Source organism: Homalodisca vitripennis, chromosome 1 (genome assembly GCF_021130785.1).
Source record: "Homalodisca vitripennis isolate AUS2020 chromosome 1, UT_GWSS_2.1, whole genome shotgun sequence".
Classification (NCBI taxonomy): Eukaryota; Metazoa; Arthropoda; class Insecta; order Hemiptera; family Cicadellidae; genus Homalodisca; species Homalodisca vitripennis.
Genome location: NC_060207.1, coordinates 158942352 through 159185605, shown reverse-complemented (window position 1 = coordinate 159185605; position 243254 = coordinate 158942352). Strand labels below are relative to the sequence as shown.

The following is a 243254-nucleotide window of genomic DNA, read 5'->3' as shown; positions in this document are numbered from 1 at the left end:
ATCCCCCTGAGGTAAGAGGGCTTTCCCGTCAGCAACACCTTGTGAACAAGGCAAGCCACCTGAAGTTTGAAAATGCACTTTATCGGAAGGATCCTTGCTGTACGGCGATACTGGCTAACGTGATCAAATTTTCTCAGGCCGTACACAAATCTTACAGCAGAGTTCTGTAACCTATCAATCAGGACCGTACCCTCAAGAGACAATCATCCCCCAAATACAGGAAGAGCATAAACAATAACTGGGAAAACCACAGCTTTGACAATCTTAAGTTTCACTTCCTCCTGGAGTAACCCCTTAAACCCAAACAATACTCTTAACCTATTCATTACACCACGATTGATATTTTGACCATGGTTCAAGAAGGTTAACTGCTTGTCAAAAGTAACGCCAAAGAGTTTTACTGTGTCCGAAACCTGCAAAGGAACACCTCCCAAGGAAACTCACAAGGGTCCATTACCAAGAAAGACTGCATTTGAAGAGGGGTAAAAATTAACAAGTGAACACTTTCTTGGATTCAACTGAAGCCCGTGATCGTCAGCCCAGAGCCTGACCCTCAACAAATCAGCATTAATCTGCTGCATTGCCAAGGAAGACTGTAATGGAGGATATGACAACACAATCTGAGTGTCATCAGCGTAGGAGTAAAGGGAACAGAATGATAACTCAAGATTAAGATCCGCAGTATACAATAGAAACATAATAGGGCCTAAGCAGCTACCCTGAGGAACCCCTGACTCCTTGAGAGCAATCCCTGAAAGACGATCATTCACCCTGGTTACCTGGGTTCTGTCGATCAGATAAGAGCGAAACCACATTGTTGAAATCTGATCAAAACCGTAGTAATGCAGCTTAGCCAAAAACATAAAAATTCACTGAATCGAATGTATGTGAGAAATCAAGAGCAGCTAAACTACTACAGAAATTCTTATCCCTGCCGGAAAACAGTTGGTTTGTCAAACTTAGTAGAGCAGATGTCGTACTGAAACCCTTCCTGAAACCAGACTAACTATCGGGCAATACACACCGCTGCACTCCAGGAAGGAAACCAACTGATTTGTCACAATTCTTTCCAATACCTTAGACAGAACTGGTAAAATGGAAATGGGCCTAAGCTTGTAGGATTACTATTTTTGGGAAGAGGGATGACCAGGCTTTTTTCCATCCAGAGGGGAATTGGTCAGAGGAGAGAGAGAGATTAATGATATGGGTGATAGCCCCGATACAGAAAGGACTAACTGCTCTGACCATGTTGATTGAAATTCCGTCAATGCCAACGGCCACTGTGGAGATACTGTTGATAATGTTTTTTTACCTCACTCTCGCTCACCTGCCGAAACTGAAATTTATCTTGCACCTTTCCACAAGTAGCGTGCTTATAAAAAGCGAGCCTTTCCGGGTTCACACTGTTATCGCCGCCCAAGCCAGCAAAGTAGCGGTTAATTTCATCCGGGGAAATATTAGCCGATACAGAACCCCCAGCAGTGCCTACCTTTAGATCTCCTGCGCGCAAGGTTGCCCAGAAAGATTTTGAGTCACTGCACTTTAACTTTGCCGCAAAATAATCTTTTTTTGCCTTTCTAACGGCGTAATTGAGTTTATTGCGTGCGATACAGTATGCCGCTTTCGCACGTGCATCATTACGACAAAGTAAATATTTTTTTAATTGGTTTTTTTGTGCGTGTCAGAAGCATTATTTCTGAATTTCGCCAGGGCGCCTTCCTTTTGGTCACACGCTTTTTTACTAATGGAGCACATGCATCAAATACCTGTGTAATTCCCGCGGTTAACATATCCACAGCATCGTCAACATCACTCTGAAGTTCAACCCTATGCCATTCAATGGAGGAAAGCTCTGAGGAAAACATTTGCAGATCCACCTTTGACAGTTCTCTGTAGGAAATGAATTTTTCCTTCATCCTTTCCTTAGTCTTGCAATGGCAGTCACAGAAAACTAACTTGTGGTCAGTGATACGCTTGCCTCGACCATCCAAGATCTTAGACGTGTCAACCACACCAACAGTCATGTTGCTCAGGGAATTCCTAACGATGATATGATCAATCAAGGCTGCGGTATTGTCTGTTTCGCTAGTTGGCTCATTGACGATCTGAGCAAGGTTCATCGATGCCAAGAGATTCCTGAAATACTTGAACTCCGGCTTATTGTTCCCAAGAAGATCAACATTAAAGTCGCCCATAAAAATCACCTCATCAACTTGAGAGAGCATGTCAATGAAGAGGGCGTGGAACAGAGAAGTAAAGCATGAGTAAGGGATATTCGGAGGCTTGTAGACCACACAGACACACAAGCGTAATCCCTGAACTTTTCCCAACACGCATATGTATTCCAGCCGGCCATCAATATGATCAAGATAGATCCGCTTCATATAGAATCTTTCCCTGAAGTAGACGGCGACACCGCCGCCATTTGAAGGCAAGCCAGGGCCGCACGTCCTATCAAAACGCCAAAATGAATAGCCCTTCAAACTGTAACAATCCGAAGACATATCAGGAGTAAGCCAGGTTTCTGAGATACCCAGGAAATCAAAGTCGAAATCCTCAACTATAGAGCAGAGCTCACTGAACCCCGTGTTAATTGAACGAATGTTCACATGGGCTAATCTGCAGAGAGATGGCGGCCTATGACTCCGTTTCCCGACAAAGTGGGAGATAGAGGTGGTTGTACAGAGCTGGCCACTAAGGGCAAAACATTCAAAGAGGGGTGACCGTCCAAGGCTGCGGTCTCCGAAGAAGTAGGCGCTGGAGGAAGAGGTACAGAGCTAACCGCCGAAGGCACTATATCCACTCCTACATCCACTACATCCACTTGCATTCCATCTACAAGACAATCGAATTCATATCAAAAACATCCAACATTTTTGTTAAGAATTTTAAAGCCAAATTACAATATGACATGATGAGAGCAGTGGGAGAACTACTTCATCGCCGAGTGATAGACAATGATAGAATTAGTTTTGGCCCTGTTAATTTTAACGATTATTGTCTTTCGTATGGAAAAACCTTCCGATAATTTCGGATTTAAAAATTTAATTGAAATTAATGAGTGGGAGAACCACTCACTCTATCACTGCGTGGTAGACAATATATTCGAATTACATACCATATGCATTTTGTGACCCCTTGTGCTGTAAGCTCTAGGCCGAGGTCTAATCGGCCTACTGATAAAAATTTTAAACAATACTTTATATTTTTGATTTATTCAATGGTATTAAATAACTTATTCAGTAATATCTAACTTATTCATAGTTGTTAGATAAATCATTTCAACTAAACTTAACCCAATGTTACCTAAACTATTTTACATTATGCATAATGTACGCATAATCAAATTTTACTCACGAACGGATGACATTTTAATTATCTTTAATCCATCTCAAATATTTTAACAGTCTTAAAATTCTAAATTTGTGAGTTGAAAGACAAACACAAACTGTTTACGGGTAAGTGTTCCGAAATATGGTACTATTCCAAAATGTTCTTTCACAACACGTTTAGGTACGACAAAATAAGTTAGTTTTATAATGGAATGTCCACGATAGCGATCAAAAATTTAATTAGGTAAAAATAAATTATTTAAAGGTTAACAACCGTTAGAATATGATATGGGTTTGATATCAATATCTGAAGAAATATATAAGAAAAAACGGAGTAGGTAGTTAAAGTAAAAAAGATTATATTTTATGATTCATGTCATATTGTACATTTAAAAACTTAACGTTTTGGTTTTTAATCTCTGGTTTTAATATCAATAAAGCTACATAATTTATGATCAAAAGGTCACATCAGTAAGCGGAACAGCATGGTTAGTGGAACGTCACGTCACGTCACGTCACAGAGCAGAGCGTCACGTTCAGAATAGAACGAAATATATTTCTTTGAAAAATTATTTAATGCTTGCATAGCTTTATGTTTGCTGAAATGTATAACAGACTTGTGATTACTATTAGTTTATTTGTATTAGTTAGGGCAGTTCTGGTTCTCATAATTTAGGGACAGATCACATATCACCTAATAACCCAGTTACCAGGCGATTGGGAGTTGTTGCAAGTTTAATGCTGTGCTTATTGTATGTGCATGATTTTGATGAGCTAACTTCTTCTAAGGTTCATACAAAATTATTAATTTCAAATTTCAATACATAACCAGTTTTTATAATTTAAGCAAGGAACTGTGTTTACTTTACTGCATCTCAGTACGTACTATATTTGTAAAATTGTGTGTATACAGCTTACCCTGAAGAGGCTGGGAAGGTGTTTATGTATGTTATGCAGACAACTGTGACTCATGTTATGTTGTAATGTCAGAAATAAAAACAAAAGCATTCAAGAAAAACGAAATAGAATGTGCGTTACTTTTTACGATATAAAAAATAATTACAATATACGTAATTGAGAAATGTACAGTATTCTGGGAAACTGTTCGTATTAAAGGTTTCAGAAAAGATACGTCACTAGCTAATTTGTCGCCATGTAACATTTTACATGACAAAACAATACATTATCATATGATGGTCATATAGCATCATACGAGTACTATAACATGCAAAATATTCAATAAAACCTAGTAGCATTAATGGTAAGAATGCTGAATACCAATAATAATTACTTCATAATTATTATGAAGTAATTAATATAACACATTGCGATAGTAGAGCATAAATAAAATTCAAGATTGATATGAAACTACTGTAAAATATTGCTAAAACCTTACAGATTATTCACAGTACTAATTACTTGAAATAGATAATACATGATGTAACAAAACCGAACATTTTTTCCTAAATATACAAATATTCAAAACTATAAATATATAAATTATCAGGCAATATATAAAAAAGAAGTATAAGGAAGGTAACAAGTGAAGTGGATAAAAGGATAAGTGATTTAAGTGAGGAGACGATAGAATGAAGGGGTATGAATAAACTGTCTGTTGTGTAAGTGAAGGAGTGTTGAGAGGAGAAGGGGTGTGGCCTTGACAATGAAATCGATTGAGGAAAGAAGAGGGGGTGGTGAGGCTTGGCTCTGGACCAGTCCATTGTGGTTGATGAGTACAAAGTACAGACAGGAACAATACCGTACTCTACTTGTACAGTTCCGAGACAACCCCAGGGAGAACCGTTCTTTGGAGATAAATAGTCTGCTGTGATTTCAACCTGATTTTATAAGTCAGGTAGTCCCTTCCTCTTTCTAACACTGTAGGCTATTACAATAGTGAGCTTTGATTACAGTGTTATCTAAGTGTATAGTAAGAATTATTGTAACTACTCATTATATAACCTACATTAAAAAATGGCGCGAATGAGATATATTTGTTATAATGCACCTAAATACCCCGAGAGACGACAGCCAATTTACTCGTAATAAACACGTAACACAGCTTGTCATGGCATCGATTGGGAAATTTTCTGTAAGAACGAAATCGAGAGGAAGGTATAAATAGGGCTAAAATGTGAAATAATACATTTTGTAAAAATTTGTTTCGTTTCACAAACATAAAACCAACAATCACGACCTTAATATTGAGATATCCGTATAGGCCTATTACCGTCAGTCTATCAGTCAACCAAACAAAGAGATACTGACAACCAAAAAACCCTACAACAATAGAATATAAACAAAAACTACACCTCTCTCAGACACAGCCCAATTGGCAATGAATATATTTTCTTACTTGCTACTAATACGTAATTGAGACGCCCTGTAAAACATGGGCTATATTCCCAGTGTGCGTTGTTCGATTTAATTAATTTTTATTAAATGCTGTTAGTCTTATTTATTCACATGTGCAATCTGGATAAGACAATAAAATCAAATACTATGTGCTTTTAAATAATAAAGATAACTTTAAATGGCGGCGGGACGAGATGTCAAGTTCTGTGTGTTCTGAAACCACAAGAGAAAAGTAAGGCCGTATGCTACTATTGCATTATTCTAACATACACTTCTTATTTAGACCCTACTGTAATCTCATTAGAAGTTTCAATAACTGAAACGTCAGAAATTACAAAATGCTGTGGAGTTTTGCATGAACATTCGTGTTTCTCACAGGTAATATTAAGTTTGATCCCTGATGTTAGAACTCCGTCCCATAAACTATTAAAATTAACTATCTTCCTATGACTCTGCATTCGTTTGGTTCTTTAGGTTTTATCTTCAGTTAGTTGAAAACGGCCTAATTTCGAGAGATGATTGATTGAACGATTGGCCTAATAAATTAATATAAGAGGCCTTTTTTGTTCTAAAGACACGAACTTACCAACGTGTGTGTTAAAATTTTTATCTCATTTACAGCAAATTTTGTTTTTCGTTCTTTTTTATATCTCATTATTTTCAAAATAGCAAAAATACAAGTACTTAAAAACCACTACTACCACTAATGGTATTTTAAGTACTTAGGTACCCGGTACTTTACATTTTGCATGAAACTTCCGTAGGCAACACTGAGTTCTGTGATGGTGCATGTCACTCCATGGGATTTGGCTGAGCGTTAGCGAACATTTTTACATTGGTGTTGTGGGTAACCATTGAACGAGAAATAGTAGAGTTAATAAATCTGTAAACAAACTGAATATAACCATATGAGATTTTTACGTGTAGCCTAATTACCCCAACACATACAACTTAGTATTTTGGTAATTTGGTGTGTAACAACAATCATAGACTGATTCTTATTTTTAGTTTGTTCACAGATTTATTAATTCTACTACTTTCTCGTTACTAACATGGTCACCCAAATATATAGAGAATAGTGAGTGTGTTGACTTTTAACACTGCTAAGAAATCCAACTTGAGTAATATGGATATCAATTTATCATGTGGCAAGATATTCCGAGAAAGATTTCATCTGTAGTAGAATTGTGTATAAAACTTCATTTTAAATAGATAAGAACTAGTTGTAAAATGGTGCATGCATGTCCAACCATTTAATTTGCTTGAGCGCCATTGAAGATCACTTAGTAGGCTGACACAATTTCCTTTCGAGTAACAATTTGTTTTTATGTCTAACCGAATCATTATTCATTGTGTCAAGTAAGAAAACGATGAACAGTAAAAAAACATGATTCGCTATTTTTAACCCTTACGCTACCCTCCATTTGGACCCCTACCAAAACTGGTGAGTGTGAATCGATTGAATTATTTTCGATTTTGCATAAATCTACGTAGTGATATCAATTTATTCTGAGTTTTTAATTCATAGTAGCCAATTGTACAACGCTAACTGGGTCTCGCCGCCTAGACTATTAGTGCCGCTGCTAATAAGAACACTGCTCACAACTCACACATAATTGAAGTGTGTGTGTAGTTAGCAGTTCCACCGCCAGGCTGAGTCACAGCGTTAGCGGCGCACCCAATTCGCGATTGCGCGCGGACGCGAGTGTGCGAGTTTGCTAATCAAAAACAGACAATCCGGTCTCTGAGGAGTGTGCCCAGTCGGTGTCCGCCTGAGCTGCAGCGAGTAGGTCGCGCGGTGCTGCCGCGAGTGTCATGTTCTGAGAGAATGGGCGCCTCCATGGAAGAGCCGCAATTCAGGTCTGTTTTATAGAATTTCTACATTACTTGTTATAAGCTGGAGCGGATTTGTGGTACAGTGTCTAGTTCTTTATGTCGCTGAGAGAGATAGTAATTAATTCCAATTAGTGTTATGGTTGTTTTCATTCATGAACGTAAATTCATTCATGAGGGCGTTTCATTACTAGCCTATCTATTTATGTATTGCGTATAATAAAATCAATGCTGTAGTAAAATAAAAATATGACATTATTTGTACTTTGCAAAGTACCAGTGTCTAATGAATGTTGTACAATGAATATAGTAAACAGTGGTGTATTATTATTATTAGTAACTGAGTTCGTTACAAGATTGTCATTTCAATTACCAGTTTCTCAGAGTAATCGATTGTGTTTTAGTTAAAGGTTTGAATCTAACGTCACGCTTTTATGTGGGTCCTTTGACCTGTAGGTGTCCTATTAATTATCAGATACACTGAAGCCACTATGTATACAATATATCATTACTAGTTTCGTAATTGCAAATATAAAAGGTGATCATGAAAAAGATTATACTTCTTTTTCGACTAGAACTTAAGTTCAATGGGACTCCATATTAATTTCACTTATCAGACGACAGCAATAACAGTTTTCCATATTAATTTATAATGTTATAGGGTCCATTTCAAAGGATATAAAAACACTCGGAAAACAGAGATAACTGCAAACATGTTGACACATCACCACTTGTTTTGGTTCAGTAAACCAATGCCCAGTTCTAGAAAATACGGCGTGTATTTTTTCTGCGTTCTGCCAATCGAAAAACTAAGTTCTAACATGATTGAAGAAAATAAAAACGTTTAAAATATGGGCTACTAGATAATCATGACAAATTCCGAACCATTTTGGGAAAAATACTCTGTTTGTAACTTAATGGTAATTACTTTAGACTTATTGTAGTTGTATCTGTGAATACAACAAAAATTTGTTCTGTACTTAGTGATTTAGCTAGTACCTTGATTAATAAACCAAGAGAAAATCTGATAGGTAAACATTGAACTTACTGCTACTTCTCCAACTTCCAAAAATTAAAATTCCCATTTACAGGATTCTACAGACATTTTTATAAACACAATTTGTTTTGATTTCAGTGGAAACGTATTTGTCACAGTTTTGTTTTCAGTTTAAATAACATAGGGAGAATCCTCGTCCAATACGGAGTTACGACACTCCAAGTAAAGGTAGAATGAACATTTCGTTTTTAAATTGCGATTCTGGAAGTTTGATGCTTCGCAGTACTCGATGCCGGCCATTCTTCTTATCTTTGGATTATAATTTTGCTCGAAAATAGTGAAAAGTATGTTTCTACCGAAAACAAAATCTACGTGTGTCATAAAATTGCTTATAGAACCAAAGAGAGATTTTTTAAATCGAAGTGGTACTCATTAACTTTAATACTCGTACTAATCTTAACTTTCTATCGGAGTATAAACTTCAAACCGTTTGGGAATATCGGATAAATAATATCGACGTTATTACTTGATTAATAAGTATTGATATTGTTGAGCCCTTAACAATCAGACAAAATCACCATTCAAAGGATTTCCGGACATATTTTACAGACTGAAAACATTTCCGGTTTACTGTTTTAGGAGTGTAGACCATACATAATACCATTAGTAGACCATTAATAGTCAGTATATTGTAGGTTATGTGCTCGTATGGATTAAAATAGCCATACTGTGTAACAGATTCCTCAGCAAAGAAACAAAAATGAAGATATTTTGGGAAAACCACAAGTAAGAATAATTTACTCTGAATGAGAATATCTAATTTACGCAAACTATTTGGTTTTGCATTCTTTAAGGTTAAAAGTTACGTATACAGCAACACCGGTACCGGGATAGAGGAGCTGGATCACTCTTAGGTCGTTAATTTATTTAGTTATAGGGTTTCTAAAAATAAACGGTTTGGCACGTGATTTGCTTGTGTTCGGTGTATCTTTAAAATATCTTGGTTTGAGAATTTTTACCCTCTGGTTTCAAAAACAGTGAAACGGTGGAAATAGTAGTCGGGACTGGTAGTTTAGGATCCGAGAATCAATTTACACTGTATAACCACAAAACTATATTTCTCAAAATTGATGGACAAATTTCCTCTAAGAAAAATATTGGTCATTAGACGCGCTAATTTTGGTGGAGGTCCAAACGATAAGGTACCAAAAGGGTTAAATAGTAAAATGCTAATCTTCTCTTCAAATAATGCTTTAAATCGCGAGACCCGTAAATAAATTTTAAATTAACGTCAATTAATCGCATACAAATCCGACTTTCAGTGTATTTATCTAGTTATCTAACGGGGATACAACTATTATTTGTTTATCTGAAGATCGCTTCTAATTATATCAAGCTAGGAAAAATAAAAACTGAGCAAACAATTATTATCATTTCATGTTTTTAACCCTTTCGATACCTCCTTTTTCAACCTCCGCCAAAACTGGCGGCTGACGATCGTCTTGGTACAGTGCAAATGGTTCTCGGCTTCTAGACTGTTCTCGGGGAATCAGTCTTGGCATTGACTGACATTATAATTAATTAAATTGTGAAAAATAAAAGTAAACAAAGTGTGTCGTAAGCGTTAGTATATATTTCTAGTGTTTTCGTTACAACTCAAATTGATGAATTATGATAAGCTAGCTGGCTTTCACCTCAATATTACGTAATTAATATTTTGTTGCTAAATTGTAAATATCAGTTTGCATTTTTTAACTGCACTTTTGGTGCAAGTATGCACTTTTTGGTTTTTGGATTTCTGCAATATCATATATGATATTAGAACGAAGATTTGTGCTTTTACGTTAAGCGAGAGGATGATGTAAAAGAATAATACATAGTGGTGGGTTAAATGCTAATGGAGTACAATGGTATTTTCTCTCGTTAATGTATTATTTTATTTACAGGAACATTCTTTCTCATCTATTGTAAAGTAATATATCGTCCATTCTGTTTGTTTAGCAGTATACAATTATTGAACATGGTTACTAGTCTACGTTTTAATATTGTATTTTGAACTGAAACAAACCATACATATTTAAATGTAAAATTAGTAGGTACACATATTTCATTTTAAAGCTTTGCCCAACAGTAACTCTTCAACATCACGAGGGAAAGTGGGGATAAGGAAGGAAGGGATGAAGATTTGTGTTGACAATTCTGAGAAAAGGTCTTCCAGATAAAACATTTTATTGTAAATTGATACATTTTAACATAGCAATATCACACAGCTAATCTCTCTTATTGGAAACGGCAGCCCCATATGCTTGTAATTGTGACAATTCACACCACGCCTTCACAATGAGAGGGGACAAATTCAAACTTTCTAAAAACTGTAATTATAGAAAAGACGTCCAGTGATTTTAATGCACTAACAGAAGCACTCAGTATATATATATATATATATATATATATATATATATATATATATATATATAGTATAATATAATATATATTAATAATATATATATATATATATATATATATATATATATATATATATATATATATATATATACTTCATAATACTTTACGAATTGGTCTATACTGGTTACTAGTCTATACGGAACATATTGTCGTACAAAATTAAGAAAAGTTTAATTTTAGTCTAAAACAGAAATTGCCTTGTCCTTTTTTTATAACTTTAGTAGTTTCAAGAGGGGTAAAATATTTTTTGGTGTCCAGTTTACGCCACTAAAAAAGTCACATGTAAGTGTAGGTGAAAATAACTTTTGAAGAATTTATCGCCTCTTTACTCTTTCATTTAATATCATTTAAAAGGATATCAAAGTTGTTATCATTATATGTTTAAGATGAATGGCAATACGAAAAGTAACTGTAATATGCCAAAGTTAATTGCACTAAGATTTTTTTCTAGACGCGTAAAACTAGTGATTTTTCAGGTAATATAGTATACGGTATAAAATTATATATGATGTTATCATTGACTGCCTGGAGTGATGACATACACTAGACAAAGGATAGACAACTAACTACAATGTTAGCCGATAGCTGTAGCCTACTTGTGTGGGATATCTCATCTCTTGAGCCACTTTAGTGCTCAAGGCCGTTCACCGGCACGTGCACTGGGAGGCCTACTCAGTCAGTAGCCTACTCTGTCCGCCACACCACGGCATAGTTCAAGGTGTTCTTTGTTTCATGGGATATCAGTGAATATCAGACAATTGCTGTAGAAAAACTTGTTTCAATAACTACGCTAAGCAAGGAAACACACAGAGCTAGATTCTGTAGCTGTGCGTTTTAACACGCAAGTAATCGCCAACTCCGTTAAACGCATTCGGTGTTGTCTAAAGGATAACAATTTAGAAGTTTAATAATAAAAACAAAATGTAAGCTATGATATTTAATAAACACGATTACAAATTTATAACAGCCTCTTTTACGAGTTTTGACATGATCTTTGCAAATGCATATTCTGAAGTACGAAGATCCCAAACATCCTCTCAGTATATGTGTATTTATAGTTTCTGATTTTTGTGTTTTTGGATTTGTTAAAAGTTGCGTACTAATATGTACAAAAATACCTTCATCAATAATTACAAGAGCTCCAGCTGATTTATTTCGTCATAGCACAAACACAGACAGTTGTGGAAAACACTGCGTTATTATAGTTGTGTTATAATAAAATCGTACTGCAAATTAGCTTTCCTCACTCCTGCAGTACAGTTTAGATTGTTCTGATTAGGGGCGTTATACAACAACTTACATGGGAAGAGGAACAATTCCTGTATACTATTAATACTAAATATTAATGAAATTATTATATTATTAAAAAGTAAACAATACTAAGAACAGATGTATTAGTGTTACTATCATGTTAGAATTTTGAATAGTCTTAGTTGTCTGACTGAAAATTCTAATATTAATTTATTTAAACGAAATTAAATTGGGGGGGGGGGTTGATTTCCAGACCCTCTTGTACGCCCTTGATCATAATAAGTGTACAGTAAAACAGTAAAAAAATAAGTACATTATGACATGGAAACTTACAATTTTGGGAGGTATTTTCATCTGATGTACAGACACGCATCTAAAAGTAGTCGCTATACGCCTAAAGTACAAGTCAAAGTGTTTGTCAAGTCTTTGCGTTGTCATTCTGTGCTATTGTATATGCCTAGTGACTAATTGTAATTTCTAAAACTCATTGAACCCACGAATAACTCAAAATGGGTTTATGAGATTCGACAGGGACAAATGTGCGTCGCCTAACTGTTGTTCACTGTTGTATGTACATTACTAACTTGTCGTTGCTTTCACTACATTCCTAACTGTTCTCACTTTAAATACAATTTCCAGAAGTACTGGTGACTCATAATTGGTAACTTATTTGACTAGAAGTGCAGATAACGGATTAGTGCAGTTCGAAATATGTAACGCTGTTAAAATAGGCTAGATTAACCTGCGCTGCTCATCGTATGAATTTAAATTATATAAAAACGTGAGCATAATCAAACAGTTTAGTCGTGCTTGTATTAACGATGTAAATATTTTGAAAATTATCTGAACAGTTAACATCTATTTCATTATGAGGCAATTTTGTCAACAATGGAGAATGAGAGGGAGGCCGTGTTTGTTGTTCCTTGGTCACGCACATAAAATATTTAGGGCGTGGATTCTTCTTTCTGTTTCATAACTATTTCTCCCTCCCTAATAGAGCATAATGTTATTGTTGAAAAAGCAGCTTTGTGGTAGTTTGTGTACTTACTAAATGAGGATCTACCTTATAAAATTAAATGCCAATTTCCTAATTAATACTTTTAGAAGGTATTTTCCACTCAATAGATATTTGCTCAGGACTGTATTAGGGATGTGCTTGAGGTGAGAAACATTTACAACGTAATAATGAGCTCAAATTATTAATAAACAGTAGTTATTAAATTACTTCTACTGAAAATATTAAAATAATCAATATTAATTTTTGAAGCTAAGTTCTAAATTAGCTAAATTAGAAGCACTCTTATAAGATTTAATTTTAAACGTAAACTATTTTTTGCTTGTTATAAATCCTTAGCTAGATTTTAAAGTTTAATTGATTTAAAACCAAGAATTTCCTGATATACTTGATAGGGATGTGGAAGGTCTCTATTTTCTTTATGGTTTTGTTTTAATGTAATACTCGAAATCCAATATCCTTTTATGATGATAGAAGAATAAAGGTTCTTTTGATCCCATAAAGAATTGTATATGTTGTTAATATAATTTGGACCATTTTTAAATCAGGCCCGCGAAAAAAAACGATTAAAGGTTTATATGTAAAATGTTTATAGAATGTATTTTAATGAGATTATGTAAATGAGGCGTGTAAAACAAATACAAATTTGACCGTATTAAGTAATATTACATTAATCAGTAAAATTTTTGAAGTAATATTTGTTATATGGACTTATTAAACAAAATCTTCATGTTCATAGTTATAACTTACTTATGATTATTATTATTGTAAAATTTATACAATTGTGCAATATCTCAAAATTTTTATCCATAGTTATACTATTATATAAAAATCTAATGGTGTCTGTCTGTGTATATGCGTGTATTCGTATGTGATTACTACTCAGTCACGTAAAAACTACTGGAGCGATTGTATTGATTTTACGTGGATATTCTCTTATTTCGGAAATCCGTCCGGGGTACACCTCACTGGTCTCAAAAGTTGCGAGAAATTCCGTCTTGGTGTCTAAAGTTACATTACAACAAACAATAATAGTATTAATTAAAAAAAACCTGTACATGTAATTAACCGTTGTTTTATGACATCACAGCCATATGTTTAATTAATGTTACAAATATTTTAGAATTGCTTTAATTTATAGTCCTGAACAATAGAGTAAGCGTAATACTAATAATTTTTTATTTTAACCTTTTCTAGCGCACAGAGTAAGACAATATACATATAAAAATTGTAGGTTTTAGGAAAAATAAACGTTCAACTAGTATGTATTAGCAAATATGTATGCAGTAATTGATCAGTACTGCATAATTGAGCAGATATCATAGACAAAGTTGATATCTAACTTTTACTACAAAGTTAAAGAGTGTTATAAAGCCCATCTAAGTTTTCTTTTGACCGGAGTAGGCATTTCAGATCGGTGTATATAAAGTATAATTTTGTTAATCGGGGAAACAAGGCAATATCAGTTATGACAATAACATTTTAAGACCAGAGTAAATTATAATGGCTATAAGTATACACTTTTTGACGAATTTTCTTGGTCATGGTAACAAGGCAAACTTAACATTGGCGTCGGAAAAATAATTTACCCGAACAGAAAGTGCTCGTACACATCCTAAGCCCATGAAATTGCCAGCGAAGCCGCGGATAACTGCTAGTTTGTTATAATAGTGACTTTGAGCCTATATTAGCTGTGTTTTGTTCAATGTAATGTACAACGAATTTTAGGTTTATACTAATCAAAGTGTATTTACTTTCTTCCATCTCTATTAAACGTGGCCCTACACGACACGATAATAGGAACAGGTAGACAACAGGTTATAAACAATTAATTAAAACAAATATCATGTTTTATTTATAACTGCGCCTGTTAAATAATTGTAGTTAATTACCTTTTCCCTACACTTTAATTTGTGTATGACCTGTGTTGCAATAAACAGGGCATTAACTTCCACATAAGTGACAGCAATACCCATTTTCCAATTAGTTCCGTATCAGAATTAAGTTATATAACTTAATGTTAGTATCACCGACATTGTTCATGACGTGCTGCCAGATTAATCGCCTAGATAGCAAACATAATAGAATTTATGTTATCAATACGTGATAAACCAATCAATCAACCACAGTGATATTCCTAACTGCCAGCCTTGGCCTTCAAAATAATTTATTTCGAACTAAATTAGATATCGTTCGCCAATTCTCCCAAAAAATAGTCTAAAGTTCAAATACAAATCTCTCTTCCAAACTTTCAACAAAAAGTATTGAATTAAAATTGTAAGTAATTAAAATCTGTTACAATTTTTCATTAAGTGTAAATTATTATTTTAGTCTCGGAAACAACATTCTCATACTTAGACTACATATGCAGGTGAGTACAGTAAAGATATGTTGTTAAACAGAGTAGGTAGCACTGTAGCTATCCAGTGTTAACATAATCAATATCACTTTTGATTCCTTTCCAATTCTTATTGGGCGGTTTTTCATACGGTTCATACATTCTGACGTCAGTTGAGTTGGTATATGAAATATGATTGGAACATTAAAAGGAGCATGGCTCGCTGCAATGTGACGGCAGTTTCTGATAACCTGGCTAGTAGTTTAGGAACCATCATACACAATACATCATCTTACAAGGTAGTGAGTGATAAAGGCCCAAAATTGATTGTGTATTGGTTCTCTGACCGAACCTATTCTACCTTTCCTATCATACTTATTTTCTATCTGCATCAGTTGGTAACAACACCCATTTTACGAGATCTTGGTTGAATTTCGTATCCATTGTTCTAAAAAGTCCTACAATGGAGACATGTTGTTACGTTCTATCAACCTTTCTAGTCCTACAAAATTAAAATTATAGTAATAGTTCGTTTCAGAATCGTATGGAATTATTGCAGCTATTTATTTGGAGGATAAGATTTTAAAAAAATGAGCGAGAGTGGGATGCAATGGAAGCTGACATTGTGTTTTACAAGTAATAGTGTCACACACTAACCTCTTCGATGATACGGGCCCTTGTAAGATGAGAGTGGGATGAATTTGAATCCGATCTAGTGTTTTACACGTAATAACGTCACACTACCTCTTGGATGATACGGGCCCTTGTAAGATGAGAGTGAGATGAATTGGAATCCGATCTAGTGTTTTTACACATAATAACGTCACACTACCTCTTGGATGATACGGGCCCTTGTAAGATGAGAGTGAGATGAATTGGAATCCGATCTAGTGTTTTAAACGTAATAACGTCACACTACCTCTTGGATGATACGGGCCCTTGTAAGATGAGAGTGAGATGAATTGGAATCCGATCTAGTGTTTTACACATAATAACGTCACACTACCTCTTGGATGATACAGGCCCTTGTAAGATGAGAGTGAGATGAATTGGAATCCGATCTAGTGTTTTACACGTAATAACGTCACACTACCTCTTGGATGATACGGGCCCTTGTAAGAAGAGAGTGAGATGAATTGGAATCCGATCTAGTGTTTTACACGTAATAACGTCACACTACCTCTTCGATGATACGGGCCCTTGTAAAATGAGAGTGGCATGAATTGGAATCCGATCTGTGTTTTACACGTAATAACGTCACACTACCTCTTGGATGATACGGGCCCTTGTAAGATGAGAGTGAGATGAATTGGAATCCGATCTAGTGTTTTACATGTAATAACGTCACACTACCTCTTGGATGATATGGAACTCATAGTAGAGTTCTTCACTATGACCTAATGAGGGATTTCAGCTACAATTGGGATCTGTTGAATTTTAATTAGTGTTTTATTACACCATAAATTGTTTGTGTTAACTGTTCACGTGCGACATGGGTTGAGCTACTTGAAATAATCTTTTACGCATCTTCAAACGCTTGCGGCAAACTGTGAATATATCACTTAAACAATTACAATAGCGGTCTAATGACCTTGGTTAGTATACAACAAAACGTGGATAATGTGGAGGCCTCACCTACTTGAACAGACCCGACCCGGTGTTTCTCAAGGTTCTGTCTTAGTGGTTGTGGCGCATCGGGACAGTAAATTCAACAATGTAGGATACATTAGGCCTCTCCTACTTGAACAGACCCGACCCGGTGTTTCTCAAGGTTCTGTCTCACTGGTTGTGGCGCATCGGGATAGTAAATTCAACAATGTAGGATACATTAGGCCTCTCCTACTTGAACAGACCCGACCCGGTGTTTCTCAAGGTTCTGTCTCACTGGTTGTGGCGCATCGGGATAGTAAATTCAACAATGTAGGATACATTAGGCCTCTCCTACTTGAACAGACCCGACCCGGTGTTTCTCAAGGTTCTGTCTCACTGGTTGTGGCGCATCGGGACAGTAAATTCAAACAATGTAGGATTAATTCAACAACCCGACCGGGGTGTTCTGTCTCAGGATCGGCGACATTAGGCCTCTCTAATTTGAACAGAACAGATGTGTTCTCAAGGTTCTGTCTCACTGGTTTGTGGCGCATCGGTAGGTAATTCAAACAATGTAGGATAATTAGGCCTCTGCCTATTGAACTTGAACCAGAACCCCGACCGGTGATTCTCAAGGTTCTGTCTCACTGGTTGTGGCGCATCGGCATAGTAAATTCAACAATGTATATTAGAATGTCTGTTGTCTACTTTGAATGACCTTGGATAGAATAGTTGAATACAATATGATGATAATTGTGGAGGCCTCACCTACTTGAACAGACTCGACCCGGTGTTTCTCAAGGTTCTGTCTCACTGGTTGTGGCGCATCGGCACAGTAAATTCAACAATGTATATTAGAATCTGTTGTCTACTTTGAATGACCTTGGATAGTTGAATACAATATGATGATAATGTGGAGACCTCACCTTCTTGAACAGACCGACCCGGTTGATTCTCAAGGTTCTGTCTCACTGGTTGTGGAGCATTCGGGACAGTAAATTCAACAATGTATATTAGAATCTGTTGTCTACTTTGAATGACCTTGGATAGTTGAATACAATATGATGATAATGTGAGGCCTCACCTACTTGAACAGACTGACCCCCGGTGTTTCTCAGGTTCTGTCTCACTGGTTGTGGCGCATCGGGGATAGTAAATTCAACAATGTAGGATACATTTAGGCCTCTCCTACTTGAACAGACCCGACCCGGTGATTCTCAAGGTTCTGTCTCACTGGTTGTGGCGCATCGGCACAGTAAATGTCAACAATGTATATTAGAATCTGTTGTCTACTTTGAATGACCTTGGATAGTTGAATACAATATGATTGATAATGTGGAGGCCTCACCTACTTGAACAGACTCGACCCGGTGTTTCTCAAGGTTCTGTCTCACTGGGTGTGGGCGCATCGGGACAGTAAATTTCAACAATGTATATTAGAATCTGTTGTCTACTTTGAATGACCTTGGATAGTTGAATACAATATGATGATAATGTGGAGACCTCACCTACTTGAACAGACTCGACCCCGGTGTTTCTCAAGGTTCTGTCTCACTGGTTGTGGCGCATCGGGATAGTAAAATTCAACAATGTAGGGATACATTAGGCCTCTCCTACTTGAACAGAGACCCGACCCGGTGATTCTCAAGGTTCTGTCTCACTGGAGTTGTGGCGCATCGGCACAGTAAATTCAACAATGTATATTAGAATCTGTTGTCTCTACTTTGAAATGACCTTGGATAGTTGAATACAATATGATGATAATGTGGAGGCCTCACCTACTTGAACAGACTCGACCCGGTGTTTCTCAAGGTTCTGTCTCACTGGTTTGTGGCGCATCGGGACAGTAAATTCAACAATGTATATTGAGAATCTGTTGTCTACTATGTTGAATGACCTTGGATAGTTGAATACAATATGATGATATTGTGGAGACCTCACCTACTTTGAACAGACTCGACCGGTGTTTCTCAAGGTTTCTGTCTCACTGGTTGTGGGCGCCATCGGGATAGTAAATTCAACAATGTAGGATACATTAGGCCTCTCCTACTTGAACAGACCCGAGCCCGGTGATTCTCAAGGTTCTGTCTCACTGGTTGTGGCGCATCGGCACAGTAAAATTCAACAATGTATATTAGAATCTGTTGTCTACTTTGAATGACCTTGGATAGTTGAATACAATATGATGATAATGTGGAGGCCTCACCTACTTGAAACAGACTCGACCCGGTGTTTCTCAAGGTTCTGTCTCACTGGTTGTGGCGCATCGGGACAGTAAATTCAACAATGTATATTAGAATCTGTTGTCTACTTTGAATGACCTTGGATAGTTGAATACAATATGATGATAATGTGGAGACCTCACCTACTTGAACAGACTCGACCCGGTGTTTCTCAAGGTTCTGTCTCACTGGTTGTGGCGCATCGGGATAGTAAATTCAACAATGTAGGATACATTAGGCCTCTCCTACTTGAACAGAACCCGACCCGGTGATTCTCAAGGTTCTGTCTCACTGGTTGTGGCGCATCGGGCACAGTAAATTCAACAATGTATATTAGAATCTGTTTGTCTACTTTGAATGACCTTGGATAGTTGAATACAATATGATGATAATGTGGAGACCTCACCCTACTTGAACAGACCCGACCCGGTGATTTCTCAAGGTTCTGTCTCACTGGTTGTGGCGCATCGGGACAGTAAATTCAACAATGTATATTAGAATTCTGTTGTCTACTTTTGAATGACCTTGGATAGTTGAATACTATATGATGATAATGTGGAGACCTCACCTACTTGAACAGACTCGACCGGTGTTTCTCAAGGTTTCTGTCTCACTGGTTGTGGCGCATACATCGGGATAGTAAATTCAACAATGTAGGATACATTAGGCCTCTCCTACTTGAACAGACCGACCCGGTGATTCTCAAGGTTCTGTCTCATCGGTTGTGGCGCATCGGCACAGTAAATTCAACAATGTATATTAGAATCTGTTGTCCTACTTTGAATGACCTTGGATAGTTGAATACAATATGATGATAATGTGGAGGCCTCACCTACTTGAAAACAGACTCGACCCGGTGTTTCTCAAGGTTCTGTCTCACTGGTTGTGGCGCATCGGGACAGTAAATTCAACAATGTATATTAGAATCTGTTGTTCTACTTTGAATGACCTTGGATAGTTGAATACAATATGATGATAATGTGGGAGACCTCACCTACTTGAACAGACTCGACCGGTGTTTCTCAAGGTTCTGTCTCACTGGTTGTGGCGCATCGGGATAGTAAATTCAACAATGTAGGATACATTAGGCCTCTCCTACTTGAAACAGACCCGACCTCGGTGATTCTCAAGGTTCTGTCTCACTGGTTGTGGCGCATCGGGACAGTAAATTCAACAATGTATATTAGAATCTGTTGTCTACTTTGAATGACCTTGGATAGTTGAATACAATATGATGATAATGTGGAGGCCTCACCTACTTGAACAGACTCGACCCGGTGTTTCTCAAGGTTCTGTCTCACTGGTTGTGGCGCATCGGGACAGTAAATTCAACAATGTATATTAGAATCTGTTGTCTACTTTGAATGACCTTGGATAGTTGAATACAATATGATGATAATGTGGAGACCTCACCTACTTGAACAGACTCGACCCGGTGTTTCTCAAGGTTCTGTCTCACTGGTTGTGGCGCATCAAATCAAATCAAATCAAATTCTTTATTGTTCATTGACATGATACATGCATGGAACATGGTCAGATATTATAGAACCGATTAATACTAGACAGAAGAATACAAAATCACACATTTAAATATCAGTTAAAAACAGTTTAAAATATAAAATAGTACAACTTAAACTACAAACAATCTAATCTATATCGTCCACTAGGCTGGAGCACCGCTCACCAGTAAATTCAACAATGGGGAGCGTAAATTCAACTCGGGACAGTAAATTCAACAATGTATATTAGAATCTGTTGTCTACTTTGAATGACCTTGGATAGTTGAATACAATATGATGATAATGTGGAGGCCTCACCTACTTGAACAGACCCGAGCCGGTGTTTCTCAAGGTTCTGTCTCAGTGGTTGTGGAGCATCGGCACAGTAAATTCAACAATGTATATTAGAATCTGTTGTCTACTTTGAACGACCTTGGATAGTTGAATACAATTTGATGATAATTTGGAGGCCTCTCCTACTTAAACAGAACCGACCCGGTGTTTCTCTAGGTCCTGTCTCAGTGGTTACCCGTAGTGCTCAGGTCGTTCAGCTTGATTATAAATAACAACGTCAAATTCATTATAATTAACTCATCGACGATTACAATTAGAGATATTTAGATATCAAATGTTGCTTATCTAGTTATTGAAATCACAGTGTTGTGAGATCAATATTATGTACGAATAAATAATTGACACGTTGATTTTTATGTAAAATATTTACTGAAACATTCTGTATCCTTATCTAATTTATATTCTGGCGTATGTATTGATAGAATTTGTATATGGTACTAATGTACTATCTTAATTTTCAACAACAAAGTTTGCATATTTATTATTAACGTGGCGATTTTAGAATTTTTTAACGGATTGGTTGAAAGGTCGCAGGCATGATGTGGATGGGGGATAGGAACTCTACATTCAGAACCGTATCCCGAATCTAACCAACTCTTTATTTTCCTATTCTAAGATGTATGTTTAATCTTTTTGTCGGAATAGAGACAAAAAGTGGTCCGGGCCTGGCTGAAAAATAAGTTGTGCATATCCAAGGCCCTGTCTGGTCCAGTGACTCACGTGGCAGAGCGGCAGACCTTGGACTCGAGACTCGTCACCATCCGGACTCTGATCTTGCACTATTTGTTTGTGCACGTTTTTAAAAGTTTATTTTTAGGCCTAACGGTCTTTTCAATGTTTAAGTCCGTTTTACGAGGAGTTGAACAATGTTATATAATAGTTGGCAGTTCAGAAATCAATACACGATTGTGCTGCGGATGTTATCAAACTGAGTAAGGAGAAGTTCGATTTGAACAAGTGCTCAGAAACTGATTTACGCGGCTATCTCTTAACGTCGACTTTTCATCAAACTATGTTGCCAGATTGATGCTGCAGAATTTGTTCTGTCCAAACTAGATGCAACTATACGAGACGAACCGACCGGTTTATACTATAGCATTTATAAATATGTTAGGTCCATTATAATAAATTAAACTGAGTAAAATTCCTGGACGATTACGGATTGAAGTGTTTTTGGAGTGTTTTCTTTCTAAAATGCACTCGATAATTTATTTATCATGAGAAATTTTCCCATTTAATTTTGAGTAATGTCCGGCTCAAGACATTGTACAGTGTTGGCATTTCGTTGAGGGACAGGTGAGACACAACAGGTGATGTCACTGCACTGAGGGACTTCAGCTCTGACATAACAGTTCAAGGCCCCACAGTTAGTTCATCTTGAGGGGATCGCGTCATTGTAATATACAACTTACAATCTTACAATGTTGTCTAGAAAGATGCATAGTGTATATCCCCATAATAACTACAGAAATGTTTTAATGTTCATATATTTACACTTCGTTTACTGTTGAGAAAATTTAACTCTACTAATATGGACTTTATAAAAGTTAAAATCGTGGTTTTGGAACAAAGATGTGAGGTATGCCTTTTTATTAATTAAAAAAGCTAAACAATATACCAAACATAATTGTTTTGTGTATTATTAAATTTTATCTTTATTTGTAGAATTTGAGTATCATCTGCAGTGAAACAAGGAAAGTAGTAATTTGCGAGTTTTTTTAATACTTAAGTGGCAAAGACAGTGTTTATAGCTGTGAAACGTTATGGAAAGGGAGAGCGGAAGTGTTAAACTTCAAAACAGTAAATTAATTGGTCAGTTAATTGATCGTCATCGCATTGAATTTAATTGTTTAGCACTATTAGTCACTTGCACCAAATTAAGTGTTATTGTCGCATATATACTATATATCTTTGTTTTGAAGTCAAAGCCGCCCACCACCAACCATTTGTCACTCATTACTTATTTTCCTCCTATTAGTGAAATTAATGAAATAGTGAAATGTTGTTCAAAAAATCGTAGGGAAGACTAAGACAGCTGGTTTCAAAATATCACATTCGAACTGCAGCAATCATTAGAACCTGTAATTTGTTGTGCCAGTTATTAACAGGTCTGTAACACTGATACGGTTTCCATTGGAACATTAAAGAAGATATTCTGAAGCACCACTGTTGACATCTAACATTTGCACAGTAGTCGTACCTTGCATTATCTGTTAAACATTGTGAACTGTAGGCGTAATGTTATAAATAACGCGTGAAAGTATCAATATAGGTAATAAAGCCAAGGCAACATCATCTTTAAAGTTTTATTCAAATGTAATGTGAGTTTTCCCAATGTTACATTACTTGTTGTAATAACTATATTATTTGTGGACATTTTCTATTTGGACATTTTTCTAGGATTTCTATTTGAGTCTATGTGAGATTAATCAGGTATATACTATTTCAGTATCCATGGCCAAGAGATTCAGTAGTTAAATGAAATATTGCCTTGTTTTTTGTATGAAAAAATATATAACTATATTGTCTTGGAAATCTAATTTGACAAAAAAGTTTCAACTTCAAGTTCAAATATCTTCATTTCAGTTGAAAATAAATCTACTGCATTGCAAAAGTCAGGATTACTAATTATTAATTTTTGACAACCACAGTTTTCTTCATGCAAACATACAAATATGTACATTCACCCGCCAATATTTATTTATTTGTTTATTTACCCCCAGACCCAGCTTCGAAGTCAGTCAGCCAGGGTCTTCCAGTCAAATGTCAGAAACTCGTCGACATTATGAAATGCATGTAACATTAAACAGCGTTTTAGACGATTACTTACCACCTTGAATTGAGCGTTCGGACATTCTTGATTGAGCCTGGACATCTGTTAATAAAGTTAACACCCACCTGTGAGGGTAAGTATTCATAAAACACCGTTCTGTGTCTCCTAGTTCGGTAGTTTACGCTACCTCTAGTATCATACTTGTGTATGTCTTAGTCCCTCGTTAAGGCACATTCAGACATACAGAACATTGGTGTCCCCCATATATACAGCCCGGCAGCTCAAGAATTATTTAGTTTGCAAAGCCTCTTTACACGATTCTCTGGGTTTCAATGTTGCAATGATTCTAACAGCTTTTTTTGGAGTCTGAGAGCTCTCATAAAGTCTGTGTTTACACGTGCTCCCCAAAGCACTATTCCGTAAGAGAAATGTAAATTAAGCCAAAATGTGCCATCATCAGAACCTGAGTCGGACAGTATTAAAGATCTCAAGACATGGATGCCTGAGGATAATTTGGCACATATACAAAATCGGAGTGATAATTCCATGTCAACCCCTTATCCAGGTATATTCCAAGGAATTTTGTTGTATAGACTTCTTCCAATAAGATGTCTTTTAACATCACGGTGGTGTCACTCGGTGAGTCTGAAGAGCGACAGGAAAGATTCACATCAGTTGCTTTTTTAAAATTTGTTGTCAGATTGATATTTTAGACACATTTTTTGAAATCTATAAAGGCTTGACAGTCCAAATTTGACTTCGTTTTTGAGCTGAAACAGAAAGTCGTATCAGAAACTTTTAAATGTTTCTTGGTAAAATAACAAAGTTATTGTTGCCCAAAGATGAAAAAATGTGTTGTTTTCACTCAATATTTTTGCATATGACACAAGTTTTCTTAAACACTACTAAACTTACCGTTCTATGACCTGTTTTATTCAATTTATCAGGTCAAAAACCATAAGAAATAATTGAATTCACTCTATAATCTATCTTACCAGAATTTCAGGAAGACCTCGTTCTAAATGGTGAAATCGGGGCGAAATCTTTCGCTAGCCGTAACTCGCTAACAAAGTTTTTCCGGACCCATGTTTATATACATTTTTTCATTATTTTTGCATGTAGAATGAGCTCCCAAAGTTTTTGCATATCTTCATGAATCACCCTGTATAAGTGGTTAAATTCTGATTGTCTCTACCGTGAACATTTAATTAATATTTACCTGATGTATGCCTGCGTACTTTTAAAAAATGTCATAGGACTCCATCATATTACGTCATAAGCACTTCGATTATAGAAAATTGCGTGTGAAGCCGCGGGTAAAAGCTAGTAAAACATCAATTTTACCATATTTTCGAATTAAAAGATTTTCCAGGTAACCTTTCTAATCTTTCTCTTTATATATATAAACCTTGCTCAGATTTCTACGAATATTTTACGAAAAGAATTAGCCGAATTGGTCCAATATATTGTAGCGCTTAGCAACACATTTTGCGACTCAGATTTGTACACAGCCCAGGTTCCGAGAGGGGCAGGCTGGCCGCTAGATAGGCTCTAAATTCCTGATCCCGCCCATTAATAAAATAAATCCCAAAATACAGTATAAAAAAACAATGAAATTACAACATAATATTTCCCGGTATTACACGTGGAATGTCTCGACGTTCACCCAGGAAACGTAATGCCATAATTATTTCAGCGCGTATATATTTTATGTCTTCTTCTATTTGAAAAATATCATAGGGTTCCTATGAATATTACATTACAAAATGCTTTAACTAAGTAGGCTGCACCCCTCAGTGGTGAGAATTGCGTGTAAAGCCACGGGTAACTGCTAGTTATACAATAACAGTCAACTGAGACTCATCAGTTTCCAGCTGTTTATTGTTCTCGTGTCAGCTGTTGTATAACGTCAGTGAAGATTTGTAGCTGAAGCTTTAATGTAGGAGTTGGAAAACTTGTCACTCTCTCGTCATAAGTCTGATCGGACTTCTTGCACTTAAGTGGAGGTGAGACCGGCATGAAAGGGAAAGTAGAAGAAGAAAGACCAGTCAGGAGGTGCGCTCCCCCCCCCCTAACCTAGCGACTGGGTGTTACACCAAAGCTAAGTGAAGCCGAAACTCCGATGGAAGTATAAATGAAAAATATATTAAAGCAATACGCTTCATAATTTAATTTTAAAGTTTATTTTAGCTAATAACAATGCATGGTCTTTGTAAATGATAACAGTAAAACATTAGCAAATTTATTTGTCAGCAAGATAGGTCTTCTTGCATATTAAGGTCTTTTATGAATCTAAACCACTTTGAATAAATATTTCAATATTTTCAAACAATTATAACATGTGGTAAAAAAGACCTTATTTCACATTGAAATTGTACCTTAACAAGACAAATGATGAAGTTGTCTCAATCAAGAATAAAACATTCGTGAGTATAGGAAGGCTGCTTGAGTTAAAATGCTATTAAAACGAATATGAAGTGTTTTACGAAAAGCGATCTGAACAAAAAAAATCAAAACCTAGATAATTGAGCCTGCACCTAGATAAATATTATAATGTAAGCAACAGCAAGTGTTTTAGCTAGTAACCACCTCAAAATTGGTTCTATACATATTTAAATTTGAATACATGAATTCATCATGTTTCCTTGTAATATAAATTAGTTACTTAATTCAAATATAATATAATAAAAAAACGAAAAATTAACAAAATGTAATTAGTATGAAAACTAATTCACCTGGACTTCCTCTAATAATGAGCATATGTATTTATGAAAACTTGATTTATATTTCTTTACTAACAGAATCACATTATAATTATAATTATGGAAAATGTACGGTTTTACTTTACATTTTAAAATATACAATTTTGTACACATTTCTGAAACATTCAGAAATTTAAAAACTTGTATGTTCTGTAACCAGGCAGATGGTTTTGGCAGACCTGTTTAAATTGAAAGTTAGTTTTCTTGTACATAAAATATTAGATTATGTATCGTGAATTATATAATATTTTATCACTTACACTATCACGCCATATTTTACAGTGTATTGACAATAACACACAAGTATTTACTTCTTACTGAGACGATATTTACCGAGCAGTTGCTAGGGTTGTGACTGCTCTTCTATAAGTTCAACCAAATACAGTGAGTGACTCTTGAACTTAGTCAGCTACCCAATTTATATACAATTTATTTTGGAATTTATCCGTAAACATTTTGATAAAACCCATACAATGTTCACTATATAAAATCATATATAATTTAATACATACCTTTTATATGAAACAGTGTTAGTTTGTTGTTAATTAAAAAACCCCGAGTAAGTAGGTTTATCGCCTAATTTTCAAACAACCAATAATACGAAAACTAGGAGTTTTAATATAATTCTTTCTCAACTAGATTGAGCCTTTCCAATTCTAGTAGAGTTGAGAAGTTGACTCCTAGTTGTGAGTCGGGCCACTTATTTATAGTGCACGTGTAACTTCTCTGTCCAACCCATTGTTATTTTCAGAGCAATCCACCTGATTTGTGTACTATTCTGCACAAGGTTTGCTGTTTACAGTTCCCCAGAAATTGTGCTGTTGGAAAAGGCATTGTAGTGTATGATTCCGTCCGATTATTTATTTATTCTTTTTACAGAGGACTCACTGTAGTCGGTCACCTGTACCGAAGGTTGATGGTAGGCTTAGTAATTGAATCACGTGGTCTGAGGTTAAGGACTGCCGATGGTCTTGAGCTGCCTGAAGGCTCCACCAGAGACAAAAAGTACCAAATGAAATTTCACGTTCAATATTTTAAAGTGGTTCATTAAACAATTCAGTTCTCGTGTGCACTAAAAGGCACTGGACTTTTCAATGAACTACATGTGTAGTCGACTATAAATTGCTGATATTGTCTAATAGACATCTTATTTATCCACAGTCTTATGTAACACGTGTACTCATATCTGAATCATTTCTTCATTTTTTTCATAAGTTAGTCATTGAGACTTGGGGAATGTCTAATTATAATGGTATTATGTGTACGCTTTTATTACTCTATTATTATTGTTGTTAATTATTACAAAAATAAGTTTTAAAATTAAAACGTTAAATTATAAAGAATGGGAGAATTGACTTATTTTGCAAAATAATCTCAAAGGACGGTTGAAGCCCTCCCTTTAAAATGAGATATCTTAAAACTCTAAAACCAAGTACAAGAGCAAAATTGGTTAAAATTGTTGTTCCACTGGACTCTGTGTCCTGACCTGTGTGGTTGTTGTTGCAGCGAGAGAGTGGAGATGCCGGTGGCTGAGCCCGTCCTGGAGAGTCAGGCCCTGCGGTACTACAGGCTGTCCCTCATGTAAGTACATTGTGTAACCTATATACTAGTATATTCAATATTCATTCTATTTTCACTCCGAATCGAACATTAGAGTCACATGAATATCTCTATTGGTTCGTCCATTCTGCAAAAGATATGTTTGTTAAACTGATTATCTAAGTTTTCTGGTTCACGCCGCCTGTGTCGAAACATTGCTCACACGGATGTCATGGCGAGTTTCTTCAACAGTTACGTCGCCGAAATATTTATTAATTCAATTGTATCAGCACTGTTTCGACGCGCTATGGACTGGAAAACTTATGGTACCTATCTTATACAATGTAAGAACGCTTCTTCCTAATGTAAATCAATAATCAATCCTTGATCAAACCATCTTTAAATGTAATTTTCTTCTCGGTGGTTTATATATGATTCTGATGAACTTTTTTAAGAACATGGTTAAATTTGTACGGCTGTACATAATGCATAGCTAAATAATAAATATAACAACATGGCTTTCTAATGAGAAATTTTAATATGATTGTAGTAATGTGGATGATGACAAATTAAGGAGATATTGTAACACTACATAAATATTTTATACATTTATCGTATTTTATGAACACGCATTTAATAAAATGTGAAGATTTTCAATTCTTATTTTTGGGTTTTTTTAAAAGAATATTGTTTCTTGGATATGGCGTCAATAATGCAACCTACCTTCTGCAGAAGACCCTTTATCTCTACACTTTAATTTATCCAAGTAACCTTAATTATAGGCAGGCCGTGCTTCGAGGTCTAGGTTGACTGAAATATATTAAAGTTGAACATATTACCGTTATTTTTGTGACTGTAGCTTTGTTCTACAATTGCCGGATAGCCAGAGTTTGGCTTTATCTCTGTCCCTGAAGTGATCTGTGTGCCAAACTATTACTGTCAATTTGCTCCAGACTCATTCATCATATAAATATCTTCAGCCTGCATTATATTGAGCGACCGTTAAAATATATTGCTGGTAGCCATATCTCTTTCCACGAAGTGATCTTTGTCCAACTATTTCTAAAAACCGGACCAGCCCAATGAGACCGAACTGGATTTACAAGGTTGTTGGCTTCTGTATTGCTTCTTCCTAGTTGGGAATAAAATACTTAAAGGACTCTTACTTTTAATCGTGCTGAGGAACTCACGCCAGCAGAGTAATGTTAGTTAGTTGTAGGTACATTGTAGTTTCAATTTTATATTATAAAACGATGCATATATTTTCCCTATACGTGGCATTTGAAGTGCAGATTTTGTTTTAAAACTAGGAAATACAGCGTTGTCTTTATTATATTATTATAAAAATAGAAATTATCATAAGACATCAAATTCCTCATAATTTGATCTAGTAACCTTAAGTAATACTCAAATGCTATGAAATGACAGGGATTTTTGTAATACATTTAAGTACCGGTTCCTATCACTTTAATATCAAAATTATTTTCAGATGTACGAGAAAATAGCAGTGACAATCTGATTTATTTCATTTTGAATATTTTGAATGTTTATATCAGTCAAACGTAGTTTTGAAGGTCATACTTATCTAGTAGTAGAGTGTAAAATATTCATATTCAACAAACCCTGTTTGTGGTTAAGTGTTTAGGTCATAGGATGTAGTTTCTTCGTATAAAATAAAAAGTCCTATAAACATAGTTTCTAAATGCTTTGTTTTATGTCTGTCTGTGTATTTTCTTAAAACAAATATAACTGATAAACAGTTTTAATGTTAATTATTTAGCAATGTGTATTAACACCTCCATTGCGGTTCTAAACTGAGTGAGATCAACACTCCTCCTCATATTCTGAGTGGTAAGGCCTCTGCCGCAGTCAACTTATTAACCTGACTATAGTAAGTCACCTGTTATAGTTTAAGCGTAAGCTTTCATTAGGGTCAAAATGGCGGGTGCTGTTTGATATGACGTTTAATATGACACGATCTTTAATTTGTTATGACAGGACAATAAATCCGTAAGATAAGCAGTTTTATTGTTTGTAGAATTCATAGCTTACTTTACTAGGCACTGATAAAATAGTAGTATATCCTCTCATCACAAATCGACAAAACGTTATATGAAAGTACCAAAGCAGAGGTATGCAATAGCGATATAACCTACACGGCGCCCAAACTACTTTACGTAACAAGTGTACGTTACCGTGAAAATTCCTTTAATGTGCAGCAGAAACCGACTCCGAGTGGATCACGGTGAATTGCGTGTATGGTGTATCAAACAACGTTACGCAGTCCCAGTCAAGCTGCTACGCGTAGGAGGGAGAGGGGGAAGAGAGAGGGAGAGGGGGAGAGAGAGTGAGAGGGGGGGGAGAGAGAGATTTCTTTATTAGTAAAAAGGCGAAGTTAGGACCTCATGGTCCTTTCTTAAACTTAACCCTTATTCTATTTACAGAGCGAATTCTTTTCTTACTTTGAAAGATATTACAACAAAAATTTTAAACTTTAACCAAAACTACTATAAATCATATAATATTTTGTTTATTCACATATTTTATTTGACACACTCAATTAAAAATATGATACACCATTTTCCATTTAAAAAACCTACTAATTGACATCCACTCTTAACACTACCCCATACATACATCTTACACGCACCACAAGCGCGCGCACACGTAAAGGTCAGTTGCCCTTGGGCTCGGCGGCCACGGACATCCGCTCCAAGAACTGTCCGATCACGGTTGACTCGAAACCCGCCCGACTTTCCAATGATTTAATGGTTTCTGGTAAGAAGGGAGGGAGAGAGTATTGGGGGACTCTTTATCCTAAAATCTATCCTAAACATTTTTGAAGAAATACAAATCGGCGACAAAATCATTAAACTTACCAAATCCTGTGGCGTTAAATCGGAATAGGAGGTTGTTATTGGAACTCTCAATTTTGAATTGTGCCACTTTTAAACAAGTAACGTCTTCATCTGTAACGTAATTTCCCCACATTTCGTTGTTGCCGTTCCTAACAATCTGCCCATGCCAACAACAGAGCGGAAGAAATGTGACATGACAGCCATACAACAACCTTGCGTAACCTTACATAAGGCAGTCACTGGGCTACCAACCGCCGCGCGCCGCATTAGTGCCGTAACAGTATTGTACTCGTACACTGCTCTCGGATTGTGCACAGTTCAGATTTCATGATTCGGATTATCATTAACATATTTAACTTTTTATGATTTAAAATTAGAAAGTGGTTATAGTTATGAAAAAGCTATAATGTTTAAATATTATTATTAAAAGTATTATTATTTTATAAATTCTAATTGGTTATTTGTTTAGCTAACGTTATGTTTCAAAACTTTCGTACTGTTTCTTATTTTGATTCGTTATGTTTCTTAATGACGTTTCTAAACATAACAATCTTTTCTACACCTTAAAAAGCTACAAATAGAACGACGAGGGTAAAAATAAATAACCTTTGTTCCATTCAACTTGGTATGGTGACGTGGGATAGGGTGCTAAATAAGTGTGAAATATACGCAGTGGCAGCTTATCGTCTACGTCGTCGATTGAACCAACCCACCAGGTGAAATGTAAAGTTTTACTGAATATATTAACAATAATATCTATATGTGTATATACGAACCCCAACAGGAGAAACATTTTAAACTCGTTCAAATCTAAGATTTTTAAAGACAATTGACATGTTATGAGCACGTCATATTTACATTAGTCTAACTGGAACAAGGCTCGCAGAATAAACAACAGTACAAAAAAATCACATATAGAATCTTTACGTTGATACAGTGCTTAATTGTATTTGGCATTATTTCCAGGGAAAATGTTTTAAGTTTACGTTTTTAAAGGTAAGATCTGAATTTGCATCTTCAGTGTCAGTTGACAAGGCATTATAAAATTCCACGAGAAGGTAATAAGGTATTTTGTGATACCATTTTACCGTGGTGTAAATTGCCAGCAATGTCGTGCTTTTCATATTATAATAGTTCGTAATATAGTACGAGTTATAAAACCCACTCACAGTGAAGAGTCAAGTGCTCTTTCTAAAAAAACATAATGTAGCACCCTCTAAGCTCGCAAGTGTCAGGATATTAAGTGGGTATTAAATGGGCTCTGTAGAACTCTCGGCTGTTAAGCTTTAAAACTGGTTTAATACACTATTTCTGCGTTCTAAAAATTCAAATAATATGCTTGATGTTTGAGATTACACAAATATTACCCCATACCTTAGTATGGTTCTACGTTGCATGAGTATATGGCGAGGAACTCGCGAAGACTACAGAAATAGGAGAAGCTGTTAAGAGCAAATCATTCGAAACAAAGACGCCGACAAACGTGTTCTGCATGGCAGTTCCATCTGGGAGACTACGTAAAGATCCATAAGGATGGTGGAAAAGTGATAATTTGAAGGACTATCGTTAGGGAGAATATTGGGGTCGGTCGGTGTTCATAGGTGATCCACTTATACTACAACAAAAGTGTGTATAAGTCTTCAAGAATTTTCACGGTAACGTACACTTGTTACGTAAAGTAGTTTGGGCGCCGTGTAGGTTATATCGCTATTGCATACCTCTGTTTTGGTACTTTCATACAACGTTTTGTCGATTTGTGATGAGAGGATATACTACTATTTTATCTGTGCCTAGTAAAGTAAGCTATGAATTTTACAAACAATAAAACTGCTTATCTTACGTATTTATTGTCCTGTCATAACAAATTAAAGATCGTGTCATATTAAACGTCATATCAGACTGGCTGCGCTGCAGGTATATCATTATAAAAAAAGACAAAAGGCAAAACCATTGTATCATTCCTTGCTACTTAATTTTGCTACCTGGATGACTACAGAAAAGGACAATGATAACTGAAACGTACAATAATTAGCATACATGACCATTTGGCTCTGGTGGATGTGTAATGGAAGATCATTCATGTAGATCACAAAAAGTATGGTCCAAGAATGGAGCCCTGAGGGACTCCAGACTGAGAAACTTAAAATAAACAAAGGAGTTCCTATGACCTTAGCCTTGTCGTTGTATATGATATGGATTTGTTTGTGATGTTTAAAAACTGCTCAATTTACAACATGATAATACATAACATAACAATACTGTGTGGTCATTGACTTATCAGTATCTTATTTAGTCCTAAAATATAAAACTATGTAGGCATTTTCATTTATTGTAAGATTATTATCATTTTAACTTGTAATAACCAGATTTTACAAGAAGTGGCGTGATTTGCTAGGTGCAATACACACACTAAAAGTATCCAACGTAGACAAAATGTGTTTTTCATTTTTGTATGAGTGGAAGGTTAAATGTTATGTACTTTTACTGCTTATAAGTGCCAATCTTCATTATAAAATTGCATGGGAGTATTAAAAATTGTTTAATTTCCATCTATCATAATAATTGGAGTATCACGCTTTCTAGGATATTTTTGGTTTAGTGTAACGAAGCCTATCCCTTCAGTTGTTAATGACGAAATCCGAGTTCTGTTTGCGTGTACTCACGATAACCGTCGAACAAGCTGACCGAGCGAGAGGGTTGGGATTTGGCGTGAAACTCCTCTACTACGTCTTCATCGGTATTCAAACTAGAAAAAAACCGGTCCTTTGGGAGTCATGATTTCTATATATCAAGGAGGTGACTCTGGTTACGATGGTCTCATTTGTAACCCTATTGAAATCAATAAAAATGTTGAATAAATCAGTTAATACACAGAGTATATTTTCATGATTAATTACATTTGGATATTTTTTTACACATTTGATGAAGTTACTTTGTTGGAATAGTAAGTTTCATAAAGCTTAGCATAAAGAATAAAGATATAGAGTTGCATGTCCGTATTAAAATGGCCTGTGGTGACCACCTTGATTTTAACTCAATTAGAGCAATGTTAAAGGCTTTATTTTGAGTCGTAGATTTCCGGAGGCATATCATTTTAAATACACATTAAAACGCTTTTTTAGTTTTTCGATATTTTTATTGGTTATTCTTAAAAATCTCAAAATCGGCATATATCGTCATTTTAAAACTAAAAACTAAAAAGCGTTTGGATGCGTATTAACAAGCTCTTCAAAATGAGATATCTCCCGAAAAGCTTCGATCAAAAACAAGGGCGTAAAAGTGCAAGTGGGGTTGTATCACTGTTCTTATGAGAAAAACTTAAGGTCGTTTCTATATTTTCTCTACTCTTAAAAGTCGAGTAAAATTTTTATTATCACACGCTCTTGCGTTGTAGCATCCTTTCCAGCTCAGCGTAAAAGCAACATCTAATTTCTGGTATTGACTATATGATGCTAATTTAAAATGCATCAATATTACGTTTATTCTCATACAACATTTAAATAGTGATGAATTTGGTGTAGACATGTCATTACAATGTAATAGTAAGATAATGTGCTGCCAAAAAATGCTTAATATAATCTCGTGGTGTAGAACATATTAAATAAATGAATAATTATGGAATGTGAATAAATCACACTAACAGTTTAATGATGAAATAGGTAAATAGCGTAAATGATGACAAACACGACGCTTCCTACTTACATTCATGATTTATCTAGTAATGGGAATTAGTTTGTATCTTTGGTAACACATATTGCCAACTTGGTTATCATTTGGTAAAGCAAAAGTGTGACTATTTTATTTTTGTTAAATTCTTTATTTGGGAACAAACATCTTATTTATATGCTAGCCAACAAAAACTAACATTTCCCTCATTCCAGGCTTATTTAAGGTTTCTAAGACCACAATTACGATTCCCGACGCTTCATAAAACTTGTAATTGTTGTGTTTAAAAATGCATTTTCTTTTTGTTGGTGAGAGAGGCACTACAAACATTCTTCTCGGCTGCGCCCCTGGATGACTGATAGTAGAAGCTGCCTTGTCTTATACCCGCATCTCGTCAGGGTCGATACTCAGTAGTAGGAGCGAGCCTTGCTGTACAACACTTGTTGCTCCCCCCGCCCTCCCTTCCACCCAACGCTCCTCATCGCTGTCTGAGCTAAACATTGCTCTCGGCTGCGCCCCTGGATGATTGATAGTAGGAGCTGCCTTGTCTTATACCCGCATCTCGCCAGGGTCGATACTCAGTAGTAGGAGCGAGCATTGCTGTACAACACTTGTTGCTCCCCCCGCCATCCCTTCCACCCACCACCCCTTATCACTGTCCCTTTTCTTTACAGTGGAATTCTTCTATAAAATAGACAAAAGTAAAAGCAAAATATGAAAAAAAAGTAAAAAGAATTATTTCTTGTATTAGAATCTAAGGGTTTAGGTACATTTTATTTACAGAATGAAGCTATTGCAATTATCGTCATAGAAGCACTTATCGAAAATGTTTAGCTAAATTCAACGAAAATTACGCCTAGAGTCTAAAACCAATCTCCGTTCCAAAGTTTATACATGTATATGTATCGACTGAGTTCGTTGGCCAGCTTGGTACGCTATTGGTTTCTTTGTGGCGACCGTTGAAATTTTAAAAACATCACAACTCAGTTATTTTTAAACCGAGAGAAAGTGAAAAAGTGTTCTGTAATGCTTAAGATATTTTCCTGTTCTTTGTGTAACTAACAATGTTTTATATCTCGCACGGTTTTCGAGACATCCGCAAAGTTCAAATATTGTTACAAAACTTAATCTTATTTAATGTCTTCGTACACCATTCCGTTCCAATCTGGCGGCCTTTCAAATCAAGAAAAATTGTTATTTACCAACCCAGATAAAACAAAACCGAAGATTTGCGATACTTAAAACAGTTCTTACACTTTTTGTAATAAGCAATGTTCATCTCATCTCAAACGGTTTTCGAAATATTCAGTACGTGAATCCCATTAGAAATAAATTATTAATATTTTAGTGGTCACAAAATCAACCTACATCTTCCGACTATTTTTAACCGGAAGGACTATTTTTACGCGTTTCATGAATTATTATAAGATAATGTTGGTAGAATAGTGGATAAATCCGTAATTATTAAACTGACAGTTTTTTATCATGTCAGTTATAACCAATAGGGGCTTGAATGCCCTGCTACCAATGAGGGAAATGTTACAGCTGAGAGCAAGTTGAGAGTATTGTCAAATCTAAAGGGGTTGTGTTTATATCATTTTATTTTATCAGCATTAGACGGAAAACCCGTCTTAAACTAAAATTAAAAATTTTAAATTCTATTGACGTCTAACATGATGTCCCAAATTAGGGCATCTAATTCTCTTCCCTATCACTGTGCTATTGCAATCAAAATATTTTAAATCCTTCGTAATTTTTGAAAAATAGTAACATTCAGATAAAGTATTTGAAATCCTGAAACTCTAAAATAACACTTTATACTTAATTTATTTTTTATGGTAATTTATTTTAATGTATAATATTTATTCAATATTGTAGGAAACTATATTTAGTTTAATTTGGTAGATCTATCTCTACAGTAATACAATAGATTTATTTTGAAGAAACATTAACTTGATCATTAACCAAGAGTCTGTTGTATTCGCGATCCTCTTAATGTTTGTACCATTGCTGACTGTGTGGTAAATAGGATTTGGCTTTGGATGAATAGGGGGATGGATGAATCTAATTGGAGAACACACCACGCCGGGGGTTATGGAATAAATCTAATTTTAAATAAATTAGATAGACCTAATTCATAGTAACATATTTTTAAATGCTGTATTTCACACAATTCGATTGATGTTACACGTAGGTGGGTTATATCTCTTTAATCCCTCTGGCCCTATTAGAATGATGCCAACGTTAAAATACTTTGTTTATCTTTTAGTCGAGTTTTGCTAAATTTCGTTTTAAATGCACGATGTTCCTTAAGTATTACAGTAGGAAAAAATATAATTCAAATTAAAAACAATTAGGTTTTGTTGAGGGAAAATTATCGCGTAGTATTTTTAGCATATTTGACACCCTCTCATTTCGTTCCTCACCAAAACTAACCGGGCTGACGATCAATTTCTTTCTTAGAGGATTTTCCTCATCGATTTCACGAAAGAATATGTTACGTGCTTCTACAGTGCAAATTGGCACTCGGCTACCAGGCTGTGATTACGCATCCTTCTCCAAAATCAAAATCTCAGGCATGTGAAGAACAGGCCTTGTGTATCTTGGTTTGGACACAGTATAATTTACTTAGTTTAGTGATTATATTAGTTCTCTCTTTTTCTTCTGTAAATGTTTAAATTCTCAATTACTTAACAATAACCATAACACGTGAAAGACACATTAAATGTCACTATTTGGCTAACGGTTAATTATTATTTTCTAAACCCGTACTGTTAGCTATATTCACTGATTTCTAATATTTGTATCCTTTTAATGACAGTAATTAGAAGAACAACAAATGACAGTAATTAGAAGAATAACAGGCTGTAAGTGAAAGTTAACGATCTGTGCTAATATAGTGTTGTGTCTGTAAATTAACGGGGACCGTCGTCTGTTAAAATTTAAACCTAACTTCTTCTATTTTCAACATCGATCGAGCGCTGTAATATCGACATCAGTATTTCCTCATAGCGCACTACATGTTCAAGGCTCTTATTAAATTGATTGCCACCAATCATCGCTAATTAGCCGTTCATTCATTATCGTTATCGCTGATACTGTCAGTGGAATGTTCGTCTCTTCTGCTCATCTCATCTCTGCCGCATGGAATATAACATATCTGTACTGTTCTTACGTAAGAACTTATAAAATGTTATTCGTGCATTTCGATTATACTCCATGTAATAAGTGCACCATTCAAATATATATATAAGGAAGTGTTCTGACTGACTGATTCATCAACAGCCCACAAAAACCATGAAAGATAGAAGCATGTAATTCGGTACATTGTTTTATACTATGGCCTTGAGTTATAAAAAGGAACGATTTTACTCTCCGATTCAGGGCTCTGCTCCACTGGGCCCAAAGTTTTTGAAAATTCCCATAAGAAATGCATTGCTGCAAACACATGTTATTAATTGAAAGAGCCTGTTAATTGTAATCAAGTGCTCTGTGTTACACAGAGTACTTGTAAGTGCACTGTAATATGACAGAACGCCATATGTTATTAATTTAAGTATAATTTTGAATTTGCTTACATTTACAGTCTTGGAAGCGTAGAGAAGGTTTCATAGTAACAGCATTTCATATTTCAACCTTCCAGCTTCTACTATCGATTAAAAAATTATTATGAAAACCCACCTTAGTTTTTTGACTGAAGTAGGCTTCTCAGACCTACGCTCGTATTTATTTTCTTGATTGGGGCAACACACCACATTTAACCTTGCTATCAGAAATTAATATCTTTCACAAGAAGTAAATAAAAATAGCCGATAATAATAAACACTGTTTGACACATTTTCTTCATCGAGACAACAAGGCAAACTAAACCTTGGCGTCTGATAATTCTTTCAAACTAAAAGCGTTCATACACGCGCAAAGCCTAAAATAAAAGCCATCAGAAATTTCGTTTAACATCTTAACCTCCTAATCATGTATACTGACATAATACGAACCTAAAATATGCCTACTTCCGTTTCTAAACTACATATAGCACCTTTATTTATTACTGAAAAGGTAAGACTTCGACATAAGATTCCTCCACAGTGGCCTAAAATACGTTTACTGTTACATTTAAAATTATTACTGTAGCTAATCGCTGTAGCTATTCAATTAAATATTATGTAACGTTAGAGACAAATCCCAGTTATTTCACGGGTACTTTATAAAAACTGTTTCACTCTCTGACTTCAGGATTCCAAAACACTGTTATTTAATTAAACTTAAATCTAAAATTTATCAAGAGTCAGGAATATCGTTCAGTGACTACAGCTGATCTCGTGACTAGAATGTCATTTAAAAAGAATATGCCCATGGTGTCCCAGTTTTTCAGCAGGAAATTGCATGAAAAGCCGCGGTATCTGCTAGTTATTATTATATGTTGTTATTATTTTTTTTATTGGTGCTGAGACACTTAAGTAAGTTTTAAATGGATTTTTCTAGAAATGTGTTGTTGATTTTGGCTAAATTGAGCCACCTTGATTGTTAGGTTTTTTTACTGTTTGTTATTCTTGTAAATATTGCACAATCGTTGGAATAGATAAATAAATAGGATACACATAGAGCACACGCTACTTTATATATAGGCTATACAACAGCTAGTTTAAATGTATCGCATCGTTTTCCGACGTACGATTTTCTACGTAACAATATCAAATATAATAATATTTTAACAAATATAATTTTCCGCCTTAATTCTTTTTCGAAATCTTCGAAAATACTCATTTGAAATTGAATAATGAGTTATAAATATTTGTTTCACTAATTCCCTGTAAATATTCGTGTTAAATCTATATACTGTATCTTGGTAGCTGAGTGGTTTCGCCTCAGCTTCTTGCACTAGAGATCCGGGTTCAAATCTCGGGTTGGGTACAGAATTTGTGAATAATGAAAAGTAAACATGTGAGCCTGAGATGTAGTAGAGCAATAAACGAGTCGTTTGATGACTTGAGCAGTCTCGTAGTAAAACCCTCTACATTTTTGTACAACGCTTAATTACTTATATTATGGGACTTTAAAAATTAACTGAGGACTATAGTTGTTAAAAATATTGGAATGATAAATAAAATGATAAAAAATATTGTGATTTTTTGAAAGTTTGAGGGTTTTAAGCTTTTGAGATCTCTAATTGAGGGAGAAGTGAGGGATAAATAGGGGAAGGATAATTTGGGGCGAAGAAATATTGGCACGCTAGCGGGCACATACAATAGGGCGACGTCTGTTTGCACTGAGGCAGGAAATGTGAACCCTCTTTAACCTGGCGCGGCTACACACATAATTATGTTTATGTTGTCATTTGAATAATACCGTAATACTATCTTTTGTGAACTCGGGAAAAGAAAAAACTCACTAAAATATAAAGTTAAAAAATAAATTCTACATAATAAAAAAATCACTAGTTGCACAAAACTGTACACGAGAACGATTATTTTATAATAATTGATATTTAATCAAAACTCTGCACAAGAAAAAAAAACAATTTAAAGCTACTATTAAAAGGTTACGATCATGATTACTGTCTGGTTGAGAAGGTTATGTTCGCCAGCTCGCGCCAAAGCGTACAAATAAACATCACCATATATTTGTATTTTCTGACAACGCGTCAACAAAGTAAGGTTATGTTCTCCAGTTCCCGCCAACGAACGCAACGCACCAAAATTATCCGTCAAAAAATAGTTGAGCGCTAGAACATACCCATTCAAATATTTCTCTCATGTCAGATACATTATATTCCAAATTATCAGAATTTGTAACAGTTGTTCATAGTCTCACATAATTTTAGTAGTTAGTTGTTTGTAGGTTAATGGTACCTATTTAAAAATAGTATTTGTACACGTCATGACTGTTTAAAACATAGTATGTCAATGAGCAATAAAATATTCTGGTCTATTTAGAATATATTCAACTATAATATCTTGTATTTTACTACGATAAGAATATGAGGATGGATTTACCCCGTATCTGAAAAATCTTCTTGGGGGCATGTACGGCAGCCATCTTGGTCACGTTACCCATTCTCGAACAATCAGAGAGCGGAGTTATCATCTCACAGCGTCTAATCCTATCATTTGAACCGAACTACATTCAGCTACACTACTTGAACTGGCAGTGTACTCATTGTTGTAATCTATTTCCAGTTCATAGACTAGACTTAGAGATAAAATACATTCTGATCGTATACATGTAAACTAAATATATTTATTAGTAGAGAATAAAAATCGGGTGATTTAAATATCCTTTAGGGCCTCTTTAGGATCTCTTTTTTGTTGACATATCATCATTTTTTTCTGATTTTTGTTATACTTAAATCCCAATATCCGAATAAATTCATCATCGTTTTAGCTGCTTCTCTATATTATTACTATCAGTATTAATCGGTACACTGTGGTTTTTAATGTTATTCTTTATAGAAATGGGGCGAGAAAAGAGTTTCGCTATTATAAGTCAAGGGGTTTTGAAATGATTTCTTCAAACGGTAACAAAGTATTTAGATAAAAGTAAATAATTATGTGAATAGATCTTGAATGTATTGACTGCATAAATAGTAGGTCTATCCACAAAAAGTAATTGAAACTTGCAGTTTCATTTTTATACATAAAAATTAAATATAATATAATTATTCACTAATATCTAATTGGCGATGGGTGGTTTGAAGGGACTGTAGGATTGTTATCATCGATCGTTATAAATGGCGAAAAGAGAGAAAACAATATTCAGATTCGTATTAAACTTACATATCGAGTAGGCCTACTTAGTTGAATCAGTAACACCTCATACGAAGAAGTCGTATATATAATTCACTGCATTTCATTTAGAAATGTGTATTTATTTAGTGCTTACACTAATTGGGAACACGTGTCAACAATTTCGGCCAGCAGAGCCGAAAGTGAAGATCGTCACGTCTGGGCGAGAGATGTGTTGAATCACTGCGAGCCGAACGGGTGACAATGACCTCGGCGTGTGAGCGATAAGGCGGATCCAGCTGTGCACGTGTTATCTGGTGGCAAGGCAGTCACAGGCGACCCGAGAGTTTGCACCAGTACTCAGTAGCCAAGGCCGTTGTCAATTGAGACAATAGCGACAATTGCAGCAGTGTCTGGCACAGTTGCCTTACCAAACACGACACAGCACGTGGTCAGCAAGAGTTGGCGGATCAATTAGGGTTAAACAGTTGCTTTATCTTTAACTTTAAAAAGGAATCGGAGCCGAGTTCTGAGACAGACGTTACTGTTCGTCCTTTGTAAAGGCTGTAGACTGCGAACATCCTGGTGGAAAATAAACTGAAAATACAACATACAACCTACAGCCAGTAATTTTAAGTTTGCTTGCAATGCTAAAGATTTTCTCTCAATCCCTGGGGGGCGCTTTCATAAAAATAAAAAAGTGTTGAACAAATCTGTTATATTTTAAACTTTGAGCATGATTAAAAATATATTTTAAATAGAATCACAATTATTGTGATCCATTAGTCACTAGAATAAGAACTATGTTAGTTTGTATATGAAACACAATGTGTTTTATAACACTATTATAGGGATTAGATGGAAAATAATCATTATACAAGAATCAAAACAAAATGCGAATTTTATTTTTAACTTTACAGTTTTCTTAATGAACAGGAATTTATTTAGAATTCAACCTGGACATTTTGTAAACATTGCCATTTAAGTCTACAAAACATTCAGTCCTTGGCTGTAAATCACTTTTGGATTAACTTTTTACATAGTTTTACCGTACCCAACATGCAGTATCCATATAGCCTGAAAGCTATAGGCCTACACGATTTAACATATTCCCTACAAGGTGTTACATAAGTTGATTATGCAGCCTTTCTCATCATTATTAGCCCTAGAATAATTCGGTACACTGAGATTAGTAGACGTCTGGTAGTCAAAGTGTTAGCGTCTTAGTTGGAATAATGTTAGCCTTTTACAAATATTCCTGAAATATTTGTTCAATATATATTTGAAATATTATGCCATACATGTTTGTTGTATTAAATATAGGTTAAAATGTATAGTTTTATAATAAGTAATGCCCACCTCCTAGTTTATTTAAACTACAAATAAATTCATAAATTAGTTTTACAGTGATTAACTTGTAACAGCTGTAATCAGTGTGTGTTATTAAAACATTTACAAGCATCATTCCTGTCACTAAATATGACCTACAGATTTTTATTTGTATGAATTCAATATTAAACTTAAAGGTTAAACAAAAATATTGTATACCTTAACATTTTTTTTAACTTCCAAAGAAATTCAACCATGGTTTTTTAAATTATTTATACTATATTTGATAAAATATTTCAGAACTTAGAGGTTCCTGCATATCTTATATTGGAACCGCAACATCGCAGCAGCATAATAATTAGCACTTCCCATTCATATAGTACAGAACAGGGAAGTTGAAGATTGGGAATGAGTTCTCAATCTGTTATGACATTTGATGTCATCCAGCAATGTGTCGTAGTTGTGGTAATAAAATTGAGTTCTAGCTGGGTTTGATAATTAATAAAGTCATTGGAAAGTACCTGCCAACACTGTTCGTGTTATCCGAATCTTGTATTTTGTCTCTCAGGACTCTGCGGCTGATGTCCAGTTACGTGAGTGTGGTGTGTCGGCTCCTGGCTGCGGCGTACCACGCCATCCTGCGTAACCGTGCTGTCATTGTCAGTGGCATCATGGCTGTCATCGGTGTCATTACAAGTAAGCACAACATTTAGTTTTCAACTGAAGCTTCTGGATCAAGGGCAGAAAGGAGGAAATAATGATACAAAAATGGAATTTGGATAACACCTGACATAAAATAGAATTTTGGATTTATTATCATCATTAGGCAGAATGAGCCTCAAAAGGAAATTGTAGATTCTTTTTTTTAATATAAGTGCAAAGATTTTTGACATCTTTTTCACAAAACAAAATGTATTAAAACATCTAAACAAATTTTTTATGGGTATTAAATGTATCTTTAAAATTCAAAACATTCCCATGATTTTAGAATGAAATAAGGTTGTTAAAGTTGTTGTATCGTTAAGTTCTTGTGGTGCTTAACTCATGATGGCTACCAGTACAACCACCTTTTAATATCACAATTTTATAAATTAGTTTTATATTTTTGTCAGGAGCCTTCAGAATGTTGTTTTCCTATCAAGATGTTATATGATATTTAAAACAAAATACTAAGAAAAAAATTAATTTTCGAAATGTAATATTTTTCATCAAAGTATTTACTCCCTCTTCATGGCCATCTCCTTGAGGAGACCAAAGTCAGTTATGGGTATAAGTAGTTTATAAGTCCTGTGCGAGGTATATTGACAATTTGTAACACTCCTGAACACAGGAATTTCTTCTCATTCTCTCTAAAATAGAAATTCTTGGACAAGATTCAGTGTTCTCTTTTGTCTTTTTTAATTCTATATAAAAATATAGACATAGAAATGTTATATTATCAAAATTACGAGTCTTCGGGTAAAAGTTAAAAAATTTAAAAGAACCTTTGAAAACTTAGTACGTGTAATTCTACTATAGTTTGTGTTGTAAATACAAACATACTTTCAAATTGAAAGTGAACTATTTATTTTCTATCTTCAAAACTTTTGGTTTACGTTGTGTCCATATAACATTAAATTTGCACTATAAATATCTTGAGAAATTATTTTTTGGATAACTGTGGAGATAAATTTTCAGTACAAATATATTAAACTGTAAAGAATATGTCAGTCAATTTAATATTCCTTGAGTGAGATGGCTCTCCATAGTGGCAAACATATCTGAATATTTTAATTAGGCTGATAAAATTCTGTCTTGGTGTGTGAACAGAAAACTTAAAGTATGACTGTTTATTTTCTCATTCATTTTGGTATAATTAAGTAAGAGTTTATGTACTAAAAGTTCTAATATTATTTTATTTTGTTACTTACGTAAAGCTTTAAATATTTAGTTTTTTACAAGATCAAAACTTCTTTTACTAGATAGGAGAAAAAGAGAGAAGTTATATAGTTCTGATTAACCCATTGGCTTATACATATTTTTACTATCAGCTCAACTGGAGATATCCTACTAAAAATGCTAAAAACGTAAGAGTTTTGTTATATGTTTATAAAAAATGTATTTTTCAAGTTATTTTGTTATATCTTTTTGGATTAACATGAAATGGGCTTTAATAATAAATAGGTAGTGATATATTTGGTCATAATTTAAAAATAATAATGCTGTACAAACTAAAAAAGTTTTGGAATTTTTAAAATTAAAAATCTTTTTTACTCAAATAATATAAAATAAAATACCCCATTGTTACTTTTATTTTATTTAAAATGTATTTCTCTACCTAGCAGTACTAGAATATGTGTGTGTATATATATATATATATATATATATATATATATATATATATATATATATATATATATATATATATATATATAGAATAAATGTTTTTTCTAAATACTGAAAATTCCAAGAATATTGATTTTTTTCTCTTGTAGTAGACTAATATTCTTATAGTAACTTATTATTCATTTAAATTTCAATTAATTGTATTATTGCAGTTTTTCTTATGTGTTACAACAGTATTAGTCTAATTTATACTAACATTTGGTTGAAAAAGGAGTTTAAAAAAAATATTTAGATGGCGCTGTACTTGTCACGGAACGGTTTCGTGATATAAATTTTGAGCCCAGACTAGCTGTCACGGAACCGTTCCGTGATACAAGGCAAATGGATTAAAACTATTTCCCAACAGTCTGCTCTTCTTCATACCCACAACTCTCAAGAAAGTGAGAGACTATAAGCAGTTGTCACTATCTAATTGGCAACATGTTCATCTGTAATAGTTGATAGCCAGCTCTGTCTTATATTTGGCAGTACAATTTTCTAACTATATTATTTATCCTCAAAAAGAAAACTTTAAATGGTTTTTACAGTTTCAGCAATATAAAGTTACATATTTGTGTAACTCTATGAAACCTGATAGGTGTCAAGTTAAAGTTTGTAAAACCATATAGTATTATTATTTTCTTTAAACTGGCTGTGTTATTTGAAGAGATGGTATGGTTTCAACATTTTCACTAATGATTCCTACAAATTAGTGATTCTATAGTAATGCAGTTTTTATGTGTCAGGGTGAACTGCAATTTTTTGTACAATTAGACAAGACGGTTAGTTTCTAAAACTTGACCAGCAACCCATATCCGGTCCGAGGCTAATGTCGTACAGATCTCGGTGAGCAGTGCTAGTTAAAAGAATGCTGGCTCTCTTACTGAACTGTACTACTGAGCTGAAGCTTGAATCTGTTGACGAGTTAAAAATTTGTCAGTTTGTATCCTTCTGCAAGAATCAGAATACGTTTCTCCTGAAGAAATTGTAGACTGGTTTGAAACGAAATCAAATCAAAGGAAAATGTTATATTCTTCTAATAGATACACTTGAGCCTTCTTAACATACAAAAGAGTCATAAGCAGCAATTTATCATCATTTTGAAGAAGAAGGCAAAAAAAGATTATTTCTGTTATTTCCATCCAGTTTTCAGTTGACATTTTGCTTCGTTTGGTTGTGCAATAAGAAATGTATGCTGATTGTCCTAAAGCATAAAAATACTCTGAAACAATGTATATAATTTTCCTTCAAGCTGTCATTCAGTACATATTTTCTACTCATTCAGTTTGGTACTTAGTCCAATCAATCTACACCTTCCATTTGATTTGTTGCTAGAGGGAGCCCTGTACATGTACGTACCACCCAAGAAGATGGAGCCCCTGCTAAGGACACTGGGAGGAGCTGCCCCCCACCCCACACCTCCTGCCATCGAGCTACCTCCCCAGCCTGAGAAGAGTGTTCACTGTGATGTTCTACACGATCCCGGCCCCAACAACCGCCAGATGGATGTTATTTTCATACATGGCCTCAAGGTATGACATCTAGCCTATCGTCAAATTAAGTAAACTATTCTGTGTTGCCTGTATACAGGCCCATGTTATACTCACATAGCAACTATATAAGATTTTTGTTTGAAGTTTGTTGTTGACAGCGGAAAGATTGTGAAGGAAACATGATTTTTCTGAACATTTGCCACTGTAGGTATATAAGTTTTTGTTTGTAATTTATTTGTTTTTTATGTATGTGTCCCATAAAGAGATATACACCTTTATTTTTATTTTCTATTGCTTAATCAGTTTGTCACTGATAATTCTGAGATTTTCTGTTTTTTTATTGATATACCAGTGTTGTTTCTTGAAATGTACAACTCTCAGAAGTATCATTATAGGAGAGGAATTTATTTTAATACCTATATTACAATTCATTTTCATGTATACAAAAGTAATTTGTTTGTTGTTAAATGTTTGGTATTAGTGTATCACAGTGCATGGCTTCACTTTTATTTTAAAATTAAATTGACTTGAATTAAATTTGTCCCAATATAAATAATAATTTTTACTTTACAAAAGCAGTAAGTTTACTGTTGGTACTTTACTCTACTTTATTGTTAAAAGTATATTTTTCACTCACCATTTTTCTGCAAGACACAGAGAGAGCTGTAATTTTTTTAAAGTGCTTATGATACCATTGTTAAGAAGTGAGTCAGATTTTAGAATGATCAGAGGAAGAAGTGAGCAAGTAAATAGAAAATTAAATGTGCTTACCTCTGCATGGAACACTTTGTATTTGAAAAAGAAAATGATAAGATTACAGTTTTTTAACTCAACATTATACAAATAAAAATTACTGCAAACTTTGTTAACTTCTACAAAATAGCCTAATGTTTGCTGAAATTACTTTTAAAATAGTAGTAGGACTGCATGATCCTAGGACTCAATAGTAAACCAGATACTGGATTATGGTTTATTGTGTAGGGTGAATCCTCAGCTGGAAATCCCAACAGGGTGCTCATACTACACAAAAAAGCCTTGCTGATCTTGAACCCCAACAAAGCTGCAGATATGCTTTCCAATTCATGGGAATAATGACCATTACTGATTAATGGCACATTCAAGAAGTAATTTTGCATGCTCATCAGCTGACTCTCAAAACAGGGAAAGACCTCCACTCACATAACACTCGCCATGCAGCTCACTTTGTTCTGCCTCTACACCATACAGCTTTTTTTAAAGAAAAGCCATCGTACATTGGCCAAAAACGATGAAACACTCTACTAGACAATATCAAAAGATCAGAGCGAAATGCTGTTTAATTACTATTCTTGAAGAATATGTAATTAGAGAAATGTATCTATCTGTCTATTTTGTCCACATCTATCTATCAAGTAGATAGCCCATAAATCAATGGCAATACCTTTCTGGATGGTGATACATTTTACCTAGCTGTTGTAGAGGAACATTTTGATCAAAGCTTACTCTACCAATCTTTTGTCAATGAAAGGCCACAAGTACACATTTCCCAGGGATCTTGGTAGTATATTTTCCCTGCTGTTATTGAGGGACATGTTGAGCAAGGCTTACTCTACCAATCTTTTGCCAATGAAAGGTCACAAGTACACATTTCCCAGGGATCTTGGTAGTATATTTTCCCCTGCTGTTATTGAGAGACATGTTGAGCAAGGCTTACTCTACCAATCTTTTGCCAATGAAAGGTCACAAGTACACATTTCCCAGGGATCTTGGTAGTATATTTTCCCCTGCTGTTATTGAGGGACATGTTGAGCAAGGCTTACTCTACCAATCTTTTGTCAATGAAAGGCCACAAGTACACATTTCCCAGGGATCTTGGTAGTATATTTTCCCCTGCTGTTATTGAGGGACATGTTGAGCAAGGCTTACTCTACCAATCTTTTGTCAATGAAAGGCCACAAGTACACATTTCCCAGGGATCTTGGTAGTATATTTTCCCCTGCTGTTATTGAGGGACATGTTGAGCAAGGCTTACTCTACCAATCTTTTGTCAATGAAAGGCCACAAGTACACATTTCCCAGGGATCTTGGTAGTATATTTTCCCCTGCTGTTATTGAGGGACATGTTGAGCAAGGCTTACTCTACCAATCTTTTGCCAATGAAAGGCCACAAGTACACATTTCCCAGGGATCTTGGTAGTATATTTTCCCCTGCTGTTATTGAGGGACATGTTGAGCAAGGCTTACTCTACCAATCTTTTGCCAATGAAAGGTCACAAGTACACATTTCCCAGGGATCTTGGTAGTATATTTTACCCTGCTGTTATTGAGGGACATGTTGAGCAAGGCTTACTCTACCAATCTTTTGCCCATAAAAGCTCACATGTATACTTCAATGATGTGACATATGACACATGTGACATAAGATATAAAAGAATCTTTTCTTTTCAATTTACCAAAATGGTAACTGTACCATTTTTATGTTCAATATGTGCACAAGTGGCGATTGTACTCTTTTATTTTTTGTGCTACAGTAAAATTATTAATTTATGCCATGAAATTTCCCTTAATGTACCTTCTATTTATACCATTAATTAATTTATTCATACATCTTAACTGTAAATATAAAATAAAATACCTTTTTAAATTTTTCATTGATAGATTTATCTTAAACATTGTCACCCAAAATTTAATTAATTAATTTGAGGCATGAAAATCCCTTGTAACATGTCCAAGAAAAACCCCCTCAAATTTTCTATTTAATTAAAATATGCTTTTATAAATTTGATGGTAGAAAAGATTTAATGAAGCTGTTCTGTTTGTATAATAGATGCATGTTATTGAGTTGTTTTGTTTCTATAAAAAAGTTTTGGTTGAAAGGGCTCCTTGGAGCGCACATGGACACAGGGAATGTGGGAGCTGAAGGGGAGAGACAATGGTGGTCGAATTCTCCTCAGAAAGAGCTCCTCAGCGTCCTCCATCAACACCCTGCAGATCAGCGAAGTGCACCGGCAATCCTCAGAGTCTAACTTGGCGACAGTGTGCAAAAATGTGGACTGCAACGGGCACAGCGATGGCAAGGTGGTGTCACAGATTGATCAGAGAGAAAGAGACAGGGAGGTGTCGAGGTGTTGGCCGCGGGACTGGTTACCACAAGACTGTCCAGGAGCACGAGTCATTGCTCTGAACTATACGACAGATCCTTACCTGTGGCGGCCCGTTTGGATCAACAAGCGATGCCGGTAACCATGCCACTATAATTTTTAGTAACAGTAATAAAATAAATTGAATGAGAAAATTTCTGTGTAAATTTACGTTTTAAAATTTGTATGTGCTTTTTAAAATCAAAGATTTAAAAGCAAAGATCACCCGGCTTTAAAAATCATTATTTCAATTTTGTTTGTATTAAAAATAGTATAAAAGTATGTTTTTCTGATCAATGAAATTTTGAATGTTACTTATTGCTAATCATTAGAGTCATGAAAATATTATCAGAATTATGAGTCTTCGGGTAAAAGTTAAAAAATTTAAAAGAACCTTTGAAAACTTAGTACGTGTAATTCTCCTATAGTTTGTGTTGTAAATACAAACATACTTTCAAATTGAAAGTGAACTATTTATTTTCTATCTTCAAAACTTTTGGTTTACGTTGTGTCCATATAACATTAAATTTGCACTATAAATATCTTGAGAAATTATTTTTTGGATAACTGTGGAGATAAATTTTCAGTACAAATATATTAAACTGTAAAGAATATGTCGGTCAATTTAATAGACAGACTTCGCTGTCCAGTCTGTTGTTCGATATCGTCTAATTGGGGGAACACAAACAGTTCAAGCATGTCCAGGCATGTCCTAGGCCTGTAATGGTTTTTTTCTACAAAAAAGAAAAGTCCAATAACTTTTTCATGAAATAACGCGCACCACACATTGAGTTTGGGAGAATCACGCACATACTCGTGGATTTCGTTTGGCTGTTGCGATCCCCATACACGGCAATTGTGACGATTTACACATCCATTTATGTGAAACGTAGCTTCATCACTAAACAACACTCTCTGTAGAAAATTTGGATTATCATAAATTTCATTTAACATAAAACTTGCAAATTCAGTTCGTTTAGGGTCGGTAGGTTTTGTTTGCTGTTTTATCTGAATTTTATACGCATGAAGTCTTAGCCGTTTGTGCAGTACATTTTGTATTGTTGTTTTTGGAATGTTTAGTTGAAGACTTCGTCAAGCAATGGATTTTTTTGGGCTCCTAACACAAGATTGCCGGATACGCTCAACATTCTTTTCTGATGTTCTTGGTCGGCCTGGTCTAGATTTTTTGCCGACGGTTCCTGTTTCCCTAAACTGGTTAAACCATCGAACGATAGCTTTGTTATCAGGTGCTGTTTGACCTGGATATGTTCTCAAAAAGAGCCGCTGTACACTGACAATTGACTTTGACTCCGCGTACCAAATCACGCACTGTGCTTTTTGTTGCACGGTCAACATAGTACTGAGCGGCAGCGCGTCTGTGGCCGGCTGACCTTGACGATTGCGCAGCTTGTCTGCGCATCACAAAGACAGGGAAACACAATCAGACGAACTAAAAACAAAACTTGCGTTCACCAGTTATCGTCCAGTGAAAGAATTACTCATTTAACATGAAAGGTTTTGATGTTATAATTTTATTAAATCTAGGCATTATTTTTTCGATGACACTGTATTGTTACAGTTTAATTCATTGTACAGAAAGAAAATAGAATTTATTACAGACTACTTTAATTCCCAAGATATTTAATCCTCCAATAGGAAAATGATCAAATGTTTTTGTACTAATATATATATATTTATATTCAAACAGTACAAAACATAAAGTATTTAAAACACTGCTTCGTACAGTTTTTTTTTGTATATATAAACTTATAGGTACTTAATAAGTTGGCATGTTTTTAGATTAACATTTCCGGAGTATGTAGTTCTCTTACAATATAATGTATTTTAATAAATAAATAAACATTACATTGATGAGTATATTTCAACCTCCTGACAACCTACATTGAAAACTAATCTGCAAACTAATAAAAATTTGTCTGAAGAATAAGTATATATTTTATGTGAAACTCTAATTTTACACAACTAATTGAGAATGTTGTTGTTTTCATATACATTTGGCAATATTCCAGGAACATGGTTGAATTTAGAGGATTGAAATTAATTTTGATGTATCACAGGACTATAAACAACATCTGTGATGTATCTTAGGCAATGTGTACAAATAGATTTACAATAAAAATATTTTAGGTTTAACTAAAAAATAAAATGTTTATAAATGAGAGTTTTAAAAGATAATAATTACATTTAAATAACTAGTGGAGACTTTATCCAAATTCAGTATGTACATCTTAAAATACATAAAATTATAATGTACATAACATTTCTTAAAATATATGCATATATTTAATTTTAAATTTTTTAATGTTGATATAATATTTTCCAAGCTTTAATTTGATATATTGTTTAGAAAGTTTTCTATTCAAGTTCAAGTTTAAATCCAAATAAATGTTTGTCCGAACTTACTGCAGTATTTGGTGACATCGGATTTTCGAGTTCAATCATGTTACACATGAAAAGTTTATTAGTTGAAAATATATATTATGCCATGAGTTGAAAAATAAAGGCTACATCAGAAATTATTGTTAAATGATTTTTTCAGGACTTCAATGAGTGAGAGAGCGTGGGAAATGATGCACCACCTCAGTGAGCTAGGGGTGGGGGAGCACCCAATAGTGTGGGTCGGCCATTCCAAGGGTGGTCTGTTCGTCAAACAGATGCTGGTCCACGGTACGTACATAACCGTCACCTCCTTTTGACCATTTAAAATATTCTATCCAACCACTTCCTTATTTGAATTGAATAGAATAGAAAACTCTCTTTATTGCAGGAATATACAAACTCATTTTCTTTCAAATGAAATGAAACAGATAATACATGATTAAAATAGCTCTTAAATATACAATAATTACTTACAACTAACAATTTGCATGTTCTCATAAGAAAAAATATTTTAAAACTGTACTTGGCTATGAAGAGGTGAGTAGATTGGTCCCGCTTTACACTAAACCTCATCCAATAAACAGATATAAACCAAAAAAGCTGTGGCCTCATGCTAAATTTTTAAACTCTTCTAACATGCCAAAATAAGGCAAGAAAGTTCGTAATTCAGCTTGAGTCATTCAACCAATCAGAATCTAAACAATATTCCATTAATTCTATATCAACTTATTTGATTATCTGAAGATTTGTATAGTTCTAAATGACTTTTTGTATAGATTCATAAATGAAAGAATAGTGCAATAAAGGGTTCTACTATGAAATATAACTCTGAGAATACTCTAAAGTCATTTTATAAGTGTTAAAGTACAGAGTCGGTTAACATTCATGATGCACATTTTTTACTGAGTGCACAAGGCCCAGAAAAGTCTAGTTTGATTCTATAGTTTTTCAAATGTAAAACATGTCATTTCATACATAATTTGAAAGGTATATGTTAGGCAAATCATTTTTATTTTAAAATGACGGTCAACAACTATGAATTGTAGAATTCTTTGCATCACATCATAAACTATTGGTGTGAATATAAGTTTTCATATTTAACAGCTACTTTTATAATTAAAAAATGGTTATTTTAGCATAGAGCTTGTTAATGCTCCTTAAAATACAGGGTGATTCAAAACTAAACGGCAATCTCTCGAGAGCTTATTCTATAGCTAAAAACAAGTAAAAAAACTCATATAACCATATGCCCGGAAACGCTTCGTTAGCGAGTTACGCCTAGCGAAAGATTTCGCCCGGATTTCAGAACCCTTGGTGAAGTCAGGCCGTATAAAAATAGTAAAGGTAGTTACAAAGATACAAATACGATTGTTTTTTATGTTTTTATATCTGACAAATTTATTAAAATTCGTCCCAGAGCTGTAAATGCAATACTTTCAGAGATATCTTACGTAAAACACAAGAATTGGTGCAAAGAAATAACACATTTTTGTGTTTAACGTAAGATTACTTCCATAAATGTTAAATAAAGGTCATTTTTTTCTTAAACAGATTTGTAGAACATTTAATTCTGAAAAGATTCATGTGAATTACTTAGGAAAAAAATTAATAATAGGTATTGAAATTTAGCTTTATTTAAAAATAAAACAGACGCACAAAAATGCATATTCTTATCTGCATAAAATATTAACTAATGTTTAGGTTGTGAGTAACAGCTGATCATTTATTCAACACTTTTTATCGTCATATTTTCTTTGCAAAGGTTGGCAATATCAGCTGATCAACAATTAAGTTCATGATGTAATATTTGAATAACCTTTATGGAGGTTTTTGTATTGTGGCGTGTGAAGATTGTATTTTGTGAGATCCTGTGATTATTTGGAAATATTTTATACAAGTGTATAAAATATTTTATTAAATATTTATTTAAAAAAAATTTTATTAAATATTTTTATAAAAGTGTATGTAATTATCTTAGTAAATAATGGCAGATAATGTAAATGGTATGTATTCGTTTGAAGAGTATACGGACATGATACTGATTTACGGCAAAGTTAACAAGAATGGTTTAGCTGCAGTTCAGGAATATCGTGATACTTTTCCACATCGAAGAACACCTGATCGCAAAACATTTGAAGCTGTGGAGAGACGACTTAGAGAAACTGGTAGCTTTAAACCGAAGCGAATAGATACTGGTCGTCAACGTAGCGCAAGGAACTATAATAATGAACAAGCAATAATAAATGCTGTAGAATTATCACCAACCACAAGCACCAGACGATTATCACGTCAGTTAAATATTTGCCAGTCAAGCGTATGGCGGACACTTCATGAAGCACAGTTGTACCCATTCCATATAACACGTGTTCAAGACTTATTACCAAAAGATCTTAATAAACGGAAGATGTTCTGCCGCTGGTTAAGAAGAAATTGTTTACGACATCAGTATTTTCTTCGGCGTATTCTCGTTACTGATGAATCCTGTTTTACTAGAAATGGAATTGTAAATTTTCGTAATACCCATACTTGGGCGTACGACATCCCACATGAAACTGCGACAAGGCATTTTCAACATACATTTTCAGTCAATGTATGGCTTGGTGTTCTGGGTGATAATTTGATTGGTCCATTTTTCCTCCCTAATCGACTTAATGGAGTAGCGTACTTAAATTTTTTAAGAACAAACCTGCCTACCCTCTTGGAAGATATTCCTGTTCAAAACAGAATAAATGCATGGTTTATGCACGACGGAGCACCTCCACATTTTTCTAATGATGTGAAAACTATTTAAATGATACATACGGTAGACAATGGATTGGTTGAAATGGACCAGTAAAATGGCCACCACGTTCTCCTGACCTCACGCCAGCAGACTTTTTCTTATGGGGTTGGATGAAGTCAATTGTTTATTCAAAACGGATTAACACCATAGAGGAGTTACGTAATCGCATTACAGAGGCGGCAGAAACTATCAAGAATGCTCCAAACGTTATGAAACACGCTAGAAAAGAGTGGATTCGTCGTGCGAAAACGTGCATTGCTAACAACGGAGGACACTTTGAGCAACTATTATAGGTGATTATTACAGTTTTATAAAGGTAAATACATTTTATGTTAATGTTCAGTCTAGAATAAATGATCAGCTGTTACTCACAACCTAAACATTAGTTAATATTTTATGCAGATAAGAATATGCATTTTTGTGCGTCTGTTTTATTTTTAAATAAAGCTAAATTTCAATACCTATTATTAATTTTTTTCCTAAGTAATTCACATGAATCTTTTCAGAATTAAATGTTCTACAAATCTGTTTAAGAAAAAAATGACCTTTATTTAATATTTATGGAAGTAATCTTACGTTAAACACAAAAATGTGTTATTTCTTTGCACCAATTCTTGTGTTTTACGTAAGATATCTCTGAAAGTATTGCATTTACAGCTCTGGGACGAATTTTAATAAATTTGTCAGATATAAAAGCATAAAAAACAATCGTATTTGTATCTTTGTAACTACCTTTACCATTTTTATAGGGCCTGACTTCACCAAGGGTTCTGAAATCCGGGCGAAATCTTTCGCTAGGCGTAACTCGCTAACGAAGCGTTTCCGGGCATATGGTTATATGAACTTTTTTACTTGTTTTTAGCTATAGAATAAGCTCCCGAGAGATTGCCGTTTAGTTTTGAATCACCCTGTATATCCATGGATTCCAAGTCCAAGTTTTCAAAAATTAAAAATGTTCATATAGCCTTGCTCAATAGTTTTAAACACGAACATAAAATACAATACACCTTTCTTTGAATATCTTTGTAAACAAAACAACTTTTCTATTTAACCCTTTTTAGTTCAAGTGGTATTGATGTTAAAATAAAAAAAATTATGTTTTTCAACATTATTATTTAATAATAAAATATTATGCCAATAAATAACATTACCTTTAGTCTATTTCCATCATTTAGTAAAGTAATAATGGTACAGTATCTAAGAAGAATATCAATTTACGAATAATTTTAATGCTAATAAACATTTTTGTTAACATGTTCACAACGATGTGTAGGTACACCTTCGGGTACACAGGATCTTTCACAACTGCCATTGTGTACCCGATTGGGTATACACCGGGTTTTCATAAATCATGTCGAGCGTCCAGGCGATGGGGTACATGTTAATATCCATTTCTTAATGCATTTTTGTTGTTTGTTTTATTGTTGTCTTGGGGGTTTATTAAATTTGATACCAATAAATGCTTCAGACTGTCGTATACTCCATTGGGTGCACAATTCCTTAATTTTTTAGATACCCCTTGGAATACATGTATTAATATACAATTTTGGAAATTTGCTATTGTGGTAAACATGTTAATAGGAAAAACCCCTTTTTGGTATGTCTGTAGTTATAGATTACATTAAAACTTAAATTCATTATCGATAACTAAATATACACTTGGAAATTAATACCTGGACACTATATTTCTAATTTTAGATTTTACAATTTCTGCCATTATTCCTTGTTTTCCTTATATACATATTTCTACTTTGGTTTTAAAGGTGTTCACTGCACAAATTTACTGTAAAGATTGCTTTATAACCCCACAGGATACTTTGATGAAAATTATGATCTTCTTTAAGTAATTTTCTGGTTCATAAAAAGTTATCCTGGCTAGGAATCTCCATCCTCCAGTTCTTGATGAGTGGAAATGTGTTATGAATGAAATTTTTGTTTATTGACATTCCAAACAGAACTATGGATCATTCCGGAGTCTAGAGAGAGTCTCCTGGGGGATATTGTAGGGTCAACATCTACTGCTGCTTGAAGATCAGCCCCTTTGTTCAAAAGAAATTTTATTCTTTAGCTGTACTACACCAATCTTTACACCCATCACAAGTCTTTCAAATTTCTGGTATGATTGATGTAGTTGGGTAGGAAACTGTCATGCATACCTCTCAGTGCCCTGGAAGTTTTGAAAACACTCACCTAAGATTATGACCAAGGGTTTCGTAATTCACAAATGGTATAATGTAAACATTTAGTTTATTAAACCTTAAAACATTCACAAAGAAATAAAAAAAAACTATAATTAGTGAAATGAAAATGAGACTACACAATCCAAAAACAAACATGTCATATTAAAAAAATGCTTTTTTACAATTCATATTTGTTTATAATAATCAAAATATTGATTCCAAACAATTTTAGATTATTAAAATGAAACTTAATCACCATAACGTTTTATTATAAAACAGAAAGGTGCTGAAATGACGCTTAAGACACATTTTATTGTAATGTTGGTATTATTGGAGCAGGTAAAACAGTTTAATTGCTAAGGTTTGTTTGGTTACAAAATGTATAATGGTATGCTTAGTGCTCTATGTTAGTATACATTTTAAGAATTTCAGATTTTATTTAAATTTTACCTTTTGGAATGCATGAAGATGTTTTAAAGAAATGTACCAAATGTGCTTCATCAAACTAAAATATCCCTTATATTTTCCAAGATTAAATATGAAAATGGAAAAATAGCCTTAGACCTCCAGTCGGTAATGTGTAATACAAATAAAAGACTTCCAACATTTAATAATTTTGCAGCAACCATTTTGAAACTAAAAATGATAATTAAGTTTGGCTTTACTAAAATTTTTAGTTTACCAAGGCTTTAAAAATGTTTTATAATACCACATATGTTTATATTTTAAAAGTTGAGAATCGAATCCCAGATATCCGAATTTTGACATACTCTGTAGTTAAAAATTGATAAATTTAATTTGTTCTTGAGGTAGATTTAGGAGAGGGGGAAATATTCCATTTCACTATTCGAGGATAACCTATTCTTACACCATCAGTCTGAGACATCTTATATAAAACAGAATGTATATTCAGTATGAACTGGGAGATGCATTGTCTGTTTTAATTTGGATTTTAAATTATTTTAATAGAGGGAAGCATTAGTTTACAGTAAGAAAGAATACAATAACAAGAAGTTTTCTTTTGATAGAAGAGAAATGGTGTCATCAAGTGCATTTGTGCAAGTAGATACATACGAGGGTCGTCCAGAAAGTAAAGAACGATTGCGCATCACGGGCGGCGCAGTTCACCCACCACCGCGGTAGATAGCTTGTTCGTTAGCCACACCTTCTGCCTCAGTGTGAGCTGAGTAGCGGTACCGTGAGGTCACGTTTGCGTCTCCTGTGAAAGTTTAAAATGGCGGCGTTAATTGAAAATCCCGCCAAGTGTGAACTGCGTAGTGTGATACGGTTTCTGAATGCACAGAATGTTCGACCTATTGAAATTTATAGGCAAATTAAGGCAGTTTACGCTGACAAAGCTCCAGTCAATGGAATGGCATCACTCGAATTCACCAACAAAAAACAGGAAATAAAAACCAAATTTGAACACCAGGAAATTTATGGCAACAGTTTTTTGGGACCGAAAAGGGCCTAATCCATGTGGAGTTCATGCCGAGAGGCGAAACAATCAACTCAGAGGCCTACATCGAGACCTTGCATCGGCTTCGCCGCGCTATTCAGAACAAACGACGCGGAATGCTGTCGTCGAAAGTGGTGCTGATCCACGACAATACTCGGCCTCATTGCAGTGCACGAACCAAAGCAGAACTCAATTCTTTCAAATGGCAAATCTTCGGACACCCTCCGTATAGTCCAGATCTGGCTCCGAGTGACTATCACTTGTTTCCAAAGTTGAAAGTGTTTTTAGGCGGAAAAAAACTTTTTGGGTGACGAAGACCTCAAAGAAGGAGTAAAAACGTGGCTTCATTCCTTGGCGGCAGAACACTATAACGTCGGTATAGAAAAACTGGTGCCACGCTACAACAAGTGCCTTGACAGTTCTGGCGATTTTGTAGAAAAATAGAGTAAATTTATAAGTATTTATAAATAAATTTTCATGCTCTTATCTTTTGTTTTTATTGACTTATAACAAAACGTTCTTTACTTTCTGGACGACCCTCGTATATTATTTATTTCAGAGAATACCACCTTTGAAAAAATGTGTCTAGTCTTTTTCTTACTGTTCTCACCTATGTGAAAATCTTATTTGATCTCAATAGTATGACAAGTTTGCATAGATGGATGTTGCTAATGTAAGAAAATGTAGCGTATGGAACAAGGTTTTGAATTTAACTTTTTCTGGCAAAAATTTATTGTCCTGATTGATTTGATTACTTTTAAAATCAAGACTCGTGTAAAAGGTTCTTATCAATTTCGGTAGCTCATAAGAAGCAGTGAGTGTACATATCTGTGATATTATAACAATTGAGTGAAATCTTAATGACACTCGAGATAACAACATTGAAAGCTTTACGTCAGATGGTTCTCACAGCACGTCTGACTAATTATTTGTCTTTTAGAGATAAGCCTGTGAGCCATAATATTAATTGTTAATGCAGAGATAAGCATTTGGTTCATTGATTGCAGCGTGCTCAAGTTCAGATCCTAAGATGGCGGCAATTAGTAAAGAAAGTCGAGGTATTTTATTCTACAGTGTGCCACATCGGGGATCTCCCCTAGCTAATCTCAACCTGCCCTTGCTCAGGCAGTCTATAGAACTCACCGAGGTACAGAAAGGTAAATATCAGTTACTTATTATTCTCCTATTACTGTATAATAAGAAAAATTCTTCCAGTTGGCTATTAGTCCAAGATATTTCCTAGAATAATGGTTTTAATTAAGGTAACAATGCAAGCAGATCATTAGTTTAAGAGGAATACAACATAAGTTAAAATCTAATCAATTTATGATGCAGGTGAAATTTACTAGACTTGAACTAGTGATTCTGATTCCATCAATCAACTTTTGATAAATAATTTGTGTGGGCTTTATGATAAATCTTTCTTTTACACTGACTGTTCAATGTATGCATAAGGAATTTTCATCGTCATCCACTTATCAAGATGTGCCCGTGGGAAGTAAATGTATAAAATTATAAGTTTGAGTTATTCATTAATATTTACAGTTTTATCATGATAATATTTCAATAATTTTTTTCTCTTTTATTACTATTGCATTCACAAAATTAAGAAAAATACAAATTTATACACTTTAGTTAAAAATTACTGATTATTATATTTGTAAACGTTTTTTTGTAGCGTTATACTATGGAAGTCTCTACTACACTGCAAGTAACTTAGCTAGTAAGCTAGTAATATCTTAATATTACAGATGGAACTTAAACAGTAATGAATGCAGACAGTCAATCCAAGCAGGCCTACTAATTTATCATGCTACAATTATGTTATGTTATTATGTTTTCACAAATCGTCATTTATTCTTTGTGTTAAACCACTCATACAATACTAGGCAAAAGAATTATATTATTTCGGATAGATTTAGACTATCACTTATACAAAAATAAGTAACAAGTAAGTAAATAAGTTTTGTTTTGATGTTTATACAAAATTCAATACATTATTATGGACTCAGGCTTTTTAATTCTTCGCTCATTTAAAACCAATTAATACTGTCTATTGTTTTAAAATCAAATTGAAGACGTACTTGGATGGAAGAGTTTTCTACAGCCTGTAAGAGGGCTTTAAGTATATGTATGAAGTCAGCAGTGCATAAATTAGTCATTTTACAAATTTTGAACATAGTATTGACATTTATATTTACTTTATTATTTTAAGTATTTATCTGCGATTTTAAACTTAGTTTAGAATTTTACTAGATGAAAAATTGTTGTGCATAGAAAACTTGTATGTTCTATTATGTAAATAAGTGACATGATGTATTTTATTATTTAATCCATTTATTCAAAACAAAAAGTACCTTAAATGTGCTTGTGGCAGCTTTTGTTATTTTTACAGAATCTATGATTCTACAAGAAATACTGGTTCTGATATTCTAAATTTTCTAATTGATACTGTATTAAAACATAATACCATGATTAAAATCTTGAAATGTATAAGGCTTGCTGGGTAACCATCTTCAATCAAAAGATGTTAAACTGAAATCACACTGAATATAATGTTATTAATTTTAGTTAAATCAATTTACAATCAGAATGAAAACATTTCCCTCCACACAGTAAAAAATAACTAAATCACTCACATTTACTTACATTTGTCCATGTTATAGATATCTGCTTCTTTCTCTCCAGATCTCTTCTGCAATTATACAGTTCTCTAAATGGATTTTAACACATCAGAACAAGATAAAGATATGCTTCTCATAAACAAGTTAGATTTACCAAATGACCTAAGCTGGAAGACTTCTCGTCTAACACATCTCAGATTGATTTGTTTGTGTACATGTGTACCCCAGTATAACAAAATATTTTTTGTCATGGACCTGAACACCATTGCTGCATCATACCTTTGTCACTCTGATTGTAAACTGGTTTTTGTGTTTTAAATATATTTCGTGCATCAATATTTTTAAACAATAAATTGATAAATATTTCACTATTTTATTTAAAGGTGTAATATTACTGTACAATAAAAAAACAAATGTATTGCTTACTTTTACTTTTGCAGCTTTCAAGTGAATTATTGTAGGTTAAACACATTCCATCAGCTTATTACTTATTAATACAGGTTTTGTGAAAAGGTTGTTAAAAAAAACAGATTTACATGTGAAAGTAGTAGCAGTAACGATGATGCTCCACAGTACATGAATTACAATATTAAAACTCAAATGATTGCTTTTTCGACTTAAACAAGATCTTCTACTGCGATCTGATGGATTTTTATAGTATAAAACTAATGTTGATCATTGTTATGTACAGTATATAAGAATAACCGTATTATGCCAGAAGTACCAGGGGCACTGTAACAAATCAAGACTATTATAAGATCGGATTTAAAACAATACACTACCACTATCTGACCTCAACACCTAAGCAAATAACCTCAATACATATTTTTATACATCAGCTACCACTACCATCCTTCTCAAGGGCTGCACACACCTTGAGTGGCTGTTTGCAGTAGAAGCTACATCGGCTGTTTTTCAGAACCAGCTGGTGAAGACACTTGTAGAAAAATATTGATGCACAAAGTATATGATGCAAGCTTTAGAAATTGGAAGTAAACTGGAAATATTTAAAATATCAATTTGTTTTAGTGATTATATGGCATACCTAAATTATTAACAATAATTTATACTAATAACACAAAATTATTTTGAAAAATGTATTATATGTTGAAACCTCATAACCATAATTCATGATAACAGGTAGATTATTGATCTAAGTTTGAAAATTATATTAGCAAGCTTTATGTATTACCGAAAATGAAATGTAAACCTGTATGAAAATATATTGTCATAGTTCCTCTATGATTAATATCAAGGATACCTCTCAGACTGAACAGTCAACTATCAGCTGAAATTCATGTTGATATTTGCTCTTGACTGTTAGCTATCAGTAGGTAGTTGACAGTGACAGATAATCTAATACAGTTTACAAGTTGAACTTTCTTTTGTCTCTTAAAGCCATCTATTTCAGTAGTGGGAAAGATTAGATTTGAAGAAAAATCAAAGTGCATTATCCCATACCTAGATAGCTGTGAAAAACAATTGTTATATCAGTTTCTAAAGAGAGAATTCAACTTTCCTTCCAATTTTGGTAATATTCTGTTAAGGTTAATCAAAAATGTTTAAATATTGAATTTTTTATTTTTACTTTTTTGTAGCATTTTGGATACAAAACAATGATCAGTTTTATTCAAAGTAATTTTCTTAATCTCTGTAAAATAAATAATAATAATAATGGACATTGTAGGGTGTAGAGGAAATAAGGTAACATTTATTGCACATTACATGGCTATATTGTAACAGGTGCAATTTCCGATTAACTTAAGTTGAATTATCTGATATAACTGATTTCATCAGTTGACAGATAAAAAAAGTTGCCATAAGTGTTATCATCATTCTTGCTTATGGAACCCTTAACCTCTTATGCAGGATATTGCAAACTTTTTGTCTAATTCTAATGCTGAATCTTACTTGTTATCAGTAGGATTAAGTATAGGTTTAAGACTACCAAACTTACAGTAAAGTCAAATGAGTTTAATGGCTCAAAGTTCCTTTTGCTTTGCTCTTGCCTTAGCATCAGCAGCATCTTCAACAATTTCTTCTAATACATTCGATACACTCTTGAAATGCTCATGAATAATAGTCATGGCCTCTGCTCTACAAGCCTATCTGGTTTCAGATAATATTTTTAGTGCTTTTAGTTCCATCTCAGTAAATTTTACAATATTCTCAAACACTGCATAACACTTTTAGATCCCTTCAATTAAGCTATATAAGACCTCAATAGTACAAAAGAAGTCAAACACAACAGGGGTTTTTGCATGGTTTGTTCACAAATTAACATGAGCTGAGTACATACAATATACGAGGTCCAATCAAAAAGTATCCGACCTCGTCGTGTATCGCGGCTTCTGCTGCCAATAATGAGATAAGATTTGTTGCGACAATAGTTCCTACTATGATAAGGAAAGGTACAAAGTCTTATCTTGATCCCCCGACTGGTTCGCCGGAGACGGGTCAGTATGTACTGATAAGTCAAGTGCGCGTATCGGTTTTCTCTAACTGTGAAGATGATGGAAAAAGTGGAACAATGTTATTGCATTAAATTTTGCGTGAAACTCGGAGAAAAACAAAGTGAGACCATTCGGAAAATTCAGCTAGCATTCGAAAATAAGGCAATGAGTGTTACGCAGATTAAAGAGTGGTATAACCGTTTCAAAAGTGGTCGAACCTCGGCAGAAAGTGACGCGCGTTCGGGCCGACCAAAAACAAGTCGAACTCCGGAAATCATCGAGAAAGCAAAAGTTTTGATCTGTGAAAATCGTCGAATGACTGTGGAGGAAGTAAGTACTGAGTTAGATGTCAGTTTCGGATCAGCTGAAGCAATTTTAACGGATGACTTGGGATTGTGTCGGGTAGCCGCAAAATTTGTGCCAAAATTGCTGACAGACGAGCAGAAGCAACGGCGATTGGATGTTGCCGAGGACATGCTGCAATGTTGTGAGGATGATGCGGACTTTTTGACATCGATAATAACTGGAGACGAAAGTTGGGTCTATGAATATGACCCTGAGACCAAATTTCAGTCATCACAATGGCAGTCTCCCCAGGATCCTCGGCCAAAAAAAGCAAGGCAAGTTCGAAGCAATGTCAAAGTGATGCTTACTGTTTTTTTTCGACCACCGTGGAGTTGTGCACCATGAATATGCCCCTGAGGGTCAAACTGTGAATGCACAGTACTATTTAAGTGTCCAACGTCGTCTCCGAGATGCAATTCGCCGCAAAAGACCTGACTTGTGGGCGTCTCAAAATTGGCGGCTACACCACGACAATGCGCCAGCTCATTCTTCCCAGCTCATTCAAACTTTTTTGGCGAAACACGGCACTCCGCAAGTTCCTCAGCCTCCGTACTCTCCAGATATGGCTCCATGCGATTTTTGGCTCTTCCCCCACCTCCAAAAACCATTGAAAGGCACCAGATTTGAAAGTCGAGAAGCAATTATGAAAAAAAACGACGGCTGATCTCATGGCGATGCCGAAAAGTGATTTTCAAGACTGCTTCCAGAAGTGGAAACGTCGCTGGAATCGTTGTGTTGCTTCTCAGGGTGCTTATTTTGAAGAAAATTAACGCCAGCTTTTTTCAGGTAACTTCAGTTTTACGTTGCACCAAAAGGTTAGGATACTTTTTGATTGGACCTCGTATATGAATGTACCTCATTAGATTTGGCTTGACGCAAGTAAACTCCCCAGTCAGATTAGATGCTACATTAAAACAAACTCGTCTTTCCTAATGATACCGATTTTTTTAAAAGGTTTTAAGAGTTTTAAATATGGTTACTGAATCTGTTTTGTCCAAATGTTCAATGTCTAGGAGTAATGTATCATTCACAGGTGTGTATTTAATACAACCAAAATCAGTTCAGTGTGCCTAAAGTCAGAAGTTTCATAAGCTTCTATTGAAAGTGGTTGCCCTCTCATAGAACCACTTATTTTCTCAATGTAACATTACACAGCGCAGTCAAAATATGATTCTAACCATTAAATCTGTGATGAAAAAAATCACAAATGGGAATCTTTGATATATAAAGTGAGTTTTGTATTACTGTAAATAAGAGTAATTTAGAATAATTACAGAATTATTTATGTATTTATAGTAGTGTTATGGGATGTTAACACTTGCCCTCCTTTACCATCTATTACCAATATTTTAAACTAGTTTAAATATCCGTAAGATGCAGCATGCTTTCGTTAAACTGAGAAACTATTTATGGTTGATGAACTAGTACGCTTTACTTACCTCCCAAGTCAACATCAATAGTATCAATGTTAACCATGTTGATAGAAAAATTAACACTCGTCTTCTTTTTCTCTAGCTCTAGCTATGTTTTCTTCTTGCTCTGAGCCCCTTGATCTCCTGATAACAGTGGAATTACAAACCAACCGGTGCCGAACACAACTTTCTGAACGAGCCCTTCCCTCATGTCATGTGTGGGTTGGGAATTAGTGACCAGTGGAGGGACCATGTGTTGTGCACATTGTGTGCTTGCTATATTGCTTCTGTCAGTGCCTAGGAATAAACTGCTAAAATATTCATTTTACAGCCTGTAATACATTTTTTTTCTCTTCAACTAACATTAATAGTAGCAAGTAGAATATTTTTCCTTCTATAATTCTAAAGAAATGTTTTCAAAAGTAGGAGAACCCCATACCACGTTTTCTGGAATCTTTACAGATGCCATGGCACCTATAACACACCCATGCCCACACCTACGCTAATGATTATAATAGTTATGATAATTGAATTAAAGTTTTCAGGTTTACTCCATTGAATACATGCTGTACTATTCAATGTACAACTATAATGGGATTATAAAAATAATACATTTACAGGATAATATACAAACCACATTGAAAAATGTAATATAATTCTAATTTAAACCGTTAAAATATAGTTGTAGAATAATATTTCACTTTCATTATTAAGTTAATAATTTACTTTCCTTTGCTGTTGCCAAATGTTATTGAGACTCATTTAGTATCTGTTAGTGAATTCTAGCTGAGTACATATATTTTTGCTATCAGAACACTAATAATCGCTTGAAGTTGTATATTTTTTCAACTAAATAAAATATACATGCGATCCACTGGTACTGTACAGTAATATCCATTTGCAAAACCAGAGAAGAAAAGAAACAGTACATGTGCACAGAGTGTTGATAGTCTTGTATCTACGTCAGGATAACAACATGGTGCTTACTTTTTCGATAACTCATTTTGACATTAATTCAAACTTTTTTTTGTTTAGAATGATTTTATTTTGTTGTATTTTAATAGTTTGGATTTGTATTTTGAAATACAAATTCATCTATTGTGGACTAATTAATGCTATTCGTTACACAAACAATGACAAAATGAAAACACAAATTTGCAACGTAACAACTAATGCCAAAAAAATATTCTTAGTGTTCACAATAAGTGTGGAAAATGAGAATTTCTGTTATAAAACCTCTAGGCTGTTCAGAAAAATTATTTGAGACAACCGAATTTATGTAATTGGTGAAAGAAATCATTCCCGTTGTTTGTGCGAGTCCAACCTTTGAGTTACGCAAGAGATGAATAATTCCTATGGACAAGGTGTGTTGATGCCCGGGGGATAATTTTAGTTAGTTCTGAGGTCTGATCTTAGGGCTACACTGTGTAATATTAATTGTTACTGTTCAGATATATTTACTACCTGAGTCTCTCACTTCACCGAGGGCAGTCCAAGCGCTCCCTTTTTCTGTGCCTCAATTTATAGCATCAGATTAGTTATCTCTTGTAGAACTGATACCATCAAACTTGCAATGCAGGATTGTGTATTACAGCCACCATGAAGGGTGTTTTATTGGGTTGGAGTTGTTTATTTTAATATAGATATAAGTAACTTGTCCAGAGCTCTTTTAAGTTTGTTATTCTCTTCCATTCTTCTGACATCTTTCTGTGTTGCTGCCAATGACCTCACATGTAAATTAAATCCATAATCTGTTTGGTTGGATCCATAGATTGTTTTTATAATATGAGAGGAATGATCATATGTAGGCAACCAAGGAGCTGTCATGTGAAAATAGCATAATAAGAGATGTTCCACAGTCTGTAGTAAAATATTTGACATTACTGTGCCCACCAATCAGCCTATTCAATTGTTAATTTTAGTTCAACTGTGAAAAATATCAAACTTTCATGTAATTGTTTGTTATTAAATTAGAGTGTAAACTACTGTGTGAATGTTGCAGACTCAGCTGAAGTAACTGCACTTCACGACAAGTTCCGAGGCCTACTGGATAGTAATCAGCTGACTGTTGAGGTTCGCAGCTTCATTGAGACCACTCTTACACTAATGTCTCTTGTCTATGTGCGCATCGTCAGTGTCGAATCTGCTGGTAAGTTCTACCTAGTGTACCTGTAGCTGAGTTCATGCAAATATTAAATTTTGTTTCCATAATTCAGTAACACTTGATTTGAAACACAAGGAATTTTTTCTTTCCAGATGCTGAAATAGGAGAGCTATATGGTGTTCCCATTGATCATAGAAATATATGCAAACCTAGAAGCAGGTAAATTTAATTTTAGTTTCCTTCTACTACATGTTTGGCCCCAATGTGATCGAATTCCCTATATCATGAGTCAGACCTCTGTCAGTTTTTGTTTTGGCCTGTTAGAGATCAATTCAAGTTGTTCACTGTAGCCTATTTAGGCTTCCGGTCCAAATTACAATGTTTAATCAATGTTTGCTTCTGTGTATAATTCAACCAAGTCAACTACTACCAATCAGAAAGTCAAATTTAAACTGTTGTATTGCTTTATTCATGGGTAGGCTTTGTGCTATCAAAACAGAATCATTCTCATTTGTGTTACAGTTATGTTTCTAAAAGAAGTACTTTATTTGTTTGGTTACTACAATTTTGATTTGTTATATAGCCCACATAGTAAAAATAATTGGATGCTCTAATGAAATATTGTAGCTCAGGATTTGTTTTGTGTAAATGCAAACAACAATCAAATTGTAGACTTCTAAAGTTATCAACCTAGTATGTAGTCATGCATTCAAGTTTTCTAATTATTTCTGAAATGTCTTATGGAGGAAGTCATAAAAACCTTTAATATAACCATAGGTTATAATGTAATGTATCATTTTAAAGGTATTTTATTAATAGGAACTCGAATGCCAGCAATCCGATCTCAGTAAGACAACCCAGTAAAACAACCCATTTGAAATTAGCTCTCTTCATGATGTAATAGCTTATAAGGCAAATAAGATTCAGTGGTGAATAAAATAAAACCGAAAAGTAATTTCTACTTCTTTCATCTGTTTACTAACTCTTTCATTTTAATCATTTATCAGAAGTTGAATTTATTCTTGATACAATTTAATTTTTTTAAACATACCTTTTTCAGTTACATAGAGTTAAATTTATAAAAGACATAAAGTGGATTTATTAATGATTTTATAAATAATAACAATGAAAAGGAAAAAACAGCAAATAAAATATGTTTTACAATTGACTACTTCTTTATAATAAACAAAAATTATTTCCTTGTATCTGTCAAATTATTAGTTCTTTCTTGAATATGGCAGTACCACTTATTGGAATTGCTTAGAAAATAACTATTTTAATGATAAGGGAATAAAGAGATAGTTCATACAAAGAGTTAATAGTTAAAGACAAAGAGTTATTTAATAATATTCACATAAATAAGCCTAAATTAAAGAATCAATGGCGAAAGAAGTTTCTTGAAAACATTTGATTCCATGGACAGATTCAAAATCAGCAGTAAATAAGAAGCTGTTTTCTAAATCTATCTTACAACTCAGAAGTACTGATATGATTAAAGCGAATTTCCAAAAATAGATGCTTGTAGTCATGGGCATAGGCTATATAAGGGGGGGGGGCACTCAGAGGGCTCAAACCAGAAAAACAATATAATTGCACCCTGTAATTTTAAACTAGAACACATTTATAAGGTCTTAAAGCTCAAAAATGTCCCAGGGAAAGATTTCCAAGCTCCTGTTTTAAGGTTACTTTATGCCTCCTAAACAACCCAGTGTGTCCACTCCCTCCAAAATAGTTTTCTATATACACCTTTCCTTTTAGTTAAGAACTTAATGTACTGGAAATTATCTTAATTTTAACCCTATGAAAAGAATATTAAATTTCAAACACTTTTACACTGTAATAAGTAAAATGTTATGAGACCCCATCATAACAGACTTCTCTGAACTAAAATGTTACCAATAATTGTTCTAGGGTATCAGGAAGTTGGAAAAACAAAAATATAGTTATTCTTTATTCCTTAAGGGTGGTCAAACTTAATGAAAAATGTTTTTTTCTTCAGCAAAATGTTTTTTTTTGACATGTGTCAAATTTTATCTTTGTAGGCCATTTAGAATAATAGAAAAAATAGAGTTCTTCTAGGGGTTATAACCCCATGTCAACTCCTATGGATGTTTGATTTTATGAAAATACTTTAATTTTTTATTTAAATCATGATGCATATGCGTACCACATTTCAACTTTATGTGATATCGGGAAGTTGGAGAATTAATGATGAGTGAGTGAGGGTTTTGCCTTTTATATATACAGATAACACAAATAATGTGTTTACTTTCTCATTGTGAAGTACCAGTATACCTATATGTTCCTACATGAGGAACTTATTTTTTTTTATTTTGTACGATTCTTTAAAAGTATTTATATGTTTTTATAGACTAATTGTGTCTTAGTTCTCATAATTTTCATTATTAGCTATATATTTTAAATATATCAATGCAGTTTTAACAAATATATTGTATGTTTATACATCCAAGTTTTTTCATAAAAATCTTTATAATAGTACCTATATAAATTTCAAATAAATAACTTGTTGTAATCTTACCTGGACAAACAAGAAATGTGTTTCCAAAATAATAAAGTATATTTTTATTCATTATTTATTTGAATACCCCTGTGTGTAATACTAAACATACTTTATTAAACTCAAAATTAATTGTAACTCTTTAGTGACATAAGTACACTTTAGTTTTTATAAACATCTGCAAATGCTTTTCACAAAAAGCTATAAATTTAACAAAGTAATTAAAAACATGGGTATATTAGTTAGTCATTACATTCAAAATTGTGATATTTTAAACTTGTTATAACATGATCGTAATACAAATTTTAGATTAAGAAAGTTTGAATTTGTAGGTATAAAGTGAAAAAGTAATTAAATCGGACAATTGTTAGATATAGTAAGAGGCATTTTTAGAAAGTGCTTTGATTATCAAAAAACAGATCGTTGTTACCATAGCAATTAACTTTTAATGTCTAAGTATGATGGTTAATAGATTAAATCAATATGTTTGCATGTTTTAATTTTCCTAAAACTAATAATACTCTACTTAATAAAACAAAGAACTAATAAATATGAATAAAATGGCACATTCCACACATAAGCAAATAGCCAACATATTGGAGGTTTATTGGATTGCCTTGGCAACTGTTTACTGACATTGAGCTACATTCATAAGGAGGGATAGTTGACTTGCCACCATCCTTATCCCACATAAAAAAAAATGTAAATGAAATTTAAAAAAATTGAATAAATCACCATCATAGATATGTAGGCTGTAAAGTGGGCATTTAACTAGAAAACGTTGTTGTCTGTATGCATTATAAGTTTAGCATAGTAATAACCTTACTTATATATATATATATAAAAATGAATGTTTGTGTGTTTGTCCTTTATGGAATCGTGAACTATTGGACCGATCATGATGAAAATTTGTACGTATATGTATTTTTCCACGGAGAAGGTTTATAAGCTATGCCCATCCCTTTCCCGATTCAGGATTCCGCCCCACTGGTTTACAGAAATACCCATAAGAAATGCATTGCAGCAAACATATGTTAACGTCTTTTCAAATTTTTAATCAGCTGTTCTTTGTTAAACATATATTACACTTATAGTTTTAAAGCATAGAGTAAGCTTAACCCTTCCAACGCGGCTAACGCCTAAAGACGCGGAACTGCCGATGCTTTAAACGCGGATTACGTCTACAAACGCAAAAGCTTTACTTATTAAAATGGTGAAGAATTAGTTGTTAAAACTTCCGTTAAAGAGCAGATCGATGTTCCATTCGACTGTCGGGACCCAGACAAAAACGCTTTGTCACCGTTGGTGGACTTTGTAACGGTATCTACTCGGGTTGAAAGCAAATCGCCGCCATTTTTTGTATGGCCTGTGACGCGCGGCATACGCCTACAGACGCGTTCGTTTCATTCAGCTGTTTAACTACGCGTGTGTTGGTCGTATGTTGGTTATATTGTTAAACAAAGTCCGTTTGTAATTCTTATACAATTTTTATAAAATTGTTTTTACTAACATTTAGTATAATTTTTTTAGTTATAATGGCTAATCCAGATGATCCAAGTTTTGACAAATGAGCGCATTTTTGGTATATTATGTGTAATATTTTTTTTCAATTATTTGTTTTGTAGCCTATTTTATTACCAGTTTCACCATACAATTCCAGTATATTTATTCTAAATAAATAAGGTTTATAAGTACAATATTTGTTTTCATTTCCCTTGTAGGCTATCATATAAATAAGTTTGTGTTGAATTTCACATTATTACATTTCAAAATCTTATACTGAAACTTATTTATTTTATGTACTAATTATACAGGAACTTCAGTTACAATTTAACTCATTATAAATAACCTGTATAAATGTAATGTAATCTGTCAAATCAGTGTTGCTATGTACATTATCCTGCAATGCAGTATATTCAAAATTTCAAAATATTTTCGTGCGTATAAAATTCTCAAAAAAATGTAATATTACATGTTTATTATTTTTTCTTATTAGGCATACCAAGGTATATGAAACAAAAATTAGCATTGGGAAATTTAAAAAAAATATATTTTTTATGGTCTTAGCGTTTGACAGTAATTTTGATTAGCGCTTTAAGGGTTAAGAGAAACGACAAATTTTGTTTTTAAACTGTTTTTGCAATCACTGTTAAACATAGACTTTACTATCCAGATAATACAATTCAAATTTGACGTAAAAATTCACCTTTAACTGCAATATTTATTTAATATAAACCATGCTCATGCTTGATCAGAAGAGTAATGCAGATATCATAATTACTATCTTACGTTGGCTACAAATATAAAGAATGTTATAAAATCAACCTTAGTTGTTTTTTTTGACAGAAGTATGGTTCTCAAAAACTCCGTGTGTACATATTCTCTCGATCGAGACAACAAAGCAAGCTCAATCGTGGCATCGGAGATATAACTAATTTAATCTAAAATTTATTATAGTAAAAAAAAAAATTTACTAAGTAATATAAGGACTTCGGTTCTTAAGATTTGCGTGCGAAGCCGTGGGTAACAGCTAGATAGAGGCAGGAATATGGTACATACCTTCATAATACGCCCAAGAGGCTCACGATGGAACGACTATCAATTATACTCAGCAATGTTTAGAATGTGATAGAAAAAGAATAAGTGAATATAGTGTACTGTTTTCAACGGGAAATTGCGTGCGAAGCCGCGGGCAACTTTTGCAAAAAATTATTGAAATGCGCAGCAAAGCGCGCCGGGCCCGCTAGTGAAGTATAAAAATAACAGTACTTAACAAATTGTCCTTGTTCGTTTCTTCATCTTAATATTTCTTTATTTCCCGATCTTAGAGAACTGAAAAAGCTCTACAAAGTTAAAACATGAAAAAAGTTTCATGAAGATATATACAACAAATTGTGACAAAACTTCAAACATTATAGGAAAGTTTAGCTTTTAATAAAGATGTATAAATTAAATTCAAGTTAATTTTAAATTGAATAAGTTAGTCTTAAAGTTATAATATTTGAGTATTTTAAGGTAATGTTGAAATGTTGGTAATAATGCAACTGATTTGTGTTTCACAGAAACTGTTTCCTGTATCGAGAGTTGTTGTCTTTAATCGAATCGGTGACGACAGAACGACAGTCGTGACAGTGTTCACTACGTGCTTATCTTATCATCTTATACCTGCCAATGTTTTAATTGGTAACATAGGTTTACAGGTGAAAATCCACACTTACCATTTTACTTGTTTTCTTACCAAGTGAGCAATAACGTTTCTTGCTCATTTTTTTACTTCTGTATTGTTGACTGGAATGTTTTAATCGCACTGTCGTGAAACATTTAGATTATCTGATCACTACCAATAAGTTTATACAGATATTAGAAGAGTTTTGAATCATAAAATTAACACTTAAATGATTTGTAAATAAACATTATAAATATATGTTAAACCAAATCTTAAAATGAACTCGTCCAATGGAATACCTGTAGTTTATTAAATTACTAATTCCAAATTTAGGGGAAGAACTTCACAATTATATTAATGCAATTTCATACTTCAATATATATATATATATATATATATATATATATATATTGTTGGAGATTTTACCAACAATTTTCTGTGTTCACATCTGAAATTATATTCATTCATAGATCTGTTGGAGATCTTATTGAGGTGGTCGAATAAAGGAAAATTATAGCTAACAAAATAAATAGAAAATTGTTAATTTAATTATAAATTTATTTGGAATTTTAATAGTAAGGAACTTAGAAAACCTGTTACTCAGTACTGCTCTATCTCAGAGCTTAAATATTTATGCTAAAACACCTGGGTATTAATGGCACATGCTATTATCATTAAATTTTGTGCGTTTTATTCCAAATTTGTTCAACTAGTTTAACTTATTGGTAGTGTTTTTATTTGATTTTTGTTTGTGTAAAGAGATATAAACTGTATAAACAATGTTGGAAAAAATATAATATTCAAATTCGTATTTTAGTGACATCAACAGATGTTATTCATTCATGAACAATTCCATCGATCGGTGTAAAAATTGATGCATCACCTGGTCGGATTAATCAAGGATCAATTTTAATAAATCGACCTGGGTTATTTTTCGGTCAATGTTCAGAAATTTGTGATAAATTTAATTTTTTAAGCATCTCCTAGAAGGTAAAAATATCCAGTTAACAAAAACTTTATAAACCTGTTATTTATGATTTTTATATCACCTATTTAAAAATCTGATACATTCCAACTAGATTTAGAAGATAAACTTAAGTGTTCATTGCCAAAGATGCTAAATTGTGTTGTAAATAGAGCTAATGTATTTGTTTAGTTTTAAAATATCTTGTAAATACTTTGAAATGTCTCAAATCTCTGTTGTACATTTTTTAGTTAGTTTCGTCTCTTTTACTATGTTTAGAGTGATAAAATGCAAATTATAATATTTAGAAAAATTTGTAGGTAAAAGAAAGTGTTCACTAAATCTTTAATAACCTCTTAGCGGCAGCAGTTTAGCGCACCTGCCCATACTCCAAATATGAAATTTTTTCCAGATTCTAAGTAAGTTCAACAAGTAATTTTAAAACCACTGTTTTAATGTAAAAAGAATGAAAAAATACCATTTTATTACTATATTATATTATAGTAGTAAAATTAAACTTCTTTTAGCTGTTTGTGAAAATTATTGGTGAATAATGGAAAAAGTAATACAAGCTTATAAAAAACTTATTCAATTTAAATGTTTATAAATTATTTGCAAAACATTTTTGATATATCGGGATAAATCTTGTGAATTTAAGAGTCAACAGATTAACTTTCTTCAAATTGACAAATTTAATATATAAACCAGAAGTTGCTAAAACCGTAAAGTTTAATATTCTTACGGTTTAATAAGCATAGTTACTTAACTTTTGTACTCTAATAAAGGTAAAATACCTTGACATTGACAGAATGTGTATTATTAGTTGAGAAAAGTAGAAACACTAAAAGTACTGAATTTTGGTAAAGGCGGATATGTTAGTAAAAAATATATGTCCTGTGTTGTTAAATTTTGAATTTATTAGTGGTTTCCAATCTCCAAGAGGAACAATATTATAAATTATATCAACATATCAAAATGTAGTGAAAATTGTAATAATTATAGATATATAGTATATCCAAATGCAGTCTTAATATAAAGACTTGTTGCTATTTTATTTTTGAGAACTGTTAGAATATTGTAAGAAATAAGTGTGTTTTAGGTAGACACTAATACTTGAACCAAAAGGCAATACAGTTATTGTGTACTTAGTTGTAGTTAAATCGATGTTTCCCTTATACATCGGTTATCATGTCTTGGAGTGTTCAGAGTGTTTAGTAAATTCTAAGGAAATGAATGCTCTTTCTCTTCGCCTAAGATCGAAAACAGCAGTGATGGAGATTAACGACTTAATTAACTGCCTTATTAAACATGCACTCTATATACTGATTTATTTCCATTTTAATTGGTTTTATAATTTTAAAATTTGAGAATCAGGTTTAAGAAAATCGGTATAATTTCTTAAAAATTAGATACCATAGTTCTTTTATTGTATATATATAATGTAAATTACATTATATAGTTAATAATATAGTTACATAATAAGTAATGTTAATAAAGTAAATATAATTTTCAAAATAAGACCACCACTAATCGCCCAAAAATAATGATCTTACTATTTGTGCTATTTCAATGTTCCATATAGGTCTCTCTTTAACTTGATATGTACTAATAGACACAAACTTTACTAAAGTTAACATTTCAGTGTTCTCTGTAAAATCATACTATATGTGCTGATTTTCAAATGTATAATGGTAATTATTGTGCTAGTAAAAGATACAAATATGTAATAACAAGTAAGATATCTCTGATTTCCTTGAGAATAATTTGTGATTTGTATTATGTCTTCTCTGTTCTTACGTCTGTTGAATGAAACGGTTTCAGGATGATCAGAGCCAAGAAAGAGATTTTAAAGATATAACTGTGTCATATTTACTAAACTATGAGACTTATCATTGCAAGCCTGGTTTGTGGCTAATAAACTGTTTTTTATGCACTTAGGCCTGACATATAATGTTTAAACTTTGCATGAGTATAGAACATTTGTTTCTTGCAGTAGCACAAAATTAAAATTGTTAACTGAGATCTCTTTACAATATTAATAAATAATACAACCAGTCTTGCAATGATGTGTCTCGTACTTTAGAAGTTCTTGGAATCAAGATTTTTAGAATTGATGAAAATGAAAGTCTGATGAAGAAATGGAAACAATAAAAAACTCAACTGAAGTAACTTAAGAAAATTTTTAATTGGCATATTTTCAGAATTATTATGCCATTACCAGACTGTATAATTAAACTTACATAAATTTGCTGGGTTTTCTGGAAATGGATGAAGGATTTGGAATGGATAGTTCGAACATTATTATATTAGTTTTAATTTACTATTTGTACTCTTCTTGATTATGAATACTCCTAAGTTGCACAATCATATATTAGTATCTTTCCACAACAGTAAACTCATGGAACTTAAAACTTATTAATTGCCAGAAAACCTTACACAGACCAGAGATAAATGTTGTAAATAGTAATAGAAACCAAAATGTTTTAGTGATGCTCCTTTTGCATCTTAAATCAGTTTTGAAACTGGATTTATCTTCCATGATAATCCTTTTATTTGAAAGGATGTATCTATAATTAACAGTGGAAAACAGAATGGTGAGTGGTGTGATACGTTGTTATGCTGTAGTGATTTGTTGCAATTGTTAATAATTGTGATAGTTCTGGTTGTAAACCAATTGCAGATGTCAGGTTGTGATATGTACAAAGCTGTGACAGATGTGCCAAATGTGTGATTTAAGGGGAGATTCAGTTAACTTACATTGTAAATAATGCTGTGTCTGAGCTGTAATACAAAGGTTTTTTTTATGTTGAAGTAGACTTGTTCATATTGTGATTGCAAAAGTTTAACAGTTACTATAACTGTTAGATTATTTTCAAATTGAACAATGTTAGAAAATAGTTTGAGTAAGAAATAAAAAGACAGATTTTTATTAAATAGTTGTCTAACAACAATTTCAAATATTTGAATATATTTTTACGAGTTATTGTCTCTATTTTCTTATTTATCTCTATGAAATGAATATTTTTAATACAACCTTTAGACTCACAACTAATACTATAGTTATATACTATGTAATTTAAAACTTATTTATTTCCTACTTGAATCATGATTTCATTAACAAGTTTACATCTAAAAAATGTATTTGTTACCTTAAACACAGTGCATTTATACAACATTATTTGTACACCCAGTTTAACTAAGTTTCTTATTATGTTTATGTTCCTCTTAGTTTACATTACTAGTCAGTTCCATAATGTTATGTATTTTCAATTTTAAATTAAAAAACAAATTTTGACTAATTTCTGCTCAGTCCAAGAAGTTATTTTACAGGTTTGTAGAATAAGCTTTGGTTTATTATAATATATTCATAAATGTACAGCATTTTATTATCTAGTAGTTTTAATTAATTAGTTTTATATTTTCAATTTTTTAAATTTGCATTTGTGGACACGTTAAAAAATGAATAAGAATGTTATTTTGGTTTTGATTTAGGTTAAGAACTTAATGCCATCGAATGTGATAAACAATGTTTTGTTACAGTTGTGTTATAAAATGATTGTGTTGTAATAATGTTTGTTATTGTTGGATTCTACCATCAGTTGGGGTGCTTTTTAGTCTTGGTCAATTGTGAAGCCTTAATGTTAAAGTCACTCTTAGTTTAATCCCTTCTTTACTACAAATACTATTGATGTTCTTGTATTAGTAAAATGTTGTAATAAAGTTTCAAATTTAGTTTTGCAAGTGGACCAATAGTTAGTTGAAGTTTTAATTTTGTCAATATTGTAACTGTCCTTAAATATTTGTTGTAATAAAGTATGGAACATTTTATAAAGATTGTTTTTATCCTTAACATAGATTTGATTGTTTTTGGTTTTAATTTATGATATTAAAAAAATCTTAAACCAAGTCAATGAGTTTGAAAACAAGCCAATTACACCTTTTATTTGATTCCTTTATAAATGTATTTAAGTTTTGCTAATCATGCAGTCACCATTTTACTACATCACTTCGTTGCAAACTCAGGCTCCTCAGAGAAAAGGTGATTGTTGTCACCCATGACGGAACTGATTTTTGTTATTGTTGTGACTTTTGTTTCCCATCAACATCATTGTTAATTTGTCACCAAGTCTTGTGTTTCCTAGTGAAATCTTAAAAGCATGGGTGGTGCGATGGATGTAAATATATGTAAATGAAATTCACTTGTAAGTATTATTACACTTAGTGCTTGCTTATCACTATAGATAAATCACTCACAAAGAAATCTGTGCAGAAGTAAATATCTGAGCAGCCACATACAGGAGGGGCCTCCTCCAGTGGTGGAGAGGGAGACATGCATCTCCTCGTCTTTGTTTGATCAACTGTGTGGATCGTGTCTCGCTCGTGCCGTTTTATTTACACTGCAGCTACTTACCTATTCTATAACTTTATTATATTTTTATATGTAGGCCTATATACAAGTGTCGCAGTTAAAGTGTTAAATATTAATTGAACAGACTAATATAGCCATAGACGTATCCTTGGAGAAGCGTTTTGATGTGAGGCTAGCCGCACACTGGCAATGGCCAGGTCAGGGGTTAGAGCGAGTAGACAAGTGCCAATACCCCACCCTACATTAATTAAAATTGCCCAGTTTTTTTTGTAAACGGTTTATCTATAGGTCAGAATATTTTAGGTTTTGAAAAATCAATCAGCTGTGTATGTGAGCTTCATAAGGGATGAACTATGAGCGGACTCTATTTAATATTCCCTGTCATTGTTCTATGAAGATAATTATTCTATTCCAATCCTTTATTTACATTTCATGTGATAATAATCAAATTTCACAAATGTTTGACTAGGCATTTGCTTGGTAATTAAATAACCTAAAACTTTGCATTTTAATTATAAAACATCCCTTCATAATTATAGTGGACAATACAAAGATCATATTATAAAGAGAAACATTTTGTATATGTTTGAAAATATAATTTCAATTTAATAAAGGATTCTGTCACGTTTTCATTCAATAGAATCTTTTGAATCTCTTCTACTGCATGGTAAAGCCACCGTTTCTTCTTCTTGGACTGATTTTATTAAATTTAAAACTGTTTGATAAATAAATGATAACCTGAAAAAGGGAGTATGGTTTATTTCACAAAATGAACCAAATAAATAAATTAAAAAAAAAAACATGAGAAGGTATAAATTGTATTAACAAATCTGTCAACAGTATCTCAAAACACAATGAGCATTGAGAATGCAGAATGTATCTGATACAACAGTTAGTTAAGGCAGTTCCAGTGTATGGTAATTCTGTGTTTTGACATTTAATTACCATATTAAAAACAAATGTGGATTTTTTGTAAATTCTGATGGGAACTCATAACAGTGTGGTGTGCAATAAAATTTATTTAATTCTTATGAAGATTTTCTCTTTAACAGAAACATATTATTCAAAGTAAACTTAGTCGTTCTGGTAAAAAGATTATTAGCCATAACCTATTATTCATCTTTTTGGCATTTTAAAACCTGAAGTTCTGAAAGAATTCTTGTTACATACATATACACTAAGCAATTTTTGAAATGTAGTACAGTGCATGAGAAATAAAACCTTTACATACGTTTATTGTTTTACCTGAAGTTGGTAGAATAATATTTTTAATGTGAATGGCAATGTTTTAATCCCAGGTTGGCTGTCAATTATGTGTGCTATTATGATACTGATTCTATAGTAAATTATATATTTAATTCTTAGCTGTTACACGATTGCCCCAACTTTTGTTGGTTCGAGCTTAAATTTTGAAAATCTACCATCAAATTTAAAGATTGAAGATCATTCACTGTAGAAAGTCAATAGTATTTTTGAATGTAATAAAGCCTAAGTTTTTTGTAGCCTAAGTTCTAGGTGGCTACAATGAAGATCAGCTTAAGCTAATCACATAAGCCATCTGTTATTTAGAGAGATGTAAAGCTAGAGCTTGTTCTAGTCACCAGATTGTAAAAAATATACTTTCCAATGAACCATGCCTTATGCAAAAGACATACTCATCGTCTTTAATACAGCACCAATAAAGTACTGTATTTGTGTTAATACTATATAAAATATAAAAATACATTACCTGTTGCGAGGTTTTGCCACACAGGCATGGTCACAAGGCATCTCAAACAAATCACCCACTTCAAAATCTAGACAATAATACAAGATTTCATTTTGAGCTTCATTAGAACCATCAGAAGATCAGTAGACAGAGAAGAGAGAAGTTGTGGGGACATAAGAGTTATTTATTTATTACTTCTTTAGGTGAAACTTCATACAGGATCCTCCAACAAAATCACTTATGTGGCTTCTGAAGAGAGGGTTCAAAGCGTAATAGGACCTGCATGCTTTTGTATTTTACCAAACTTTGCTTTTGGCCCTTACAATTTGTGTGATACTGATCATGAAGCAGTTTCTGATTCTAGACATCCAGGAGATGAAGACCAGTTTTATAAGAGTTCAACCTAATTTTTCATAAAATTGATAAAGGATTTTCTCAATACTAAGAATGGTAATGTTAGTTTTGTTTGGGGTCAATATGGGAGGTTTGTGAAAGGATTAAAAATAAAATGTAGACATTTTTATTAACATCAGAATTTTTTAACTCCATTCACTTAAAATTAGATAACTGAAATTAAAATGTTATCACTTCCAGTATGTTTATCTCGTTGACTGAGATACTTATAACTATCTTTTTGTATCTTACGGTTGCTAAGTTATAAAAAAATTGTATAAAATTAATATGATTATAAAACCCAATTTATTGGAGGTCTCAGATTTGAGATAGCAAAGTAAAAATTCATATTTTTATAATATTTACTATAGATGTCATACTTTATTCTTTTTGAAGTTAGATGTAAGTATTGATTTGTCCTGGTTTTAACTGAGTCACTATTCTTATCTTATATCTAAATCCCACACTAAAATGTAGCTCCCTCGGTTCTGTACACATGAAGTAACTAATCACCCATTCTTACTATTAGTCAATTTCAAATACACATAATTAAAGAAAAACTAGATACATGTCTTGTCAATACCTATTTTCAAATTGACATAGGTGTCACTAGGGGAAAAAAACAATCATAATATTTAACTAGCCATTAGATATGAATAAAATTAATATTAAAACTTACAAGAGAATTCCGGAGGTACTATGTGCAAGTCCATTCCAAGGGTGGCTATCCTAGTGGACTTTGTTTCAGTAAATGTTACAATTTTGACATTGACTTCCTGTAGAAGATCATTGAAACGTTCATGAAGGTCAGTCAGTATACGAGTATCTGGAACATCACATGTCTTGTTGGACAATAATATTGTATAAAAAGTGAGAAAACCCATACCCATTATTCTAGTGTTTATATTGTAAAATTCATTAAAGATCAGACTTTGTGTGGATCAGCAGGTGGATGTACCATCAGCTAAAATCACAGGATTATAACAGATGAGAAGGGATTAAGACCAAGAAATTAATAACATTGTGTAAGCAAAAGTCATACTTCAATTACCAAAAAGAGTAAAAAATTAGCATTATTCACTATTACATTTTGATGAAATAAAACTCTTATGAATCCATCACTATTTGTCACTTATTAGAGTTTATGCATGCAGTTTGATTAACAGCGTCATCAGACAATAGTTAAGAGGCAGTAGAATTCAGGATTTGACTTGGATTCTATATTTTATTGTGTTTAGATCAGCAGGTGAACTAGTATGAGCATTAACTAGGAGTTACAAACATCACTAACTGAATCTCAAAGTGTATCAAAATGATTGCTACCTCATATGGCAAATTCCTTGATAACTGTAGTTAGTTTTAAAAACAGATTTTTGTACTAAGCCTCAATGCAAACATACAATATAAATATAGAAGACTACCATGCCATCTTACACGATGTTGTTACAATGCAAACATATACAGGGTGGCGCATATGTCAATTTCCCCATAAATTGGGATATTTTGTTTCGATAGGTTGGTAAAAAGTTGGCGGCAACATGGAGTAAGTTTATTGTTGTCTGTTCCAGTGGCATGTGGCAAATGTTTACAACCCAACAACGAGTTTACATGTACTGGACTTCCAAAACAGTCGTAGCAAAAAAGTTAAGCTCTTTAACAATGATGGCCATAAATGGTGATGTGGAAAACATTCTTCTTAAAGGATAGATAATTGCAGTGTAGTTAATATTGTATCTCCCGGGCATCCCAATTGGCTCATGGACACCACAGTGACTATAGTATATTTAGGAGCTTGGAAACAACTAAAACTACTGACAGTTCAATATTTGATATACTATGCGGACAAACAAGTACCAGGTACAAAGTATTTTTTTACAGTTATCCTGACGTGATCAGTTGTTACAATAGTAAGTGAGTTGCTAAGCTCTGTACCGCTTTAGTTTGTTGACATTCATTGTTACTATGAGTCAATACTGCCTTGGGTAGTATGGCAATTTGTGCGTTAAAACAATCAGTTGCTGGTTACAGTAAATTAACAAACCCTGCTCAGTTAAATTTGTGTTAAAAATAAACCTTTTAAATAGTGTTTAACAAAACAGCACGCTCTATATAATGACTGAGAGCTCCATAACATGTTGACCAAAGCCAATTTTTTTGGACCACCCAGTCAAGAATAAAAGTTAAGATAATAACATAGTTAAAACTTTTTTCACGCTACTCTGAAATTCTAAAATTACCTACTCAATTGCAGTACACTTGTAAACATCTTGTAAATGTTTATCTTTGATAAACATTTGGCCATATTCTGATCACAAGTTTCCGAGTTATGAATGTTCAAAATTGCAGTTTGGTTGAAAAGCAACAAAAACCGGTATTTTTCATTGTTATTAATATAAAAACTTAAATTTATTGTTAGTAAACAGTTTTATATGTAAAAACAAAGAAATAAACTAGCTAAATTTTAATATAATTCCTGATAACCAAGATTTAGCTTTGGTCTTGATATGTATTTTAAACTAAACTATTTTGTTAATATTAAGATTAAATTTTGTTTTAGTTAATTACAGGGTGGTGCATATGTGTTTTCCCACAAAAAAAATTTAAAGGTGTTATAGTTTAATTGAATAAACTACTTTTAGGCAAAAAAAAAAATTCATTAAAGTCAAAGTCAAAGTCAAAGTCAAAAGTTTCTTTATTCATATACATCAAGTACAGAGATAGTGTCAAAAAGTAAGTTATTACATTTATGTGATAATAATAATCGATAGCATCAAAATTCATGATTTGTCTGATAGTTTGAGACATCCAGATAGAATTCTTGAAGTGTATAGATGGCCCCGTTGAGAGAGTAGTTTCCAGAGTGCAGTCTTCAGTTCTTTTCCCTTCTTCGTCCGTATTTCTGTTGGTAGGCAGTTGCTCAGCTTTCTTCCCATGTAGGTCGGTTTCTTCTCATACTTGCGTTAAGTGGTGAGTGGGAAGTTGGTACATTGTTGAGTTGCGTGTGTTGTAGTAGTGAATGTCTTCAAGCCTTGTAAGGTTTTCTCCGTCCACGTACATCACGAGTTCTTGGATATAGAGAGCTGTCACAGTCAAGATATTTAGGGTTGGAAAGGCCTCTCTGCAGCTTTCCAGGGGATGAAGGTTTGCAAGGATTCTAATTGCCTTTTTTTGGAGGATTAGAATTCTGTTCATGTTGGTTTTTGAGGTTCCTCCCCATACAGCCAGTCCATATCTTATGTGTGTCTCAAACAGAGCGAAGTAGGCAGTACGTGCAGTAAGTCAGATCTCCGATAGCTTTGATCTGCTTGAGGGCATACAAGCTTGAGTTCAGTCTGTTACATAGCTGGTCAATATGAGGGGTCCAAGATAAGTTAGAGTCAACTAAAACCCCCAAGGAATTTGGTTTGGTCAACTAAGTTCACTTCTGGTAAGGAGTTTATTTGCCCTGATCTTCTTCCAAATCCTAATTGGCTAGTTTTGGAGGGGTTCACCACTAAGTCGTTTCCATCACAATATTGATATGCCATATTGACAGCAATATAAGCATTCAGGCACAGATTTTCAGGAGAATGGTTGTCGAGGGATTAAAGTTGTGTCGTCTGCGTACATCAAAGTTTTAGTGTATTCACTTAAGTATTCTGGGAGGTCATTAGTAAAAAGAATGAACAGCACTGGGCCCAGCACAGATCCTTGGGGCACACCTCTTTGGATTGGCAGAGGTTGCGACCGAAATGCCTTGGTGGTTCCTTTTACTGTAGACTTAATTTCAACTACTTGACTACGGTCTTTGAGGTAACTCTCAAACCATTTTAGGGCCGTTGCTGTTACACCCAGTGCATTCAGTTTCTTCAGTATGAGGTCGTGTCCTAAGCAGTCGAACGCTTTGCTGAAATCGAGGAAGATCGCTGTAGTTTAGGTTCCCATTTTCTAAAGCTGTCAATTACTGATTCTAGTAATTCAATCATTGCTGTGGTAGTTGATTTACCTTTGACAAACCCATGCTGAGAGCTTGTTATCAGGTTGTTGAGTGTACAGTGTTCTAGAAGCCTGGTGAGTACTACTTTTTCACAGAGTTTTGCGACCGTTGGGAGTAAGGATATGGGCCCTATAGTTGCTTAATTCTGTTTCTACTACCAGTCTTAAATTTTGGATATATTTTGGATATTTTTAAAGCGGAGGGAACGTGGCCTTCATTGAAAAGATTTATTGAAGATGTCAGTGAGGGGGCAAATTAGTTCTTCTGCACAGTGCTTTAGTACTTTTGTGGATATGTCGTCAATTCCTGCTGAGTTTTTGGATTTTAAGCTTTTAATAATTGATCTTAACTCCTCTTGGGTTGTGGGTCTTAATGATCTGAGTTCACTGGTGTGAGTCCCTCCAGGGAGTTCAACTGGTCTCCTGGCAGTGCCATTATTACGATCAATGGTGTATTTTGCAATGTTGGCAAAATAATCATTGAACTGTTCAGCTACAGCATATGTGTCTTCAATAAGTTGTCCATTGATGGTCAGTTTGAGCTGAGGTAAGGTGTCTTGTTTTTTTGATCGGACACTATTAATCGTTTCCCAGATTGTTTTTGACTTATTTTGGGAGTTGGTAATTTGATCTGCGATTCTTTGACTTCTTAGGGTCTTCAGTCTTTGGTCATACTTTTTTTTTAAGTCTGTTGCTTTGATTCTGTCAGCAAGATTTCCTGTGGTTTCAAACTGGTTGAGGTAAGCTAGGTAATCATTCTTCAGAATTAATGCTTCTGCATCTGCAAAGTGTTTAGGTTTGGTCTTTTTAGTCCTGGCAGTTTTAAGAGGGCAAGCAGTGTCCAGAGCTATTGTTACCGTGGTTCTGTAGTTGTTGTAAGCTTCCTCTGAGTTTAAAGATGTATACACTTTTTTTCCCACCTTTCATTTATTAACAACCATTTCAGCTCATCCAAGTTTCTTCCTCCAATTGCTCTGTGCACTGATTTAGGTGTTTTTATTTCCTCTAAGTTGGTGATAGTGCACTTCTGGGCTGTGTGATCAAGAGAGTCCAGTGTTAAAGACTGATATGTCAAGTGCTTCAGTGATCATATTGGAAGCAATCCAGTCTATAGATGATTTTGATATAGGAAGTAATTCTTGTGGCTGGCAGATCAACTCTTTGAATATTATGGTAAGCGAGCATTTCGTTTAATTTTGCTGTGTTTCTGTCTGGCTCCAGTATATCAACATTTATATCTCCCATGATAATGAGATGTTTATTTTCGACATGAGTGTAATCTATTATACGAGTTAATGTGGCTATTGTATCTTCTAAGTTACTATCAGGTGATCTATATGTGCCTATGATGTAAGTAATGTCTTTCTTAAAAATTATCTTGATCATTGCGACCTCACATGAAAGTTCTTGGCAATATTGTGACACATCAACCTCCTCAACATAAGCTTGTAGAGCATCTTCTACAAAGATAGCTAACACCTCCAAGTCTGTGATGGGTGCGGCTGTAGTGGGCTATTAGTTCAAAGCCAGGTAACCATTTAATGGACTCTATCTGGTTTTGTCGGAGTCCATGCTCTGTTAAGATGATGACATTGAGTTTTTTTCCAGCTCCGCTAAGTGAAGGAGGCGATGGGATTTGCTTTGTAGTCCTCTTATGTTTTGATGCAGGATGGCAAGTCTTCCTTTTTTTGAGATTTTTGTCTGCCTTGCTTTGAAGTGCTCAAGTCTAAAAAAGATGATTCCTTTTGATCACTTCGAGGTTGTGTACTGTTCTCCAGAACCATGGTTGTCGCTCTGCTTGGGTAACTATTAATGATTTGCCTGTAGTGGTCTATGTTTTTGTGTTGAAGAACTCCTCTATTGTTTCATTGTGTGATCGTAGTCTTGCATTTAGGGGGGGATGGTGTGTTGTGATTTTCCTAAGTGAGGACTGCTTATTTGTGGCCGTGTCAGGTTCTAATCTATTGTTGTCACTCCTGGTCATATCCTGGTTCAGTTTTTTAAAAGGAGTTTGGCTGTCTCTCCTGGTCATTTCCTGGTTCAGTTTTTTTAGAAGGAGTTTGGCTGTCTCTCCTGGTCATATCCTGGTTCAGTTTTTTCAGAGGAGTTTGGCTGTCTCTCCTGGTCATGTCCGGGTTCTGTGTTTTGAAAGGAGTTTGGCTGACTTCCCTTGTAGTTTCTTGGGTCATGATTTCAGCATAACCTTTTTGTTTTTACACCTACTGCCTGTTTTTTCATTTGTAGAACTGATGCCAAGTAGTGAGATGTCAGATGAAAAATTATTTTTTCACATTGGTAAGGAAGGTTGATATGCAGATTTGATTTTTTCCTCTTGATCCTTCAGTTTCCTGCATAAGAGGTCGTTACTCCGTCTGTAAGGTCATAAGGTTATCATTCTTGGTTTCAATTTCCTTTTTTAAGTGTTCTTCTGTACAAGATGAACTTTGTATTTGAGTTTTAAAGTAAAATAGTGTCTTGTTCGAACTTAAAAGAGTTTTCTTTCAGTTGTCTCTGTAAGTCGTTAATAGTGCTGTTTTAACATATGCTTGTCGCTCTCCGCTTGGATAATGATTTCTTCTTTTAGACACATTTCTTGGTTTAATTTTCTGTTTAGATGTTGGGTTTCGAGATGGAGTTCTTGATTTCTATCTTGTAGAGTTGCATTTGTATTTTCAGAGAGTTTCAGAACATCCTCCAGGTCTTCGGCATCTTTCAAAGCAGTTTTCAATCTGCATACTTCAGTTTGCAGATTAGCGTTTTCGGTTCTGCTATTGTGCAGTTCCTGTTTAAGTTCCTCATTTTCCTGAACAAGAAGACTGCCTGCCTCAGCAGCTAGTGCCAGGGAGGTTTCCAAGTCCTGGCCCTCTTGTTCATCAAAAAGTTGAATTTTCTTTTGAATAACAGCTAAGCTTTCAGGGCCTGGGGAAGATTTACTTTGTGGAGATGAGATTTTTTTGTTGGGAGATCTAGCTGGGGGTATATACTGTTTTTGCAGTCACTGCAAATCCAGGGCTCGACATCTGGCTTTGACATTTTTGTGAGGTTCTTTCTAGAAATATTTACACACTCTGCATGGTACCACATTTGGCAGTGGCCCGTGCACTTTATTCCAGAATACTTGACCCCAATAGTACATGTACCACAAGGATATTTAGTTGGTGGCATTTTATGGTAATGTAAATTATAGAAATGTATAAATGAAAATATATAATAAAGCTGGTATATAACTATGTCAAATTTCTTGAGGTCATTGAATAATTCTTGAGGCCAGATGATAAAAATTGTAGCAGTTTAAATTCGGTGTTGAATTAGGCTAACGATTCCCCTGTCAACAATGCAGTGCACATTATAGAGTGTTGTTTATGTCTAAGGACAGTGAGTGTGTAATTCAGCTGGTGTGTCTATTACTGCACCAAGGTCAGATATTTTCAGTGTTTTGTTGAGATTTGACTGGCTTCTCCGGTTATGTTGGTAAAGTTGTCAATCAGATTAGAATATTAATACAGTTTTTTGGTGGACCTTTGGCTGATTGCTTCAGTCAGAATAAAGTAGTCAATCAGATCAAAATATTAATACAGTTTTTTGGTGAAGCTTTGGCTGGTTGCTTCAGTCAGAATAGAATAGTCAATCAGATTAAAATAATAATACAGTTTTTTGGTGGAGCTTTGGCTGATTGCTTCAGTCAGAATAAAGTAGTCAATCAGATTAAAATGTTAATACAGTTTTTTGGTGGAGCTTTGGCTGATTGCTTCAGTCAGAATAAAGTAGTCAATCAGATTAAAATATTAATACACTCCAACCAACCAAGTGCTGGCTGGTATTGAGGTGTATAGGATTGAGTATAGGATTTGCTAGAATGAATAATTATCACAGCTAGCAAGGTGGTCGAGGCAGAGCAGTTGTGTGTGGTCAGGTGCTGAGGTTGCACTGTCAGCAGATGCTGGGTCACCGCTCCCGTCTGTGACCTCGCTCTGTACTGTGTGCTTCTGCTGTACAGCTGGATGCTATTACAAAGTCTAATACGTCACTATTTCTTGTGAGTTGGCTGTCCTAATGACGTCATTAAACCATTGTATGTGAGAAATGGTTAGTTGTCTTATATCTTGAGTCACTGAAGTAATTTTTTTTTTTTTCTTTAAATGGTCTTGATAGATAGTGTGAAGAAAAGAGAGAAATTGTAATTATTTGTAATTACTTACGTATTACTATACAATGTTATAGCAGTTCTTCGAAATGTCCACCTTGATTTTCTATACAATTCATACAACAACTGAGAACAGAATCACACATTTTTGGCAATAAAGGTTTATTGTTATTAACAAGTTCAAAAGCATATCTAATCAGGTTTCTGAGTTCGTCAAGATTTTGCGGTTTTGAAGCATACACAGTCTCCTTTATAATACCCCACAGTGAAAAATCACATGGGGTGTAACCTGGGGAGCGCGCAGGCCAATCAATTGTACTACGGCAACCAATCCATTAATTAAATGTGTTATTTAAAAAATCTCGAACTTGGATACCGAAATGTGCTGGGGCACCATCTTGTTGCCAGATAAGCGAATGAATATTGACACAGAATTGTTTCTGAGCTCGGGAACTACATCTTGCAGCAACCGTAAGTAACTTTCTGAGTTAACATTTCCTTGAAGAAAATAAGGACCAATCAGTGCAGTACTCAAAATACCTCTCCATACCATAACACCAGGCACAGTGAGTTCTGCTTGGATCACATTACGAAGATTTACATCCGACCAATACATGCAGTTATACTGATTAACACGTCCATTTAGTTGGAAACTTGCCTTATCACACCACAAAATTCATCGCAAGAAATTTGGATTAGACTCTGAGCGGATAATTTATTGTCTCACAGAATTATAATCGCCTATCGGAATCATCCTCCTGAAGCACTTGAAGTAAAGATGGACGGTATGGCTTAAATTTTAATTGCTTTAACATTCTTTGGACACTTTTTCTTGATATTTCTAGTTCAGCAGATGCCTTACGAGTTGATTTACCTACCGGGCTAGCTACAAAAGCTTGAGCAACTGTCTACAGGTTTTCTTCGTTGCAAATTGATCGTGGATGACCACATTTCAGAGCATTTCAAACGCTTCATGTTTTTTTTCCAAATTTCTGATTTAACTTCCGCATAGACTGTCAAGTGGGTATTGCGACACCTGGATATTTACCACTAAATTCCTCAATTATTATAGCAGCATTTATATTATGCTTCCACCACAATTGAAGGATGTAAACTCGTTGGGTTGTAAACATTTTAAAAACACACACACAAACAAATAACAGATGCAAAGAGCATCACTTTACACTAGCCACTGGAATATACAACAATGAACTTACTCTGTGTTTTAATGGAAAAGACATTTTTCATACTTCCACAATAAATTTATTTTAAAAGCGCTTTCGCCGGTTAAGGCATCATCAGTTTGATATTGTTTACAGAAAAACATACGTGTAAAATTGAAAAAAAAAAACATATGATAAAATAGAATAAAATTTAAAACTAACTGTAAAGACCAAAAACTAATAAATTATAAAAGAATTATTTAGAAAAATATGGTTTGCAATTCATAATTTTGGAATGGATTTCTTTTTTCACTTGTCTCACGAATAGCCCTATGAAATTGACCCGGCGTGCATCTCGAGCTGCAAGTACCACATACGACAGTTTGGTGTGTGTTAAGAAAACGTTTGCACTTGAAACCATACCGATATTCACTTTTACAAGCAATTAAAGACACTAATAAGATTGCTCGTAGGAACTTCTGTGTGGATATGTTAAATGGAGTGAATGATGAACATTTCTTAGACAACATAATCTTTTCTGACGAGTCCACTTTTCACTTAAGTGGTAAGGTAAACACACATAACTGTAGGATTTGGGGCAGCGAAAATCCACATGAAACATTACAACATGTTCGTGATAGCCCTAAAGTGAACGTTTTTTGTGCGTTGAGCAAGAGGAAAGTGTATGGCCCCTTTTTTCCAAGAGAGAACCATCAATGGGATAGTGTACCTTGATATGTTGCAACAATTTTTAATACCACAGATCGATGAGGATGACCGAGAACGAAATGTTTTCTTTATGCAAGAAGGCGCACCACCACATTATCTGACTGACATCCGGGATTTTCTAAATGACCGCTTCCCAGGTCAATGGATTGGCCGTGATGCGCCAATTGCATGGCCCCCCCGTTCCCCAGACCTGACACCGCTAGATTTTTTCTTCTGGGGTTTCATAAAAGATATGGTGTACGTACCTCCTTTGCCGGCCACTCTACCTGAACTTAGAGCAAGAATTTACGCTGCTGCTGAGCAAGTTACACCTGAAGTGCTGCAGTGCGAGTCTGGGAAGAAATCGACTACCGATGGGATGTCTGCAGAATAACCAACAGAAGCCACATAGAACATCTTTAGTTTAAGGTAAAAAAACTTGAAGTTTTTTCCTTTAAAATAACACCAAAACCAACTCTGTATCTTGTTTAAACAAATTTATATGAATTTTCAAAGTTGTAAAGTCCTTTTTGAAACGCCCTGTACTATAAAATAATGATTTTAGGACCTAATTTTTAGAAAAATTTCCTGAGTGAGGCCCCCAGATCCCCTACTAATCAGGAGGGTTTTCCATACCCTCTTCTCCCTGGTGTTGCGGACATTCCCAGAGATTTCTAAGTGTGCCACTGATTGGAGAGAGAGGCAACTGGCATTATTTGGTGCAATCGTGACGGGATTTTTAACATGTTAAATTCATATGTATATCGCTCTATTTCCCATTCTAAATTTTCTTAAAGTATTGTAGTATTAAGTAATTGTAAAGTAATATTAAATTAGTTTTTTTTTTTAAATGACATTCTATTTTTGTTAGTCAAAAAGAGAGTTCTTTTATTACAATTTCATAAACTAACCTAGACTAATATTATCCGTTACTGTACCAAGCGAACCCAGGGGATATTCTAAAATTAATAAGTGTGGTCATCACGTCAAGTACCACACCCTGCTTTGGAATGCATTTCATATAGTCTGATCACTGTACCAATCGGACTGCTGCTTAGAGTGTTAAAACACAATATGACAGTCCACAGTCAACTCCACTTTCTTGCTTTCTACCATAAGTACTTACTATTTCTTAGCTCCTCGACCTCTGTGGAAGGTAGCAGGAGGTAGCCGAGGACGTCGTTGATCTTTGCCAGAGGACATCCAAAGTGTGGAGTGCTCAGGAACACCACAGCTCTTGTGTTGAGTGCAATACGACGAGCCTCGTAGTCACAGCTTGACAGGGCTAAACACAAATGTCCATTCTCAAGTGTGGATATAAAAAATAAATTCTTGACTTACTGGTAGTATAATGTAAAAACAGTAGTGAAGCAACTTAGATTTACATAATAAAATGAATAAAAACACTGAATTGTGTTCAAACATAATATACTAATACTATAGCCTACACATCAATAATCACAGATATTTGCCATGAAGGAAAAGCTATGTATTATTCTACTTAAATATTCTAAACTAGAACTAAAACAAACAATTCAGATTCTACCTACTCAATCCAGCCTACCAGTAAATATATAGATCTATATAATTAATAACAACAATAACCAAACAAGCAACAGATCTATGTAAATTAACAATAATGAATACATTTCTATTAACATATTTAACATGGATAAAATTTTAAAACTCAACAATATCAAAACTGAATAAATAAATACATTGAGAGACAACATTTAAAAAATTAATGTTGTGGTATCACAGTTTAAGAATTCATCCACACAATAAAATATATTAAATTTTAACCAGCACTTTAAAACTGTTTAAAATTTGACTAAAGATACAGATCAAGCATGTAATGGTAACTTATTAAACAATTTAATTTTCATAAAAAGATGACTGCATTTTTTTTGGTTAATTTGACTGGTAAGAGTTGTAACAAATGCTTTGTTCTAGTAGGATAATCATGAATATCCTGTCTAGTGGTAAATTTTTCAAATTGTTCCTTTACACTTATAAGACAATAGAATATGTACATATTCAGAATAGTCATTATTTTTAGTTCTCTAAAAACTGGAACACAGATCTCTCTTTATGAAACATTTCTTATAACACGTAACACATTTTTTGTCACTTCAACATTCTTACTGATATTGATTTAATACTATTACTGATATATTCAAGATACACGTTTAGTATTTCTCATGTTTAAGTAGTCCTATTTTCAGATGTTAAAACAAATGATTTTAAATCCATTTCATATACGTCAAGAGAAATTGACGAGGATTGCTTGTTTTTCGTCCCTGCATCCTTTAGTCAAAAACAAAAACCAATGGTACCCTGAAGTAACATTGAGGCAGTCACTCCTTGACCATCGTAGTGCGTGTTTCTTGTACAATAAAGTTTCTACTCTCTCATGGTATGTACTCTTTAAAGAAACATTTCACCTACCTTACTCTGAGGTATGGGTCTCCTTAATAAATAAAAGTTTTGTTTAAATCTCCCTTCAGATTAATTAATAGTGTTTGTTGTCTTAACTTTCCCTCTATTGGCCTTGTGACTTAGTGTTTATTATGTTAAATAAATGTCTATGAGATCTTGCTTGTGCGGTCTTCTCATTACTTGTGCATACTCATCCTATTCATGTTGTGACCCGAGGGGACATATGAATATTGATGTTCAGTCTGTTCTAACCAACCAATGATTTTCTTCTACCTAAGAAAGTCGTCCAATGGACTCCGGAGCTGTGGTAAGGAAGTTAATGGTTCTTCAAACCCGTCAGTAAAAAAACAGATGTTACCACTTCCATCGTCGACTCTTTAAATACTATGTCACCAAGGCCTTTCCTAGTATACTTTTCGTAATCTGTACTTTGTAACCTGGTTATCTGTAACGCTTTCTTTATACATACAATATAAAGTATATATTTATACCTAAATATTGCAGTAATATATATCTAAATAAATAATGTTCTAGTCTGCAATACTAACTTAAATATATGTTGATAACCACTCTCCAAACAGTATGTGTGTTTCATAAGGTTATCTTTTAAGAAATGTTTTAATTTATTTATAGATTTTCTGATTTTATAATATTTGGCAAACTGTGGTATAACTTCAAACACGAATATGTAGCCCACACTCATAAAGAACCTTTGAATGAATTAGTGCAGCATTTCAGTAAATGTCATGCACCCTTCCTACCATCACTCAGAATTTGCCTACACAATAGTATTATCAAGGATAGAGAGATTGGGGGTATGAGAGTTCTCAATACCATGGTTTTTCCCAACACAATTCCTTTGTGCAAATTGTCTGAATTTTTAGATTGTCTGAATGCAGGATTTTTAATTTTAAAACCTTGTTGGGTATTTCTGAAACTACTTCAAGAGCCATCCATATCTCAGGAGCAACTTAAAGAGTGATACATAATTATCACAGTATTGTAATCAGAAGATTTGAAAACAACATGGCGAGTATGACTGAGCCTAATTTTGCAGGAAGTGATGAGGTACAATCTTTCCAATTAAAGTGTTCATCAATTTTCATTCCTCAAAATTTTGTACTAACAGAAGAGTTTATCCTGACATTGGTCACAACAATATTATGTTTGTTTTATGATTCTAAATTAAATTAAGATTTTTAAATAATTTACTTCTGGTTTACGAAGGAGATATATTTTATCATCCAATAAAACCTTTTGCATTTTAGTTTTAGACTATCAATATTAATAAATTTGTAAATTAAGTTTCGGGTATGGATAATTTGATTTTTTTACTAAAGAACACAACAAATAATTACCAATTCAACTTGAAAACGGTTTCTTGACAAATCTTAAAAAAATTATTGAAGCAAATAATGTTTCTTGCAAACATATTGTCAATAAAACAAACACATTAAAGTAAATTATTTTTAAAATTACTCATATTATCAATTTTCTATCAGTGTTTGTAAAGGAATAAATAAATGTAGTCACTTTTCAATTAATCAAGTTAATAAAAAAATAAAGCTGTAGCAGGATTAGCTTGTATGTGGTCTGAAACCCAATTATCATTAAATATTATAAATTTAAACAAAGAATGAGAGATTTTATGAACTATAACTATTGTACACAAAACTTACAGGCTATAAATATACACAATGTTTTGTATCATATTATTAATCTATTAATGTTCATTTTTTATTCATAAGCGAGCTACAAATATAAAACACTGTATAATAATAATTTTCCTACATCTATATTATTCATCAACGTAATCATACATTATGAATACTTAAGTGTAAACACATATATATTAAAAAAAAATACACAGAAATAACTTTATTTTTAATCAAATTGTACTTGACTAATACGTCAAAGAAATGTTTTATATGTAAATTAAATAGTAAATATAACAAAACTTTATAAGCTATTCATACAAATCAATGTACAAAAGTAATATTAGTTCTTTGTTTAAATTTAATGTTTTATTGAAAAAAGGAGAAAAGTCTTCTTTATGCCTTGCCCCTTCAAATAATATAAATTGCAATGTAGATACAGGGTCTATATTGCCTATCCAAAAGTAGTAGGTTTGATCTCTGTTTATTTCATCTAAATGTCAGCCAAATTTGAACTCTAATGTGGTAAGTTGAAGTATGGAAAGTAATTGTAAAAAAGGTACAAGTAATTCTTTACACTATTTCTCTGTATGTGTAAACTGTTAATTAACTCATAAATTTAACCGCTTGCACAGATTTAATCTAGAATGTAAAATATATTTGCCAAAAATTACCATTAAAAATGTATTTGAAATGTAATAGCAAAACTAGTGTATTACGATTGGGTTAAATTTGTATTGTTTTTACAAAATAATAATAAAATTTGTAAATCTGTAACGTATTAAGTTATTTTTAACCCTCATAGTGCTGGGTCTGTGCCAGGCTGTTAGGTAGCATTCTTTAGATTATGGTACTCAGGAAATATACCTAAAAGTGCATATTTTAAAGAATTATATAACAGAAACCAACTATTAATTTGTAGAAAAAAGGTAAAGGTAAAGAGACCAGATGAAGTTAAGGTTAATTAGCCATCTCTGACAATTAACCTGACACCAACAGCTTAAAGGTTAAGTATAATTATCGACATGCAATATTGTAAGCTGGTCTGCAAAGAATTAATTAAACAATTTTATATATAAGAACCAATTTCCCATAACAGCTTTTCATCAAATTCATATCTTGTTATATTTCCTTTTAAATTAATTTTCTTATAATATTATTTTGTGATTGTTTGTTAACTTATTTCAATCACTTTATTTTAAACCTAATCTATTGTGTTAGCAATCAATAGCCTAACAATTAAATACAAAGTAACAGCCCTACCCTCAGTGAGTATTTTCTTGACAAGCAGTCCACCCATAGAGTGAGCCACCCATACAGTTGGTCTCTGGCCAATACCACATCTCATTAGCTGATCCAGTACTATCGCTGATTTCTCTTCCAGTGACTTAACCCTGTTATAACAATATCTCTTAGCAAAAACGTTACAAATTCCATATTACAGATTGGTATTTAGAATAAAACAGCAATACAATTTGTATAATGTTTATACTGCTGATTCGGGATTTTGCTGGTCCAGCATCTCAAATTTCCTAGCAGTACCTTATGGGCACAACACTGTAAAAAAGACTGAGAAGAAGAAAGAAGTAGTATACAAATTTTTGAAACTGTTGCTTAATTTTTGAAACTGGTTTTTATTATCTGTTTAAGACATAAGTGACTGTTCCTAGCCACCAATTTCAGTTCTGACTTGACTTTGAAGTTTGCTTTGAGGTAATCACATAATTCAACAACTAGGGAATAAAGCACCTTCACTTAACATGAATGTAAGAGATGAAAGCGATCTTTCTGAACTTCATAACTTTGTCAGCCTTGGTGATTCCTCTGCCGAGATAATTTACAACTTAATGGTTTCCAATAGCGCCCTGAGTTACTTTCACAACTGTCTAACTGTTTACTTCTCGCCCTGTAACACCTAACTTTGATGAAACAATTATATATTTTATAAATTACTAAAAAATGTTCTTGAGCGAATTATTAAATTTAACCAAATATTCTCTAATATATAGATAAGATACGCACCTACCACACTTACTAATGGTGTAAGTGATACCTACATATTTCTCAAACTAAAAGTTTCACAAATGACCAATGAGCCGCGCACCCAGATTCATCACCCTACTCCTGCACCCCTATCTTCAATCTAGCAATGCATATTTAGTAATATTAACTATAAAAGAAGAAGAAACTTGAGACGCTGGTTGTGCACATCACCTATCCTGCCTATCTCCATGAGATGCAGGTTACCACAACCACTAACTCATGAAGCCAGCTCACTGAGAGGCAGAGAATTTCTATGTCGTAATGGTCTACCCGGCACAAGGACAAACACAGATCACTGCCCTTAGCCAGATTAAAAATAACTTCCAGAGCTAACATCACACACTCCATCTGATCTAGAGTTCCCTGAAGATCCCAATTGATTTGTAAACAAGATAAGTTCAGCAAAATCCTGACCATCTAGCTCTGGATTTGACTTACCTCACAGCATAGCCCTACATAAGAACATCCAGTCAAAGCAATCAAGAACTAGAATTTCTCTCCTTCGTCAAATGTAATAAAAAACGTATTTATTCACGTGCTGAAGAGAAACTTCATCAGATGAACAGTGAGAAAATTTGCTGAATGGCTTCATTTTGAAGTAAATTTACAATAATACAACACAAACTAAAACACTGTTTTACAATTTACAATAGATGTACTGAAACCATACATGCACATGGACAGATGACCAATGTTAAATTTGATTGAGCATGACATAAAAAATATAATATGGATTGAAAATAAATTTGTTTGTTTGTAAGATCATCTCTTTTATCTTTGTTACAATATGCCCTTTATATTTCATATTCCTCCAATGTGTTCAACATATATTTCCTCTCCAACAGATATGTAATATTTGAGGCATAGATCTAATTAATTCATACACAATCTTTCGTCATATAGATGCTATACAAAATTTGATAGTTTATCTTTCATAATGGTCTTATTTTTGTGTCAGATTATTAGTTGTTATAAATGAATTCAAAATGGAGCTGGCCTTAATATTAAAGAATAGACAATGTCTTTCAATATATTCAAGATATATTGCTGTCACAAAAATTTTAAAAGTTTCAGTTAAAATCATGGCTCCTAAATCCAAGAGTAGAATTAATCCAGTGTGTTAAAGGCCAGATCTTGTAGCCAACACAGTATGGCCCTTTTAATATTGTTTATATAGTTTATTGCGTTGAAAATTAATACAATTCTAATGGAAAGTCAAAATACCTAGGATTCAATTTCAGGAACATAATGGAAATATTTATTCTTATCTGATGTGGGATTTTTAAGAGGCACTAAAGAGTCTGAATTAAAGATGTTCAGTAAGACATACTTGGATCCTTTAATATTCCTTCATAAATGAGAGAGTAGGTATTCTGGTAAGGAAGGGATCAAACTTAGTTTTATTCAGGCTGGAGCTTACAGTAGATCTTCAAGATGTGGCGATCCGAATTAAAGAGTGGACTCTTCAAGCATTTTTTGAGACTTGGAATAAATTTGATTACACTGGATGAAATACAGTTCAAGGCCCTCACATTTGGGCCAATATTGGGGATCAGCCGTAATTTGGTATGGTGTAAGGCTCTGTGAGGGCAATTATGAGTCTGCTTACAGGATACAATACTCTGAGGAGGAATCTCAATGTAATGAGACTTGAGAGAGACACAAAGTACAAAGGAGGTGGTGTGAAGCAAGAGAGCTCATTCCACCCCCAGAGAGCGATAGTGTGATGCTCAGGCATTACATCACCAAAAGTGCTTCAGGATGTGTAATTCTTACCCTATTTAATATCCAGAAGTCTTCACTAGGGAGAGAGACAGGACTCATGTGACTATTTTATAGATACAAGGGTTCACGATCATGTTTTTAGGACAAGAAGCTGAAAACCTTCATCCATTTAATTGTAAGAGGCTTTCAACATTACATTCCATATAGATATAACATTCAAGATTAGTAGAGGAGAATTATAGCCAAATCCTGCAAAGATTCCATGGAACAAAACCACTGAGTACTGTGGAGTAATCTTACCATCACTGACTGATGCCTTGAAAGAATGAAAGACCAGCATTCAAGCTTCTACGAGTAACAGTTTTCAGATTAGTCATGATATCTATAGGTACAGCCTTATTAAACATCTACTGACAATGAGGAAACACAATTCCAAATATTACTTTCCATTGTGGACTTGACCTATTAAGCAAGACAATCCTCCCCACCTCAATGTAGGTTAATATTGGTAATTTAGTAATTTTTCATTCCAAAACATTTATAAAGTTACCTAAATGTAAGTGATACAAGGTTTGGAAAAATATCAAACAGTGTTCATCCAGATAGAACCAAAACAACTTCACTAGTGGGGAACGTGGGTGCAGAGGGCCACGTTTCAAGACACAGAGGGTGTAAGATGGTATGATAACAACAGTAGATGGAATGAAATAAACACAAGCACTGCATTGGCTGTGTTGGGTTGGATATAATTAATCTGTGTTCCCCTCTCACATGCGGAGTTTAGTACATTAGTTGATTGAATAGTTAATAATGTCATAAAAACATTGAGGACCATTTGATACATTTTTATTATTCCGTTTTAAATAAATACTACCTGAGTTTCTCAGAACAGGTGGGAAACCAGTCAGAAAGACGACTTTCGTAGTCAACACCTAACACTCTTATAGAAGGACAGTCCTGAGGTAACCAGTCCTTGGGCCAGCACAACGTGTAGGACTTGTCGTTTCCTTGCTGCCTAACCCGACTGTCATTCCTGGAACATTTTAGTAACATAATTGGCAATACTTGCCAAATTAAAATTCTTTCACTAGTAATTTTTTTACCAGTTATGTGATATTTTCATGAAAAATACAACTAACACAAAACTACACTCTCTGCAAATATATATATATATATATATATATATATATATATATATATATATATATATATATATATATATAGTGAAATGTGACATGGAAATGACCTGGTTACAGATAAATTACTAAATATTAAAATTATATTTATCTCGGAAAAAATTCCTAAACATTTCATGACATGTTAAGTCTGTTAAGGAATTTCTAGAAACCTGTCATTACTTTCAGTAGGTAGTATGTTCAGTCTCACTCATCTTTTGTTCTACATTCAGCTACTTCGGCCAACTTTTAGCACAGGGCATGTTTTTAATCTAATAACTTCAATTATGATTGTGTGTGTTAATGACTGTTGGTTGTGATTCCCATTCATAATCTGCAACAGGACATATCAAGGGATTTTTATTTATTTATGTATTCTTAGTATCACATTACTTCATAATTTTATGACAGGTGAATTTTCATAAACATAAAAGACTAAAATACATTAAGATATTTAAAATATACATTAAAACCAAATAGAATGTTTTGATCAACACTAATACGTGGCAGGACATAAAACGTTTCCCATGTTGTCCATCATTATTGGGCTATCATTGAAATGCTCATTCACCTGAAAATTTCTCTTTTTAAAGTGTGTTATTCTATAAATAATCGACAACAACCCTTAAATGTAATTTTTTTAAATTATAAGCTGATTTACTAAAATATGTTTTCTTATACTGTATATCCACCAATTTCTATTTCAATAAGCACAGCAGAAATGATCACAGCTTAACAATCTGCCTCTCCCAATAGTCTGAAAGATCACTGGCTTGCATTGTATGTTAAAATTAACAAATAAAATTAAATACATAAGTTACGAGATCTTTACCCACTGAGAGTAAACTGCTGACAGCTCTGAGTCTTGCAGTGCAGAGGAAAGTCAGTGAAGACAAACTCAAAGTCTGAGCCTATCTGATCCCATTCTGAGTCTGTCAGTTCCGTCATGGTCGTCAGATACTCCTCCGTATGTTCGTCACTCGAATGTCGTCTTCTTCTGCAGGTATCCTCCATTATATCCTCCTTCTGTAGACCTTGGATTAAAACCTATCTATATTTATCAGTGATAAATGGAACAATGAAGAAAACCTATATACTTCGACAATAAATTAGTATTTTCCATACAGCCTTTTTCTAATAATTTTTATGTCTAGGTTCTCTTATAAAGAAGTGCTATATAGAAAAGAAACATTAAAAAATAGGAAATATTTTTATAACCTATTTATTTTTGACAATCCTATTTTGTTTCAAAAAGGTTAAATAACATTTTTTTGTTTAAAACTGTGTTTTCTTTTAGTTTACTACAAGATATTAAGACTTAATTTAGTAACAAATGCAGTTGGTGTAGTTTGCACTGTTGCTATAAGCTTATGGTGCTCACTAAAATTAAACTCAATGGTGATACCATCATCCAAACTTAATGAAACCAAGATCCTCTGACACCTTCAATGTGGATCTATACTGAGTGATTAAACTACAGCATGCAGTATAGTGTCTGAGCAATCAATGTGTTGAAACTACTGTCCAATAAATGTCAACAGACAATACAAGTAGTTAAACCCTTCACTAAGGCTCCATACTGAGTATTCTTAACTGCTTTTAAAATACAGCACACACCATCGGCATCTACCTTAGGCGTCTATCTCAGTTAACAAGTAACAATAAATACAATTTTGGATAAGCCACAGAGTACTTAACCTCATTTTTGGTGTAATGAGTAAATCTACTCAAATATATAAAAGATATCCATATGTATTCAGATATTTTATGTATATGACTATATGGTTTGTCTGCTACTGGCAAATGCAGCAGTATTATACATTTGTAGGTTGTTTAATTAGATTATGAGTTTTATTGTTAGTATAAATTTAGAGTAGTTTGTACACTTAACATAAAATTTCAAGTATAGTGAATTTTAATGATTCTTGATTTATCTATATAAACAGAAATTCTGATATTAAATATAATATTGTTAACATATATTAATAGTTAGGTAGCAAATTTGACCTCACCTTATATAAATTTAAATCTTTCAAAGTGTTAATGCACAGGGTCAGCGACAGGGGAGACGGGGGCAAATGCAAAGGACCCAGACTCACAAAGGGCCCAGCAGACATATATATATATATATATATATATATATATATATATATATATATATATATATATATATATATATATATATATATATATAATTTGTTATTAAAAACATCCCAGTGCTTAAAAGTAAAAATAATGACAGGTTAAGTTCAAATGCTTTACAGCTGCTCTTTTTATTAACATACATTAATATGCAGAGAATTATTGGTTTAGCTTCATTTCATTCTAAACCAATTGTAAACACTGAGGATGGTGGCGAGAACCCTGGTGCCTGCCTGGCACTGGTCGCTCATTTTCTTACGTGCCCTGTGCCGCACAGACGCAAAGGCAGTGACTTACCACCCCTTCCCATGCTTCCCTTTCTTGCCACAGGTTGCAACCTGAACGTAAAACAATACGGTACTAAGCCTATATTTCCTTCAAACTCGTGCTGTTTTTATGTTCTTATGTGATTGGTTTTGGACAATTCTGTGTAGAACTTTAGAGAAGATTAATGTAACTCTGATTTTATAACACACACAGGTAATTGAGTGATATGTTTTCGTTTGTTTTAAGAAAATAGTTTTATGAAAAAGCTTTTTCTGTTGACTATTAAGCTTATAGTTCTTTGAGTTTATTGGTCCGATTGACAACTGAATTGTTTACTTACAATAAATATTTATCTTAATAGTGTGATGTGTGAATTTATACGAAACTATATGGTGTAGATAATGTGAATAAAAGTGCTTCATTTCTTTATACTCAGGCGCAAAGAAAACAATTGCATTTTACTACAAGAAAATCCTAAACTTCATACACTTCTTTTAGGTAATCAGTTGTAAGCGCTAGAGTGTGTAAAATTATAGATAATAATACAAATAATAAACGTCTGGCACAGGTCCCATAATTAGCCATAAGAGGCTATATTTACTGCATTCAGCTGGTATTTCCCACCAATCTTCTTTGATGCATTAGTCTTTATCGTCACTGTCGTTATATTACCATTAATTAATATTAATCAATGAGTCACTCTTGTTGTCTCACAAAGTGTTGCCGTTTAAAATGCCAAACATACTATTTTGATATAGTTAAATTTTGCCTAAAATTTCTTTATGAATGCTATTACCCTTTGAAAAATTTGTTTTGTAAATCCTAGCATTAATAACTTTATTTTCCGCTTAGCTATATAAATGTACATGATTACAACTAATTAATTTATTTCATAAATAAATTATAAAAATTCTTAAGCATGGATTTTTTATGAGCATTACTAAAAATAGAATCCCAGTTACATAAAAAACAAACAAAGTCCTACATTTTCTAGTTTTTATATTGCTTTTCAGAATCAATGTTTTCTATAAGCTTCTTGACTCAGTCTTAGGGGGTCTTAGTCAAAAATTTGAATTTTCTGGAAAAATCAGTAACCTCTTTCAATGTCTTTAGACATATATTGAGGAAGAAGCTGTAATTGAAAAGCAAAGTTTGAGTTTGTGCCAGACATACAAAGCAGACATAGAGATTAAAATTTTAGAACAATTGAAATTTAAGTCTACATTTCAAATCTTTCTTGACATATGTTACATGATTCATTCCCATTTTTGTTAATTCAATTGGTTTTCATATGATTGTTTAAATAATAAAAGTCAACACATCAAGTCACTATAAAATAATGTTATATGTGTTGGGGTACAGTATGTGTTATGTTTGAATCTCATGGATGTATTGAGTTTTTTTTACAAATTTATTTTACCATTTTCTCATTGCCATCTTGGTTACCCATAAGACCAATGTAAAAATGCTCAGTCAATTCCATGGGGTGACAGGCACAAACTTCGAAATCAATCCAAAAAACTGAATCAAACCGCCACTGAGGGAGCCAGCCAAACCCTGTCCAAAAAACTGAATCAAACTGCCACTGAGGGAGCCAGCCAAACCCTGTCAAAAAAACTGAATGTCACGGTGGATCCAAAATTATGCCGTCAACCTGTACTAACAATTAAATCACCACTCCAAAATTCAAACTCTTCAGAAACCCAGACTTTTTTAGACCCAACTCAAAGAAGCAAAACTCGATGCAGAATCTTCTTGAATTCAAATTTAAAGACAAGATTCAAATCTTCCATCAGAACATAGATTGGCTGTGCAATAAAATCGATAGACTAAATCACTTTGTACACATCCACAAGCCCGATTTAGTGTTGTCCTCACAGAACATGGACTAAGTGAATCAACTTTGAAAAATGTATGCTTGGTGGACTACTGTCTGGTAACTGCATTTTGCAGAGAGAGTCACAGGAAAGGTGGTGTTGCCATCTACAAGCACACTGACATGGCTAATGAGGTGGAGAGTGTTAATATTGCTGACCATTCAGAAGAACTCGTATGTGAAATGTCTTCAATCAGGATAACATTCGACAGGAAATCATGTTTATACATTCTTGGGATATATCGACCACCCAGTGCTCCTCTTGACAATGCCTTGGCCCTGTTAACTGATACCCTCAGCTTACTTCCTTGTGACAACAGTGGAATTTGTATTGTTGGTGATATCAATGTAAATTGCTTGCTTCCATCAAGAGAAAATGTAGCATTATGCGAAGCACTCGCCACCTTCGATGTAACCAGAATACCGTTGCCTCCTACAAGAGTCACTAATACCTCTGCTACTTCCATTGACATTGTCTGCACCAATCTTAACACTGACAGAGTAAAAGTCATAGTGGAAAATACGGGCCTTTCAGATCATATGGGACAGCTTTGCTACGTTGACGCCCCAATAAAGAAAAATGAAGCTTTTAGAACTACTCACAGACAATTTAATCCTGACAACCTCCAGCACTTCAAGGACATCCTGTCACTTCAATCATGGGACAGAGTCTATCAGGCAGCTACAGCAGACGAGGCTTACATGAACTTTATTGATACCCTGACAATAGCCCTTGACATCACATGTCCAAGTAAAATTTGCATACCGAAAAAAAATAGAGGAAAAATTCTAGCCCTACACAACCCAGAAGCTAACAGCCTTAGAAAAGAGTTCATCCTGGCGCTTGACAAATATAAAAAAACTGGAAGTGAGCAAGACAAAGTGGATGCGTTTAACAAGAAAAAAATGTATGATCTAAAACTAAAAACTCTAAGACGGGAAGAAAATGAAAGCCTTATTGCTGAGTCAAGTAATAAATCTAAAGCCATCTGGACTGTCATCAATAGTGAGAGAATGTCAAGAAAAGACAGTGCAGGGGCAAGATGGCAGATTGATGTTGGAGGAAAGGTAGAAGAAGACCCAGACAAATTGTGTGAACACTTTAATATCTTTTTTTCCAATATAGCCGAGCAAACTCTACTGCAAAACAATCAATCAAGAGCCATTGTTATGAGTGATACTTCTTTTCTTGGAACTTCACTTATGGAATGGAGACTCACTTCCTTCAGTGAAGTTTTTAACACTATAATGTCACTGAAGTCAACATCTTCTTCAGGTATCGATGACGTGAGCTCTAAGCTGCTAAAGTTTTGCATTGGTGAAGTATTTTTACCCATTACAGATATAATCAACAAGTCTTTGTCTCAGGGGATTTTTCCTAGCAAACTCAAAATATCTAAAGTTTATCCCCTTCATAAGCAGGGAAGCAAAAAGGAGCTACAAAATTTCAGGCCGATATCCCTAATCCCAACTATTTCAAAAATCATAGAAAAAATAATTTTAACCAGAATTCAAAACCACCTTAAACTCAACAATCTCCTGCCTGATAGACAACATGGGTTTATCCCTGGAAGATCAACCACAAGTGCTTTTACCGATTTAATAGAACACATCATTGACAACTTGGAGGAAGGGAACACAGTTACAAGTGTTTTCCTTGATTTAAGTAAGGCGTTTGACTGTTTGGGCTATAGTTTAATTATCAACAAAATTAAATCTCTTGGTTTTGGAGGGACTACAGTCAAGTGGTTTGAGAGTTACTTAACGGGAAGAGAACAGGTCGTTGAAATAAAACAAAACCTGGATGGAACAGAGAGGACTGCAAGATCTGGGCCCTTGGCTGTTACAAGAGGTGTTCCCCAGGGTTCAGTGTTGGGCCCGGTTCTGTTTGTTCTTTTTACTGCAGACCTACCTAAGTATTTGGGTAATATAAGCTACCCAGTCATGTTTGCTGATGACACCGTTCTTGTAACGAGTGGCAATGCCATTGAAGACCTGGACATTCGTACCTTCATATCAGTCAGTATGTCACAACAATATTGCTCAAATAACGACCTAGTTTTTAACGCTGCAAAGACAAAATATCTCGCTTCTGGACGATTAAAAGAATGCTTGACTGAGCCCCCAGATCTTCAGAGAGTTGACAACACAAAACACTTAGGCCTAACTCTGGATCAAGGCCTCTCCTGGAGCAATCACACCGACCAACTGTGTTCAAGGCTTAGCTCTGCAATCTTTGCAATGAAGAGGATTAAATCCATTGGTACCTCTATCGCTTTGAAAGCCGCATATCACGCTCTGTTCGAATCACATGTTCGATATGGAATAACTCTGTGGGGAAGTTCATCTGCCGGCAACCTTCATCGTGTCCTGGTATTACAGAAGCGGGTTATGCGGATCATGGCAGGACTACAGCCACAAGAATCTTGTAGAGAGGCTTTTAAATCTTTTGAGATACTCACAGTAGTGTCCATATACATCATCGAGGTAATCACCCACGCCTCAAGAGAAAGATTACCAAGGGTTGGTGACGTCAACAGCTACACAACAAGACGGGCAAATGATATATCCCTTCCAGCGCATAGAACAACCCTTTACACCAAGAAGCCTTCCTATAGCGGTGCAAGACTCTTTAACATGCTTCCAGAAAACTTCAAAACATGTGACTCTAAAACTCTGAAGAAAAGACTGAACAGCCTGTTGATAAACTCTACAATTTATAGTTTGAATGAGTTTTTTAATTCTGTTAATGCTATTATTTAAGACATGTATGTGTATGTATATGCATTCATATATTTTCTCCTCATATATATTTTATTTTACAGAAATGTTAGTTAATAGCCAATTTTAAAGATATTTTCTCTTTGCATTTATAATAGTTTTAAACTAGTTTACCTACTTCTTGATGACATCAATTTTTACTGCATGTGTTGACTCTGTAACCATTCTTGATGAATGTGTGAATAAAGATATTATTGAATTGAATTGAATTGAAGTGTTGCTAACATAGAAATGGAGCTTCATGCACAATTTCAATTCTATAGGTCAGTTCATTTTCGAGATATCATACAAATAGACATACAGACAGAGCTGGAATTTCTCCAGACCCTCTGATTATAGGTTTCGTTAATGCTCAGAAAATAATAATTATATTGCATAAGAAGATTCAAAGGTATGTATCAGACAAACCCATACAAAGAACAGAAATGAAAATTGTTGTAATTTTGGTTATTATAATATAAAATATAAAACTGACCTAAGATGGCCGAGTGAGTGGAGTCTCGCTGCCGCCAAGTACTGAGCACGCTACCCAGGAGTCCGTGTACGAACACAACATCTACAAGAGGCTGGTGAGCTCGATACGTAGGATAAAGTGGGACCACATGTCTGCCATAATGTGCCTGGGTCATGTCATCCCTGTCCAGATTAGCCAGGCTCTGACCGGCCAGCAGACTAAGGTGTTGATCCTCACTCTCCAGCCACATAGCCAGGACTCCTATCCATCCTAGAGATGTACAATTCGTTGTAAACAATATGAGTCTAAATAGCATCTAACTTCCTGCTCCAGTTCACAATTGAAGCAAGTGAAAGTCTAACAAGGGCTTTACAATCTGTCTTTTTACTGTATGTATAAGCTACATGTGTTAATGTTACATGTTAAATATTCATAAGCTTACAGTTTTACTTAGCTTGTTTATAAATTTATTTATACTGATATTTTTCATTGCCATCATGGTTACCCATAAGGCCATTGTAAACATATTTTCTAACATTTAGTTATATCCCATGGAGTGACATGCACTATCCTCAAATTCAGTGTTTCCTACATAGAAATGAAGCTACAAATGCAAAATTTCAAGTTATAGATCAGTTTGTTTTCGAGATATCATGCAAAACAGATAGACAGAAATGAAATTTTTCCAACTCCTTAATTGATAAACTTCATTAACACTCAGCCAATAAGCTATTGTAATCCTCAAAAAGAAAACATGTTAATTATTTAGAGTAAAACATTTTGTTGCTACAAAATATGATCAAAGAGGTTTTTTTACAAGTGTGATCATTGTAGAATATAGACTGCACAGCAGCGGCAATGGGTGGCAGACAACAGGTCAATCAGTCAAGTTCCCAACAAACTATGCATCCTATTTTGTAGAGATCATGGCACAGATTTAGCAGAATTCTGAAATCAGTATGGTGATCACAGTATGAAAGAGATTATAGAAATATTGAACTGATGACCGCACATTGAATGTCAGACTTTCTCTATGACATTTTTTATCAAACCTGCACTATAATCAAGCGTCGAGTTGATTAATTTTTCATCAGTGTCACGTTGTAGTATACTGCACTATATTGTACAGTAGGCAGCAGAAGAATTATTGAGCTACAAAAAGAACCTATTTTAATTCTAAAACGATGCTAAAACATCTTACTTTTTCAGACCTATATTCAGTTATATTTTAAAATGTTTGTTTTAATACATTTTATCATTATATTTTGAAATGTTTTTAGTTTATCTATTTCTAAATTTTCTTCCCCGAAATTTGATGCTCCTGTAAACTGCCGTACTGCCCTTTAGCCCTTTAAGCCCATGTCAATCCAGTCCTAATATCCGAGAGAACTATTACAGTAGAGAACTATTATTATGATCTTTTCAGTTATTCCCACCATAGTGTTAACATTCACCTATCCCAATGATTTGTAGTGTCCTTTATAGCAGTGTTTCCATTTACTAGCATTGCTTTCTATTGTAATAAATATTTTTATAATGATAATTAGCATTGTATTCAATAAACAAATCCTTAGGAGCAACGAACATGCTCCTCTTTTAAAGAAGTTGAAAGAATATTTGGCACCCCTCTTACACTCACCTTAATAGGAGATGAAAATGTTCTTTGATGATTTAACCACCTCATGGTACTTACCCTTGAATGTCAGAGACAGGCAGACAATACTTAAGAGATTCTGGCAAGTTATTAGAAGTGTATAGGCCGGACTTAAGGTACTAACCTTGTTTATTCCAGATAAACATCATACACCTAAGGTTTATTAAACATATTCCTTTAACGCATACATACAAAATTTAGTTCTGTTTAGGCAGACCATTAGAACTGCTCTCAAACTACCAAACTTCCCTTAATCTTGCCCTGTTAAAAACCTCAAAGTGAGAGCATAAAACTATTAAAAAACTATAGTAGTTGAACTTTTGAAATTGATACCAAACAAAAATAACAGTTAACATTAAACAATGTAAAGAAATGTTTCCAAAATATTTTTTTCTAGGATAATTGCTAAAGTCTGCTATCTAGAATACTTTACCGGATGAAAAAACCTGAGGGAGAAATTCTTGATGTGAACAGATTCTTGCCAAAATTCTGCAGATCATTTTGCAAACACTGCTGTTGTTTTTGTATTGTTGATAAATGGACATCAACAGAGGTAACCCTCCCAGCTCTACAAGATCTGTAAATAATGAACAAGTGTGATGTAAATATAGTAATTATTGACTGTACAAATGTAATTACTATACTAAAAAGTAAAAATGATTTAATTTTGTACTCAGTGATATCATATTATAAAGTAATTATTTATTAATAAATCTGGCATTGTGCTGCTTATCAGTTTGTGATTTTTGTGTCACACCTCATATAAACACAGTTTATAGGCTACACACTCTAGACTTACAAGTTTCATTGCAAAGTGTGGAGATGTGATGGTCTAATGCCTGAACACACAAAGGAAGAAGATTGTCCTGAGATGTCAGTATGGTCCATGGCTCAGTCAGCATGACTTCTGCATCCATCAGGTAGTTGCTTTGTTTCTATACACAAGCAAGACATGGATAATGTAGGTTCACAATGATGGAACTGATGCAAGCTTTGAATATTTTTTGATAAAATACAGTTTGTTTAATTTAATTTTACACAACTAACAAAATAAAGTGGAAGAAAAGTTTTAATACAAAGTATTTTGAATTTTTTTCTTGTTAGCCATGAAGAGAAAATTTTTTCAACATTCTTTTTTAGAAAAGTTTTGATAATAAAGGTGTTATTTTATTTTAAAAGTGTTCTTATCTTGCACACTTAGTCTCAATACTATACTGTATATATTGTTAAGTACATATCGTTATACTGGGTTAATATAATGTTTGTACCAACCTCATACTCTGGAAATGCCTTGGATAAAAAATACTTGACACACAGATGACCACTACTTTTATTCAGTTTGTACAGTATGTCTCTTATCTCTGTGACCAACTCCTGTAAATCAGTCAGAAATCAAGAGAGTATAAAAAAGGTATCCCTGTTCTCTAAGAAATTATGATTACCACTTTCAAATATTTCATGTTAATGAATAGTAAATATACTAACATGTACATAATTGCAAGATTAACTCAGTTAGCATTAATGGATCAGTCTTAATTTAGTTATCACTGGGACTATCATTGTTATAGTTTAGAAGTGACAAACACATAAGTCTTTTATATATATATATATATATATATTGCCGTTAGGATAAAGCCTTAATTTTAATAATGTATCCCTTTACTGTACGGTAATTGAATATCCAGAATATCTTATTTACCTTTACACCATTCATTACGGTTATAACATTACAGAAATTTCTGAGAATAAACAGGAAATACTATTTCTTCTCTGTTTTGACTGTCATATTTGCAAATGATATCTGCTGGTGCTCCCTGTACCTCATTGTCTGTGGTCTTGTACAAAGGTGGGGGGAGGAAGAAGCCGTCTCTGGTGTCCCGACTCCTGGCCAAACCCACAGCAGTGTGGCAGTCACAGGCCTGAGCCAGTTGTATCCGATCTGCCTCTGAGACATATCAATGAATACAATCTGAGTTCATAACCGATTAGATCAAGTACGCAGTAAAATAACATTGTGAAATGAACCTTAAATTTTGCACTTAACCTTGAATAAAAGTTAGGTGAACCTGTTGATAAATTCCTTGTCAGGAGTGTTTTTCCACTTCATAGCATTCATATATATAGGAAAATCAATCAGTGTACCTGTATCTAATTTTGTCAACAGCTCAGAAGAACTTGTTATGAAAGGTTAATACAAGTTTTCTGAGATTTTGAGTAATTTTCAGTTCCTTAAAATTCTGAGATATTGAGTAATTTTCAGATCCTTAAAATTCTTTAACTCTTATTTTTTTCTAACTGAAGATCTCATTTATCCCTGCACCTCACTAATCATCCCACTGGCCAGCCACTCTGTTGAAAACTTGCAACTTATTTTAGTGTTCAAAAGTTTTATGGTATTTTATTATAATAAAATAATTAACTTATTTAAGATTTGTTATAAAAACTTTCACATACAGGTATATCTGACTCGAGATAAATGCAGTGTTTTATATTGTGCAATTTTAATGAATTCAATACTGTCAGTTTCAGTATAAAATTTAAAAAAATAATCATGTTTGTAAATTTTTATATGGGATGAGGTTTTTGTGAAATTTAACATATATTTTTAACAAACCACCATTTTGGATTTGATCAAGAACAGTTTTTGTTGTTTTTCCTGTAACAAGTCTTTATGAGTGTATCATGTGTTTTGTGTATCATATTTTTGTGATCATTACTTGCAAAATTGTTATAACATAAAAAGTACAAATGTACAGATAGAGAGACAACAAAACATTTCAGACATAAAAACTTTCTTCTTTATTTTAACATGATTAACTATTTAGTAAAGTTTATCATTATATTTCAGAATTTAGTTCTACTGTTAGACTTCTGAAGCTAAAGTTTTCAATTCAAATCTAATCATGTTTAATTCTTCTGTCATTGATTTTTTTCAGTGGTATATTCATAGAGCCCTATGAATGTGACATTTGACCTAAATAATTTGTACAGAACTCGTAACATTTATCAATTTAATTTAAACTTTTCCTTCTTTTCTGTGACAACCCTCATAAACATAATAATAGTTGAACTACTGTAATAACATGTGTGGCAGTATTAGCAGAGGAAAGAAGCATAATAGTTGTTACTTATAATGAGTGTAAACCTGGAGGATACTGAATATATGTGCCTTATTAAACAATTTAGATATAACATTTTTTTTATTTTATGGGTGAGTTATTCTACCTGACAGGTGGTGGAGACGTGCTAGATGGTGGACCGCCACAGTCCGCCACTGCCAGTCCTCTGTCTGAGCTAAATGCAGGAGTCTCTGGGCCAGCCTGTACCTGAAACGCTGAAGCCAGCTAGAGAGTCTCCACCGCCCCACATGATGCTCCAGATACCCTTGATTTCCTAGTCTCAATCCTGGAACATTCCATACTCCAGCAGAGTTTGTGATCAAAAGACTGAAATGGAAAGGAAACAAGAAGGTAGTTTAAGATTAAATTATGACTTAGTCTAACTTGGCACATAGAATTTGTTCTGGAAGTACCTTTTCATATCTATATTTTGCTATATGGAAAATCATTATGTCGAAAATTTCATAAACAGGTTGTGTGTGTATGTGTAAAACACAATTTTAAATTAAACTTAAAGATTATTAAGGTCAGCAACATATTAATGTTTAAAATTGTCTTTTTTTATATTTGTTAATACACCTAGAATATTTTGAGATACATGTAGATGTACCCTATATGTACTTTTATGTATATATCTCACTGTATGCATTGTACAAGATGAAGATGAAAGCATACTGAAACGTTTTTATATTTTATGATTTACAACAAAATGTATTTTCAATAACATTTAAGATCAATTATACTGATGGCTTGCTTTATTACCCATATTCATCCATCCAACACAAAATAAAAATTTAATTTGAACCAAATTTCAATAAAATATGACTTGAACTCAAACTTGTATTTGGACGAATCTAGTGTACAAGTGGGAAATAGGCTAATTTAAACATTAAGTTTAAACACAGGTATAGCCAAATTTTATAAGAATACTGTACCTTATTACTTTAAAAATATTAACATTGGTAAGCTAGATAGGTATGTAACAATATCAATACAGGAAGCAGAGAAAATAAAACTAAGGAAAGTTTAAAAATGCAGCAAGTGAAATAATAAATAAATTCATAGGAACAGAACATGAGATGAAAAAGAGGTCGCGAATAATCATATTCTAAAAAATATAAAATAAATGTTTTATGACTTCCACGTTATTGAAATCTTGACATCTTAATTGCAAGGTAAATAAATATTTTTGTACTTTATACTAATACAATAAAACTCATTACCCTTTTTTATCTTGAACATATACACAAACTGACCAGATTAAAAAAGTTAGTTCCTAATGTAGGATTTCCTATAGTAACTAGTAGCTAGTAATCCTTTATACAGTATGTTAAAAAATTGATAAGAGATGATTTTACTGGTGTTCTAGTGGGGTCAAAATAAGATTTTCCTCATGTGTGAACATGGGAATGGAAATATGTCTGCCCCATGTTACAGCTTCAGAAAGTTGGGATATAAAATATCATTTATAAAAATAAAATTTATTGTACAAAATCTAATGGAAAGTTTAACGATAATTAGTGCAATACTTTAGATGCTGAGTATTACTGTTTTCCTATGTTTAATGGTAATAACTTTGAGGGAAAGTATTTTCCCCATATTTGTAGATGAAAAAACACTTGTTTTAATTCATAGAGTACACCCTGAAATACGACCACATCAATTTTGAAATGCCATAAACTAACAACTTACTGATATGTTTTTGATTTATTTCAGATTACATGTACTGGTCTTTTTATAAACTCAAATTAATCAACATAGTCAAAAACTAATTTTTTATGTTTTAAGAAAATTAAACGATACCTTTAGTAATGGTTTCATCAATGTGGATATACTTTACTCCATGCCTTATAATCCTCACCTGGCCAACAGTTTTGAGTGTGTTGGCTGTGGCATGTACTTCATACAACAACCAACCCAAACTGTAACAAGACAAACTGCTCAAATTGAAATATAATATAAATCACTGTAGCGTCATTGTTCTATCCTGCCTGGCTGTTCTTCGTTTTGTTTGTTTTTATTCATTGTTATAAAAGATGGTTATACACATGTCAAGCAGCACAAGTGCAAACACATTTCTGACTTCCCACATAAAAACTTATGTTCACTACTGTATGCACAAAATATAACCCAACTACCCAACTCAAATATCAACTATATAACTCAATTTATCTTACCCTGTCACTATAAATGTTGTGCCTAAGGGTTTCACATAACCTAAATTAAACAGCTTTTGTTTCCATTCTGATTGACCCATCTATGCATAAGTATAAAATAATATGCACTCACACTTTTATTTAAAAATTTTGAATATACAGAAATTACTATGCAAAAATATTAATACAGTTTTTTTACATTTGTAGGTAAACTGTATTTGTAAATATTTATCACATGTTTCTAATAAAAGAATAATATCAATACAGATTAGGAAATAAATCATAGTGTATGATCATATTTAAACATATGTGGCCCCCATTACTATAGAAGTCAAGCTTTGAGTTTTTGGAGCAAGAGGTTCTTGGTTCAAGTTCTATATAGATAGGCAACATAGTTGGGTATTAAGAATAGATAACAACAATGAATAATTATAAAGTTTATGCAGAAGAGCGAGTCATCATAGAACGTTTATAAATAGGTAAAAATTGTTTAGTATTTTGTGCATTTACAGCTCTTTAAATGTTAAACTTAAATATTCAAGAAATTGATATTGTAAGAATGTTAAACAATTGAAGAACTGCAAAAATGTATTCGAACTAACTGCAAAATATCTGCAAAACATTGAAATAAATGTACTCGTATAATTGTTAGCTTGACCACACATTAAAATTGTTATTTTTATCAACCAAACTATAAGTAATACATAAATTTGAAAATGCTCACTCTTACATACAACATAAAGAACAGACAAGACATACAAAATCACACTAAATAATAAAATTCACCATATGAATACAAAAACGTAGTAATTTTTAAACATTTTAACAACCCCCCTGTGGAGCACTTTTACCTGTTTTTAACCACCTGATGATGGAAACTTTGTTCCGAAACATGTGGTGGAAACCTACAACATTTATAACTGTGTTGACAATAGTTAATTATACAGTTCTGGGGCTGTAGGCCAAGAATTTTGATACAAAATCAGTTTTTCCAAAATACATTTTCTGTAGTTAATATTTGCATGTATTCTTAAATAACGAGTGTTCATAAAAATACTGTTTTTATACTGCTTTTCATGTCTATATATTACATTTATGTTATACTATGCATTCTATATTTTCTATTGCTTTATATATTACGTTTTAATATTGTGCTTTATGGTACTTTAGAACAAATTAAAACTAAAGAGCTTAAGAGCGTAAGTTATAACTTATATTACTTTCATTCCTGAAACGATATTAATTTTGACTAAAAAGATGTATATATATGAATGTATAATTAGTTATAGACAAATTAGTTAACGATGTTCGACTTTTAAGACCTCTTCTTATTTAATCTAACCCAAATTACAAATTTATGAATTTATAAAAGAAGATTTTTACAAATTATTTCGATTTTGGTTTTGAAAGAAACAATATAAATATATAATAGGTCATATATATATATATATATATATATATATATATATATATATATATATATAGGCCGATTAAAAGTGCGACTACAACCGTCTAGAGCAACGTGAGAAACGCGCCAAAGACCCATCCGGCGCTCGCGTCTGGCGTTCTTATTTGTAGTTTGGCAAGCGCTTTTTGCAGTTAGCAAGATTTAGGCTTCGCTCAGCGTAAAAACACATTTTCGCCGAATTAAGATCTTTCAGTTGCATTCATTATGTTTGTACTTCACACTGTAACTCGAAGGTGAATACAAATTTAATGCCTTTTGACTCGGTATGTTTTTCTTAATCTGTAGACTGTGGTATGCCTCTTCCGTTACGACCAAAATGCACGCTGATTCTAAAATCATAAAATGTTGTATACATGTAGTCAGATAGATTATGGCCAGAGTGTAGGTAGAGAGTAATTGTAATAGTTGTTATCATGGTGCCATTGAATACTTTTACAAAATCGAAAGAGGTTCAAATCTATATGGGGCTATGTCTAAATTACGCAACGCTCCTTGGTGGGTGGAGGGTTTGCGCAGCGTTACGTAGCTATTAAACTTTAAGAATTCATTGTTTGAATTAATTCACAAAGTTTGCCTGATACCCCAAAGATTTCAATATTAGTATTGTATTCTCCAACAATAAAATCAAGTGGGAAGAAGCCTGAATCCTTTCAAGAATGTAAAAGAAGATAACACTTTTCGAAACATTGCAGGTACGCATTGCCTCTTTCATAAATTCAAATGTGCGTGTTGATAAAAACATGACTCAGTCGTCCGTCTAGAACAAAAAACAAATAAAAGTGCCATTATGTTTCAAGAACGTTGTATGCAAAATATATACAGTACAGATATGAATTACATTTTCTAAAAGTTTCAGAATTAATTAGGAGTTAGATAATTTTTTATAATTATTGATCGTGCCTGTGGAAAACAAGAGCAAAAATTGATCCTTGTTTAAAATACGGCATCGATCCTGAAAAATTGATGAGCAAAAAAATGATCCTTACAGTCCAAACGAATTTTAATGTTATAGAGAAAGTTGAAATATTTTAAAACATGTAGGGTTTTTAATTACGTAACTAACGTGATTTTATTCTATAGTACACGCTGTAACCTTAGAATCTTTTGATAGCCACATATTTATTTCCAGCCCTAAAGAATATTTCCTATTACCTTTGTCGATAGGACTGTAAACATCATATGTTTATATCTACTTGTTATTTAAATCATACGTTCAGTTTTATGTTTTCAATTAATTGTGATTGTTATAATAAAGTTATTCAAGTTTGGTTAATAAGAACTGTGTTATTATTTTATTATTTAACATTTCCAAAGATTTACATACAAAAAAACAGCAATTTGGGTAAGGCAGATCTGGGAGCAGAGAACACACCTAGTTATGGGTGGCACACAATGTAGGCAGGAGAGTCCCCAGTTACTATAAAAACTTAACGCTCACTAACCCCTTTTACGTACATTACTATAGTAAATCTGGGTTGTGGTGAATAAACTGTTTTTAAAGCACTTATGCCTGAGCTATACTATTAACTTCAAATGTTTATAGAAGATTAATTACAAGGGATAACACTAGTATTAAAATTATTAATTGAGAGGTATTTACATTATTAATAAATAAAGCCAAATGGCCACGCTTGAAATGATATTCCTCGTACTATAACAGATAAAGCAGTACAACGTTTAAAGCTAACAAAATAACAGAGGATAAAAGTTGTTTGGATAGCATAGCCACTATGTTGTGCATATCTTTAAAATAAATATTGTTTGTGTCAGTCATTTAGTAGACTCTAGAACTTCTCTTCCTTTGGCGGTTTTCAGAAATGTTTTCATATATTTCATGAGTCGCTACTTTAAAACGATAAGGTGAGTCATTTAAATGTTATATTTACATAACTTCCTTATTGACCTTGTCGAGTGAGCCAGTTTATACACCTAAGAGATTTCTCCTCTCTTGCAGCTCTCTTGGTGGTGGTGACAATACAGATTCTAGAGTACTACTACAAGCACGGTATCAGATAACGTAATCAAGGCTGGGCCGTGTTGTTGTGAGAGGTCGCCAAAGCCAATTGCCAGCCAATTATACTCGAGCTGGGCCTGCCGTGCCGGGCACCTGTCACCACCGTGGGCTGTGGGCCAGCTCCCGCGCCTCAGTAGTCTAGTGCCCGGTACCATGGACTGTCTCCTGTACCTGCCGTGCTCCCAGGAGGTCAACGACCTCATCGAGTATTGGTAACAGTGCTTCCAGGAACCTTGTCTGTATTGTGTTGTTGTTCGTCTTTGGGGTCCATTGGTATGTTTTGGTATGGGCAAACGTAGCTACTACCTTGCTGGGGGTTGACGTGGACCGAACTTGCGAAGACAAGTTCTTTTAATTTTGATGTGATGTTGGGATTTGTTTAGCCTATGTCTTGTACGTCTGAAATTTTTATAGATGTAAATAGCACACTTGCCTTTGACTTCCTTATATGGGTGCACTTTTCCTGATGAGGTGTGTTGTGTTGGCTGCTTTACTGCTGTGTACACACGAGAACATACGCTTGGCGGATTTAAGAAGATACATTACTTCACATAAACATTGTTTTAGTGTAAAACGTAACGTTTATTGAATTTGTGTATCGCTATTTATGGTGTATCCGTTCAGTTTTATTTGTATATTAATGTTACGTTCGCTTACAAGTAAACAGACTATAGACGCTATAGTCGATAGCTATAGACGTTTCGTCGCTCCCCGTTACATAGCTGGAAATGTGATAAGACAGTTTCAACAAAATCCACAACTAGTTATGACTTCCGCATGAACTTCTGCAATCTCACGACTGTGCATTACATATTAAAATGGTGAAACTTTACATATTGGGAAAGTTTTGTTATTAAAGGTAGTCTATGAGAATAATAAGGTCTGCTTCAAAATAATTCAATGTTCTGTTTGTATCAGAAATAGAATTCTTTGAGAGTATCTTAATAGAGAGTACTCTTATTTCCTATACAGTTCCAATGCTCGCAAATAAATACGTGCTTCCATCGCTAAGTCAACAAGAAGTCACGTTTCAACAATGATTCCATTTACCTTACGGACAATTATTCTACCATTCCCCTCTGTTTATAGTTAATTTATTTCAAATCGACGAGAATCCATGAAAAAGTAAAATAATAATATATTGACAGAAACAACTCTAGCAAACTAAATTTACACAAAAGTTGATTAATAATGTAGACGCTTCTTGTTTCCTTAATAACTTAAATCATTTAGAGGAGCATTTAGGAGGAGAATTTATCGCAAATATTAACATATTTTATTTTAATAGCATTGATTTGATTGTTTTATGCATTGGCTCATGCACTCCTAATCAATACCACTGATTTCTTTAAATTCATGCAACCATAAATGAAAAATATTTAAATGTGTTTATCTAAATTAGTTGGGTAAGTTAAACAAATCCTCTCACTCTCACTATAATAAACAGAAAAAATAAGCGGCTACAAATATTAAGATAAATGCTACACAAATGTTCTATAATGTTATTAATACGATACATAATAACAATATTATAATTAATACGATATTAATTCGACTTCAAATCCAATAAAAATGAACGTTGAAATGTTTATATGAGATGTAATGATTAAAAATACGGAGCGTTTCAACACCACTTTGACTTTGACTCGGTATGTATATTATAAGTAATTACTAGTTACTAAATTCCAGTAAAAACTATATAAAATTAGTGTAAGTTCAACCGGTGCGAGCTGTTCCTGTAGCTCTTTAGCTAAACGAAAAAAGATCCAACAAATGTACACATGATTTTGGACTATTTTTACAGGGAACAGTTAAAATTATTTTGCGGTGTTTTTGTGAGACCATGTGTATGACAAAGAATGATAAATGTTACTAAACACTTTATGGATGACGAGCGGCTCTATGCCCGTGAAATCCGTTCACGTTCAGAGGAGCCTTTTCGGGGAGGGCGCAAAACCACGAATATTTTCCGAGAGACGATTGTCTTACATTGCCAGTTAAGATTAGAGAAAGTAAATACTGTACATTAGATAGTTGATATTATTCATCACTACATAGTAGATAGGATTATTAATTGGACGATGAGTATACTAATATAATGTTTGAAGAAGTCGTTTCTGTACAAGTCTCTCAGTAATAAAATTCTTCGACTATTTATAGATGTTTTAGCTGGCATGTTTAAAACATCCTGTCTCTTTAATACATATTATTAAAAAAAGTTAATTTCAATGTATCCCCTCCCCATAAGTTGATGGGTTGGCCCTCTTAAAATCAAATCCTTAAATACGCTACTGCAGTAAACTATCAACTCTCTTCCCCCACTTTCCATTTGTAACAAATACTTCTTGAGATGTTTGGTGGTGTGGCTGTCTCGGAGCGGATATTTACTACAAAAATAAAACATATACAGTGTGAATGAAATAACTATGATGGTTGTATAGGAGCAAATGAATGGTCGCGGATTTGTGAAGGGGGAGGAGGGCGCCAAAATAAGATCTTGCATCATTTGAGTTTCTATCTCTGTGATTGATTTTAACCTAATATTATGTAAACTGTTACACGACAGTTGTCTGTTTGAAAATGTTCTAAAATAAGATAAAACTGAAGATATGGTTGAAATTGACCTGTAAGAATATATCTTTGATAACATTAACCACAAGGACCACAGTTTTCGAAATGAAATAATGCTTTAAATTTATTTAAGTAGTCAAATTATGTACATAGTTATGCCATTTGTATTTATGGAATAAAATATCACATAAATGTTCCCCATGTCTGCAATCTTTTCTGGAAATTTACCATTACACGGCATATAATGGACATTAGAATTTCAGCAACCTCATTTCTTATGCAGTTCTTTAAATCGGCAATGGTGTGTGATTTCGTGATAAATACTTTGCTCTTAAGGTAGCCCCACAAGCACAAATCGCAAGCAGTGAGGACCAGAAAACGTGAAATGTGATGTCCCGGGAACAGTCTTTGTTAGAGAGTCATTAAGACATGTGCCATGTGCTCAATCGATCCATCTTGCTGATACCATAATGAGTTCATTTCTAGTCCCAACTTATGTAATTGTGGGAATAAGAAGTTCTGAATCATTTCAAGGTACAGGAACTCTTTCACAGTTTTAATTAAAACAAATAAGGCCCAATAACACCAAAACGTGCAACATCACCCCAAACAGTCACTTTCTCAATAGGCAGAGGTCGTTGATGGATTTCCCTAGAATTCTCTATAAACCAGTAATGAAAATTTTGTTGCTTAGAGATGACCATAAATCTCAAAATGAGCTATCAGACATTATTAAATGCTGCAAAACGTGTCCATGATTAATGAAGTGCAATAGTCTTCCACAAAACATAACACGTAATTCATGATCAGCAGATTTGAGATTTTTGTAAATGACAATTTGTTGGAGTGAAAATTCAAATCACGTTGTAAAAGTCGTGATTTACTGATATGGCATCCGTTGTGTTTTTAATTGTTTCAACAATCAAGACTCTAAACATAATAAGAGAAAGGAAATTTCATATTATGCCTGTGTAGACATGGAGTTTCATTCAAAACTTCAAATCTATAGGTAGATTTTTTCTTCAAATTTCGTGCAAAAAAGGCAGACAGACGGACAAATCGAGAGAAGAGGAGTTTTGCCAGTCCCTTACGTGATAGCGAAACACACAGAATTTCAAGTATATAGTTCATTTCGGTCTTGAGATATCCTGCGGAAGGCAGACAAACCGAAACATGGAAAGACAATAAGAGAGAATATTTTCCAGCCTAGGGTTGTACGTGATAAATATTATTTTGTCAGTAAGCAAAATAATATGTAACATTATAATTTGAAACCCAATTTTTCTCAAGATATCCTGCAGATAGTTAGTCCTTGTTAGCGTCAGTGGTCAGCCAAATCTCATGTGGGAAATGCGCCATGGTCCTCACTCACTCGAAGCTCATGCAAACTTTCTGCGTACAAACATTTAATTTCCCTAAGTGAAAACATTTTTATAATAAAAGTGTTTTAAAAAGGTAGGTGATGTCAGACATTTCCCGTACACCTCTTTTAATCATAGGTCATTAGTTGGGGGGGAGGGTTGGGAGGAGGGTGAATATGACCACAAATATGGTTCATTTTCAACATTTATAGAGGAGGATTCATCTCCAATACATCCTCTCACTTGTTACGTATAACGTAGATTTAAACAGCTTTTTACATAGTTTTCTGATATTACAAATTCCTCTCCATGGAATTCCTTAAGGAAGGGATCCCTCAAGTCTTACTTCTGTGGACGTCACACGAAGTTAGTGGAAGTCAGATATGCTGCAGTCAGCGCTTGGGCGGACCGAACGGCACAGGGGACAGGCACGCTTAGTATGCTCGATATTATGATTTAAAAAAATAAATATTGCTCGATGTTGGCGTTAAACCCGAACTAGGTGAAGTTGGATTTGACTTTGCCTCAAAATCCTTTGCTCATTGTAATGTTATGTAACCTATATAGTGATAAAAGTAGTGTTACAGAATCCGAAACTACCAGCAAACTCTTCGTAAACATCGCCACGATACGATACGAAATTCCATTGGAGTGTTCGCCACGTTCTTATCATCCGCGGTGTGCACAGTACTCGGCTGATTACCCTACATCAGTTACGTATCATAATCATCAATTCGATTTTGATACGTAATTAATAATTTTGTTCCGTGCATTGATAACATGATACACAACCTAAAATCCTGTCAATTTAATGAGAACCACAATGGACAGAGAGACATGTTGCTGGCCGAGATTTGCGGCTCAGTACGAGTGCGAGGTGTTGTAGTACATTACAAGTATTGCAGCGCATGTGAGTGAGTGAGTGGGCAATTCCCAGAGCTGCGGGCCCCGGGCCAGCCCGTCCTACTCAGGGCCACACTATTAATACTGATCCTACTTCCATTAACCCTGCACAACCGCCAATTAAAAAACCACACTTCGCTTTGTCAAAATAGTTGAGCTACTTCTACTTGATTTTAAATAGTTCAAATACAAACATCCATTACGAACATCATTATGACAGAATATCCGGAAAATACTTGCAGATAACTTGGCCGATCTATAACTCCAAGCTACCGAGAGATCGTGGTTTTTGATTCTCGGGGAGTCCAATAAAACACGAGATCGTACATGACGAGGAAATTAGCTTCCGGAGACAGAACTAGTTTTAATGACTTTGGCAACGTTTGCAGCGTACATATCAGTTAACACAGGAAACAGGAACTCTGCGTACCACCTGAATGTCATTGTCTTTACCAGGTCGTCCTTCTTCAGTATCTAATAACATCTACTCTTATGACGAATGTTAGCAGTTTATGCAAAATATTTATACTTGCCATAGCAAAATACAGACTACAGATATAAAGTTTGTATGGTAACCAACTTAAAAACATTTCTGTTTAAACCTTTATTTCACGATAGAGATCTATTAAGATTTCAAGGTCGTTCGAAGTTGCACGAAGTTTACGATAATGCAACAACATATGGCAACAACGATAACTACAGTAATTTTCAATGGATTTCAGCCAAACTTTGTGTAATAAATATAGTACTTGTCCAGATAAATAGTCACTAAGGAAAAGATCATTAACTTTGGTTAAAATTCGGAGATTTTAGAAGAATAATTTTTTTGATAAGATATACTAATATTATAAACGTATTTTTTATTTCAAACTTAAAAGTATGCAAACTTTAACGTCACTCCTTAATGCAAGCTAGAATTTGATAAATAGGTTCACCGAGCCAGGTGCACAATAAACAAGCCTATTTCTGGTTTAGTGCTTTAGATCAACAACGCGAAAAGTATAGCTACTTGCATCTTATGATGTCCCGTTTATGTTATCTTGCCGTATTCTGGTTCATTTTTACGCTCTCTATTTCGTCCACGTCGTTGTAATTAACTTTTTCTAATTGAGGCTGTTTCGTGAAAAATTGTTCCTTACATTTTAGTGCCTGTATTATCTATCGATTTCCTTTGTACAGCTATTATATTAAATTGATTCTAAAAAAAAGTTTGTTTGTGTGTTCACCATTTGAACCGTTAATGTAGTATGACTAAGGAGACGCGTCCATTTGTAGGTAGAGCTATTACATTAATTGACTCTTAGGAATTTATTTACGTTATTTATCGTAATATGCATACTACCCTCTAACTACTGAATTTATATTACTGAAAATATTGCTATTAATACTGAAGAATAACTGCATTACGTGGGAAGAGCTTGGGAAAAGAACTACTGCCAACTGAATATATTACTGAAAATATTGCTATTAATACTGAAGAATAACTGCATTACGTGGGAAGAGCGTGGGAAAAGAACTACTGCCAACTGAATATATTACTGAAAATATTGCTATTAATACTGAAGAATAACTGCATTACGTGGGAAGAGCTTGGGAAAAGAACTACTGCCAACTGAATATATTACTGAAAATATTGCTATTAATACTGAAGAATAACTGCATTACGTGGGAAGAGCGTGGGAAAAGAACTACTGCCAACTGAATATATTACTGAAAATATTGCTATTAATACTGAAGAATAACTGCATTACGTGGGAAGAGCGTGGGAAAAGAACTACTGCCAACTGAATATATTACCGAAAAATGTAAAACAAATTAAATATGAGCTCCTAATTCTAATGCATATTCATTTTGAATCGAATGTTGCTGAACTATCTCATAGTCGTATTTTTAAAATGAATTTTTATATTACTCAACCGATTATACAGTATTTCTTATGGTTGTCCAATAATCTTCATTAAAAAGAATGTATTTTAAAAATTCGAGTGTAGTAGCAGTGATCCTCCGGCTTGTAGCCCATAGAGAAACTTCCACACGTCTAGTGTATATTAGTGACGTGCTTTGTGTGATTCTCAACACAAATAATAATATATAAATATTATATAAATAAATATAAATAAAATAATAAATAAATATAATAAATAAAAATAAATATTATAAATATTATTACTTGTATTATTATTATTATTATTATATACTGTAACCTATAAATAATAAAAGCAAATTTACGTTAAAATATAAATAAAACAAGCAACTTTAAAGATTTTGGATGAACTAATAACGTCTTCTGTTATTAAGTTGAATTGTACTGTATCCATGGTGCTACAGTTAGTAGTATATATAGTATATAGTATATATAGTAGGCTAATAAATATACCTAGTATTAAAATTAATTTTACAGGACAGCCACCCCAAGGTAGTAACACGAAAATTATATTTCAATCGTATCAAATCCTTTTGTCAAAGTAAAAAAGTATGTCATCTGTCTGTCATCTTTAAACTTCAAATTAAATTTATATTATATTTAATTTTAAATTATACAAATTATTTTAAATAACTCTTATTACTATTTTATACTCCTTAACAATGTAATGTAAAATACGTTCATATTTTGATGTCACACTCATATATTCATTTGGGTTGTAAAAATTATTTAATTCCATGTTGTTATTCAATTTTATGGATAATTTTCTACTCACGTTCGCTCATTTTAATTACATGCAAATATAATAATCGAGCATGTACAATGTTTGTTATTATGTTGGTACGATACAACAATAGAGCGAGTTCACATATCTCCCGCAAAGGGCAACGGCCCCGCGAGTCCCTCTTCATTCATTCCTTCTGCGTACCTCTCGGTGCGTCATTCCTGTCGTTCCTGCTGCTACATTTCAAGGTCACTCTTGGCTGACCTTCAAGTTCAGACAAATTAACACTCTCAAGTACACAAGTGCAGCGGTTTATTACAAATTAGCCGACTCAGTGTGATAACAATCGCGTATTCATGCTGCCGTAATTTCTTATATGTTTGTTACTTCTGTTCAATATTATTCCACTCCAGAATGTACAGAGTTTTGTTTAACAAACTATTCATGTATTATGACAAAAACTGAACTATTTTTATATTTTGTTCACTTTTCATTCTGTATAATAATGTCATGCAGTGTGTATTAATGTGTTTCTGGCTATTAGTTTTCAATCCATCGGAAATTTTCATGGAATAAATTTATTGATGGGTTTCACAAAGATACCTAATTAAAATTTTTCTTTGCCACCACTCCAATCTCTCATAAATGCCAGAATGAATGTTTTAGCGAGAAACATGACGCAATGATGTTAATAGTTCCATTAGCACCACGGTACCTTAAGTATGCCATCGTGTTTGCCAGACTTCGCAGCTGTAAGTCTGTAAGCCAAGGTCGGCTAAAATGGTGCGCCCTAAACCGCTCGTACAATCTCCGCCTCACTGTACATTGTTTACATCTCATCTTCTGTGATCTAAATTTGAGAGGTAAAAAACGCCTTTCAATTACCACATATAAATAGATTTGTATTCTTATATGAGTGTAGGCTAAAAGTCGTAGCGTCATGACTAAATTTAGATTGTACTCCAAGAAGGATTGTTTAACTACGCAAATCGTGTTGCACAATTCATACTGCATGTGTTCTTTTGGATTTGGGAAGCTCATCTTTTAAGCCTGTAAGTCTATTCATTTGGGTATGAGAAATACATTATATGTATTCTATTCTTCATACATTGTACAACTACTTAACAATTTGCACCATGGAATGTATGTCTAGTACTACAGTAGTTTTCAAATACCACGCCATTTGGAAAGTGTTCGGCGTACTTGTTTTAGCCAATACAATACAATGTTTATTTAAAAACATATTTCCTATTGTCGTTTTGTTCATTTTCGATGTTTTGTTGTTGTATAACATGTTATACAACCGCAAAACTTGAAAAGAATTTTTGTTATTATACGACATGTATTTGGATTGACCAGTCCTAGAATTGAAACACTTATCCATTTTCATTAGTTCATATGAGCTTATAGAATTGGTTTAATGAACTAATGTGCAACAAGCAATTGTAGTGTTATAATACACCCAATTATTGTTACAGTCTAAAAACTTCAAAATGTGTATTTAAATCAAAATATCAATATGCCACAAGTAATAGAAGTCAACAACTAACATTAATTAGACTTTTAGTTTGTTGAATATTAAAAAAAGTATATTACTTAAGTATAACATACAATTTTAGCTCTTGTGGATCTGTTGAAAATATCAGAATACAAAAGCCTGTAAGATTAATAAAATTTCTTATTTGTACCATATCGTAAGTCACAGTTTGTTGAGATGACCAAAGAATGTTCCGTTTTGAGCTGTTTCAGTTATCCGTTGTACAGGAAAATTTTGTTTATTAATATGCAAAATACAAATATCTGAATATCCCTCTAAGCTTATTTAGTAACTCAGTGTTTCTGATTTAAAACGTTTCCTAGATCCCAGCCAACCTCCGCAAAATTAAATATAGAACAGAGTTATAAACAGAGTTGTTAATTTACCGACTTCAAAGAAGGTAGGTATATTATTATTAATTCTCTTGAGTATATTTCTATGCTATGTATTTCCGTATAATTCCAGCGATTGCAAAGTTATGGTGTTAGAAAGCATTGATAAACGTTATTACCGCCTGGTCTTTTTCACAAGTAACACAGGCGGCAGTATCCTGCCGCCTGGGGTTCAAAGGGTTCAACAGTCTACGAAAACCATGTTTCAACATCAAACATAAGAGGAACATATAACCTTTAATGAAAGTTAGGTATATGTTATTATACATATAACCAGTATAATGAAGATATTACATTGAAAATATGACCACAATATTTAGACATTTGGGAGGAAATTCCACAAAACCACAATTTAAAATACCAAGCTATTATTAGACCAATTTTATTATGTTTTCTAAATATTATTTCGTAATTATGTAAAATTTAGTAAGAACTGTGGGACAAGATTAATTGGTTGGCTAATTATTTGTTATTGGTTGTTAGTTCAGTCCTAGACATGGAAGCTATATTATTATAATACTACACTCTGACATGCTAGGGCTTAAACTACTTTTTTAATTCTTAACTTATAAAATGTCATACAAAACTACTTCGTAAACCTGTAAAGAAATGAGTAACCTTTCCTTGTCTATGGTGGATTCGCTGGGAAATCCATACTATATAAATCCCGTAAATAACATGACAGAATATGCGAGTGGTTAAAAATTATACGTAAGCTATGACAAACATGGCAACTGTTTGAAAAATGCATAACCACTCATTAATTAATAAGCAACATTACATTACATAGAGTGTTCTAGAACACTCTACCAATCTTTTGTTATTATTCCTAGACTAATGACAAATCAAAATATCATATTCAAACTTTCTAAAACTCAGTAATTACTCTAAAGCCAACCATTTTGTAATTTTACTTATTAATTAGTAATAATTTTATATTCGGTAACTAGCTTCATTATACAGTAGTAGAAATAATAATTACGAGCTTTATTTTCAAAATGATGGCTTCTTAAAATCTATGAGCAGTAATATCTTAAAAACTACCCTTTAAAAAATTTCCAGTTATTTTCCTATTTAATTTCCCTAGAAATTAAAAAAATTACATGTTATTGCGTTTTATTTAAATAATTTAATTAAAACTCCAACTATATAAAGGTAAAGAAAATCGGTTGGGAAATAAGTGATATAATTCGATTTTAAAAAGCCATGAGCCACAACAATCAGCTGTTTCAAATTTGGCTAATCAGCTGATTACAACATTACATTGTTGAACTGAGAACATAATATCCTTACCTATTGCAGGATTTAGGTTTCTTTTGATTAAAACACAAGAAAATGTTTAAAATCTAAGAAAACAACAACTTTATTAAATATAAGATTGTTAATAAATCTCTAAATTTTGTAAACATTATTTGTTTAATATACTTTGTAAAGGTTTTTATTGAATACATAACGATTTCCAAACACGACGCTGTCAAAAACTACGATCCACTTGACAGCTGTCCAAATTTGTTGATTGGCAGATTAGTGAATTCATCATTTTGATCCTTCCACGTGTAGGCTACACGCTTTACCTTGTACTCAGTGATGTACTCATGTGGCTTGTCTGAAGCAACGTAGATTTACTTAAAGAGTAGCCGTTAAAAGAAGTTTGAACCCTTTGATGAAAATGCTGTATGCATTTTGCGTTCACTTTAGCTAATATTAAATATACTATTATAAAAATGTAATAAACCCGAGCTCCCAGAGCAGCTCTGTGGCCTACACGACACAGACATCGCGTCACCTTCCTGGAGGCCCAATCGTTTTCCAACGTATGTGTCTCGCGCTCTTACACGGGAGTCATTGGACATATTTACTTAATACCGAAACGTCCCACACCAAAGACAACTCGACCTTGGCGTTTAACAGACGTTATTATCGATAACTAGTCAACATAAGGCGGTATTGTTGTGCTTGGTCCCGTCAATAGTAGTACTATACCTGGTCTTCAGATCGTGCTAATCTGTCGGTTTGCGCGTTACCACGAGCAGGCGTCGGTCACGGTGACCTCGCTGAATTAAATCGGTGTTTAAAATTTAAATAATGATTTACATTTTACATGGTCAAATTAATGATTTAAAAGCGCCATAATAACACCGATGCCTAATTTTGTTAACCGCCTGGTAAGAATAACAAATAAGATGGTAATTTGATAACAAGTTTTATTCAAAACTTCTAAAATGACATACTCAAAAACAGTACACTTGTATTTATACAAATTTAAATATTTAATATATGTAATCTAAAATGTTCCTTAATAAGATCACAACCCGTATATATTTGGTCTTACCAATGTAAAATTTTGAATTTATTGTTTGTAAACAATTTGCTTTATCCTAGTAGGCTACAGTATGTTAAGTCAAAGAAATATTCAGGTTAAATTGTAACGTAACTCTACTAGTTGGTGTGTGATCAACGTTCAATCTCGGGTAGGCTATCTATACTTTTTGAGCCGAGGAGAGTAGAACTATTCTTTTTCTGTAACATTACTATGCTGAACTTTCATTAAAACCTCATCCTCAGTGACTTCAAAAGAAATATGACCAATACGGTAATGCCATCTCCTCCAACATCCTAGATCTCCTAGACGCAGGAAGCGGAATACATTCATTCTATCACGTTTCAATTCAAAGAAAATCTTAAAAATCACGTTTCAATATTATTAAATGGGAAACTCTTAGGCTCAATATCACAATCCCTTATGTAGGCAATATTTGTGATAACGACTTTGGGTGCCAAAACACAGATGCCAGGCGGAAAAATTTACGAATTGCCATAAGATAAATGTAGGAAATTTGAACCCAATAAGAATATTAGCATGGACTCCTACGTTTATCTATAGTCCTGTCTATGTAACAGAGGTTTTATTTGGTTTAGTATCACTAAAATTAGCTAATAAACGAAACTGAAAACAACAATTCTTTGCAAGACACCAAATTATTGCTTAATAAAAGTTGGTTTAATCAATTTAGTTAAATGGAAAATATTTTCTTTCCAAGCCAAACGCTTGTCTTAATTTATTACAATATGCCTCAATATTTTATACTGTCAGCTTGAGGCAGGAAAGCATTGTAAGAGTATAACACTTAGAGCATTTGATCTCTATTGAGATACAGGTTGATTACGTATTTAAATACGTATGAAACAAATCACGCCTAAAGTTTTGCTAAGAAGCTTCATTGCCGTTGGTAAATCTACAAATACAATACATAGTAAGTGCTATTGTTGGAATGCAGCAAGATGTGTTTAATGTGTTGATCACATGGAACGTCCCAATGTACAACCGAACCAGCTTCCACTGGGGGCGAACACCCGGCTAGTTACATCGGTTGTAAGTTTTACAGGGGGTTGCAGGCGAAACACTTCATCAATGACTAATTATGTATCTAGTACTCTATCTGGTATTGAATCTAAAGTACCTTTCACTAACTATTTAAGTCCGAAAGCTAGTAGGCCTAAATCAGGACAAGTTAATCCTTGTACTTCTTACTCTCTAATCGTAAACGGAAGCAGTACAATTAACCAAATACAATCTAATCAATCTATGACTTTACTTCACTTGCTCATCAGATTGTTCTGTGGAACGATCTTTCTCTAAATTTGACAACATTTTGCTCAGGCAGTCATTGTAAATAGGTATACTGTTGAATCTTCAAACAGCAGTCGTTTCAAAATTAAAGTGGAATGGGTTTGTTTTTCATAATAGAATTGTACGTTATACTCGTATGTTCATAATACTTCAAGAATTTTTAAGGTTTTCTTAACCAAAAAAGAAAAAACTCGTCACTTTCTAAATGTAGATAAAAGTGTACAGAATTTACTTTTAATATAAAACCCCCATTTCAAAGACGGATGGTTCTTTAGAATTCCAAACTTTACACTTGATTTTATACTAATCATCCCGATAATACTTATCGTGGAAGCGCAATACTTACTAAAAAGTATACCAAACAGTATGAACTACCCTATGTACGTGTACATACAGGCTATTAGTATTGTGTTTAGAGAGCTGTAATGGCCACTTACAGCAGCATATTGTCCTCCAAGATTTAATGTAAGATATCCCGAGAAAGGTTTCATTTGTACACTTTAAATTTTGCATGAAACTTCAATTCTACTTAGACAAGAATGAGTTCTATGATGGTGCATGTCCATCATGGGTATTGGCTGAGCGCCATTGAAGCGTCGCTAAATAGGCTGACAAAATTTTTCTTTCGTGTATCGGGGAAATGTAGAACATTTTTTTATGTATGCCTGTCTGTCTCTGTATGTTCGCAAGATGGGTTCTACAAAACTTAAAATCTATAGGTCTTGGATAAGGATGAAATGATATGAACGAAAATAAGGATATGAATGAACTATACTGTATACAGACTTTAAATTTGCATGCAACCTCAGCGAGCTTGTTACTTGCACGTGTTACTTTGTAAGAACAACCCAATGTAAAATAAAAATCGGTATTCCGTTAAAATATGTTTTAGCTTTATAATTAAAATTACTCCACAGTCTGGTCTGATGGAAGCTGTTTTGGGCGACACTATACATGGAAATTTTTTCCTGTTAATATAAAACGTTACCTTTTTACCACATGTACATCTTTCAGAACGCAATTGAAGAATATTGCTGTCAAGAGTAACAATTTTATACCATTTACTTAATGTTGTGTTCATCCTAATTAAATATCTGCCAGAAACAATGCCGATTACATATTCTCACACAAGTATCACTTTCCAAACACAACAGTTTCTGTATTGAATTCTGCGATCTCTGATAACTTTGCACAGGTGGTCGTGATTCATGACTAGAAAATTCAAAATCCAAAATTCAAAATTTACTAGGGCAATTACTTCCCAAAAACATTTGCCACCTGAATAAATGTTTAAAAAGCGAGTCTTAGACGTTTTTGATCCGGTGTGGAAATAAATGTCGATGACATTATCAGTCATTTAGTGATACCTTCAGTCACTGTCTGGATGTTACATGCCCGTTCAGGAAAACAAAACACTTTAAAAAGCTGCAAAGTTTTTGCAGCTAATAACTAAAGAATAACTAAAGAAATTCTTGTATCTCTAGAAAGGCTCATATTCTTCTATATAATTTTCATTAATACTCAAAATAATGATTTAGCCTAAATATGTTTTTTAGAAGGTATCGGAGAATCTATAAAGAAGAACCTCTAAACATTTTTCTAAAACCGCTTGGAAAATAATTAATAATCTTTCTCGAGATGGAGGTTCTAACAAGAGTTCCAAATCTATTGGACTCCAAGTTAATTATGAAATTATTGAAGATAAATTAAAAGTAGCAAATGAGTTAAATAAATACTTTTCAACCATTGCTTTTACGAATTCGTCTTTTAAGAATCTCCAGTCTCATGGAGGAGAGAGACAATTTCCATCTCTTTTAAAGACGGCAAAGATCACCCCAATTTTCAAAAAGGATGATCCTTGTCTTGTGAGACAATTATCGTCTAATCTCAATTCTTCTAGTTTTCAGCAAAATTTTTAAAAAACCTTTCTACGAAAGGCTTGAAAGCTTTCTGGAAAAATTCGAAATTCTGAATCCAGAGCAATTTGGATTTAGAAAAAACAGATCTACAATTGACGCTCTGAACAACCTTTTGGACAATGTTGTCGATGGTTTGGATATGCGAGAACATGTGCTTAGTATATTTCTCGATCTGTCAAAAGCCTTTGACTGCGTGCACCACGAGACACTGTTGCACCAGTTGGAGAAATGTAGCATTCAAGGTCTCCCGTATCCTTATGGATCGGTTCTTACCTTAAGGATATACATCAGTGCGTGGAGATTTCAAACGTCATTTCAAACAAAATTAAAATAACCCACGGTGTTCCTCGGGGTTCAATCCTCGAGCGTCTCCAGTTTTTTAATTTATGTCGGCGGATTGAATTTAGTTATCCAGCATGGAAAACTGGTTCAATATGCCGATAAAATGACTCTTTGTTTTAAAAGTAAATATATACAAGAACTGGAAATCACCTCTTTCATGGAATTGAACACATGCATTTAGTATTTCGCTGAAATGAATCTGAAAACAAATCAGTCAAAAACAATTGTAGTAAATTTTCGCCTTCGTCAGCATGATCGAGTGGTGCGTCCGGCCGTATTTATGGATGACGACCTTTTTGAAGAAAATAATTCCACAAAGTTTTTGGGACGAACGACGGACATGGAGCAATCATGTTGACAAGGGTCTGTGCTAGAGTTACCTCAGATGCTCTGCGCAATCTAGCAACATTTTGTTCCCTAGAAGTTTTAAGAATGGCTTACTATGGCCTAATCCATCCTCATTTTGCGTATGGCATTCTTTGGGGAAATTGTGCAAAAAACAAAATGGAGCGCGACTTTAGACTCCAAAAAAACTGAAAATTTGAATTACAGAGAGTAGTGTAGGGAATCGTTCAGGGAGTTGAAATTGCTGACTTTGCCTCTATATTTATGAGGTGATCAATGATCACGTATTGCAGATCAAGATGCACTCGTGGCAGGAACGTTCATCAATATGAAACTAGAGGAAGGGACAACTTTCGCACTCATCAACGCAGATTGACATTAGCGCAACATCTACCGCAAGAAGTTGGTGTCTGATTAATCAACAGGCTCCCTGAAGAAATCAAAATTTCAAATAATCAAAATCAATTTAAAACGCGTCTCAAACTCTTTTTGGGGTTTAAGGCTCTTTCAACTCTGTTGATGAATTCATGATAAGCCGCTGGGATATTTGAGAGTGCTGGATCTGAGATCAATGCGATTGTGTCTTGAATGATTGTATGAATTGTGAGTATGAAGTTATGTGAATGTGTAGATTAAATCGTGTAAATTAACTTAGACTATTGACGGTTGCGACACGATGTAAAATTGTTAAAATAATGCAATAAAGAGATTATTATTATCATTATTATTTACTGAGAGGTAAATTTAAAAAAAAAAGTAAATAACTTAAATATAAAAAACTATAATAGTTGAACGTGAACCCTGTTGAGAGTTATTTACTTACTAAATAATATTATGATCTATGTAACTTTCATCACACAAAATAAATTCCAAAATTATGTATTGCACTACTAGAGACACGAACAAGCAAAGATATGCACACTCATGGAGCGTGGCACACATGTACCTGTACAGATCGAGTTTATATATCACGTTCGGTAACCACGACACCCTGTGCATAAACAGGTCGTGGGCAGAAATAGCCTCGCTGTCCGGCAGTGGCAGTGATGTGCGCGCTTCTGTCGCGGTCGCCATGTTCGGAATTTATCAGTTCGCACAACGTCTAGGGTATGTCCTAACCTAACTTTCTACGTTAAACTTATATTACTAAAATAATAACTTCAATCATAAATATATTTATCAAATATTATTCAAAATTATAATATGTAAATTTGGAATATAAAACAATATAGTGCATTCTTTGAGATAAAGTGAATACTTTGATTGTTCAAGGTCATGCCGAAGCGCGGTGAAAGAACGTGGTTCATCATTAGTTGTTTGACGGGTGTTGGACTGTTTAGAAGCGGTTTGTTAAGTTATGTACAATTATCGTGTTCATGCTCTGCTGTAAATGAGCATCTCGTCCGTTTGTTAGCTCCCCCCGCCCACACCAGTGGAACTAATGGCGAACCTCGTGTTTATCTGTCGGTAGCCACCACTCATATCGTCCCGGTGGTTTGCGTACGGTCTGCTACACTAATTGAACTCTTAATGTACAAATAACATTTTCTAGCTGTTAAATAGCTTGTTAATAACAAATGATTAGCGCAGTTAGTCTTAGAGCTAGACAACTTAAGGACGATTATTACCTCCTAAAAACCTTATTTTGACACTTTGGTTCACATTGAGCACTATTTTTGTCTAATTTTTCATATTTCATATATATGAATACATATAATTCGTAACAAATAACGCTTATATAAAGAAATGTTTCGTATTTGTATCTAATTTGAGGTGTATTAAAACTTAATGCTTTTTGAAATATTTACGAATTTTAGAAATAATTGTTCTTTTTTAAACAAAATATTATAACAGAGTACATGAATTAACTGGGTATACTAAAACGTATGGTATATGTTAATTCATTGTTTTTAAAGCCATTACTTTTAATGCTGATTGTTTTCGTGTTGTCTTGTGGAAATGTATCAAATAAAGTAAATACTTCTCCATGTATTTATACCCTCTTCTTGTAGGACAGTTGTATAAGGAGGAACGTTTCTGGCCCTGGAGATCCAGCCCTTATATCTAAAAGATGCTTTGGTTGATAAAAAAACTGTTGTTGGTTCATTCCATTTTACTAGTGATGAGGAGCAGTGTTAAATATTTAACACTGTATTTAAATAAATATTTCATACCAGTTTATAAAATTTTAAATTCCATTGATAAATAAAACGTCCCTATGTAAACCGTTTAAATTCATCAGGTTTAGTATAGTTTTTGGAACATATTCATAACCAAAGTACTCCGTCCCTCTTTGCACATGTGCACATAAGATTATCAATATCACCTTCAAAAGAATGCCCATTCCAATAAACGTGATTAAAATCCATTTATCCAAAAGACTTCCAGAACTCGCTATGGAGCAAATAATCTTGGCCAACGGTTTTCGCCTCCAGTGTTCACGAACACTGATTACACACAACGATATCAGTTTCAGGTAAAATGAACACTCAAGCAATATTGAAACAGTTTGTCACCAAAGTTCCGCCTCAAGACTCAGAATGATGGACATTCTGAGTAACCGTTTATTCCATATTATTGGCCAATGCAAACTTGTTACAAAACCACTAACCAACGGGAATAATACTAATAATAATAATCCCCAAATAAGGTTAAAGGCTTTTAATATGTTATACTTCTAGGAACACCGCACCATTGCTTTCCATTTATATAATGCCAGCAGAGAGGATCCAGGTTTATACATACATTTGCTTTGTCGAGTAGGTACTGAATCAGTTGTTACACCAAGCGTCATTTTGCTCCTTAGTTTGTGAGGTTAATTCCAGGAAGAATAATTACAAACTATTTTTTTGTAGCATATAAAAAATTATTAATTTAATTTATGGTGAGATGCATTCACTATTGTGTTAGAATATAACAATGCGTAAAACAAAATTTACACTCAAAACTCTGTTATATGAAAGGTTATGCATACGTTAATAAAAATTACTAAATTAGTACGAAATTTAGATTCTCTGATACACTGACTTGACATAAAAAACAAGCTGATGAATCTGACGTTAGAAGAGTATGTTGAGAATGGCAAAAGGTCAGAAAGCAATATCTTGTTATGCTCAGATGGTTCAAAAATAACCTAGCGAGAGGTTCAGGTAGGCCAAAAGAAACAAAAACAGGATCCAAATGTGCATAGGAGCAAAGGTTTCAAATCAATGAAGGTATAATTGTTCAGTTATTTTCGACGGCAATTCATGAATAGCAACTGTTACAACGGTTATGTACCACTTTGGTCGCTTTTATCGGGTATTTATCGGGTTTTCAAGAACCAAATCATTGTCCCTTTTCATTTAATACTTAGAATTTGAACATTAACTCAACGTTAGGTATATTTTGGTTTAGATCTTACATTATTCTGGATATTATGTGTATTTGGAAATAAATTCCATGAGTACGGCTGTGCATTTATGGCAAGCATATTTCCATACTGCTTGCTCCCCACAATTTACAATACCAGTAATTTTAATAAAATTCATAAACAAACCGGACTAAAAATTCAACTGTTTTAAAATATTCATCTGTTTTTTATTCTAAGGAATAAACGATTTTCCAATTCAGTATGAATTTAGAGAAAATATGTTTTCTGCCTATTGGATTTCTTCTTTGGACGAAGGTGCAACACGACATTCCCGAGACACTGTTCGTACGCCTGAGCGCCTGAACGCCTTGAACTGTCACATGAATTCATCAAGTTTTATCATCCCTCGCTCCTCCGCTGGCTCGGTCGTGACCAGATAAACGTGCCTAATGTCTTGAGTGGCGGCCAAATACCGACCAGCCGTGCGTATTTACGACTGTTACCTGTTCTGGCACAGATTGTATCTCATTTTATATTACTGCAAATTCTACCACTGCATACAGAATTATAAAGTTTGATCAATAACAGTTTTTAAAATACAATTAATTACTGTTAAAAGCGCGTCCTAAAAAAACTTGTATAGATGTGACGAATTTCCAAAAACACCGATACAACTTGTCACAAGAGGGAATTGCCACGGGCTGCTCAGCCAGTAGACGGCATAGTAATGGAGGGTGTAATTCAAGTAGCAGACTAAAAAATGACCAGGAAACCCAAAACCGTGCCACGGAATCAGAGTAGTGGCTCATACAAATGGTAATTGAAGTCACCCCGAAAGCCTGAGCTAGACGGTGTTATAATAAGAGCTGCCGGGGAAGTGCGCAACATTTTCACCCCAGTTACCGATTTATAATTTCTTGAGCAGAGATCTGTGGATTGCGGGCTAGAAGTAAAGTAAATTATAATAAAAAACATTGTAGAACACTAATCCCTCTTTTGTTACATACACATTTCTCCCCTATTGCAGTTCTAACAATTAATTATATAATATGCAATGTTCCACCAGACGTCGCGTGGTTGAAAGGCACTACAGTATATCATAAAAATAATGAATGCGATAGTTGAATTGATATAGGTATGATTTACGTCATATAGCTAGCCATAATCTCTAGACAGTCTCTATGTCTATAGTCCTGGGCTGTAATAGTAACCATTGATTCATTGATTGTCGTATTAACTGCTCACTATCATTATCTATAAACAAGAGGTTATACCTTCTATGAATGTATTAATCTGCCTAGCCAGCGACGTTGTTTGAAACATAATCAGTACATATTCCGTGTTTTAAGTGTCCTAAACATTTAATATATATATTTAAAAAAATTTTGAATGACTTGTTTTCTCATAATGAAAGTAAATGTTTTACTTTTTAGTGTTAATATTTTCCATTATAATAAGGTATCTAGTTAAAGGTGTTCAGGCCTAACTCAACTAACACATGATGTTTTGGCCGTCGCGTATGTTTTCTGTCGGAGAACAGCAATTTTACATAGATGAGTTATTTGATCAAGCCATTCGATTCCTTACTCTATTCCGTATTGTTAATCCACAACATCAAGAAGTCTTAGATGTGGCTAAATCAAAAGTGTGACTTATTAGTTGAGCGTGAGCGAAGCCTTATCACTCGACAGGCTGGATAAATGTCATTCTGCATGTCTGTATGTGAGCAGATGTCTCTAGAACAAGCTGATCTATACATTTGGAATTTTGTATGAATCTTTATTTTTATAGGAGCAAAATCTGTGATGATTCATGTACGGCCATGCTACTTGGCTGAGCGAATGAGTCTTTGGATAACCATTATTGTATCGAGAAAGTCACAGAATAAATACAGCCGTAAACAGAAAATGAACTTATCACAAAATATTCATATTCATATTACGATTTTTGGCTTGAAACATTAGTTGTATGAGTCATAAGTGCTCTTAAAGAAACAATATTATAACTTCGGTGATGCGTGAATAAACGCCATGCCTTGGTAAAAGTTTTAGTCACATTGATAATAATTACATTAACGACATATGCTGGGTAATGCGGTATACCATGCAACTTTTCATGACAGTTCCATCACATTAGGCTGTTTAATAAAAAAAAATCAAACTCAAGGAATAAAAATTAGAATTAGTTTTAAATGTTTGCTTGCAGCTAAAAGTGTTACCTGCTTTCATGACTGTGTTAATTAACTGTTTACGTTGTACCGGAGGGTTGTATATCGATATCTTTACTAGTTACTATACGCAGTCTTATTGAAGCTATTAAATCTACTAAACCTAAGTAGGAGTATAACCACGTGTCACGTAATGTGCTTCGCCGAGGACCCATTCAAAAGAACTTTAAACTACTACAGACGAAATTTTGCAGAATCCATCCTGCGGACAATTTAACGACGTTCAGCCAAATCTCGTGGAGGGACATGCACCACTCGTTCATCAAACTCGTTTTTTCTATGTAGAAATGAAGTTTCATGCATATTTAAAGTCTATAGATGAAGTTCTCGAGAACTTCTGCTAATAGTTAGGCTTCAATGAAGTTCAGCCAAATCCTGTGGAGGGACATGCACCGTCATCAAACTCGTTTTTTTCTATGTAGAAATGAAGTTTCATGCATATTTAAAGTCTATAGATGAAGTTCTCGAGAACTTCTGCTAATAGTTAGGCTTCAATGAAGTTCAGCCAAATCCTGTGGAGGGACATGCACCGTCATCAAACTCGTTTTTTCTATGTAGAAATGAAGTTTCATGCATATTTAAAGTCTATAGATGAAGTTCTCGAGAACTTCTACTAATAGTTAGGCTTCAATGAAGTTCAGCCAAATCCTGTGGAGGGACATGCACCGTCATCAAACTCGTTTTTTCTATGTAGAAATGAAGTTTCATGCATATTTAAAGTCTATAGATGAAGTTCTCGAGAACTTCTGCTAATAGTTAGGCTTCAATGAAGTTCAGCCAAATCCTGTGGAGGGACATGCACCGTCATCAAACTCGTTTTTTTCTATGTAGAAATGAAGTTTCATGCATATTTAAAGTCTATAGATGAAGTTCTCGAGAACTTCTGCTAATAGTTAGGCTTCAATGAAGTTCAGCCAAATCCTGTGGAGGGACATGCACCGTCATCAAACTCGTTTTTTATATGTAGAAATGAAGTTTCATGCATATTTAAAGTCTATAGATGAAGTTCTCGAGAACTTCTGCTAATAGTTAGACTTCAATGAAGTTCAGCCAAATCCTGTGGAGGGACATGCACCGTCATCAAACTCGTTTTTTATATGTAGAAATGAAGTTTCATGCATATTTAAAGTCTATAGATGAAGTTCTCGAGAACTTCTGCTAATAGTTAGACTTCAATGAAGTTCAGCCAAATCCTATAGATATGACCCATCATCAAACACGATGTTGCCTGTGTAGAAATAAATATGACAAATTGTGCATTCAAATGTGTACCTGATGAGACAATGAGAATGGCAATTTACCTAGATTACACTACATTTTATATTTTACGATCTAGGTGTCTCTGATATCGTAACAATCATGTTTCATTGAATGATCGTGGGATGGATTAAAACGTCCCTGCTATACTGATTGTTTTTCTTATTTACTCTATAATGTTGTGGGCAAATGCACGTCAAACCAGTAAGATATGAACGTTTAAATAAAAAAGTATAATAACAAATTCACATATAGAATAAAGTTTATAGAAACTGTATTGCTCATTTAGAGGAAGAATACCTTCTTGAAATTTGTCCTTATGATTTTATTAAGAAATATCCTTTACGGCGTTTATTATAAATCTTGTACGTACCTTAGTACCAAAGTTGTTTTGTGTGTTATAAGGACACATGACATATTTTACATTCAAATAACAATACACTGTTGGGTAACAAGGATTCACTTGTCATTGTTGTCATAACGATCTGCATTCGGGGTTTTAACCCTTCTAAATAGTTTACAACTGAAGTTAGCCCAATTTACATACCCATATTTTAATAGATTTACCATGAGTTTATAAAACTAATATCAATTTGAATTGTCATCAAAAGGCTGCAAAATTCTTCTGTCATTTTAGGGGTTAAGAACGGATTTATCATAAACCACCTGTCGTACCCCATCTACAAATCTATATAAAGTTCATTGTTTTCATTCAATTGTTTTGCGTCGCGGCGCTCGCGTCGATACTTGTGTACGGCCTCGCTCTTCATTCGCAGCTACCGCAGAGGGCGGCTGAGTATGCGGCCTTGTCCCGATATCTCTGGCTCTATTTTGGCTTGGCTGGTAGACAAAAGGATTCTTCACGGTGAACCCACCGGGGGTGAACAAAGTTTGATCCGTGAGCGTGGCCACAACGTGACATTAAACTAACATACTGAAGCTTCAATAATGAATAACTTTTTAATTACGCTACAATACTGCAGTTGCGTCAGCAACACACAGTGATATTGTTAATGACAGTATTTATAATTCTAGATTAATGTGCTTATTACAAAATAGCTGCAGCTGCATATCTTCCTCATACCAGGCATCGAGTTCAGGAAAATCTAAATTATTGTATTTGTTCAATTGTAACTTCATAACATCAAAAAAAATCTCTAGAAAACCAAAAAGCCTGACATTTCTATGCAAATTTACATAAATTATTAGTATTGCGATAAATTTATAATAAGCACAGGAATCGATAATATTTTAATATGTACAATTTTCAATCAATGCCCATATCGATTGTTGTGTTTATTTTTCATTGACAAGAGTGATTAGCGTTTAATTGTCAACGGATCATCTAGACTAATAAAATTATAAACTTACCTTTGTCAGTAGGTTCAGCGTATGAAAGAGCTGCATTGATGAAGAGTGATTTAAAGGTTAGCTCAAAAAACAGCATAGCTCTAAAATTAAGTGTTTATACATTCCAGGCTAGATATTTTTATGGGTGCCATTAAATCAGGGCCAGTAAGACATTTCCCGATCCCTGGACCAACTCAGACTACGGACAGGGCCGGCACAAGCTATTCCGGTGTCCTGGGTAAAATACCCTTTTGTCGCTCATGTTTCTTCAACTCTTTCAATCTCCCCCTACTCTTTAACACAGAAACGTTATAAAAACATAAAATATTTCATGGCATGTTTTGAAACGTAACGAGATTTTAATTTCCAAATATTCCAAAAATAGGAACTTAAATACATGTTTTAAAAGACTTTACTCTTTTGTACTTTAATAGATAAGTTTACACATAATTTATTTTTAATTGAATTCTCGCAGGTTTATTTTGTGAAAGATGACAAATGAACTTAAATCTATGGTTGACCTTATTTTATTCTTGAAGTCTTTCCTAGGTAACGAATGGGTTTATAATGAACGAATGTAGGTTTTAATTAAATTTAGTTTCGGGAAACTATAATTACCACTAACAACACACAAACTCAGATGCTTATGACGAGGAACACCTTCGGGTCACATTCTCTCTCTGGTCGTGCTTGCTTGAGATATAGTTCAGGACATCTTGTGGATTTAAGCGTTCGGGTTCTCTCCTTTTTATTGCTTGAATTTCATTACAAAGGTAATTTTCTTCAATGTCTTTATCGTCTAAATTTATCAAAATCTTTTCCGGCATAGAATAATCTTCCGATAGAGGTCTGGTGTTGTAATAAAAATTAACCCGGTAAAAAATAGTAAACAGAATAAAGGGGTAATCGTCGTAAAACAACATTGAATGTAAATAAAATGGTTTATATTAATTATTCGCCCCCGCAAATGTCACTGCCGTCACTATCACATACAGGGTAGCTAAATGCAGTATCCCTCTTATACTTTAATCAAGTTGGTGCTTTTCCCACCCAGTGTTTACGCTGACATGACATCCCAACTTAAAGTTTAGTTTGGCATGAATCAAATCAGTTGTATTGCAGCGACAATTGTGCATTGTGGATTTTACGTCATAGATTGTGATCTAAAATTTCTTACATTCATACTACAAAATTCTCATTCACATATACAGTTTTACAATTACGCTCCTTACATTCTTCGCCAATATAACCCACTTTGTAACGTGGCAGTTGATTAGAATTGATGATTAAAGTCGAATTTCAAAGTAATATAAGCCCGTTTTGTATATCTTTCTTGCTTTGTGAAACTACACTAATTTCATACAGCTCCTCTCCTCATTATTTTCACTCTTTCCCTAGGCAGCCCCGCCTAATCCCTAATGAACTTGCCTCGCCGGATTTGTCTACCAAAGCCTAGTGACCTTTAGATTACACAGATTTAGGGCAATGAGGCAGGGAAAATAAATCTTTGATACTTACAAATAGATCCATATACATTCTTTCCACGTTTTATTTTGCCTATGAAAATATATCCATTTATTTTCCCTGAAGGAAACACTGTGACATGTCTTTAGTTCATATAGATTTCTTCCTAGATCGTAAATTACTGAAATAGATTAAAGAATGTGTGACATAGAGTGATAATAATTCTAGTTTATTTTAAAAATAGCAAAAATATTTTCAGTTATTGTTGGATTGTATTGTATTGTATTGGCACTATTAAAACTTCACGCATTTGTTATGACATTTTAACAAATGAAATTTTTCAAAATTTGAATGGAATATGTAGTACAACGACAGTCGACATTGCCGAAATCGTGTATCCGGTATACTGAGAACTACTACAGGAAAGAGTAATATAAATGTTGGTAAAACTAACCGCGGCCAAGATTGTATCAGATGTTTTACGTCTTAATCCCGTTTCCGGTCCAGTTTCGCGGGTATTTTGATTTTTCCGGGTGTTTCATCATAGTGACGGCACTTTTAATTCAGCAGGTCGTCAAAACGTTTAATTCAGCAGGTTTCAAAACTTATAATTCAGACGGTTCTTTTTAAGTTACAGAAATGTTTTTGCGTTCATAATAGCTGACTTCATATTAGAGAAAAGATTTATTTCACCTACTTAAATTATAGAAAACAGTTTAGAGTGTTCTAAACAGAGAACTTACAACCTTATGAAGCATAACAGTTTAATTAAGCCGGGTTTAGTCATAAATTTGATAAATATTATAAATTTTAGTTGGCCATATAAACCAAAATTACAACTAAGCAATTCATGAAATTCCGCAGAGTCTGTATCACAGGAATCAGTTTTGGCCATATTTCATGTTACTTGCTGATCTAATTCATATCAAACTAAAACAGAAAATCATATCCGAGAGATCTTCCATTTGAAGTCAATGGAGGTAGCCTTATCTGGGGGTATCTGGTCATATCTATCTGTATCTCGAAGCGCTCGTTTAATTGTGTGTGTGTGTGTGTGTGTGTGTGTGTGTGTGTGTGTGTGTGTGTGTGTGTGTGTGTGTGTGTGTGTGTGTGTGTTCCGATCTGATCTGATCGTACCTAGTCATGTATCATCTGGGCGTATCTAGTCAGTATCTTGTGATATCTGCGTGCGTGCGTGCGTGCGTGCGTGCGGTGCGTGCGTTGCGTGCGTGTGCGTGCGTGGTGTGTGTGTGTGTGTGTGTGTGTGTGTGTGTGTGTGTGTGTGTGTGTGTGTGTGTCTCTCAGATTTGACAATATGTAGCCAGCCATGTCTTATCGTATGTGGTCATATAGCCTTATCTACAGGACATATCACAGAAACTGTCATCAGTGGTAATAAAGCGACACCCATTACTAGTCAAGCATTCGTGCTTCGTAATTGTACTCGTCTTTTACGGTACATTATATCATATTCACATCATTCATATTCCACGATCGGGTAAAGATGACACGATGTCTGTCCTATATATTTCTTTTATTTCGTATTGTTTATTTTTTTATTTATTATGTTCGAAACACTTCTGGGCCACTAACTTCACTAATAAGGATCAGTGTTTCAAAAACTGTTTAAACGAGTTATTGAACGAATGTTGTAAGTTTCTTCTACAGCTATATGACCTCCCCGGTGAACTGCTAAGTACGTTCATATCTATGATGTACTAAATAACAAACAAATTTTATAGCTCTATAGATGCATAGCTATATCTGGTGTTGGCTATTAGGTTGTAAATGTAAGTTATTACATCATATTTACTTTCCCTATGCTCTTTTATACCGCCTCTAGTTGTCACAGTAGGCAGGACATTCATGAAGGATACGATACACCCTTTTAGAGGATTTTTCCAGACCGTTTGAACCTTGGCCTACCTCCCCCTCCATAAATGCGATTCGTAAACACGTTATATGACTAAATATTTCCACATCTTTTAAATGAAAAATGTTATATAAAATTACATTTGCAATGTAAATTTTTAAAGGTATGAAATTGATCAATCGGTTACGAAATTAATAAATTCAGTGAATTTCAATACAGTAGTATACCAGTGCATTTGTTGACTAGTTGATAGTTATTACTACGAGACATATCAATGCAAGCCTAGATTGTGGCTAATACACTGTTGTTTAATGGCATTGGCCTGAGAAATACGGTTTAAACTTCAAATGCCACGAGTATAGAAGATTAGTTTAAAACTTATTAGTTGAGATCACCCTACATTATTAATAAATAATACAACCTTGTAATGTCTAGGCTTGTAATGTCCTTGCACTATAATATAGATTACTCATTATTATAGTTCCGGAGCTGAGAACTAAATTTAAAAGTCGATAAATCTACTGAAATAAATCGATTTTCAGCTGCACTACTTATTGTAGAGACTGATATGGAAAGATCTATATATGGAAAGCGTTATGTTTTTCCAATTTTATATTCGTCATAGGTCATATTTATTTAACTTAACACACTCATAATCAACAGTCGACACCTAAATAATAATTATATCAGCGTCAGCCATCGAGATTAACAGACTTAAAATTTGCCATTTTTAACCTGGTCTAAACAAATAGACGGGGTGGGGTTATCATGTTGCCTGACCTTTTATTATTATTTTATACTAATAAAATAATAATATTTTATTATTATTCAGGTGTATGACAGTCACTTATAAATAAATAAAATTAAAAATATGTTCTTTGAAAATATTTAGTGTTGTACTTTTAACAGATTCAGTGCCTTCTTCCTCTTCACACTATTGTCAAAACTATACTCGGTTCCACGTTCCCTGTGCAATACGAGACGACCTAATGCGATGTTATCTAAACGGCAGTTCTCGTGGTACTAGCTGTCCTCAAAACATCGACTCCCCGGGCCACGCTCCGCAAACACGCTGGAATAAATACGTTATTTCGGTTATACATATTTTTGTTCTTCTCAAACGTATTTCTTTAAGAAAAATGGTTTAGACAACAACTGTTTCAAGAAGCATGCTATGTATTGGTTACAATTACGTTACTTTTCAGTTAAATAAAATTAATTTGGTAAATTTAAAGTATTACCATAGTTATTACTACAAAATATGTCACTAAAATATACTGTATTACTACAACTACAAATTAATCAATAATCTAAATTAATAATGGCAATTTATAGGTTACCTGTATATTATGTACTCGTTAAATAAATATTACAGGTGTATGCAAGTAATAAATTTGAAGTATTAGAGTTTTTTATAAAAAAATATAATATTAAACTGCGAAACCACTTACATTTATTAAAAATTATACTGAAATTTACAGTTTATTTTCTTTTTTATTATTTTATACTAATTATGTAATATTTATAATTTATGTTACTATTTAGATTACCTCTTGATTTACTGTAAGACAGCGACTCCAAACACAAGCCGAACTGTGACGCAGTTGAACTATCTTCTCCGAGTTTGCTGAAGATTCAGACAGTTGAATAATTAATGGTCCACATCATCTTGTTAATTATCTATCTTCCGCATTCTTCTTAATTTTTTCCACATACATTGCAGTAATTTTCCATTGCTCTTTTGTGGCGGCCTTAAAAGCGTCTTCAATCAATGGCTCTTTTTGCTTGATGTTATATGTTTTGTTATTTACAACATGTCTTTTAACTTGGCCAACTCAATGGGATTTAACTCACAGTAGTCTCAAAAGTCTCAAATTTACGAGTTTTCGATTTTGGCTATATCGTCGGTAACGTTTAGTGAATAAAAGTGCTTAATTCTTTGCACCTCCACTAGCAGTTCTTTTTTCAATTTGTCCGGTGGAAAATGTACATTTTTACTTGTTGACAAAATCTTTATGTATTTTTATTTTGTATTTGGTATTTTTATTTCAACTTTACAGCTATGGTACGCTGTGTTATCAATAACAACAGTATCATGAGAAAACTAGAACAGTTTTACTGTCACTGCTATAAAAGTTGTCTCTATCATGACACAATGATACTATTTTAATGATTCAGCAATTAAACATCAATTCAGTGTAAATTAATTCACATATTGTTTTATAGTAAATTATACATTCCTTTCACACCTATATTTTTATACACTTTTTATAGTGATACAAACATCTCAGATAAATGAAACACATATAAACATGAACTAAGGTACAAAAGGTAGGGTAGAGTACAATCTATTAAGCGCCTTCACGCGGTCGCAAGGACAGTTGACGCAACCCGCATGACACTAGGCATGATGTTCCCAGTAAAGATAGTAGTAACATGAGTATCTCCCATTAGACTTGTACTGCACGGTGAACGTGGAATCGACTATAATAGTGTAGCTGACGGTTGATTGGTTATAGTAGAAAGTTCTCTATACATTTCAGGAAAAATTACGTTGTGAGTTTACAAAGTGCAAATTGACTCGTTGCTCCCGGGCTATATCACACTGTACAATTTACAGCACTACAGGCAGATCCATCCAAAAGTGGTTGTGTTTTAAAATTTCAGTTCAGTTTTCTATAGAAAAGGTTTACACTTCTTCAAAAGCCATTAGCCATATTAATGCAGTTTGTTATGCTATAACGGCCACACTCCACACATTAAGGTATTGTTCGCGCAACACAATACATGCTAAGCAAGTAGTGATGCCACAGATCCGAACATTACCGATGTTCACCTCCCACGTGACGATGTTATCACTAGCGCTACGTGTCTCACACCAATATCATCACTGGCGCGTGTCCAACAGCGCAGAACAGCGCAGAACCTTGTACGACTACACAAACTAACGTTTCATGATCATCCCCTGATATGTGACGTAATCCAAGTTCTGTCTATGATTCGAATGATGATCTGACAGAATTGCCCATCTTAATATAAACAGATGTGCGTTGACGAAGAACCCCTACTTACAGTATAGTTTGTGTAACAATTTACCAAATTTGCCTGAGTAAGACCACTACGTCTCTCTTTATGTCCACTTCTTGTTATTTCAGTGTTTCTAAATAACGCCCATCAAATTAACGCTTTATATCTCACTCTTGCGTACTTTTGTTTTTCTTTTGTTTTTTATGTTTTTGTTGTTCCTGGGCGGAAACCCTTCTACTTTATCGACCGAAATGACTTTTCGAGTTAAAGGATGAAAGGAAAGACAGCAGTTATAAATTAACCCATATTTCTTCTGCTGTATAGGGTAATTGATAATGCCCGATGAGCATTATCAATCAAATGTTATGAGCCTTGAACGTGATGTAGATTACAAAGTTTTAAATTACTTAGAAAATTATATTTATATTGCTTAATGGTAACAGTCTGCTGAGTTACAGAGGACATTAAAAATATCCAATCTTACGTTTAATTTAACAAAACATTATTTAATTTTCTTTAGGTAGGTTTTCAGAGGTAGCCAGCGAGTCGGTTCTTTGGCTTTTGACGGAGATCATCTCTACCAAATCGAATTGAGATCGTAAGACAAATGTGGAGGCGGTGTCTAACAATAATTTTTGGTATGTACGTTTTGATTCAGCTATGGTCACTGCTGCCAAAAGTTGCACACATCGAATTTTCCCACGCGACGTGTGTCAACGCTTTCGCCAGGTACAAAACTACAAGTGCCTACCCTGTCCACTCTGATAGATAAACGAGTTGTTTGGATTCGGTATGTTCTTACTTGTGGAAAATACACGCAACTATTGTCATAGAACGCAAGAAAGAAAATAGCCTATTGTACTGTAAAGCTACCACTTCACAGTTCATCCGACGGTTTTGAACTTAGGAAGAGCCCGGATATAACTGTATCGACTGCAGGGTGTAGTTTCCTTCCGTTGGAACTCCAGGTGGCTTCAGTTCTTTCTAGTTGTAACTGCCTCCCGATTTAAAGAAGGCAACTTTAGGATGACCAGTGCTGAGCCGGTCGCCATGTGTCGGAAAGTGCCACTCATCGTGATCGCCACACTCGGTGTCGTACGATGCGATGCACGATATGTGACACGATGGCTGGTCGGTTGCTGGGCGGAATGTGGCCCTTGTGTAGTTGTTAGGCAATGACAAATAACGCCGAATGCCCAATATGGTGCATAAAAGAGGCGTCATGGATAATCACTTGGTAATAAATGAGTGACTAGTTGAAATTCGCCGAATATCGTGGTTACTTGGATTTTTTAGGAACAGACTTTTTAGTTCATCCACGAGCAATATCAATTGAGCGGGATCTGACCGTTGTGGAGAACTTGGTTGGTTAGTTTCGGCCAAAAGTCTCAGTTATTTAGGGGAATCGCCTCTAAAGTTTTCCGAGAGAGCCATATAAACTTCAGTATTTAAAGTAAAATGATCGTCATAACTGCAGAAACTGTGTGAGATCATGTAATCCAGCCAGTCATCCAAGTGTGGAGTCCCACAAGGATCGGCATTGTAAACACTGCGTCAGTAGTACTCCTTTTCATATTTACTAAGAGTTTACCTTTTCTGTATTACATTATGTTATGGTATTACATAACCCCCTTAATGTAATATAAAAACATACAATCTCCTAAACAGCAAACAAGGAGGGTGAGTTAAGAAGTAAACTTTTTTCAAATGGCAATTGTATATAACTTCCACCTAAAACATGTTAAACCTTCAATACAGTACGTGTAGTTCTCTTCGTCGGAATATGCATTACAATCAAATCGAGGATGACTCAGTCGTATAAATTTATGAATGAAGTAATATCCAATTAGCCAGTTTTGGAACATTGCGGTGTACAGTTAGCCAAGGCTAATTATATCCGAGAGTAGAACATCTGGCCAAAACTATCCGGCCAATAATGGCATACTTGGTACGCTTTCTCGGCGATCAAAACATGACGCAGTTGTTGTAACACACTATTTTGTGCCAACCATACGTACAGTAGAATGTCACCCCATGTCGTAGTCTCACCCGCACAACATCTTTCAGTTCTTGATTAAAAATATATTTTTTTTGTGAAATTTGTCTAAAACGTTGTTTTTGTGTTTCAACTATTATATGTTTTGTAAATGATAGTTAATGCCTGTTGTGCTTCCTGTTCATTGTAACTAATAATAATTGTTACGTAGTTAATTTGTTTTCTGTTTGAAACTTGAAATTAAAAATTATGTTTAATTATTTTTATTATTATTGAAGTACTACATTTGTATACGAAAATGTTCAACTAATTCGTTAAAAAATATATAAAATTGAAACTATAATGAGAGCGAAATGAAAACAACAGTAGAATATAGTTTTAATAGAACATTATTTTGTTATTTCGCATTGCCAAACTAATATACTCGGTGAGTAGTACCTTTTTTAATAAACCGGCTGTTATGTAAAAATTCAGTATTATTTTGAAAAAATAAAACCTACTGCTGTATTCAAAATTAATGGACTTTATATATAAAATGTGAATGTTATTAATTATATCACTTAAAAATAAAAATACATTACTCTTTTCCTACAGAACTAACATTTACAGCCAGTAATGTTACACATTAGCAGAAACCAAATTGTGAGTTTAGATCAATTGAGTGCCGAAGTTATTTTTAAGAATATTAAACGACTGGCTTGAAATTAGAAGCGTGGTCCTTGGTTATTGCTTGTGGAACCAATTTAATCACATAGCTTTACAATGAACTCGTATACTGCCTGGCGACAGTGCCGCAGTAAAAGCATAACAAACTAATCAGCTGTGAATGACAGTTTCTAACAGCTGTTGAGACCAGCTGACGTATGTCCTGTGACGTCAGCACAGTCTGCCTCAGTCCGTGGGCGCCCGCCGCAGCGTGAACACCGCTTACCGCGCACTGGAGAGTCCGAGCGAAAATAGATGTAGTCAGTGTCAGTGGCGGCGCGGTGGGTATTTTCAGAGGCATCAGGTGTCCACGAGTCTTTGTCGTCTCCAGCTCAACTCGTTGTGAGCAATGTTCAGTTTTTTCAAACGCGGTAAATCCAAAGATGACGGCGAAAAGAAGGATAAACCTAAAGAAAAATCTTCCTTTTCGCCTTTCGCGAAGCGTAACGATTCGAAAAAAGAGCCGCCTCCCGCAACTCATTCCGTCCAACCTTCATCGTCTTCTGATTCCAGCTTGAATCTGGGGATATCAGACATTCAATCGTCGAAGGAAATCTTGAAACCCCCACCAGAAACTCCCGTTCCAAACGTCGACACAGAATCCCAGCACACGAACAACACACCACACTCGAACTCCAATGAAGGATTTCAGGCAAATGTGGAAACACCGAGCGACCGCTTTCTGACCCCCAAAGACGAACAACAATACTTGGCTCCCATTGAATTGCCGACACTTGCAGAGTCGCCCTCGCCCAGACCGAGTCCAGTGGCCAGTGAAGACGACGGCTTCCGGACCGAAGACTCCGTGACAAGTGACGTGTTCGAGCGAGCCGGAAGTAACGTTAGTAGCGGAAGTGGTGACCGCACTGACAGTGATATCGTATTTAAAACCGCACCGAATACCCCAGTGTTGTCGAAGCATTTGACGGTAGTGTCCAGTGAAGTAGTGATAGATTCGCCTGATTTTTCGGATTTAGTGGTAAATCTTTCGGAAGATTCGAGAGGTCCTCTCGGGGCAAATTTGGACTTCCCCAGTGCGGACGGGGAGGAAAGCTGCGACACCGAATCGGAACCCGTTACAGAAGTTCCTGAACCCGAAGAGGATAAAAATTGTTCGATGGAAAGAAAGATTTGCGAAGGAATGTCTCACAATCCCGGAGAGCTGTACGACATAGCGGAGGAGATTAGTGAAGAAGAGGAGGAGGAAGTGCAGTCGGAGGACCAGGAGGAGGAGGAGGAGGAGGATAACGAAGATGAAGATGACGATGATGACGAAGAAGACAGTGGAAATGTCACCCAGCCAACCATAGAAGAGGAATACCCGGAAGAGATTGTCAAGTAAGCAAATAATTGTGTTTTCTGTGGTTTCAAATTGTGTGTTTTTATAATGCTCACCAACTTTTTAAATTGAATTAATTTTGTGAGTCATATTTTGCAGTCTGGCACAGATGATGAATTTTAAATGTCTAAAATGGTAAATGTTAACATAAAAAATGACGTGTTAATTTCATTCTTAAATCTATTTTTAGAACTTGAAAGCAATACTAAAACTATTATATCTTTTCGGTAAGTAAACTATATTACATTTTGATTGTAAGCTACAGGAATTGTAGAACTGTTTGCGTCATGGAAGCACAGTCACTATAATAGCATTATTAAGAAGCATTAAATACAATTTACTAACTTAACTAGTTACGTGCACACTATACGAATTTAAACATAAAATTAGCTGTCAAATTTAATTCAGTTATCTGTGACCAAGCAACTTAAAATCAAAACTACTTTGAAAGTGCATATGTAAGTGTGATTTATATTAGTAAAAATATACTAAAGTTTTATAATTCTCACAGCTGACACTTTTGAAAGATTGATATACACTTTTATGAAGGCGCCAAAACAACGCTGGTTTTCTGATTGTTTTCTAGTTTGTTAACAATAGCCTATAAATGCCATCATCCAGCACTAGATTATTGACCATCAAATTCTGGCTAATAATTCTGGAAACTCTAAAATTGTTATCTGTTTAAATTGTTTTGGATGAAAAAAGGCGTAAACTTCTAGAGACCGGGGAAGATTTTGATTAATGAATATTTTCTTAAACGTCATTTAAATGATTCATCAAATGGTTAGATTATGATGCCACAAGTTATACATAAAACTAATCATACATTTTACTAAACTATTTTTACTAATAGTTTTCGAAATTTTCTGAATGAAATCTCCTAAATCAGCCTGTATGAGCACCATCACTTGAAAAAGATTGTTTAAGCTTAGTATATAATAGTCCATTAATTAATTTATTTTCAAATGAAGCTCACAGATTAGATGGTAAACAAACGTGTGATTTAATACTCATGACACATGAACGTGCTTTAAACACTGCTTTATTCCTCACAACTTCATTCTAAGTTTCCTGAGCTTTAACATATATAAGTTTTGGTGTAAAAAAGCCTTAGAAACCCAAGAGTATCCTGGCGGCCATCTTGATTTTAGCTTTACACCTAAAACTAAAATATGTAGAACATTATTTTTACCATTTATTAAGTGATGTATAAATATTACTAAATCACAAAAATAAGTTTCTACAGGGACGTCATGAGTAATATCTCAAGGGCGTGAAAGCGCGCTTCGTGTAGTTGTGTGTATGCGTCGTGTCGCAGATTGTTTCACGTTCCTGGTAGAGCGTTTCTACAGCGACGTCACGAGTAATATCTCAAGGGCGTGAAAGCGCGCTTCGTGTAGTCGTGTGTATGTGTTGTGTCGCTGATTGTTTCACGTTCCTGGTAGAGCGTTTCTACAGGGACGTCATGAGTAATATCTCAATGGCGTGAAAGCGCGCTTCGTGTAGTTGTGTGTATGTGTTGTGTCGCTGATTGTTTCACATTCCTGATAGAGCGTTTCTACAAGAACGTCATGAGTAATATCTCAAGAGCATGAAAGCGCGCTTCGTGTAGTTGTGTGTATGTGTTGTGTCGCTGATTGTTTCACATTCCTGATAGAGCGTTTCTACAAGAACGTCATGAGTAATATCTCAAGAGCGTGAAAGCGCGCTTCGTGTAGTTGTGTGTATGTGTTGTGTCGCTGATTGTTTCACATTCCTGATAGAGCGTTTCTACAAGAACGTCATGAGTAATATCTCAAGAGCATGAAAGCGCGCTTCGTGTAGTTGTGTGTATGTGTTGTGTCGCTGATTGTTTCACATTCCTGATAGAGCGTTTCTACAAGAACGTCATGAGTAATATCTCAAGAGCGTGAAAGCGCGCTTCGTGTAGTTGTGTGTATGTGTTGTGTCGCTGATTGTTTCACATTCCTGATAGAGCGTTTCTACAGCGACGTCACGAGTAATATCTCAAGGGCATGAAAGCGCGCTTCGTGTAGTCGTGTGTATGTGTTGTGTCGCTGATTGTTTCACGTTCCTGGTAGAGCGTTTCTACAGGGAACGTCATGAGTAATATCTCAATGGCGTGAAAGCGCGCTTCGTGTAGTTGTGTGTATGTGTTGTGTCGCTGATTGTTTCACATTCCTGATAGAGCGTTTCTACAAGAACGTCATGAGTAATATCTCAAGAGCATGAAAGCGCGCTTCGTGTAGTTGTGTGTATGTGTTGTGTTGCAGATTGTTGCAATAGTTTTCGGATCTAATAAATATTTCTGTATTAAGTTTTTATTCACATTTATGAACACCTTATTTATTTTGAATTCAGGAATTGCGCTAAAGTATGTTTTATTTAACCCCTTAGTTCTTCAAAGAGTATAAAAGAATCAAAGGTCAGAGTACAATAACAATATCCGGTGTGGTCCATGAACAATAAGGACGTGGAATTTCCGACACCGCAGTGTTGCTTGACGATTAGCCACAAATTTCTGAGAAGTAGTATTACTAGCTATTAATAAATTACTTTGCTCTACAAAATTACATATGGTACATTAAATAATATCTACATAATTTATTTTTTTATAATTATTATTCTTGGGGACATAGTGGATTAAGAAATAAATGTATATGTAACTCACTAGGTGAACTGTACAAAATCACTGTACACAAGTTTAATAAATATTAATTTACCACTTGCATCTATGTTAAATGTAACGGTTTAAAGTGTATTAGTTCCACAGCAACACTTAGTTCATTCCTTTCAAGAAAGTAAATTTAGAAATGACAAAAGGTGCAATTTTGAACGTAAGACATTTGAGACGATGCTTTTTATATCCGCGAAGAGTTGAAGATTTATGACCATTAAGAGGTTATTTATGCAGTGACGACAAAATTATTGCCTACAAATATGAGTGGGAAGTGTTTGGGCCTACACATAACATGCCGCGCCCACGAGTCTCTCTGATGGGTATAATAATTTCGTTACAGCCGCGGTTGTGTTTATCGACGGTGTTTCTGTACGGTATCAAATTTTCCAAAATGTATGTGGATATTCTTGACAATATGGAGAAAAGTAACCGAAATCAGTCCGTCACATTGTCTTCACGTTTGCCAATTCTCAGTCAGCGATTGTTATATAGTCTCGGCTTTCAGATAGAAAACGTGATGTCGTTCGGACAGTGGAGTGCAACATTTCACACTGGATCACTGTTATAGTCCAGGAATCGAAAGGCAATCTGCACCTATAAACAAACACACAGCCTGATTTTTACTAAATCGATGGAGGAAATTTTCCGAGAAAAGAAATAGATCGTCGGTCGTACTAGTTTTTGTGGAGGTCGAAGGAAGAGGAAGGCAATTGAAAGGGTCAAAATCTAAAACTACATTTGTTTTTGAGATTTTATTTATGTCTTATTATGATCTCGTATTTAAACCGACTGTCATTAAATAGTTACATCACCGTCAGACATCCAGACAAAGAGACTGTAAGCGCAAGTTTAACGGTGTGTGATAGAACATTAATTTACGTGTCTGACTGCTGGTGTTATGTGTGACAAGATTAAAAAATAATCTGAGAACAAAAACATCATTTCATATTTTTAACCCTTTTGATACCCTTCCACTTCGACTACCGCCAAAACTAAAATGGCTGACAATAGATTTCTTTCTTAACAGAAATTTCTCTGACGTTTTCAAGAAAAAAACCAGGTTGTTTGCTTATACAATGCAAATTGCCTCTCGCGTCCTGAACTATTTGAAACTAATTGACTACATTTTAAACTAATCGGCGTGAATCGAACAAATACAGCAGATGAACGCCTTCTAATCAAATATGTCATGCCATTGTCATCATTCATTGTGTGTGTTAACCCTTTAACCGACGACATTTGATATATCAAAGTCACTGTTTATTAATATTAGGCACTGTTCAATCAAACGCCGCGCCGCATATTCTGTATTTTAACCGATTAGGATCAAGGGGCGCTGAGAAACACCGCTCGAAACCCTTTTGAGTGTCATATTATTAAGTTGACCTAATAGTAGCAATTTCCGAAATTTTAAATTATTGCGAAATGTCGAGTTTTTAGAAAATTTTGTAGCTTAGCTTAATTCTATGGTAAGAACTTCAATTGTGTCTATGACCTGTTGATTTAGTTTATATTGATACCCATGATTATAATATTAATAATAAAAATAAATTATCATGTTCCAAACAAATGTTTACTAATTTTTGTTTTATGCGAATTATTTTTAAAATTTATTATGAATGTTATTATATTATATGAAATAGCATTGAGATATAAGTAAATAAAACAAAATTTATACAATTCTAATTTAAAAGATATATTTTTTATGTCGCTGTAACGACTCAAAATTTTTATGTTTTGAGTTAAGAAAGGATTTATGTATAAGAAGGCTATTTTTAGTCAGATCAAAACTGTAATATTTCAAAATAATTTTTTCAATTACTTTTTCAATAATATGCATGGTAACCATATCTAACCTTGGCAATCTTGGCTAGTACTGTAGGCTATGGTTAAAAACGGGCGACAATAATAATAATGTGGTACATGTTATTGGTATGTGGCAATTCATAAAAGGCGACGCGACGTGAACAAAAATTAAAGTATTAGGGCTTGAAGCTTTCTTACTAACACCATTAAGTCGATTTTGAAGGACCTGGACAGAACTAACGAAAGTTTCATTATATTTTTTTTTTTTTTTCATTAAAAGTTTCCATTTACCTTTGTCACTGGTATATTTGAGTACAGATTTGATTACATGAATTACAATTGTTATCTTAGAACTAGTATTATCAAGGTCTTACCAATATAATACAACAAAGTAAATTCATCACAGGCTTGATGGATAACTTCTATATGACTGTACTCAGTTTGTTTTAAAATTAGTTTATTCTGCCATTTTAGTCGTGCCTCCATAATTACCTAGAAGAAAATAATTGTAATAATTGTGTTTATACAATCGCCTTTAATTTGAGCTTATAACCCCAAAATCCTTGAACCAGGAGGAAGCTATATACCAAGTTTTAAGTGTCGAGAACCTTGTCAAGAGTTGTTACAAGGACGGACCAACAACACGATTTTAAGAACGATCTGTCGGGGTTTTATCAATGGTAAGTTTTCTTATTTACATTGAAACATAAAACCAAAATTTAACACTTTTATTATTTTGTGAGGCCTTTCGATATCAAGGATATCTTCTTCAGACACATCACAAAAGTAAGTTTTCTTGAAGCAAAGTATCTTTCATTCACTTTATTAAGCATAGAGTAACGTATTATACATACATTATTATTGTACTATACGCGTATATATTTGTATTATAGTACGCGATCCTATAGTACAAGATCAGACTAATGGTGATGCAATGACCAGCAATTTTGAAATCAGTGTCGCGTAATATCTGGCTTCGCGAGTTGAGTTGAAATCAAAAGCCTTGCCAATGCTGAATAGATCTCGCCTTCAACCTTAATTTACACCGATGACTCGAACATAATTTCTTGGAGAGGTACTGGTACACAGTTCCGTTCCGTCTGGTTGGGGAACAATACTTTCTATTTGATTACGCCAGGATCTGACAAATACCGATAGCCTTGAGAAGATAAACAAGTGCGGATGTCGTCTGCTCTCGATTCTGCAGCACTACTGCGTGCTCCACGGCTTGGTGCCCCTGATCTTGAGACATCACGTCCCAACTGGTCGGGGGCCACACACTACAGAGCAGCCGGTCAGGGGTTTGTATAAATAGTTGACGCACCTTGGCCTATTAAGTGGCTCCCCGGCCGCTGTTACAACAGCACAGTGGGTTACTTGAGCACGACTCAAAAGCTACGAGCCATTAAACTAGGAACAGTGTTGCCAACCAGCGTCCATTTCAACAGTCTTGTCTTCCACGGTGCACATCTGGCTTCTACTGTAAGTCATACTTCCCGTTTGCAAATTTCTCTACTGACTTTTCTTATTCAAAACTTGAAAATTGAATATTCAAAACGTCTTTAAAATTATGTTTAACCTTTAAAGTAAACTTAATGTGGTCTCCTAATGTATTTGTTTCGATATTTGTAATCTTGTTTTGAAGTTGATGTTTACCTGTTCACTTGTTTACCATTTATTTCTCATATTATGTTTTATCGTTATTTCTATTAATTTGGCCTCCAGTATTTTGGAATCCAGTAATCATCAGCATTTCATGTTTGCGGATTTTCTTAATAATTATTATATTTTGCGCCGTTTTTCTTCTAACCATTGTTTTTGACAAGTGTGTTGCTTTATACTTTTTAATTTAGGTTAGTAAATTGTTAACTTTATTGAGATAGTGTTTCTAACCTTACGAATATTACTCACATATTTGTTATCTGACGATAAAAAAACATTTGTATACTAATATATAAAAAATGTTAGCTTTTTGGCATTTACTTCAGAAATTGTGATTACAATAATATTAAAAAAATCTAAATTTAGTTTATTGTCAATAGTTGAGCTCTCGTCGGGGTTTGTGCAATTATTGTAGAATATTGATTGTTTAACGAGATAATCGTCAAATAGCATTTTATTGTGTAAATAAGTCTAAATCATACTTTTATTTATTTACGTGTTTTGGCCGTATATACAGCATATACAGTTTATGTCCGGCATAACGAATCAAGAGATATTGTATACTACAGCAGATAACTGCTCTTTAGTTTGCCCCAAACAGAAGGTGGGTAGTTAACTGTTAATGCAAACTGTATATTCTACAGTAAATAAATAAATATATTTAAAGTAAAAGTATTTTTATAATAAAGTAGCTATGTAACTAATTATATGACAATTTTAAACTTAACTATTTCCTACCAGGCTCAGGTCACGTTGAACGTAACTAACTGTTTACTATGTTCAGACTATGCCGAACATTCATTATGCCTAAATCATACGGATATTCCAAACCAGGGTCAGTGCACGCAATATTGTTTGTAACTGCACAATCGTAGTGCAATTGGTTCTTGGTTGGATATTTTTTCATTGCAGAGTCCCAGGCTAACCATTAAATTCCTTAGAAACATAACAAATTAAAAAAAACAACCATTCCCCGAAAAATTATAGGCATTTAAGGTAGGAACTTTGGTCTATTTTGTACCATTAGGCGCAGGGACAGAATATAAGACTGAATTTTAAGGAAATAATTTTGTATACTATAATAAATGTATATAAAACATTTTCATTGAATCATAAACATTTAAAAATTTTTAATGTCTTATATATCCTACGCTATTAGTTCTATTTGAGTGTGTGTGTGTGTGTGTTTTCATTTACTCGCTATTATCAATTATGCTATTTTTATAGACTAATTTTAGCTATGATTGCCATCAGACAAATTTTACAATTGCATGTGATACATGTTTCAGGTATCCTTCCGTCCACAGAAACAAAAATTACGAATATTAATAATATCTCAGAGAACCATGGTTATTTTCCACAAGGATGGCAAAAATAATACCCTATGAACATTGAAATAAATTAGCAGTTCAACAGTGTCTAAGAAAACTTTTCGGGGATGCAAAAAATACACGGAATCAATTTTGTTTAAGAAAGTGATTCACTAAAATGAAACACCACTTTTTACCATTTAAATAGTGTAATTGAGAAACAATAATAACTATTTATTCACTATATGATGTTGACTATTTGTGAATTTACGTAGACTATATATCGTATCTGGTTTTACTCATACATGTGACATTTTACTCATCAAAATATGGAAGCATTTAGTGTTTCCTTTTTTTCTCTAAGATAACCAATCTTTTGAGAAACTTTGAACGTCAGCACTGCCTATTATTAAGGTATTGATGAGATGAGACCAAAATAATAAAATGTGGACTGCTCACAAACAAATTGGCGGACGTTGTTAGGGTTTGAAAGTTCTATTTAATCGTACTATTTTGTACTAAATATTAATAAATTATAATAGTAAATATATCAAAAATTATTGCTTCCTTGGGTTACAGACTACTTGTACTTGTTTTGTGAGGATTTATAGTTCAAGAAAACGTTATTTTTGACACATACATTTCAGATCTTATTATTATTTAGAGTTTTGTTTTCTTGTTAATATCCGGAAGCGGCATATTTTAATTCGTTTCATTTTAGAGACTTGAAAACTATGGTTTACTGCCATTTTATACAATAACAATGGTGAATATTGTAGCGCTTGATTTTATGTTTTTGCTTAAGGTTATACACCGGTTCCTAAAGAACAGCTCCCTGAAAAGTGAAAAACACAGATGTAGATAACATGAAAGTTACAATAAGCCCTTTTTATTTGCAATGTTTTATTTTTACAAGTAGAAACGTAATTACTAAGGCTGTTCTGTACAATATGTGTATATCCAACAAAACAGTCATCAATTTGAAAGAAAGTATCGATTAAGATTCGAGTTATAAGACAAATGAATTGGTCACACTCTTTGAATAGGAAGCAGTAAAAGAGAAAGCAGTTTATTAGCAGTGGAAAGGGGGTGGGGGTATGGCCAGTATCATTAAACGAGTTCGTTAGGAAATAAATTGTATCAATACAATCGTTGAATTATTACGTAACCGTGCTTTATAATGTTAAAATATTACATTTATACGTTTCTTGTATTAATTTGGCAGTCCTGTGTTAATATTTATAAATATCGTATTATACTTGGTAAAATTGCATTTAGATCAAAAATAAAATTAGTCGTAAGACTATCAAGAATACAACAACAAGCAAACATAAACAAACTCAGGTAGGCTACTTTGCTAAATTGTTTTAAATTACTGGAGCTTTAAATGTTTAAAGATCATATTATGAGCCCGTGTGTAAATATATCCGTATGTATTTTTACCGTTCCTACGAAGAGTACAAACGACCTCCAACCAGGAATCGGGAACGAAGTAATTAAAGCTCGCTGAACTCGCTAGCAACCATTTGCGCAACGGTAGATTTGGCACGGGTGGGGTATAAACCGGGAACAATAGGCTCTGGTATCGGCTCCATCTTTATAACAGAGAGGACAAATACTGTAGTGCAGTTTATTACTGCAGTGCGTTTGTTATAGAGACAATCTACACCGAAGGCGTACACAGTTTATACAGCGTAATGTGCAGTGAACGACACGCTTGCCAACGTAACCAACCGAAATAGAAGAGACGGCAAGGTTCCGAGAACACGAGACTCGGTGGCAGTGGCACTGTACTCGCTCTATCGTGGATTTCTCAGAATAACCACTTTCTACAGACTATGAGATCTTACCAGTTGATAGGAATCTACGAACCGAGGCGCACTTGGCAAGCTGGCTGCGCACTGGCAACCGAACACCGTAATGTTAAATCTATATCTTCTCTGCAAGAATCTAAGTAGCCTTTGAACGCAATTCAGTACTGTTTGCGAGAACTGTAGCTGCTCATATAAGTAGCATAACATTACCTCTGCAGGCCTAATAATACAATAATTACATCGCAGTCAATTGACCTGAAATCCAAAAACTGTATAAATGGATCGAGGCGCTGCTGGAAGTCCTATACATATATAGAGAACACGAGACACCTTTCTCCCTAATTATGAGACACACGACATTCATAGTTTTCATAGCGTATTAACCCTAATATTGTTCCGCGTTCACTTTTTAACACATCTTTAACCCCTAAAATAATAAAATTTCATCTCAGCGTCGCAGTGTACAGAATGACAAACATAACATGCTTAACTATTAGATGCAGTGCTAATATTCTCCAGTACGTTACTGGCTTGATCGCAGTTTCATTGGCTGCGGACTGATTTTTCAACACAGTGTTGAAAAGAAAATATCGAAATTTCTTTGATTTCGGAGAACTTTTACCTGTGTGTTTTAACTTTGAACAACATCATTTTTCTATCGTTTTTTGTCAGTTGTCGCGTTTTCTGCAAATACTAAGTACATTTAGACAATTTCAATAATGCAATTTAGACTAGCAAATGCTAACAATCCGATAATTTAGTGTTACCAACAAAGAGCACAAACTGCCTATTTTGTTTGCATTAGCTATCCTTGAGTAACGTACGAAAAGATAGGTGTAAGCGTGATACCACGTTCGACCATATGCTATTTTCAGTGTGTGGATTTATATGTCTATAAGTTCTGCACTTTATCCATAAATAGAAACGCCCGATACCGATTTACTTGACCTTATTTACGTTGGAGTGACGCACGAACCAGACGAGTCCTGCGATTATCCCAAATGTTCCCCAAAGTTTATAGTTTTAAATATGAATTATTTTTCACACCTTGAGTACCACAGCTAACACATACAATTCTTGATGGGACCAACCAGGGTTCTTTTATGATCATCTATTATATGTAGACCTACTGCTATTGGTTTAACAGGATATTGAGCAATGTCTTCATAAAAACAAGGTTACAATAGTATTTATTGCTCATTGGCAACACAAACTCTTCCAATCGTATTTTATGTGAGGTATGTATTATTTGTCTCTTTCGTCATGTTGAATAAAACATTACAAATTTATTTCGTTCTTATGATAGATATTACAATTATTATTTATTAAGTGAGGTTATGTACCTGGTTAACAATAAAATACAAGTTTAGAAAATATATTTTGTACCGCAAAGTAGTTTTCTACGTTTTTAGAATACTTTCTCTAATCGCCTAATTCACTTTTTGTTTGTTGATGTAACAGGTATAAAAAAATACTAAATACTTTTAAGAAAAATCAGCATCTAAATCGGCATTCATCATTTATTTATGAAGTCTTTACAACACATGTTTCTACTCACGGTGGTGTTGTCATTGAATTAAACACAATGGCAATGTTTAAACTCTAGTGGGACCATCTTTCAGGTTTTCTGCAAAACGCACAGGCGAAGAAGTCTTCTAGCTAACATAAACATTGTCGAGTTTAAACCACAATCATGTTTTTAGCAATAATCAATCATTTTGTCGCTAAAAATTCCACATTGTTTGTTATAATGATAAGAGCGAGGGAAACGTTTACATTTTCAATTTCGCGACTATGCAACAGGTACAATACCTAAAAACACCTTCTTTTGTTTTCAAACGTTTTGCGCAATTGCTTGTGAATGTTGTTCAGTTAAAAATTAATTGCTTATTCTCTACAAGGATATTTGGTTCTCGAATATCTGATGAAAGTAATGCTGAAAATAACTAGGCCTACCTACCGGTCCCTGGCTGTGTTTATTTTTAAAGGAGTAGACTGCGGGGAGTAGAGCAAGTGTTGCAATAGTGACACAATGGCCTGTCCTGACAGACGATTGGCTGTATGTCGTGTTTGTTTGTCCCCAGGTGATTCACCGACTAGTATTTTATCATACAAGTTGACCATGTGATGCTACTTAAAAGCAACCTTTATATACTTGTATATTGGGTGCTTTGAGAGACGTAGACACATCTTTGGGCAATGATAGCAGGCCTACATTAAACACAAAACAAGCCATATCGTTTGCTTGGGAACATACTGTTCTAGCTCGCTTGCTTCGTTTAGCAACTGCATGTTTGTGTGTGTTTTTTATACATTGCAACTCTAAAACTTTGTATGTTACAGACTAGCAATTTGACATGAATATTTACTAAAGTACGAGTATAACCTAAAGCATTTTCTATAGTTTGAAAATGGTGGTCATTTTAAAACTTGTAAGCCAAATGTTACAAAATATTATGTACAAATAAAAAGATTGTCAACAGATCAAATATAAAAAGACAACAGTTAGGTACGTTAATTGTTATGATTGGATTATAACAACTTAAGATGCATATATATATATATATATATATATATATATATATATATATATATATATATATATATGCATTTCTTAGAAAGACTATCGGAAATTCCTCAACCATTATCTGGTGAAGTAATATTAGCTACAGTTGACGTAGAATCACTCTACACCTATATTCCACATGACGAGGGCGTGGAAGCAATTGGGAAATTTTTAGATGAAAGACCGAAAAACACTTTACCCACTTCTAATTTTATCACTCATTTAATTACTATGATTTTGACTATGAACAATTTTAAGTTTCTAGACAAAAACTTTCTTCAAATAAAGGGCACAGCGATGGGGACAAAAATGGCTCCTTCATACGCCAATCTTTTTATGGGGTTACTCGAGAAAAACTTTTTATCAACCCAACACTTTCAACCCTTGGCTTGGTTTCGTTATATTGATGATATATTTCTTGTTTGGAATAATGGAATGGAACATTTGAAACAATTCCTAGAAGAATTAAATGATTTTTCATCACTAAATTTCACCTGGAAAACATCGACAAATTCTGTGACCTTTCTTGATGTAGACGTTTTATTAAATAGCGATCGTTTTAAAACTAAAATTCATGTCAACGACACAAACAGTATGCAATATTTACATTATGATAGCTGTCATCCACAGTATATAAAGAAATCTATACCCAAGGGCCTTGCTCTAAGAGCTAAGAATCTATGTACAGATGACACTGACTTCCAAAATTATGTAACAACATTATCAAATTCATTAATCAACAGAGGATACCCTTCAGAATTGATTAAAAGTGAAATAGCTAGGCCTAAAAATACAACCCATGTTTTAAGTGTTGTTGAAAAAGATGCCAAATTTGTAACTCAGTACCATCCTGGATTACACAAAGTAAATGGAATTATTAAGACCGCCTACAAAATATTGGAACAATCTCCAGAAACAAAGGATCTTTTTAATAGACCTCCTAGAATTATTTTCAAAAGTCCACCAAATTTGAAAAATCTATTGGTTCATCCAAAATATATTAAAGATAAAGACAACAGTCAAAATTTCAAACACAAATACCATCCATGCAATAAACCACGCTGTGGAATATGCAGTATGATGCAATCTACAAACTGTTACAAAAGCTGTCTTACGCACAAAAAATATTCTATAGCAGAAGAAATCACATGTAACAGTGAAAATGTAGTATATAAATTATCCTGTCAACATTGCCCTAAAGACTACATTGGAGAAACATCTACGTCACTTAGGCTGAGGATGAACAATCATCGTGCCGATGTTCGACATCAAAATTTACTTAGACCCGTATCTGCACATGCTGTCCAACACAATAAAACCTTTGAAAATTGTTTCTCTCTAATTGGCATCAAGAAGTTTCAAAATTATAACAATAAAGACTACACCAAATTATTACTAAGAAGATATGAACAAGCTAACATAGTGGCTCTTCAATCAAAATCACCAGTTGGATTAAATTTGAGACACAGTAAATTTAAATTTAAATTTATTATTCAAACATTTTATCTATCTCTGTGTTTAGGAAAGGTTACATGTTTAATTAATTTACTTGTTTTGATACCATATGTTTTTGTTGTTTGAAATGTTTTTATAACCTTAATTCTTTTGTTTGTTTATATTTTATTATATACATGCTTTTGATAATGTTACTGAAAAGTAACGAAATATTAAGCATTTCGATTTGAAGAAACGTGTTTTGTTTTCTTTTATACCTATTATATATATATATATATATATATATATATAATCAGATGTAAGGAAGTCTAATTAGGATCTATTTTCATGTCAACAATAGAAATAACGTTTTTTCGTTATTTAACGCCTAATCATTTACCAATGAAATATTGAACTGTTGCCTTTTATGAGCTAGTTTTCATTTCTCTTATTAACTGTTCTAATATCAGGGTTTCGTGGAATGTGTCACCCAAATTTTAAAACTGCCGCCATTTTGAAATTAGTAACTAATACGTTTTTATCACATGTGTTAAACCAAATTATTATATTTCACGGGAGCATGTTTTGTTTAGTTTTATATCCCCATTGATTATCTGAAGTAATGCCAACCTAGAGTGCGTAATTTAATACTTTTAATTTGTTTTGTTTTATTTTGACACATTGGTTAGATGTCATACGACAAGCTTGGTTAGCGGAAGATCGGATACTCTGATATAAGCATCCGCGAAAGAATGCCGAATAGCAAAACCGACCATCAGACCTATTCATTCATGATGATGACTCACGATCCACCTGACCTCAACTACTTTTACTACCGTTCCTAGGCACATGAATGACATCACTGTCGGGCTCCGTGAATCACCTAGACAATGGAACAGCTGACTGGACATGAATCACATCTGCTGGCCTGGAGTTGCTCCAGTCGACTCACTCGACTTGGCCCACTTGTCAGAAGAATGTGCAAGATGGAGTTTCCTAGAAGAGAATAATTAATTAAATGTGTGTCACATTTACACCCGTAGACTCTGCTGTTATTATTCACTATGAAAACATGAATATTCATGTGTAGTATATTATTTTACAAAATCATTATTTTTTTAAATTAGTTGTCACAGCGGAGGTAGACGCTATTTTAACAGTATAAATGTAAGTAAAAACTAAAATATGCATTACTATTTTACAGAAAAATACAAAACGGTATTATCGCTCGAATATTTTGTCATTGCAAATCCAGATCGGTTAATAGCGGAATTTGACGGCCAGACGCAGGAACTATCATTTGTAAGGCTCGCGCATCACTAGAAAATTCTAACAATTAACCTAAGTGAGATTGCTAGATTTGGATTATCTTTCATCCATATTTCTACTGATACCTAAGTTTGAAATGAAACCCTGCCTCCACGCACGCCGTAGTTACAGTACCCGACCACAATCGTCCGATACCACAGGCAACAGACACACGATATATCCGTGTCCTTGTGAGCCTTTCCCATAGTATGAAATTTAAACTTGACTATATTTGGGAAGACGATAAATAATCTTGTTGTAAGATATATATAGTTGCTGCTAGCAAATATTCAGTGTGAAGATCAAGTTTAGTGTACATATCCCCTCCTTCCTCAAATTATTTCTTTTATTATGAAAATACAATTATTACAAGCTCAAGGAAACGTTAGAGAAACTCGTCTCAGAGAAACTAATCTTTTTATGGTAGCGTAATAAGACAACTTTTCAGGAAGTATGTTCACACTGACTACTGGAAAATGATATTCATATTATAAAGCTATACAGTGTGAGTTAAAAGTATTAATACACTCTGTTTAGCTGTTGATGGATAAAGATGGAGGGATGGAATCCGGGACACCTTTCTAGGAAATAGAAGGGAACTTTTTAGTCACTGTTACAAAATGGGATTTTTAGGGGCGGCTATAAATGTTTAAATGAAAAGGCCTATTAAGTGACACCTCATTTGAAAGGTCTCGATAAAAGAAGAAGAACAGTGGAAACTAACCTAGTACTCTATCTCAGCTCAGTACAAAATGGCAGCTCATTGAAATTAATTAAGTTAAAACCATGGATGGGTCCTGCTCAACCTTCAATGGACAAAGCTAGAAAAATGACACTCAAGACACCCTCTAGGAAACAAAAGCGAACCATATTCCAAAAATGGGGTTTTGGGGGAGGAGTTTAAATTTTTAAAATATAAAGTTTCAGTAGGAATAGTAATTACAATTACGTTAGTAAAACGGCTAAAACTTACTACCAGTGTTTTTTTATATCAGATGTTAAAACTGCTGTCCCAGAACAGTTTGACAATGTCCAAACCTATTGTAAAAACTTGATATTGTTCACTTAAATACTCGATTTCAACGTAAATTATCACACCTCTTAACTTTGTTAATTCCAACCAGAAACTGAACTGGATACTGTACTTCCTCAAAACTGATAAAATAAGGTAGGACTGCCCTGCAGCAGGTAATAACAAACTATAAAACAGGTTTGAGTTTGTAAGGAAAGTGGTTGTCTATTGAAGTTCATTACCTTCTGATTGTGGATGTTTTGCCTCAATTAATTTTTAATTAATTTAAATAAGCTGTCATTTTGTGCTGGGTTGAGATAGAAAATTCTAATTTCCACTGTTCTTATTTTGTCAAAACCTTTAAATGAGCCACTTAATGGGTCTTTACATTTAGAAATTTTGAGCCATCCTATCAAAATCCCATTTTGGGGAAATGGGCAAAGTTGTAACAGTAACTAAAAAGTTTACTTCTATTTCCTAAAAGGTGTTCCATCCCTTCATCTTTATCCATCAAAAACTAAACAGAGTGTGTGTATCCATACTTCTAACTCACACTGTATAGTAGATACGAGGTCCAGGAATCCTGAACTTTAAAGAATGTATAGTTCTAAGAGGAAAGGGTTTAATTCTTTTTCAAAACATTAGTTTTGGTTTGTTTCATGTGTAAAAGGCATGATAAATTCTCTTATTTGCCATTCCAGGGGTAGTGGTATATTTGTACGAGTGTATACCCCCTGACTATACCCACTAACAAAAGTATTCAAAAGTTCTCCCTGATTAATAACTTTTGAAGATATTCAGAATTGTAAAATGAGCTTTTCAAATGTTGTTTGCATAAATGATATAATTATACTTTGAGATATTCATTTATCTATCTCAAGGCTTGGTAAGATCTCTTTCAAAGAGATATGAGCTCAAAGCTTTAAATGGAAACTACAACCTTGTGAATGTATGATTTAAAATACATAAACATAAAATTTCAAAACAAATTTAGGGGTTTTGAGGAAAATTTGAGAATAAAATGTAAAACCACTATCATGTCTGTCTTCTAGTGGCAGCTTACTAATTTTTAATATTCAGAAATACAAAGAACCAAACCTACATACTGTCTTAAGTCTGTGAACTTTCTATCAAGAGTTATCGAACAGATTATTATTATTCGTTACATGAATATTTTAACTAAGGTGTCATCATATGGAGAAGGAACCCATCTTGTTGATAAATTAAAATTTATTTCTGAGGCTTTTGCTGATTTTTTTATTTTTTCTTTAATAATATACATTTATCCATTTAAAAAGATTAACTATTTTCAAAGTTTGCTAATGTTATTCCTTGACTTAACATAAATAATATGGCAACCATTATTTTGTACATGTGGCCTCTTAATAATGCTTAAATCCATGATCGTAGTTATGGTTAACCAATGTTATGAAAGACTCATATCATGCACATAACATTACATTTATGTTCATTGTAAAAATGTCTTGAAATGTAAAAGATCATCTGGCAATGAACCTGGTCAGCTGTTAGTAAGCAGAGAGGGGGAGGAGCTCGAAGCTTATGAGCAACCCGTGACAAGGAGGCAGAAATAACAACAGCCGTACCTGTTGGCTCAAACCTGTTGGCTCGACTCGCACAACACAGAGTTAAATGGACAAAGAGAAGTCTTTATGTTTTTTTAACTCATTGTGTAATAAGCCAGCCAGAACAGATTTAATCTTTTCTATCTAAAAATATACAAAAACCCTTTTACGATTCCTAGATTATACTAGTGATCAATTACTAATTATATAAAAATTGTTCACGGAACTGTAAAAGAATGTTCCTAAATTTTGTTCAGAGGTAAAAATCATCCAAAAATTAATAAACACACCAAGAACTTTTAAACTATCATGGACATTTAAAATTCGTCTTCACTTATGCTTAGGAATAAGAACATTATATTTCAAGATAAATGAAAGTGTTTGTTTTACTTTACGGTATTTTGATAGCCCAAGAAAAATTTAGATTTATTGTTAAATTTTTGTTTTTATTGGAAATATTCGTTTTTGGACCACTTGATTTAAAATATAATTGATCTAATATGTGTTTCTACTGTATGCAAGGGTTTTGATGAAACGTTTTACTATTTACAGCTCCATTAGATTTCCAGGAAATACAGTATAATAGCTATTTAAAAAAAGATTTTTCCAAAATAAATAACAGATCTAAATAATTAAAATGTTGGGTTAAAACATTTGTTGCCCGCTGTTGTATTATGGTATATTAATATTACTATATTATTATTATAATACTCGTATTCAATTTATATAATATTATTATATTACATTAAATTAAGCCCTACATCTGTACCATCTCAATAGAGATTATACAGGTGGTATGATTTTAATGAAGTCTAATTTATTAGTATTTTCAGAGAGCCTTTATTCTTTTCAGAGATTTGAAGTTTGAAAAAGTTTAAGCATGATAAATTATACTGTTTGTACCTAAAACTAAATGTGATCCAAACAAAAAAAACTCATTTAAAGCTGTATTAAGTGATTTTTATTACTTTTTATAGTACATTAAATGACTAAAGTTGTCTCAAACAAAGTCTTTGTGTTTTTTTGGAAAGAAATTTACTGTTTGATTTAGAATAAAACTACCACTGACCATGGGGTCACGGGGACCCTACTAACACTGTCTGAATCTAAACCTCCCAGAATCCTCTAGTAATGTGGAAAAAGTGAAACAAAATGTCAAATATTTGTACAAAGTCACAATGGTAATATAACCAGAGAAAAATTGTTGCACTATTTAATTCAATTAAAAGAAGAACACGTGAATTGTCTTTTCTCAAGTAGATCTCTTTGTCATAACAAAATAAATTATGCTCCCCTATATCTCAAATCTTACATCATCCAACATATATGAATTTTCTTTTTACTTTCCTTTCCACTTTTTCCAACTTTCCCTTCAAAAATTTCTCTTAATACTTGTCCCATCCAATTAATTTACTCTTCTGTATTTTTCTTTCTCACAATTTCTTAATTTATTTTAATATTCTACACCCACCATTCTCCTCTAAACCTAAATCGTGATCTCTTTTTATATTTTCTTCTTAGAGTTCATATTTGAGCTTCATAAAACTATAAATAATAAATATTCTTTTACTTAGTTTTTTGTAACTGTGTAAGCCTATAAAAGAATCTTTTACACCTTCCTTTTCAATCACGATGTTTACTCTTATTTCTGTAATGTGTATTTCATATATTCTCCAATAATACTATCGAAGTATAAAAAAATTGGTCATTATTCCACATTCTTCTCTTGCTTTTCAAAAATATTGTAGCATTTCAGCCAATAAATAATCTCTATTTATTGTCAGTGATTTCTGCCATATCATCTCTTTTCAATTCTTTTCCAAAATATATTCAGTGCTCTTATTCTGTTAAAAAAATTCTACTAAGAAAATATTTAACCCTTTCATTAGTATATGGTTTTGATACTAAACAGTATTTATTTCAGAACATCTTATTGTAATTCACTTCAAAATAATAACACTATCCCCGAACGTTACATGTTTAATATCTTGCTGTAAACAAGTTATAAAATAATTTCTTTGCTTTTCAATTTTAATATAAGATTCTATAGGAATCTTGATAACAGAAAACAAAGCTGCTAATTTCTGAATTTATAATAATTTAAGACAGAGTAGAACAAATACTAAATGTCATGGATTATCCTGATAATGAACTAGTACTTGTACCTTTGGAAGATTTCAGTAGGAAACTAACTGCTCTCAACTTATGGCATATGTGCACAGTTTCACATGTACAAACTGTCACCTAATTCTAACTTTAATGACTATGGAGTTTCTTTTCCACATTAACAATAAATTGTCAATACAAATAAATGAGAAATAATATCTAAGAAGTCACATTCAGTTAATATTACTGGTAATAATTTGTGTGGTTCCCATATGAAAAATAGTTTTTTACGATTGGTATATCATCACAATCAGGGATTTTCAAAGAGTCAGCCACTGGGACAAGCTGCCCTGGGTACAATGTTTGTAGTCTGCAGTAGAAAGCATGATAACACATACTCAGTATATGCTTACTTGTATTATAATATGGAATTGAAATTAAAATATTATTCTAAATAAATATTGTATTGCTATAACTGACTAAACGTAACAATAATAAGATATTCATATTCCAGTATAGGAATTTCATTTTTATTTTTCTTTAATCCATTTCTTCTCTTTCTTTTTTCAGTTCAGAATCTCTTTCATGGTTTAACTGTTTGTACTTCACTCTTCTTTGTTCACTATCCACATTTTCTTCTTTCTTTCTTCTTATTAATAATTTCTTCTGTGAGGCACTAGTGTCCTTAATTTATTATAGTCTAAGGACACAAGAGTCACATAATCTGTCCTTGGCCCACAAAAATGTAGTCTATAATACAAATGAGATTGGTTTTCCATTTTTTGAAAAAATTATTATCTAGGCAATTATTCTTTTTCTGTTTGATATTGATGAGCTTTCAAAGATAATACTGTATAATGCTAACTATGCCACAGAAAGAAAGATAATGCCATCCATTAAATCATTATTTATATCAATTAATCACTAATTTTGAATACCTTTTTGTAGGAAGAACTTTGTGAACCAAGAGACGCAGATCCAGGAGAAGGTGGGAGACCTGGCGGCTCGTCTGTGCGCTCGAGAACTGGAGTCCAACAAGCTGCTGTGTCAGATAGACGAGCTCCAGCACGACGTCATGGTCAAGTCAGGCGGCATGGATCGTAAGTTGAGCCTAACATCTTTTCTCTATTTGTCTTTGTATTGATGGCACCAACCAGCATAAAGTACTGGGAGGAAGAACATCTCCCACCAAATTTCAGTTAGGCTCACGTGAAAATTAATATAGTAAAATTCTGTACACATATACATTTTATAAAATAGTATCTTGATTATACTCATTTTACTCATCAGTATTTAAACAGTTATGCTTTTTTCTCTTTCCGTGTATTTTTATAGTACTGGACATTTTAAAGTGCTTTGGGGAAATTGATTAAAGTGTTTTTTCTTAGTTCTATACCTATCAAGGATGTCCTACAAGGGCATCATGTAGAACAGTGTAGGTATACTAGACAACATTAGCATCTGAGTCGAGGACTGCTTGTATCAGAATACTCATACTACTTGCATTGAACAGATATTTGTAAAGTGCTTGCAGGATAATAAAATTAGTGGGCTGGATTATGAGTAATCTGCTTCTTTCAGATTCTCAGTTCATGATCACTTGCAATGAGTTCAATGAACAATGAGAAAGTCTTTCATGTTCAACTCCACACTGATGTGTGTCATAGGCTGCCTTTCAATTGCCCCAGAACAGCTTACTTTTGCAGTTGTAATGCTGTCTTAAAGCAACACTGCAGATGAAGTTTTATACAGATTGATTGTTGCTCAGGAAGAGTTCTTGGAGTGAGATGCCTAAAGCCCTTATACTTTGCATAAATGTAATTATGACTTCTATGACACAGATATTAAGCTACTTCCTTTAGATAGGAACCCAGAATGGAGCATTTATGTACAACTTGGGTTAAAACAATTGGGTTCTGGTACTGAGATTTATTGATAGAAAAACCCTGTAAGTCAGTAAGAGTGTGTAAGCATCCTGTCCTGCACGTGGTTGTCATTGATAGTACAATAGTAGTATACTGTTATAAAGAATTGAATATTCCCAGATTGAAGTAAACCAAAAGGCATAGATAGTTCTGAATTTTTATATTTGCTCAGAATCAAGAATAAGAATAATTTACCACCTTATTTATCACCTGTTAAAGTGCTATTACCACATGCAGATCGTAGCGGAAAAACATTGATAGGACCAGAGACTGTGTGTGCTTCAGTTTTGCAGTCGCTGACGGCAAATTATTGACTCTGCCCCTTATCCTGCCCAAGGCATACTGGATAGCATAAGTGATATGGGCAGAGAAAGTAAAGCTGCTCGCCAACAAAATATAAAAGTCTTTACTTTTTCACAAACCACCAGATCCTCATCGTTCAGCAATACCTTCATGCCACCTCCAATTAAGGGCCTCTTCTAAGGTGAGGTGCTGTATGAAGAACCATTGGTGCACTTTTCAACATTAAAAATTAAGTCCACTGATAACTCTGACAACTCCCTTTAGGTCTGAATTCAGCTGATCAATGCCTCTTCCCATGTGACGAACCGCATAAAAGATATAAAAATTAAAAACATCTGCAACTAAATTAACAGTACAGTTCAGCAAACAAACTGAAAATCAATAAAAGAGCTTTACATAGTATGTACTAAACAAACACTGTAGAATATCTTTTCTTAAGACTGTCCAGCCTATTAGAAGAAGCCTATAAAAAACAAATTACTACGAGTTACAATAATCAAGTATACATTAGCTGGCTTCCTATTGTTTTATTCCTGTAGTGTTCATTAATATTTCCAATACTTTTCCATTATAAATTATGCTTAAGAGTCTACCATAAGAGACTTCATGGGGGAGAAGTCTTGTAACCCTCACAAACACCCTTAACTACGCTACATGTATTGACAATTCCAAAAGAGTGAATTCACTCCAGGTATCTGAAAGTTTTATTACACACCTGATCCACATTTTTAAGTCACACCATTTAAACACAAACGTCTATAATTACCTGTGAGTACAGTTAACTTACTAGTAACCAATAGGTGGCTGCATTAGCACAATGTGTTTGGGTTTGGGAAAGTTTGAAAAGTACCATGGGAAAATGTGGAACTTTTTGCTGATTGGTTCTATTAGTTTATATTACTGTACTTGTAACTATATGTTGTGGAAAAAACATGGAGGAATTGTTATCCACTAATTTTACTCTGGAAAAAAAATGTTCTTTTCATTAAATGCACTCTGAATGCTATTCTATCTAACAAACAAACACCTATACCAAACTCATATTGTGTAGCTTTGTTTTTGTTTTTTAACAGTAACGTTACACTGACAATTTGTTTATCCTGGGTGTACTAAACCTTATGTGCTACTTAAGTTTTATTATTTAACTTACTTTTATGAGTCAACAAAATTAAAGATAGTGATTTTTAACAAGAAAGTGTGTACCAGTCCCTAGCTTCATTGCCATAAATGTTGCTTTTTTCAAAATCAAGACAAGCTATATAACATTAAAAAGATCTTATAGTGGTTATATATAACATTATTTTTGAATTTTGTCTCTAACAACTAAAGTTGTTGAGAGGGGATTATAAAGGTTCTAGTGTTGTAGCTAAAATATTCTTTCATTTGATTTGATAAAAGCTAAAACATTTAATTATATTTATTGCATCAATGATCTGAGAATAATAATAATGAAAATTGGGAGACTGGTGTAACGAAGTAGGATATTTACCTTAACTCTCCTTGGTGACATTTCAACAGGGTCTAATACTTATCTTAGCTCTTGAGAATACGATCTACAATTTCAACATTACAAAGTATTTTGAGAGGTTCACACCAAACAATAACTTGTTTGTTAGTGAAAGGCCGAAAATGTTCCCTAGGAATACCACAAGCTGTTTTGTCGGTACAGAAATAGTGTAAACTAATTGAACTGAACACTGCATACACAATCTCTGTAGCAGGTGGGTTAGCTCTATACAGCTCTGACGTCAGCAAGTAAGCGAGGGCCGATGCGCAGCGAGCCAGTTTCAGACAGGAATACACATGTCCGCCTACATCGTCAATATAAACTTTAATACCCCACTTGATAAATATAATTGGTGGCGAACAGTGTTTACCATCTCTGGCACCTTTCCAAGTCCTTGGAACTTGAGTTATCTGGGTTGGATCCACAGATTTAAACCTCAAGTAGTTCAACAACAAAGAACCCATGTGGTTAGGAGAGGCTGAAATAAATCAGCAAGGTTCTGGTGGATTGATTAGATTTTGGAGTCGAGTTTAAGAATGATTTTGGATTCCAAACAGACTAACTCTTTTTGCTCCGAAATTATAATACGTACTAATTAATATAAAATAAAGTCACATATTTCCCTAAATCTCATAACCAGATTAAAATTCATGGTGAGAAAAATTGTGAAGAATAGCACATTTTTTACAGTAAATATCTTTAAAGAGCTCTAAATATATAAACAAAAATTTGTCTGTATGTCCTAAATAGAAAAATTGTTTAGGTTATATACAATATAATTTTTTAGTGAACTTGATCTTTCACCCTTAATAAACCGATCCAAGGAGTATAAAATGACCCAACAGAATGTGACAAAAGTCTTACCAACCAGTCCAACAATGTAACTTCATCACTTGTGTTACCGTCATGTGATCAAATGTCATGTGGTTGTCCACAAGTCTGTTTAGAAATTTGTCTACTCTCTGTAATCTTTCATTGCCATCATGGTTAGGTTCAATTACAAAATATTAGAATATTATTTTTGTCTTTCATTCTGTTACAAATCAATAGATTTCTTCCTTGGACCAGGAAAACCCTATGTACCAAGTCTGAAGTCTCTAGAACCTTTTTATCAAGAATTATCGCACAGAGAGACAATCATATGATTTTTAGGAAGGCCCTGTCAAGTACTCAACATGTTGACTGTACTAGGTCAACTCGATTGATTCAATTTTATAGAATGAAATACATGAAAGTTGCTCCAACCCTAACACACCAGCTTGAAAGTACATACATAAGCTCAGCTTCATGTTGGTCTTGGGTAAGTTGTCTGTCTCCATAGGTAAAATTATTCCACTATATAAATTTGTGTGCCATCCAAATTGTACTAAACATTTAACCGTTCCCTTGGGGTGAATTAAATTGTTATCCACCTGAAATGTAAACTACTCGTAATCGTATCTTGTGACAAAAAAGTTTAGTGGAGATAGAATTTTTGCATCTCTAGTAAATCATCAGTAGTGAAAGTGTAATCAAAATCATCAGAGGGCTTTTGAAAATTTGGTATTTTATACTAAACATAAATTTAAATCAAATAATATAAAACATATTTTAACGATCTAGAGATTTGTATGAGTAATACATACATAAAGTTCACTGTTCTCTTTTAATTGTTTTAATAGAGTTTTAAACTATTTAGATTTTTATGGGTATATTATGTGATTTCAAATACTTTATACTTTACAGTACATTAGTCTCTTTTCATGATAATTAGAATTTAAAATGTACAGATAAATATTACATAAAAACTTATGCTTCCAACAAATGGTAAGTGAATGCAAGTTATAAATTATTCTTTATGCAATTTGAAGATTCAGATTTATGAATAAATTCAATACTTAGCCTAAACTTATGGTTTGCTTTAAATATAGAAAAAAGGAATTGAAATACATTAAAGCTGTAAAATAGTAGGTCTCTAATATTTACACTGCTTTATAGACAACACTCAACATGACCATTTGGAGTCTCAAGCCATGATAACAAAACCCAAATGAATGATCTCACATTTAAAATCAAGTTCAAGTTTTATTTAGATTGTGACAAAGTTAAGAGTTAATATTTAGGAAGTTTCTCTGATGTCACCGGAAATGCAATCCAAATGATATTTCTAGCACTGGATGCCCTTGATTACATTTGGCAAGACACCAATGTGTTCTCAAACTAGATTAATCTCATTTACTGGCTCTGTTCCAAAAAATATATACGTTATTCAGGATATATATATATATATATATATATATATATATATATATATATATATATATAATCTTATATCTTTAATGAGTCTGGAAAAGAATGTTTGGATTTATATATATATATATATCAGAAACTCTAAAAAAATCTTTCATATCTAATATAAGTCATTTCTAAGATAATGATAATTCTAAGATAAAATAAAAATCAACAGTTTGCTACAACTCAGGCCTCTTGGGTCTTTAACCTTGAGCTATTAGTGTCCACCTCTCAGGACTGTGTTATATATAACTGAGTGTTAACTGACAGAAAATAGATCATGAGAGTGGAGCAGAGAACCCAAGACATGAATGGAGACACTGCTCAGCACATGCCTTAGTGATCTATCCAATGTTATTCATCCTATAATCCTATAACATCTTAATTCAAAGCCTCACATATATTACAGGATATCTTTCTCGTAGGAGACAAAATAAACTGTAGACATTATTATTATCTATAGAATTATATTTAAAGGCTATCTCTACAGTACTGGAAAATAAATAGAATTGATAATGAATGGGAAAGTTACCAACTACACTGCTGCAATTGTTTTATTTCAATATGTCACAAAATCAAATACTTTTTCGCCTCCTTAATTAAGTATATTAAACATTTTAGATTTTAAGGTAATAAGTAGATTTAGCAAATGCAATCCAGATCTAGATATCTCATTGAGGGTAGCAACTGGATCAGTCAACAGAATTTGTCATTGTTGCACAAGGCCTTGTCAATGGTTTATCAGCTGTCAGGTCACGCTGTGAATGGTTGTTCCAGTGAGAATTCTTGTTCCAGATGTCTCACTGAGGGTAGTCATCAGAATTTTTCAGTGTTGCGCTAGGTCTTGTCAATCAATGATAGTACTAGATCTGACAGATCACGCTGTGAATGGTTGTTCCAGTGAGAATTCTTGTTCCAGATGTCTCACTGAGGGTAGTCATCAGAATTTGTCAGTGTTGCGCTAGGTCTTTGTCAATCAATGATAGAACTAGATCTGACAGATCACGCTGTGAATGGATGTTCCAGTGAGAATTCTTGGTCCAGATGTCTCACTGAGGGTAGTCATCAGAATTCGTCAGTGTTGCGCTAGGTCTTGTCAATCAATGATAGTACTAGATCTGACAGATCATGCTGTGAATGGATGTTCCAGTGAGACTTCTTGTTCAAAATGTCTCAATGAGGGTAGCAACTGGATCAGTCAACAGAATTTGTCATTATTGCACGAGACCTTGTCAATGGTAGATCAGATTGACAGATCATGCTGTGAATAGTTGTTCCAGTGAGAATTCTTGTTCTAGATGTCTCACTGAGGTCATCAGAATTCGTCAGTGTTGCGCTAGGTCTTGTCAATCAATGGTAGTACTAGATCTGACAGATCACGCTGTGAATGGATGTTCCATTGAGACTTCTTGTTCTATTTTCTTTAAGTTTTAGATTTCGGTGATTCAGTTAAAATTTTAGGAATGAAATTATTAATACCTTCCACTTTAATATATTTGTTTCAGATGTTTGGTACTTAAAAAAGTATTTAACCAGTCTAGATTTATTCAGGGAGTATGACAGCAGTTCCAAGGAATGTTTCTCTCTTCTTTTTGTATGGGCAATAGTTGGATCACCAGTATATGTACCTCATTTTTAATGGCTGAAAGAATTATAACTATATTAAAATTAAAATAATCAAGGATAAAACAAATTTTTTGTAAATTAAAGTTGGCATCATTATTTTTAATAGATTCAATATAGTAATCATGAATTTGAAATTTGCACTATGCAATTAGTTTCGGAACCTAGGTCATCTGTTCTAGTGAACTACTGAGGGTACCACAATATAAGAATTGAAGGGGGGAACAAAAGTCTTTCCTCTAATTTTTACATATTTAACGGGCATTACAATTTTGAAGGGGGTGAAATCTGCCAGCACAGTGAGTTCAAATTGGGTCACAGAGTTCCCCAGTACTATTATTAGTAAACAATAATAATGAAAACCTATCACCTGTATTAGAATTAGTATTTCAGAAAATATAATAATATTTTATAAGCATATATGTATTTTTTATAACCTTATAAAATAAAATATTTTTGGTTTAAAAAAGTAGAACATAGTTAATCTCCTTTTCCAAATATATAAATGTTAATTTTATTGAGATTATTTTATTGATTATTTATATGATATTAATTTTATAAACATCTTAATTTATTGAGAAAAACACACTTCTAAAATTTTTATTAAGTTGAGCTAATATTTTATTTTAATTGATACATTAATATGTGTTTGCCATCAATGTATAAATTCATAAGTTGTAACAAAATATTAATACTTTTATTCATATATTTAAAGCTGTAGAAAATGTATCTGTGATGAAACATTTTCAGAGTGTTTTTGACTGGGAAGAACCGAGGATTACTCAATGATTAGATAATTTCTTAAATCTTTCTTAAGAACCAAATAAATAAAATATACAATTTTAAAGTATCCTGACATTAAATTTGTGTTTGAGAGAGCAACATTTCAGATTGATTTCAATCTAGATTTGTTTTAGTTAAATGAACAAATGCAGACTATCACAATGAATATAAATAAAATATAGAAAATATAGGTTTGTCTGTTACCACAAATGTATTTCTCTTAGGGTTGCAAGCAGAGCTCAATGCGGCCCACAAGGAATCAGAGTTTGTTCGCAAACGACTACGGAAACTAGAAGAAGATTTGGATTCATTCAAACAAAAAAATACAGAACTCACAGAAGAGCTTCAGAAGAGATCAGGTAATAAAGTTAGGAATTTGATGGGATGGTACAAACTTTCTTGTAGTTAAAGATTAGGCCATAAAATGACAAACTAGTATTTTGAAAGAATTAAGTGTATGAAGATGGCAAGGTGAGAGTGCTGGGTTGTTTTGAACTAAAACCTGTTAACGAGGTGTAAGTATTTTTAGTTGATGTAAATAACAGTAATTTTGGTTGATGTGTGTTTAGAAGTGATACAAAATAAGTTATAATCTAGCTATTTGGTCAAAATCTACTGTATAAAGAGCGTTTGACAGCGTAATTCATGACGAACTTATAAATGTTCTGGAAGATTTAGGCTTAAAAAATAAAGAAATAAATTGGTTTCACTCTTACATCAGTAACCGTAATCAATACGTTGAATTATCATACTTAATAAATAAAGACAAAATTAATTTTGTATCCGAAAAAAAACTCATAAAGTATGGCGTACCACAAGGTTCAATTTTTGGGTCCCTTACTATTTATTTGCTATATAACAGGACTTTCTACAGTAGCAGAGGAAAACAAAATGTGTTTATACGCTGATGATGCAAGCGTAATTGTCAAAGGAAAGGATCCCAAGGTAATTGAAACATCATCTCTTAATTGTTTGAATAAAATTAACTCTTTTTTAACTAAAAAAAATTTGTTACTTAACCCCGGCAAAACACATTTTATACCCTTTAAAAACACACCAATCGAAGTTTAATTTTCAATATGACATTAAGATAAATAACCAAAATATAATGGAGGTAGAGGAAACTTGTTTCCTAGGTCTAATAATAGATCAAAATTTAAGCTGGAATCAACATGTACAAACCGTAATAAAAAAAAGCATCATCTGGCCTGTACGCCCTTAGGCAAATGGCAAACCTTTGTAACCAGGATACTTTAAAACAAATTTATTTTTCTTTAATACATTCCCATATAAGCTACGGGATCAGTGTATATGGAGCTACTTCAAATAAAAACCTTGAAAAAATTCTTATACTACAAAAAAAATCAATACGGTTAATTCTAAATTTACCATGGCAAGCAACCGTTAAACATTTATTTGCACAATTAAGAATTTTAACTGTTTACAGTCAATACATATACGATACAATAACTTACACAAAATTTAAAAATATACCTAACTATACCACTCATAGATATAATACTAGGAGTGGTATAATTTTGGAAAATCATAAATTAGAGCTGTTTAAAAAGAAAACTGAATATGCTGGTACACGATTTATTCAATACATTCCTATTGACGTAAAAAAAATTGAAGGAATCAATCCGTTTAGAAATAAATTAAAAAATTATCTCATATCACGATCATTTTATTCTTTTGAAGAATTTTTTGAGGGCTTGGGCCATTAAATATAAATAAAAATTGAGTTAATTTTAGTTGTTTAAATTAACAATGTTTATGTTAAGTTAACATAAGATTTTAGATAGGTTAACCTGTATCTGTGATGATATTAGTCTATCTGTATTTGTGACACTATTCTGACTGTATTTATAATATTACAGCTTTGAATAAAGATCTATGACTATGACTATGACTATGAATCTCTAGAACTACCTATATTATCTTACAACATTCTAGTTATGTTTCTCAAAGATTTACAATTTCGTTTAAAATACCTACTAAGTTTCATAGGACTGTTCTTGGACAAAGCATAAGTGGACCTGATAAGGTAAGACAGTACAGTAGTTGTCTCCTCAAACTATACCACAGTACAATGTACGAGTACATGCAGGTCCGGATTAACACCTTTTTGCGCCTTAGGCCACACTTTTAAATTTGACCTACTGCACTCCCCCCTCCCTAACATCACTCAGACCCACAATACAAATAAAACCTTATCTTCTCCATTGATCTTCAACGTATTGCTGATGACTTTTTGCATTGAGAGAAACAAATAATTAGTAAGCAGTCTTGGATATGTATAACTGATACATCAATGTCTTCATTTTGAACATATTTGTTAACCATATAAAGCCTAAGGAGAATAAATCCCTATAACTGAACTATTACATCTATTTCTAACCACATCAATCTTTTAATCAGACCTCTTGCTTCTGCTTGGGTATTAGTTTTTTATCTGGGTTGCTCTCCGATTCTTCAAGAGGTTTGATGACTGCAAACCATTCTTCTTGTAAAGCTCTCACAGCGTCATACCTAGCAGATCACCTTGCGTGGAAAGGATTTTTGTTGTTAATTTAGTGTCTTTTTACTTATCTATTACTGCCCATCTATGTTGCGCTACAAAAGAAATTATACAACTCTTGGTGAAGATTAAAGAACTGTAACACTTCATTACAGTAGAAATCTTCACGGGTAGAAATCTACTGTGTGAGTACTAAGATTAGAGAATGGGCTGCACAAGGGATTTGGAGAGTGAACTGACTTCAAAAATTACTGCTTGTAGACCAGAATAAATGACAGACATGTTTGACACGTTGTTGTACGATTGCCTGTGGCACTCTAATACATCCATTCTAAAATGTTGCCGAACCTCAATGAATGACCGCTGTAAACATATCAAAAGCCTTTTGTCCAACTTTTAGCAAGAATTCTGTCCAACTGGCTCTCCACTTAGCTTCACACAGCGTATTAAAAATGACAACTGATCCACATACGAAATGTCTGTAGTAGAATCCACAACTAATGAAAAGTATTGAGAGTTTCTAGCCTCATTAAATTGTAGGATAGTACTTGTTTTTCAAGTAGCTCGATAAATTCATCACGTACAGTGGATGAGAGATACGTTATTTCGTCTCCCAGAATTTCTATATTTTATAATAAGGTTGGCCAAAAAACGGTTAGACTCAGCAAGAACTTCAAGCATCATCAGATAGTTTCCATTTGAATTGGAACAAAATACTTCTTCTGACCCCTGAAACGACAACCCACGAGAAGCTAAAGCTTTTATCGCAATGACAAATCTTTGCAGTACCATTTTCCAGCAACTAATATCTTGATCAATCATGTCAGTAAGTCTATAATCAACTTTACCCAATTTTCTTCTCTTTCTTTTAAAATTATTGTATTGGTTTTGTGAAAAACTGAGATTTTGTGTTCTTTGAGTCTCAATGATACATTTTCCAATCACTAAAACCTTCTTTCATAAAATACGAGTCAGGTTGTGTTCCTGAATGAAAAAGACAGTAAGGACCACGAAAAAATGCACTTTTAGTTTCAAAGAATACCAACCAGGTTCTTTTTTGTTTTCTTTCATTCACCAACTGTCTATTAAAACTATTTACAGTACAACACCAAGAATGGTTTCCATACGTCTTATTTGAATTTTTTAAATCATGCATTTTTATTTTGAAGTAACACATTTGTGGATATGCAATCACGCATGCATTATTTGCAACCCAGTTTGCCGGATTGGGATTATAGCAAATTGGGTTCTAAACTTGTTCCAAGTTGTTCTTCTTCATTTACACTGATAGTGGAGGAAGAGAGATCATCAGTAGAGATGCCACTAGTACTTTCACAGATTAAAGGAAAAGATTCATCCTCTTGACTTGTCCTCTTGTGGTGATAACCAGTTTTTCAAAGTTTCACTGCACTTTTTGACCTCTTCAGATTTAATTTTAGCTCTTTTCCTAAACTCTGCTCCAGATGAACGGTTTTTTAGTTGACTTATTTCAAAAACTGAAATTTTAGGTGGTTAAAATGTACTTGTTATATGCATTACATTTATTTATAAAATATAGCATTCTGTAAAGAATAGTCTCTGAAAGAATTTCATTTGGTTATTACAAAAAAATATCATGTGCTTACAAGCCATCGTATAGAAAGGCTGTGTCAGGCCTGTTGTAGAACATGCCTTTAAATAAAGACGATAGTATAGCCTATTTCAATAAGTTTAGTAACTGAAAACAAGTTTTAACTTAGCGTGCTATGATTATTTTATGACATGGAAATTAACATAACCAAAATGTAATGTTACAGTACACATTATTTATAATATTAACTAATGTGAACGTGATATTTAATAATAATTATCATAAACAGTGATGACAATGATTATCATATCTTACAACTTACCTCAAATTAACTCAGGTAGCCCGAAACATCTCAGTTAATCAGTAATATCCAAATAAATCAAGAACAAGCTAGCAGAAAATGTCAACAATACCGACACAAACAGTAACAGTAACACTTCAAGCTACAAACGATCTGCAAGGCAAGGGTAGCTGATGGCTCGTCTAGTCGTCTGTATTTCCTGTGAGTCATCGCTTGACGCCTGCCCCAAAGGAGCTACCCTCCTCCGCCTCCTGCAGGCTACGACATTCAAGTAAACTTCCTAATTCTGTTCTGCAGACAGAGAATAATTCGATCATACTTAAAACTTCCTTCCTCATCTCCATGCGCTTTGCATTTTTATTTGCTTTAAAATTTTTATATTTTTTTGGTCCGCTATCTGCGCCCCTACACCACAGCCAAGGTTGGCCTTGAGGTTAATCCAGACCTGTTAATATGTGTCTCTACAACATACTCAGTCTTGGGTTGTAAATTTACGTGGTATATTTTTCAGTTTTGCTTGAGGTCAAAAAGGTTTTGTAAGGTCAAACTTTCATTAAAATCTGTGAAGTCAATCTAATTTCCTGACCCATTTACTTTTAAGGAATACAAAATCAAACAACAAAATCTCAATCAAAAGGTTAAAAACAAAGTAAAAAAAAACAAATTTCAAGGAAAAGATCTCAAAGAAATGTTGAAACATAAAAACAAAAACTTGGCCATAATATAATCAAAACTGTTTTGTTTTCAGGAGAAATGAACGAGTCTGATGGTTTTGATTGGAATCACCTGCTGGAGCTGGAGGAGCAAGTGAAAGATTTGACAGCAAGGGTGAAGGATCTGGAGTCTCAGCTAGAAACAGTGAGGGTAGAGAGAGATCGGTTGGAAAAGGAAGCTAGAGAGTTGGAGGTTGAGAGAGAAGAGGAACGGCGAATTGTACAAGAGGTAACAGATTTTTACTATTTAATATATTATCAGTTTTATTTATCACTAAGAAAAGTGGATAATCATTATCTTCAACATTTGAATGTTAATACCAAACCTATGTATTTGTTATCTAATAAATAAAAATGAAAAGCTATCATTAACAATATTGTTTAAATTGTATTAAACTAAACATTTACATTAACCAAACAAAAGCATGTTATACATTCAAACAAATAGTGACACCATTCTGTATTTTCAGAAAATTTTAACAATACATGAAACATTTTTCAGGCTTTGGATGAAGCAACAGCTGAAAAAGAAGCAATCCAAGAAAGGTTTGAGAAGGACTTTGAGAAACTGCGAACAGTAAACACAGACAGAGAGCAGCAGCTTCTGGATGATTTTGAGTGGAAACTGCGGGAGGTGGAGCAAGCATGCAAGCGGAGATTGGACGAGAAGGAAAAGTTTGCCAAACAGAGAATAAAAGCTGCCGAAGACAAACTGAAAGCTGTTGAGGAGGACCTAGCCCAGGTATTTTGAGACAAACATTTGAGTCCTCTCTGTTAGTTCACTCCCAAATTGAGCTATATAATTTTATAATTATACTTAACTGTTATTGCCTACTTCCATGTTTGGTATAATTTCCCTATCATTATATACTGTATGACGTCCTAATACAAAACTGTTTAGTGATAGTGGTACTGACTATTCAGTGCTATATTACACGCTTATTCAGAAAAGTCCTAACTTACAACAGTAAACTCCAAATGATCCATAGCAATCGATATATGTGTTTCTAAAGCTGTGTTCAGAAACTTGGCAAAATTTGTTTGTTTATAAACACCAAAATAGCTTGACATTTCCATACCCAGAAGCAATAAACATTCCAGGAGAGCAAAATATTTTATGTTAGTTCTTTTATTTATAGTATTTCTACTTTCTACACAACATAAAACATCTGCTCTCGAGGTGTTTGGAAAAGTTAACCTGTGTTAATAGTAGTCTAGAATTTAAAGTCGTAATTTGCGCAGATTAAAAATACACTCACAGCTTCTTTCTTTATGACCATTCCATACAGTTGCTGTAAGCTACTTTTATAACTCAGCACATATACAATGTAGAACTATTAGAGCTAGAGTTTAGTTCTGTTCATACTTTACAGTACTTCTTAGAAAATTCAAATATTATTTTCAAAGTTAAATGTTGCACTACAGACAGATGGGTATTATTAATGAAAAAACATAGTTTTATTTCTGAAATAAAAAAAACTCAGTCAAAATAGATATAAAATAGAACAAAACATTTAAATAAAATTACAACTTTTTTAGTTATTCACATACACTCAGAATTACATATCAATCATAACAGCTTAGAGATTAGTATTTATCAAGCCCATTGCACAATATACTATGAGAGATCGTTAAACCTCATTTTGTCAATAAAACAATTTAATGATTTTACAACACGTCCATCAAGATTGTTTAAATATTGTATTTTCTTTTGTTTGGTTGAAAACAGTCAAATTAAAGTGCTTAACATTGAGACATACCACACATAGTACATGCACTTAGTCAATTTGGGTCACATAACTGATTTTGAACAAGAAAACATCAAATCAAATCATTTTCAGACCTGCAATTTCTTAACAAAGTCAGCTAGTTTGTCCTCCTATTCCTTGTAAGCTTAACAGAAAACATTTTGCTTAAGATGACTCATATCTGTTCTCAATAAATATGTGAATATTTGTTTTCCCTATAATATGATCAACTGACAAATAAATTCTATATGCATAATAAAGCACTACTTACAGAAAGGATATATATATATATATATATATATATATATATATATATATATATATATATATATATATATAGTACTGTATATATATATATATATATATACAGAGTGTACATAAAGTCCTGCACAGGTATAATATTTTCTGAATGATAACAGATAAATCAACAAGATTTGGTACATCAACACTACACCTAAAAATTTACTTTTTGAAGGAACTATCAGTTTTCTGTAATATGATGGGGACGTCTCGTAAGGAGTCAGAAGGAAATCTTAAATAGGAGCATAGGTCAATATGTACATCATTTTAAAGGGCTTATCTAGCATAGTTTAAAGCCGCAAACCGCACTCAAAAAGATTGATCCAGTACAAAATGGCGGCTGTTCAAAGGTTTTACTTGGTTACATTTTATTAGTAGCCATAACCCCAGTAAAGCAAAACTGCAACCAAACGAATACTGCAGCTAAATACTACATTATGCTTGTCAGTTGTACAGAAGTGAATTATGACGTTAGTAATGTTATCCTCAAGGGTTACAAATTTGGTCCTAATATATTGATAACAGTAACAATTAGAAAGCTCTTATCTTTGGGTCGCAGTTTGGACTTTCCTATTAGCCAGTCTATTCATAGTAGGCTATTCTAGTTTTCTTGTTTTAGTAGTGCTGTCCAACCTTTCTATCAGTGTGCTTTAGTACAAAAGAGTTTGTCGTATTGCTTGGAGTTCTTCAACTACACTATGTCGCTTGATGAACGTGAACGTATAACACTTCTTATGATGGTTGGTTGGGGAAACAACAGACGATCACACGAGGAAGCATTCCATTTATTTAATGACTACTTTCACGAGAGGCAGTCAATTTCTAGAACAACTGTAGGGAGAACTGTTCAACGCTTTATGGAAACAGGAAGTGTTTCCGATCGTCATAGATCAGGAAGGCCCGCTACTGCGACAACCGAAGACAACTCTTTACATGTATTGCAGTCATTTATTGAGAACTCACAAGAGTCCATACACTCAGTAGCACAAACTCATGACATCTCTGTTACGTCTCTTAAAAAAATTCTGAAAGGGTCTAATTTTAAGCCTTGTAAAGTTCATTTGGTGCACGAACTGAACGAAGCTGATTTCGATCGACGTATAGAATTTTGTGAAACTATGAAGGCCAACGAAATTGATGTAAACAATATTGTGTTTTCAGACGAGTGTTCATTTATGCTGAATGGAAGCGTAAACAGGCACAATTGCCATTACTGGAGTAGGGAAAATCCTCTCTGGATGGGGGAGGCACATACGCAGTATCCACTAAAGGTGAATGTCTGGCTTGGTGTGATAGATACCCAGTTGGTAGGTCTTTTCTTTATTGAAGGAAATTTAAATGCAATATCATACCAACGTTTGCTGGAAAATGAAATTACACCAGCACCTCAAAACATGTTTGGAGAACATTTCCAGAATATTTGGTTTCAACAGGACGGAGCACCCCCACACTACGGCATCGACGTAAGAGCCTATTTAAACACTGTTTTTTTGGCAACGGCGGATCGGAAGGCGGGGACTGTGGAATGGCCAGCGCGTTCACCAGATCTTTGTGTGTTCAGCAGATTTAAACACACATTCATTTTTGTATTCATTGCAACAAGAATCATGGACAGACTTATATTTAGCTCCTGTTACTTCAAAATATGATGTTTTTCATAGTATTTTATTGTTCTACTTTAACCTCCATTTTCCTAAAAACCTTAATTCGAAAAACAGTTGAATAAAAATATGTGGTTAACAGATGAGCTCAGATTAGAAAAGCTAGAAATTATTGAATTAAGTAAGCCTAGCTAGAGAACTTCAAAGCCCACTTGTTTATAGTGAGGTAAAATCAAGAAACAAATTATTTAAAACAAATATTCTGCATCAAAAGAAACAATATCTTAATAGTCAGTTGGAAAAAGTCTGTGAATGTTTAATGCCACTGTCTGGAGGATGATTAATAGGGAAGTTGGTGTAAACAACAATAGTAATAAAAATATAGAGCTTTAAGGTTAGAAATCAACTTTGTACAGACCCTGGTAAACTTAAGCGAATTTATAAACAGATATTTCTCAGATCTAGTAGATAAATCTATATACTGCCTAATTTGTCAAGCTCCACAGGACCTTCAGTTCAACAACAACCTATTTGTAATTTTTCTAGATTTAGACTAGAGCCAGTCACAGAAGAAGATATAGAGAAAATTATGATCAGTCTAAAAAACAAGCTTAGTGCTGGATATGACGACATTCCTGTTGTTCTCATTAAGAAAGCCAGGAAATCGCTAATAAAACCTATCACTCACTTAATAAATTCTTCTTTTATTTCAGGAATATTTTCCAGAAAAATTGAAAATTGCAAAGATTAAACCTCTATTTTAAAAAAAGGGAACAGAACCCATGTAGAAAATTATCGTCCCATTGCTTTGCTTCCATCAATCTCCAAAATCTTTTGGACGAGCTTTTTACAATCAATTTAAAATTTATTTGGAAAAAAAACAATATAATTAACAGCAATCAACATGGTTTCCAAAAGGGAAAATCTGTTTTAACCGCAGCCACAGAATTTCTTGAATCAGTTATTGACTCCATAGATAATCATGAAAAGGTAATTGGAGTTTTCATGGATCTGAGCAAAGCTTTTGATTCAATTTCTCATGTTTTGTTGTTGTCTAAATTAAAACAAAATTGGCGTAGAAGGTAAAGCTTTTGAATGGTTAAACTCATATCTGAATAATAGAAAACAATTTGTCGAATTGGAATATTTCTCCCACAACAAAGGGACAATGTATATAAAACAACTTTACAAATCCTCGATTTCAGATGTGAAGCATGGGGTTCCTCAAGGTTCCATACTGGGACCTTTACTTTTCATTTGTTATATCAATGATGTACCTAAAATCAGGCAACCTGGAAAATCTTTGTTTTTTATGCGACGACGCAAACCTAAAAAAATTTCTGCACCTTCAATAAAAGGGAGTGGAGGAGTCATCCAAGCACTAACTTATCACTTTTAGCCCAATTTTTTGAAGCAAATATAAATTACTTTTGAATGTTGATAAGACAAACTTTATAGTATTTAACCACAAACAAATGAAAAAAATAATCAAGCCAACAGTAACAATAAATAAAGATAGCCATATTTTCCAAGTAGCAAATTCAAAATTTTTAGGATTATCGATTGACGAGAACCTGGACTGGAGCTCTCACATTGAAAGTGTTCTTGCAAGGGCAGCTTCAGGCATTTATGCTTTAAATAGATTAAGAAATTTTTGTGATGTCAAAACTCTAAGAACAGTCCTATTTTTCTTATATTCATTCCGTTATTTCCTTTGAGATTTCAATATATGGTGCCACAACAGTTAGAAATTTAGACTCAATTTTAAAAATCCAAAAGAGGAGCAGTAAGATCAATTTTTAAACTTAAAACCAGGCACATCGTCAAAAGAACATTTTATTTCATTAGGTATAATGACCGTGTATGGTATGTATATTTATGAAACAATATTATCGGTAAAGCTGCACAGATTTTCCAATTTGCCACAGCTTGGTACACTTCACCAATACAATACCAGGCATCAAAATGACCTTTGCCATTCCCACACATCATTTAGAATTTTTCCGCAAAAAACCTCAATATATGGGCACAATATTTTATAATAAATTACCTTCAATATTTAAAGTCAGAAAATGTTTTTATCAACTTTCAAATCAACTTTCAAATCAAAATTAAAATATTTTCTCATTGACAAGGCTCTTTATAGTTTTAACGAATTTTAAATACAGAACATGTCAAATTATATAGTTAATAATAATACTTTAGATGTACAATGCTATTGATGACACCATTCAGTGTGTACAATGTTGTGCCAATGAATAAAGAAATTTTGATTTGATTTGATTTGATCTGTCTCCATTAGACTATTTTGTTTGGGGTTACCTTAAGGACAACATCTACAAAACAAAGCCTCAAAATTTAAATGAACTGAAACAAAGAATACTTCAAGAATGTCAGACGATTCCTCAAGTTGCCCTGCAGAATTCTGTTAATAGTTTTTTATGTGCGTCTTTCCAACTGTCAAATAACCGGAGGTGAACAATTCGAACATTTACTCTGAAAATTGTTAAGTAAACATCTTTTTTAAATAAAACCTTTGAGCAGCCGCCATTTTGTACTGGATCAATCTTTATGAACTCGATTTGCGGCATTAAACTCTGCTAGATAAGCCCTTTAAAATGATGACATATTGACCTATGCTCCTATTTAAGATTTCCTTCTGACTCCTTGCGGGACGTCCCCATGATATTACAGATTTACAGATAGTTCCTTCAAAAAGTAGATTTTTAGGTGTATTGTTGATGTACCAAATCTTGTTGATTTATCTGTTATCGTTCAGAATTATACCTGTGCAGGACTTTATGTACACCCTTATATGTTGATGTCTTTTATTCAACTAATATGTTAATATGATGAATGATTAACATGTAATAAACATTTTAAAATGGATTATAAAATAATAATGAGAGGCATTAATTAGAGATACATTGATACTAAAATAGAGTTTTTATGTTGTCAGCTGCAGACTTTCTATTCAAACATTACACAAAGGTCTACATTAAATACAATTCAAAATTAATATATAACTGTATGTGACTGCAGCTAGAGAGGTTGAAACAGTTTGAAGCAGAGGCATCGCAACTGCGAGGTTTGAACTTGGAACAGCAGCGTGCCCTGCGCTTTGCTGAGAGATCCCGAGAGCAGCTTCAGGTCAGCGAAAAGGTCTTGCAGGAGGAGGTCAAAAAACTTAAGGAACTCTTGGATAAGGAAAAGGCTGCCCTTACTACCATGCAGGTACATTTCCACTATTACTTCATAACTAAGCTACTTATAGGATTCCTAGAAATGGATTTGAAAACAGTGCTGCCCCCCTAACCGCTCCCCAACAAAACTAATGACTGCCATACACCCCACCTTCCTCCTTGGTCTACCAAATTTCTTGTTAAAATAGTCAGTGATCACTTGTCATGTAGTACTATAATCTGTTGCCATCTGAAATGTATAGTTTACATGCTATTTAGGAAATGAAATGGGAATGATAAATGCGTAGGTGTCCCACATACTCTATCAACGATTTTTAGAACAAATATGTGGAGAATGCTTACTTGCACATTCCATCCAAAATCGCTCAGGGCATTGTATGAGCCATTACATGGTCTGTGCAAAGTCAATTATGTAGTCTGGATGATTGCATAATGTATAGAGGACCTCACACGAGTGCAGTAAATGCATCTTTCTTGAGTGGCATGACATAATATACTTTACTATTATGTACAGAAGCTAGCAGTAATAAGCTAGGATAATTAAACTGTAACAATAGTCTATTTTCAATTTTAGTGGAGCCTGCTTTTTTAATACATTTTGAATTTTATTTTGAATTTTATTTTTTTAGGTTGTATGTATTTCTGATGTTCCTCTACCACAATTTATCATCCCTTAAAATATGCTACCCTGGACTATTGCCCTTTAGGCCTGTATGTAAATCCAGTCTTGAAAATTCCTCAGCCATAGCTAGGAAATCTACAAAGTGATATGGCAAGAGCAATGATTTGGAAAGTTTAGAACAATAATATGAATATTTTTGTGAAAAGCATGTTATTTTACAATAATATTGATACAATGAAACTTATTTAATAATATTCTTAGATGTAAGAGCAATTTTATTTAGTTGACTTATTTTTTAAGAAAAGGGAGTGTACTCTTATTTAATCAATTTCCATGAGTCACTGGTGTGTGCAACGATCTTGTCAAACAGAACAAGTGGGAGAGGTAATACAACGCAAGGTGAACAGTACTGATAAAACTGCTAGGGTTCAAATATGTGCCGTCCCTAATCCAGACCTTGCGATGTTTGTATTTGGATTGATTGAATCTTTCTATGTGTGGAAGAAAACCTTAATGAAAGTTGCTGATCTATTAAAGTTAAATTCCAATTGATTTATTGTATCTCTAACTCTTAATTTTATTTATGATATGGTCTGTACAGTACTAATTAAAACACATTTTTTCAGGCAATTCATAACAGGGAGATAGATGAAAAGGACAGGAAGATGAAATTTAGACTTGAACAACAAAAGACTGATTTAAATAGTCAGGTAATCTTCTGAACATTTCACCCAGGTTTAACTAAGACAATTAGTATGATTTAGGTTTCATGTTTTACAAATTTTATTTGCAATATTTAATTTTTTATTTAATTTATATAATATATATAGTAATAGAATTTGTAAGTTGCAACTTAAAATGCATTAAAATTAATAAATTGTTCATGAAAAAATTAATTTTATGCTGAAGTAAAAACAGAACAATTTAAATCAGTTTGATAAAATTATTTACTAATTTTCATTTTAATTATACAAATACAATACTGTTTTATTTTATCCCAGCTTTATAAATTATCGATAGAAATATACTTTTGGGTGTATATGAGAAAAAAACTAATTCCTAGTTGTATGATATTACGAAAAAACAAATCAATTCTTTAAGAGAGCTCATTTATAAAGTGAGCAATTGAAGATTGTAATAAAATGAACAAAAATAAAATAACAAAATATTAATATTTTTGTGTATTTCTAGTGGGAAGAAAAATTAAAAAAAGAAACTATAAGACTGAAAGTTGAGTTGGATGAGATAAACCGCAGAGAGAAACGACTGACATTAGAAGCTGCAAGAGTTGAGAAAGAAGGAGAGCTTTTAAAAGCTAAGGAAAAATGGGAGAAAAAGTTTCAGGATTTGATAAAGGAGGTAGGTTTTTTTCAGTATATGATTTACAATAGTTACTTTTCTTCGAAAACATTACATAATGCATAGTCTCAGATACTGAATGATCTTTAATAATTGAATGGTTTAAATAAGTTTAAAAGATCTCAAAAGATTTTATAACTTTTTTCAATAGCTATATTAATGTAATTTTAAAATAAAAATACAATTTTAGGAATTGTAATCTCTTATTTGTGTGTATTATAATCTTATTTATATGGAATGATTAATAAGAAAAAAAATTAAAAACCGATCCAGAATAAACATATATTTTTTTCAAGTATTTTTTTTTCAATTTTAAAAAATTGAAAAAAAAATCAATTACAAGGGTGTACCCAATAGAAAACAGAATTAATGTTTTAACCCGTGTACATTATTATTTATTACATAACAACCTTATGCCTTTCAAAATACTCTCCACTACACTTAGTCAATTTTTCTACTCTGTGGATCCATTTCCAAATCTTTATCCATATTCATTTTTAATAATGTTCGACTGATCTTCCTTCATATTGTTTTGACGTGATCAATTTGGAGTTCATTCATACCCCTTTCCTATGTGGAGATGAAAAAATCACAAGGAACTAGGTCATGTGAATAAGGTGTTTGTGGCAGAAAAATGTGTGATGTTTTGCCAAAAACTGGTAAACTGGCTCTATGTGCAGGTAATTTTTCATAGTGGAAGAACATTTTTTCTTCCACTATGAAAACTTGTTTGCTGCAAATTAGTTATTTCTTTTCACTTTTGAACAATACTCTTAATTAATGGTCATACAAAATGAGAATTGTCATTGATTAAGATGTGTCACCATTACAAATATAAGGAAACCACTCGTACACTAGTTATTTCCCATAACGTCATCTTTGTAAGTTGCTTTCGTCATTAAAACTATTTCATCATCACTTTTACCAAGCAGGAAGCATAATTTCACAGCTGCATGTTGTTCACTTATACTCCCCATCATAAAAACAAGGAGGGAATAAAACCGCACAAGCTAAAACTAACCACTACAAACAAAACTAGTCAAGTTGACAACACAGGTGGTGCTGAACTGCAAATAAGCTGCACAAAACAAACATAGCGGGAGGATTACTTACCATGCAAGCCTTAGCCTTGCAGTATTATCACGGTTTATTTTTAGAACTCTTTGTATTACTGTTTGTTAGAGTGATAAAAGTAAAAAGATACTCTCCTATGGCTTCTACTCATCTCCATGCCAAGCATATGCAATGATCTTATCAAAGAGATTGACGAGAATAGTTGGTACAGCCTAAGGTGTACAGTATTAATAAATAACTAAAAACTGCAAAGTTTATAATTCAAACCCATGCCATCATGTACACACCAATTCCCTCAACAGTAGATAAAACAACTAGAGTTATTTTGGAATATTAAACCAATTTTCTTGAGTAAATAATCTAGGAATGAATAATAATGGATAAAACATCAATTCTTCATCATTCCTAGATGATTTACTCAAGAAAATTGGTATATATATGGAACACAAAAATACTTCTTAATCCCTTTAATTAAAAATAAAAGCCTTTGTGCAACTATCCACTTCTTTTAGTAAACTATATAACTTATATATATATATACACATACAAGTAGTTAATAACAAAAAGCAAACATAATCTTGGTATAAACTAATATGTAACATCTAACTAGATTTTTGTATTTTACAGATTGACGTGTTAAAGCAGAAAATGGAGGACAAAGAAGAGGAACATAAAAAGAACATTGATACCATCCGAACCAATGCAGATCGGGACATTTTTGAACTCAGAAGGAAGTTAGACAGAATAGACTTGTCATATCAAGAAAAAATAGACAGAATACAAAATGATCATGAGAGGGAAAAAGGTAAAGGACTTATATTTAACATCTATGTGAATACTTAGATGTTAAATATAAGATGAATACTTAGATGAACACTTTCATGCAGCTATACTTAGTTTAAGTAATAGCACATGTCTCGATTGTTATGGTATAAGTGCTCCTATTCTGAAAATGGCTGCCAACTCAATCTGTGAAATTCTAACTTATTTATATAATGAAAGTGTTAGGACAGGTATTTTTCCTGATGTACTAAAGATAAACAAAGTGATTCCAGTACATAAGAGGGGTCCAAAGGACCAAACTTGTAATTATAGGCCTATAACTATTGTTACAGCAGTGTCAAAGGTGTTGGAGCGGCTAGTTCATAAGCAGTTGGTTTGCTATCTCGAAACCAATAATTTACTCAGCACTTGTCAATTTGGGTTTCGAGCTGAGCAGTGTACCGTTGGCGCAGTCCAGTCCTTTATAAATGATTGCTTTGATGGTTTGGAACTAAAAAAATCTGTCAAGTTCAGATCTTATGACTTATCCAGAGCCTTTGATACTGTAAATCATCATATTCTATTAAATAAACTTAGGTCTTATGGTTTTAGTCAACTTGCTGTCAGTTTCTTTAACTCATATCTCTCAAATAGGTGTCAATATGTACATTTAAATGGCTCTATGTCAGAAACTAGGCCTGTTAAGCTAGGTGTTCCTCAGGGATCCATTTTGGGACCTACTCTATTTATTTTGTATATAAATGACTTGCCTTTTAATCTCAATGACAATTATGTTAGTACGTATTTGTTTGCTGATGACTTGGGTCTCAAGGTCTGCGCAAAAACGAGGAACGAATGTATTGAGCTACTTAGTGTTAAGACCGCAATTGTAGATGATTGGTGTGCAGCAAATAAGGTCTGTGTAAATGATAAAAAAATTCAAGATTTACATATTACCTTATCTAATAGGCCTAGTGATAATGAGGACTTAAGTCTTAAGTTTCTTGGCATTTTTATACAACCCAATCTTAAATGGCAAACTCATATTGATTATGTAGCTTCTCGAATTTCCCGAGGTATTTTTCTTATAAGATCCCTTAATGGAACTATATCTGCTAAACACTTGCTTTTTATGTACTATGCCTATATTCATAGTTTCTTAACATATGGAGTAACTTTGTGGGGCCAATCTCAGATTGCGAATAAACTGTTTGTGTTACAAAAAAGAGCAGTCAGGCTTATATGTAATGTCCAGAGTCGTGAGCACTGTAAACCACTGTTTGTAAAATTAGGTGTATTAACATTGCCGTCTATTTATGTATTAAATGTTTTGTTATATGTCAGAGATAATTTATCATTATTTATTAATCAATGTGATGTTCATAGTTATAGTACTCGTAATAGAAATAATGTAGTTGTACCAAAATGTAACTTTGCTAGCACTCAAGTCAGTTTTAGATATCAGGGAATCAAATATTACAATGCTTTGCCCAATCATATCAAGGTATTAAACAGATCAAACTTTAAAAATGTTGTAAAGAAAATGTTAGTAGATTCATGTTTGTACACTGTTGATGAATTTTTAACTGTGATAAGAAGTAAGGCTATTTAAAGTAAGCTATAGATTATTTATAATATGACGTTGTTATATACATATTTTGTATTCTGACAATAAACCATTTGAATTTGAATACAGTTTAAATTGTAACTGTTCTTTAAAATTAAAAAAAGTGAACAAAAGCTACCACTAAAATTCTAATTAGGGCATTTTCAGTAATAATTTATTTATTTTTATAAAGTATAAGAAAGTTAAATACAGAATGAGTGTTGATGCTCTGTGTAGTCTTGTTATGATCTAGGGGCAACAAATAGTCATTAGCTCACTAATCTTAACATAAAAGGACACTAAGTTAAAACATGCAGATAAAAACAGGTAGATTCGGAACTAAGTAGGTATTGTTTGATTAAATTGCTCAATCTGACCTGAAATAAGAACCCTGATATGTCTCCAGAGAGGCTAACAGAGGAGGCGGAGCGCAAGTTGCAAGGTTGTGAGCAGAACTGGCAACTGCAGCTAGGATCCACTCGCACTACCTTGGAGCTGGTCAAGGAACAACTCAAGCGAGAGGCAGCCGATCAGTTGCAGACTTTACATGACAATCACCGACGTCAGCTAGGTACTCATCAGTACACATTGTTTTTCTTGTTCAAAACTTGCCAGAAACCTATAAAACAAAACTTGTAATAGATAATAACCAAAATATTTTCTTTTGTAATGGGAATTTACCCATATATGATTATTACTTATACATCATCAATAAATCAAATGTTATTTGTCATACATTTTAAAATAAACATTTTGATATATATTTTAGTAAAAAATAATTAAATCAAATTTCAAAATATTGATAAAAACACTGAAAATATAACAAAACAACTTCAAGAGATACACAAAATAATCCATCTTAATACAATAATTTTGAGTTTTTGAGGAGACGCTGTAATAACATCACTGAAAAACTAAACTTTATTTTTAATACATTAATCATTTGATTCATCTAACGATGATAACAAGAATAATAACAAATCTATTTCTCACTCATTGTAATCCAACAGACAAGAACACAGCATTCTAAAAAGTTAATTGAGGATGACACTTTCACATGAGATGAGAGTTTATAAACATTCTGTTTGAATGACTGAACCTACATCTATATCTATCACCCTTCCTTAAAAGAACAGTTCGCTAGCCCCTAGCTCTAATAATGTCAAATCTAACTATAAAAATTCTCTATTAATGTTGAAATTGAACAGATAAATGAACAACTTATAGAATAAAATAACACATTCTAGTGGGTGAACCAAATAATAAATGTGAACCGTGTGACGCCTTGTTTTTAAAATTTTGGTAAAAGAAAAATAGGGATGTGAACCTGTTCTAATTTGCAATTATCAAATTTGAGGTAGTTGTGATGTAATAACTTCATACTGAATTTCACTTTTATGGATAGTTTATTACTTCCTATGTAAGTAAAGCATCTTCTATGTTCACACAGAGGAGCAATGGGAGCAGCTGACTCAGGAGCGGGACGAGGCAATTGCTGCGCTCGAAGCACGACATCGCTCCAACTCTGAGAAGATGAGGGCCGAGCTGGACACCGTCCACAAGTGTCGCAACTCCAGAGAACAAGAGGTCAACATTTTCAACAGAATGTTATCAGGCTACCAAGCTCTAGCAGGCACCCTGAATAGGCTTACTAAATGAACTTCTACTGAAGTCTCGCTTAAAACTCTTTAACCGCTTGTAAATCAACGGTTTGTTAGTGTGTTAGGGCATCATTTTGTTTTTATATTTTTACAGAAAATAAATGTGATTAGGGGACAGACTGACTGTGGATATTTTTGTGTTGTGTCTTGTACTGTGTTGTCTCTCTGCTTTAATGTTAAAGAAGCCATAAACTGTAAAGAAGTTTTGATCAAGAGCAAATAAGTCAGCAAAACTTATAGTGAGGACTAAATGAGAACTTCAATAAGTTTGTGTAAGTAATAGTGTCTTAGTTAAATGCTCCCTTATATGAGTAGTTTGAGGAATTAAGAAGCCTAGATTGTTTTCAACTACATGGAAATTTTGGCTTTTCATATGTTTTTGACAAAATGCATGAAACACTGCTATTGTCAGTCTGTCCCTGCTTGCTCTTAAAAGCCAAAATGACTGGTATTTATTAAATTAATGAAATGTTCAAAGTAAGGAGAATGTATAGCAAAGAAATTTTCGATTTTTATAAATTTAAGTAATGTTTTGTGTTTGACTGCACATGCTTACTTTTTTACTAGTATTTTACTAAATGTTTCTTTGTTTCCATAAAAAAAACAAATTATTTGTCATTGAAAACAGATTGTAGGGGAAGGGCAAGTAGCAGAACAGCTTGAATTATATTAGATACATTAATGTCTTCAAGTGATTTTTATACTTGTATTAATTAACCCTCTCACTGCCAGATAATTTAGTTCCTGTATGATTTACCAGAATTAGGCTGTTCAGCATGGTAATGTGCTTAAGCTGCCAATCCATTTTAGGACATTTTGCAGTATTTTACAAAATAATTCATAGTCATCGAAATTTACTTAAGAATAGTAAAGTATAATTTTTTATCTTTTGCTTATTTTCTTTCACTGTTAAGTTTAATCAAAGTTCCTTCCTACTGCTGGAACGTCCATAAGATAAATGAATTATAAATTTACCTTCAGACGGTCCTTATCACTGTTGATGTAACATACGGAAGTAAGGAACGTCAGAAGGTAAATGTATAATTCGTTAAGTTTAAATTTATAGATTATTAATTTTCCCCTTCATGTGACTTTCCCTTAAACTATTATTCTGGTAAAAGTAGAATCCACAATAATGCCCAGGCATTGATACTAATTAAAATATGGCAGTTCATAACACAATGAAAAATGTACCATTTAAAAACTTATAAACTTTTGATAACGAAACATAAAATTATATTTCAGGTTTACAAATTTACTATAGATTTTTACTTGGTGTGCAATACTCAAAATTAATCTTAACATGAACAGAAATATTTTTTGATTTATAACAATATTTATAGCCATTTTAAATGTTCATGTGTTTTAAAAGTTTATGTAATTTAAAAAGATGTACAATAATTCTTCCATGTTCATAAATAAAAAGTAACTAATTGCTCACAAAAATCATTATTTTAGTAACAGGTCATTCTTGAATTTAAAATGAGTTCTGGAAAGAAAACGCAAGACTAAAAGTAGTAAAATATTTACAGACCGTTTCAAGTTCAACTAACTGAGTGGCAGAAGTGAAAACTGAACCTGATGATATAAATCGGGGAATTTTTAAATATTACATTGGAACATTGTGTGTATCAAGAAGTGTTATTCGTCTTGAATGCAGTGCTCATAATATCTTTTTCTACGCATATTTTTTTTTATTACTTTACAAATATTGACACTAGCAGTTTAAGCTTAAATTATCAACATATGTATTTTTATGAAGATTGTGAATGAAATTTTATACATAATAGTGATGTCAGAGACCAGTATTCGTATGTAAATTTACGTTTATTTTACATATTTTACGTTTATACAAAGATTTCACATTAATTCACTGTCTGCCCCTAAAGTGGTCTAGGACTGACATAATTGTCTACTTATATCTCATATACACAGGGTGTTCACAAAAGGGTATTACAAACTTTTGTGGGTAATCGTATTCTTAATTTCAAACAAAAAATGTCATATAAATATAGGTAGAGAAATGTCCTGTTTAGCCGCTAGCCGCCATTTTGTATTTTTTATAAAAAAATATCTTTAAAACTAGTTAAGCTAAAGAAACCAAAGTTGGAACACTGGTTTGAAAAGATAAGATAAAAATTAGAAAAAATAACTTTGTCATTTTCTTTAGTATTAACAAACTGGAGTCTGTTGAAAAATTTTAAAGTCAAATAAAATAAAATCATTGTATTTATAACAATTTCGTGGAAATATACTATTTTAACAGTTTTATTTCAATTTCAAAGATACTACCCTTGTTTCAACAAAATCTGTCAATGCATAAGCGAGCATGACCAAATTAAAATACAATTGTGCAAGCCCAGAGTAACAAAAAACTGATACGTCTCTCAAATGTGACATTTTTGTCACTCATGGCTTTTACAAGCCTATCTTGGAAAAAGTACCATTGGATTTGTTACAAAAATTTAAAAATAGTTGGTATGTTGTAAAATTTTTATAACCTATTTAAACCAGCTGATTCCTCTTAAAAGACAAAATGGTTTCTGCTCCCGGCTTGTGCATGCGTACCTTTAAAGTGGTTATGCTCGCTTATGCATAGACGGATTTCGTTGAAACAAGTATTGTTTGAATTGCTAAAAACCTGCTAAAGTAAGTGGTATCAAGTACAGATTTTATAAATATATTGTCTTTTTGTTATTTAACTCTAAAAATGTCCAACATACAATTATTTTAATATAAAAGAAAATAACACAATTTTTTGAAATGTATATATTCAAATGTATGTGCCAAAACTGGTTTCTCTAGCTTAGCTAGTTTAAAGATAGTATGTTTTGTTTAAACAATACAAAATGGCGGCTAGCGACTAAACAAGACATTTGTCTATTTCTTGACCTATTTTTATATGACATTTTTTGTTTGAAATTATGAGGACTATCACCCACAGAAGATTGTGGCACCCTTTTACAAACACCATGTAATATGTGTGTGTGTGCGCGCGTGCATGCCTGTGTTTGTAAATACATATATATGTATGTATGTACATCTTTACAAAGATAATTGCTGTTGCAAAGTTGTTGGTATAACTAATATTGGAGCTCTGCCAATTAGATTTACCACACAAAACACATTTTACCCAACATAATTGGGATGAGTATAAATTGTTCAATTTTGATGATGCTGATCGTAACTTTGAAACTATGTACTACTAAAAACTTTCCATATACACACAAATACAGATACTGTTATTTTAACATGAAATATGCAAAAACAAAAGCTATTTTTGTAGATGCTGATCAAAAGACTTGTTTTTGTTTCATGTTTGTTACAATTTCATTAACAAAGTAGATTTTATCTCAATTAGTAGTTTTGTCTAAATCAAATAAATGAACAAATTCACATTAGAACAATTATAATACAAAATTATTATACAATTTAAGTGTTTTAGGCTTTTAAAAATATGAATAAAAACCTGTTTTTAATATAAAATATAGATAGTACATTAATATTTATTTGTCATTTAAAGTATCGTTAGATCTCTCTTTAGTTTTTGATTCAACTACAGTAGTGATCCCTTCCTAAAGTACAGATAAAAATAAAGAACTCCAAACACTTCTGATCTAAAAAAACATTATTTAAAATACTTAACTTAGCTTAAACTGCCAAATTATACTCATTAAAGTTTATTTAAAAAATAAATTATCAGTAGCTAGTACAATAATTAGTGTACTATATTATCATGATTTTCTTTCCTTCATACACATTTCAAATAATTAGTAAAGAAAACAACAAAGTATAAATTTATTCTATGATAGAAACAACTTACAGCATACATAAAAATTCTTCCTCCTCTTAGTCAGCCTTTTAGCTAGTAAAATTTATTTGGGTTTAAAGTTATGTATATTTAATTAGACTGGATTGTAGATAATTAAAATGTCAAATTTATGTCTGTGTAGTTGGTGGAAATGGTGACCAAAATGCGCCATGAAATCTGCGGAAAAACAATCCTCATTGGGGATCTGTCTAATCAAGCTGAGTCTCTGAAGAACAACATTCAGGACCTCAACCAACAAATCATTGGTCATGACCAAAAGTTCCAACAGACCAAAGAAGAAAATGAGAAAAAACTCAGGTATGTAATTTAAGTGTCAGATGGAAAACTACTAATGGGAAGAGATACAAATATTAAAACATCACATATATCATCTGATATTACATCTGATATATCAGATTAAATATTTATAATTGAGGAAGTTAGGAAAAACTTAAAGACTTTTGATTGAAAAAGCTTGATGTATGATTATTGTATTGTTCTTACATTTTGTATATTAAACCTGGGAATATAATATAGTAGTACCCAACAAAAATTTCACAACAGTTATATTTTATTTGTGATTTTGTGCCATTTTAAAAATTGACAAATTTTGATAGGTTTACAGGTGTATGATACATTATAGAGATACATATATTATAACAGATATAATTGAATTTTTTAAATATTAAATTCTTCTTATACAATATTTTATTTTTAAATAGAATGTATGATTAATTATTTGAAGTAAAAAATTTAATAAATTTCAATATGTAAAATAAAATTTAACAGAATATTATTATTATTATTGTTTAGGATAGATAAAGAAATATTATGGCTTATATACAATGTATAACAGTATTATTAATTTTTTAGTAGAGCAGCGGATTGTCATGTTCTGTAATTGCTTAATTCAGAAATTAACGCTTTACTAATCTAAAGAGTTTATAATAGAGCAGCAGCCTGCCCAATTTGCCCAAGTCCAAATTCCTATGAAATATAATGAATATTATGGAAATCTACATTGGAACAAATAAAGATTATAGATTTTAATATAGATTTTTTAACATTGCATGTCTGTAACTCAAATTTTTATCTTTTTATAGCAAACCTCGTCTCGTAATCCTTCTCACAATCATCCTCTCTCCTGTCATATCCTGGTATTTGTTTGATTCCTTTTCTTTTGATATCACCTTCCTTCTTGCCAGTTTGGCTGCACTGCTGTGTATTTTTATCTAACCAGCTATCTTGTTTTCTTCTCCTTGCATGTAAAACTTCATTGATTCAAGTGTTTCAGTATGAAACTAGAATTAGTAAACAACCACATGTCTTGCATGTTAAATAATTCATACAGTAATACATTTGTTACTAATTTTGTTTGCTGAACCCTCTTTGTTACTTTGAACACTGTGCACTGCGTTGTTAGATTAGCTAGCTTTTATACTTTTTATATGTTTTTTAACAAACTTCTCACTAAATTGGTTATTAATACGGAGTAAGTCAGTTGCCACGCAAGCCCCCAGATGTGGAGGGTGGTGCTTAGTTCCCTCCCCTAACCTACCTGACCTGACCTAGACTGATGGAGGATTGTCACAAGCAAGCCTGTGCGGAGCTAGCCGCCAGCCATCGACAAGAGACGGATCGGTGGCGGGTCTCCGCAGAGCAACTACAGGCTAGAGTGTCCGAACTCACCAAGCAGTAAGTTCCCGTTAGAATTAAAATGATTTTATTAAAAAACCCCTCATTAACAACATGTATACTCTCTGAGGTATTGTCAATTATCATTATGTGCGCTAAGCAATCTACCTAGAGTACAGTAATCTTGTTCAATCACATTATATCCTTTGCTCAAATCTTATAATGAAAATTTGTGATTTGGAATGTAGCAATATTCCAGATACTTTCCATACAACTTAATTAATCTTACTCCCAGGGCTGTCTACATCCGAGTTGAATATTTAGCTGTTCCAATATGTCCATCTTGACAGATCTTCTGCATCTTACTCTGTAGCTCCAATTACATCCTTATCAGATTTTACTTGGCTCCACCATCTCTGTTTTGGCCTTCCTCTGGGTTGTTTTCATTAACAAGCTGTTTTAGTCATCATTTTTCTCCTCTTCTGAATATGTGTCCAGCCCAGCTGATTCTTCTGTAGTTTATCTTACTCACCATGTCACTATTCAGGTAAAAATCCCTGATCTCCCTGTTGTGGTTATTTCTCTATTGACCTTGCTCATATGTTGGTCCACATGCTTTACTTTATTCTCAGATTATTAGTTTTTGTCCCTTTTTCTTGTTTTAATTTCCAAGTTTCAGATCCATAACAGATTTGGATATACTTTTGTAGGTGTATAGATATCTGTTAGCAATATTTAATTTTTTTTTTATTTCTAGTTCATCGGTATTGTCATTTGCCATGTTTATTTCCAAGTATTTAAAACTATCTACTATGTTCAAAGTCACGTCTATCTACCTGTATTTTCATTTTCATTTCTCGTAAAGTGCATGTATTTAGTTTTCTCATCATTCCCTCTCAATCTAATTTTACTATTTCATGAATAAATGTTCTTGTTGTTTCTAGACCTTTTGTCTTCGGGTATTACAACTACATCATCTACTCAGGTTAATACATTGGTTTTATACCCATCCCTAATACTTCCGTTCTACTACTTTTTGTAGTGCCTTCATTACTGCGATGTTGAAAAGAATTGGGAAAAGTCGTCTCTCTTCCTAATTCTCTAATAACTTGGAAAGGTTTTAACACTTCCCCATTCATTCAGACAGAGCATCTTGAGTTCGTGATACTCAACATAAACAGGAATTCCAAACTCCTCCATTCTTAGTTTTTCTTTGTTTTCACTGTCATATGCTTTTTGAAAGTGAGGGAAAATGGCATAAAAATCTTTATCATAATTCCAATATTTTGATACAATTTCTTAACAGATAAATATCTAAATGGTTACTGAACTTCTCTTACTATAACCTTCTTAGAACTCCTGAGTTATTACATCACTATATATTAGGAAAACTGAAATTCTGTGTTTAGAGAACTGGTTCCTCTCTTTTTCAAAAACCTAATACACTAGGTATAGTATCCACATAAATTAACAATCAACAAAAGCATGGTGATGAACACCTCATTCAACAAATATAATAATGGAAAATTTCTGAAATGATGTCATATCATATTGTTGTTTAGCATTCAAAGATAGTTAGGAGTGGGTCCAAGTTGTTTGTTAGAAGGAAAAAACATTTATTTATCCATGGCTTTGCTCTCGCTCTTCCTACTCATCTTGAGGATGCTAATTTCTAGTTTCAATTCTGTACACTCTCATAATACCAGATCTGCAAATCTAATTGATGTGAGATACACTAGGTTAAGCAAGTTCCAACATTGTTGTGGCTGAAAATGAAAGCTTTTTATTCAGTTGAAGAGGTCTACATAACTGATTTTAATGATATTGGGATTTTAAACTAATGTTAAAGAAATTTTTAAATAGTTACAAGGAAATTTAAGATTAGTTATAAGGAATTTTTCATCTAGCTATAAGGAAATTTTATTCGAGGTGAAAGAAACTAGTTCTAAGGAAATTTTAAACTAGTTATGAAGAAATTTTAATTTAGTTGTAAGAAACTAGTTACAATCAAATATGACAAATAATGTAGCCTAATTCATGCCAATCCTGTGACATTGTTAATGCTTAATGTGGGACAACAATAAACATTCTTGATTCTTGAGCTGGTTCCATAAAAAACAAAAGTATACTCTTTGTAATGTTAAAACTTGAAGTTATTTTCCTAAACTACATACTTTCTTGTAGTCTTTTCTTATTTTATAATGTGTAGTGAAAGCATTTCAATAACAAAAAGAAAATATCTTAATCAAATTTGATCAGGAATGTATGAAGTAATTTGAGACATTTCCAGATCAAAACTGATCAACCTTGAATCCATTTGATCAGATCTTATCAAATTTGATTTAATCAAAAATTGATAAACGTTATTAAATTACAATGGCAGTGAATGTCATGCACACATAGATAGGCAAATCGGGTAGGAAATAAGTTGGTCTACAGGGAGTGCTGGGGAAGGGGAATGAACAAGAATAACATGGCAGATAATTTTAAAGTTTCAAACAATATTTTTTCATTTAGTAATGTACACAGAATTACAAATGAATGGAACCATCAATGTACTGGATGAGGCAGACCACCCGTCCGTGAGGTATAGTGGTTGAACAGAGAAACCTACTTTCTTCGTTTAAACGAAAACTCCCTTATTTTGACCTCAGAGAATCCGGGAAAATAAATTTTAACACCTGAAAATACCCCAAAATGGTAATTTTGGGGGTGTAGAGGATTTTTGAAAGATTTTCAAATGTAAAGGTAGGTCAAGCCGTACCTCATTCACTGAAAATTTTTAAAGTTTTAAATTTATTATGCTTCTTATAAACAAGGTGATCCAAAATGTCAAAGATGTACGGTTTGTTTGTTTGTTTTTTTTTTTTTTTTTCTAATATCGCGTTAGTTGTATATTTATTCAAAATGTGTTTAAACATTATGAAAGATAAATATTTATTACCTTATTATTCCTATTGCCTTATAGTACTTTCTTGGCTTTAAACTGTACATTCTGTTTTATTTATAATTTTGGCAAAGTATGATAATTTTTTAAACATAGGTACATGCAAAGTGCTACTTCACATTTAGTGCACTCATAATCTGTTTTTCTCTTACTCTCACTCCATATTGTATTTGAGCACACAAAACAGCATTTGATTAAATAATATTTTATTTATAATCATTCCATCACTAGGAGTCGGCACAGTACATCAATGATCAATGAATTGTAAGAACCGAAAATAGCATAAAATGGACTTGGTACGAGAAAGTTACAGGACATTGGTGGCAAAACTGTGATTATACGTTCTGTCGAACTAGGAGCCAGCACATTACAGCAACAATTCCCTGAACAATTCACAGTCGAATAGTACTGAAGAATGCCACAAGAGAACGTAAACAGCCATAGTATATTGTTTGAAAAAGCCCATAATGGACGGTTAGAATCATTACTCTTTTAGGATGAAAGAGCTACAACTGTCAGTACACCTTTGGAACCACTTTCAGCTACTCCTCAACAGGTTAAGTTAGAAACCCAGAAATTTTGAGATTGTTTTAAGGACAGCAACATTGCTTAAAGACTTTAGTCAACAAATCCCTCAAAAACCATATTATGTGTGTGTAATATTATTAGTACTCATTCAAAATAACTCAAAAAGAAGGAATTGTGTCAAATTTGAAGAAAATCTGTTGAAACATGTGTCTTATACAGAGTCTACCAGTGACAACCAAGAAGCCGGCCATCCTTAGTGAATCATCCTAGTAGTGAACATCTAAAAGCTGCTGCAGTGCTATTCTTGTTCGGTGTGTGGCATTAAATACAGTAACACAGAAATTTTTAAAAAGAAGCTAACTCATTTGGGAATATAGTTTTTTAACTAACTCCCAATATCAATACAAAATTAAATAAATTTGACGAAGTTAAAAGAATCTTTAAAAGCATTTCTTGTTGAGGCTGCCTTATACAATTTTAATGAATACTGGTCAGAAACAAACTTATAATTATGTACTTTCTTTGTCTTTGTAGTTTTAAGTAAAAATTGACACCATTCATTTATAGTTGTATAATTGACGAATAAAGAATTTGTTGAATTGAATTGAATTTGTAGTTGCACGTCAAGATTACTTGCTGTTCTGCTTTAGGAAGTGTTAAAAATGGATTTTCTGAAAATTACTACTACATTTTAGTCAAACTACTGATATTAGTGTTTTATTGTTACATACAACTTTCATTTTATACTAAATGGTAAATACATTATTCTGCTGTTCTGTGCATTAACGAACTGTGCCATGAACCCTGTACCTACGATGTGAGCAGGTATAAATAGATATATTCCTAAACGTATTAATTAATTTTTACGGTTAATTTGTTTAAACTATAAAGTCTAATTTAAAATAAAATTAATATTAAGAGTGTTATAGGAAACTAAATGCATATATCACAAATTAAAGACGTTAAAACCATTTTTATTTCAGAATTGAAGAAAGCAAGGACTCAAAGCTGGTGGAAGACCTGAGGAAAGCCCTGAGTGATAAGGAACACCAGGTCGCGCAACTGAGCAAGGAGAAACACTTGTACCAACTAGAGCTGATGAACCGAAACTGCCACAGTGAGACTGTGACCGCACGGCAACGGAGGAAAAATGGGCGCGGTAAACCCAACACGAAGCCAGGGCCATCACGGGCACAGCAGAAGTAGCAATAATGCTACACCTCCTACCACAACCATTCTAGTCATTAAGGAACTGAACTTGCTATTTTTGTATATATTATGTTACGATATTACCATAATGTTATTGCTTATAATGTACACATGAACACTATGGTACTTTTTTACTGATAATAAAATTGTGCGTTAAGTTTATTGATGTTTTTATGCATCCAAATTTATACCGTACTATATGTAAACTGTAGTGCTGCAGAGATAAAAAAAAGAAAAAGTGGTTTCTTCTTTTTTACCTAATTCTGTCTTCATGCACAACAGGCAGATGTGAGGGTATTAACAAAATTAACGGATTAAGGAAAAGATCCCACTGCCTTTTATCAGTAGAGCACGAAATGGGCAGCACTGGTTAAAGGTATTCTAGTCACACATGTGGTTTGAACTTCTATTGTCTTCAATTCAGATTCAAAGTCTGACTTGAGGCCATTAGCTATCCAATACAATGGTGGCTTGAAGTCCATGTAAAGTCAGATACATAATACAGGATGTTTACAAGATAATCACATATTTTGAAGAAACTAACACAAATATTTACTTACATATCATTACTTCTCTAATGGAAAAAAGAGCTTTATATTGTGCATTTTAACTGATTAAAAAAATTCATGAGGTTGTTAAGACAGATTGCATGCAAGTATGTTTTTATTTCCCCGTTCATATAAGGGCACTTATCATAACTTTGAAGAAGTCCACTGCTTGAGATCTTAACCACTGATTAATGTGTGCATGCATTTCGGCATCACTATTGAAGCACTACATTTTGAGCCAACTCTTTATCACTAGGAAGAGCTGGTAGTTACTTTATGCTAGATCTGGGCTGTATGGAGGATGATCGAACATCTCCCATCCTAAATCATCCAAGAGCTGTCGGATAAGATTCTGTGTGTGAGGACTTGTAATAGTATAAAGAAACAACATTTTTTATCCCAGTTTCCCTGTTTGTTTTGTAACACATGTTATTATTTTATTCTCTTAGGACAAGAAGCTTAGAAAATTACACCTAGTCCTATAAGGACTTTTGCGCTGCTTCCGGAGTGACAGGATATTTTGGATGGGTAAGCTTGAGAAAAGGGGATGCCTCCTGTCGAGATTCATGAGGAAAAATTTAGGGCACTAACCTCAAAGTCATGTTCATTCTGAAGAAGGAGAAGCCAGCTCTGAATCAGCCTCTCCAGTCAAAGCAGGCAGGGGGTGGCACACCCTTATGTCTAGGTTCACAATAACTTTTGACTCTTAGGGAACAAACCCCACCAACTGCAACAGTCATCTCTTGCAGTAGACTAGACCTGTCGAATTACCCTTGCACCCCAGAATCTCGACATTTGCAGTTAGTGATGTGTCGCTCTTGGACATCCATAAGGTCGCCCAGATTTAAGTGACACATTGGTTTTTGCTGTACCCAGAATGGGTTCAACAGGAAGGTATAAACCAGCCAGAAGTGAACCCTCCTGGGGAATCATAAACCATAGTTTCCGCAATGTTTCACAATACATTTTGCATTGATTGTTGAGCCTTGTTTCAGGAAATCAAATCATTATTGTTAAAAAAACCATTTTCATGATCTTTCTGGCTAACAGTTTGGTTTTTTTGGGGGGGAAATGCCTGTGTCTGTATTCCATAGATTGCCTTTTAGTCTCAAAATCAAACACAAAAATGCATATACGCCTCTATATTTCCTCATTCATTATTATTGAATATTTAATTAATAGTAACAGGTAATAGACCTTACTTTTGGAATAACCCTTGTATATATACACATTCACAGCTCTGAGAAGCCTACTTTTGCCAAAAGATAACTAATTTAGGTTTCATAACACTCTCTAAATGTAAAATAAAAGTTAGACTACATTGTCTCATATATGCGCTGCTAGCAGTTATCCGCTGCTTTGCTTGCAATTTAGTAGGCGTTGGTCATTGTAATTACTTAATTCTTAGTATGTTTTGTTCCGTATTTGATTTTGTTTTGTTTTCCAATCAAGAAAATATATATATATATATATCACAGATGTCTGCTTCTGTCAAAAGAACCAAGATGGATTTTATATAAGTCTTTAACTTTATACTAAAATCTAGATAGTAACATTACCTTTTATATCTAATACTTAATATTTGCTAAAAATGTACAGTTAAATGTACATTAACAATGACACTAAGTGTTTGTTTTTTTATAAACTGAAAAATATTTTTAATATTTTAGAATATTCAGAGCTGGAATTGGTACGTTTGCTGCAAATGTAATGAAATTGATAATAATAAATAATGTTTACAAAGAACAGTTGATTACACTAGACATGCTCATTTAATTAATATTTCACTACTTTAAAGACCAGTGGGACGTAGCTCAAAGGAATTTTCAAAATAAAAATAGGCCTATATTCATCTTGGGGACCGTAAGAATGTCCGCATAAAATTTCAGTACAATCGGTCGAATAGTTTATGCGTGAAAGCAAAAGAAACAAAGGCATTTTAGCATTTATAATATTAGGATTGCATACAATAATACAGCATTGGTTTCTTTCTAAAAAAAAATGTTAATAAAATAGAAAAATTGCCCTCTGTAAATAAGGCTACTAAAATGCAAATAAAAGAGCATAATCTTTAGAAATAAATCTCTTTACATTTGTTGTAGAAGTAAAAAATTTCACATTTGGCTAAGAACTGTATGAACGTATATTATAAGAATTGTAATTAAATTAAAATGCAATAACTCTGATAGTAAAATAAGACTGATAGTAATCAGATTTGTTATATTTTCTTTTTTATTAACACTAACATGTTGACCGTGGCAGACTCCTTACAGTGCTAAAGTCCACGACTCTAATCAAGATCACTCGGTACAGAGCTGCAGTGAAAGTGCCAAGTGTTTTGCTCTTTGTGGTTCTCAATAAATTGGTGACCAACACAATTGTGTCTTAGGTGTTTTAATAAGGTAAATTAACAGACTCCACATTTTATGTATTTATTTTTAATAAATGACAAAATTACTTATTTTACCTTCCTTAACAATAAACTTTCCTCACAAAATATATGTTATTGGGGGATATAAGTACTCATATTCCCTTTTTATAATAAATAAAGTTTAAGAATCATAAATTTTTCATATACTTAATCATTAATAAAGCTTAATCACTAATGCAATTACCAATATTTTATAACAATAATAATGTAAATACAATTTTTACAGTATAACAACGAAAATTGTGTATAAAATAGTAAAGGTGAGTTGTATAATCAGCTGAGTAAAAACAAAATGTAATTAAAAATTGTTTTTTTGAGCCGGAGTTAGGATCGTGCAATCCATCATGCATGCTGTGAAGAAATTATCATAATTGTTACAGAAAATTTTACTTGATTCCGTACTTAGTATTCCTAAAGTGTCATAATGAAAGAGAGAAAAATTTTAATTCTTTTGAAATTAAAACCAGAATAAAAATAATAGGTGGTTTAATATTTAAACACACTAATCAGGTCTAGTTTGAATATATGAGAAACACAACTTCAATTTTGCACATATTTGTAGGCTACCATGAAAGAAACACACACTTACTACTAAACATCAAACTTGCTTTTCTGTTACATTTTATCTTCTTTTTTGGACCACTCACTTTGAACTGATAATTTTATTATACAAAGTTGATCAAAGTAAAATGTAAACATTCTAATTGACTCCTTATATCTTAGTGACATAATGATTTTAATGATTTCATTATATTACTCTTACGTTAGGGCGATGTAACATGTGGGATTAGGTAAAAATGTATAACCTTATTTCTCTTAGGTGTAAAGCACCAATCGTATTATATACAGTATCCTCATTAGTAAAATTGCTCTTGGGGTGTTTCAGTCTAGTACTCTTCATGAAACGGGTAGTGAGGATGGTCCTTGAGCCTGGAAGGAAAATCATCAATTAAAATACCAATATTTATAATATTAATACATTTTCTTGTATCCTAGCTCATTACTTATATTATTTTCAATTTAAACGCCTTTGTCTTTACAACCCATAAATAATACATTACCTACCTGTAGATGCAATTGTTGAACAACAATGAGTGATGTGCATTTTATTTAACATAACTAACAAACAATACTGTAAACACTTATTTATAATATGATATCCAATATATCAGTTTACACCATTAAAAAATTACAAAGGGGCTTGATAAATGTTAATTCAATGTGTGTTTGAAATTCTTACTTATTGTACTACGTAACCTACATTTATATGTTGCAAAACACACGCACATTATTTGCTATTAAAAATTCTCATGTATACTGTTTATAAACCAACTTTACTCACAAAGAAATTCATTACTGAAAATTAGGTTTGGCACACACATGGAAATATTCACAGAAAACATAATACGCATAACAAATTTGTCTGTGATTTGAAAAATATAGAGAGAAAGTTACACTCTACAGCCAGATACTCTCTCGTACCCTGTTATCATAATCAGCTCAAGATCCAGGGAAATTTGTATAACTTGGATTCAAAATTCAGTCAGACGCTGAGTGTTTTTAAAGAGGTTCAGTCAATTCCTTTTTGAAGTTATTCTTTAGAAGTGAGAGTTTCTTACAGTTTAGAATATATGGCGTGAGCCAAGGTTGTGTTACTCTCTTACTGATTCTTTGGATTGTAAAATTGAGACAATATGGACAGGCAGATAGATAAGATATGGCTAGAGCTGCAAGAGAGGTGCTTGTGGTAACCAAGGACAGGGAAATTTCACTTTTCAACCCTTTGTACTCGGTAGGCCAATAAGTGTGGCCCATTTCACTCAGTTCAGGTGAGATTACAGGTATTTGTCCTCTCAGCTTGGTGGGCCACAACTAGTGTCCAGCGTAAATTGTGTCACCATGTACATCACCAACTTGTATTTAAATGGCAGTATTTGACTTTTTGATTTTTAAATGACAGATTTAAATTAACTCTCGAACAATTTACAAAATTTATTAGCTACAAGGTTAAAACTTTATCAATTGAATTTTTATTATTTATTAATTGAATGTAATTTAAGTTATAGGTTGATATATTTTAAAAGTATTTTTATTTGCAAAGTAAAAATCAAATCGGTCTCAAGTAGATCTCAAATATCAACAGAATATACATTCATATTTTAAGTTCAGCTGCACCAAATGCACTGGTATTTTAATAAATTGAAAGAATACACTACAGCAGCTATTGTAATATTGTATAGCAATATTGTATCTTCTACATAAAATAAATATAATATTTTGAATTGAAGGATTTATATACAGTACTCATAGGTTAAAAAATTACCTTTTGTAACTAATATAAAACCAGGGAGAGAGTGGCAATGAGCGATGATGGTCTAATGTTGGTTTGCTAAACGCATTGAGATAAATTTTAAAAATATAAAGGCACTCTGACTTAAATTTATTCAACAATGGACTACTAGAATGTAAACTATTCATAGTAGTGCATTGAAACATTGATTTATATAATATACTATTCACTGCACATACAAATTAATTAAGATATTTAAAAAAATATGAAACATGTATGAGTTGTTGACATTTTGCTTTCAACACATTTTGCCATAGTTAATATCTATAATAAGTTGTATTCAATAAAAAAAATTATTTTATGGTTGAGGTTTTAAACAATAACACTGAGCAAAAATTTATTACAAAAAGCTAAATAATTTTATGCAATGAAATAATATTTATCAGGTAATGTATATCAGATAGTACAAAATTGATTAAAAGTCTATTTTGCAAATTGTAGGAAACTCCTTCTAATGTTATTTGTTTCAGAAGTCATCTGTGATACTCACGCTTCCAATTCTAACATTCGGCAATTGACATTCAAATCATCAAGTGTTTTTAAATCTTCTGGTTTCAATGAGAAGTCAAATATTTGTATGTTACTCTCAATTCTGGACTTGGTAACAGACTTGGGAATGACAATGTTGCCCTTCTCAATCTGAAAACAATCGGACACAAATAATTTAGAGGTGTCAGAAGCAAATGTACAAATAGTATAAATAAATTACTATAAATCATATGAATAAACAACCCTGTCTGATGACTGAGGTTAGAATTTTACCACAAAGAGAGAATAAAGATACCTGATAACGGAGAGCTATCTGAGCTGGACTTTTGCCGTACTTCTCTGCCATGGCTACTATCGTGGGATTGTCTAGCAAGGGTTCCTCATCAGGCTTGGCCCAAGGACGATCGGGGGAGCCCAATGGACTGTAGGCTGTCAGGGCGATGTTCACAGAGTCTAGATACGCTTTCAGCTTATTCTGGTTCAGATAGGGATGACATTCCACCTGAAAGCACCAAATAGTGTGATCATTTTTGGAAATAAGATTGTCACCAAATTCATAAATGTGTTCAAAAAGTAATGCAAATTTTAATTTTTTGAAAAAAATTATTTTTTTATTCGTCTACATTAATGTTGTCACCTTCAAAATAGTGACTATTAGATATTATTAGGGATGTGCCGATTATTCAGTAAAGCCAACTATCCGGCCACTATCTTGTCAGTAAAGTCTACCACTGTAAACGGAAGTTGTGGGACAACAAAGGTACACTTTAGTAATTATGTCATAAATTTATAACACAATAAATAAAACACAATAAATACCGATGTTTTTTAGTTTTAATTATTGTGTTATAAATTTATGACATAATTTGCTAATTAATAAAACTCAGTGAAAACACATTGGGTAGTAGAGTGAAACGCCGCTTACCGCATCAGAATACGACGATCCAGTCAGAAATGGCAGCGCATAATGTACTTCACAATGTGTACCTAAAACAACCCGCCATTTCTGATTGGATAAACCTTTTGAGATGCGGTTTGTGGCATTCAACTCTACTAAGTGAGCTCTTTCAAATGAGGTATCACTCGACCCATGCTTTAATTTAAGATTTCCATGTTTTCCTCTGTGGGCCGTCCCCCCATGGTTGGCATGTCATGGTAATAGCAAGGAAAAATAATTTACATAGTCATATGACACTGTGCAAAGTTTATAGATGTTATCTCCTATGGTTTTTAAAATATTAAGCCGTACCCATACTTTTCAAACACCCTGTAGTATGTATTGTTTTCATCGATAGAGGTGGACCATCTTAGCCACTGTCACTCTTGTTATCACTTATGACATTTTTCAGAGATTCTAATGAAAGATGAGACCTAATGGTAATGATGAGACCTCTGTTTCAAAAAAACCATTGCTTATATCTTGGATCCAACAATGAAGCCAATGTGAAGACTTTGTTATGTTCCACGTCGAACCTACTTTTAAATTCATTTTACAGCATTTGTACAGCAAAACTATCTTCAATATTTTGTTGGCTTTTCTGATATAAACTGACCTCTGATGACACTGATACCCTCTTGAAGAAGTAGGTACTGTTTTAGGTATTTCTTTTATTTGGATTTGTGACTGAGAAGAATCGTCTTTGGTCGAACATTTGATCGAAGAACCTAACGGGTATCAGGGTCGGATGTCGATATTTAATATAGTTGTTCATACTTGTATTTGCTTTTTTTCCCAGCCCACCACAATAAATTATTGTTTGATATTGGTTACATCTAAATTTACTGGAATCTTTGCCCAATTGTAAAAAAAAACCATGCACGCAACTTTCTTTTCGATATAATAAAATGTTAATTGAGCACTTTTACTTTAACTAATAATAACATTATCTTTACACGTACATATCTATTTACACAAAAACACCGCTCTGACTTGTACAGAAGCAAAAATCAAGATAGAATGTGAAGTAAACAAAACAGGTTCAGACACACTCATAGGTGGCGGTTGTAACTGGTGTGCAAATCAGTTGTAATTGAAGGGTCAGCGGAAATCCCAGAAACCGTGATCGGCCGACTAATTGACCACTTTACAACCGAATAATCAGCTAGTCGGCCAAAGTTATAGTTGACACATCCCCTAAATATTATCACTCATGCCAGTGCTTAATTCAATCCTCAAATACTTCACAAACTCAATCTTTGGGATAGCTTTTAAATATTTCACTGATTCACTTTTAATGTTACCTACACTTGTAAAATGTTGGCCCTTTAAGGTTGTTTTATTTCTGGAAATTAAAAAGTCACACAGAGCCATGTAGAATATGGTCATGGAGAATATAGAATATGGGGCATTGATACAGAGTTGTTTTTGGCCAAAAATTCATGAACAAGCAATGAAGTGTGAGCAGGAGCAATTATCATAGTGCAAACCCCATAATTATTTTGGCAAAATTCCAGGTATTTTTTCAAATTGCTTTAAGCAAACTGTTTGACCTTGTCGCAAGAATTCATGTTGCACTATGCCATTAAATCGAAGAACACAGTGAGCATAACCTTCGCATCCGACTGGACTTGTCAAGCCGTTGTCAAGTGTTGGCGATCCAGAATGACTACTGGGATGATTGAGCCTTAGTTCCAACGTCATATCCATAAACGCATGTTTCGTCACCTGTTTTAACAAGTTTCAGTAATTCTGCATTGTTGTTATCTTCATTGAGTGTAAGCAACTTCCATTCACTGCTGTTTTAGTTCAAAATTCAACAGTTTTGGAACAAATGTTTCTGCAACATTTTTCATAGCAAAACATTCAAATAAATTTCACAGTATGAGCCAATTGATATGTCAACATCATCAGCAACTTCTCTGATCGTAATATGGCGATCGTTCATAACCATTTCTTTTATTTTTTAAACGTTTTCATTGGTTGTTGATGTGCTGGGGCATCTGTATCATTAGTCATCTTCAATGACTTCACGGCCATCTTAGAAACATTTATACCACTTGTAAACCCTTGTTTTAATCAAAGCAGGCTAACAATAGGCATTTGTTAACATTTTGACAATCTTGGCAGTCGGCCTCTACAAACCCGCAAAACTTAAAAATTCCCAATACTTTTTGAACATCTTGTAACTTTTCAGCTGTTACCAAAGACCTAACTGAAATACAGCAGTCTTCATTTAGGGGTACAAACTAAAAATATCCCTATAAAGGTAATAACAAGGTTTTCTAGTATTACCAGATGGTTAAATTAACACCACTAACCAGAGGATAAATGATTTAAATTAATGTAAATATAGAAAATACACAACCTTTAAGATAATAAACTCGGATAGGATTTTAATCGTTGACTATATGAACATGAGATAAGCCACAGAGTTTAGAAAATCTCCAAACATAAAATAGAATAAAATACTATGTATTTTTTTACTGAAACCATCAAAATTGTTTATAGTATATTCTAGCTATGAAACAAAATCTTTCCTAGAATGGCATCTTTGTATAGATGACAAATAAATAAGTCTGTCATCTCATCAATATTAAATACTAAGATTGAGGTCTTCAAACACAAACATTAATATGTTCACAACACAAGACCTTGAGACACTAACAGTTGTATAATCTACCAGTTAGTGAAGCATTACCTGATCAGTGACAGGCTTTATGGTGGCCATATCCAGCACCTTGGCCACTTGCTTACTGTTGAAGTTAGACAACCCAATGGACTTGGTAAGACCGAGCTGCACACACTGTTCCATGCCCTTCCAGGTTTCCAGATAGGATACATTGCTGTACGCTGTCTTGTTGTTGGCATCCATAGGGAATAGTTCTGACCCCTCCTAAACACACAATGAGATCTGGAGTTATTTAGCTGCACTGAGCCTGAATTTTTAAACATCCAGTGCAGACGTCAAAATATTTTTTATATATATATATATCAAAATAAGATTTTTTTGTCATAAAAACTTTTCTGAGATCACTCAAAGATTGAATAAATATAGCATTTACACTATTTGACAACAAATTGTACAAACTAGATTTTAAAAGGCTTAGTGCTTTAAAAAAAATAATTTAAGATGATGTTTTTATTGCAGGGTATTTATTTTAAATTATGAAGATAATGTAGATTGTACAAAACTATTAAATTAAGGATTAAAAATTTAATATTTACACTTACTACTACTAGGTACCATTTTTTAAGAAAACTGAGTTAGAATGTGGGTGTCTTACACAAATTTTTTGCTTAACCCTTTTAATTCCAACGTGCGCCGCGAGCGCACATCACTAGGTTTTACGAAAAATGCCGACGTGCACTGGGGGTGCTTGTCCAGTTTTTGTTATATTGTAGTTTTAATTATTGACCAAATGCCACTAAACTTTGCATACTGTATGTAGACACTACTACTATTGATACAATAAAATCTTTTTTACTCTATGCTCAACATGTGATGACGTATATCAGCTGTTTTCAACCTTATTTACGTCCAATCATTCAGTGAGCATCTTTGGTTGCTGTGGTAATACGTTGTTGCTAGGTTATGTTTTAATGGGAATTATTCGTGCTTTTCTTTTGTTTATTTCAGTTTGCTTATATTATTATTAGTTTTGTGATTATTGTAAATAGATTTGACCATGAGTAAAAGAGGGGGATTCATACTTTGTGCTTCGGCAAACACAAGTGTTAAAAAATTTTAAATTATGTACCCTATATTGTAAATAATTAATTTTAATTTTATGTAACCTACTTTCTTTATTATTTCAACAAACAATTTTATACATTGGGCTAAACAACACGTGTAAATAAAGTGATTTTGAATGAAACTGACCAAAATATGACATTATATTTTACTGTAAGATGTGGACTTTAGGAGGTTTTCGATAAAATGCTGTAACTTCTCTATTTTTCAAGATAAGTTCTTCAAATTTGGTGTGTGCGTTAACAATTAAATATAGTACAATTGCCAGTAACTACTTTTTAGTTAAGGCTAATAATAAATGTACTTTTATATGTTCAAACTCATTTTTTTTAAGTTTTTTGTTTGTTACAAACATAAATTATACAAATTTGTAAAAACTCATTTTCTTTAAACACTCCACATTATTACATAAAAAACAACACCTCAATGGATAATTTCCTTCAATAAATAAAAAAGTTATACATTTTTCAAAAATAGTTGTCTAATTATGGAAAAAGAGCCTGGCATTCTTCGCATGTACTTTTTGAAAACATGCTGGCATTTTTCGCATGGTCACTGAAAAAATGTCTGGCATTAAAAGGGTTAAGTTAGATCAAAAATTCAAATTGGTAAAAATTATTATTCTGACATAAAAAAGTTAACGAGAAAGTGTATGGAAAGCATCAAGTTTTGTATGTAATTTGCTGTATTTTAAACTCAATTCATCTTAACTTGTACTGGATTAATTTGATCTTTCAATGGAAACAAAATATTGTTTGTATTGAATATAATGTTTAAATTATTAATATGTTTCACTTTAATATTTCAATTTTGTTTTGTTTTGACCCAACATTAAACAATTATGTTCATTGTTAACATCTGTTGCTTATGCAATATCAAAACCCCCTTTTTATGTTAGATAAGCAGAGCTCTACTGTATATAGGTGACTAAGCAATTATTTTTGACTGTATTGCTTATCAACTGCTACTATAAACATACCATATTATACATAATATGCTACATACCATATTATTACAGTACTTATCTGTGAATAGATTATGTTCTAAGTGCTGTGTGCTAGTGGGCCATACCATTCCAATTTCCTACTGACTTATTTCTTCCTTTCATTACTGCAACACTGAGTGAATTTTCCAATTGAACAACTTTACAATTTTGAAATAAAATTATTGCATGACAATCATTATTAGATAAGTTGCAGCGCTTTCTTGGATATTACATTTATTTAATTTTTCTTAATTAACTGTAGTGAAAATAAGACAGGGACCCTGAATGAGAGTTAAAACATTGCCAGTGAGTCTGTGAGTGCAGTACACTGTGTTGAATTATTAACACTGATTATCCGATAAAATGTTAGTACCCAACATGGCAATGTTTCTCAAGATTGTATTTCATTTGTATTTTGTCTCCTGTACTGTACTATGTGGATCATACGAGAAAGTATTATAATGAATGGATCAAAAATTATGATTTCAGTTTTCTAGGAAATATTTGTTTTGCAAACCACTTGACTAAAAAAGTGTTTTTCACAAAAATGTCTGATTATATTTACCCTTAATCTGAAAATATTATTTGTCACTCAAATATAGCCATATGTACTCGTAAAATTGAACAAAAGGGTAAATTAAAAATAAAATGCTAATTTTAAAGCCTCATATGTTTTAATAGTTTAAAATATTTTTTTAATTTGGTAAATGAATATTAACTTGGCATTATAAAATTGTGTAATGGTAGCCATCTTGTAAAGTTAAGCAAAGTTTTTTTAATTTTAAACAATAACTATGATTGTCACCAACTGTCACTAGGAGGATTAACCATGACAAAAAAAAAACAACAGACCAATTATAATTAGTTTTGACTTGCAGGAATGATTTGGTAAGATCTACTTTTAAATATTTTTGGAATTTGAAATGTAGTTTTACAAAATAAAAGTTATTTTGATTGAATACTAATTTTGAGTAAAAGGATTATATACTATATGCATATATGTAAACAGGATGAGGCTGACTACTCATCCTCAATGTGTAGCAGTTGAAATGAAAAACCTAACTTCTTAGTTTTAATGAAAACTCCCATATTTTTACTCCAAAGTATTCTGGAAAAAAATCTTAAACATCCAAAAATACCCCAAAATGAAACTAGGGGGAGGATAATTTTTAAATGTAAAGATAGGTCTATGTGTGTGTGTATGTTACATATATATATATATATATATGTATGTATATATGAACAGCTCACCGATGCGCAGCCGTTCAGTACGTTTCTAGCTGTGCAAGGGAGAGCATCGTGCGATCGCACGTTCTTTTGTTACAACGTAAAAACATGAGCGCCTTGATAGAAAATCCCGCCAAGTGTGAAGTGCGTGGTGTAATAAGATTTCTGTGGTCGAAAAGTTACACAGCAGCTGAAATTCATCGTGAATTGAGTGCGGTGTATGGCCCAAACATTAGGAGCGAAGGTGTAGTCCGTCAATGGGTTCGTTTTTTTTTAAATGGAAGAACGAACGTTCACGATGAAGACTGGAGTGGTAGGCCATCTCTCGTCAGTGGTGATCAAAGTGGATGAGAAAATTCACAAGAACCGTCGCTTCACAATCTCGGAACTTTCAGATCATTTTCCTGAAATTTCTCGAAGTCTTGTGCATGAGATAGTGACAGAAAAACTAGGCTATCACAAGTTTTGTGCTCGTTGGATTCCAAAAGTGCTCACCGGTGATCACAAAATGAAAAGAATGAGTTCTGCCATAGACTTTTTTACTCGGTATGACGTTAAACGAGAAACATTTTTGAACAGGATCGTTACAGGAGATGAGACTTGGGTAGCCTATGTGAATGCCGAAACAAAACAACAGTCAATGCAATGGGGTCATACCGTTTCGCCAAGCAAGCCAAAGAAAGCTCGCCAATCTTTTTCAGCAAGAAAATTGATGGCTACAGTTTTTTGGGATGCTAAGGGCATCTTGCTCGTTGAATTTATGGAGCGTGGTAAGACCATTACAGCTGCAGCTTACTGTGAAACCTTAAAACGGCTACGACGAGCGATTCAAAACAAGCGTTGTGGTCTTCTGACATCTGGTGTTGTGTTTGTCCATGACAACGCCCGCCCTCATACAGCTCAAAGAACAACAGAACTTTTGGAAAAGTTCAAATGGGACGTTTTTGACCACCCCGGAGGCCCGGACTTGGCTCCCAGTGATTTCCATCTTTTCCCGTACATGAAGCGGTGGCTTGCATCTCAGAGGTTTGCGAGTGATGAAGAGCTTCAAAACGCTGTGACAGGTTGGCTACGTTCTCAGGCGGCAGATTTTTTTAAAGAAGGAATTTCAGAAACTGTTAAAAGATATGATAAGTGCTTGAATTTGTATGGTGAATATGTAGAAAAGTAGAGAAAAGCTGTAGTTTTAACATTTATATAATAAACGTTTTGTATCTCAACTGGTTTAATTTTTATTTCAAAACGGAGGTTACTTTGTGGACGACCCTCGTATATATATGTATGTATGTATATATATATGTATAACACATTATACATATATACATACATATATATATATATATGTATATATGTATATATATATATATGTATATATATATATATATATGTATATATATAACCCATTATATTATACACATTATATATATATATATATATATATATATATATATATATATAATATAATGTGTATATGTATGTATATATGTATAATTAATAAATTATTTTTCTAGTTTGGGGAAACAAAGCAAATCAAATATGCCACAAGAATATTAAGACCAAAGTAAATTATATTAACAAAACAAAATATTCATTTTCAATATCTAAACACCTTCATATTATATTTGAAGTATTTGATTATGTTTATTCAATGCAAGATGTTTTTTTATTAATCTCATTGTTGAAATATAGGGATCAACAAAAAGATTATTTTGTTATCTAAAATATGGATTTATCTTGTGTGATATGTGATAAGAAGCATGTTTGTTAAACAACAATCTGTTGTACAAGATTGCAACCACATATTTTGTTACTGAAATACAGCCTTTACTGTGACTTAGTATACAGGATTTTCATTTTGTTTAATCCTGTTTAAATACCTATTGCATATGATTAGCAATGGAAAAAACTTCTTGTAAAGATAATTATGTCCAAAAATGCATAGTTTCCCTTGTTTGTCTGTGCAAGGTTCTTTTTTCATCTATTACTTGGAAATTATTTTACCACATAAATTAAAATGAACATATATTGTACTTGTAAAGTATAAAGTAAAATAATATTAAACATTTGTTTCAAACTGCAAATTATAAAATCTTTAATCGTAGAAATAACATGCAAATTCTTTGTAGTGTACAATGTTTCAGATCAACCATTATCCCCAACCAATGCCCCAAATGTGACATGTTATAAACAATTCCCACATTACAAAAAACACAAAATAAATTGTTTATTTTATTTTTATTTTTAAAATAATGTTATCACGTTTGGTAAATATATGATAAAAATGTTTGGCCAATAAATTTTGACTTTGTTTTTATTTAGTTGTTTATTAGGTAGCAGCACTGAAGAGACTAAGGATTGATCTTAATCTTATTAATCTTTGACATGATGTTTTTATTTTAGTTCACTAAACATGTAAAATGTTATGATTTCTTTGCTTGAGGCCAAGTGATGTTTTATTATTGTTATTACCATGGATGACACAATAGAATGTCTACAACGAAGCTATGGACAGAGTAGCTGTGAAGTATATTGTTCTAAAAACGAATATGGCTTTTTATTTACTGTTAACAACAATGATTCCAGTGAACGTTATAATGATCTTAGGAGTACGCTATTACCTAATGAACAGGAGCAGTCTTTTTTAACCAAAAGCTGAGGATGAAAATCTGAATAATTTTACACTTGGGTGAATGTTTTAAAAGCATACTTCAGCACATATTTCAATAAATTACTCAATATTTATAGCGTTAGTGCACATAATCCTATAAATAAACTAATATAGTGTTTTTACTTATATTTTGAGGTTCTTAATGATATTTGTTTGATAATCAAGTTATAGCAAATTAGTACTACAAATAGCCACTTAACGAGAAAACAAAACTTCTGGGTGATGAATATCCACTGAAAGTGGCATACTAATAGGTTAACGCTTAATAGGCTAGAGACACTACTAAAGCAGTGAAAACAATGGAGTAAGAGACAGTGGAAAGTGAACAGCTCTCAGGTGGGGATGAGAAAAGGGAAGGGTTGTTAAGCCCTTCAGTTTCTGAAACCTCAGGAGTATCAACTTCAGTGGAGGATACTATCCTTAAAGAATCTAATTTCAAGTGTGACAGAACCAAATTAAGATTGAATGGTTCCCAAATAAAAGAGAGAGCTTCCATGGTGGTAAGGGGGGATTAGTTTGTTAGGCTCACCTCTCTTCACTCAGGCAATGTCACAAGAGGATGCTAAGGACCAGGAAGAGAAAATAAAGACAAACTTTTGCTTGACTTTTTAAACTACTGAAAACCAATGAAAAGGTAAAAAAAAGCATAAAGTTAGTAAATATCAGTCACAGCGTGAGTTGGGAAAGGAGAAAAGAGATGAGTCACCTCCCTAAAGGGGTGTTACTGCAAAAGAAAATTAGTAGCAATGCTGTTGGAATGTAATACTAATGCACAGCATACTCTTTGTGGAAGTACCAACACTAATGTAAGAGGAGAGAAACTACTCGAATTTTTGTTTGCATCTAAAGATATGTGGGAAAAGAACTTCACTTTGTAACAAAATCAAGTAGAGAGGTTCTATATATTTAATACTAGTTAGTGTTCATGCAAACTTTGAGGTGACGGATTGGCATGTGCAGGGAGAAGTCTTCCTGTCAGATCACATACACATTAGATTTTGATTTGGGGCCCCAAGTAATGAAAGTCACTAACTACCGTTACTACAAATCAACTGATTGGAATGGGTATTTAGCACCCCTAACAAATAAATTATAAGGCAAAATATGGCCACAAGAAACAAAGAAGAACTTGAATTGTACATTTGAAAACTAGAGGAAGCTATCATAGGAGCTTGAGGAAAATCGCCCTATTAAGGTTAAAAAGTATAAAAGGTGCATGCCTTTGTAGAATCAGTGTACGACACATTGGGAGATCACGCAAGGAAGAAGTGTGGGCCAGAAGACAAGTGCTGTAAATAAAAAATAAATAAATAAACAGATTGGAATAGACTAATAAGTCCTTTAAACCATTCAAGATGTGACTACACGTCTAGTAATGACTTTCAGAGCAAGTTTCTATTTAGGGTATATCCCAAAGTCATGGAGAAGAGGCTTAGTTTTGTTCATCAGGAAGAAGGGAAACAGAGACAACTCTATACCAAAAACCTGTAGACCAATGAGTCTCACCTTTATGGTCACAACAATGGAGAAAATTCCGAACAGGTACGTAAGGGATGAGATATCCAGAAACTCGCCCTTACATGCAAACATAGAACTACATAGTTTAGTGAAACTATGGAAAAGGCCTTAGAAAATAAGGAAATCATAATGTGTGGCTTTGTGGATATAGAAGTATTTTAAAATACAAGCTTTTCTTCCATATCTCTGACCACAACAATCCTTGATGTCTATTTAAAATGTATTTAACTTTTGAGATATGGCTTGTTATTTATTTTCTGTTTTTTAACTCAAAAGAGTAAAACATGATTCCTTTATGCTTCATTGATTTTCTTAAACTAATACCACAGAACAACAGGTATTATAAAGCTTTATATGGACTTGACCTTGGAACCTTCTGAATGTAATTATGTATGTATTAACATAAGTAATTATATATTGTGTATCTATAATTATGTCTTTTTTAAAGATATACTAATACGCATCCAAATGCTTTTTAATTTTTATTCTAAAGTGTGTTCGTCTTGTATTTAAATAATGACATATAAAAAAAGTTAGACATTTTTTCTGAATAACCAATAAAAATATCAAAGAAACTAAAAAAACATTTGGACGTATCTGAATTAGATCTTTAAAATGAGGTATCTCCCACAAGTCTAAAACTAAAAGTAAGATCATACAAATGTTTGACACTTAACAGTGTTTTTATGAAGTTAAAATCAAGATGGTCGCCAATAACCATCTCTTCATCTTAAGATGATAGAGATATATAACCTTGAATATGGATCACACCAGAATACTTGAGAGATTTATGTCTACTTAAAGATAACAGCAAGTTGACTTTACTTCTTAATTTTTGGCACATTAATAAAATTTAATGAAAAATACTTTATTAAAGAGGCAGAGTTAGGGTCATCTAGCTCTTTCTCTCTACCACCCAACCTCATGTTATATAAAAGAAATTGATAAGACTTTATTCTAAGAAGATAAATCATTAACTTATCATAAGTAATAAATAATATTATCAAAATTATGAAACTTATATGAATGTATAAAATAATAACCAATCCAACCATACTGATAAGACTGTTCAGAAAAGATACATAAAAATATAAAAATTGAAACTTTTGAATTACACATAGAAGTAAATTACAAACAGTTTTATTTTATTTTTAGTGATAATTACATATTTTATATATATGTAATATACATATTTTATATGATTGTAAATATATAGTAAATATGGTTGGATTGGTTATTTTATACATTCATATAAGTTTAATGATTTTGTTAGTATTATTTATTACATATGATAAGGTAATAATATGTATATTATTAACTTATGTTGTTATTATTTATATAATATATATTTATATTTTCCAAAAATAGAATGTTTCACATTTTAAAACTATGTCAGAACAACTAAATATTGACTTTCAAACTACAAAAGTATAAATAACTGCCCTAAGACCACCCAGCACTAAGTATTTTTTCCTGATTTTGGGAGTTTTTGACATAACATGTTATTTAATGTTTAATAAATGGAGTAATCAATTAACAATGTTTACAAACTTCTCAAATAAATGTCAATTTGTCAAATAATTACAACATATTACCACTATCACACAACTATCTACGAATAAACATCGGAAAACATCTTGTAAAATATCAATGCAACCATTCCTGAACTCCTGATACATAGCACAGGGCATCCAAGTAGTTTGAGTAATATCCACAAGATTGCACCACCAACTGGACAGCTATCTTCTAGGCATTTCTAACATAATAAAACACAAAATAACAGCTGATACAAAAAAATAAAACAGCTGATAATATGAAAAGGAAAATACTCTGATCGTCTGGTGGTTCAGAAAACTACAGTTGCACAGCATATCTCGGATGTGGCGGTTAAATAGTTTAAGGTAGTATTTGTTGTGGTAAATTATCAAGTTTGTTGGTTGCTTTCATGACGGGTTTCAACCTATGATATTAATTAAGTAATGCCAACACTGATTCCTTACAAATTTTCTTCAATAGCCTAGCAAAGACTCAAAGCCTGCAAGGGGTCGATGATTTAAGTAATTTGACTGTAGCTATACACAATTGAAACCCCAATGGATTATTAATATTGACTATTACCCTTTCATGTGACAGACAAAGAAGTCATATGACAGACATATTAAAATCATGAATTAAAATTGTAAGACATAAGACATTGTTTATTTGAACATAATCGTCAAGATCAGTACAATTGTCATTTTTGTGTGTGTGTGTGTGCGCGCGCGCGCGCGTGGGTGCGTGTGTGCGTGCATGCGGGCGGGCGCGTGTGTGTGTAGCATTTTCAGAGCAATTGGTATCTTCGTCCTCCAGTTTAGGGGTTGTAGTCCTCCTTCCACCTCAGGAACTCCTGTACCGAATAGAATGGGCAGTCCCTCAGCCAGTTCATAAGTCCTCTTCGGAAGGATTTGATGTCTAGTTGGGCGACATGTGCTGGCAGCAAATTCCAGAACTTTGCACCAATATATGATGGCTTTTTTCTTGAAGATGTTAAGGCGGTGGGCAGGTAGGTCATAAGTGCCAGCGTTCCTGGTTCCATATTGGTGAATATTGCCTCGTCTTTCAAGGTCGCTTGTTCTTGCATAGATCGTGGTTTCAAGAATATATAATCCCACGACTGTCAATATGCGTAGTTCCTTGAAAGCATTTCTGCACGAGTCTCTAAAGCCCAGTCTTGCCATCACTCTTATTGCTTTCTTCTGATGGATGAGCACTCTCTGTAGTTTGCCTCCTGATAAGTTGCCCCAGGCTGCAAGGCCATACCTCAAATGCGTCTCAAAAAGGGTGAAATAAGTTGTCCTTACAGTTTTGTCATCTGAGATCTGGCTCATTCTTTTAAGGACATAGAGCCCAGAGCTTAACTTACTACATACAGTGTCAACATGCCTAGCCCAGCTAAGGTTTTCATCAAGTGTGACACCAAGGTACTTTACTTCGTAGCATACTGCAAGCTCTGGCACTCCACTAACACCCTCTTTTTCCTTGCCAATCACCATCTGTTGAGATTTTCCTTTGTTGACGACTAAGTCGTTCTGTTGACAGTATTGTACGGCCATATTGTATGCTATGAAGGATTGTATGTCAAGGTTGTCCGGTGTCTTCGCCCCAAGAGTGAGGATGGTATCGTCTGCATACATGTGAACTTTGTTGAACTCTTCAAGTTGGGAGGACATGTCGTTCACGAAGAGTATAAAGAGTACTGGCCCCAGTACTGAGCCCTGCGGTACTCCACTCTTTATAGGCAGAGGCTTGGACCTGACTGTTGTGATCTTGGTGTTTAGTTTGTGTTGGACTTCTACCATTTGGGACCTGTCACTGAGATAGCTGGAGAACCAGTCGGCACCAGTTCCCCTAACACCTATCGACTTTAGCTCTTTAGTCACTACATAATGTATCCATACGGTAATATATCCGTCATGTACCATTCATGCGATAAGTAAATAAATTGGAAATACGGGTAATGAGACAGGTTAATAATTAGTAGAAGGTGGTTCTTCTCTCACAGCGTTACGTCAGACAGTTATTGTCAATTTCAAAACATTTGAGTTAAATTCAATTTCAGTAAAATTGTTCAAATTCAGTTCAAGTTCAAATTCAGTAAAATTATTCGCAATTTTAAATAACATTACTTTCTGTACAACAATAATACGACAATATTGTCCGTAACTGTAGTACTATAGCTCAGAGGGTGGACAATAATGTTTTACAAATGCTAATAAAACCTGATACAGTAACAACTGAGGGTGCAATTATATCGCTATGAATATACATACTCATATCATAATTCCATGCACCTCTTGGTTAACTAACTTAGTATCCTTGAAAACACTCCAATAGCTCTAAACTGTGGTAAAAATCAACAGACTCACTAGTTTTCATAGATTGTAAGTGCAAGCGTGGTGTACATTTCACACAAATTATTTACTTACGCCAAAAATAAAATCTCTATGTTATTGCTGTATTTTTTTTAACAATTATATTTAAAGTATAGTTTTAGGATAACCTAACATTAACTTGTTTAATAAAATTGTCTCACAAATGTTCTGAAATACTTAAATAACAGTGACAAAAACAACAATAGTAGATGTTTATAATCTGAAACTTAATGAATATTTCACGTTTTACATGTCAGTAGAAGAAAGTAAATGTTTAATCCCTAAAATAGTAAATAAAATAAATCATAAGTACTTACAATTTTAATATTACTGGACCATTACCAACCTTAAATGCATGAGGCCAATGAATAAGGTAGAGATCCACATATTCCAGACTTAGATTCTCCAATGATTTCTTCAACGAAGGGACAACCAGTTCTTCTTTATGAAAGGTATTCCACAACTATAAAAACAATATCTTTCTCACTAGAGTAATATGAACAGTACAATCTCGATAATGCAGGCTAGTTGGGGTTGACGGTATCTAGAACCACAAAAAGCTCAGACTGCTGGGAAATATTGTATAATAAACAATACAGAATTAGTTTAGAGTGGTGGGCACAAGCCGCAAAAGTGTGATTAAGTGTAATAAAATGTTATGTAAAATCATTGTACTTAGTATAGTTGTTAACAAACTGTTATCTTTTCAATATTACTTCAAAATACACAGAACACTCTAATGACATTAATTTTACTGCATTAATAGTTGGTAGTCTAATTTAATCATAAATATATAAAATTAAATCTAACAACCTTAAATGATGATAAAAAACTTATGCTAATCACTTTCAAGGATCAAAATTACCTTGGTAGTGATAAATAAATCTTCCCGCTTGCACAGCCCTTGTTGTATTGCCAACTGGATTCCTTCTCCCACCTCCTTCTCATTCTGGTAAACAAGCGCACAATCCAGGTGGCGGTAATTGCAGCGAATAGCATCTACCACAGCTCCTCGCACCTCTCCTGGTTTTGACTGGAATTATTCAATCTTTTTACTGAATTAATATAAAATTATATATATACAAAATTTTTTATAAATTGTAACTAAACAAATAAAAAAGTAATATTAGTTAACATGCAAAATTTCGCACCAACGGCAATTTGCCACAATTTTTTAAAGTTTGTAGTAGTATGATTAACAATTTCAGCAACTTGAGAACTTGTCTTTCTTTTCTCTTTTTACAAGAACCTGACATCTGTTAATCTTATACTCACTTTGAAGATTTAATGTTACCTGCACCCAATCCGGCACTATTTCCTGACATAAACATTTAACTTATGAATACAACTACTTACTACTAAAAATAAATACAAGTTCCATTTTGAATGTGGTTCTTTTATTATGTTCTTTCTATTTATGAAGGTTTTACTGTTGAAGTACAAACAAATACTTCATTTAAATACTTAATAAAGTACATACGACAATTTGCTCCAATGTAACCTCCTGCAAAGCCGACATTTTACAGCAAATTTGTACAGTACTTGTAATTTGTTTTTTATTGACATAGTTTTATTTTGAGATAATTTCAAATAGTGTATTCTGAGACATGTTTGAAATAACTACATGATTTTTAGAAGATTTTCTATTGAAGGAAAATAAAAAATATTAAAAGGCAAGTGTGAGCAAATTGTTTTCATGTAATCTCTTGCATCCAGTAAAGAGGTGTTGCATCTCACGTGTTAATAATATTACCTAGTCAATTATTTTGTTTAAAATCAGCTATAATTTAAATATAATAATTAATAATTTAATGATTAATAGCTGATTTTCAATAAAATAATTTATGTTTAACCAAATATTCTGAAATAGTACATTGGGTGTACCAAAAGTTCTATACACATTTTTAAATAACCAATAAAGTACATTTTTAAAGAACATTTTTAAATAACCAAAGTTTCAAAGTTTAGCAAATAAGCAAGGCACTCTGCAAAAAGAAACTCAGAATAAACAGAAAATCTTAATTCTAAACACAGACCACAGTGTGTCGTGTTAATTGCATTAACACAAAATCAATAACATGATAAAGTTAAAATTTGCCCAATCACAACAAAAATAGAAGCTGTTTAGATATTTATAATGTTGGATTTCATATAATTTATATATTTTTACATGTTTATGAGTTGGTAGTTCATTTTATAAGTTATCAACTAATGATATTGAATGTTAGTTTTATTGTTAACATTAGTAAAATTAATTTTGATTGATTACAAAGTATACAATACATTTTTACTTTTATTATTAGTTTGACATTCCTCCTATACTCCTTGTTTGACGCTAATAAAGTACTGTTTGATTATGACATGCAGATATAGAAAAATTTATAGAGCCAAATTTAATAATTTATTAGAGAAACTGTTTTTTTTTTTTAGTGTTTTGAAAAACAAATTCTTAAAGGTTTCTCTTTCTAACATTACTGTCTCTAATGATGTCATTACTGCACATTATTCTCCACATTCACATTTTAACCATAATCAGTGGGATAAAAATCTTAATAACATTCACTATTTTAATAACTACAACAGTTGAACAAAATTATCAATGACACACAGAGCTGTGCTATACATATGCACAGATCTCATACCTATTGTTTCAATTTTCAAATGAAAACTAAGTTTGCTTTTTGGACAGAACAATAACAATGACTTTAAAGAATAAAGTTTTTTAATGTAGGTATGACAAAGGAAAATTAGTTGTAAAAGTGATGTAATGTATAATTCTGTATCATTATTTGTGTATTACATATTTAATACTTACCCAGTACCATTACTGTTATTTAATATATTGGATGTAGAAAAAGTCACATTTTACCATACAAAATTATTTCTTTCCAAAGATTGTTTGACAAGATCACCAGTTTTTTATAGCAATAAACTGAACAAAACAATACACCATAACAGCAATGCATATTCTTCTATTTCTTAAAATATTCCAATGCACTTCTAGAACATTTCTAATCACTGGTACAACAACCTAAAAATCAAATTTTGACCAGTAGCTCTTTACATGAGGTTGAATGGAATCTAAAGGATTTTTTGTCCTAACTTTGTCTCGTATAAACACAATTTGCTGCTCAACATTGAGAAGTTTTAATAGGAATATTTGTTTTACAGAAGAGACCATTAAGAATCTTACATAATAAACCATTTGATGAAATTTGTAAACCACTATTTAGATCTGCAAATATTTTAACTTTAGATATATGTATATTCTAGATATTTGTAAATTGTAAAGAACAAGAATAAAGTTTTTAAGAAATTCAACTAGTTCATATAACACAAGAAGAAATTTTTTAATAATTCCCTTACATAATACTTCAAAAATTGAACAATCGGCTTATTTCATGACTTAAGTGCTAAATAATTATTAAAATGTTAAAACTAAATAAGATCGTATAGTAATTAAGAACACATAAAAAGCATAAAGAACATCAAACAGATACTAATAAACAAAACCTTATTACTCTGTTAATGAGTTTTTCTGACGTTTTCATAAATTGACATCATTCAGTTTTGCCTTCATATAGTTGGAATTCTTTTAAAACTTGTGATTTATTTTAAACTAGCGGGCCCGGCGCGCTTTGCTGCGCATTTCAATAATTTTTTGCAAAAGTTGCCCGCGGCTTCGCACGCAATTTCCCGTTGAAAACAGTACACTATATTCACTTTTTCTATCACATTCTAAACATTGCTGAGATAATTGATAGTCGTTCCATCGTGAGCCTCTTGGGCGTATTATGAAGGTATGTACCATATTCCTGCCTCTATCTAGCTGTTACCCACGGCTTCGCACGCAAATCTTAAGAACCGAAGTCCTTATATTACTTAGTAAATTTTTTTTTTTACTATAATAAATTTTAGATTAAATTAGTTATATCTCCGATGCCACGATTGAGCTTGCTTTGTTGTCTCGATCGAGAGAATATGTACACACGGAGTTTTGAGAACCATACTTCTGTCAAAAAAAACAACTAAGGTTGATTTTATAACATTCTTTATATTTGTAGCCAACGTAAGATAGTAATTATGATATCTGCATTACTCTTCTGATCAAGCATGAGCATGGTTTATATTAAATAAATATTGCAGTTAAAGGTGAATTTTTACGTCAAATTTGAATTGTATTATCTGGATAGTAAAGTCTATGTTTAACAGTGATTGCAAAAACAGTTTAAACAAAATTTGTCGTTTCTCTTAAGCTTACTCTATGCTTTAAAACTATAAGTGTAATATATGTTTACAAAGAACAGCTGATTAAAAATTTGAAAAGACGTTAACATATGTTTGCTGCAATGCATTTCTTATGGGTATTTCTGTAACCAGTGGGGCGGAATCCTGAATCGGGAAAGGGATGGGCATAGCTTATAAACCTTCTCCGTGGAAAAATACATATACGTACAAATTTTCATCATGATCGGTCCAATAGTTCACGATTCCATAAAGGACAAACATACAAACATTCATTTTTATATATATAGATAGTTCGAACAACTAATCCTAATGAAAATAACCTAATGAAAATTCTTTATACGTACTGCATTGTATCCAAATGAGGAATAAAGATTTGATTTGATTGATTGTTTAATTTATTGACTGCGAGGTGAAAATCACTTTAAAGCAGAGCAGTTATGAATTGGCCTGGGTGAAGCTTATGAATAATTATCCACCACTCACTAAATGTTATCCTACACAGCAAGAGGACAAACTACCTCTAGCTATCAGAAATTTAACCATTTAACATTTTAAAATAATCTTTTTTAACAGAGTAGATTAAAAATCAACCATTTTATACTATAGCTGAGTATTTGAAAAACAAATGTTCATACTTTAGCTTATTACACATAGTAATATTATATCTAAATTTGAATATATAATAACAAAGTTGGATGTAAATTATTCTTTTACATTAACTATTTTATTTAGTAAACTTTTGATGTGTCAAATTGTATTGTAAAATGCTTAAAGGAAATAAAGGATATTGTCTATTGAAAAATGGCTGCCACAATTAACCAAGTACAGACAAAATTAAACAATCTCATTACAAATTAAAAAAGGGTATTTTTACCCAACTCTAATAATATGATATTAGTTTTATTAAGTATACTCACGACACACAACTTGCAGAAAAACAACACTCACTAGTACCATAAAATTTTCACCATGAAATAGAGGGAAAAACATCTGTCTCTTAAAATTAATAACAACACAATAAAATTTAACCAATAAGGAAACTTGAAATATACATGAAATGAAATGAAAATGAAAAATGAAATATGCCTTTATTCAAAAGGCGGAGTTAGGGCTATTTAGCCCTCTCTACCACTCAACCTCACATAATATACAGATATATACAGTATACATATTTACATTTAATGACCTTAAAACTATAACAAATTACATTTTAAATGAAAATTTAATATTAACCAAAATATATACTACCACCAAATGAGAACTACACATGGATGTGTTTGATGTATTTTTGTTAAAAATACATCAATTATGTAAACGAAGAAGTTACATATTTGCAAACAAGACCAAAAGAAGAGATAAACAAGGCAAAAAATAATAAACAAAAATCACTATAGAGTAGGGAACTGTGGCCAAAATATTGAAAATCAGGTGAGTAACAAGAAAATTCTTAAAGAATCTTACACTTATAGAACTACACACAATTGGTAGACGCATTCTCCCACTCAAAGTTTCTACCCTTTTTTGTGTAATGCTGTTATCCTCTCTTTATATGTTTTAGGCCCGCCTAGTTTGTTACTCCCCCCTCCACCACAACCAGAAACCACGATTTCCCTTGTCCCGTAGATGGTCTATTTTGGAATATAACTAAACTTTAAATAAGTTATGTTAATAGATTTTGTGAGATATATGGTTTGTTAACACTTAAAAATTCTTTCTGGAAATGAAAGTACACAGGTTACTATTTTAATGAGTTGGATAATTGTTTACTTTAGCAACATCAGCCAAAATGATCTAAAACTGCTTTTAACAATTTCTTAAAATAGTTTACTTTCATTTCTAGAAAAACACTTTGGCAGTCCTAAACCATAAATTGCACAATAAGTAATTACTAGTGTTTCAGTTTTAGGTATATCTCAATTAGTCCATCAATGTTAGGGACAGGGAGGAATTAGGGTTTTTGTGTAGGGGAGGGTAGTAAACAAGGAGAGGTAGGTATAAGAGGAGGGGACAACAGGGTTGTCAACATTCACATCAGAATTTGTGCAGAAATATTAGCTTTTAAGTACTTTTTTCTGTTTTTTGTCGTTTTGGTCACAGTTTCCACCTCAATTGTGAAGATTAATGGAGTAACTACTTCTTTTGGTGAGCTATGGATTATGTTTTGCACAGTAGAAAACCTTTCATTTCGCGTCACAGAACGTATCATAAAGCTTATTTGCTCTGCAGGAGTGTGACTATTGCAGCCATTTCGTTGTAAGGGCTCTCCATTTCTCCGTTTCTCCATTCAGTGGTTACCCAGGTATGCTAGTAAGAGGTTAATGTCACTCCTTGTTAAGTTACTACTTCTTTTGGCAGTCTATGGATGTTTGTTTTGCACAATGTTCATTTCACATCATGCATGTTTGTTTTCCACATGCTTTCAAAGTAAAATGACAGCTTTACCAAAACATAAACAAATCGTCATATAAACATTTGATCTGAACTAACAAAAGTTGATGTTAAAGAAAAATCTGTTAGGAGAGATTAAAAGAGAAATATAAACTACAATAACATATAACATTATATATGATAAGGAACATAACACAACTCTTACCTAATCTATTAGTGCTTTACAATGATTTTTTTTCAGCTGTTCAATCAGTTTACTCATTATTGATGTACATGTCCGAAATATCACATCGTCTGGATCTATCCCTACTTCTTCAGGCTTTCCTTGGTTACGGAATTTTCAGGTTAGGTTACTTAAGTTCCAATTTAAAAACTATCAAAATTTACAAAATCAATTCTTGCTATTAGTAGCTATGTTGACTTTAACAACCTAAAAAACTTCCAACGGTAAACAATCATTGTAAAAATACTAAATTATATGGTAAAATACTGGTTTGAATAAATCTACGAACTACTAATTTATTTAGTAATGAATCCAACATAATAAATTGATTAACTTACTCCATCATTTAATAGCAGTATTTAATGCTCATCAGATTTTAAATTGAATTTCACCATGGTTAATATTATTTCCTATTCCAGTTCACTACTAGTTTCATGCTGACAAGATTTAAAATAGGATTTAACATGAATTGATTAGATATTTTATAGACGTGTTACAATTTAATCCTGGAAGAAAATTAGTCTTTCTATTGATTATAATTTAAATCTTTACTCAATTAACTTACATTCACTCAAACAATAAGTTACATAAAAATAGATTTTAATACAAATTTTGCTGAATAAACATCAAAATCATTAATTGAATTTTTTAAAGATAAATTAAATTTAAACAATTTCAAATAATAAAAACAATGAGATATTGAACAACAATAGATGCTGTGTTACAAAATATTTAGCAAGATTTTATTCCAGAATTTTTATTTTTTATTTCAGTTAGGCCTATTACAAACCAATAATTTCATTTTTAGATTATAATGACAATGAAAATTAAGTAATTAATTCGGTAATTATCATACGAGAATGTTGTGAAAATGATATTGACTAAATTGTAGAAACTAATATAAATGAATATAACGATGATGTAGAAATATTTATTATTTTAATATTAAGATGTCAGTGATCATTGTAATACAGTCCAATCTTGATAATCCGACATTTGTCAGTCCGACACGTTCGGTAGTCCGATACGCTCAAAAAAGGCTATCAGCAGTTGACACTGGCCACTCAGGCTACTGTAGTACTGTAAAAGTGTACAGAACCTTTAAGTAGGAAGAAGCAAAAAACGGTTTTTGATTTTTTAAGTGTAAAGATGGTATTTTAAGAGTTTTTACTTATGTATTATGTATGCACAGTTTGTTCATTCTACTATAATTAGCTATGTACAATAAAAAAGTTTGTTCTTACAGTATAGTGTTTGCTTATTTTCATGTTTCTTACTGATTATAGGTTATTTATGCATTGTGTAAATGGCACCCTTGATAATCTGGAATCCTTGGTAATCTGACAGTGTGCTGGTCCGATACTGTTGGATTATCAAGATTGGACTGTATTTTAAATGTAACAATTATTAAAAAAATATGTATATACAGTTAATAGAAAATATAAAACATTTTTGTGTTCAAGAATTGAGTCGCTCATATTATTTTAAAATATAAAACCATTTAATAAACATACTTTTTCAAGATTCATAGCCATTATTCTTTTTCATTACTTTTCTTTTGTTATTTTATCATGTTATCTATTATGCAAATTCTTTCAGCATTTCAACAGTTGCTTTTCCTGATTGATTAGATTTAGTTGCGTGGTCATCTACAGAAATATTCATTGTGTATTTTTTTGTGGTGCTAGTTGTGGCGTTTTTCTGCATATTCAATGTAAAAGCCATAAATTGTCTAATTTACAGTGTACTACCTACTTAACCCTTTTAGGGCCAGGACCAAATATGAGATGTTGCAAAAATTTTTCACTCTCATATCCCCTTGTGACTAGTCCAAAGTGCTAGGCTAAAATTGGCGATTTTGCAGTCTCTCAGATTAACACATTCACTCCCAGAGCTTACACAAGCTGACTATGTTGCTCAGTTTAAGACTAGACACTGTGCCGCTTGGGAGCGGAAGTGTTAAAATTCATAATTTTTCATAAAAATTAGAGAATGACCTAAAAGTTGCACCAAATTACTCGTATAGATATATACTATCTACAAAAAAATAAACAGATGTAGTATTAAGTAATTTAAAATTTAAAAAATAATGTTTTAATAGATTACATAAAAATTTTTTTTGCAAATACCGTAACTAAAAAAGGAAAAATAATTTTAATGTGGGAAGCTATTTTATTATATTGTACATTTAGAAAGGAACAACCATACAAAATGTTGTGTTATTTCTCTCATAAATAAACTTTTTATGACACATTTTGTTTAAATACGCATAAATGTACTTCGCAACATTTTATAAGTGTTAAAGCAACTGACTCTTACATTGCAAAAACCTTAAAATAAATATTCACATTATGGATGTACCAGTAAACAGATGATTGTAGGATCCATAAACAGTTTCAATACAGTTAAAAAACACTATTTACCAAGAAATATTTACACAATTTTATTTACACTTTTTCTATTTACAAATGTGCTACTTACAATTTCACTCCCGTAAGATCGCAAATTGTCAGTCATTGTAACTACTACACACAATAACTAAGCAAGTAACAATTAACACTACTAAATAAAATAATGAAGAAGAATCCAGCATACAATAGTACGATTACACTAAAGTATAAAGAATTAACAACAAAAGATCAAGTCAGCTGATAATGTCACGTGACAATTACAAAATAAAAATGCATAGACCTCCAAAATAAAAATGATATTCATATTAATTATCTAAACATATACCAGGGAATAAAAAAAAAACATAAAATTTTAATCATTTGACGTCGTATTTATATAAGAAAACAACGAATATCAAGGAGACTATATATTGCCGCCTGGCCCGTAATGGGTTAATATTGTGTCAGAATGGACAGAAAAGATGTATTGTTTTAATTTGGTAATTCTAAGCAATATATGGGTCAACCTCGATTTTTCTCATATTACAATATAATGTTCCAATAGTCAATTAGAAAAGGAAATGACTAGAATTTATTGCCGGAAAGCAGTTATAGGGAGCAGGCAACTCATATTACAATATAATGTTCCAGTAGTCAATTAGAAAAGGAAATGACTAGAATTTCTTGCTGGAAAGCAGTTATAGGGAGCAGGCAACCGCGAGAATTACCTATTACTGATCAGGGGCACTGACGTGATCTGGGCTTCAAATTTGGAACTACTCGAGTTAATTTTTTTTCTAAAAGAGCAAGCAGCGCGAAGCGCTGCGCAGCGGGCAAGCATCGTGCGTGATCTTCGTATATACTGAATTGATTCAGGCCAAAGGAATGACACAGATTCCTTTACCAGATTTTTACGGAGATTTTGTATTGGGCGGATTATATTGGTTTACTTTGCTTTCCAGCATGTAATTATGTGTTTAAAATTGTTTTACATACAATACCTACATTATATTGTAATATGTAATAACACTTTATCAGAAATTTTTAATAAAAAAAAAGGATCACGCACGATGCCTGCCCGCTGCGCAGCGCTTCGCGCTGCTTGCTCTTTTAGAAAAAAAATTAACTCGAGTAGTTTCAAATTTGAGGCCCAGATCACGTCAGTGCCCCTGATCACTAATAGGTAACTCTAAGCAATATATGACCGTCTGGCGGTTGCCTGCTCCCTATAACTGCTTTCCGGCAAGAATTTCTAGTCATTTCCTTTTCTAATTGACTATTGGAACATTATATTGTAATATGAGAAAAATCGAGGTTGACCCATATATTGCTTAGAATTACCTTTAATTTACTTCATAATAAAAATGTTAATTTGTTTGTGGGGTAGGGTACGATAAGTGCACCCGGTTTTTTATATAGATATTGGCAAACAACATTACTTAATTATAACTTTCGATATGGAACCCACACTGATTTTGGAACAATAACTAACTTGTATAAACTATAAACACTTTTTCATATTATGAACATATTTTCTTTTATAGGTAATAAAGACAGTCGAAAGCTCGTGGAACACTGTGAAACAAAGTTAAAAAAGTGGCATATTAGCCGATCTGCTTGCAGATCATCTCTGTGAGTATTGTACTGAAGAGAAGTACGGTTTTCTAGAGAAGATGCTTCAACAACTTCTCAAAAGCAGTTAATTATGAAAAAATAAATAATTACGCATATTTCATATTTCCTGTAATAAATATTTGTTATGTTGTATAATTTCATTATTATTTAAGGGTTTTTCCTACTTCCAGTTCTAATTTTTTTTTTTATTGTTAGAGCTAATTTATTATTTATAAGATTATCACCATGAGCATAATAATTTGTTTGATCACTGTAAATACTAAATTCATATTTTAATTTAAAACATATGATGTTCTTGAGGAATATAGATACTGTTATATCGATTGATAGTCTAGGATTTGAGATGTGAATATTTGGTATCGATGATTACAGTTTTCTGATATAAAAACCGGGTCCACTTATCGTACCCTACCCGATTGTTATGACTATAGTATGTTGATATGATTTATAATTGTGTACTTGACAAATGAATATTAAGTATCAATGATTGTACTAATGGATATAAAAACCAGGTCCGCTTAACATACTCTACCCTGTTTGTGTATTACCAGAGTAGCGGCCACTGCCCAGTTACGTAGAATAATATGGATAGGTGAGTTTGTAATATGTTTAGACCTCAAGCATTAAGATCAGCCTTCTGGAATTTTACATTTTACTGATCAGTGTTATTTAGAAAGGATGTTTTTTTTTTGTTCTTCGCCAGTGGGGTAGCTGCCTTTGTCTACTCTGATGGCCAGAGGCATTACTGTTTGCCCATTCAACTACTACGCTTTTATCAGATAATAAAGTTTTAGCCTTCCAAACATTTCACATTTTTTTAGTTTAATTTTTAAGCTTTATTATTCTAAAAAAAAATAAATATTATGAAGTGGCTAAAGTAAACATTTACCCTGGAAAGAATTTGCATAATAGATAACATGATTTGTATTCGATTGCTAAGGTATTTCAAAAGCATAGCCAGACTGCATAGACACACATGCATCAGGAGTACTAAACTAGATTATTAAGGATAGACACCCCCTCCACAAGTGACATCAACTTTACTTAGTATAAACCACAGTGAAACTGAAAAAGTTGAAATCTTCATAAATATTGCCGGTATCAATTTACAATAACGTGACCATGGAAAGGTATGTTCATTTTTTTCCCCTGAAAACTACAATTTTTCCTGAAAACAATAGTGAAGAAAAAATTCGTCGGCAACGAAAATCAAAGGAGTTACGATTTTTTGAAAACTCTTTTTGACAGTATCTCTGGCAATTTTACTGAAATGATGCTGACAAGTACGTTAATTCTGTCAACGATGCCTGCCCGCTGCGCAGTGCTGCGCACTGCTTGCTCTTTTAGAAAAAAAATTAACTCAAGCTTGCAAAAGTCGAATCCCAGATCACGTGATGCCCCTGATCCTTAACCCTCCAAGTGTTGTTCGACAAAATTTTGTCGGTTATTTTCCATTTTTAACGCAATAATGCCCGAAAGGCATCAATATAATACAATAATATACTTTCCCCCCAGTTTATATGCACCTGTGATAATAATACTTGGCTATAAATGCCCAACCCATGAAAAAAAGTCCATTTTTCATGGTCACGGTATTGTAAATAAATACCATATTGCCTAATAAACAAATCTTTTTTGGTGCCTTCAGAAAGAACTTTAGAACTGTTTGTACACTTGCTAATGATTACATTTGATGATGTAGAGTATAATGTGCAATATACAAATAAAATGTATTTTACCTTCCAAGTCCCAAGACCAAATTGAGGAATTTTGTAACCATTGTTGAGCGTAATAATAGGTACTCCAGCCATACTTCTTAAGCCCAGACACAAACTGCGATTTAGTACTGAAAATAACCGTGCTGTATTCTTCACTTCAAAAATGCTACAATTATTATTACTATTCAACTTGAACACCGACTTTACTCAACTGCGCTAACCAATAAGCTAGTTAAAAATGACAAACAGCGGTGCGAATACAAATGCCAATGCCACATGATATGATGGGGGGGGAACATTGATAATACAAACAAAAACAGTCTGAAATGTGGAGTCAAAAAAAGTCTCAGGTGTTAGAAATGTAGCTTGGAAAATTTATTTACATTATTTATTTACTTTAACCTTTACAAGTACCTGAAGATGGATTCTTCGAATCCGAAATGTACATTGTACCAATAAAAACACCTGTCGGTGATAGGTGGTTCATATAAGGTCAAGGTCAATTATTTTGAAACTGAAGACACCATTGACGGTATACATATACATTTTTCCTTTTATATTCTATGTGCATACAACATTTTCTTACTTAAATGAATTTTCAGAGTTCGTGAAGTTAGCCCCGCCCCGAGAGCTTTAATATTGTCAAAAAAAGTCTGCGAATAATTCTTCAAAAAGTTGAAATTGTTATCACACACTTGGTTTGATAGTGTCCATTAGTTCTTTAACTTCCATTATTATTCGTTAGTACTCATTTAGTCTAATTAGAAAAAAGACTTTGGGTAGGGCTCACTTCATGGAAGTATTTCATAGTGTTTAAAACAACCAATGTCAAGTGTTCACCCGGTTATGTAGCTGTGGGAAACCCTTGGATAGGGGCACTTTACGAAACTTATGAAACACTTCTCTACTAATTTATCTTTAACTTTAATTTGTGATAATGTTTAAGCTTGTCAAAGCCTTATACAAAGTGTTAAAAATAAGTACAACATTTCGGGATTAACCATGATAAGACAAGA

The 243254-nt window shown here is 33.3% G+C and overlaps 4 protein-coding genes and 1 long non-coding RNA gene across 15 annotated transcripts; 2 read left to right on the top strand and 3 right to left on the bottom strand.

The window, feature by feature from the left end:
• Window positions 1-7388: 7388 nt before the first annotated feature.
• LOC124375176 (protein SERAC1) lies at window positions 7389-78116 on the top strand. Its single transcript, XM_046833288.1, has 10 exons — window positions 7389-7547; window positions 28294-28368; window positions 43470-43597; window positions 46601-46797; window positions 49615-49976; window positions 52438-52565; window positions 59706-59855; window positions 67535-67681; window positions 67789-67855; window positions 73217-78116. The coding sequence occupies exons 1-10, from the start codon at window positions 7516-7518 to the stop codon at window positions 73281-73283; spliced, it is 1353 nt and encodes a 450-aa protein (XP_046689244.1). The 5' UTR covers window positions 7389-7515; the 3' UTR covers window positions 73284-78116.
• A 1116-nt stretch (window positions 78117-79232) lies between these two features.
• LOC124375152 (protein SERAC1) lies at window positions 79233-134327 on the bottom strand. Of its 3 annotated transcripts, none has more exons than XM_046833265.1 (15): window positions 134185-134327; window positions 113878-113996; window positions 112181-112360; window positions 110776-110900; window positions 110228-110329; window positions 109755-109890; window positions 109389-109532; window positions 107323-107571; window positions 100614-100815; window positions 99481-99639; window positions 96102-96232; window positions 91871-92029; window positions 81434-81580; window positions 80383-80449; window positions 79233-79391 (listed from the first exon to the last, which is right to left on the bottom strand). In XM_046833265.1, exons 1-15 carry the CDS (start codon window positions 134301-134303, stop codon window positions 79283-79285), a joined length of 2148 nt encoding a protein of 715 aa, XP_046689221.1. In that variant the 5' UTR covers window positions 134304-134327; the 3' UTR covers window positions 79233-79282. The 3 variants fall into 3 exon arrangements, with proteins under 3 accessions (XP_046689221.1, XP_046689227.1, XP_046689234.1); XM_046833271.1 differs by lacking the exon at window positions 134185-134327 and adding an exon at window positions 114252-114450; XM_046833278.1 differs by lacking the exon at window positions 110228-110329.
• LOC124375096 (trichohyalin) lies at window positions 117851-208980 on the top strand. 9 transcript variants are annotated; one of them, XM_046833231.1, is made up of 15 exons: window positions 117851-117924; window positions 151126-151950; window positions 172184-172335; window positions 179872-180006; window positions 184788-184981; window positions 185255-185494; window positions 191444-191635; window positions 192853-192936; window positions 193418-193585; window positions 195287-195464; window positions 197434-197598; window positions 198478-198614; window positions 202642-202817; window positions 204072-204194; window positions 208593-208980. In XM_046833231.1, the coding sequence occupies exons 1-15, from the start codon at window positions 117866-117868 to the stop codon at window positions 208813-208815; spliced, it is 3051 nt and encodes a 1016-aa protein (XP_046689187.1). In that variant the 5' UTR covers window positions 117851-117865; the 3' UTR covers window positions 208816-208980. The 9 variants fall into 9 exon arrangements, with proteins under 9 accessions (XP_046689187.1, XP_046689213.1, XP_046689169.1 ...); XM_046833213.1 differs by lacking the exon at window positions 117851-117924 and adding an exon at window positions 134287-134468; XM_046833218.1 differs by lacking the exon at window positions 117851-117924 and adding an exon at window positions 134622-134866.
• Window positions 145479-147772, bottom strand: LOC124375187. The gene is made up of 2 exons (XR_006923663.1): window positions 146435-147772; window positions 145479-145956 (listed from the first exon to the last, which is right to left on the bottom strand). It is a non-coding gene; the product is annotated as an uncharacterized LOC124375187 (long non-coding RNA).
• A 2802-nt stretch (window positions 208981-211782) lies between the features above and the next one.
• Window positions 211783-242530, bottom strand: LOC124375085 (aldo-keto reductase family 1 member A1-like). The gene is made up of 7 exons (XM_046833208.1): window positions 242260-242530; window positions 230502-230669; window positions 229983-230099; window positions 218275-218469; window positions 214932-215138; window positions 214638-214786; window positions 211783-212727 (listed from the first exon to the last, which is right to left on the bottom strand). Exons 1-7 carry the CDS (start codon window positions 242329-242331, stop codon window positions 212685-212687), a joined length of 951 nt encoding a protein of 316 aa, XP_046689164.1. The 5' UTR covers window positions 242332-242530; the 3' UTR covers window positions 211783-212684.
• Window positions 242531-243254: the final 724 nt, after the last annotated feature.

Bases quoted from the DNA above. Each gene is read 5' to 3' on its own strand.
- LOC124375176 (XM_046833288.1), top strand. From the start codon at position 7,516: ATGGGCGCCTCCATGGAAGAGCCGCAATTCAG. The intron at 49,977-52,437 runs GTAACCATGCCA...TGATTTTTTCAG, and splicing joins TGGATCAACAAGCGATGCCG to GACTTCAATGAGTGAGAGAG. The intron at 67,682-67,788 runs GTAAGTTCTACC...TTTTCTTTCCAG, and splicing joins CGTCAGTGTCGAATCTGCTG to ATGCTGAAATAGGAGAGCTA.
- LOC124375096 (XM_046833218.1), top strand. From the start codon at position 134,637: ATGCCGAAGCGCGGTGAAAGAACGTGGTTCATCATTAGTTGTTTGACG. The intron at 151,951-172,183 runs GTAAGCAAATAA...ACCTTTTTGTAG, and splicing joins TACCCGGAAGAGATTGTCAA to GAAGAACTTTGTGAACCAAG. The intron at 192,937-193,417 runs GTAATCTTCTGA...GTGTATTTCTAG, and splicing joins AGACTGATTTAAATAGTCAG to TGGGAAGAAAAATTAAAAAA.
- LOC124375152 (XM_046833265.1), bottom strand. From the start codon at position 134,303: ATGTGTGCCACGCTCCATGAGTGTGCATATCTTTGCTTGTTCGTGTCT. The intron at 112,361-113,877 runs GTATCGTTTAAT...GGAATGTTCCAG, and splicing joins TGATGAAACCATTACTAAAG to GATTGAGACTAGGAAATCAA. The intron at 109,891-110,227 runs GTTGGTACAAAC...GCTTGTGTATAG, and splicing joins AGGCATTTCCAGAGTATGAG to AAACAAAGCAACTACCTGAT.
- LOC124375085 (XM_046833208.1), bottom strand. From the start codon at position 242,331: ATGGCTGGAGTACCTATTATTACGCTCAACAATGGTTACAAAATTCCT. The intron at 218,470-229,982 runs GTTGGTAATGGT...TTGTGTGTTTAG, and splicing joins ATTGGCCTCATGCATTTAAG to GAGGGGTCAGAACTATTCCC. The intron at 214,787-214,931 runs GTATCTTTATTC...GATTGTTTTCAG, and splicing joins AGATAGCTCTCCGTTATCAG to ATTGAGAAGGGCAACATTGT.